General features: G+C 39.6%; 6 protein-coding genes and 1 non-coding gene across 22 annotated transcripts in view; 6 read left to right on the forward strand and 1 right to left on the reverse strand.

Moving 5' to 3' along the window:
- Nucleotides 1–47260, forward strand: part of lama5 (laminin, alpha 5) — a 219849-nt gene extending 172589 nt beyond the window's left edge. For 2 of the 4 annotated variants that reach the window (XM_061925885.1, XM_061925894.1), the window contains exons 55-80: nucleotides 160–314; nucleotides 8438–8567; nucleotides 8624–8726; nucleotides 9640–9753; nucleotides 9821–10003; nucleotides 10101–10243; nucleotides 12986–13165; nucleotides 13227–13366; nucleotides 13422–13581; nucleotides 18734–18867; nucleotides 26717–26882; nucleotides 26951–27085; nucleotides 29150–29301; nucleotides 29404–29536; nucleotides 32216–32359; nucleotides 39239–39369; nucleotides 39432–39602; nucleotides 42611–42740; nucleotides 42872–43017; nucleotides 44641–44827; nucleotides 44908–45045; nucleotides 45106–45265; nucleotides 45339–45469; nucleotides 45533–45626; nucleotides 45699–45818; nucleotides 46731–47260. In XM_061925885.1, coding sequence (XP_061781869.1) covers nucleotides 160–314; nucleotides 8438–8567; nucleotides 8624–8726; nucleotides 9640–9753; nucleotides 9821–10003; nucleotides 10101–10243; nucleotides 12986–13165; nucleotides 13227–13366; nucleotides 13422–13581; nucleotides 18734–18867; nucleotides 26717–26882; nucleotides 26951–27085; nucleotides 29150–29301; nucleotides 29404–29536; nucleotides 32216–32359; nucleotides 39239–39369; nucleotides 39432–39602; nucleotides 42611–42740; nucleotides 42872–43017; nucleotides 44641–44827; nucleotides 44908–45045; nucleotides 45106–45265; nucleotides 45339–45469; nucleotides 45533–45626; nucleotides 45699–45818; nucleotides 46731–46870 — 3720 coding nt within the window. In that variant the 3' untranslated portion in view covers nucleotides 46871–47260. Of the gene's footprint in view, nucleotides 1–159; nucleotides 315–8437; nucleotides 8568–8623; nucleotides 8727–9639; nucleotides 9754–9820; nucleotides 10004–10100; nucleotides 10244–12985; nucleotides 13166–13226; nucleotides 13367–13421; nucleotides 13582–18733; nucleotides 18868–26716; nucleotides 26883–26950; nucleotides 27086–29149; nucleotides 29302–29403; nucleotides 29537–32215; nucleotides 32360–39238; nucleotides 39370–39431; nucleotides 39603–42610; nucleotides 42741–42871; nucleotides 43018–44640; nucleotides 44828–44907; nucleotides 45266–45338; nucleotides 45470–45532; nucleotides 45627–45698; nucleotides 45819–46730 lie in introns of all 4 variants that reach the window. The other 2 variants (XM_061925868.1, XM_061925877.1) reach the window with 1 other exon arrangement.
- adrm1 (ADRM1 26S proteasome ubiquitin receptor) lies at nucleotides 47219–64212 on the reverse strand. Its single transcript, XM_061925918.1, has 10 exons — nucleotides 64125–64212; nucleotides 63438–63684; nucleotides 57224–57340; nucleotides 56958–57150; nucleotides 54899–54980; nucleotides 51081–51220; nucleotides 50878–51015; nucleotides 50649–50806; nucleotides 50482–50584; nucleotides 47219–47458 (listed from the first exon to the last, which is right to left on the reverse strand). The coding sequence occupies exons 2-10, from the start codon at nucleotides 63645–63647 to the stop codon at nucleotides 47379–47381; spliced, it is 1221 nt and encodes a 406-aa protein (XP_061781902.1). The 5' UTR covers nucleotides 63648–63684; nucleotides 64125–64212; the 3' UTR covers nucleotides 47219–47378.
- Nucleotides 64213–68892: 4680 nt separating this feature from the next.
- On the forward strand, nucleotides 68893–120078 carry dnajc5ab (DnaJ (Hsp40) homolog, subfamily C, member 5ab). The gene is made up of 5 exons (XM_061925925.1): nucleotides 68893–69074; nucleotides 106522–106645; nucleotides 115834–116047; nucleotides 116125–116296; nucleotides 119497–120078. The coding sequence occupies exons 2-5, from the start codon at nucleotides 106539–106541 to the stop codon at nucleotides 119595–119597; spliced, it is 594 nt and encodes a 197-aa protein (XP_061781909.1). The 5' UTR covers nucleotides 68893–69074; nucleotides 106522–106538; the 3' UTR covers nucleotides 119598–120078.
- Nucleotides 120079–128353: 8275 nt separating this feature from the next.
- On the forward strand, nucleotides 128354–197374 carry trim101 (tripartite motif containing 101). 5 transcript variants are annotated; one of them, XM_061925935.2, is made up of 12 exons: nucleotides 128354–128459; nucleotides 130102–130273; nucleotides 151320–151495; nucleotides 151560–151737; nucleotides 155718–155813; nucleotides 155968–156045; nucleotides 158080–158235; nucleotides 161751–161773; nucleotides 161866–162220; nucleotides 177784–178221; nucleotides 192221–192355; nucleotides 196334–197374. In XM_061925935.2, exons 2-11 carry the CDS (start codon nucleotides 130112–130114, stop codon nucleotides 192305–192307), a joined length of 1749 nt encoding a protein of 582 aa, XP_061781919.1. In that variant the 5' UTR covers nucleotides 128354–128459; nucleotides 130102–130111; the 3' UTR covers nucleotides 192308–192355; nucleotides 196334–197374. The 5 variants fall into 5 exon arrangements, with proteins under 5 accessions (XP_061781919.1, XP_061781933.1, XP_061781940.1 ...); XM_061925949.2 differs by having other exon boundaries at nucleotides 196337–197374; XM_061925956.2 differs by having other exon boundaries at nucleotides 151335–151495.
- A 10505-nt stretch (nucleotides 197375–207879) lies between these two features.
- On the forward strand, nucleotides 207880–246304 carry tpd52l2b (tpd52 like 2b). 9 transcript variants are annotated; one of them, XM_061925976.1, is made up of 9 exons: nucleotides 207880–208072; nucleotides 216779–216939; nucleotides 217004–217152; nucleotides 227850–227897; nucleotides 233583–233684; nucleotides 233860–233886; nucleotides 239521–239565; nucleotides 241323–241371; nucleotides 245245–246304. In XM_061925976.1, exons 1-9 carry the CDS (start codon nucleotides 208054–208056, stop codon nucleotides 245329–245331), a joined length of 687 nt encoding a protein of 228 aa, XP_061781960.1. In that variant the 5' UTR covers nucleotides 207880–208053; the 3' UTR covers nucleotides 245332–246304. The 9 variants fall into 9 exon arrangements, with proteins under 9 accessions (XP_061781960.1, XP_061781974.1, XP_061781969.1 ...); XM_061925990.1 differs by having other exon boundaries at nucleotides 207881–208072; nucleotides 239524–239565; XM_061925985.1 differs by having other exon boundaries at nucleotides 207883–208072; nucleotides 216782–216939.
- An 11814-nt stretch (nucleotides 246305–258118) lies between these two features.
- trnas-aga (transfer RNA serine (anticodon AGA)) lies at nucleotides 258119–258215 on the forward strand. Its single transcript is given in 2 exon segments — nucleotides 258119–258155; nucleotides 258171–258215. It is a non-coding gene; the product is annotated as a tRNA-Ser (tRNA).
- Nucleotides 258216–262528: 4313 nt separating this feature from the next.
- On the forward strand, nucleotides 262529–265353 carry ppdpfb (pancreatic progenitor cell differentiation and proliferation factor b). The gene is made up of 5 exons (XM_061972575.1): nucleotides 262529–262689; nucleotides 263032–263124; nucleotides 263194–263271; nucleotides 263418–263511; nucleotides 265028–265353. Exons 2-5 carry the CDS (start codon nucleotides 263070–263072, stop codon nucleotides 265140–265142), a joined length of 342 nt encoding a protein of 113 aa, XP_061828559.1. The 5' UTR covers nucleotides 262529–262689; nucleotides 263032–263069; the 3' UTR covers nucleotides 265143–265353.
- Nucleotides 265354–271372: the final 6019 nt, after the last annotated feature.

A 271372-nucleotide genomic window follows, 5' to 3' on the forward strand; every position in this document is an offset into this window, starting at 1 on the left:
GGGACGTAAATATGCGACGCATCGACGCACAAAAACGGCGTCGACGTATTTACGTAACCGGTGACGTCGACTACGTCGACGCGTCGTTTCAGCCTTAGTCCTGACGCACGCACGCCCACGTCTCAGTCCAGAGTCCTCAAATTGTCCTCTCTCGCGCAGGAGTACGAGCGTTTGGCCGCACAGCTGGACGGCGCCAGGACGCCTCTGGCCAAGAAAGTGGAGGATTCTGCTTGGGCCGACTCCAAAATCCCGCTGGTGGAGGAAGCCGAGAGACACGCGGAGATGCTCCACTCTTTAGCCATGAACCTGTCCAGGTGAGACTCCACTCTTTAGCCATGAACCTGTCCAGGTGAGACTCCACTCTTTAGCCATGAACCTGTCCAGGTGAGACTCGCTGCTGGACTCACAGTCCTTTGAACGGCTCTTGTAAGTCAACCATGACAACCCATTGTGAGACCTTTGTCATTAGGGCTGCAGCTAACGATTATTTTTCTATCGATTAATCTATAGATTATTTAATTCGATTAATCGGTTAATCTATAGATTATTTTTTTCGATTAATCTATAGATTATTTTTCCTTTTACCGATTTTTTTTTAATTTAAAATGAAGAGGAAAAAATAAATGTAGGCCAGTTTTTTCAAAAGGCATGGCTTTTATTTACAAAAAAAAAAGTATGGCCACTCAGTCAACATTGACAACAACATGACAAAATATTCTGTAACAATGTAAACATTTAAAACTTTTAACATTTAACACAATTAAAAGTAGCTTATTTGCTTTTTAATGTGCAAATATAAAAGTAAACATCCAGTGCAAATCTTAATATTCTGGAATAGTATAAGCATTTCAAAAGTAAAAGTATTGCTTATTTTGCTTTAAAATGTGCAAAAATAAAGATAAACATCCAATACAAAAAAGTGCAAAACGGAAATATTCTGTAACAAGTGTAAACATTTCAACAAAAGTAAAAGTATTGCTTATTTGCTAAAATGTGCAAAAATAAAGCTAAACATCCAATACAAAAAAGTGTACAGTGTAAACATTTCAACAAAAGTAAAAGTATTGCTTATTTTGCTTAATAACACAACAATGATAGTATGATTAAAGTGAAAGTTAATTGTTGGTTTGTACATAGTATATGTAACTGTTAATGTTGTAAAAGGTATTTGCACAACTAATTAACGTTAGCGTTTGTGACACGTCTTGTGCCGTGGGGTTCTTTCAGGACCGACAGACTGAACGCCAGACGGCTTTGCCAGGTTTACAATCTTTTAATTTTACACAAAGTCTTTTCTCTTCCAACTGCGCGGATCGCGCACCTGGGCACGATTGCGGCGTCGCTCCCGGCGCGCCCCGCCTCGCCGCTCGCTCGCCGCCGCCGCCTCTCCACAGCGTTAAAGAGGAGCGCGTCTTTGTAAACACTGAACAGGCACGCCAAACGCGCCTCTCAGAGCGAAACGGTGCTTTAGTTTATGAATTTACAACGCAGATACAAATGACACATTCATGTTTTTGTGTAATAATGACAACGTATACGCACGCGGACGATTGACTTGTTGATGGTGATGGCAAGAACGCTGTCGGGGGTTTTCTTTTCAAATGTTCGTTCATAGCCGTTGTGCTGCTATGATAGGCCATTTCCGCTCGACACAGTGTGCATACAACAACATTATTAGGCCGTTTATTGAAATACTCCCACACTTTTGACGACTTTTGGCGTGCTTTTTTCCCCTTGCTCGCATCGTCTGCTTTGCGCTCCGCCATGACAGTAAAGTAGAGTGACGTAAATATGCGACGCGCCGACGCACAAAAACGGCGTCGACGTATTTACGTAACCGATGACGTCGACTACGTCGACGCGTTGTTTCAGCCTTATTTGTCATGCACAGTTCACACTGACAAACTTTGTTATTTTTTGCAAATAATCATGAACTTAGAATTTAATGGCAGCGACATGTTTCAAAAAAAGCTGGCACAAGTGGCAAAAATGAGTGAGAAAGTTGAGGAATGCTCATCAAAGACTTATTTGGAGCATCCCACAGGTGAACGGGCTAATTGGGAACAGGTGGGTGCCATGATTGGGTATAAAAAGCAGCTTCCATGAAATGCTCAGTCATTCACAAACAAGGACGGGGCGAGGGTCACCACTTTGTCAACAAATGCCTGAGCAAATTGTTTAAGAACAACATTTCTCAAGCAAGGAATTTAGGGATTTCACCATCTACGCTCCGTAATATCATCAAAAGGTTCAGAGAATGTGGAGAAATCACTGCACGTAAGCGGCAAGGCTGAAAACCAACATTGAATGCCCGTGACCTTGGATCCCTCAGGCGGTACTGCATCAAAAAGCGACATCAGTGCGTAAAGGATATCACCATTCCGAGAGTAAAGTGTGAGAGATCAGAGTGTGCTTCAAGAGTAAAGTGTGAGAGATCAGAGTGTGCTTCAAGAGTAAAGTGTGTGAGATCAGAGTGTGCTTCAAGAGTAAAGTGTGTGAGATCAGAGTGTGCTTCAAGAGTAAAGTGTGAGAGATCAGAGTGTGCTTCAAGAGTAAAGTGTGAGAGATCAGAGTGTGCTTCAAGAGTAAAGTGTGAGAGATCAGAGTGTGCTTCAAGAGTGAAGTGTGAGAGATCAGAGTGTGCTTCAAGAGTAAAGTGTGTGAGATCAGAGTGTACTTCAAGAGTAAAGTGTGAGAGATCAGAGTGTGCTTCAAGAGTAAAGTGTGAGAGATCAGAGTGTGCTTCAAGAGTAAAGTGTGTGAGATCAGAGTGTGCTTCAAGAGTAAAGTGTGAGAGATCAGAGTGTGCTTCAAGAGTAAAGTATGTGAGATCAGAGTGTGCTTCAAGAGTAAAGTAAGTGAGATCAGAGTGTGCTTCAAGAGTAAAGTGTGAGAGATCAGAGTGTGCTTCAAGAGTAAAGTGTAAGAGATCAGAGTGTGCTTCAAGAGTAAAGTGTGTGAGATCAGAGTGTGCTTCAAGAGTAAAGTGTGAGAGATCAGAGTGTGCTTCAAGAGTAAAGTGTGTGAGATCAGTGTGCTTCAAGAGTAATGTGTGAGAGATCAGAGTGTGCTTCAAGAGTAAAGTGTGTGAGATCAGAGTGTGCTTCAAGAGTAAAGTGTGTGAGATCAGAGTGTGCTTCAAGAGTAAAGTGTGAGAGATCAGAGTGTGCTTCAAGAGTAAAGTGTGTGAGATCAGAGTGTGCTTCAAGAGTAAAGTGTGAGAGATCAGAGTGTCCTTCAAGAGTAAAGTGTGAGAGATCAGAGTGTGCTTCAAGAGTAAAGTGTGAGAGATCAGAGTGTGCTTCAAGAGTAAAGTGTGAGAGATCAGAGTGTGCTTCAAGAGTAAAGTGTGTGAGATCAGAGTGTACTTCAAGAGTAAAGTGTGAGCAGAGCGCTCCTGTCATTTAGAGCAGTGGTTCTCAACCTTTTTTCAGCGATGTACCCCCTATGAACATTTTTTTAATTCAAGTACCCCCTAATCAGAGCAAAGCATTTTTGGTTGGGAAAAAAAAATGAGATAAAGAAGCACTATGTCATCAGTTTCTGATTTATTAAATTGTATAACAGTGAAAAATATTGCTCATTTGTAGTGGTTTTTCTTGAACTATTTGGGAAAAAAAGATATAAAAATAACTAAAAACTTGTTGAGGAATAAACAAGTGATTCAATTATAAATTAAAGCTGCAAGCAGCGATGGCCAGGATCGACTTTGAGGGCTCATAAAATCCAAACCGGAGCAGTAATTAAAACTCTTTCATCAACTTTTAATCAAAAGGGTTCAATCTCTCTCAATCAATCAATCAATCAATCAATGTTTATTTATATAGCCCTAAATCACAAGTGTCTCAAAGGGCTGCACAAGCCACAACGACATCCTCGGTACAAAGCCCACATAAGGGCAAGGAAAAACTCACCCCAGTGGGACGTCGATGTGAATGACTATGAGAAACCTTGGAGAGGACCGCATATGTGGGTAATAACCCACCCCCTCTAGGGGAGACCGAAAGCAATGGATGTCGAGTGGGTCTGACATAATATTGTGAGAGTCCAGTCCATAGTGGATCCAACATAATAGTAAGAGTCCAGTCCATAGTGGATCTAACATAATAGTGTGAGAGTCCAGTCCATAGTGGATCTAACATAATATTGTGAGAGTCCAGTCCATAGTGGATCTAACATAATAGTAAGAGTCCAGTCCATAGTGGATCTAACATAATAGTGTGAGAGTCCAGTCCATAGTGGATCTAACATAATATTGTGAGAGTCCAGTCCATAGTGGATCTAACATAATAGTAAGAGTCCAGTCCATAGTGGATCTAACATAATAGTGTGAGAGTCCAGTCCATAGTGGATCTAACATAATATTGTGAGAGTACAGTCCATAGTGGATCTAACATAATAGTGAGAGAGTCCAGTCCATAGTGGATCTAACATAATAGTGAGAGTCCAGTCCATAGTGGATCTAACATAATAGTGTGAGAGTCCAGTCCATAGTGGATCTAACATAATAGTGTGAGAGTCCAGTCCATAGTGGATCTAACATAATAGTGTGAGTCCAGTCCATAGTGGATCTAACATAATATTGTGAGAGTCCAGTCCATAGTGGATCTAACATAATATTGTGAGAGTCCAGTCCATAGTGGATCTAACATAATAGTGAGAGTCCAGTCCATAGTGGATCTAACATAATAGTGAGAGTCCAGTCCATAGTGGATCTAACATAATAGTAAGAGTCCAGTCCATAGTGGATCTAACATAATAGTGAGAGTCCAGTCCATAGTGGATCCAACATAATAGTAAGAGTCCAGTCCATAGTGGATCCAACATAATAGTAAGAGTCCAGTCCATAGTGGATCTAACATAATAGTGAGAGTCCAGTCCATAGTGGATCTAACATAATAGTGAGAGTCCAGTCCATAGTGGATCTAACATAATATTGTGAGAGTCCAGTCCATAGTGGATCTAACATAATAGTGAGAGTCCAGTCCATAGTGGATCTAACATAATAGTGTGAGAGTCCAGTCCATAGTGGATCTAACATAATATTGTGAGAGTCCAGTCCATAGTGGATCTAACATAATAGTGTGAGAGTCCAGTCCATAGTGGATCTAACATAATATTGTGAGAGTCCAGTCCATAGTGGATCCAACATAATAGTAAGAGTCCAGTCCATAGTGGATCTAACATAATATTGTGAGAGTCCAGTCCATAGTGGATCCAACATAATAGTAAGAGTCCAGTCCATAGTGGATCTAACATAATAGTAAGAGTCCAGTCCATAGTGGATCTAACATAATAGTGTGAGAGTCCAGTCCATAGTGGATCTAACATAATAGTGAGAGTCCAGTCCATAGTGGATCTAACATAATAGTGTGAGAGTCCAGTCCATAATGGATCTAACATAATAGTGTGAGAGTCCAGTCCATAGTGGATCTAACATAATAGTAAGAGTCCAGTCCATAGTGGATCTAACATAATATAGTGAGAGTCCAGTCCATAGTGGATCCAACATAATAGTAAGAGTCCAGTCCATAGTGGATCTAACATAATAGTGAGAGTCCAGTCCATAGTGGATCTAACATAATATTGTGAGAGTCCAGTCCATAGTGGATCCAACATAATAGTAAGAGTCCAGTCCATAGTGGATCTAACATAATAGTGAGAGTCCAGTCCATAGTGGATCTAACATAATAGTGTGAGAGTCCAGTCCATAGTGGATCTAACATAATAGTAAGAGTCCAGTCCATAGTGGATCTAACATAATATAGTGAGAGTCCAGTCCATAGTGGATCCAACATAATAGTAAGAGTCCAGTCCATAGTGGATCTAACATAATAGTGAGAGTCCAGTCCATAGTGGATCTAACATAATATTGTGAGAGTCCAGTCCATAGTGGATCCAACATAATAGTAAGAGTCCAGTCCATAGTGGGGCCAGCAGGACACCATCCAGAGCGGAGACGGACTCTCCTGTGGTAATTTGAAGCCGACACGACAAACGCGCTCAGAGGAGATAATGTTAGAAAAAAGGTGACTATTTTTACGCAACTTTTGTTTTGAAGGGGGAATTGCAAACTTCCTGTTGATTTTTGCCGGGAATTGTCAGTGTATGAAATATAGGTCTAAGTGAGACCTACACTGTCTCTACGACATTCCTACTGGGAGTTAGAGGCAGTTTTGTCTGTGTTTTCTTCCTAGGGGGCGCTAGAGCGCAATTTTAAGTTTTGGGGTTTGTTTTTTTGATTAGATCGCAATTTTCACCAGTCCTGATGTGTGTGTGTCCAATTTGGTGAGTTTTGAAGCATGTTAAGAGGGTCAAGTTACAGCTCAAAGAGGCGGCGTTATACAGGTAAAAGCCAGTAAATTAGAATATTTTGAAAAACTTGATTTATTTCAGTAATTGCATTCAAAAGGTGTAACTTGTACATTATATTTATTCATTGCACACAGACTGATGCATTCAAATGTTTATTTCATTGAATTTTGATGATTTGAAGTGGCAACAAATGAAAATCCAAAATTCCGTGTGTCACAAAATTAGAATATTACTTAAGGCTAATACAAAAAAGGGATTTTTAGAAATGTTGGCCAACTGAAAAGTATGAAAATGAAAAATATGAGCATGTACAATACTCAATACTTGGTTGGAGCTCCTTTTGCCTCAATTACTGCGTTAATGCGGCGTGGCATGGAGTCGATGAGTTTCTGGCACTGCTCAGGTGTTATGAGAGCCCAGGTTGCTCTGATAGTGGCCTTCAACTCTTCTGCGTTTTTGGGTCTGGCATTCTGCATCTTCCTTTTCACAATACCCCACAGATTTTCTATGGAGCTAAGGTCAGGGGAGTTGGCGGGCCAATTTAGAACAGAAATACCATGGTCCGTAAACCAGGCACGGGTAGATTTTGCGCTGTGTGCAGGCGCCAAGTCCTGTTGGAACTTGAAATCTCCATCTCCATAGAGCAGGTCAGCAGCAGGAAGCATGAAGTGCTCTAAAACTTGCTGGTAGACGGCTGCGTTGACCCTGGATCTCAGGAAACAGAGTGGACCGACACCAGCAGATGACATGGCACCCCAAACCATCACCCAACCATGCAAATTTTGCATTTCCTTTGGAAATCGAGGTCCCAGAGTCTGGAGGAAGACAGGAGAGGCACAGGATCCACGTTGCCTGAAGTCTAGTGTAAAGTTTCCACCATCAGTGATGGTTTGGGGTGCCATGTCATCTGCTGGTGTCGGTCCACTCTGTTTCCTGAGATCCAGGGTCAACGCAGCCGTCTACCAGCAAGTTTTAGAGCACTTCATGCTTCCTGCTGCTGACCTGCTCTATGGAGATGGAGATTTCCAGTTCCAACAGGACTTGGCGCCTGCACACAGCGCAAAATCTACCCGTGCCTGGTTTACGGACCATGGTATTTCTGTTCTAAATTGGCCCGCCAACTCCCCTGACCTTAGTCCCATAGAAAATCTGTGGGGTATTGTGAAAAGGAAGATGCAGAATGCCAGACCCAAAAACGCAGAAGAGTTGAAGGCCACTATCAGAGCAACCTGGGCTCTCATAACACCTGAGCAGTGCCAGAAACTCATCGACTCCATGCCACGCCGCATTAACGCAGTAATTGAGGCAAAAGGAGCTCCAACCAAGTATTGAGTATTGTACATGCTCATATTTTTCATTTTCATACTTTTCAGTTGGCCAACATTTCTAAAAATCCCTTTTTTGTATTAGCCTTAAGTAATATTCTAATTTTGTGACACACGGAATTTTGGATTTTCATTTGTTGCCACTTCAAATCATCAAAATTAAATGAAATAAACATTTGAATGCATCAGTCTGTGTGCAATGAATAAATATAATGTACAAGTTACACCTTTTGAATGCAATTACTGAAATAAATCAAGTTTTTCAAAATATTCTAATTTACTGGCTTTTACCTGTAATAATAAAACGCTAGAAATTCAATAGGGTCCTCTGTCCCAAAGGGACTCGGTCCCTAATAAAGATTTCTACACATAGAAGTAATCATCAACTTAAAGTGCCCTCTTTGGGGATTGTAATAGAGATCCATCTGGATTAATCTAGCTGTCAACACTGAATATTGCATTGTTGCATTTCTTTTCACACTTCTTTTTCACACACATTTTAGTGAGAAACCTGCGCTTGTGCTTCACTGAGTTAATGAACTTGCATTCATATTTTGTTGAAGTATTATTCAATAAATATATTTATAAAGGATTTTTGAATTGTTGCTATTTTTAGAATATTTAAAAAAAATCTCACGTACCCCTTGGCATACCTTCAAGTACCCCCATTTGAGAACCACTGATTTAGAGGATCTTTGATTAGTGTTTTTACAAGGTTTCTTAAAAAGCAGCAGTGCTGCTGGATACAAAAAGTTGCCACTGAAAAGTTTGAGTCTGGGTTGTTCCATCACTCACAGCTTTGTGGAGGAGACCAAGGGTGAAGGTCTGGTGGACGTGACCAAGGCGTACAACAAGATCATCAACAGCATCAAGGCGGCGGAGGACGCGGCCCGTGAGGCTGACCAGGCCGCCACCCACGCCCTGGAGGTAACCTGCAACTTCTCCAAATGTGAGATTATTGTAAACTCATCTTCCTGTTGCAGAACATCCAAGACCAGGACCTGGGCCAGAAGGCCCACTCTCTGAGGAACCACAGTGTGGCTCTCAAGGAGGAGGTGGAGACGCTGAGCTGGGAACTCAACCAAGGTGACATGTGACACCACCTGTGACATCACATGTGACATCACGTCAAGCACACTCTGATCTCTCACACTTTACTCTTGAAGCACACTCTGATCTCACACATTTTACTCTTGAAGCACACTCTGATCTCACACACTTTACTCTTGAAGCACACTCTGATCTCACACATTTTACTCTTGAAGCACACTCTGATCTCTCACACTTTACTCTTGAAGCACACTGATCTCACACACTTTACTCTTTAAGCACACTCTGATCCCACACACTTTACTCTTGAAGCACCTTCTGATCTCACACACTTTATTCTTAAAGCACACTCTGATCTCACACACTTTACTCTTGAAGCACACTCTGATCTCACACACTTTACTCTTGAAGCACACTCTGATCTCTCACACTTTACTCTTGAAGCACACTCTGATCTCACACACTTTACTATTTAAGCACACTCTGATCCCACACACTTTACTCTTGAAGCACACTCTGATCTCACACACTTTACTCTTGAAGCACACTCTGATCTCACACATTACTCTTGAAGCACACTCTGATCCCTCACACTTTACTCTCGAAGCACACTCTGATCTCACACACTTTACTCTTGAAGCACACTCTGATCTCACATACTTTACTCTTGAAGCACACTCTGATCTCACACACTTTACTCTTGAAGCACACTCTGATCTCACACACGTTACTCTTGAAGCACACTCTGATCTCTCACACACTTTACTCTTGAAGCACACTCTGATCTCACACACTTTACTCTCGAAGCACACTCTGATCTCTCACACTTTACTCTTGAAGCACACTCTGATCTCACACATTTTACTCTTGAAGCACACTCTGATCTCACACACTTTACTCTTGAAGTACACTCAGATCTCTCACTCATCCCACATTTAACTCTGGGCAGAGTTGAATCCTCAGCTGGAAGACGCTGGCAGGCGCCTGCAAGACGCCAAGACCAAACAGGCCCAGGTGGCCCAGGACCTCCAGACGGTTCACCACAACCTGAACCTGACCTCCAGTAGGCACATGAGCTGAAGAAGTCCAGAGTCCAAAGACTTCTGCTCCTCACCTTGTCTTCCCCGCAGACGTCAGTCAGGAAGTGGGCGAGGCCAAGCGAGCGGCGGGTGGAGCCAACGCTTCGGCCTGGCAGGTGAGCGATGCCCTGCGTCCAATCAGGGAGCAGCTGGAGCAGTGGCAGCAGACGTATGGTGACGCCAACACCACCAGCCAGGAGGTCAACAACGCTCTGATGGAGGCCAACAAGACCGGTAGGAAGTTGCTTGACCATCATCAAACCTCACCTCACCCTCGCTGATGTGTGCTTGACCATCACCTCACCCTCGCTGACCGTGCTGACGTGTGCAGTGGGCATGCTGGACGACGCCATTCCTCTCCTCATGAAGAAGCTGGACAAGCTGCACAACCACTCGGCTCAGATGCCCAACATCTCCGAGAACATCCGTCGCATCCGACAGCTCATCCAGCAGGCTCGCAACGCCGCTAGCAAGGTAGTAGCATCCACAGTTAGGCCACGCCTTTACTATAGAGGATCTTTGATTTGTTTTTTGCAGCAGGTCCCTCAAAACGCCTGTTGTTATATAGAGGATCTTTGATTTGTGTTTTTTCAGCAGGTCCCTCAAAACTCCTGTTGTTATATAGAGGATCTTTGATTTGGTTTTTTTGCAGCAGTTCCCTAAAAACTCCTGTTGTTATATAGAGGATCTTTGATTTGCTTTTTTGCAGCAGTTCCCTAAAAACTCCTGTTGTTATATAGAGGATCTTTGATTTTTTTTTGCAGCAGTTTCCTAAAAACTCCTGTTGTTATATAGAGGATCTTTGATTTTTTTTTGCAGCAGTTTCCTAAAAACTCCTGTTATGTAGAGGATCTTTGATTTGTTTTTTTGCAGCAGTTCCCTAAAAACTCCTGTTGTTATATAGAGGATCTTTAATTTGTGTTTTTTCGGCAGGTCCCTAAAAACTCCTGTTGTTATATAGAGGATCTTTGATTTGTTTTTTTGCAGCAGTTCCCTAAAAACTCCTGTTGTTATAATAGAGGATCTTTGATTCGCTTTTTTGCAGCAGGTCCCTCAAAACTCCTGTTGTTATAATAATGATAATAATAATACCTGGGATTTATATAGCACTTTTCTAAGTACCCAAAGTCGCTTTACATGTATATATAGAGGATCTTTGATTTGTTTTTTTTCAGCAGGTCCCTATAAACTCCTGTTGTTATGTAGAGGATCTTTGATTTGTGTTTTTTCAGCAGGTCCCTAAAAACTCCTGTTGTTATGTAGAGGATCTTTGATGAGTTTTTTGCAGCAGTTCCCTAAAACCTCCTGTTGTTATATAGAGGATCTTTGACTCGCTTTTTTGCAGCAGGTCCCTCAAAACTCCTGTTGTTATATAGAGGATCTTTGATTTGGTTTTTTGCAGCAGTTCCCTAAAAATTCCTGTTGTTATATAGAGGATCTTTGATTTGTGTTCTTTCAGCAGGTCCCTCAAAACTCCTGTTGTTATATAGAGGATCTTTGATTTGTGTTTTTTCAGCAGGTCCCTCAAAACTCCTGTTGTTATATAGAGGGTATTTAGAGGATCTTTGATTCGCTTTTTTGCAGCAGGTCCCTCAAAACTCCTGTTGTTATATAGAGGATCTTTGATTTGGTTTTTTGCAGCAGGTCCCTCAAAACTCCTGTTATAGAAGATCTTTGATTTGTTTTTTTGCAGCAGGTCCCTCAAAACTCCTGTTGTCATTTAGAGGATCTTTGATTCGCTTTTTTGCAGCAGGTCCCTAAAAACTCCTGTTGTTATATAGAGGATCTTTGATTTGTGTTTTTGCAGCAGGTCCCTAAAAACTCCTGTTGTTATATAGAGGATCTTTGATTTGTGTTTTTGCAACATTTCTTAAAAAACGGCAGAATGCTCCAGTGATATAGAGGATCTTTGATTTGTGTTTTTGCAACATTTCCTTGAGAATGGCAAAATGCTCCTGTTATATAGAGGACCTTTGGTTTGTGTTTTTGCAATAGTTCCTTAAAAACAGCATAATGCTCCTGTCATATAGAGGATCTTTGGTTTGTGTTTTTTACAATAGTTCCTTAAAACAGCATAATGCTCCTGTTTTATAGAGAATCTTTGGTTTGTGTTTTTTTTTTCCTAACATTTACTTAAAAACAGCAGAGACCTCCTGTCTTGAAGAAGATCTTAGATGTGTGTTTTTGCAATGTTTCCTTGAGGCAGCAAAATGCTCCTGAGCAGGATGCTCCTGTCTTATAGAGGATCTTTGGTTTGTGTTTTTGCAATAGTTCCTTAAAACAACATAATGCTCCTGTTATATCGAGGATCTTTGATTTGTGTTTTTTCAGCAGGTCCCTAAAAACTCCTGTTGTTATATAGAGGATCTTTGATTTGTGTTTTTGCAACATTTCTTAAAAAACGGCAGAGTGCTCCAGTGATATAGAGGATCTTTGATTTGTGTTTTTGCAACATTTCCTTGAGAATGGCAAAATGCTCCTGTTATGTAGAGGATCTTTGGTTTGTGTTTTTGCAATAGTTCCTTAAAAACGGCATAATGCTCCTGTCATATAGAGGATCTTTGGTTTGTGTTTTTGCAACATTTCCTTGAGAATGGCAAACTGCTCCTGTTATATAGAGGATCTTTGGTTTGTGTTTTTGCAATAGTTCCTTGAAAACAGCTTAATGCTCCTGTCATATAGAGGATCTTTGGTTTGTGTTTTTTACAATAGTTCCTGAAAACAGCATAATGCTCCTGTTATATAGAGGATCTTTGGTTTGTGTTTTTTACAATAGTTCCTTAAAACAGCATAATGCTCCTGTTTTATAGAGAATCTTTGGTTTGTGTTTTTTTTTCCAACATTTACTGAAAAACAGCAGAGACCTCCTGTCTTTAAGAAGATCTTAGATGGTTGTTTTTGCAATGAGGCAGCAAAATGCTCCTGAGCAGGATTCTCCTGTCATATAGAGGATCTTTGGGTCATGTTTTTCCAACATTTACTTAAAAGCAGAAGAATGCTCCTGTCATATAGAGGATCTTTGGTTTGTGTTTTTCCAACATTTACTTAAATACAGCAGAGCGCTCCTGTCAATGAGAGGATCTTTGATTTCAACAGCACAGCACTTTTGTCATATAGACGATCTTTGGCTCATGTGTTTATGAACAATTTAGTAGAAGAGCTGTAATCTCATGTCTACAAAATATAACAAGCTCCTCCTCCTTGTCTTCCGTCCAGGTGAGCGTACCCGTCAAGTTCAACGGGGCGTCCGGCGTTCAGGTCCGCACCCCGCCCAACCTGGCCGACCTGGCGGCATACACCTCCCTCAAACTCTACGTCACGCTGCCGGAGGCGGCGCGGTCCAGACGGCAGGACGACGGCACCAAGCAGTTTGTCTTCTACCTGGGCAACAAGGACGTGAGTCAACCTTTGGACCTCAGGACGTTTGTGCGGTTTCTCACCGTCTCCCGCTGTCCAGTCCCACAAGGAGTTCCTGGGGATGGCGCTGGAGGGCAAAAGGCTGCGCTGGTACTTTAACATCGGAGGAGAGACCGCGGAGCTGCTCATGTCCGAGGACGTCAAGTCCAACGGGGACTTTAACAGCGTGGTCCTGGAGAGGTAGGACCGGGTCCCGCACTGCGGACCGTGTCTTCATGCTGTCCTTGTCTTGTAGGATCCTGCAGTACGGACAGATGTCCATGTCCTCAGACTCCTCAGACGGGGACCAGAGAGTCACCAAGGCCCACGTGGAGGCCAGGGGAGACCAGGGTCTGCTCAACCTTTTGACTGACGACACCGTCTTCTACGTGGGAGGATACCCTCGCACTTTCAATGTAGGACCCCTTGTCTCTTCGCTGTCTGAATACAAGTCCTAGATCACACCAGTACAAAAGCCCAAAAGCAGTGAAGTTGTCAGGTTGTGTAAATGGTCAATAAAAAGAGAATACAACAACTTATATTCAATTGAATAGACTGCAAAGACAAGATATTTCATGTTCACACTGAGAAACTTTTGTTATTTTGTGCAAATATTCGCTCATTTGGAATTTGATGCAAAAAAGCTGGCACAAGTGGCAAAAAAGAGTGAGAAAGTTGAGGAATGCTCATCAAAGACTTATTTGGAACATCCCACAGGTGAACGGGCTAATTGGGAACAGGTGGGTGCCATGATTGGGTATAAAAAGCAGCTTCCGTGAAATGCTCAGTCGTTCACAAACAAGGACGGGGGCGAGGGTCACCACTTTGTCAACAAATGCCTGAGCAAATTGTTTAAGAACAACATTTCTCAACAAGGAATTTAGGGATTTCACCATCTACGCTCCGTGATATCACCAAAAGGTTCAGAGAATGTGGAGAAATCACTGCACGTAAGCCATGATATTACACACCTTGGATCCCTCAGCCACAAAGCCACATCAGTGTGTAAAGGATATCACCACATGGGCTCAGGAACACTTCGGAAAACCACTGTCAGTAACCACAGTCGGTCGCTACCTCTGTAAGCGCAAGTTAAAACTCTACTATGCAAAGCCAACGCCATTTTATCAACAACACCCAGAAACCCCGCCGGCTTCGCTGGGCCCGAACTCATCTAAGATGGACTGGTGCAAAGTGGAAAAAGTGTTCTGTGGTCTGACGAGTCCACATTTCCTAACTAAAGATAAAAAACATCTATCTAGCATTTATGATGAACCTAACTAAAGGATATGTGTAATGGATATCACCACATGGGCTCAGTAACACTTCGGAAACCCACTGTCAGTAACGACAGTCGGTCGCTACATCTGTAAGTGCAAGTTAAAACTCTACTATGCAAAGCCAACGCCATTTTATCAACAACACCCAGAAACCCCGCCGGCTTCGCTGGGCCCGAACTCATCTAAGATGGACTGGTGCAAAGTGGGAAAGTGTTCTGTGGTCTGACGAGTCCACATTTCCTAACTAAAGATAAAAAAACATCTATCTAGCATTTATGATGAACCTAACTAAAGGATATGTGTAATGGATATCACCACATGGGCTCAGGAACACTTCGGAAACCCACTGTCAGTAGCCACAGTTGGTCGCTACCTCTGTAAGTGCAAGTTAAAACTCTACTATGCAAAGCCAACGCCATTTTATCAACAACACCCAGAAACCCCGCCGGCTTCGCTGGGCCCGAACTCATCTAAGATGGACTGGTGCAAAGTGGGAAAGTGTTCTGTGGTCTGACGAGTCCACATTTCCTAACTAAAGATAAAAAAACATCTATCTAGCATTTATGATGAACCTAACTAAAGGATATGTGTAATGGATATCACCACATGGGCTCAGGAACACTTCGGAAAACCACTGTCAGTAACCACAGTTGGTCGCTACATCTGTAAGTGCAAGTTAAAACTCTACTATGCAAAGCCAACGCCATTTTATCAACAACACCCAGAAACCCCGCCGGCTTCGCTGGGCCCGAACTCATCTAAGATGGACTGGTGCAAAGTGGGAAAGTGTTCTGTGGTCTGACGAGTCCACATTTCCTAACTAAAGATAAAAAAACATCTATCTAGCATTTATGATGAACCTAACTAAAGGATATGTGTAATGGATATCACCACATGGGCTCAGGAACACTTCAGAAAACCACTGTCAGTAACGACAGTCGGTCGCTACATCTGTAAGTGCAAGTTAAAACTCTACTATGCAAAGCCAACGCCATTTTATCAACAACACCCAGAAACCCCGCCGGCTTCGCTGGGCCCGAGCTCATCTAAGATGGACTGGTGCAAAGTGGAAAAAGTGTTCTGTGGTCTGACGAGTCCACATTTCCTAACTAAAGATAAAAAACATCTATCTAGCATTTATGATGAACCTAACTAAAGGATATGTGTAATGGATATCACCACATGGGCTCAGGAACACTTCAGAAACCCACTGTCAGTAACGACAGTTGGTCGCTACATCTGTAAGTGCAAGTTAAAACTCTACTATGCAAAGCCAACGCCATTTTATCAACAACACCCAGAAACCCCGCCGGCTTCGCTGGGCCCGAACTCATCTAAGATGGACTGGTGCAAAGTGGGAAAGTGTTCTGTGGTCTGACGAGTCCACATTTCCTAACTAAAGATAAAAAAAACATCTATCTAGCATTTATGATGAACCGAACTAAAGGATATGTGTAATGGATATCACCACATGGGCTCAGGAACACTTCGGAAACCCACTGTCAGTAACGACAGTTGGTCGCTACATCTGTAAGTGCAAGTTAAAACTCTACTATGCAAAGCCAACGCCATTTTATCAACAACACCCAGAAACCCCGCCGGCTTCGCTGGGCCCGAACTCATCTAAGATGGACTGGTGCAAAGTGGAAAAAGTGTTCTGTGGTCTGACGAGTCCACATTTCCTAACTAAAGATAAAAAACATCTATCTAGCATTTATGATGAACCTAACTAAAGGATATGTGTAATGGATATCACCACATGGGCTCAGGAACACTTCGGAAAACCACTGTCAGTAACTACAGTCGGTCGCTACATCTGTAAGTGCAAGTTAAAACTCTACTATGCAAAGCCAACGCCATTTTATCAACAACACCCAGAAACCCCGCCGGCTTCGCTGGGCCCGAACTCATCTAAGATGGACTGGTGCAAAGTGGGAAAGTGTTCTGTGGTCTGACGAGTCCACATTTCCTAACTAAAGATAAAAAAACATCTATCTAGCATTTATGATGAACCTAACTAAAGGATATGTGTAATGGATATCACCACATGGGCTCAGGAACACTTCGGAAAACCACTGTCAGTAACCACAGTCGGTCGCTACCTCTGTAAGTGCAAGTTAAAACTCTACTATGCAAAGCCAACGCCATTTTATCAACAACACCCAGAAACCCCGCCGGCTTCGCTGGGCCCGAACTCATCTAAGATGGACTGGTGCAAAGTGGGAAAGTGTTCTGTGGTCTGACGAGTCCACATTTCCTAACTAAAGATAAAAAAACATCTATCTAGCATTTATGATGAACCTAACTAAAGGATATGTGTAATGGATATCACCACATGGGCTCAGGAACACTTCGGAAACCCACTGTCAGTAACTACAGTTGGTCGCTACATCTGTAAGTGCAAGTTAAAACTCTACTATGCCATTTATCAACAACACCCAGAAACGCTTCGCTAGGCCTGAGCTCATCTAAAATGGACTGATGCAAAGTGGAAAAAGTGTTCTGTGGTCTGACGAGTCCACATTTCAATTATTTTTCGACCAAAGAGGGAAAGGACCATCCGGACTGTTCTAGGGTGAAAGTGTAAAAGGCAGCATGTGTGATGGTATGGGGGTGTATTAGTGGCCAAGACATGGGTAACTTACACATCTGTGAAGGCACCATTAATGCTGAAAGGTACATACAGCTTTTGGAGCAACATATGTTGTTACCAAGGACGCCCCTGCTTATTTCAGCAAGACGACGCCAAGCCAGGTGTTGCAACAGCATGGCTTCGTAGTAAAAGAGTGCGGGTACTAGACTGGCCTGGCTGTGTGAAGGCTAAAACATGAGAAGGGAGACTGTTGAACAACTTAAGCTGTACATCAAGCAAGAATGGGAAAGAATTCCACTTCAAAAATGTGTCGTCTCAGTTCCCAAACCTTTACTGAGTGTTGTTAAAAGGAAAGGCCATGTGACACACTGGTGAAAATGCCTTTTTTGCTGCCATTAAATTCTAAGTTCATGATCATTTGCAAAGTTTCTCAGTGTGAACATGAAATATCTTGTCTTTGCAGTCTATTCAATTGAATATAAGTTGATTTATTCTCTTTTTATTGACCATTTACACAACCTGACAACTTCACTTGCTTTTTGGTTTTGTGTATTAACTTTCCATATCAACTGTTTTTTGTGGCTGAAATAATTAATATTTTGTTAAATACATTTCAATAGGAATATTAAAGTGGTTCTTTTTTAATGTACCGTATTTTCCGCACCATAAGGCGCCCTGGGTTATAAGCCGCGCCTTCAATGAACGGCATATTTCAAAACTTTGTCCACCTATAAGCCGCCCCGTGTTGTAAGCCGCATCTAACTGCGCTAAAGGAATGTCAAAAAAACAGTCAAATAGGTCAGTCAAACTTTAATAATATATTAAAAACCAGCGTGATGTGGGCGCGCATGGAGTCGTATATCAACATGGACGGAGCTGCGTGAAAAAAGCCACCCGGCCTCTTCGCGTAAACTTCCCTTAACCACTCGCTCATCTTTTCTTCATCCATCCATCCCTTCGAGTTAGCTTTTATGATGACGCCGGCTGGAAAGGTCTCTTTTGGCAAGGTCTTCCTTTTGAATATCACCATGGGTGGAAGTTTCTGGCCATTAGCATGGCAAGCTAGAACCACAGTGAAGGATGACTTCTCATTCCCTGTGGTGCGAATATTCACCGTACGTGCTCCCGTTGTATCCACAGTGCGGTTCACAGGAATATCAGTTGCTGTGAAATAGTAATCCGTGTGCGGATGGAGAGATTGCGTCTTTTCATGAACCGGATCCCGGTCGCTTAGTAGGAGCCATTTTGTGGAACACACAAAGGAAATGAAACGTACGGTAATATCCGCGCGCTTTTTCTTCTTCTACGCGGGCGGGTGGTTGCTTACAGTAGAAGAAGAAGCGCTTCCTGTTCTATGGGGGCGGGTGCTTACCTTGGCGGTTGCTTGCGTAGAAGAAGAAGCGCTTCCTGTTCTACCGGGAAAAAAGATGGCGGCTGTTTACCGAAGTTGCGAGACCGAAACTTTATGAAAATGAATCTTAATATTTATCCATATATAAAGCGCACCGGGTTAAAAGCCGCACTGTCAGCTTTTGAGAAAATTTGTGGTTTTTAGGTGCGCCTTATAGTGCGGAAAATACGGTAGGTCAAAAGTTAGGTCGTTGACGCACTTATGGAAAAGTATTGGTCAAAGTACGGACCCTTGAAGAACGCCATGGCTTTTTTTCTCACGGTTGGTTTTTTTGTCCCCTGCAGCCCCCCGCCCCGCTGGCCCTGCCCAACTTCAAGGGCTGCATCGAGCTGGACACGCTCAACGAGGAAGTGCTGAGCTTGTACAACTTTGAGAACATCTTCCAGCTCAACACCACGGAGGAGAAACCATGCGGCAGGTCAGTAATAACCTGCTTATTTGCTACAAATGATGTCAGTACTGTACTTCATCCATCCATCCATTTTATACCATTACCATATCTTTGTTGCACCTGACGTCACGTTTGCTTGCACTGGATCATTCATATTTGTAGCGGACGGCCTCTAGCTGATAATGCAATGCCAACACAGCAAATATGCCTGATAGAAAGCGCTCAAAAGTAGCATTTTCGTAATCAACACCTCCATGTTTGGTAATGAAAGCTACAACTCAGATCCAATCAAACAGCTGATGTGTGATAAGTGCAATACTTCAACAGCGTGTGCAATCTACAAAATAGTGTGTACTAGGGTTGTCCTGATGCCAATATTTTAGTACCGGTACCAATCCAATCCACTTTATTTATATAGCACATTTAAACAACAAAATGTTTCCAAAGTGCTGCACAACAATATTAAACACAATTAAAAATTAAAGCTGCAAGCAGCATTGGTCGGGCCCGCATATTTGGCAGGTGCTAGTCCTAAGTGTCCCAATACTTTTGTCTTTTGTCCAGTTTTAGTCCGAAGTGTCCCAATACTTTTGTCAAGTTGTAGTCCTAAGTGTCCCAATACTTTTGTTCAGAGGAGATAATGTTTGAAGAAAGGTGACCATTTAAAAAAAAAAAAATTGTTTTGAAGGGGGACTTGCAAACTTCCTGTGGATTTTTGCTGAAGGATGTCAATGAATGAAATGTAGGTCTAAGTGAGACCTACATAGAGGTTTTTGTTTCATGTCTCTCCGACCTTTCCAGTGGGAGTTACAGCTGCGTTTTATTCCAAAATTGCGGTAGAGCGCAATTTTGAGATTTGGGGTTAGGTTTTTTTATTAGATCGCAATTTTTGCCAGTCCTGATGTGTGTGTTCAGTTTGGTGAGTTTTGAAGCGTGTTAAGGGGGTCAAATTACAGCTCAAAGAGGCAAAAGTGACTGTTTTTAGTACTTTTTTGTCTTGAAGGGGGAATTGCCAACTTCCTGTTGATTTTTACCCAAGTATGTACCATTATAAAATCTAGGTCTAAGTCAGACCTACATAGAGGTTTTTGTTTCATGTCTCTCCGACCTTCTTAGTGGGAGTTACAGGCAGTCTAGTTTTTTTTTTTCTAGGGGGCGCTAGAGCGCAATTGTGAGTTTTGTGGTTCGGTTTTTTTATTAAAAGGCAATTTTCGCAGGTCCTGATGTGTGGGTCAAATATGGTGAGTTTTGAAGCATGTTAAGTGGGTCAAATTGCAGCTCAAAGTGGCGGCGGAAGAAAAAAGAATAATAATAATAATAATAAAACGTTACAAATTCAATAGGTCCTTATGTCCCATTGCAAAAGGACTCCCGTTGGGATTCCTTTTACAATGGGCCATGCGGGCCCTAACAATATAAAATTAAAGCTGCAAGCAGCATTGGTCGGGCCCGCGTATTTGGCAGGTGCTAGTCCTAAGTGTCCCAATACTTTTGTCTACTTTTAGTCTGAAGTGTCCCAAGACTTTTGTCTAGTGTACCTACCTTGTCTGCATTGTGTGGGCACGTTGGTGCTTCCTGCTTTTAAGCAGCCATCTTAAAAAAACAGCAGCGCAGCGGGTCTTTGAAGGGTCATAAAATCAAAACCGGAGCAGGTATTAAAACGCTGTTCTGTTGTTTTATACACAAGGGTTTAATCTCTCTCCTGTGTGAGTTTGAAGCCGAAACGACAAACGCGCTCAGAGGAGATAGTTTTTGAAGGAAGGTGACCGGTTTTTACAAAAAATTTGTTTTGAAGGGGGAATAGCAAACATCCTGTTGATTTTTGCTGGGGGTTGTCAATTTATGAAATGTAGGTCTAAGTGAGACCTACATAGAGGTTTTTGTTTCATGTCTCTCCGACCTTCCCAGGGAGAGTTACAGGCAGTTTTGTCAGTTTTTTCATCCGAGGAGCAGTTTTTTGTGCGTTTCATTAAAAAATTGCGCTAGAGCACAATTTTGAGATTTGGGGTTAGGTTTTTTTTATTAGATCACAATTTTTGCCAGTCCTGATGTGTGTGTTCAGTTCGGTGAGTTTTGAAGCATGTTAAGGGGGTCAAATTACAGCTCAAAGAGGCAAAAGTGACTGTTTTTAGTACTTTTTTGTCTTGAAGGGGGAATTGCCTGTTGATTTTTGCCCGAGAATATACTATTATGGAATCTAGGTCTAAGTCACACCTACATAAAGGTTTTTGTTTCATGTCTCTCCGACCGGACTTAGAGGCAGTCTAGTTTTTTTTTTCGTAGGGGGCGCTAGAGCGCAATTTTGAGTTTTGTTGGTTTTTTTTTTTTTAAAAAGGCAATTTTCACAGGTCCTGATGTGTGGATTCAAATATGGTGAGTTTTGAAGCATGTTAAGTGGGTCAAATTACAGTTTAAAGTGGCGGCGGAAGAATAAAGAATAAAGAATAATAAAACCTTACAAATTCAATAGGTCCTTATGTCCCATTGCATAAGGACTCCCTTTGGGAGTCCTTATGCAATGGGCCATGCGGGCCCTAATAAAACCTTACAAATTCAATAGGTCCTTATGTCCCATTGTATAAGGACTCCCTTTGGGAGTCCTTATACAATGGGCCATGCGGGCCCTAATAAATATGATTAAAAACGATTTTAAAGGGTAAAACCAATTAAAACAGTAAATAGAAATCAACATTTTAAAAACACAAAGAGGACCACACAACTCACCAAAATGTACTTTGATACTTTTCGATACAATATATATATACAATGGGCCATGCGGGCCCTAATAAAACCTTACAAATTCAATAGGTCCTTATGTCCCATTGCATAAGGACTCCCTTTGGGAGTCCTTATACAATGGGCCATGCGGGCCCTAATAAATATGATTAAAAACGATTTTAAAGGGTAAAACCAATTAAAACAGTAAATAGAAATCAACATTTTAAAAACACAAAGAGGACCACACAACTCACCAAAATGTACTTTGATACTTTTCGATACAATATATATATACAATGGGCCATGCGGGCCCTAATAAAACCTTACAAATTCAATAGGTCCTTATGTCCCATTGCATGGCCCATTGTATAAGGACTCCCAAAGGGAGTCCTTATACAATGGGCCATGCGGGCCCTAATAAATATGATTAAAAACGATTTTAAAGGGTAAAACCAATTAAAACAGTAAATAGAAATCAACATTTTAAAAACACAAAGAGGACCACACAACTCACCAAAATGTACTTTGATACTTTTCGATACAATATATATATACAATGGGCCATGCGGGCCCTAATAAAACCTTACAAATTCAATAGGTCCTTATGTCCCATTGTATAAGGACTCCCTTTGGGAGTCCTTATACAATGGGCCATGCGGGCCCTAATAAATATGATTAAAAACGATTTTAAAGGGTAAAACCAATTAAAACAGTAAATAGAAATCAACATTTTAAAAACACAAAGAGGACCACACAACTCACCAAAATGTACTTTGATACTTTTCGATACAATATATATATACAATGGGCCATGCGGGCCCTAATAAAACCTTACAAATTCAATAGGTCCTTATGTCCCATTGCATAAGGACTCCCTTTGGGAGTCCTTATACAATGGGCCATGCGGGCCCTAATAAATATGATTAAAAACGATTTTAAAGGGTAAAACCAATTAAAACAGTAAATAGAAATCAACATTTTAAAAACACAAAGAGGACCACACAACTCACCAAAATGTACTTTGATACTTTTCGATACAATATATATATACAATGGGCCATGCGGGCCCTAATAAAACCTTACAAATTCAATAGGTCCTTATGTCCCATTGCATGGCCCATTGTATAAGGACTCCCAAAGGGAGTCCTTATACAATGGGCCATGCGGGCCCTAATAAATATGATTAAAAACGATTTTAAAGGGTAAAACCAATTAAAACAGTAAATAGAAATCAACATTTTAAAAACACAAAGAGGACCACACAACTCACCAAAATGTACTTTGATACTTTTCGATACAATATATATATACAATGGGCCATGCGGGCCCTAATAAAACCTTACAAATTCAATAGGTCCTTATGTCCCATTGTATAAGGACTCCCTTTGGGAGTCCTTATACAATGGGCCATGCGGGCCCTAATAAATATGATTAAAAACGATTTTAAAGGGTAAAACCAATTAAAACAGTAAATAGAAATCAACATTTTAAAAACACAAAGAGGACCACACAACTCACCAAAATGTACTTTGATACTTTTCGATACAATATATATATACAATGGGCCATGCGGGCCCTAATAAAACCTTACAAATTCAATAGGTCCTTATGTCCCATTGCATAAGGACTCCCTTTGGGAGTCCTTATACAATGGGCCATGCGGGCCCTAATAAATATGATTAAAAACGATTTTAAAGGGTAAAACCAATTAAAACAGTAAATAGAAATCAACATTTTAAAAACACAAAGAGGACCACACAACTCACCAAAATGTACTTTGATACTTTTCGATACAATATATATATACAATGGGCCATGCGGGCCCTAATAAAACCTTACAAATTCAATAGGTCCTTATGTCCCATTGTATAAGGACTCCCTTTGGGAGTCCTTATACAATGGGCCATGCGGGCCCTAATAAATATGATTAAAAACGATTTTAAAGGGTAAAACCAATTAAAACAGTAAATAGAAATCAACATTTTAAAAACACAAAGAGGACCACACAACTCACCAAAATGTACTTTGATACTTTTCGATACAATATATATATACAATGGGCCATGCGGGCCCTAATAAAACCTTACAAATTCAATAGGTCCTTATGTCCCATTGCATAAGGACTCCCTTTGGGAGTCCTTATACAATGGGCCATGCGGGCCCTAATAAATATGATTAAAAACGATTTTAAAGGGTAAAACCAATTAAAACAGTAAATAGAAATCAACATTTTAAAAACACAAAGAGGACCACACAACTCACCAAAATGTACTTTGATACTTTTCGGTACTTTTCTAATTAAAGGGGACCACAAAAAATGTCATTATTGTCTTTATTGCAAAAATATGATTTTTTAAAAACATAAAAATAAAAATAAATCATTTAATGAGATGATTTTTTTTTTTTAAATGAAGATATAGTTTTACAGGCAAAACTCATAAAATATTTGTATTTAAAAATCATAATTTTACGAGCTGAGGAAAGTCATAACATTACGAGAACTTTTTTAAAAACATTTTACAAGAAAAAAGTTGAAATATGAGAAGCAAGTCTTAGTTTTACCAGAAAAATTGTCATTTAAAGACAACAATTTATCAATATTTATGAATGAAAGTTCAACATAAGATAGTAAAGGCCAGAATTTTACAAAAAATATATAATTTTGTAGTTTAAAAAATGACACAAAATGACATTTTCCAAGATGATATTTGGATGTCAGTTTGACATGAAAAAGTTGTACAATTATGGAAAAGTCAAAGTTTGCAATGTTTAGGAGGAAAAAGTTGTCATTTGTTTCATCATTTTCTGCAAGTTTGTCATTTGATGTGTAAAAAAACAGAAGATTTCAGCACTTTGATGTTTTTCATTTCCAAAATGAGCAGAGAAGTCACCTCAAAATGGAGCTATGTTCCAAACACTGAGCTGTAGATAACCACAATACATCCCAGCAGGCATTCTACTATTGCTTATAATCCTGTAGATTAAGGTTGTCCCCATACCAATATTTTGCTTCTGCTACCAAAATGCATTTCCATACTTTTCGATAACAACAAATGTTAGTGTAGATGAAACATATGTTTATTATTGTCATTTAGTCCTTCAATAAACTAGACAACTTGTCTTTTAGTAGTAAGTAAACAAACAAAGACTCCTAATTAGTCTATGCAGTAACATATTGTGTCATTTATACACCTATTATTGTGTACACATTATGAGGGACAAACTGTAAAAATGGGTGATTAATATACTTGTTCATTTATTGTTAATATCTGCTTTTTTTTCTGTTTGAACATGTTCTATCTACACTTCTGTTAAAATGTAATAATCACTTATTCTTCTCTTCTTTGATACTTGACATTAGTTTTGGATGATACCACACATTTAGGTATGGATGTGATACCAAGTAGTTACAGGATCATACATTGGTCATATTCAAAGTCCTCATGTGTCCAGGGACGTACTTACTGACTTTATAAACATCATATGAATTTTTAAAAAAGGATTTTGTGACGATAAAATATATAGATGTAATCATAGTAGCAGGCCCGGCCCTAACCAATCTGGCGCCCTAGGCAAGATTTTAGGTGGCGCCCCCCCCCCTACATCGGCAGTGAAGTGTATATACTCACAAGAACCCGAATAGCTTTGTCTTTGACCTTTTTTTTTTTACTTACAACTATACCTAATATATAAAGGGGTGGAAAAGTGACTATTACCTGCAGGGCAAACATTAGCTAACCAGAAGGCAATAATGTAAACAAAAAACACCTGCTTAAAAGATCTAATACAAATGTCCCTGAGGAATGTAAGGTGGGAGTACTGTAATTACCTAACGTTACATTATTATTTTCCATAACAATTTAGCCCCCTCCACAATATTAACCCGACGTTAAAACAGAACTAGCTATTTATTGATTAGCAATTGCCGAATCATGTAACATTAGCTTAATGCTAAAAAGCCAGGTTACTATCACATTCTGTAACAGACAAATAATTTCATGTAGGCTAACGTTACCTACCTGCTACCTCTGTCTTTTCTCGTTTCTCCTCCTCTTCTTTTCTCTTTTTTCTTCCCTGGGCACCTGACACTTTTGGCCGTTTTGACATCTTGTGTTGATTTGTTGATGTGGTGACGTCCAAAAAGAGTCATGATACGGGAAGGGAGGGGGCGCACCGTGCGGGGGGGGCGTAATGTTGTAACAAATAATATTTCTATTAAATAGGCTTTACTTTGCATTTTAATTAACGTGAGATTATTTTTTTGTATTTAGAAATAATAGTAACAACTTTTTTTTTCTTTTTTCTTTTTTCTCCAACATTTGTGGCACTGGCATGGCGCCCCCTGATGGACGGCGCCTTTAGCATTTGCCTATACGGCCTATGCCACGGGCCGGCCCTGCATAGTAGTATTGACTAGATACTTGGTATCATTACAGTAGATGTCAGGTGTAGATCCACCCATGGCATTTGTTTACATTGTGAGCTATTGTATCCTCCTACGGTGTGTAGTGAAGCATGTTTAGCTATTCCTCCTCCTCCAGTGATAATAATACTTGTAAGAAACTTACTTTATTTGTCGCCATGGAGGCCAGGGTTAGTGATTTAGAAGTAGCTAAAACACTGTGGATGGATGTTAGCCATGTGTTAAAGCAGCTCTTCCTGAGGATGTTTCAGTGTTATAACTTCACTTTTATCTTGACTTTTTACACCAAAATGCGTCCGTTCTCCCTTTTCTGTCTACACACTGTGTCTGCTTGTAAGTACTCTGTGTGTGTGCGCTGCCATACATGCTCCTCTGCTCGTAAAAGCAGCAATGTCACCACGTCATGCCCGGGAACCGGTACTTTAATGTATTGAAATACATTTTGGTACCGGTGCTAAAGTATTGGTATCGGGACAACCCTAGAGTAAGTACACCTTTACAGTACAAACACTTTGTAGTACTCAACAAAAGACAAGAGTTGTGTTTGTGCAAATGACAGTCAGAAGTGTAACAAGTGGACAGTTGTTATTGTCTCACTCTTAAATGATAAACATTTAGATTTATTGTGAAACTTCCTAAGATAAAAGTAGCAGGAATATGAATGGAATGGACTGGCAGGTCCACAATCATTTGTACTGTAGCAGTTCTGATAAGAAAGTCTGACGATGCCAACAGGTCCAAGCCGGCGCTGACCCAGGCCTGGGTGAACGACGCCGCCTACTTCGACGGCACCGGCTTCTCAGAGGTCACCTTCAGCGACGAGTCGGCTCGCATGCAACGCTTCGAACAGGAAGTCAAGCTGGTCTCCCACAACGGGATTCTGCTGCTGCTGCAAAACGGGGTCAGTGTCCTCGGACCGAGCGCGGCGTCCTAATGAACCGCCCCTGACGTTCCCTGTCCCCGCACCAGAACCAGTTCTTGTGTCTGGCCGTGGTCCGAGGACAACTGAAGGTCTACTTCCAGTTCAGCGGAGAGATGGAGGAGTTCCAGCCCAAAGAGCCCGACTCCCCACTCCTCAGGGTCAGCGACGCGGACCCCAAAGTTGTAAGTAAACTTCATTTAGTTTTATACTTTATTATTATTGTGAGTACCCAATAATCATCTATTTATTATTAATATTATTATTATTGTTGTGAGTGTCCAAACATTCACATACATAACATTCTACATCAATAATCATCTATGTATTATTATTAATATTAATATTACTATTATTATTATTATTGTGAGTGCCCAATAACCATCTATTTATTATTATTATTATTATTATTATGAGTGTCCAAACATTCACACACATAACATTCTACACCAATAATCATCCATGTATTATTATTATTATTAATATTAATATTATTATTATTGTGAGTGCCCAATAATCATCTATTATTATTATTATTATTATTATGAGTGTCCAAACATTCACACACATAACATTCTACACCAATAATCATCTATGTATTATTATTATTAATATTAATATTAATATTATTATTATTGTGAGTGCCCAATAATCATCTATTTATTATTATTATTATTATGAGTGTCCAAACATTCACACACATAACATTCTACACCAATAATCATCTATGTATTATTATTATTAATATTAATATTAATATTATTATTATTGTGAGTGCCCAATAATCATCTATTTATTATTATTATTATTATTATTATGAGTGTCCAAACATTCACACACATAACATTCTACACCAATAATCATCTATTTATTATTATTATTATGAGTGTCCAAACATTCACACACATAACATTCTACACCTATAATCATCTATGTATTATTATTATTAATATTAATATTACTATTATTATTATTATTGTGAGTGCCCAATAATCATCTATTTATTATTATTATTATTATTATTATTATTATGAGTGTCCAAACATTCACACACATAACATTCTACACCTATAATCATCTATTTATTATTATTATTGTGAGTGGCCAAAAATTCACACACATAACTTTTTACACCAATAATCATCTATTTACTATTATTATTATTATTATTATTGTTATTATTATTATTATGAGTGTCCAAACATTCACACACATAACATTCTACACCAATAATCATCTATGTATTATTATTATTAATATTAATATTAATATTATTATTATTGTGAGTGCCCAATAATCATCTATTTATTATTATTATTATTATTATTATGAGTGTCCAAACATTCACACACATAACATTCTACACCAATAATCATCTATTTATTATTATTATTATTATTATGAGTGTCCAAACATTCACACACATAACATTCTACACCTATAATCATCTATGTATTATTATTATTAATATTAATATTACTATTATTATTATTATTGTGAGTGCCCAATAATCATCTATTTATTATTATTATTATTATTATGAGTGTCCAAACATTCACACACATAACATTCTACACCTATAATCATCTATTTATTATTATTATTATTATTATTGTGAGTGCCCAAAAATTCACACACATAACTTTTTACACCAATAATCATCTATTTACTATTATTATTATTATTATTATTGTTATTATTATTATTATGAGTGTCCAAACATTCACACACATAACATTCTACACCAATAATCATCTATGTATTATTGTTATTATTATTATTATGAGTGCCCAATAATCATCTGTATTATTATTATTATTATTATTGTGAGTGCCCAAAAATTCACACACATAACTTTTTACACCAATAATCATCTATTTACTAATATTATTATTATTATTATTATTATTATTATTATGATGAGTGTCCAAACATTCACACACATAACATTCTACACCAAAAATAATCTATGTATTATTATTATTAATATTATTATTATTATGAGTGCCCAATAATCATCTATTTATTATTATTATTATTATTATTATTATTGTGAGTGCCCAATAATCATCTATTTATTATTATTAATATTATTGTGAGTGCCCAAACATTCACACACATAAGATTCTACACTAATAATCATCTATTATTATTATTATTATTATTATTATTATTATTATGAGTGTCCAAACACTCACACAGGTTGCCTACAGCCACAGTCGCTAAGTATCTTTCTTCCTCTCCGTTAGTTGGAAATCATCATCCTGCGTTCACCTCCTAACCGTGTGGTGGTGAGGAACAACCGCATTCCTCTCTACACACACCACTTTGCTGAGAGCATCCCTCCATTCGGGGGCAGCTACTTCCTGGGAGGAGTCCCGGAAACCGAGATGCCCGAGAGGTCACACACACACACACACACACACACACACACACACACACACACACACACACTTCCTTGCAGTGGGCTGACAAGTGTTGTTGTTGTTGCGTTGTTCTCCAGGCTGAGGTCCATGTTCCCCAAGCAGGGCTCTCTGAAGGGATGCTTCCGGAACGTGAAGGCCCAGACCTCCCACATCGACCTGAAGAGGATGAAGAGTTCTGGAGTCAGTTTCGGCTGCGATGGCGACTTGCTGGTACGTCCAACACTTCAATCCAGTCCACTTTATTTACATCGCACAATTCACAAAAACAAGAGAAGTTACACAAAGTGTTGCACAGAAGCTGAGACATACTTTCTAGAAGAGTCCGTCATGTCAAACATTTCACTATCAAAGCATAAATACATCACAGAAAATAAAATAGACTAAAATCTCACAACTCTCATGATGGTTGAAAAGACAAACAGTAAAAATGTGTTTGAAGAGGTCATTTAGAAGTCATTCAAGAGGTCATTTAGAAGTCATTCAAGAGGAATAACAAGCAAGAGGAATATTCTCACAAATGTTTTGGAGACACAGCAGAAAATGACACACACTACACACACTACTCACTCACACACTACATACTCACACACTACACACTCACACACTACACACACTACTCACTCACACACTACATACTCACACACTACCCTCTCACACACTACACACTCACACACTACACACACTATACACTCCACACTACACGCTCACACACTACACTCACACACTACATACTCACACACTACACACTCACACACTACACACACTATACACTCCACACTACACGCTCACACACTCACACACTACACTCACACACTACTCACTCACACACTACACACTCTACACTCACACACTACACACTCACACACTACTCACTCACACACTACACACTCACACACTACACACTCACACTCCCACACTATACACTCACACACTACACACTACTCACTCACACACTACACATTCACACACTACACACTCACACCCTACACACTCACACACTACACACTTACACACTACACTCAAATAATACACATTCACACTACACACTCACACACTACACATTCACACACTACACACTTACACACTACACTCAAATAATACACATTCACACTACACACTCACACACTACACATTCACACACTACACACTCCCACACTACACACACACTACACTCCCACACACTACATCCTCACACACTACTCTCTCACACACTACACACTCACACCCTACACACTACACTCTCACACACTGCACATTCACACACTACACACTCACGCCCTACACACTCACACCCTACACACTACTCTCTCACACACTACACACTCACTCCCTACACATTCACACACTACACGCTCACACACTACACACTCACACACTACTCTCACACCCTACACACACACACACACTACATACTCACACACTACACATTCACACACTACACACTCACACCCTACACTCACACACTACACTCTCACACCCTACACACACACACACACACACACACTCACATACTACTCTCTCACACACTACACGTTCACACTACACTCTCACACACTACACACTCACACACTACACAATTACACACTACACACTCACCCACTACTCTCTCACACACTACATTCACACACTACACACTCCCACACAACACACACACACACACACTACACAGACACTACACACTCACGCCCTACACACTACTCTCACACACTACATTCACACACTACACACTACACACCCTACACATTCACACACTACACACTCCCACACAACCACACACACTACACACTCACGCCCTACACACTACACTATCACACACTACTCTTACACCCTACACACACTCTCACACACACACACACTACATTCCATGTGTATTGAATGCAGCAGACAGTACAGTACAGTGTAGTGTGTCATGGCAACAAGTTGAGGCATCTGCACATTTGAAGATATGAAACACAATAAAGCCAACATCAATGACAAACCTTCAACAGCCTTTCAGTTCCCACCCACTGGGGTCATTGACCCCTAGTGCCTACAGTAGATCACATAGTGCCTACAGTAGATCACATAGTGCCTACAGTTGATCACATAGTGCCTACAGTAGATCACATAGTGCCTACAGTAGATCACATAGTGCCTACTGTAGATCACAGTGCCTACAGTAGATCACATAGTGCCTACAGTAGATCACATAGTGCCTACAGTAGATCACATAGTGCCTACAGTTGATCACATAGTGCCTACAGTAGATCACATAGTGCCTACAGTAGATCACACTGTGATCTACTGTAGATCACAGTGCCTACAGTAGATCACATAGTGCCTACAGTTGATCACATAGTGCCTACAGTAGATCACATAGTGCCTACAGTTGATCACATAGTGCCTACAGTAGATCACATAGTGCCTACAGTAGATCACATAGTGCCTACAGTAGATCACATAGTGCCTACAGTAGATCACATAGTGCCTACTGTAGATCACAGTGCCTACAGTAGATCACATACAAACACACAAGAATATATGCAAACAGATTCAATCTAACAAATTATATTACAAATCAATACATGAATGTCATGTGTTGATGTTGTGTTGTTGTGGTGGCAGGTGTGTCAGTGACACATGTTGTTGTTGTGGTGGCATGTGTGTCAGTGACACATGTTGTTGTTGTGGTGGCATGTGTGTCAGTGACACATGTTGTTGTTGTGATGACAGGTGTGTCAGTGACACATGTTGTTGTTGTGGTGGCAGGTGTGTCAGTGACACATGTTGTTGTTGTGGTGGCAGGTGTGTCAGTGACACATGTTGTTGTTGTGGTGGCAGGTGTGTCAGTGACACATGTTGTTGTTGTGATGGCAGGTGTGTCAGTGACACATGTTGTTGTGATGGCAGGTGGCTCGCCAGGCTCACTTCTCAGGTCAGAGTTACCTGGACTTGTCACTCAGCAACATTCCAACTCTGAGGAACAACTTCTACTTCAGCTTCAGCTTCACAAGCCAGAAGAAAGACGGACTGATGTTCTTACACCAAGACAAGGTCACACTCTTACTCTTACTCTTACTCTTCCTCTTCCTCTTCACACTTCCTCTTACTCTGCACACTTCCTCTTCCTCGGCGCACTTCCTCTTCTTCCTCTGCACACTTCCTCTTCCTCTGCACTCTTCCTCTTCCTCTGCACTCTTCCTCTTCCTCTGCACTCTTCCTTTTCCTCTGCACTCTTCCTCTTCACACTTCTTCTTCCTCTGCACTCTTCCTCTGCACACTTCTTCTTCCTCTTCCTCTGCACTCTTCCTCTGCACACTTCCTCTTCCTCTGCGCACTTCCTCTTCTTCCTCTGCACACTTCCTCTTCCTCTGCACACTTCCTCTTCCTCTGCACTCTTCCTTTTCCTCTGCACTCTTCCTTTTCCTCTGCACTCTTCCTCTTCACACTTCTTCTTCCTCTGCACTCTTCCTCTGCACACTTCTTCTTCCTCTTCCTCTGCACACTTCCTCTTCCTCTGCACACTTCCTCTTCCTCTGCACTCTTCCTCTGCACTCTTCCTTTTCCTCTGCACTCTTCCTCTTCACACTTCTTCTTCCTCTGCACTCTTCCTCTGCACACTTCTTCTTCCTCTTCCTCTGCACACTTCCTCTTCCTCTGCACTCTTCCTCTGCACTCTTCCTTTTCCTCTGCACTCTTCCTTTTCCTCTGCACTCTTCCTCTTCACACTTCTTCTTCCTCTGCACTCTTCCTCTGCACACTTCTTCTTCCTCTTCCTCTGCACACTTCCTCTTCCTCTGCACTCTTCCTCTGCACTCTTCCTCTGCACTCTTCCTTTTCCTCTGCACTCTTCCTCTTCACACTTCTTCTTCCTCTGCACTCTTCCTCTGCACACTTCCTCTTCCTCTGCGCACTTCCTCTTCTTCCTCTGCACACTTCCTCTTCCTCTGCACTCTTCCTCTGCACTCTTCCTTTTCCTCTGCACTCTTCCTCTTCCTCTGCGCACTTCCTCTTCTTCCTCTGCACACTTCCTCTTCCTCTGCACACTTCCTCTTCCTCTGCACTCTTCCTCTGCACTCTTCCTTTTCCTCTGCACTCTTCCTTTTCCTCTGCACTCTTCCTCTTCACACTTCTTCTTCCTCTGCACTCTTCCTCTGCACACTTCTTCTTCCTCTTCCTCTGCACTCTTCCTCTGCACACTTCCTCTTCCTCTGCGCACTTCCTCTTCTTCCTCTGCACACTTCCTCTTCCTCTGCACACTTCCTCTTCCTCTGCACTCTTCCTCTTCCTCTGCACTCTTCCTTTTCCTCTGCACTCTTCCTTTTCCTCTGCACTCTTCCTCTTCACACTTCTTCTTCCTCTGCACTCTTCCTCTGCACACTTCTTCTTCCTCTTCCTCTGCACACTTCCTCTTCCTCTGCACTCTTCCTCTTCCTCTGCACTCTTCCTCTGCACTCTTCCTTTTCCTCTGCACTCTTCCTCTTCCTCTTCACACTTCTTCCTCTGCACTCTTCCTCTGCACACTTCCTCTTCCTCTGCGCACTTCCTCTTCTTCCTCTGCACACTTCCTCTTCCTCTGCACTCTTCCTCTGCACTCTTCCTCTGCACTCTTCCTTTTCCTCTGCACTCTTCCTCTTCCTCTTCACACTTCTTCCTCTGCACTCTTCCTCTGCACACTTCCTCTTCCTCTGCGCACTTCCTCTTCTTCCTCTGCACACTTCCTCTGCACTCTTCCTCTTCCTCTGCACTCTTCCTCTGCACTCTTCCTTTTCCTCTGCACTCTTCCTCTTCACACTTCTTCTTCCTCTGCACTCTTCCTCTGCACACTTCTTCTTCCTCTTCCTCTGCACACTTCCTCTTCCTCTGCACTCTTCCTCTTCCTCTGCACTCTTCCTCTGCACTCTTCCTTTTCCTCTGCACTCTTCCTCTTCCTCTTCACACTTCTTCTTCCTCTGCACTCTTCCTCTGCACACTTCCTCTTCCTCTGCGCACTTCCTCTTCTTCCTCTGCACACTTCCTCTTCCTCTGCACTCTTCCTCTGCACTCTTCCTTTTCCTCTGCACTCTTCCTCTTCCTCTGCGCACTTCCTCTTCTTCCTCTGCACACTTCCTCTTCCTCTGCACACTTCCTCTTCCTCTGCACTCTTCCTCTGCACTCTTCCTTTTCCTCTGCACTCTTCCTTTTCCTCTGCACTCTTCCTCTTCACACTTCTTCTTCCTCTGCACTCTTCCTCTGCACACTTCTTCTTCCTCTTCCTCTGCACTCTTCCTCTGCACACTTCCTCTTCCTCTGCGCACTTCCTCTTCTTCCTCTGCACACTTCCTCTTCCTCTGCACACTTCCTCTTCCTCTGCACTCTTCCTCTTCCTCTGCACTCTTCCTTTTCCTCTGCACTCTTCCTTTTCCTCTGCACTCTTCCTCTTCACACTTCTTCTTCCTCTGCACTCTTCCTCTGCACACTTCTTCTTCCTCTTCCTCTGCACACTTCCTCTTCCTCTGCACTCTTCCTCTTCCTCTGCACTCTTCCTCTGCACTCTTCCTTTTCCTCTGCACTCTTCCTCTTCCTCTTCACACTTCTTCCTCTGCACTCTTCCTCTGCACACTTCCTCTTCCTCTGCGCACTTCCTCTTCTTCCTCTGCACACTTCCTCTTCCTCTGCACTCTTCCTCTGCACTCTTCCTCTGCACTCTTCCTTTTCCTCTGCACTCTTCCTCTTCCTCTTCACACTTCTTCCTCTGCACTCTTCCTCTGCACACTTCCTCTTCCTCTGCGCACTTCCTCTTCTTCCTCTGCACACTTCCTCTGCACTCTTCCTCTTCCTCTGCACTCTTCCTCTGCACTCTTCCTTTTCCTCTGCACTCTTCCTCTTCACACTTCTTCTTCCTCTGCACTCTTCCTCTGCACACTTCTTCTTCCTCTTCCTCTGCACACTTCCTCTTCCTCTGCACTCTTCCTCTTCCTCTGCACTCTTCCTCTGCACTCTTCCTTTTCCTCTGCACTCTTCCTCTTCCTCTTCACACTTCTTCTTCCTCTGCACTCTTCCTCTGCACACTTCCTCTTCCTCTGCGCACTTCCTCTTCTTCCTCTGCACACTTCCTCTTCCTCTGCACTCTTCCTCTGCACTCTTCCTTTTCCTCTGCACTCTTCCTCTTCCTCTGCGCACTTCCTCTTCTTCCTCTGCACACTTCCTCTTCCTCTGCACACTTCCTCTTCCTCTGCACTCTTCCTCTGCACTCTTCCTTTTCCTCTGCACTCTTCCTTTTCCTCTGCACTCTTCCTCTTCACACTTCTTCTTCCTCTGCACTCTTCCTCTGCACACTTCTTCTTCCTCTTCCTCTGCACTCTTCCTCTGCACACTTCCTCTTCCTCTGCGCACTTCCTCTTCTTCCTCTGCACACTTCCTCTTCCTCTGCACACTTCCTCTTCCTCTGCACTCTTCCTCTTCCTCTGCACTCTTCCTTTTCCTCTGCACTCTTCCTTTTCCTCTGCACTCTTCCTCTTCACACTTCTTCTTCCTCTGCACTCTTCCTCTGCACACTTCTTCTTCCTCTTCCTCTGCACACTTCCTCTTCCTCTGCACTCTTCCTCTTCCTCTGCACTCTTCCTCTGCACTCTTCCTTTTCCTCTGCACTCTTCCTCTTCCTCTTCACACTTCTTCCTCTGCACTCTTCCTCTGCACACTTCCTCTTCCTCTGCGCACTTCCTCTTCTTCCTCTGCACACTTCCTCTTCCTCTGCACTCTTCCTCTGCACTCTTCCTCTGCACTCTTCCTTTTCCTCTGCACTCTTCCTCTTCCTCTTCACACTTCTTCCTCTGCACTCTTCCTCTGCACACTTCCTCTTCCTCTGCGCACTTCCTCTTCTTCCTCTGCACACTTCCTCTGCACTCTTCCTCTTCCTCTGCACTCTTCCTCTGCACTCTTCCTTTTCCTCTGCACTCTTCCTCTTCACACTTCTTCTTCCTCTGCACTCTTCCTCTGCACACTTCTTCTTCCTCTTCCTCTGCACACTTCCTCTTCCTCTGCACTCTTCCTCTTCCTCTGCACTCTTCCTCTGCACTCTTCCTTTTCCTCTGCACTCTTCCTCTTCCTCTTCACACTTCTTCTTCCTCTGCACTCTTCCTCTGCACACTTCCTCTTCCTCTGCGCACTTCCTCTTCTTCCTCTGCACACTTCCTCTTCCTCTGCACTCTTCCTCTGCACTCTTCCTTTTCCTCTGCACTCTTCCTCTTCCTCTGCGCACTTCCTCTTCTTCCTCTGCACACTTCCTCTTCCTCTGCACACTTCCTCTTCCTCTGCACTCTTCCTCTGCACTCTTCCTTTTCCTCTGCACTCTTCCTTTTCCTCTGCACTCTTCCTCTTCACACTTCTTCTTCCTCTGCACTCTTCCTCTGCACACTTCTTCTTCCTCTTCCTCTGCACTCTTCCTCTGCACACTTCCTCTTCCTCTGCGCACTTCCTCTTCTTCCTCTGCACACTTCCTCTTCCTCTGCACACTTCCTCTTCCTCTGCACTCTTCCTCTTCCTCTGCACTCTTCCTTTTCCTCTGCACTCTTCCTTTTCCTCTGCACTCTTCCTCTTCACACTTCTTCTTCCTCTGCACTCTTCCTCTGCACACTTCTTCTTCCTCTTCCTCTGCACACTTCCTCTTCCTCTGCACTCTTCCTCTTCCTCTGCACTCTTCCTCTGCACTCTTCCTTTTCCTCTGCACTCTTCCTCTTCCTCTTCACACTTCTTCCTCTGCACTCTTCCTCTGCACACTTCCTCTTCCTCTGCGCACTTCCTCTTCTTCCTCTGCACACTTCCTCTTCCTCTGCACTCTTCCTCTGCACTCTTCCTCTGCACTCTTCCTTTTCCTCTGCACTCTTCCTCTTCCTCTTCACACTTCTTCCTCTGCACTCTTCCTCTGCACACTTCCTCTTCCTCTGCGCACTTCCTCTTCTTCCTCTGCACACTTCCTCTGCACTCTTCCTCTTCCTCTGCACTCTTCCTCTGCACTCTTCCTTTTCCTCTGCACTCTTCCTCTTCACACTTCTTCTTCCTCTGCACTCTTCCTCTGCACACTTCTTCTTCCTCTTCCTCTGCACACTTCCTCTTCCTCTGCACTCTTCCTCTTCCTCTGCACTCTTCCTCTGCACTCTTCCTTTTCCTCTGCACTCTTCCTCTTCCTCTTCACACTTCTTCTTCCTCTGCACTCTTCCTCTGCACACTTCCTCTTCCTCTGCGCACTTCCTCTTCTTCCTCTGCACACTTCCTCTTCCTCTGCACTCTTCCTCTGCACTCTTCCTTTTCCTCTGCACTCTTCCTCTTCCTCTGCGCACTTCCTCTTCTTCCTCTGCACACTTCCTCTTCCTCTGCACACTTCCTCTTCCTCTGCACTCTTCCTCTGCACTCTTCCTTTTCCTCTGCACTCTTCCTTTTCCTCTGCACTCTTCCTCTTCACACTTCTTCTTCCTCTGCACTCTTCCTCTGCACACTTCTTCTTCCTCTTCCTCTGCACTCTTCCTCTGCACACTTCCTCTTCCTCTGCGCACTTCCTCTTCTTCCTCTGCACACTTCCTCTTCCTCTGCACACTTCCTCTTCCTCTGCACTCTTCCTCTTCCTCTGCACTCTTCCTTTTCCTCTGCACTCTTCCTTTTCCTCTGCACTCTTCCTCTTCACACTTCTTCTTCCTCTGCACTCTTCCTCTGCACACTTCTTCTTCCTCTTCCTCTGCACACTTCCTCTTCCTCTGCACTCTTCCTCTTCCTCTGCACTCTTCCTCTGCACTCTTCCTTTTCCTCTGCACTCTTCCTCTTCCTCTTCACACTTCTTCCTCTGCACTCTTCCTCTGCACACTTCCTCTTCCTCTGCGCACTTCCTCTTCTTCCTCTGCACACTTCCTCTTCCTCTGCACTCTTCCTCTGCACTCTTCCTCTGCACTCTTCCTTTTCCTCTGCACTCTTCCTCTTCCTCTTCACACTTCTTCCTCTGCACTCTTCCTCTGCACACTTCCTCTTCCTCTGCACTCTTACTCTGCACTCTTCCTTTTCCTCTGCACACTTCCTCTTCCTCTGCGCACTTCCTCTTCTTCCTCTGCACACTTCCTCTGCACTCTTCCTCTTCCTCTGCACTCTTACTCTGCACTCTTCCTTTTCCTCTGCACTCTTCCTCTTCCTCTGCGCACTTCCTCTTCTTCCTCTGCACACTTCCTCTTCCTCTGCACACTTCCTCTTCCTCTGCACTCTTCCTCTGCACTCTTCCTTTTCCTCTGCACTCTTCCTCTTCCTCTGCGCACTTCCTCTTCTTCCTCTGCACACTTCCTCTTCCTCTGCACTCTTCCTCTTCCTCTGCACTCTTCCTCTTCCTCTGCACACTTCCTTTTCCTCTGCACTCTTCCTCTTCCTCTGCACTCTTCCTCTTCCTCTGCGCACTTCCTCTTCTTCCTCTGCACACTTCCTCTTCCTCTGCACTCTTCCTCTTCCTCTGCACACTTCCTTTTCCTCTGCACTCTTCCTCTGCGCACTTCCTCTTCTTCCTCTGCACACTTCCTCTTCCTCTGCACTCTTCCTCTGCATTCTTCCTCTTCCTCTGCACTCTTCCTCTTCCTCTGCACACTTCCTTTTCCTCTGCACTCTTCCTCTTCCTCTGCACTCTTCCTCTTCCTCTGCGCACTTCCTCTTCTTCCTCTGCACACTTCCTCTTCCTCTGCACTCTTCCTCTTCCTCTGCACACTTCCTTTTCCTCTGCACTCTTCCTCTGCGCACTTCCTCTTCTTCCTCTGCACACTTCCTCTTCCTCTGCACTCTTCCTCTGCATTCTTCCTCTTCCTCTGCACTCTTCCTCTTCCTCTGCACACTTCCTCTTCCTCTGCACTCTTCCTCTTCCTCTGCTGACCCAGTGTGTGTGTGTGTGTGTGTGTGTGTGTGTGTGTGCGTGTGTGTGTGCGTGTGCAGGAGGGAGTGTGTCAGGTGTTCCTGCAGGAGGGCCACCTGGTGGTGAGGGCAGGTAACAGCCAGGTGAGGAGTGAGAAGACGTACCATGATGACAACATCCATTATGTGGCCGTCTACAACAACAACAACGGGTAGGAAAAAAAGATGGCTGCCACATTTTCCCGCCTTGTGCTGATGTTGTCTTCCTCCTCAGCATGCGAGTGTACCTGGACGAGGTTCTGGAGAAGTCCAAGGAGGGTGTGAGGATGGAGGTCAGAGGGAGTGTGTCTGCTGCTAGTCTGGAGGGAAGAACTCTCCTGGGAGGAAGTCCTCATCACAACATCAACAACATGACAGGATGCATCAGCAACGTCTTCATCAGGAGGTCCTCACCTTTGTCTTTTACTACTCTTACTCTTCTTCTTATTCTTACTCTTCTTTTATTACTATTCTTCTTTTTACTCTTCTTCTTCTTACTCTTCATTTATTACTCTTATTTTATCATCCATCCATTCTCTTCCGCTTATCCGAGGTCGGGTCGCGGGGGCAGCAGCCTAAGCAGGGAAGCCCAGACTTCCCTCTCCCCAGCCACTTCGTCCAGCTCCTCCCGGGGGATCCCGAGGCGTTCCCAGGCCAGCCAGGAGACATAGTCTTCCCAGCGTGTCCTGGGTCTTCCCCGTGGCCTCCTACCGGTCGGACGTGCCCTAAACACCTCCCTAGGGAGGCGTTCGGGTGGCATCCTGACCAGATGCCCGAACCACCTCATCTGGCTCCTCTCCATGTGGAGGAGCAGCGGCTTTACTTTGAGTTCCCCCCGGATGACAGAGCTTCTCACCCTATCTCTAAGGGAGAGCCCCGCCACCCGGCGGAGGAAACTCATTTGGGCCGCTTGTACCCGTGATCTTGTCCTTTCGGTCATAACCCAAAGCTCATGACCATAGGTGAGGATGGGAACGTAGATCGACCGGTAAATTGAGAGCTTTGCCTTCCGGCTCAGCTCCTTCTTCACCACAACGGATCGATACAGCGTCCGCATTACTGAAGACGCCGCACCGATCCGCCTGTCGATCTCACCATCCACTCTTCCCTCACTCGTGAACAAGACTCCGAGGTACTTGAACTCCTCCACTTGGGGCAAGATCTCCTCCCCAACCCGGAGATGGCACTCCACCCTTTCCCGGGCGAGAACCATGGACTGGGACTTGGAGGTGCTGATTCTCATCCCAGTCGCTTCACACTCGGCTGCGAACCGATCCAGTGAGAGCTGAAGATCCTGGCCAGATGAAGCCATCAGGACCACATCATGTTTAAAAAGCAGAGACCTAATCCTGCAGCCACCAAACCGGATCCCCTCAACGCCTTGACTGCGCCTAGAAATTCTGTCCATAAAAGTTCAGAACAGAATGGGTGACAAAGGGCAGCCTTGGCGGAGTCCAACCCTCACTGGAAACGTGTCCCACTTACTGCCGGCAATGCGGACCAAGCTCTGACACTGATCATACAGGGAGTGGACCGCCACAATCAGACAGTCCGATACCCCATACTCTCTGAGCACTCCCCACAGGACTTCCCGGGGTACACGGTCCAATGCCTTCTCCAAGTCCACAAAACACATGTAGACTGGTTGGGCAAACTCCCATGCACCCTCAAGGACCCTGCCCAGAGTATAGAGCTGGTCCACAGTTCCACCACCAGGACCAAAACCACACTGTTCCTCCTGAATCCGAGGTTGGACTATCCGGCGTAGCCTCCTCTCCAGTACACCTGAATAGACCTTAGTGGGAAGGCTGAGGAGTGTGATCCCACCATAGTTAGAACACACCTTCTTAAAGAGAGGAACCACCACCCCGGTCTGCCAATCCAGAGGTACCGCCCTCGATGTCCACGTGATGCTGCAGAGTCTTGTCAACCAAGACAGCCCCACAGCATCCAGTCTTCTTTTATTACTCTTCTTCTTCTTACTCTTCTTCTTTTTACTCTTCTTTTATTACCCTTCTATTACTCTTCTTCTTCTTCTTTTTACTCTTCTTTTATTACTCTTCTTCTTACTCTTCTTTTATTACTCTTCTTACTCTTTTAGTACTTTTCTTTTATTACTTTTCTTTTGTTACTCTTGTATTACTCTTTTTCTTACTCTTATTTTATTACTCTTCTTCTTACTCTTCTTTTGTTACTCTTCTTTTATTACACTTCTTTTATTACTCTTGTTCTTCTTACTCTTCTTTTCTTACTCTTCTTTTGTTACTCTTCTTTTAGTACGCTTCTTGTGTTACTCTTCTTTTCTTACTCTTCTTTTGTTACTCTTCTTTTAGTACGCTTCTTGTGTTACTCTTCTTTTCTTACTCTTCTTTTATTACTCTTGTTCTTTTATTACTCTTCTTGTGTTACTCTTCTTTTCTTACTCTTCTTTTGTTACTCTTCCTTTATTACACTTCTTTTATTACTCTTGTTCTTACTCTTATTTTATTACTCTTCGTGTGTTACTCTTCTTTTCTTATTCTTCTTTTGTTACTTTTATTTTAATACTCTACTTGTGTTACTCTTTAATGACTCTTCTTTTGTTACTCTTCTTTTAGTACTCTTCTTTTATTACTCTTCTTTTGTTACTCTTCTTGTAATACTCTTCTTGTGTTACTCTTTTATCACTCTTCTTCTGTTACACTTATTTTGTTACTACTCTTTTAGTACTCTTCTTTTGTTACTTTTCTTTTTTTTTTACTCTTTCTCTTCTTACTTTTTACTTACTGTTGTTGTTACTGTTCTTTTTGTTACTCTTCTTACTTATTGTTCTTCTTACTCTTTTTTTTGTTACTCTTCCTCTTCTTGTTACTCTTCTTCTTACTGTTCCTCTTACTGTTCTTCTTACTCTTCCTGTTGTCAGTGGGGTTTTATTTTGTATGTGGCTCTTCTTTTACTGACTGTTCTTACTTTTCATTGTGTTACTCTTCTTCTTTCTAAACTTCTTACTCTCCATTTTGCTACTGTTCTTTTTCTCACTCTTCTTTTTGCTCCTATTTTGTGACTGTTCTTTGTACTTTAGTTTTTACTCTTCTTTTTGTTACTGTTTTTTATTTTTGCCACTCTTCAATTTGTTATTGTTCATCTTACTCTTCTTTTTCTGACTGTTCCTCTTGTTACTGTTCTTTTGTTACTGTTTGTTCCTGTCCTTCTTACTATTCTTTGTGTTACTCCTCTTCTTATTGTTATTTTTCTAACTGTTATTCATGTTATTGTCCTTCATACTGTTCTTTTTGCATCTCATCTTTTTCTTCCTGTTCTTAGTCTTCTTATTACTCTTCTTCTTTTTACTCTTCTTCTTATTGTTCTTTTGTTACTGTTTTTTTTAAGTATTTTTGTTCATGTTTTTTTGTTGCTCTTTGCTGTGTTTCCCAGGACGGTCAGTCCTCAGATGGTGGCCAACCTGTTGAAGGTGAAAGAGAACGTCAACGTTCCTCTCGACTGTCCTGCTGCCAACAAGCCTCAGCAGATTGTGGCTCCGCCCAAACATGGCGGCAAGTCCAAGGTGCGTACCTACACACTCTACACACTCTACACTACATACTCACACACTCACACACTCCAAGTCCACATATTTTATGAGTGAATCATAGAAAAGTTGATGCAACATTTCAAATGTTGTTGTTGATGTTTCAGGGGAAGCAGAAGAAGTCTCGCAGTCGTCACACCAGACAGTCCTGCCAGGGGGCGCTGATGGAGCAGGAAGTGGGCGCCACCTACTTTAGCGGCGCCACGCTAAGCTACCAACGCTACGACTCACTTCCTGCTTCGCTCAGCTCCAAGTGAGTGTGTGTGTGTGTGTGTGTGTGTGTGTGTGTGTGTGTGTGTGTGTATGTCATTCATAGTTATTTATTATAATCCAGTGAGTGTGTGTGTATGATGTCATTCATAGTTATTTATTATAATCAAGTGTGTGTGTGTGTATGATGTCATTCATAGTTATTTATTATAATCCAGTGTGTGTGTGTGTATGATGTCATTCATAGTTATTTATTATAATCAAGTGTGTGTGTGTGTATGATGTCATTCATAGTTATTTATTATAATCAAGTGTGTGTGTGTGTATGATGTCATTCATAGTTATTTATTATAATCCAGTGTGTGTGTGTGTATGATGTCATTCATAGTTATTTATTATAATCCAGTGAGTGTGTGTGTGTGTGTGTGTGTATGATGTCATTCATAGTTATTTATTATAATCCAGTGTGTGTGTGTGTATGATGTCATTCATAGTTATTTATTATAATCCAGTGAGTGTGTGTGTGTGTGTGTATGATGTCATTCATAGTTATTTATTATAATCCAGTGAGTGTGTGTGTGTATGATGTCATTCATAGTTATTTATTATAATCAAGTGTGTGTGTGTGTGTGTATGATGTCATTCATAGTTATTTATTATAATCCAGTGAGTGTGTGTGTGTGTGTGTGTGTGTATGATGTCATTCATAGTTATTTATTATAATCAAGTGTGTGTGTGTGTGTGTGTATGATGTCATTCATAGTTATTTATTATAATCAAGTGTGTGTGTGTGTGTGTGTGTGTGTATGATGTCATTCATAGTTATTTATTATAATCAAGTGTGTGTGTGTATGATGTCATTCATAGTTATTTATTATAATCCAGTGAGTGTGTATGATGTCATTCATAGTTATTTATTATAATCAAGTGTGTGTGTGTATGATGTCATTCATAGTTATTTATTATAATCAAGTGTGTGTGTGTATGATGTCATTCATAGTTATTTATTATAATCCAGTGAGTGTGTGTGTGTATGATGTCATTCATAGTTATTTATTATAATCAAGTGTGTGTGTGTATGATGTCATTCATAGTTATTTATTATAATCCAGTGAGTGTGTGTGTGTATGATGTCATTCATAGTTATTTATTATAATCAAGTGTGTGTGTGTATGATGTCATTCATAGTTATTTATTATAATCCAGTGTGTGTGTGTGTGTGTGTGTGTGTGTGTGTGTATGATGTCATTCATAGTTATTTATTATAATCAAGTGTGTGTGTGTGTGTGTATGATGTCATTCAGTTATTTATTATAATCAAGTGTGTGTGTGTGTGTGTGTGTGTGTGTATGATGTCATTCATTATAATCAATCACATGACAATATTACTATATAATTTGTATTATATATGATGTCATTCATAGTTATTTATTATAATCAATCACATGACAATATTACTATTTTAATTGTATTATGTATGCAGAAGTTTATTGTATTATTCACATTATTGATCCCTAAATAAATTATATTACAGTTTTAATGTTATTTGCAATATTTATTAGCAATAATATTTATTGATTAATGTTATAATTTCCAAATACCTGTATTCCTGGTTATGGGCGTGGTCATGAGGTCACGAGGTCATGAGGTCACTTTGTCCTGGCAGACCTCACCTGTCGCTGGCCGTGAGGGTCAACTCCTCCTCAGGTCTCATCTTGTACGCGGCGAGCGCTCAAGGTGGCGCCGCCATGACGCTGAGCGTGCAGGAGGGTCACCTGCTGCTGTCGCTGGGCGGGAGGCGGAAGGTCAGCCTGCGAGGTCGCGCCGCCATCGATGACCAGCGCTGGCACACGGTGAGACGTCGGGGGAAGGGGAGGGGGAGGGGTGGGCTGCTTGGCCAGCAGGTGGAGTTAAGATGTGGGCGTGTCCTCAGGTGTTCATCAAGCGGGACGCGGACAAGATGAGTCTGGTGGTGGACGGCGTCAACGCTCAGTCCAAGAGGGTCCCGGCGAGCGTCAGGGTGCGCCTCATGGGGCCGCTTTACATCGGAGGACTGCCGCCATCGCTCGCGGTAGGTCACCTGACCACGCCCACTTCCTCTCCGCATCACCTTCACACGCCGCTTCTTCAGACCGCCGCCACGTCTGGCTTCATCGGGTGCGTCCGCGACCTCACGCTGAACAAGGCGCCCGCGGGAAGCCCCGCCCACAGCCAGGGGGCGGTCCCTTGCTTCCGGAAGCCTCTGCAGCCCGGCGCCTACTTCACGGGCGAGGGAGGCCACGTGGTCGTAGGTGAGCCGCCATTTTGTCTTATCCCCGTGTTGCCTCGCCGCCTCCTGACAGGAAGCTCCTCCCCTTCCCGCAGGTGAGTTACTGGCGCTCGGCCACGACCTGGAGCTCCGCCTGGAGGTGCGGCCGGCGTCAGACTCCGGACTGCTGCTGCATGCTGGGACATCGTCCAATCAGCGGCTGAGCTTGGTGATGAGCAGAGGAGAGGTGAGTGGGAGGCGGAGCTACCTGCTGGCGAGGAGTGGCGCTAACATGGCGGCGTGTGTGCAGGTCATGTTGTCTGTGCGTGGCGCCAAAGGTGACTTCTCCTTATCGCTGGCGCCGGAGGAAGCGCTTTGTGACGGACGCTGGCACGCCATCACAGGTCAGTCGCCAACACGCCGCCGCCGCCGCCATCAAGGATCTTATCTTCCTTCTCTTGTTTGGCGCCCTCTAGTGGTGAAGAAGAGTAACGTGCTGCAGCTGCACGTGGACGCCGCACGCCAGCTCGGCACCGGGCCCAAACATGGCCGCTCTGCCGGCGCCAAGGAGGTCGTCTACGTGGGAGGACTTCCTGGTTAGCACACACACACACACACAATGTTGTCATTATGGCTGTACTTAATGAATACTTAGGTCTACTACACTACTGTATTTAATGTTGTCATTATGGTGGGACTTAATGAATACTTAGGCCTACTACACTACTGTATTTAATGTTGTCATTATGGTGGTACTTAATGAATACTTAGGTCTACTACACTACTGTATTTAATGTTGTCATTATGGTGGGACTTAATGAATACTTAGGTCTACTACACTACTGTATTTAATGTTGTCATTATGGTGGGACTTAATGAATACTTAGGTCTACTACACTACTGTATTTAATGTTGTCATTATGGTGGGACTTAATGAATACTTAGGTCTACTACACTACTGTATTTAATGTTGTCATTATGGTGGTACTTAATGAATACTTAGGTCTACTACACTACTGTATTTAATGTTGTCATTATGGTGGTACTTAATGAATACTTAGGTCTACTACACTACTGTATTTAATGTTATTATGGTGGTACTTGATGAATACTTAGGTCTACTACACTACTGTATTTAATGTTGTCATTATGGTGGTACTTAATGAATACTTAGGTCTACTAGACTACTGTATATAATGATGTCATTATGGTGGTACTTAATGAATACTTAGGTCTACTAGACTACTGTATATAATGATGTCATTATGGTGGTACTTAAGTGTTTTCTGAGGTAGTTAGAGAAGCCCTAATCTAAGGTAGGTAGTAATAATCTTTTCCAGGGTCAAACTGCAGCTGTCATAAAAGTGTTAAATATATAGAAGTCACATTTTAATGTACACACAAGTGTAAAAATAAGTTATTAATAGTAAAGTTAGTTCTCGCATGCGATCTTGGCGAGTTGGTCAAAGGGCCGTCACATAACCTGCAATCCTCTGCCTGACCTCCAGATGGCGTCACAGTGTCGCCGAGTGTCCCCGCCTTCCATGGCTGCGTCCGTCATGTGAGCGTCAACGGACGCCCCGCCCCTTTGGACAAGGCGCTGTCCGTGCATGGTGCTGTAGGAACGCACGGCTGCCCGAGCGCGTAGACGCACGCACACACACACACACACACACACACACACACACACACACACACACACACACACTTAGCATCACATTCCAGAGCAAATGAAGGTGGTGGGTGTCATTTTAGTGTAGCTAATTTAAAATATAACTATTCATATTTATTTTGTATTCAAGTCTTCAGGGTGTGCTCGACTACACGGCCAACATTTAAGATGAAATATTTGAAGCTGATTTTGAGCAATTCATGCAGTAATTATGAGTTATAGGGCCTTATATGGACGTGTGATGACATCATACTGTTGCCATGGTTTCAGGCGTAGTTGAAACTAATATATTCACTTTTTTTATAAAGAATGAACCTCCTCACACATGTTTTGATGTACTTTATAATAAAAGTTCCTGTAAACACATTTTCACTTTTTATTATCAAGTGTAGTGGGTAAGAAAAGGTGATGTGATTGACAGCTGTTGTGTGGTATGATTGACAGGTGTGTAAAAAAAAAAAAAAAAAAAGGTCCTCCATGTGATCTAGTCCAGACTCATGTCCTCTTCCTCGTCCTTGGACTCTCCTTTGGAGGTCTGCATGGCTCGAGCAAACGCCTCCACGTCTGCTCCGCAAAAATACGTGACATCATTATTATTATTATTATTATTATAGAGCGTTTTTGTACTACCATTAAATAATTAATATATTTTATTTGAATATGACATTCACTGTAATTATTGGGTGAAAAAAGACAAGATTCAGCTAAATCATTGCAATAAAATATATAATAAAGTTAGTTTAAAAAAGGGAGGACAAGATATTGTATCATTTTGTAAAATCATTATAATTAAATAGTTAATTCCTTAAAAGAAATCCATGAATGGCCACCTTAACGAGGCCCCAAATGATCCAAGGAGCTACTGTTTGTAGTCGGGGGCTACAGGCCCCTGGTGGCTTCCCAAGGTCCCAGGTGATGGGTCAGACTAAGAGCGGTTCAAAAGACTTATGAAGAAAAGAAGATCCAGAAACCGCATGTTGCCCAGGCGAGGGTCTGGTGGCCAGGACTTAATCCACAACCCGAAAGAGAGAGTCTGCCTCTCAGAGACCCTGGCCAACCATCAGGAGTGTGTATTGGGGGCCAGCTGGCCACTACTAGGGTTATAGTAGACTTTGAGGACCTCCTTAATCCTACAGACACACCCGCCATGGAGGAGGCAGAGTCTGAGGTCACATGTCCATCACTGGAGCCAAGGTCATCAAAATAACTGAGAGGGTGAGATTGGCCCCAAACACCTCAAGGCTGTGGATGTTGGGGGACTGTCATGGCTGACGCGTCTCTTCAACATAGTCGGGGACAGTACCTCTGGATTGGCAGACCAGAGTGCCGGTCCCTTTTTTCAAGAAGGGTGTGTTCCGATTATCGAGGGATCACACTTCTCAGCCTCCCAGGGGAGAGTCTGGCCGTTAGTCGAGTCTCAGACCCAGGAGGAACAATGTGGTTTTTGTCCAGGACCAGATTTATACCCTCCTAGGGTACTGGAGTGGGAATGAGAGTTTGCTCAACTAGTCCACATGCGTGTTGTGGATTTGGAGAAGGCATTCAATCGTGTCCTGTGGGGGGTGATCCAGAAGTACGGGTCCAGGGTCCAAGGCCATTCAGTCCCTGTACAAGCGGAGCAGGGATCTGGTTTGTGTTGCTGGTAGTAAGTCAGACATGTTACCAGTGGATGTTGGACTCCGGTCCTGTTCATGATCTTCATGGACAGAACTTCTAAGTGCAGTCAGGGTGTGGAAGGTGTCTAGTTTGGTGGCCAGAGGATCACATCTCTGCTTTTTGCAGATGTGGTCTTGTTGGCTTCATTAGACTGGGACCTTCAGTGGTTTGAAGTGTGAAGATGCTGGGATGAGGACCAGCACCTCCAAATCTGAGGCCATGGTTCTCAGTGGGAATTGGGTGAAACTGTACCCTCTGGGTCAAGAGTGAAGTTCAAGCATCTCAGGGTCTTATTCACCAGTGAAGAATGTAACGTGAGATTGACAGACGGATCGGTGCAGCGTCTGCAGTGATGGAGTCACAGTCTGTTGTGGTGAAGAAGGAGCTGAGCCAGAAGGCGAAGCTCTCCATGTACCGCTCAGTCTACATTCCTACCCTCATCTATGGTCATGAACTTTGGGTAATGACCGAAAGGACAAGGTGGCAAATACAAGCAGCGGAAATGAGTTTCCTCGGCAAGATGTCTGGGATCACCTTCAGAGTTAGGAGGAGATCACCCTCAGAGTTAGGGGGAGATCACCCTCAGAGTTAGGGGGAGATCACTTTCAGAGTTAGGGGGAGATCACTTTCAGAGTTAGGGGGAGATCACCCTCAGAGTTAGGGGGAGATCACTTTCAGAGTTAGGGGGAGATCACCCTCAGAGTTAGGGGGAGATCACCCTCAGAGTTAGGGGGAGATCACCCTCAGAGATAGGGGGAGATCACCCTCAGAGTTAGGGGGAGATCATCCTCAGAGTTAGGGGGAGATCACCCTCAGAGTTAGGGGGAGATCACCCTCAGAGTTAGGGGGAGATCACCCTCAGAGTTAGGGGGAGATCACCCTCAGAGTTAGGGGGAGATCACCCTCAAAGTTAGGGGGAGATCACCCTCAGAGTTAGGGGGAGATCACCCTCAGAGTTAGGGGGAGATCACCCTCAAAGTTAGGGGGACATCACCCTCAGAGTTAGGGGGAGATCACCCTCAGAGTTAGGGGGAGATCACCCTCAAAGTTAGGGGGACATCACCCTCAGAGTTAGGTGGAGATCACCCTCAGAGTTAGGGGGAGATCACCCTCAGAGTTAGGGGGAGATCAGTTAGGGGGAGATCACCCTCAAGAATTAGGGGGAGATCACCCTAAGAGTTAGGGGGAGATCACCCTCAGAGTTAGGGGGAGATCACCCTCAGAGTTAGGAAGAGATCACCCTCAGAGTTAGGAAGAGATCACCCTCAGAGTTAGGGGGAGATCACCCTCAGAGTTAGGTGGAGATCACCCTCAGAGTTAGGGGGAGATCACCCTCAGAGATAGGGGGAGGAGCTCGGTCATCCAGCAGAGACTCAGAGTAGAGCTGCTGCTCCTTCACGTCCAGAGGAGCCAGCTGAGGTGGATGCCTCCTGGACGCCTCCCTGGTGAGGTGTTTTGGGCATGTCTTGGAGCAGACCTAGGACACGTTGGAGGGACTTTGTCTCACGCCTCGGTGTCCCTCTGTGGAGCTAGAGAAGGTGGCCAGGGAGAGGGAAGTATCTGTTTAGACTGCTGCCCCGCCATCTGGACTTGGATTAGCGGCGGAAAGATGGATGGATGGATTAAAAAAGGGTCTTAAAGGACAAGACTTTGTATTTTGTGAAATTGCAATAATTTATAACAAAATGTTTTCTTAAAAAAATAAACAGCAGTGTTAAAGGACAAGATATTGCATAGTTTTGTGAAACTATTGCAATAAATTATTAAAAAATTATTTAACATTGCCCTTTAAAAAAAATAAAAGGACGATATTGTATAATTCTGTAAACTCATTGGAATAAATTATAATACAATAGTTTCTTTAAAAAAGGGTAATAAAGTCAATATGTGGCGTTGTTGCTATTATTATGAAAGGACAAGAAAGAAGTCACCTCCTTTGTTCGCGGCGTCCACGGCGTCTGGCGGCAGTCCAAACTGACTCATGAGCGGTCCCAGCTGACCTGAGGCCAGCGCGCTGCTGAACAAGCTCATGGACTGTGGGCGGGGACAGAAGACATCAGACACTTTGATTGGCTAAGCAGGCGATGGATGACATCACCTGCTGGAACTGTGGCGAGCTGATGGTGTTGTGGATCTCCTCGCTGCTCTGAGCCAGGCTGTCGCCGGTGGGCAGGAAGGGGAGGAGCCGGCGCTGCACCTCGGCGTTGGCCAGGATGGGCGCCATCACGTCCGGCGTGCACACGCTGGCCAGGTCCACTGAGGAAGAGGAAGAGCGCCTTCACAAGCCGCCTTCATCGCCACCATGACGTCAAGACGTCTTCTCTCACCTGCTGAGCCCGAGGTAGCCGCCGCCGCCGCCGGGACGTTCATGGTGGCCAGGATGCTCTGAAGGTCGCTGAGCTGAATGGCCTGGTGGGAGGCGGGGCTTCCGACGGAGGCGGGGACCAGCGGGGGCTGAGCTGGAGCTGTGTCAGAGTGGGCGGGGTCAGAGGAGGACGGGCCACCAATGGCTCGTGCACGTCTTGCTTACCTGGCGTGGAGGGGGCCACGCTGGCGGGGGAGGCGGCCGAGGCGGCGGGGGTCACCGGGGTGGTGGGGGCGGCCTGGGAGGTGCTCAGCCTGGGGGCGGAGCCTGAGGACGGGGTGGCGGCCGCCGACTGACTGCGAGAACTTTGAATTGGGAAAAAAAATAAACAAGTTGTAATAATGATCACTGAACAGAAGTCAGTCCCGCTTATGTTGACAACCCGCTTGTGTCGACCAACTCATTCAGCCCGTTCACTGAGTTCTAACAAGTGCTCACTTAAGTCCACCTACAACTGGAGAGACAAATGAAAAACACATGTTGAGTTATTGTTAACGTCAACATGATCACAGGCTTCTGATTTGAATGGTGGGCGATACTGAAAGTCGATACCAGGCTGATACTTGAAATGTTATTTACCGTATTTTCCACACTATAAGGCGCACCTAAAAACCACAAATTTTCTCAAAAGCTGACAGTGCGCCTTATAACCTGGTGCGCTTTATATATGGATTAATATTAAGATTCATTTTCATAAAGTTTCGATCTCGCAACTTCGGTAAACAGCCGCCATCTTTTTTCCCGGTAGAACAGGAAGCGCTTCTTCTTCTACGCAAGCAACCACCCGCCCGCGTAGAAGAAGAAAAAGAGCGCGGATATTACCGTACGTTTCATTTCCTTTGTGTGTTCCACAAAATGGCTCCTACTAAGCGACAGGGATCCGGTTCATGAAATGACGCAATCTCTCCATCCGCACACGGATTACTATTTCACAGCAACTGATATTCCTGTGAACCGCACTGTGGATACAACGGGAGCACGTACGGTGAATATTCGCACCACAGGGAATGAGAAGTCATCCTTCACTGTGGTTCTAGCTTGCCATGCTAATGGCCAGAAACTTCCACCCATGGTGATATTCAAAAGGAAGACCTTGCCAAAAGAGACCTTTCCAGCCGGCGTCATCATAAAAGCTAACTCGAAGGGATGGATGGATGAAGAAAAGATGAGCGAGTGGTTAAGGTAAGTTTAAGTTTACGCGAAGAGGCCGGGTGGCTTTTTTCACGCAGCTCTGTCCATGTTGATATACGACTCCATGCGCGCCCACATCACGCTGGTTTTAATATATTATTAAAGTTTGACTGACCTATCTGACTGTTTTTTTAACATTCCTTTAGCGCAGTTAGATGCGGCTTACAACACGGGGCGGCTTATAGGTGGACAAAGTTTTGAAATATGCCGTTCATTGAAGGCGCGGCTTATACCCCAGGGCGCCTTATGATGCGGAAAATACGGTATTTATTTATTTTTGTCCTGTCCAGCTACTCTGACAAATCATATATCTGCTGTACACATTTACTTGAAGTGTGGGATACTTCTCTTGTTGTCTTATTTGTATTTGACTTGATTAAATGGATTTATAGTATTATTATTTGGTGCAGGAGGGGATAGAAAGAGGGGGGGGGAAAAGGAAGACAGAGGGGGAAATGACGGGGGATAAGACAGAGAGACAACAACAACAATAACAAACACAATATGTACAAATTTGATAGTAAAAATGATATCAAAGAAGCAGTTAGTGGAGTAAATATTAATAACACAGAAATGACCATGAACATTATTACACTACAAATGGATCAATACAAACAGTACTATTGATAATGAATAGTAACAATAATTACCTCTATTATCAACAATACATAAATGTAATGATAACTTGACATACAAAAGAAAGCAGATAAACGGAGGGGAAGAAAGAAGTGAACTGCATTAACCTTGTAGATTGTTATAGTAACACCCGTAGTCACACGTGCAAAATAAACAGCAACAAGTTAGCAGAAAATATAAATACCGGTAAATGTTTTTTAAGGAACCATAACGAAGTTTCTGAAATCTTTAATTAGGGCCCGCATGGCCCATTGCATAAGGACTCCCACAGGGAGTCCTTATGCAATGGGCCATGCGGGCCCTAATAATAAAACCTTAGAAATTCAATAGGTCCTTATGTCCCATTGTATAAGGACTCCCAAAGGGAGTCCTTATACAATGGGACATAAGGACCTATTGAATTTGAAAGGTTTTATTAATCTTTATTCTTCCGCCGCCACTTTAAACTGTAATTTGACCCACTTAACATGCTTCAAAACTCACCATATTTGACCCACACATCAGGACCTGCGAAAATTGCCTTTTTAAAAAAAAAAACCAAACCACAAAACTCAAAATTGCGCTCTAGCGCCCCCTAGGAAAAAAAAAAACTAGACTGCCTGTAACTCCCACTAGGAAGGTCGGAGAGACATGAAACAAAAACCTTTATGTAGGTGTGACTTAGACCTAGATTTCATAATAGTATATTCTCGGGGAAAAATCAACAGGAAGTTGGCAATTCCCCCTTCAAGACAAAAAAGTACTAAAAACAGTCACTTTTGCCTCTTTGAGCAGTAATTTGACCCCCTTAACATGCTTCAAAACTCACCGAACTGAACACACACATCAGGACTGGCAAAAATTGTGATCTAATAAAAAAACCTAACCCCAAATCTCAAAATTGTGCTCTAGCGCAATTTTTTAATGAAACGCAGAAAAAACTGCTCCTCGGATGAAAAAACTGACAAAACTGCCTGTAACTCCCACTGGGAAGGTCGGAGAGACATGAAACAAAAACCTCTATGCAGGTCTCACTTAGACCTACATTTCATAAATTGACAACCCCCAGCAAAAATCAACAGGAAGTTTGCTATTCCCCCTTCAAATCAAATTTTTTGTAAAAACCGGTCACCTTCCTTCAAAAACTATCTCCTCTGAGCGCGTTTGTCGTTTCAGCTTCAAACTCACACAGGAGAGAGATTAAACCCTTGTGTATAAAATAACAGAACAGCGTTTTAATACCTGCTCCGGTTTTGATTTTATGACCCTTCAAAGACCCGCTGCGCTGATGCTGCTGCGCTGCTGTTTTTTTTAAGATGGCTGCTTAAAAGCAGGAAGCACCAACGTGCCCACACAATGCAGACAAGGTAGGTACACTAGACAAAAGTCTTGGGACACTTCAGACTAAAAGTAGACAAAAGTATTGGGACACTTAGGACTAGCACCTGCCAAATACGCGGGCCCGACCAATGCTGCTTGCAGCTTTAATTGATTATGAAACTATAATAACCATTTTGAAGCATGTAATAATAATAATGATACAGGTCCGGATTAAAAACAAAAACATTTCAATGATCTCACAGACTCTAAAGATTGCAAAAAACACATTTTGTCATTTGTGAAGCCTTTTTTCTGTTTTTAAGACACATTCAGCTGTGTTTAGTAGACCACATTAGTCCAGGTCCAGATTAGAAACCACTATACCTGGATTTGTCTAACCTGGATTAGATTATCACAAACCCTGCAGATTCATAGAACACTTTTTTGTATTACTTCTAATGGAATTAATGTGGTCCACATGCCTAAAAAATGGCTCAATATTATTAAATGTAAAAAAAGAAGCATAAATGGTGTTGTCTCTCTACACAACATTGACTATTTTGCACCAGTGACATCATTCAGTGATCACAGCATTTCAAGTCAAAAAGTATCGATAATCAGTATCACCCTCCAGTCGAGTCTAACTTCAGGTTAGATGGAGTGGGAGTGGACTTCAAAATAAAAGGGGAGTTCCTTATCTAGAGGGTCTTCTCTCTCCCTGGACCTCCTTGCAAACTGCTGGTATGAAATATGAAAGGTGCCAGCTCCTTTCAATGTGGGTTATGTTGACAATAGTAATGAAAGTTGACAACTTTACACCTGTGTGCCAGTCAACAAGGTTGAAAGGTGGACCTCACCTGGATGAGGAGCTGCTGGCGGTGGGTCCGCCCCCTCCCAGCAGGTTGGCGAGTCCTGGTCCTGCCAGAGCGCCCAGACCTCCTGAAAGCAAGCATAGTGAAAATGATGAGGAACTGGATTCTAGCGCAGTGATTCTAAAGCTGTGGCACGCGTACCTGGCTCCATCTAGTGGTACGCCAAAGAATCACATCAAATATTCAAACACAGTGTTACTGTTCAAACTGTGTGTAATGTCACAGTGGCCAAACATAATACACTTGTTAAATAAAACCTCTGCCTTGTTTTAATGAATACTTAAGCCTACTACACCACTGTATTTTAATGTTGTCATTATGGTGGTACTTAATGAATACTTAGGTCTACTACACTACTGTATTTAATGTTGTCATTATGGTGGTACTTAATGATTACTTAGGTCTACTACACTACTGTATTTAATGTTGTCATTATGGTGGTACTTAATGAATACTTAGGTCTACTACACTACTGTATTTAATGTTGTCATTATGGTGGTACTTAATGAATACTTAGGTCTACTACACTACTGTATTTAATGTTGTCATTATGGTGGTACTTAATGAATACTTAGGTCTACTACACTACTGTATTTCAATGTTGTCATTATGGTGGTACTTAATGAATACTTAGGTCTACTACACTACTGTATTTAAACTGCCAAAGTAGCTGTGGCGGTATGGGTGTGGTCACCATGACGTCATCGAGTCACTTGCATCATTTGCTATGATGACATGATCTTCTTTAAAAAGGCTCAAAAAATGTATACATACATATACAAATGTTTTAATTAGTATTAACATAGTTTTGCCATGTTTTCAATTGTTGCTGCTTTTTGTACTTTGTTGACATTTTTTCAAGTGTGAACAGATTTTAATGACTTTTTTTTAAACAACTATCAACAAATCTAGCATGTTCTTCTGGTGTTATTATAGAACGTACTTGTGTTTAGAGACTCTTAACTTCTGTCCCTGATGAAAGAGGCTGAAGCGAGCATGACGTCACACTTGCTTTGCGCTGTTGCTCCAGTTGAGCTTTCTCTCCTTCTGTCCTCTTAATATTTGCACATTTTGTAGATAGCTGACTGGACAACGCTCCAGACAATGGCGTGCGTTTTGTTTACATCCGGTTTCGGTAGTGCGGTGATCAAGTTTTTGGTACATCACTTGTCAATAGTGAGCAAAAAACATGTGTATCAATTCATACTGTAACGACCAGCTCATGTTAATGTTTTATGTGTGTGCGCTTTGGATTTGATGTCAGATTTTCCCATGTTTACAAACACACCGTCCGTGCCTGAAAGGTGATTGGCAGAGAATGAGGAAGTGTTGTTGTGTGTCGGGGGAAGCGAAGACGAAAGTGTTTTCATGGGGGGTAAAAACCTATTGGAATTGTGCCCTTGTTTGTTATCACAAGATTGGCAATAAAAATTAAAAAATTGCATCAGACTTTGTGTGATTTCTTCTGGGGGCTACGATATATTATATTACTTTAATTAGTTTTCAAGTACAAAAAAAGCCCTTATTTTCTAGGTGTGGCTGTAACGAAAATGCAGTGGTGGCACACCAAGGCAAATCCTACATGGAAATAGATTTTTGTAAAAACAATTGATTTGTTCAGAAGGACTAATAAAAGCTCTAGTTGAAAAAAAATAAATATATTGTCAAGTGATTTAGAGGTTCCAACATCTTCACGTGTGACGGTTCCAGTTCTGTCATCAGTGGGAAGCTTGGTGAGTTGGTCAACATCGACGGGTGGTTGACAAAATTATTAATTTCCTGTCGTGTTTCCATGGCAACGGCAACTTTACCTTTACTAAATGTAACCTTGTTACATTAAATGAGTTTAAAGCTTCTGTGAAAGGATTGTCTGTATGCACATGTGTTATGTGAGCAAGTTTTAATGTTGAAATGTGATGTTTTATGTGTTGTTTAATGTAACCTTGCTGCTGCCCTCTTGGCCAGGTCTCCCTTGGACAAGAGATCTTTGATCTCAATGGGATTTTACCTGGTTAAATAAAGGCTAAATAAAATAATAACTCACCTAGTCCGCTGGTTCCGATCAGCTGCATCAGCTGGTTGTGGCTCATGTTTCCTAGCAGGTTTTGGAGGCCGCCTTCGCCCCCCAGCGACGACAGCTCATGACCCCCACTGCCGGGCGCTCCGGGGATGGGGGGGTTGTTCAGGTACTCGTTGACCTTCCGGCAGTACTCGTCGTCCTTGTCCGACTTGGGCTCCTGGAGGCAAGAATGGGCGTCAAGCCTTCCATTCCTTTAAAGAGGACAGCGGTGCGTGCGGCGGCGCGCTTACCTGCATCCAGAAGAATAGTCTCTTGGACTCGGACTTGAACTTGAGCACAAAGACCCGCCCGGTGGTGCACTGGGTGACCTTCTTGAACTCGCAGTCGTCGGGGAAGATGATCAAGTCCTGCACATCAACAAAGCAAAACACAAAATCAATTATAATTATATTGTTATGCCTATGTCAAATACTGATAGATGCGTGCCACTCTGTGCAGTTAAGTACCGTATTTCTCGGATTATAAATCGCTCTGGAGTATACGTCGCACCGGCCGAAAATGCATAATAAAGAAGGAAAAAAACATATAAGTCGCACTGGAGTATAAGTCGCATTTTTGGGGGAATATTATTTGATAAAATCCAACACCAAGAATAGACATTTGAAAGGCAATTAAAAATTAAAGCTGCAAGCAGCATTGGTCGGGCCCGCATATTTGGCAGGTGCTAGTCCTAAATGTCCCAATACTTTTGTCCAGTGATAGTCATAAGTGTCCCAATACTTTTGTCTACTTTTAGTCTGAAGTGTCCCAAGACTTTTGTCTAGTGTACCTACCTTGTCTGCATTGTGTGGGCACGTTGGTGCTTCCTGCTTTTAAGCAGCCATCTTAAAAAAACAGCAGCGCAGCAGCATCAGCGCAGCGGGTCTTTGAAGGGTCATAAAATCAAAACCGGAGCAGTTAGAAAAAAAAGCGCTTCTGTCATTGTAATCACAAGGGTTCAATCTCTCTCCTGTGTTAGTTTGAAGGCGAAACGACAAACGCGCTCAGAGGAGATAGTTTTTGAAGAAAGGTGACCGGTTTTTACAAAAAATTTGTTTTGAAGGGGGAATAGCAAACTTCCTGTTGATTTTTGCTGGGGGTTGTCAATTTATGAAATGTAGGTCTAAGTGAGACCTACATAGAGGTTTTTGTTTCATGTCTCTCTGACCTTCCCAGTGGGAGTTACAGGCAGTTTTGTCATTTTTTTCTTCCGAGGAGCAGTTTTTTTTGCGTTTTATTAAAAAATTGCAGTAGAGCGCAATTTTGAGATTTGGGGTTAGGTTTTTTTTTTAGATCGCAATGTTTGCCAGTCCTGATGTGTGCGTTCAGTTTGGTGAGTTTTGAAGCATGTTAAGGGGGTCAAAATACAGCTCAAAGAGGCAAAAGTTACTGTTTTTAGTACTTTTTTGTCTTGAAGGGGGAATTGCCAACTTCCTGTTGATTTTTGCCCGAGAACATACTATTATGAAATCTAGGTCTAAGTCACACCTACATGAAGGTTTTTGTTTCATGTCTCTCCGACCTTCCTAGTGGGAGTTACAGGCAGTCTAGTTTTGTTTTTTTTCGTAGGGGGCGCTAGAGCACAATTTTGAGTTTTGGTTTTTTGATAAAAAGTTTTGCCGTATATTACTGATGTGTGTGTAAAATTTGGTGAGTTTTGAAGTATGTTAAGGGGGTCAAATTACAGCGCAAAGTTGCGGAAGAATAATAATAATAAAGAATAAAACCTTACAAATTCAATAGGTCCTTATGTCCCATTGCATAAGGACTCCCTTTGGGAGTCCTTATACAATGGGCCATGCGGGCCCTAATAAATAAAAAATAGTGAACACGCCCCCGCTGAATTTTTATTGGTTGACGACCAGTGTTGGGACTAACGTGTTACTGTAACGCCTTTAGTTTTGGCGATAATCTAACGCGCTATTTTCTAATATTCAGTAACTCAGTTACCGTTACTACATGATGCGTTACTGCGTTATTTTACGTTATTTTTTATGTAGTATTGGCTAGAAACACAAGATCTGAGTGTGTTTTATTGGAGCGCTGCAGTGTCGTCCTTCTTAATGTTCTTGTGTCACAAGCCGGAGGCGCGCTCCGTGTGTGTTTGGGGAGGCGTGTCTGTGTTTACTAACAACGAAGCCGCAGTGATTCAAGTGTCTTAACATGGAGATATTCTCACTTCTTTTTTTTGTCGAGCACAAAGAAAATAACATTTTAGTTAAATGTAAGTTGTGTCTTGGATCAAAGATCCTGTCTACTGCCTAAAACAATTCAAATCTGCCTGGTTAGGCTTTGTGTATGTCACGTGTGCCTTCCTTAGGTGAAGCCAGGTTTACAGCTATGTAAGGCTGAAACGACGCGTCGACGTCATCGGTTACGTAAATACGTCGGCGCCGTTTTTGTGCGTCGACGCGTCGCATATTTACGTCACACTACTGTCATGGCGGAGCGCAAAGCAGACGGTGCGAGCGAGGGGAAAAAAGCACGCCAAAAGTCGTCAAAAGTGTGGGAGTATTTCAATAAACGGCCTAATAATGTTGTTGTATGCACACTGTGTCGAGCGGAAATGGCCTATCATAGCAGTACAACGGCTATGAAGGAACATTTGAAAAGAAAACACCCGACAGCGTTCTTGCCATCACCATCAACTAGTCAATCGTCCGCGTGAGGATACGTTGTCATCATTACTCAAAAACATGAATGTGTCATTTGTATCTGCGTTGTAAATTCATAAACTAAAGCACCGTTTCGCTCTGAGAGGCGCGTTTGGCGTGCCTGTTCAGTGTTTACAAAGACGCGCTCCTCTTTAACGCTGTGGAGAGGCGGGGCCGGCGGAAGAGCGGCGAGGGGTGGCGCGCCGGGAGCGACGCCGCAATCGTGCCCAGGTGCACGATCATCCCATCTCCTCTCGCTGAAGAAAAGGGGAGCAGCAGAGAGAGAGGGAAGAGAGACTGGAAGGAGCCAGAGTGAAGCTGACGTGGAGCGAGAGAGGAGAGAGAGGACGACGAGCGAGCGAGGAAGAGGAGCTGAAAAGCGAGGAAAGAAAGAGAAAAGAGTTGGAAGAGAAAAGACTTTGTGTAAAATTAAAAGATTGTAAACCTGGCAAAGCCGTCTGCCGTTCAGTCTGTCGGTCCTGAAAGAACCCCACTGCACAAGATGTGTCACAAACGCTAACGTTAATTAGTTGTGCAAATACCTTTTACAACATTAACAGTTACATATACGATGTACAAACCAACAATTAACTTTCACTTTAATCATACTATCATTGTTGTGTTATTAAGCAAAATAAGCAATACTTTTACTTTTGTTGAAATGTTTACACTGTTACAGAATATTTCGTTTTGCACTTTTTTGTATTGGATGTTTATCTTTATTTTTGCACATTTTAGCAAATAAGCAATACTTTTACTTTTATTGAAATGTTTACACTTGTTACAGATTATTTTCGTTTTGCACTTTTTTGTATTGGATGTTTATCTTTATTTTTGCACATTTTAAAGCAAAATAAGCAATACTTTTACTTTTGAAATGCTTATACTATTGCAGAATATTAAGATTTGCACTGGATGTTTACTTTTATATTTGCACATTAAAAAGCAAATAAGCTACTTTTAATTTTGTTAAATGTTAAAAGTTTTAAATGTTTACATTGTTACAGAATATTTTGTCATGTTGTTGTCAATGTTGACTGAGTGGCCATACTTTTTTTTTTGTAAATAAAAGCCATGCCTTTTGAAAAAACTGGCCTACATTTATTTTTTCATCTTCATTTTAAATAAAAAAAAAAAATCGGTAAAAGGAAAAATAATCTTTAGATTAATCGAAAAAATAATCTATAGATTAACCGATTAATCGAAAAAAATAATTTCTAGATTAAATCGATAGAAAAATAATCGTTAGCTGCAGCCTTACAGCTATGTTGCTAGTATGCTGTTTGTTACTTATGTATGTTATGTTGCAGCTATTTAAAATAGTTTTGTCAATTTGTTCTGGCCTGAAATAAATTGGCCCTTTGAAACATATCTTTGTGTGTTGTATGTAGACCACATTGCTTTCTGAGTCCAGTGATGCAAATGCATGTCAAGTTGATCAACACATTGTATTATTCTCCAGTGCAATAACAGTACTGAAATGAAGGCGAAAAGGGCATTAATGGGATCTTTAAAAAAAGAAGAAAAAACAACAACTAAATAGTTACTTTTCACAGTAACGCATTACTTTTTGGTGTAAGTGAGTTAGTAACTACCGTATTTTCCGCACTATTAGCCGCACCTAAAAACCACAAATTTACTCAAAAGCTGACAGTGCGGCTTTTAACCCGGTGCGCTTTATATATGGATTAATATTAAGATTCATTTTCATAAAGTTCGGTCTCGCAACTACGGTAAACAGCCGCCATCTTTTTTCCCCGTAGAAGAGGAAGTGCTTCTTCTTCTACGCAAGCAACCGCCAAGGTAAGCACCCGCCCCCATAGAACAGGAAGCGCTTCTTCTTCTACTGTAAGCAACCACCCGCCCGCGTAGAAGAAAAAGCGCGCGGATATTACCGTACGTTTCATTTCCTTTGTGTGTTTACATCTGTAAAGACCACAAAATGGCTCCTACTAAGCGACAGGTTTCCGGTTCATGAAAAGACGCAATCTCTCCATCCGCACACGGACTACTATTTCACAGCAACTGCCTAAAGACTTTCAAGAAAAGCTGGCTACTTTCCGTGCATATTGTAAAAACAAGATAGCTGAAAAAAAGATCCGGCCAGAGAACATTATCAACATGGACGAGGTTCCACTGACTTTTGATATTCCTGTGAACCGCACTGTGGATACAACGGGAGCACGTACGGTGAATATTCGCACCACAGGGAATGAGAAGTCGTCCTTCACTGTGGTTCTAGCTTGCCATGCTAATGGCCAGAAACTTCCACCCATGGTGATATTCAAAAGGAAGACCTTGCCAAAAGAGACCTTTCCAGCCGGCGTCATCATAAAAGCTAACTCGAAGGGATGGATGGATGAAGAAAAGATGAGCGAGTGGTTAAGGGAAGTTTACGCGAAGAGGCCGGGTGGCTTTTTTCACGCAGCTCCGTCCATGTTGATATACGACTCCATGCGCGCCCACATCACAGATGGTGTCAAAAAACAAGTGAAGCACACAAATACAACACTCGCCGTCATTCCGGGTGGATTACCGTATTTTCCGCACCATAAGGCGCCCTGGGTTAAAAGCCGCGCCTTCAATGAACGGCATATTTCAAAACTTTGTCCACCTATAAGCCGCCCCGTGTTGTAAGCCGCATCTAACTGCGCTAAAGGAATGTCAAAAAACAGTCAGATAGGTCAGTCAAACTTTAATAATATATTAAAAACCAGCGTTCTAACAACTCTGTTCACTCCCAAAATGTACGCAAATGTGCAATCACAAACATACGTACATCAACATGGACAGAGCTGCGTGAAAAAAGCCACCCGGCCTCTTCGCGTAAACTTAAACTTACCTTAACCACTCGCTCATCTTTTCTTCATCCATCCCTTCGAGTTAGCTTTTATGATGACGCCGGCTGGAAAGGTCTCTTTTGGCAAGGTCTTCCTTTTGAATATCACCATGGGTGGAAGTTTCTGGCCATTAGCATGGCAAGCTAGAACCACAGTGAAGGATGACTTCTCATTCCGTGGTGCGAATATTCACCGTACGTGCTCCCGTTGTATCCACAGTGCGGTTCACAGGAATATCAGTTGCTGTGAAATAGTAATCCGTGTGCGGATGGAGAGATTGCGTCTTTTCATGAACCGGATCCCTGTCGTTTAGTAGGAGCCATTTTGTGGTCTTTACAGATGTAAACACACAAAGGAAATGAAACGTACGGTGATATCCGCGCGCTTTTTCTTCTTCTACGCGGGCGGGTGGTTGCTTACAGTAGAAGAAGCGCTTCCTGTTCTATGGGGGCGGGTGCTTACCTTGGCGGTTGCTTGCGTAGAAGAAGCGCTTCCTGTTCTACCGGGAAAAAAGATGGCGGCTGTTTACCGAAGTTGCGAGACCGAAACTTTATGAAAATGAATCTTAATATTTATCCATAAATAAAGCGCACCGGGTTAAAAGCCGCACTGTCAGCTTTTGAGTAAATTTGTGGTTTTTAGGTGCGGCTAATAGTGCGGAAAATACGGTAACTAGGTTACTTTTGAAATAAAGTAACTAGTAACTAGTTACTGGTTTTCAGTAACCAACCCAACACTGTTGACGTGTGTGTGTGACGATTGCTGATATACGACTAGTCTCTTACGTGAATGAGATAAATAATATTTGATATTTTATGGTAATGTGTTAATAATTACACACATAAATCGCTCCAGAGTATAAGTCGCACCCCCGGCCAAACTATGAATAAAACTGCGATTTATAATCCGAAAAATACGGTAAATACAGGCCACTACGGGAGGATGTTCTGAGGTGAATGTGCGTTACTGACGTCGTCCACGTTCCCTGAAGTCCTGTCCTTCCAGCAGAAGTGGATGAGGGAGTCGTCGGTCTGCTGGACGTACACGGTTCCTTTACGCTTGTCGGCCGTCACCGTCTTCCCCTTCAGGGTCATCTTGCCGGCGCGGAACTCCACCAGGTACTTGCTGGAGCTTCCTCTGGATCCGCTCACCAGGCTGGGGAAGAGAGCTCCGGACGACATCGTGCGATTTTACAGTTGTAGTGATATACTCAGCAGCCTGGAGTGAAGAAGAAGGCACAACACGGTTGACTACAAGTACATTTGAAGTGATGTAATCATCTGGTATCAGTATCAGGAAAGTATCTGCCAGGTATCGTCCCATCATCTGTTATCGGGGAAGTATCTGACTTGGGGCTAACAGTCCAGGAAGTTACACGTATTCGAGTTAGAGACGACGAAAACACGTCAGGCAAAAGCGCATATAACCGCATTAAAGTCATCATACGAACAAAAATGTTCAGTATTAGACAATTATTACGTTCACGTCATCATTATTTTGCTGGCTGGCCGAGGGGCTAGCATGCTAACATTAGCCGATGACGCGGCACGTTTAACAATAAAAAAAAGTCATATGAAGAAAATAGCTTTCACCACAAACAAGTTGTCAATAAAGTGTGTGTTTAGATATTTTCCTTTCAAACGGGATAATATAGTTACCAGAAGCTTTACAATGCAGAGTTTCGGGTTGTGCGTTATGTCGGAGGAGGCGGCTAAACCACGTGATCGAATCGCAAGGAATTGTGGGTAACAAAAAATTACTCAAGTGTGGTTATTATTATTATTTATTGTTATTTTTGATACTCTATTTGTCTTTTCTTTTCTTGACATGTTTATTTACTCAACCCGCTTTTTTGTTATGTTGTTCACACAAAAAAAGAAAAGAAAAAAAACTACTCATGTATTACAAATTTATGTTATCCCGATTCCACTGCGCTTATTATATTAAATTGTATAGTCTTAAATGAGTCTTTCCTCATATAATCCCATATTACCGCGTGTCACTGCACTGTATATACTATTGTAGTTCATAACTATATCATATTTTGAGCATGGATTATATTTATGTATCAGATACCTATTCTGAATATATCAACACCCCTTGAATATATCAACAACACCCCGTTGAAATACACCAAATAAAAAAGTAGTATTGTCGGGAGCGCGCCTGAGCTTGCTTGAGGATTTGTGGCGCGAGCACGTCGAGCGTGAGTGATCAAGATGGGATTTATGGCTCCTGAGGAGCCGTTCATTTCAAAGAGCCGTTCAAAAGACTGGTTCGTTATTACTGTTAAGTTTTTTAACTGTTTTTTTTTAAAGCAAGGAAACAATCACTAATATCAATTATACGATGAAGTGTAGATCAGAAAGATTTAATTATAATATTATTAATTTTTTTTATATGGTTTTCATTGTTATCAACATTCCGTAAGCCGGTATCATATTTCCATGCTTTGGCAGCACTTGTTTGAATTGTCCCTCACCTAAAAAAATGTGTAGCATTTTAACAATGTCAAAAGCACACATGCATATAATAAGTAAGAACAAAATGCATTAATGGATACAAAAAAGTGTGAATAAAAATACAATAAAAATTAGGACATAGTAAAAATGTGAGTAAAAAATATAAAATCATACTTGATGTGTGTACGCTAGAACTACTACCCTTTAGAATAATGAACCTGAAGAGTGAATTGAAAAATAAAATAAAAATACAATTAAAAATAATGATAGTTTTGAAAAATGTATAACGTGAAGTGAATTATATTTATATAGCGCTTTTCTCTAGTGACTGAAAGCACTTTTACATAGTGAAACCGATTATCTAAGTTACATTCAAACCAGTGTGGGTGGCACTGGGAGCAGGTGGGTAAAGTGTCTTGCCCAAGGACACAACGGCAGTGACAAGGATGGCGGAAGCGGGGATCGAACATGGAACCCTCAAGTTGCTGGCACGGCCAGTCTACCAACCGAGCTATACCGCCCCAAATAAAAATACAATAAAAATTTGGACATAATAAAAATGTGTACTTGATGTGTGTACGCTAGAACTACTACCCTTTAGAATAATGAACCCGAAGAGTGAATTAAAAAATAAAATAAAAATACAATTAAAAATGATGATAGTTTTGAAAAATGTATAATGTATATTTCTTTATTTTTGTATGTAAACAAAACATTTTAAAAAGTTCATCCAAATACTGCTAAATATCCTTTAACTCTGACTAAATTTGCACATGCATAAATGAACGACTCACAACTGGAATTCGGTTCTCGTCGGTCGCTTAAAGGAGCCGTTCAGAAGAGTCAGATTGTTCGCGAACGACACATCAATGGATACAAAAAAGTGTAAATAAAAATACAATAAAAATTGTATAAAATTGTACTTGATGTGTGTACGCTAGAACTACTATCCTTTAGAATAATGAACCCGAAGAGTGAATTGAAAAATACAATAAAAAATAATGATAGTTTTGAAAAATGTGTAATGTATTTCTTTATTTTTGTATGTAAACAAAACATTTAAAAAGTTCATCCAAAGACTGCTAAATATCCTTTAACTGACTAAATTTGAACATGCATAAATGAACGACTCACAACTGGAAATCGGTTCTCGTCGGTCGCTTAAAAGAGCCGTTCAGAAGAGTCAGATTGTTCGCGAACGTCACATCAATGGATACAAAAAAGTGTAAATAAAAATACAGTAAAAATTGTATAAAATCAAGTACTTGATGTGTGTACGCTAGAACAACTACCCTTTAGAATAATGAACCCGAAGAGTGAATTACATTTTTTAAATAAAAATACAATTAAAAATAATGAGTTTTGAAAAATGTATAACGTATTTCTTTATTTTTGTACGTAAACAAAACATTTTAAAAAGTTCACCCAAAGTTTGCTAAATATCCTTTAACTCTGACTAAATTTGCACATGCATAAATGAACGACTCACAACTGAAAATCGGTTCTCGTCGGTCGCGTAAAAGAGCCGTTCAGAAGAATCAGATTGTTTGCGAACGTCACATCAATGGATACAAAAAAGTGTAAATAAAAATACAATACCATTTTTATAAAATCGAATATGTGTGTACGCTAGAACTACTACCGAAGAGTGAATGAAATAATACAATAAAAATACAATTAAAAATAATGATAGTTTTGAAAAATGTATAGCGTATTTCTTTATTTTTGTATGCAAAAAAACATTTTAAAAAGTTCATCCAAAGACTGCTAAATATCCTTTAACTCTGACTAAATTTGCACATGCATAAATGAACGACTCACAACTGGAAATCGGTTCTATCGTCGGACGCTTAAAAGAGCCGTTCAGAAGAGTCAGATTGTTCGCGAACGTCACATCAATGGATACAAAAAAGTGTAAATAAAAATACAATACCATTTTTATAAAATCGAGTAAATCATACTTGATGTGTGTACGCTAGAACTACTACCGAAGAGTGAATGAAATAATACAATAAAAATACAATTAAAAATAATGATAGTTTTGCAAAAATGTATAACGTGTATTTCTTGATTTTTGTATGTAAACAAAACATTTTAAAAAGTTCATCCAAATACTGCTAAATATCCTGTAACTCTGACTAAATTTGCACATGCATAAATGAACGACTCACAACTGGAAATCGGTTCTCGTCGGTCGCTTAAAAGAGCCGTTCAGAAGAGTCAGATTGTTCGCGAACGTCACATCAATGGATACAAAAAAGTGTAAATAAAAATACAGTAAAAATGGTATAAAATCAAGTATGGTGTGTACGCTAGAACTACTACCCTTTAGAATAATGAACCCGAAGAGTGAATCAAAAAATAAAATCTAAAAATAAGATAGTTTTTAAAAATGTATAACTTGTATTTCTTTATTTTTGTATGTAAACAAAACATTTTAAAAAGTTCATCCAAATACTGCTAAATAGCCTTTAACTCTGACTAAATTTGCACATGCATAAATGAACGACTCACAACTGGAAATCGGTTCTCGTCGGTCGCTTAAAAGAGCCGTTCAGAAGAGTCAGATTGTTCGCGAACGTCACATCAATGGATACAAAAAAGTGTAAATAAAAATACAATACAAATTGTATAAAATGGTACTTGATGTGTGTACGCTAGAACTACTACCCTTTAGAATAATGAACCCGAAGAGTGAATTGAAAAATACAAAAAAAAATGATAGTTTTGAAAAATGTATAGTGTATTTCTTTATTTTTGTATGCAAACAAAACATTTTAAAAAGTTCATCCAAAGTCTGCTAAATATCCTTTAACTCTGACTAAATTTGCACATGCATAAATGAACGACTCACAACTGAAAATCGGTTCTCGTCGGTCGCTTAAAAGAGCCGTTCAGAAGAATCAGATTGTTCGCGAACGTCACATCAATGGATACAAAAAAGTGTAAATAAAAATACAATACCATTTTTATAAAATCGAGTATAAAATTGATGTGTGTACGCTAGAACTACTATCGAAGAGTGAATGAAATAATACAATAAAAATACAATTAAAAATAATGATAGTTTTGAAAAATGTATAACGTGTATTTCTTTATTTTTGTATGTAAACAAAACATTTTAAAAAGTTCATCCAAAGTCTGCTAAATATCCTTTAACTCTGACTAAATTTGCACATGCTTAAATGAACGACTCACAACTGGAAATCGGTTCTCATCGGTCGCTTAAAGGAGCCGTTCAGAAGAGTCAGATTGTTCGCGAACGTCACATCAATGGATACAAAAAAGTGTAAATAAAAATACAGTAAAAATGGTATAAAATCGACAATGTGTGTACGCTAGAACTACTACCCTTTAGAATAATGAACCCTAAGAGTGAATCAAAAAATAAAATTTAAAAATAAGATAGTTTTAAAAAATGTATAACGTGTATTTCTTTATTTTTGTATATAAACAAAACATTTTAAAAAGTTCATCCAAAGTCTGCTAAATATCCTTTAACTCTGACTAAATTTGCACATGCATAAATGAACGACTCACAACTGAAAATCGGTTCTCGTCGGTCGCTTAAAAGAGCCGTTCAGAAGAGTCAGATTGTTCGCGAACGTCACATCGCGAACAATCTGAAAAAAGTGTAAATAAAAATACAACAAAAATTTTATAAAACCGAAATTATACTTGATGTCTGTACGCTAGAACTACTACCCTTTAGAATAATGAACCCGAAGAGTGAATTCAATTTTTTTTAAATAAAAATACAATTAAAAATAATGATAGTTTTGAAAAATGTATAACATATTTCTTTATTTTTGTACGCAAACAAAACATTTTAAAAAGTTCATCCAAAGACTGCTAAATATCCTTTAACTGCACATGCATAAATGAACGACTCACGACTGGAATTCGGTTCTATCGTCGGAAGCTTAAAAGAGCCGTTCAGAAGAGTCGGATTGTTCGCGAACGTCACATCTCTGGTGCGTGACAGCCGGTGTGTCAACGACGTTAGCCGCTGCTTGTTAGCCTGCTCGCCGCCTTCGGAGCTGGAAGCCTCGGCCACTGGGATGAGGAGAGAGTCCTGAATAACCCGCTTCGCAGCAGGACGGTGGCGGGAACGAGGGAGCCAAGACGTCAAGGAAAATAGAATTGGTGAGTTCGGCGGCGTTAGCATGTGTGCTAACACTAATGGCTGCCCTCGGATTAGTGCGCCAGCTAAATGCTAACAGCTTCAACATGGTTGTCTAGTCTTCATGAAGAGATTAACTTCAACTTCAACATGGTTGTCTAGTCTTCATGGAGAGATTAACTTCAACTTCAACATGGTTGTGTAGTCTTCATGGAGAGATTAACTTCAACTTCAACATGGTTGTCTAGTCTTCATGGAGAGATTAACTTCAACATGGTTGTCTAGTCTTCATGGAGAGATTAACTTCAACATGGTTGTCTAGTCTTCATGGAGAGATTAACTTCAACTTCAACATGGTTGTCTAGTCTTCATGGAGAGATTAACTTCAACTTCAACATGGTTGTCTAGTCTTCATGGAGAGATTAACTTCAACATGGTTGTCTAGTCTTCATGGAGAGATTAACTTCAACATGGTTGTCTAGTCTTCATGGAGAGATTAACTTCAGCATGGTTGTCTAGTCTTCATGGAGAGATTAACTTCAACTTCAACATGGTTGTCTAGTCTTCATGGAGAGATTAACTTCAACTTCAACATGGTTGTCTAGTCTTCATGGAGAGATTAACTTCAGCATGGTTGTCTAGTCTTCATGGAGAGATTAACTTCAACTTCAACATGGTTGTCTAGTCTTCATGGAGAGATTAACTTCAACTTCAACATGGTTGTCTAGTCTTCATGGAGAGATTAACTTCAACATGGTTGTCTAGTCTTCATGGAGAGATTAACTTCAGCATGGTTGTCTAGTCTTCATGGAGAGATTAACTTCAACTTCAACATGGTTGTCTAGTCTTCATGGAGAGATTAACTTCAACTTCAACATGGTTGTCTAGTCTTCATGGAGAGATTAACTTCAACATGGTTGTCTAGTCTTCATGGAGAGATTAACTTCAACTTCAACATGGTTGTCTAGTCTTCATGGAGAGATTAACTTCAACATGGTTGTCTAGTCTTCAGTCTTCAGGGAGAGATGAACTTCAACTTCAACATGGTTGTCTAGTCTTCATGGAGAGATTAACTTCAACATGGTTGTCTAGTCTTCATGGAGAGATGAACTTCAACATGGTTGTCTAGTCTTCATGGAGAGATTGACTTCAACTTCAACATGGTTGTCTAGTCTTCATGGAGAGATTAACTTCAACATGGTTGTCTAGTCTTCATGGAGAGATTAACTTCAACATGGTTGTCTAGTCTTCATGGAGAGATTAACTTCAACATGGTTGTCTAGTCTTCATGGAGAGATTAACTTCAACTTCAACATGGTTGTCTAGTCTTCATGGAGAGATTAACTTCAACATGGTTGTCTAGTCTTCATGGAGAGATTAACTTCAACATGGTTGTCTAGTCTTCATGGAGAGATTAACTTCAACATGGTTGTGTAGTCTTCATGGAGAGATTAACTTCAACATGGTTGTCTAGTCTTCATGGAGAGATTAACTTCAACATGGTTGTGTAGTCTTCATGGAGAGATTAACTTCAATTTCAACATGGTTGTCTAGTCTTCATGGAGAGATTAACTTCAACATGGTTGTCTAGTCTTCATGGAGAGATTAACTTCAACATGGTTGTCTAGTCTTCATGGAGAGATTAACTTCAACATGGTTGTCTAGTCTTCATGGAGAGATTAACTTCAACATGGTTGTCTAGTCTTCATGGAGAGATTAACTTCAGCATGGTTGTCTAGTCTTCATGGAGAGATTAACTTCAACTTCAACATGGTTGTCTAGTCTTCATGGAGAGATTAACTTCAACATGGTTGTCTAGTCTTCATGGAGAGATTAACTTCAACTTCAACATGGTTGTCTAGTCTTCATGGAGAGATTAACTTCAACATGGTTGTCTAGTCTTCAGTCTTCAGGGAGAGATGAACTTCAACTTCAACATGGTTGTCTAGTCTTCATGGAGAGATTAACTTCAACATGGTTGTCTAGTCTTCATGGAGAGATTAACTTCAACTTCAACATGGTTGTCTAGTCTTCATGGAGAGATTAACTTCAACATGGTTGTCTAGTCTTCATGGAGAGATTAACTTCAACTTCAACATGGTTGTCTAGTCTTCATGGAGAGATTAACTTCAACATGGTTGTCTAGTCTTCATGGAGAGATGAACTTCAACATGGTTGTCTAGTCTTCATGGAGAGATTGACTTCAACTTCAACATGGTTGTCTAGTCTTCATGGAGAGATGAACTTCAACATGGTTGTCTAGTCTTCATGGAGAGATTGACTTCAACTTCAACATGGTTGTCTAGTCTTCATGGAGAGATTAACTTCAACATGGTTGTCTAGTCTTCATGGAGAGATTAACTTCAACATGGTTGTCTAGTCTTCATGGAGAGATTAACTTCAACATGGTTGTGTAGTCTTCATGGAGAGATTAACTTCAACATGGTTGTCTAGTCTTCATGGAGAGATTAACTTCAACATGGTTGTGTAGTCTTCATGGAGAGATTAACTTCAATTTCAACATGGTTGTCTAGTCTTCATGGAGAGATTAACTTCAACATGGTTGTCTAGTCTTCATGGAGAGATTAACTTCAACATGGTTGTGTAGTCTTCATGGAGAGATTAACTTCAACATGGTTGTCTAGTCTTCATGGAGAGATTAACTTCAACATGGTTGTGTAGTCTTCATGGAGAGATTAACTTCAATTTCAACATGGTTGTCTTCATGTAGAGATTAACATCAACACTTTGCTTCATTCCATCCATCCATTTACTACCGCTTGTCCCTCATGCTTCATTCAATGGTTCCTGGTTCGATCCTCACCTTCTACCATCCTAGTCATGTCCGTTGTGTCCTTGAGCAAAACACTTCACCCTTGCTCCTGATGGGTCCTGGTAAGCGCCTTGCATGGCAGCTCCCGCCATCAGTGTGTGAATGTGTGTGTGAATGGGTGAATGTGGAAAGAGTAGGGGTGTAACGGTACACAAAAATTTTGGTTCAGTACATACCTCGGTTTAGAGGTCACGGTTCGGTTCATTTTCGGTACAGTAAGAAAACAACAAAATATAAATGTTTTGGTTATTTATTTACCAAATGTGTAAACAATGGCATAACAACAAAAAAATAAATGTTTTGGTTATTTATTTACCAAATGTGTAAACAATGGCATAACAAACATATACACACAGGGTCCATTGCCAGGGTTAATGTGGTCAACATATATCAAATAAAAACTAAATAAAATAAGGCTCAGAATGGTACTGCAATGCGATTTTCTTATTTAAACGGGGATAGCAGGTCCATTCTATGTGTCATACTTGATCATTTCGCGATATTGCCATATTTTTGCTGAAAGGATTTAGTAGAGAACATTGACGATAAAGTTCGCAACTTTTGGTCGCTGATAAAAAAAAACCTTGCCTGTACCGGAAGTAGCAGACGATATGCGCGTGACGTCACAGGTTGTGGAGCTCCTCACATCTGCACATTGTTTACAATCACGGCCACCAGCAGCGAGAGCGATTCGGACCGAGAAAGCGACGATTTCCCCATTCATTTGAGCGAGGATGAAAGATTTGTGGATGAGGAAAGTGAGAGTGAAGGACTAGAGGGCAGTGGGAGCGATTCAGAGAAGCGGGTGGGACCTGATATTCAGCTGGGAATGACTAAAACAGTAAATAAACACAAGACATATATATACTCTATTAGCCACAACACAACCAGGCTTATATTTAATATGCCACAAATTAATCCCGCATAACAAACACCTCCCCCCTCCCGTCCATATAACCCGCCAATACAACTCAAACACCTGCACAACACACTCAATCCCACAGCCCAAAGTACCGTTCACCTCCCCAAAGTTCATACAGCACATATATTTCCCCAAAGTCCCCAGAGTTACGTACGTGACATGCACATAGCGGCACGCACATACGGGCAAGCGATCAAATGTTTGAAAGCGTACTCACGGTACCGCGTCTGCGTATCCAACTCAAAGTCCTCCTGGTAAGAGTCTCTGTTGTCCCAGTTCTCCACAGGCCGATGGTAAAGCTTGACTGTCATCTTCCGGGAATGTAAACCATGAAACACCGGCTGTGTTAATCCGGCACACCAGTCAAGGGGTGCATTCTACGGCGGGGGTGCGTTATCCGGCACAACACCTGCCGCAATACACCGCTTCCCACCTACAGCTTTCTTCTTTGCTGTCTCCATTGTTCATTGAACAAATTGCAAAAGCTTCACCAACACAGATGTCCAGAATACTGTGGAATTTTGCGATGAAAACAGACGACTTAATAGCTGGCCACCATGCTGTCCCAAAATGTCCTCCACAATCCGTGACGTCACGCGCTGACGTCATCATACCGAGACGTTTCGAGCAGGAAATTTAAAATTGCACTTTAGTAAGCTAACCCGGCCGTATTGGCATGTGTTGCAATGTTAAGATTTCATCATTGATATATAAACTATCAGACTGCGTGGTCGCTAGTTGTGGGTTTCAAAACCTTTCTACATATAAAGTGCTTTTTTTGATTGATTGAGACTTTTATTAGTAGATTGCACAGTACAGTACATATTCCGTACAATTGACCACTAAATGTAACACCCCAATAAGTTTTTCAACTTGTTTAAGTCGGGGTCCACGTTAATCAACATTAAACTGCCTCAAGTTGTTGCTAAGATTAAATAAAATGACAAAACTTTTCTTCTACATATAAAAAGTGCAACAATAAGCAGTTTCAAGTCAACTCAGCCTCAGATTAACTTTTCTTTTTTCCCCCAGCCTGGCTAACTTGGCAGTAAGAGGATATATGGACTCATTGTTCTTCCACCATAGAAGTGGCTCAAAATCTAGTTTTTAATGCAATATGGACTTAAATCTGCTGCTATAATATTTGTTCTTGCTTTAGCCCTGCCTGACTCGCCGAGGAGAGGCTGCTTGAATGCGGTGGTGACGCTTCAAATGGGTTAGCATGTGTTATGATAGTAGCGTGTGTGTGTGAGGTGAGTGTGTGGGCGAGCAAGGTGAGGGAGCGGTAGGATGAGTGCGGGGAGTGGCTAGTGTTTTGTTGGATTGGCTGTGTGCAAGACCTCAATAAAGCCATGATTAGCAACTAATCGCTGGACTCGTCATTTACCCTGGAGACCCACTGCCGGGTGGAGTGAAGGGTGTTGCCCCCGAGAATGCATGGGCCCTGGAGGAGTGTCTCCCCTGCGCTCCTCGACTACGGTCTGGGAGCCGGAAGCAGGAAAGGTGCAACACATGTTTGACGTGTTGTCAGAAGCAGCTGCTGAACAATGTCGGCAAACCTCCGTCCTCCATTGTTGTATCGCACAGCCAAAGTGTTCCCAAACGGGAGATCTTAACGAGGCAGGAGGGTCTTCCAGCTCTGGCTTTTTTACATGTTGTCCTAGCCCGGTCGCTGCTTGCATGTGTACTCTTTCGGTACACCTCGGAAACCCCCGTACCGAAGCGGTTCAATAGAAATACTCGTACCGTTACACCCCTAGGAAATAGTGTCAAAGCGCTTTGAGTTCCTTAAAAAAAAAAAAAGGTATAAAAGCGCTATACAAGTACAACCCATTTACCATTTTTACCATTGATTGTTCTCCAGATTTTGGCGCGCTCTACCTTCCACATTTTTCACCCGATTCAAAGCGTTCCAACTTCAAACTGTTCAGCCCATTCGGGGATCGCGGGCTTTCCCTTGAAAAATTCCCCAGATTTCCCAGAATTCCAGGTTTTCCGGGACATTTTTCCCATTCAAAATGAATTGGCCATTTTTCAAACTTTCACCATTTCCACATTTTTTTTAACCGATTCAAACCATTCCACCTTCAACATATTCCACCATTCTGGAAATTCAAACTTCCCTTTTTCCAAGTTTAAAAAAATTCCAGGATTTTCCAGAATTCCTGCTTTTCCAAAGCCCTATTTCCACCCGTTTTTTTTTGGCGACTACTCCTTCCACATTTTTCTACGCATTTCAACCTTTCCACCGTTAAAACATTCCCCTTAAACAGGACAAAAAACAAAGTTGTTTTTTGAACTGGAAAAATTGCCGGTTTTCCAGGAATTCTGTAATACCATTTCTCATTTCTACATGTTACTATTTCAACATCTCTCCACCAATTTGAAAATGTCAACACCATTCATTCAGACCATTCAAATTTTTAACAAATATTTTTAAAAATTCCCACTTTTCCCAAAATTCCCAATTTTTTCTGAAATTCCCATTGAAATCAATGGGACATTCTTCAAAGTTCCACAACTTCCATATTTTTCATCTAATTCAAAGCGTTCCAACTTCAAACTGTTCAGCCTGTTCGGGAATTGCAGGTTTTCCCTTGACAAATTCCAAAAATTCCCCAGATTTCCCAGAATTCCAGGTTTTTCGGGACATTTTTCCCATTCAAAATGAATTGGCATTTTTCAAACTTTCACCATTTCCACTTTTTTTTTTAACTGATTCAAACCATTCCACCTTCAACACATTCCACCATTCTGGAAATTCAAACTTCCCTTTTTCCAAGTTTAAAAAAATTCCAGGATTTTCCAGAATTCCTGCTTTTCCAAAGCCCTATTTCCACCCGTTTTTTTTGGTGACTACTCCTTCCACATTTTTCTACGCATTTCAACCTTTCCACCGTTAAAACATTCCCCTTAAACAGGGAAAAATTCCCGGTTTTCCAGGAATTCTGTAATACCATTTCTCATTTCTACATGTTACTATTTCAACATCTTTCCACCAATTTGAAAATTTCAACACCATTCATTCAGACCATTCAAATTTAAAAAAAATATTTTAAGAAAATTCCCACTTTTCCCATAATCCCCAATTTTTTCTGAAATTCCCATTGAAATCAATGGGACATTCTTCAAAGTTCCACAACTTCCATATTTTTCCTCTAATTCAAAGCGTTCCAACTTCAAACTGTTCAGCCTGTTCGGGAATTGCAGGTTTTCCCTTGACAAATTCCAAAAATTCCCCAGATTTCCCAGAATTCCAGGTTTTTCGGGACATTTTTCCCATTCAAAATGAATTGGCCATTTTTCAAACTTTCACCATTTCCACATTTTTTTTAACCGATTCAAACCATTCCACCGTCAACATATTCCACCATTCTGGAAATTCAAACTTCTCTTTTTCCAAGTTTAAAAAAATTACAGGATTTTCCAGAATTCCTGCTTTTCCAAAGCCCTATTTCCACCCGTTTCTTTTGGTGACTACTCCTTCCACATTTTTCTACGCATTTCAACCTTTCCACCGTTAAAACATTCCCCTTAAACAGGACAAAAAACAAAGTTGTTTTTTGAATTGGAAAAATTGCCGGTTTTCCAGGAATTCTGTAATACCATTTCTCATTTCTACATGTTACTATTTCAACATCTCTCCACTAATTTGAAAATGTCAACACCATTAATTCAGACCATTCACATTTTAAAAAAATATTTTAAAAAATTCCCACTTTTCCCGCAATTCCCAATTTTTTCTGAAATTCCCATTGAAATCAATGGGACATTCTTCAAAGTTCCACAACTTCCATATTTTTCATCTAATTCAAACCGTTCCAACTTCAAACTGTTCAGCCTATTCGGGAATTGCAGGCTTTCCCTTGACAAATTCCCCAGATTTCCCAGAATTCCAAGTTTTCCGGGACATTTTTCCAATTCAAAATGAATTGGCCATTTTTCAAACTTTCACCATTTCCACATTTTTTTTAACCGATTCAAACCATTCCACCTTCAACACATTCCACCATTCTGGAAATTCAAACTTCCCTTTTTCCAAGTTTAAAAAAATTCCAGGATTTTCCAGATATTTGTGTAAATTGAAATTATTCTCATCTACACCTTATTGTATAACTGCTACCATTGATTATTTTGTTGCTTTAAAAGGAACAAGCCAGTCTTTTAAACAGCTCTTTTAGAGGAACAGCTCCACAAGATCCCTTCAAAGAGCCATAAATCCCATGAGTTCAATCACATTTGAACATTCATTAATCCTACAAGTGTTAAAGGAAGTGAAGCGCTGTTAACAGGTCAACATGTTGAAGTTGCTCACCAGTGAGAATGTAAGTTTGCTTACTTCCTGTCAGTATTCTTCTCTTTGCAGCTTTGGTTCGTCAACCGCTTGTGAACAAACTAGAGCTTTGTAGTAAACAAACTAGAGCTTTGTAGTAAACAAACCAGAGCTTTGTAGTAAACAAACCAGAGCTTTGTAGTAAACAAACCAGAGCTTTGTAGTAAACAAACCAGAGCTTTGTAGTAAGCAAACCAGCGCTTTGTAGTAAACAAACCAGCGCTTTGTAGTAAACAAACTTGAGCTTTGACTAGACAAACTTGAGCTTTGTCGTAAACAAACTAGCACTTTTTTAAATTTTCTTGAAGGAACTCTCCTTAAGGAATCAATAAAGTACTATCTATCCATCTATCCATCTATCTATCCATCCATCTATCTAAACAAACTAGCACTTTGTCGTAAACAAACTAGTAAATAAACTACCATTTTGTCTTAAACAAACTACCGTTTTGTCTTAAACAAACTACCATTTTGTCTTAAACAAACTAGCACTTTGTCGTAAACAAACTAGCACTTTGTCGTAAACAAACTACTACTGTGTCGTAAACAAACTAGTACTTTGTCGTAAACAAACTAGCACTTTGTCGTAAACAAACTACTACTATGTCGTAAACAAACTAGCACTCTCTTTGTCGTAAACAAACTTACTCGTTGTCGTACACAAACTTGCTCGTTGTCGTACACAAACTTGGTCTTTGTCGCAAACAAACTTGCTCTTTGTCGTAAACAAACCAGCTCTGTCGTAAACAAACCAGCTCTGTCGCAAACAAACCAGCTCTGTCGCAAACAAACCAGCTCTGTCGCAAACAAACCAGCTCTGTCGCAAACAAACCAGCTCTGTCGCAAACAAATCAGCTCTGTCGCAAACAAACCAGCTCTGTCGCAAACAAACCAACTCTGTCGTAAACAAACCAACTCTGTCGTAAACAAACCAACTCTGTCGTAAACAAACCAACTGTGTCGTAAACAAACCAACTGTGTCGTAAACAAACCAACTCTGTCGTAAACAAACCAACTCTGTCGTAAACAAACCCGCACTTTGTCGTAAACAAACCCGCACTTTGTCGTAAACAAACCCGCACTTTGTCGTAAACAAACCCGCACTTTGTCGTAAACAAACCCGCACTTTGTCGTAAACAAACCCGCACTTTGTCGTAAACAAACCCGCACTTTGTCGTAAACAAATTAGCACTTTGTCGTAAACAAACTAGCACTCTCTTTGTCGTACACAAACTTGCTCGTTGTCGTACACAAACTTGCTCTTTGTCGCAAACAAACTTGCTCTTTGTCGCAAACAAACTTGCTCTTTGTCGCAAACAAACCAGCTCTGTCGCAAACAAACCAGCTCTGTCGCAAACAAACCAGCTCTGTCGCAAACAAACCAGCTCTGTCGCAAACAAACCCGCACTTTGTCGTAAACAAACCCGCACTTTGTCGTAAACAAACTCGCACTTTGTCGTAAACAAACTCGCACTTTGTCGTAAACAAACTCGCACTTTGTCGTAAACAAACTCGCACTTTGTCGTAAACAAACTCGCACTTTGTCGTAAACAAACTCGCACTTTGTCGTAAACAAACTCGCACTTTGTCGTAAACAAACTCGCACTTTGTCGTAAACAAACTCGCACTTTGTCGTAAACAAACCCGCACTTTGTCGTAAACAAACCCGCACTTTGTCGTAAACAAACTCGCACTTTGTCGTAAACAAACTCGCACTTTGTCGTAAACAAACCCGCACTTTGTCGTAAACAAACCCGCACTTTGTCGTAAACAAACCCGCACTTTGTCGTAAACAAACCCGCACTTTGTCGTAAACAAACCCGCACTTTGTCGTAAACAAACCCGCACTTTGTCGTAAACAAACCCGCACTTTGTCGTAAACAAACCCGCACTTTGTCTTAAACAAATCCGCACTTTGTCGTAAACAAACTAGCTCTTTGTCGTAAACAAAGTTACTCTTTGTCGTAAATAAAGTTACTCTGTGTCGTAAACGAACCAGCACTTTGTTGTAAACGAACCAGCTTTTTGTCGTAAACGAACCAGCTCTTTGTCGTAAACGAACCAGTTCTTTGTCGTAAACGAACCAGCTTTTTGTCGTAAACAAACTTGGTCTTTGTCGCAAACAAACCAGCTCTGTCATAAACAAACCCGCACTTTGTCGTAACAAACCCACACTTTGTCGTAAACAAACCCGCACTTTGTCGTAAACAAACCCGCACTTTGTCGTAAACAAACCCGCACTTTGTCGTAAACAAACCCGCACTTTGTCATAAACAAACCCGCACTTTGTCGTAAACAAACCCGCACTTTGTCGTAAACAAACCCGCACTTTGTCGTAAACAAATCCGCACTTTGTCTTAAACAAATCCGCACTTTGTCGTAAACAATGTTACTCTTTGTCGTAAACAAAGTTACTCTGTGTCGTAAACAAAGTTACTCTGTGTCGTAAACGAACCAGCACTTTGTCGTAAACGAACCAGCTTTTTGTCGTAAACAAACTTGGTCTTTGTCGCAAACAAACCAGCTCTGTCATAAACAAACCCGCACTTTGTCGTAACAAACCCGCACTTTGTCGTAAACAAACCCGCACTTTGTCGTAAACAAACCCGCACTTTGTCGTAAACAAACCCGCACTTTGTCGTAAACAAACCCGCACTTTGTCGTAAACAAACCCGCACTTTGTCGTAAACAAACCCGCACTTTGTCGTAAACAAACCCGCACTTTGTCGTAAACAAATCCGCACTTTGTCGTAAACGAATCCGCACTTTGTCTTAAACGAACCAGCAGTTTGTCGTAAACGAACCAGCTGTATGTCGTAAAAGAACCAGCTCTATGTCGTAAACGAACCAGCACGTTGTCGTAAACGAACCAGCACGTTGTCGTAAACGAACCAGGACTTTGTCTTAAACGAACCAGGACTTTGTCTTAAACGAACCAGCTCTTTGTCGTAAACGAACCAGCTCTTTGTCGTAAACAAACTAGCACATGTAGTAAACAAACTAGCACATGTAGTAAACAAACTAGCACATGTAGTAAACAAAGTAAAAGGGAGCAGCAACATAGTTGTGTATGTTTGTAGGTGTCAAGTGGCGTTTAGCATGTCTCACTGTACCTTCAGTGGTGACTCATGATGGCTAATGATGATTTGTGATGAGGTGACATGTCACACAGTAAACATTTAGCATCGTGTGTTTTGTTCTGCTGATGTCTTATTAATCCTCTAGCAATATAATCCATGTTTATATTCTTATTGAATTGATTATTATGTGCTTTCCTTGTTGTCCGTTTGGTTCTTTGTTAGTTTCATTTCCCGCCGTGTTGGCTGTCACAAGGGAAAAAACACTACACCCCTTTGGCAATCATTAAAAAGTTGTCACGACAACAGTTTGGTTTCCAAATTGACCGTTGGACCGCTAGCCGAGGACCGGGGCCAAGACGGCAGGAAGGAAGGAAAAAAATGTCGTAATTTGTGGTCACTTGACAAGTCATGGCGAGTTTGTTGCAGTCACATGACCGCAAGTCGCAAGGGCTTGTCAAATATTTCGCGTGACTGGAGGTGGCAACGTGGTCAACTGTGACTGGAGTGCAACTTCTGTGTTTCGTGACGCCGCTCACATCAGTGCAACATGTCATCTTATTAGTATAATCCAAACAAATTATAAATGTGTCCATCATAAAAATGGGAGCCATTACCTCCCTGCTTGGCACTCAGCATCAAGGGTTGAAATTGGGGGTTAAATCACCAAAAATGATTCCCAGGCGGGGCCACTGCTGCTGCTCACTGATCCCCTCACCTTCCAGGGGGCGATGAAGGGTGATGGGTCAAATGCAGAGAATAATTTTGCCATACCTAGTGTGTGTGTTTGTGTGTATCATTGGAACTTGAACTTAATCATGGTCAGTACCTGTACGTGCCACGAACCCGTTTATGTCGACGCCCCTCAGACTGGCTGACGTTGGACATAAGCGGTTGTTGACGTGATTGAAAGCATTTGTTGCTTGGACATGACCTCACATATTGTGTGAATTTTATGAGAGACATAAGGAGAATTCATGAATATTATTGGAATATTTTCCCAGCTTTCAGCGCAATGGAAAGCCTTAAAAGTTTCTAATTTTGGCCTTGGTTTTCTTTGAAGAAGTTGAAAAAATGATCTCACAGTCAAGACAGGCAAGCCCCGAGTCAAGTCCAAAGTCAAGACTGGAAAGTCTCAAGTCAAGTCCTAAGTCCTGCATTTTGAGTTTCGAGTCCTTTCAAGTCCTTTTAACCACAGACTAATATATTAACACAGATTGTGTATGCTTTTCAAACGCTGTATTTATTTATTAAAACAAGTGCATTTTAAATTGCAGGAAAGAAAATTGTGCTGACATTGCACTTTATAATAGCACTATTAACCAGTCATTTTAAACATTAACTCATTCCTTTACAGAACAAACACATTGAAAAATAAAGTGCAAATGTACTTATTTGTACAAAAATGTTAACATTGAAAAAACATGACATATACGTGAACATAACAAAAAAGTTGTACTTTTTATATGTCAGGGCCCTATGCTGCATTGCATCTGCAAAAGACCAAATTAGCCAAGAGTCTGTCAGTCATTTGTGCACGATGGGGGCGTAGTATGATGCCACCATGGCTGAAAACTCGCTCCACTGGAGCACTGGAGGCAGGCACTGCCAAGACTCTCATGGCCACTCGGAACAGTGAAGGAAGAGTCTTCATGTTCAATGCCCAGAACAAAAGGGGGGAGAGAGTTGTTTTGGGTTGGTGCACTACTTGTAAGTGTATCTTGTGTTTTTTATGTTGATTTAATTAAAAAAAGAAAAAAAAAGAAAAAAATTCTTGTGCGGCCCGATACCAATCGATCCACGGACCAGTACCGGACCGCGGCCCGGTGGTTGGGGACCACTGAGGTAAACAACCAACAGTATGTCAGAAAGCTAGCTAAAACGGTACACATATTCATAATATAGTATACATTTTAACTGACCTTTATTTGACTATTTTTGTCTTTTTTTAGGTGGCTAAAATACGCGGTGCTGCTGACCGCCGTCTAACGTTACGTGTGATATATTGACTAACGTAACCCTGCTTAAAAAAAATCACTGAACAAAAAGTATGAATAAGGTAGTGAACTGCAACAGATTCCCGTGTTTGCAATAACGTTATAACGTTAGCAGTGAGTTTACAGCCTCACTGATTTAACTACACAGCAAATAAAAGTCACGTTACTTAGCCAATAAACGTTATCTTACATTCAAAACTTACCGTTCTTTGTGCAACTTCAAATGCCGGACGAAGTTGGAAGTTGTTGCCTCTCCATCAGTCATTTTGGAACCGCATGTGTTGCATACTGCAAACCGTTTTGTGTTGACCACCTCGTAATTTTTATACCCAAACAAAATTATTTTAGGTATCATTTTTTGTTCACTGGCGTGTGGTTTGGACATGTCTTCTTCGTTGGTTGTCCTGCAATTTGATTGGATGAATGCTGTGTGATGAAAACAAAGTAGATCTAATTTGATTGGCTGTTGTACTGAGAGCACACCAGCTGACACACGCAACGCTGATAGACAAGTACACAATGAAAAATACGGAGCGCTCCCGAATAACTTTTTCATCTTTGGGTTTTGGGGAAAGTAGCAAGTCATGTCAAGTCATGTCAATTCAAAAGGCTCAAGTCCAAGTGAAGTCACAAGTCATTGATGTTAAAGTCTAAGTCGAGTTGCAAGTCTTTTTACATTTTGTCAAGTCGAGTCTAAAGTCATCAAATTCATGACTCGAGTCTGACTCGAGTCCAAGTCATGTGACTCGAGTCCACACCTCTGCTATGCAGTAATTATTATTTGAATGTTATTAAACATAATTTAAATTTTAAAGTAGAACTTTTGCTATATATTGTTATTTATTTTAATTATATACACTTTAGTTTCTACCTGTTGTTTCCATACATCCGAATAGGGAACGCACGAGGGTTGAAAAGAAGAGATGACTACGGTCCCTATGGAAAAAAAATCCAAAAAACTGTGGTAATGTCCAGGTGACTTCTCCTGTTTGACAAGTTATTCGCTTTGTGCAGCATTCAATTTTTACTCTCTTCTCATTCCATGCAAAGAATCAACATCGAGAAAGCAAGATGGCGCAACCAAACGTGATAGTTGATGCTGTTACACGATTGGCTGTTTAGCGTGTCCCTCCCGTCGTGTTTTGCGAGGTTACCAGACCACAAGTGCCTTTGTTCATGCAACCAAACATGCTTCATTCTTTCCGGATTCTTCTGAACCCAAATAATATACCTATATAAATATTATGTATCAGACGTTTTATTGAACACATTTTGTATTGATATCGATTTTGTGTCTATGGCGATGTATATTGATATTGTTTTATCGGTTTAGGCCTGCGTGTGCCCACCACATACGCCAACTTTTGCATATTTTCCACTTTTCTTCTAGTCAGACAATATTTTGGGTAAACTGGATGGAATTTTTACCTGACATGCTTCTTCTGACGTGTTGCCTATTGCCTGTCAAGTCTACTTGATTAATTTGACAATTTCCTGTTCAGATTTTTGTTTTAGGCTTCTTGTGAACCTTCCAGTTGTCTTTGTTTCCCATTCTTTCTTCTGTCCTGTCTTCCATGTATTGTTGTACGGATTTACCAGTACTAGTATAATCAAAAACGGTACTATATTCTGTTTGAAAAGTACCGGCCATATTTTTTTTTTTTACAGGCATGACATCACGTCATGACATTGCTGGTTTTACGAGCAGAGGAGCATGTTCGGCAGCGCGCACACACAGAGTACTTACAGAAAAGGGAGAATGGACGCATTTTGGTGTAAAAAGTCAAGATAAAGGTGAAGTTATAACGCTGAAACACCCTCAGGAAGAGCTGCTTTAAGACATGGCTAGCTAGTGTTGCGTTTGGGCCCAGTTGTTCCTCCCAGGGAATTCAAGTCACAAGTCGCTCCCAAGCTCTTTACGACACTTAAAGCTGAGTTGAAAAACCACCAGAGACAGAATGGGTATTTTGTAATATATTTGCAAAGCTTTGCATTTATACATTGACAGAGACCGCATAGAACATTCAGTCGCCTCGCTAAAATGGTCTGTCTCCCCGACCCACACCCTCTCCCCTCTTAAATCTCTCTAGTCAAACACATGCACATTATCTCTCCTTCTTACATTCCAAAGCTTCAAGGTTAACACACACAGTTTACTTGCAGACAAACAGAAAGAGAAGAAATGGAAAAACACGAGCTGTTTTCAAATATGACTATGAATTAAAAGAAGTAACACTTAAATTCGGATATATGTAAATATCTGCCTCCGACACTAGCTAGCAGCTAACATCCATCCGCAGTGTTTTAGCTACTTCTAAATCACTAATCCGGTCCTCCATGATGACAAAGTAAATTTCTTTCAAGTATCACTGGAGGACGAGGAATAGCTAAACATGCTTCACTACACACCGTAGGAGGATACAATAGCTCACCGCCGTCACATTGTAAACAAATGCCATGGGTGGATCTACACCTGACATCCACTGTAATGATACCAAATACAAGAGCGTATCTAGTCGATACTACTATGATTACATCAATATTCTTTATCGTCACAAATCATTTTTTTGTTTAAAAAAATAAATAAAAAATTCATATTATATTCATAAACTCAGGAAATACGTCCCTGGACACATGAGGACGTTGAATATGACCAAAGTATGATCCTGTAACTACTTGGTATCACATCCATACCTAAATGTGTGGTATCATCCAAAACTAATGTCACGTATGAAAGAAGAGAAGAATAAGTGATTATTACATTTTAACAGAAGTGTAGATAGAAAATGTTAAAACAGAAAATAAGCAGATATTAACAGTAAATGAACAAGTGGATTAATAATCAATTTTTACAGCTTGTTCTTTATAATGTGTACAAATAATAGGTGTATAAATGACACAATATGTTACTGCATAGACTAATTAGGAGTCTTTGTTTGTTTACTTACTACTAAAAGACAAGTTTTCTAGTATGTTCAACATTTTATTTAAGGACAAAATTGTTCTTCGATTGCAATAAGAAACCTATGTTTACTGTATCCTAAGTTTTTTTGTTAAAATAATGCCATTTTTTTATGGTCCCCTTTTATTTAGAAAAGTATCGAAACACAGTTTGGTACCGGTACCAAAATATTGGTATCGCATACCTGCCAACTACTCCGGTTTTCCCGTAATTAGTACGGTTTTCATCAACTTATTCCGGGTTACGGTTGCAGTGATAAAAAATACGGTTTTTCATTAATTAAAAAAAAAATTTTTTTTTAAATGCGCGAGGCTATTTATAGCACCGCTGCCAAGCACGAGGCCATTGTTTCCAAACGAGCGAACGATCATGGAATCAGCCGGAGAAAAATCGCAAACGAGTCTTAAACCGAAAAGAAAACTGCAGTCATTCCGTGAAGAATATTCAAAAGCCTATCCGGGAATAATTATCCGTTCCAAAAAGGGTGAAAACTACGCGAATTGCACCTTGTGCAGACAAGATTTTTCGATCGGACACGGAGGAAATAGCGATGTAAAAGACCACGTTGGGACAAAAGAACACAAGTCTAATGCCGTTGCTAGCGATACAAGTGGAAAACTTTCAACGTTTTTCGGATTTTAGCCACAAAAAGGTAATGACACCAATGTTATCTATTGGAATTGTTTAGTACTGTTATACTGTTAAAAGTGTTTATACTATTTATGCTTTCAAGTCCAAGTTGAAGAAATCGTGTTAAATGTTGACAGCATAACTACCAAAATACAGAAGTATGTCCTTAATATTTTTGCAGTGCTATTTCTGTTGAAAAGTTCAAATGATTACATTAGAGATGTGATGTGCCACTTTTCAAGTGTCTGATGGCTTCAATTAATTTTCATTCATTTTTCATATTTTGAATTCTTTTGAAAGGCTTACAAAAAAACTACATTTGAATTGTAATTCCATGCTATTGACAGGACTATTGATTTTAATGAAGTTAGCTTACCATGTTTACAGTATGATAATTGTGATAGAAATGTGAATTTTAGGCACAGAATATTTTATACAATTGAACAAGGCAGTAGATTATACAAGCTTGGACAGAAAGTTAATAATGACACCAATTTTTTTTTTTATGGATTTGTTTAGTACTGTTTTACCATTTGTTTACTGTAAAAAGTGTTTATACTTTCAATGAACAAATTGAAGTCTTGTGAAAGGTTGACAGGATAACTGGCATTAACTGTCAAAATAATTTCAAACTATTGAAGTTAGCTTACAGAATAAACATGTCAATCAACCCATATGATTTTTGCTGTAATATTTTTGTTTTGAAAAGTCACTGTGACTGATAGAAAAGTGATGGTTTTAGCAACATTTTAACCTGTCTGAATGCTAATAATCATTTTGCGTCGGGGGGCGAAGCCTGAACCCCCCACCAGGACTTTGTCCTGGACCTACCGGGGCCTGCGGCCCCTGGACCCTGGCTACTAGGTTTTTCTGATTTCAAAAGTTGGCAGGTATGGTATCGAGACAACCCTACTTCCATGCGTTGAATGTCCTGCCCGTTTTCTCCCATGTATGTTGTTTTTGCATGACTTACATGGGATTTTGTATATTACATTGCATTTTTTGTCTGTTGTATTTTGTCCTTTTTGGCTCAGCTGTGTAGACTTGTCAGGTGTGCCTGGTTGGCCACGCCTATAAGAACAGCTGACAGGCCACACGTCACAGTGGTCAGGTGACCCTTTTGAAGAAGACTGCAGAAGACAGTCAAAATTACAGCCAGTTTTCTGAAAATATTGTCTGATGAGTAGAACATTGAAAAGTATATGAACTAGAAGACATAATGCACGTTTTTGAGTAAGTCAACTTTTGGTTTCGATCCCCCGCTCAGGAGGGCCAGCGCTGGTATTGCTATTGTTTGTACTTTCTCTTTTTTGTAGAATAAATTGTTCATCGTCAAATTGAGTCACCTCAGCCTTAGAATAAAATGATCTAGGACAGGGGTGCTCATTACGTCGATCGCGAGCTACCGGTCGATCTCGGAGGGTGTGTCAGTCCATCACCAGCCAGGCATTAAAAAAATAGTCCTAAAAATGAGCGATCATAAATCTTCACTATGACGTCACTTTCGTCACTTGATTGACATTCACGGCACCCGAGGGTCTTCTGAGATGACGCCGGCTGCTGCCAGCTCATTAAAATGACCGACTGGAAGGCGAGAAACACTTTATTTCAACAGACTCTGGCGCCGTACCTGTCGTCAAAAACTCCAAAGACCGACTGCACAGTTGCACAATAAAAGCGCTGCTTCATCCTGCCTGCGCTACCAAAATAAGAGTCTCAGAAAGCTGGCGTGCACAAGCTAGAAAGCTACGGAGTTTGCCAACAATGTATTTCTTGTAAAGTGTATACAAAGGAGTACAGAAGCTGGATAAATAAGATGCCAAAAACCAACCACTTTCATGTGGTATTGGACAGAAAGGAGGACTTTTTTTCTCCTCCATTCGAAAATGCAGACCTTATCAGCACCACTGTCTGATTCCAATCAATGCAAGTCATCAGAATCAGGTAATACACCAACTTATATTCTTGTCTTCATGAAAGAAAGGAATCTATATGTGTTAATTATGCTTGTATTATCTTTAAACACCTTTAACTTATTAACTATATGTGTTAAACATGCTTGTATTATCTTTAAACACCTTTAACTTGTTAACAATATTAACTATATGTGTTAAACATGCTTGTATTATCTTTAAACACCTTTAACTTATTAACAATATTAACTCTATGTGTTAAACATACTTGCATTATCATTAAACACCTTTAACTTGTTAACAATATTAACTATATGTGTTAAACATACTTGCATTATCATTAAACACCTTTAACTTGTTAACAATATTAACTATATGTATTAAACATACTTGTATTTTCATTAAACACCTTTAATTTATTAACAATATTAACTATATGTGTTAAACATGCTTGTATTATCATTAAACACCTTTAACTTGTTAACAAAAACATATGTTTCATAAATAAGTAAATATAAATGATATATATGAATGAGGTACCGTATTTTCCGCACCATAAGGCGCCCTGGGTTAAAAGCCGCGCCTTCAATGAACGGCATATTTCAAAACTTTGTCCACCTATAAGCCGCCCGGTGTTGTAAGCCGCATCTAACTGCGCTAAAGGAATGTCAAAAAAACAGTCAGATAGGTCAGTCAAACTTTAATAATATATTAAAAACCAGCATTCTAACAACTCTGTTCACTCCCAAAATGTACGCAAATGTGCAATCACAAACATACGTATATCAACATGGACAGAGCTGCGTGAAAAAAGCCACCCGGCCTCTTCGCGTAAACTTAAACTTACCTTAACCACTCGCTCATCTTTTCTTCATCCATCCCTTCGAGTTAGCTTTTATGATGACGCCGGCTGGAAAGGTCTCTTTTGGCAAGGTCTTCCTTTTGAATATCACCATGGGTGGAAGTTTCTGGCCATTAGCATGGCAAGCTAGAACCACAGTGAAGGATGACTTCTCATTCCCTGTGGTGCGAATATTCACCGTACGTGCTCCCGTTGTATCCACAGTGCGGTTCACAGGAATATCAGTTGCTGTGAAATAGTAATCCGTGTGCGGATGGAGAGATTGCGTCTTTTCATGAACCGGATCCCTGTCGTTTAGTAGGAGCCATTTTGTGGTCTTTACAGATGTAAACACACAAAGGAAATGAAACGTACGGTATATCCGCGTTCTTTTTCTTCTTCTACGCGGGCGGGTGGTTGCTTACAGTAGAAGAAGAAGCGCTTCCTGTTCTATGGGGGCGGGTGCTTACCTTGGCGGTTGCTTGCGTAGAAGAAGAAGCGCTTCCTGTTCTACCGGGAAAAAAGATGGCGGCTGTTTACCGAAGTTGCGAGATCGAAACTTTATGAAAATGAATCGTAATATTAATCCATATATAAAGCGCACCGGGTTAAAAGCCGCACTGTCAGCTTTTGAGTAAATTTGTGGTTTTTAGGTGCGGCTAATAGTGCGGAAAATACGGTAGATCCCCACGACTTGATCAATTGAAAAGTAGCTCGCCTGCAGAAAAAGTGTGAGCACCCCTGATCTAGGAAGACTCTTCTCTGTAAAATGGAGGGTCCCAGTCATAGTCATTGTCTTCGTAATGCTTAATGTTGCTGTTATCTTTGGCTCACCAGTTTTATGTTGGCCAAATGTACAGTACAGGCCAAACGTTCTCATTCACAACACAACTGATGGACCCAAGCCCATTGATAAAGCAAGACATTCCTCTAATCAACCCTGATAAAGCACACATGTGAAGTGAAAACCATTTGACTTGACTACCTCTTGAAGCTCATGAAGAGAATGCCAAGAGTGTGCAAAGCAGTAATCAGAGCAACTTTTGAAGAAACTGGAATATAAAACATGTTTCACCTTTTATTGTTCAGTACATAGCTCCTTTCATAGTTTTGATGTGACAATCTACAATGTAAATAGTCATGAAAACACATTGAAGTAGGAGAAGGTGTGTCCAAACCTTTGGCCTGTGCAACACTTCATAGAAAAACACATTCTATTTCCTTCAACTACTCCCTGAGCTTTCTACAATTGTGTGTATGTGTGTGTGTGTGTGAGAGACAGCTGTGTTTACTGTCCCAGCAGTAAACATCAGGTCACATGATCACCTATTGTTAGTTTGAGTGAAGGTGTACACGAGTGACATGCATTAAAACTAGGCAGAACAAAAATTGAGAAGTAGATAAACAAGCATGGGGAAAACAGCTTACAGTTTCACTTATTATGAGTCGTGCAATACTATGGCTCTGGGCAGCGCGGTGGTACAGGGGTTAGTGCATGTGCCTCACAATACGAAGGTCCTGAGTAGGGCTGCAGCTAACGATTATTTTTCTATCGATTAATCTATAGATTATTTTTTTCGATTAATCGGTTAATCTATAGATTATTTTTTTTCGATTAATCTATAGATTATTTTTCCTTTTACCGATTATTTTTTTTATTTAAAATGAAGAGGAAAAAATAAATGTAGGCCAGTTTTTTCAAAAGGCATGGCTTTTATTTACAAAAAAAAAAGTATGGCCACTCAGTCAACATTGACAACAACATGACAAAATATTCTGTAACAATGTAAACATTTAAAACTTTTAACATTTAACAAAATTAAAAGTAGCTTATTTGCTTTTTAATGTGCAAATATAAAAGTAAACATCCAGTGCAAATCTTAATATTCTGGAATAGTATAAGCATTTCAAAAGTAAAAGTATTGCTTATTTTGCTTTAAAATGTGCAAAAATAAAGATAAACATCCAATACAAAAAAGTGCAAAACGGAAATATTCTGTAACAAGTGTAAACATTTCAACAAAAGTAAAAGTATTGCTTATTTGCTAAAATGTGCAAAAATAAAGCTAAACATCCAATACAAAAAAGTGTACAGTGTAAACATTTCAACAAAAGTAAAAGTATTGCTTATTTTGCTTAATAACACAACAATGATAGTATGATTAAAGTGAAAGTTAATTGTTGGTTTGTACATAGTATATGTAACTGTTAATGTTGTAAAAGGTATTTGCACAACTAATTAACGTTAGCGTTTGTGACACATCTTGTGCCGTGGGGTTCTTTCAGGACCGACAGACTGAACGGCAGACGGCTTTGCCAGGTTTACAATCTTTTAATTTTACACAAAGTCTTTTCTCTTCCAACTCTTTTCTCTTTCTTTCCTCGCTTTTCAGCTCCTCTTCCTCGCTCGCTCGTCGTCCCCTGTCTCTTGCGGCGTCGCTCCCGGCGCGCCCCGCCCCGCCTCGCCGCTCGCTCGCCGCCGCCGCCTCTCCACAGCGTTAAAGAGGAGCGCGTCTTTGTAAACACTGAACAGGCACGCCAAACGCGCCTCTCAGAGCAAACGGTGCTTTAGTTTATGAATTCACAACGCAGATGCAAATGACACATTCATGTTTTTGTGTAATAATGACAATGTATACGCACGCGGACGATTGACTTGTTGATGGTGATGGCAAGAACGCTGTCGGGGGTTTTCTTTTCAAATGTTCGTTCATAGCCGTTGTGCTGCTATGATAGGCCATTTCCGCTCTACACAATGTGCATACAACAACATTATTAGGCCGTTTATTGAAATACTCCCGACACTTTTGACGACTTTTGGCGTGCTTTTTTCCCCTCGCTCGCATCGTCTGCTTTGCGCTCCGCCATGACAGTAGTGTGACGTAAATATGCGATGCGCCGACGCACAAAATCGGCGTCGACGTATTTACGTAACCGATGACGTCGACTATGTCGACGCGTCGTTTCAGCCTTAGTCCTGAGTAGTCCTGAGTTCAATCCCGGGCTCGGGATCTTTCTGTGTGGAGTTTGCATGTTCTCCCCGTGACTGCGTGGGTTCTACTCCGGCTTCCTCCCACCTCCAAAGACATGCACATGGGGATAGGCCCCTCCCACCTCCAAAGACATGCACCTGGGGATAGGCCCCTCCCACCTCCAAAGACATGCACCTGGGCATAAGTTGATTGGCAACACTAAATGGTCCCTAGTGTGTGAATGTGAGTGTGAAAGTTGTCTATCTATCTGTGTTGGCCCTGTGATGAGGTGGCGACTTGTCCAGGGTGTACCCCGCCTTCCGCCCGAATGCAGCTGAGATAGGCTCCAGCACCCCCCCGCGACCCCGAAAGGGACAAGCGGTAGAAAATGGATGGTTGGATGGAATTCTATGGCTCTATTTCTGGGGGGGAAGAACAAACGCAAAATACTTATCTGAAATACACAAATACAAAATATTATTAATCTGCGATCTAAAGAAATAAGTGAAACATTTACATTTGATTGATTGAAACTTTTATTAGTAGATTGCACAGTACAGTACATATTCCGTACAATTGACCACTAAATGGTAACACCCCAATACGTTTTTCAACTTGTTTAAGTCGGGGGGTTCAAACAGAATAAATATTAATATAAACAATGTGCAGATTAGCCATAAAGCTAATTAGTGAAGCAGGCGGATGCAAAGTAATAAATAAATATGGCTTCCATTTTGACTATAACGCTATCAGAACATCAGAAAAGCATCACATGCTTCAAATAAATGTACTAAACTGTTAGAAAAGTCACATGGGCAATGCCTTCTGCACCAAAGGAAAGTGGCGTTCTTGGGCTGGGCCAGGGGTCGGCAACCCGCGGCTCTACAGCCGCATGAGGCTCTTTAGCGCCGCCCTAGTGGCTCTCTGGAGCTTTTTTAAAAATGTATGAAAATTGGAAAAAGATAAGGGGAAAAAAATATATTTTTTGCTTTAATATGGTTTCTGTAGGAGGACAAACATGACACAAACCTCCCTAATTGTTATAAAGCACACTGTTTGTATTAAACGTGCTTCGCTGATTCGAGTATTTGGCGAGCGCCGTTTTGTCCTACTAATTTTGGCGGTCCTTGAACTCGCCGTAGTTTGTTTACATGTATAGTTTTCTCAGACTTTCTAGGGCGTGTTTTATGCCACTTCTTTTGTCCACCAATTTTTCAATGTTGTGCGTGAATGCACAAAGGTGAGTTTTGTTGATGTTATTGACTTGTGTGGAGTGCTAATCAAACATATTTGGTCACTGCAAGCTAATCGATGCTAACATGCTATTTAGGCTAGCTATATGTACATATTGCATCATTATGCCTCATTTGTAGCTATATTTGAGGTCATTTAGTTTTCTTTAAGTCCTCTTAATTCAATGTATATCTCATGACACACTATCTGTATGTAATATGGCTTTTAATTTTTTGCGGCTCCAGACAGATTTGTTTTTGTAATTTTGGTCCAATATGGCTCTTTCAACATTTTGGGTTGCCGACCCCTGGGCTTGGCGATTAAACAATGTCAACGTATGTCACAATAGACACGTAATGGATGCCAATAAAAATGTGTTCCATAAAACATTTGTTTTGGGGTTTGTTTTTTTCGTCGGATGAAAGCAAAAGTTGCAAACAAGGTTGGTTGCATGAACAAAGGCGCTGGCTCTGTGGTAACCGACAGAGGTGTGGACTCGAGTCACATGACTTGGACTCGAGTCATGAATTTGATGACTTTAGACTGGACTTGACAAAATGTAAAAAGACTTGCAACTCGACTTCGACTTTAACATCAATGACTTGTGACTTCACTTGGACTTGAGCCTTTTGAATTGACATGACTTGACATGACTTGCTACTTTCCCCAAAACCCAAAGATGAAAAAGTTATTCGGGAGCGCTCCGTATTTTTCATTGTGTACTTGTCTATCAGCGTTGCGTGTGTCAGCTGGTGTGCTCTCAGTACAACAGCCAATCAAATTACATCTACTTTGTTTTCATCACACAGCATTCATCCAATCAAATTGCAGGACAACCAACGAAGAAGACATGTCCAAACCACACGCCAGTGAACAAAAAATGATACCTAAAATCATTTTGTTTGGGTATAAAAATTACGAGGTGGTCAACACAAAACGGTTTGCAGTATGCAACACATGCGGTTCCAAAATGACTGATGGAGAGGCAACAACTTCCAACTTCGTCCGGCATTTGAAGTTGCACAAAGAAGGGTAAGTTTTGAATGTAAGATAACGTTTATTGGCTAAGTAACGTGACTTTTATTTGCTGTGTAGTTAAATCAGTGAGGCTGTAAACTCACTGCTAACGTTATAACGTTATTGCAAACACGGGAATCTGTTGCAGTTCACTACCTTATTCATACTTTTTGTTCAGTGATTTTTTTTAAGCAGGGTTACGTTAGTCAATATATCACACGTAACGTTAGACGACGGTCAGCAGCACCGCGTATTTTAGCCACCTAAAAAAAGACAAAAATAGTCAAATAAAGGTCAGTTAAAATGTATACTATATTATGAATAAGTGTACCGTTTTAGCTAGCTTTCTGACATACTGTTGGTTGTTTACCTCAGTGGTCCCCAACCACCGGGCCGCGGCCCGCTACTGGTCCGTGGATCGATTGGTATCGGGCCGCACAAGAAATATATATATATATTTTTTCTTTTTTTAATTAAATCAACATAAAAAACACAAGATACACTTACAAGTAGTGCACCAACCCAAAACAACTCTCTCCCCCCTTTTGTTCTGGGCATTGAACATGAAGACTCTTCCTTCACTGTTCCGAGTGGCCATGAGAGTCTTGGCAGTGCCTGCCTCCAGTGCTCCAGTGGAGCGAGTTTTCAGCCATGGTGGCATCATACTACGCCCCCATCGTGCACAAATGACTGACAGACTCTTGGCTAATTTGGTCTTTTGCAAATGCAATGCAGCATAGGGCCCTGACATATAAAAAGTACAACTTTTTTGTTATGTTCACGTATATGTCATGTTTTTTCAATGTTAACACTTTTGTACAAATAAGTACATTTGCACTTTATTTTTCAATGTGTTTGTTCTGTAAAGGAATGAGTTAATGTTTAAAATGACTGGTTAATAGTGCTATTATAAAGTGCAATGTCAGCACAATTTTCTTTCCTGCAATTTAAAATGCACTTGTTTTAATAAATAAATACAGCGTTTGAAAAGCATACACAATCTGTGTTAATATATTAGTCTGTGGTTAAAAGGACTTGAAAGGACTCGAAACTCAAAATGCAGGACTTAGGACTTGACTTGAGACTTTCCAGTCTTGACTTTGGACTTGACTCGGGGCTTGCCTGTCTTGACTCGGGACTTGACTCGGACTTGAGGGCAAAGACTTGAGACTTACTTGTGACTTGCAAAACAATGACTTGGTCCCACCTCTGGTAACCGATCAACGCAGGAAGTAACAAGAATCAAGGAATCATGCAGAGACAGAGTTCAATTTAGCTCAATGAGGAGAGACGTTTTGGGCTGTACTCTAGTTACAGAAACTACCTGCGCTCTAAGGCAGGGGTGGGCAATTAATTTTTACCGGGGGCCGCATGAGCAACCCGAGCACTGCTGGAGGGCCACACAGACAATATTTCAATTAAATTTTGCTCAAATTATTTTTGATATACCGTAAGATAAATAATAATTTCATTTAACTTAACTTTATACAAAAGCAGATTGCTTTTGATGGTTTTATTTGTAACACTGTCTTACACAACACTTCCTGATGTATACCGTATTTTCCGCACCATAAGGCGCCCTGGGTTATAAGCCGCGCCTTCAATGAACGGCATATTTCAAAACTTTGTCCACCTATAAGCCGCCCCGTGTTGTAAGCCGCATCTAACTGCGCTAAAGGAATGTCAAAAAAACAGTCAAATAGGTCAGTCAAACTTTAATAATATATTAAAAACCAGCGTGATGTGGGCGCGCATGGAGTCGTATATCAACATGGACGGAGCTGCGTGAAAAAAGCCACCCGGCCTCTTCGCGTAAACTTAAACTTACCTTAACCACTCGCTCATCTTTTCTTCATCCATCCATCCCTTCGAGTTAGCTTTTATGATGACGCCGGCTGGAAAGGTCTCTTTTGGCAAGGTCTTCCTTTTGAATATCACCATGGGTGGAAGTTTCTGGCCATTAGCATGGCAAGCTAGAACCACAGTGAAGGATGACTTCTCATTCCCTGTGGTGCGAATATTCACCGTACGTGCTCCCGTTGTATCCACAGTGCGGTTCACAGGAATATCAAAAGTCAGTGGAACCTCGTCCATGTTGATAATGTTCTCTGGCCGGATCTTTTTTTCAGCTATCTTGTTTTTACAATATGCACGGAAAGTAGCCAGCTTTTCTTGAAAGTCTTTAGGCAGTTGCTGTGAAATAGTAATCCGTGTGCGGATGGAGAGATTGCGTCTTTTCATGAACCGGATCCCTGTCGCTTAGTAGGAGCCATTTTGTGGTCTTTACAGATGTAAACACACAAAGGAAATGAAACGTACGGTAATATTCGCGCGCCTTTTCTTCTTCTACGCCGGCGGGTGGTTGCTTACAGTAGAAGAAGAAGCGCTTCCTGTTCTATGGGGGCGGGTGCTTACCTTGGCGGTTGCTTGCGTAGAAGAAGAAGCACTTCCTCTTCTACGGGGAAAAAAGATGGCGGCTGTTTACCGTAGTTGCGAGACCGAAACTTTATGAAAATGAATCTTAATATTAATCCATATATAAAGCGCACCGGGTTAAAAGCCGCACTGTCAGCTTTTGAGTAAATTTGTGGTTTTTAGGTGCGGCTAATAGTGCGGAAAATACGGTAATACAATGCAAAAATGTCCATTTCTGTCACTTTATCCTGCATCCTCTTTAAAAGTCCAACATTTTTCCCTTGTCAGATTTGGACAACCATCTGTTGTCACACCTGCCAGCTTGTCCCATTTCAGTCCTAACACGCATTTACCTATGTGAACAAGTCATTACCTGTGGTTGTCCCTTTTAATTGACTGCATGGCTGCCAGCTCCTCCGTGATTTGAAAGTCTGCAGTTATCCCACGTAAGAAGATGAGCAGCTGGGCGGTGTCACGTACATCGCAGCTCTCATCCAAAGCCGGCGAAAAACAGTCAAAGTCAGCCGTTCTGTTTTTCAGCTGAAGCTCCAAGTTTCCAGCGATGGTCTCAACCCGCCTCGTTACAGTGCGTCGGGAGAGTGACACGTTCTCAAATGCGCCCCTCTTCTGCGGGCATATCAGCGCAACAGAGTCCAATAAGCACTCCTTAATAAACTCTCCGTCAGAAAAGGCCTTACTTTTTCTGGCGATTTTGTGAGAAATTACGAAACTTGTCCTGACAACTCTGGGGGTGTGAAATTTGGCAAAAAGTCCTTGTTGGGTTTGCAGTTTTACCATCAACGCATCAGACAGATTCCGCTATTTTTCCTCGTGCTTCTTGGTGTAGTGGCGATTCAAATGATATTCTTTAAACACAGCAACCTGTTTACCACAAATTAAGCACACGGCTTTACCTTTCATTTCTGTAAAGAAATACTTGGCAGTCCATGTCTTGTTGAAAACACGCCATTCCTCATCAACTTTTTTCTTTTTAGCGTCTCGGGGATAACCGTGCATCACTTGTCGCTGTGCACCTTCACTCACAGGTTACACACGGACATACGCCCATAAATAACACTTTTCAAAATAAAAGCAGCACAGTTGTATTGCACGCACGACAGGTGTTTTTTTTAAATTTATTTTGTAATTTGTGATTGACGCTGTTCACATTCACTCCCAATCGCGCACGAGCATACGTCCACACGGAAGTAATACAAATAACGCTTTTCAAAACGAAAGCAGCACCGTTGTATTGCACACTCGACATAGATACTTTTTTAAATTTATTTTGTAGGCCGTAGAATGCCCAGGTCCGCTCTAAGGTACATCTCCCGCGTTCCTCTATTTATTCAGGAGTTCCCCAGTCAACATCACTGAGGCCGCGTTTAAAAGGAGTGGTCACACATATCATGCAAAGCAGCTCCAGGACGCACAATACGTGACGGAATGTGCTGGGGGCCTTGTGATTTCGCCTTGTCTCTGCTTCGTCTGCGTGCTCTCGCCTTATCTTCGTCGAGGTCCTTGAAGTCCTTGGCTGTTAGTGGGCTAAAACAAACAAAATACCTGCGACAAGGCCACCCCTCATATGCCGTGACTGACAACAAGTTTTGTCCTTGCACAGATAGAAAAGTACAACTTGAGCACAATAGCTAATAACTGCAGCAACGGCTTTTAAGCATAAGAGTTGTGTGATAACTTACACATAATTATTGTACCTACATTAAATATTAATGACTGTTGAATATGTTGATTGTTTGTCATCCGTGGATTGTTTTGAATTGTGATGTTGTACAGTGAAGTTAAGATTCTCATGGAGGTGTCCTGTTACCTGCCAGTCATGGTGGTGTGACTACAAGGTGAAGGTTTGCATTTAAGATGTGGCGGGTGTTGTCATGTTCAGCCAAGCTCGACTGGACAAACACAAGTTTGAGATCTCACGTTTACTTTGTCAAGGATCGTTCTGATGACTGATTAGTCACCTTCTCTTTCCCAGTGCACTGTTTCATTTGTACCAATAGGAATTGTTGTTTATGTTGCACACGGACATCTTTAAGTATGTCTTAGGGGCGTTCCGATCGGCTGATACTGATCACCTGTATTAACGCATTTTTCAATATATTTATGGTGAGTCCTCTGACGGTTTAACAATAGCAACACAACATTAGAACTAGTTCCCTATTATTTTTTTTAGAACTAGTTCCCTATTATTTATTTTTTACATCCAATTGTTTGATCAAAACCAAGTCAATAGTACACAATAACTAAACAAAAGCAAAAACAACTATCTCCTACTCATTTAAATCGTTTGTTTTTTGCCCTCTTTGAGACAAGAGCTATAGTGATGCATGCTTAGTTATAGTTTGAATTCATATCAAACACTTTCCAGAACAACTTTTTACTGTCAATATCGGCTGCTGAGTTTCATTTTTAATGTTTTCTGCTGGTGGTGTGCCTCCGCATTTTTTCAATGAAAAAAATGTGCCTTGACTCAAAAAAGGTTGAAAAACACTGGTCTAGATGACATACCGTATTTTCCGCACCATAAGGCGCCCTGGGTTATAAGCCGCGCCTTCAATGAACGGCATATTTCAAAACTTTGTCCACCTATAAGCCGCCCCGTGTTGTAAGCCGCATCTAACTGCGCTAAAGGAATGTCAAAAAAACAGTCAGATAGGTCAGTCAAACTTTAATAATATATTAAAACCAGCGTGATGTGGGCGCGCATGGAGTCGTATATCAACATGGACGGAGCTGCGTGAAAAAAGCCACCCGGCCTCTTCGCGTAAACTTAAACTTACCTTAACCACTCGCTCATCTTTTCTTCATCCATCCCTTCGAGTTAGCTTTTATGATGACGCCGGCTGGAAAGGTCTCTTTTGGCAAGGTCTTCCTTTTGAATATCACCATGGGTGGAAGTTTCTGGCCATTAGCATGGCAAGCTAGAACCACAGTGAAGGATGACTTCTCATTCCCTGTGGTGCGAATATTCACCGTACGTGCTCCCGTTGTATCCACAGTGCGGTTCACAGGAATATCAGTTGCTGTGAAATAGTAATCCGTGTGCGGATGGAGAGATTGCGTCTTTTCATGAACCGGATACCTGTTGCTTAGTAGGAGCCATTTTGTGGTCTTTACAGATGTAAACACACAAAGGAAATGAAACGTACGGTAATATCCGCGCGCTTTTTCTTCTTCTACGCGGGCGGGTGGTTGCTTACAGTAGAAGAAGAAGCGCTTCCTGTTCTATGGGGGCGGGTGCTTACCTTGGCGGTTGCTTGCGTAGAAGAAGAAGCGCTTCCTGTTCTACCGGGAAAAAAGATGGCGGCTGTTTACCGAAGTTGCGAGACCTAAACTTTATGAAAATGAATCTTAATATTAATCCATATATAAAGCACACCGGGTTATAAGGCGCACTGTCAGCTTTTGAGAAAATTTGTGGTTTTTAGGTGCGCCTTATAGTGCGGAAAATACGGTAATCTTTTTTGAAAGGCTAAGACTAATATTTGTGGTGTTATTAGTTACTGGTGTCAACATTTCATTTTTTTTGCTCTATTTTTTCTTCTTTCTTTTGTTTGGTTTATTTTGACAATTTGCTACTGGCCTAGGGCTGGGCCATATGGCCTTTTTTGAATATCGCGATATTTTAGGGCCATATCGCGATACACGATATACATCTCGTTATTTTGCCTTAGCCTTGAATGAACACTTGATGCGTATAATGAACACTTGATGCGTATAATCCAGAGGTGGGACCAAGTCATTGTTTTGCAAGTCACAAGTAAGTCTCAAGTCTTTGCCCTCAAGTCCGAGTCAAGTCCCGAGTCAAGACAGGCAAGCCCCGAGTCAAGTCCAAAGTCAAGACTGGAAAGTCTCAAGTCAAGTCCTAAGTCCTGCATTTTGAGTTTCGAGTCCTTTCAAGTCCTTTTAACCACAGACTAATATATTAACACAGATTGTGTATGCTTTTCAAACGCTGTATTTATTTATTAAAACAAGTGCATTTTAAATTGCAGGAAAGAAAATTGTGCTGACATTGCACTTTATAATAGCACTATTAACCAGTCATTTTAAACATTAACTCATTCCTTTACAGAACAAACACATTGAAAAATAAAGTGCAAATGTACTTATTTGTACAAAAGTGTTAACATTGAAAAAACATGACATATACGTGAACATAACAAAAAAGTTGTACTTTTTATATGTCAGGGCCCTATGCTGCATTGCATTTGCAAAAGACCAAATTAGCCAAGAGTCTGTCAGTCATTTGTGCACGATGGGGGCGTAGTATGATGCCACCATGGCTGAAAACTCGCTCCACTGGAGCACTGGAGGCAGGCACTGCCAAGACTCTCATGGCCACTCGGAACAGTGAAGGAAGAGTCTTCATGTTCAATGCCCAGAACAAAAAGGGGGAGAGAGTTGTTTTGGGTTGGTGCACTACTTGTAAGTGTATCTTGTGTTTTTTATGTTGATTTAATTAAAAAAAGAAAAAATATATATATATATTTCTTGTGCGGCCCGATACCAATCGATCCACGGACCAGTACCGGGCCGCGGCCCGGTGGTTGGGGACCACTGAGGTAAACAACCAATAGTATGTCAGAAAGCTAGCTAAAACGGTACACATATTCATAATATAGTATACATTTTAACTGACCTTTATTTGACTATTTTTGTCTTTTTTTAGGTGGCTAAAATACGCGGTGCTGCTGACCGCCGTCTAACGTTACGTGTGATATATTGACTAACGTAACCCTGCTTAAAAAAAATCACTGAACAAAAAGTATGAATAAGGTAGTGAACTGCAACAGATTCCTGTGTTTGCAATAACGTTATAACGTTAGCAGTGAGTTTACAGCCTCACTGATTTAACTACACAGCAAATAAAAGTCACATTACTTAGCCAATAAACGTTATCTTACATTCAAAACTTACCCTTCTTTGTGCAACTTCAAATGCCGGACGAAGTTGGAAGTTGTTGCCTCTCCATCAGTCATTTTGGAACCGCATGTGTTGCATACTGCAAACCGTTTTGTGTTGACCACCTCGTAATTTTTATACCCAAACGAAATTATTTTAGGTATCATTTTTTGTTCACTGGCGTGTGGTTTGGACATGTCTTCTTCGTTGGTTGTCCTGCAATTTGATTGGATGAATGCTGTGTGATGAAAACAAAGTAGATCTAATTTGATTGGCTGTTGTACTGAGACCACACCAGCTGACACACGCAACGCTGATAGACAAGTACACAATGAAAAATACGGAGCGCTCCCGAATAACTTTTTCATCTTTGGGTTTTGAGGAAAGTAGCAAGTCATGTCAAGTCATGTCAATTCAAAAGGCTCAAGTCCAAGTGAAGTCACAAGTCATTGATGTTAAAGTCTAAGTCGAGTTGCAAGTCTTTTTACATTTTGTCAAGTCGAGTCTAAAGTCATCAAATTCATGACTCGAGTCTGACTCGAGTCCAAGTCATGTGACTCGAGTCCACACCTCTGGTATAATCACAGCAGTAAGATGATTCTATGTGTCTACATTAAAACATTCTTCTTCATTCTGCATTAATATATGCTACTTTTAAACTTTCATGCAGAGAAGGAAATCACAACTAAAAAAAAACACTATTTTTTTCATACGGTGTTGATCTGGAAATGTTTGCCTCGGCATTTTGATGGTGTGGACGTGTGGCACCAAACGGAGATGTTGACGTGCGGAGTACGTAAATATTGTTTTTCATGTTGTTGTGCAGCACTTTGGAAACATGTTTGTTGTTTAAATGTGCAACTAAATAAAGTGGATTGGATTGGAGTGAGCACTCTTCATTCACTAGCAGGGGACTTTTCAAATGATGCTACATATTAGCAGTAGGCTACTTTTTATAGCAACGCTTTCGCCCCACACTTGACAATATACGGTTGTCTGTTCGACATCTTCCCACTTGAAGCCAAACCACCCCCAGACGATGGACCCCTGCTGTTTTTCTTGGGAATTAATTATTCCTTCATTTGTTACCAGATTCGCAACTTCTTTCGCTCGTATTACCGCTAGCATCACAGCTAACGTTAGCCATGCTGCTACCTCCCTGCTCGGGGAGGGCGTATACGTATGTGACGTATGACGTGACGTATGTAAGAAGATGCGCTTGCTGTCTGTGAGAAGGAGAGACAGGAAAGAGCGAGTAGAGCCTGAAGTGTAATGCCCGCAGCTAAAAGCAACTGTGTGAGAACGTATACTCGATATCACGATATAATCATTTTCTATATCGCACAGAGACAAACCCGCGATATATCGCGCATATCGATATATCGCCCAGCCCTATACTGGGCCTTGAAAAATTAGCAGCGACTCGCAAATGGCCCCCCGGAGACACCTTGTACAACCTATATTTTTAGAAGATGAAGTGGTACCAAACCACGTAAGAGTGTGTCCTCTTTGAACTTTAGCTAGTCATGACTTCTGCTAGTAAAAGGCTGGGCTGCACACTTGTCTGCATCTGACGGTGTTGACTGCAATCACTGAGGATGCAGTCAACACCGTCATCCACACCACCCTCACCCACTTAGAGGGCAAGGACACCTATGCCAGGCTATTATTCATTGACTACAGCTCTGCTTTTAACACGGTCATCCCACAAAAACTCACTGCTAAACTCCTCACTGTTGGTCCGACACCGGCTCTCTGTGACTGGGTCCTGAACTTTCTCACAAACCGGCCCCAGTCAGTCAGAATCGGCAACCAGACATCAGGCACAAAGGTTCTAAGCATAGGGACCCCCCAAGGCTGCGTGCTGAGCCCCCTATTGTACACCCTCTTCACACACGACTGTGTGGCCTCCCAGAACAACACCAGTATCATCAAGTTTGCAGATGATACTACGGTCGTTGGACTGATCACCGGGGGAGCTGAGGCAGCATACAGAAGGGAGGTAGCGGAACTGGTGGCCTGGTGTCAGGATAATAATCTCTCCTTGAACACAGACAAGACCAAGGAGATGATTATTGACCCACGGAGGAGGAGTACCCACTGCACACCTCTGTACATAGGGGGGACAAAGGTGGACAGGGTGAAAACCTTTAAATTCCTCGGGACCCACATCAGCGAGGACCTCACCTGGGATCACAACACCCAACAAACAATAAAGAAAGCCCAGCAGCGACTGTACTTCCTAAGAAGGCTAAGAAAATTTGGCATGCCACCCAAAATTCTCAGCAACTTCTATAGAAGTACGGTTGAGAGTGTCCTTACCAGCTCAATCACGGTCTGGTATGGAAACTGCACTGCTAAGGACAGGAAGGCACTCCAGCGAGTGATTAAAACTGCTCAGTACATATCAGGAGCAGCCTTCCCCTCACTACAGGACATGTACCAGGAGAGCACACAACATCATAAAGGACAGTACACAGTCTCTTCAGCCTCCTACCATCAGGCAGACGATACAGGAGCCTGAAATCCAGGACTACGAGACTGACAAACAGTTTCTACCCACAGGCCTTCAGGCTCGTGAATGCTAACTTGTGAATGCTAGCCCACCCCCGTTTTACTTTTATCTTTTTGAACAAAAGACAGCTACCATGACCACCCCCGAACTGTGAACCATCACTGTTGACACTTTTCACCTTTGATCACTAAAGACACTTTACTGCTGCTGTGACCCAAGGTCACCTCCATATTTATACTGTTGACTGTCAATCAGAATGTGCAATAATGTTATGTTACTTACTGTGCCTTGTATATACAGTGGGGCAAAAAAGTATTTAGTCAGCCACCGATTGTGCAAGTTCTCCCACTTAAAATAGTGACAGAGGTCGGTAATTTTCATCATAGGTACACTTCAACTGTGAGAGACAGAATGTGAAAAAAAAATCTAGGAATTCACATTGTAGGAATTTTAAAGAATTTATTTCTAAATTATGGTGGAAAATAAGTATTTGGTCACTTCAAACAAGGAAGATCTCTGGCTCTCACAGACCTGTAACTTCTTCTTTAAGAAGCTCTTCTGTCCTCCACTCGTTACCTGTGTTAATGGCACCTGTTTGAACTTGTTATCTGTACAAAAGACACCTGTCCACAGCCTCAAACAGTCAGACTCCAAACTGCACTATGGCCAAGACCAAAGAGCTGTCGAAGGACACCAGGAAAATAATTGTAGACCCGCACCAGACTGTGAAGAGTGAATCTACAATAGGCAAGCAGACAATCAACTGTGGGAGCAATTATCAGAAAATGGAAGACATACAAGAGCACTGATAATCTCCCTCGATCTGGGGCTCCACGCAAGATCTCATCCCGTGGGGTCAAAATGATCATGAGAACGGTGAGCAAAAATCCCAGAACCACACGGGGGGACCTGGTGAATGACCTGCAGAGAGCTGGGACCAAAGTAACAGAGGTTACCATCAGTAACACACTACGCCGACAGGGAATCAAATCCTGCAGTGCCAGACGTGTCCCCCTGCTTAAGCCAGTGCATGTCCAGGCCCGTATGAAGTTTGTTAGAGAGCACATGGATGATACAGCAGAGGATTGGGAGAATGTCATGTGGTCAGATGAAACCAAAATAGAACTTTTTGGTATAAACTCAACTAATCGTGTTTGGAGGAAAAAGAATACTGAGTTGCATCCTAAGAACACCATACCTCCTGTGAAGCATGGGGGTGGAAACATCATGCTTTGGGGCTGTTTTTCTGCTAAGGGGACAGGCCGACTGATCCGTGTTAAGGAAAGAATGAATGGGGCCATGTATCGTGAGATTTTGAGCCAAAACCTCCTTCCATCAGTGAGAGCTTTGAAGATGAAACGTGGCTGGGTCTTCCAGCATGACAATGATCCCAAACACACCGCCAGGGCAACGAAGGAGTGGCTCCGTAAGAAGCATTTGAAAGTCCTGGAGTGGCCTAGCCAGTCTCCAGACCTCAACCCCATAGAAAATCTGTGGAGGGAGTTGAAAGTCCGTGTTGCTCGGCGACAGCCCCAAAACATCACTGCTCTCGAGAAGATCTGCATGGAGGAATGGGCCAAAATACCAGCTACTGTGTGTGCAAACCTGGTAAAGACCTATAGTAATCACTTGACCTCTGTTATTGCCAACAAAGGTTATATTACAAAGTATTGAGTTGAATTTTTGTTATTGACTAAATACTTATTTTCCACCATAATTTACAAATAAATTCTTTAAAATTCCTACAATGTGAATTCCTGGATTTTTTTTTTCACATTCTGTCTCTCACAGTTGAAGTGTACCTATGATGAAAATGACAGACCTCTGTCATCATTTTAAGTGGGAGAACTTGCACAATTGGTGGCTGACTAAATACTTTTTTGCCCCACTGTACATTTTTATTTTTATTTTTTATTTTTAGCTAAGTACCGTGCGACTTGTTGAAGGGTGGACTAGCAAAGTAAGATTTTCATTGTACGGCAAACTGTCTGTTTAACTGTGCATATGACAATAAACAATCTTCAATCTTGAATCTTGTGGAGGTGATCTGCATGCTTTCACGTTAGAGTACTGTAGTTGCACATATTTAGCATCATATGTTGTGTGTTTCTGGTTCAGTAATTGTTTGTCCCAGTGACCGAGATGAAAATGTGTTGGGTTGGTCCAATAATGTAGTGGTCAGTTATTAGCTAACACTGATGCTCTCTCTCTCACACACACACACACACACACACACACACACACACACACACACACACACCCAGTTAGTAATCCTGACAGTGTGAATCAGTCCTACTGGTTAATCCCACTCAGGTGGACGGTGGATCTCTGTTGTGACTGGTTCATTTGAGTTGTGGTGCTGGGCGGGGGTTTAATGACGTTCCAAACACAATGAGAGACTTTGTTGCCACGGCAACAGCTGCCATCTGGTGTCTTTTAGGGTTTTACTCGGACTGCACGGACACGCACAGCCCGCCTTTGGAATGTTTGTGAGATTTCTCCACCACTAATGAATAGTTACCTAGTTCATTTCACTTTGGTAGATGGCTTGTTGAATTGTTAGCTGGATTAACATGTGAGTGCGTAGAAAATGTGCATAATAGTATGTGGAGATTATTCTGGTGTTTAAGTCTGGTGCTGCCTGTAAGCCTGCATGACACCTGCTGTCTCACTCGCTTTGTCCACCAAGAAGTCCGAAAGTCAAAACTTTGATTAAAGTCCCCTTCAAGCTCTCAGACTCTCACTTCCGTACTTTGTCTAGTTCCACTTTTTATTTGAGGCTTGACCAATAAAGAAAGCAACAGGCTGACAGATGAAAATAAACCACAACAAGCACGAGTTAGTATTTTTTTGTCTTTTCGCTGACTTTGTCCTCTTTGTTTTGCAGAGTGCAAGTGAAAGGCCATGGAGCAGCAGAGGCAGAGAGCTCTGTCCACGTCAGGGGAGTCGCTGTACATTGTGCTGGGAGTGGACAAGAGCGCCACCACAGAGGACATCAAGAAATGTTACAGGTTAGTGCTTATAACTAAAGCTGCGTACTATGTAAGCCACGAGACGTGCTGAAAGACTCTCACAGGCAGCACAGGTGATGTGTGAAATATCCTACAATAACCTCCTTTTTAATGTTTATGTCGGGGTGAGCGTGTAACAGCCTGGCTTTGAACCCACAACCCCTCTGAGTAGAGCGCGCTAGCATATCCCAGCTGATATTTTATTTTATTTTAACTTTTGTGCTATAAGTATGACCCATCCAAACAATTACAATCTTTGCATAGAGCACAAAATGTTTGGAATTGACTGATTTTTCAAGTTTTCAATGATTTAATTTAGGGATGTCCGATAATGGCTTTTTTGCCGATTTCCGATGTTGTCCAACTCTTAATTACCGATACCGATATCAACCGATATATACAGTCGTGGAATTAACACATTATTATGCCTAATTTGGACAACCAGGTATTAAAGTTAAAGTTAAAGTACCAATGATTGTCACACACACACTAGGTGTGGTGAAATTTGTCCTCTGCATTTGACCCATCCCCTTGTTCACCCCCTGGGAAGTTAGGGGAGCAGTGGGCAGCAGCGGTGCCGCGCCCGGGAATCATTTTTGGTGATTTAACCCCCAATTCCAACCCTTGATGCTGAGTGCCAAGCAGGGAGGCAATGGGTCCCATTTTTATAGTCTTTGGTATGACTCGGCCGGGGTTTGAACCGATCTCAGGGCAGACACTCTAACCACAAGGCCACTGAGTAGGTATGGTGAAGATAAGGTCCTTTTTAAAAAATAAAATGAGATAAATAAATAAAAAATATTTTCTTGAATAAAAAAGAAAGTAAAACAATATAAAAACAGTTACATAGAAACTAGTAATTAATTGAAAATTAGTATAATTAACTGTTAAAGGTTAGTACTAGAGATGTCCGATAATATCGGCCGATAAATGCTTTAAAATGTAATATCGGAAATTATCGGTATCGTTTTTTATATTATCGGTATGTTTTTGTTTTTGTTTTTTTTTATTTTGTTTTTATTAAATCAACATAAAAAACACAAGATACACTTACCGTATTTTCCGCACTATTAGCCGCACCTAAAAACCACAAATTTACTCAAAAGCTGACAGTGCGGCTTATAACCCGGTGCGCTTTATATATGGATTAATATTACGATTCATTTTCATAAAGTTTCGATCTCGCAACTTCGGTAAACAGCCGCCATCTTTTTTCCCGGTAGAACAGGAAGCGCTTCTTCTTCTACGCAAGCAACCGCCAAGGTAAGCACCCGCCCCCATAGAACAGGAAGCGCTTCTTCTTCTACTGTAAGCAACCACCCGCCCGCGTAGAAGAAGAAAAAGCGCGCGGATATACCGTACGTTTCATTTCCTTTGTGTGTTTACGTCTGTAAAGACCACAAAATGGCTCCTACTAAGCGTCAGGGATCCGGTTCATGAAAAGACGCAATCTCTCCATCCGCACACGGATTACTATTTCACAGCAACTGATATTCCTGTGAACCGCACTGTGGATACAACGGGAGCACGTACGGTGAATATTCGCACCACAGGGAATGAGAAGTCATCCTTCACTGTGGTTCTAGCTTGCCATGCTAATGGCCAGAAACTTCCACCCATGGTGATATTCAAAAGGAAGACCTTGCCAAAAGAGACCTTTCCAGCCGGCGTCATCATAAAAGCTAACTCGAAGGGATGGATGAAGAAAAGATGAGCGAGTGGTTAAGGTAAGTTTAAGTTTACGCGAAGAGGCCGGGTGGCTTTTTTCACGCAGCTCTGTCCATGTTGATATACGTATGTTTGTGATTGCACATTTGCGTACATTTTGGGAGTGAACAGAGTTGTTAGAACGCTGGTTTTTAATATATTATTAAAGTTTGACTGACCTATCTGACTGTTTTTTTGACATTCCTTTAGCGCAGTTAGATGCGGCTTATAACACGGGGCGGCTTATAGGTGGACAAAGTTTTGAAATATGCCGTTCATTGAAGGCGCGGCTTATAACCCAGGGCGCCTTATGGTGCGGAAAATACGGTACAATTAATGCACCAACCCAAAAAACCTCCCTCCCCCATTTACACTCATTCACACAAAAGGGTTGTTTCTTTGTTATTAATATTCTGGTAGGTTCCTACATTATATATCAATATATATCAATACAGTCTGCAAGGGATACAGTCCGTAAGCACACATGATTGTGCGTGCTGCTGCTCCACTAATAGTACTAACCTTTAACACTTCATTTTACTCATTTTCATTCATTACTAGTTTCAATGTAACTGTTTTTATATTGTTTTACTTTCTTTTTTATTCAAGAAAATGTTTTTAATGTATTTATCTTATCTTATTTTATTTATTTATTTTTAAAGTACCTTATCTTCACCATACCTGGTTGTCCAAATTAGGCATAATAATGTGTTAATTCCACGACTGTATATATCGGTTGATATCCGTATCGGTTGATATCGGCATCGGTAATTAAAGAGTTGGACAATATCGGATATCGGCAAAAAGCCATTATCGGACACCAGCAGCACGCACAATCATGTGTGCTTACGGACTGTATCCCTGCAGACTGTATTGATATATATTGATATATAATGTAGGAACCACAATATTAATAACAGAAAGAAACAACCCTTTTGTGTGAATGAGTGTAAATGGGAGAGGGAGGTTTTTTGGGTTGGTGCACTAATTGTAAGTGTATCTTGTGTTTTTTATGTTGATTTAATAAAAAAGAAAAAAAAAACGATACCGGTAATAAAAAGAAAAACGATACCAATAATTTCCGATATTACATTTTAAAGCATTTATCGGCCGATATTATCGGACATCTCTAGTACTAACCTTTAACAGTTAATTATACTTATTTTCATTAATTACTAGTTTCTATGTAACTGTTTTTGTATTGTTTTATTTTCTTTTTTATTCAAGAAAGTATTTTTAATTTATTTATCTAATTTTATTTTATAATTTTTTTTAAAAAATTTTTTAAAGGACCTTATCTTCACCATACCTGGTTGTCCAAATTAGGCATAATAATGTGTTAATTCCACGACTGTATATATTGGTATCGGTTGATATCGGTATCGGTAATTAAAGAGTTGGACAATATCGGATATTGGCAAAAAGCCATTATCGGACACCAGCAGCACGCACAATCATGTGTGCTTACAGACTGTATTCCTTGCAGACTGTATTGATATATATTGATATATAATGTAGAAACCACAATATTAATAACAGAAAGAAACAACCCTTTTGTGTGAATGAGTATAAATGGGAGAGGGAGGTTTTTGGGGTTGGTGCACTATTTGTAAGTGTATCTTGTGTTTTTGATGTTGATTTAATAAAAAAGAAAAAAAAAACGATACCGATAATTTCCGATATTACATTTTAAAGCAATTATCGGCGATATTATCGGACATCTCTAATTTAATTGATAGAGAACAAGCAACTCAAACATTCTGAATATAATTTCATAAAATGAAAAAACTGTCCAACACGAAGGTCATAGAACGTTTACACTGCAGACCAAAGTGGACCAAATCAGATTTTTTCTAAATTAGATTTTTTTTCCAACTGACTGTTTAGTTTACAAGTAAAATGTGATTGTTATCAGACTCCAGTATTAACACGCACAGGCCCCAACAAAGGAAGTTGACTGCATTTTGTCATTTAACAAGGAAGAGGCTTATACACTAGAAAACATTAGGCCACAGGTCAGTGTATTATTGAGTTTGTGTTGAGTTGGGAAAACAACTGAAAGAGGTGGAAGAAGAGAATTGCCTAAAGGAAAGTGATGGAATGACCTAGCTCAACCAGAGATGATGTAAAAGTAGCAAACCGCTCGCATTGTGATTAAGACTTTGAAAAGATCAGATTCCAAACCGATTCGAACTACCTACTGATGTGGCCCAAATCTGATTTGAAAATATCAGATTTGAAGCACTGTGGAGCGTTTGGACTGGCAAAAATATATTCAGTCTGTGCATACTTGCCAAGCTTGAGACCTCCGATATTTCGGGAGGTGGGGGGCGGGGGCGTGGTCGGGGGTGGGGCGGGGGGCGTGGTTAAGATATATATATATATATATATATATATATATATATATATATATAAGAAATACTTGACTTTCAGTGAATTCTAGCTATATATATATTTTTTTATTTTTTTATTTTTTTTATTTTTTATATATTTTTATATATATATATATATATATATATATATATATATATATATATATATATATAAAAGAAATACCGTATTTTCCGCACCATAAGCCGCCCTGGGTTATAAGCCGCGCCTTCAATGAACGGCATATTTCAAAACTTTGTCCACCTATAAGCCGCCCCGTGTTATAAGCCGCATCTAACTGCGCTAAAGGAATGTCAAAAAAACAGTCAAATAGGTCAGTCAAACTTTAATAATATATTAAAACCAGCGTGATGTGGGCGCGCATGGAGTCGTATATCAACATGGACGGAGCTGCGTGAAAAAAGCCACCCGGCCTCTTCGCGTAAACTTCCCTTAACCACTCGCTCATCTTTTCTTCATCCATCCATCCCTTCGAGTTAGCTTTTATGATGACGCCGGCTGGAAAGGTCTCTTTTGGCAAGGTCTTCCTTTTGAATATCACCATGGGTGGAAGTTTCTGGCCATTAGCATGGCAAGCTAGAACCACAGTGAAGGATGACTTCTCATTCCCTGTGGTGCGAATATTCACCGTACGTGCTCCCGTTGTATCCACAGTGCGGTTCACAGGAATATCAAAAGTCAGTGGAACCTCGTCCATGTTGATAATGTTCTCTGGCCGGATCTTTTTTTCAGCTATCTTGTTTTTACAATATGCACGGAAAGTAGCCAGCTTTTCTTGAAAGTCTTTAGGCAGTTGCTGTGAAATAGTAGTCCGTGTGCGGATGAAGAGATTGCGTCTTTTCATGAACCGGAAACCTGTCGCTTAGTAGGAGCCATTTTGTGGTCTTTACAGATGTAAACACACAAAGGAAATGAAACGTAATATCCGCGCGCTTCTTCTTCTTCTACGCGGGCGGGTGGTTGCTTACAGTAGAAGAAGAAGCGCTTCCTCTTCTATGGGGGCGGGTGCTTACCTTGGCGGTTGCTTGCGTAGAAGAAGAAGCACTTCCTCTTCTACGGGGAAAAAAGATGGCGGCTGTTTACCGTAGTTACGAGACCGAAACTTTATGAAAATGAATCTTAATATTAATCCATATATAAAGCGCACCGGGTTATAAGCCGCACTGTCAGCTTTTGAGTAAATGTGTGGTTTTTAGGTGCGGCTAATAGTGCGGAAAATACGGTACTTGAATTTCAGTGTTCATTTATTTACACATATACACACACATAACACTGAACTACTTATTGTTGAGTTAACGGTTGAATTGTCCATCCTTGTTCTATTCTCTGTCACTATTTCAGAACACACACATTATACAAATATACATTATAAAATCAATAAGAAAACAGGAGCTCTAATTTGGGAGTCTGAATTAGGATCAGAAGTTCCTATATAAACATTGCGCACTCATGTCGCCATTTTGTATTGATTACTGCAGCTGTGCACTGGATTCATTCACAAATACAAACTACAACTCACAAACACTTTAGAGTTAGGCTCCACCATCAGAATGTGTACTTAAACTTATAAAGATCACATGGATATTATTCAGTGAGTTGATTCACCAAAACTAACCTGTTATACAGGAGGAAAAAGCACACAGGACGTTTCAATTGTTCACAGACTGGTCGCTCTCATCAGAATGACAAGACACTTCCGGTCTGCAGGTGATAGCATTCAATTGGGAAGAAACGCCCTACTGACCAATGTGAATACTGATAAATGTGTAATGACAGCTCCAAAAACGAATTCAAACCACAAAATAAAATAAATAAATCAACACAATAATGTGACACATTATGGGTGGGTCACATATGCATGTACAGTAGATGGCAGTATTGTCCTGTTTAAAAGTGTCACAACATTGCTGTTTACGGCAGACCAACTGCTTTACGGTAAACAAAAACTTGACTGCTGTTGTTGTGTGTTGTTACCGCGCTGGGAGGACGTTAATGAAACTGCCTAACAATAAACCCACATAAGAAACCAAGAACTCGCCCTCCATCATTCTACAGTTATAACGTGAATGGGCAGGCATGTTTTATATTGTGGGAAAGCAGACGTGAAAACAGGCTGTCAACACGTCACTCAGGTCCGCATGGAGCTGGAGGGGGCGTGGCCTCCAGCTCCGCCTGAATTTCGGGAAATTTTCGGGAGAAAATTTGTCCCGGGAGGTTTTCGGGAGAGGCGCTGAATTTCGGGAGTCTCCCGGAAAATCCGGGAGGGTTGGCAAGTATGAGTCTGTGTCACTTCAGGGCAAAAAAATCTAATTTGGTTATTTCGAGTAAACAGAGCTCAAGGGGCAGCTGCACGTTCACAGTCAATATGAGAGACATGACAAATGTATTTGTTTTAATGCATTCTAACGGGGCGGTATAGCTCGGTTGGTAGAGTGGCCGTGCCAGCAACTTGAGGGTTCCAGGTTTGATCCCAACTTCCGCCATCCTAATCACTGCCGTTGTGTCCTTGGGCAAGACACCTTACCCACCTGCTCCCAGTGACACCCACACTGCTTTAAATGGAACTTAGATATTGGCTTTCACTATGTAAAGCACTTTGAGTCATTAGAGAAAAAGCGCTATATAAATATAATTCACTTCACTAACTAGGGCTGGGCGACTAGATATATCGTGGGTTTGTCTCTGTGCGATATAGAAAATGACTATATTGTGATATTGGAGTATACGTTCTCACACAGTTGCTTTTAGCTGCGGGCATTACACTACAGGCTCTTCTCATTCTTTCTTGTCTCTCCTTCTCACAGAGACTAGGGATGTCCCGATCCAGGTTTTTGCACTTCCGATCCGATACCGATATTGTTTTTGCATTTCCGATCCGATACCGATACTGACCGATACTGGCCTATCCGAGCATGTATTAAAGTTTAAAGTTATTTAGCCTACTTAGTTGTCAGAATCATGTTGAAAAGGGTTTTAGTACTCTTGATAACAACTAGCCAGCTGAATTAGGGGAGTTTGAATAATACACAATGGTTGGTAACAAGAAACTGACCTGTTTATTCAAGGATAAACACAAAATAGACAAAATTATACATGACAAACAGAAATGGCAACATTGAACTAGGGCTGGGCCATATGGCCTTTTTTTAATATTGCCATATTTTAAGGCCATATTGCGATACACGATATATATCTGGATATTTTGCCTTAGCCTTGAATGAACACTTGATGCATATAATCACAGCAGTATGATGATTCTATGTGTTTTGATTGATTGATTGAGACTTTTATTAGTAGGTTGCACAGTGAAGTACATATTCCGTACAATTGACCACTAAATGGTAACACCCCAATAAGTTTTTACACTTGTTTAAGTCGGGGTCCACTTAAATTGAGTCATGATACAGATATATACTATCAGATATATACTATCATCATAATACAGTCATCACACAAGATAATCACATTGAATTATTTACATTATTTATAATCCAGGGTGTGTAAGTGTCAAAAAGACAGCCAAAAGAGTTTGATATAAGAATAAATCTAAAGTTAAAATATAGGGTAGAAATGCACCCATTTGCAGGAAATGTAGTCTTGATTTTCAACATTTTCTTTCAAGGCTTGCATGTCTACATTAAAACATTCTTCATACTGCATTAATATATGCTACTTTTAAACTTTCATGCAGAGAAGGAAATCACAACTAAATAGATCACTCATTTTTTCATACGGTGTTGATGTGGAAATTTTTGCCTCAGCATTTTGATGGTGTGGACGTGTGGCACCGAATGGAGATAAGCGTCTCGACAGACATTACAATATTTGAACAATGATGACGAAAACTGTTTTCTCTGTCGTGTCCGTGTGTCGAAAATTGTTATGCGCTTATTTTTTTATTAGATTTTGTGCGTGGCATAGATTTGCCGTGCGCAGAGGACGTCTGAGCAGGCGCGCACCTTAGCGGCTGTGCTAGCATCACAGCTAACGTTAGCCATGCTGCTACCTCTCTGCTCGGGGAGGGCGTATACGTATGTGACGTATGACGTGCCAGTATGTGACGTGTGTAAGAAGGTGCGCTCGCTGTCTGTGAGAGGGAGACACAGGAAAGAGTGAGAAGAGCCTGTCGTGTAATGCCAGCAGCTAAAAGCAACTGCGTGAGAATTCACAGACGTGTGGATGTGTTGAAGGTGTGCTGGAAAATGCGGAACGGAATATAGGGAGCAGCAGAAAAGTGGAATGTATTATTTAAATAAGTGCGTTGGAAAACACGGACCGGAGTTTTTTTTTAAACTGGATCTGGATCGGCATTTTCCCATGCCTTGCCGATACGCAATTTTTGGCAAATATCGGACATCCCTAACAGAGACATAAACAAGCGCACCTTCTTACATACGTCACATACGTATACGCCCTCGCGAAGCAGAGAGGTAGCGGCATGGGTAACGTTAGCTGTGGTGCGAGTGGTAATACGAGAGAAAGAAGGTGCGAATCTGGTAACAAATGAAGGAAGAATTAATTCCCAAGAAAAACAGCAGGGGGTCCATCGTCTGGCAGTGGTTTGGCTTCAAGTGGGAAGATGTTGAACAGACAACAATAATATGTCAAGTATGCGGCAAAAGCGTTGCTACAAAAAGTAGCATTACTGCTAATATGTAGCATCATTTGAAAAATCACCTGCTAGAGAATGAGGAGTGCTTGAAACTCCGCATGTCAACATCTCCGTTCGGTGCCACACCAACAAAATGCCCAAGCAACCATTTCCACATCAACACCGTATGAAAAAAATATTCAACAACAGAAGGAGATAACGTCCGCAGGAACCTACCACATAGTGAAGGACATACACTATTTGATTTCCTATTATGCAGCTCATTTTTATTTGACACTTATTGAAATATCTTGTGTGACATCATGCACAAAAGTGCACTTTATTTGTTTATATATTTTTTCAGTTAATATTTACATCTAACACAATTTCCCAACTCATATGGAAACAGGGTTTGTATTATCATTTGTAAGGAGCAGGATCGGACCCCAGAACCAGGAGTCTGTCATGTTCTGTTGCTACAGAGTCCTTCTGTTTTCAGGAAACTGGCGTTAAAGTTTCACCCGGATAAGAATCCCGACAATCCGGAAGCTGCGGAGAAGTTCAAGGAGATCAACAACGCCCACTCCATCCTGAGCGACGGCACCAAGAAGAACATCTACGACAAGTACGGTTCTCTGGGTCTGTACGTGGCCGAACAGTTTGGAGAGGAGAACGTCAACACCTACTTTGTTCTGTCCAGCTGGTGGGCCAAGGTACCGTCTTTTGGATCTCGTCTTCACCGCTCGTCCGACTTCTCCCCTAAACATGACGCGTGTTTGTGTCTCCTCAGGCCTTGTTTGTCTTCTGCTGCTTGTCCACCGGCTGTTACTTCTGCTGCTGTCTGTGCTGCTGCTGCAACTGCTGCTGTGGCAAATGTAAACCTCGGCCCCCCATGGACCAGGAGCCCGAGTTCTACGTGTCCCCCGAGGACCTGGAGGCCCAGATGACAGCAGACGAAAGAGGTGAGCAGTAGTTGGTGGTAGATGTACAAACTGAGAAGATAGTCCATTTCATTTCAAGTACATTTTGACATCCCAACATGAGCCATTGAAGAATAGTTTTCCACTACTACTCAAATATTAACACTGAATTAGTCATAATTTAATAATTATGTCTAACCTACTTACTAGGGGTGTAACGGTACACAAAAATGTCGGTTCGGTACGTACCTCGGTTTAGAGGTCACGGTTCGGTTCATTTTCAATATACATTTTTTGGTTATTTATTTAGCAAATTTGTAAACAATGGCTTTATCCTTTTAACCAGTGACGTGCAGTCACTAGAGGCAGGTAAGGCCCCGCCTCACCTGCCTCTATGGAAAGAAAAAAATGTAAAAAGAAAAAAAAAATTTTTAAATTGTTATATGTATCCAGTGATTATACTATAAAGTTATTTTCCATTTAACTTCACCAGTTTTAGATTATTTTTATTCAAAATCGCTGAATTTTCACATTTGCCGTTCAAATACTGAGAAGAGACGGTGCGGTGAACAGCAGCCAGTTGAGGCACGTCACTCAGTGCCTCAACATGGATTGCGCAATGACTCGGCTAACTGCTGGCCTGCTGTGCAGTGAGACTGTATTGCTATATGAACTATATTATACATTTCCATAGTTTAGTTAGCTGAGGTATATAATGTACAGTGTATTTTGTCAACAACTGTATGTGTGTAAAGTATTTCTTGTGCTGAGCGATCATAAAACGGCTGCAAAAGACGCACTGGCTGAGGCTCGCCTCCTGCACCCCCGCCGTAGAATTGTTATATCAACTAAAGCCCACACTTAAACTTTCCACGTGCAAGATTTAATCTATTTAAAAAAATTATTTCATAAGAAGCCAAAAAGTGCAAAAACAATAATGTTGGTGTTGGAGGAGTTGTGAATGACTGCAGGGACACAACATTAGGTACACCTGCAGACTGCAGGTGTACCTAATTCACAACTCCTCCAACACGAACATTATTGTTTTTGCACTTTTTTGCTTCTTATTAAATAACTTTTGTAACTTATTTTCATGGGCTTTCCTCTTAGTGATGTTAAGTTCCTGTTATGCGCTGTTATACAGTACCGTATTTTCCGCACCATAAGCCGCCCTGGGTTATAAGCCGCGCCTTCAATGAACGGCATATTTCAAAACTTTGTCCACCTATAAGCCGCCCCGTGTTATAAGCCGCATCTAACTGCGCTAAAGGAATGTCAAAAAAACAGTCAGATAGGTCAGTCAAACTTGAATAATATATTAAAAACCAGCGTTCTAACAACTCTGTTCACTCCCAAAATGTACGGTAATGTGCAAATGTGCAATCAATAAGCATCAATAACTTAATGTTGCTCGAACGTTAATGTCACAACACACAAAATAAACATAACGCTCACTTTCTGAAGTTATTCTTCATTCATAAATCCCTCGAATTCTTCTCCTTCGGTGTCCGAATTAAAAAGTTGGGCGAATACGGGATCCAAAATGGCCGGCTCCGTCTCGTCGCAGTTCTGTGAATCCTGCCTTCCGGAAAGCTCGGACCACAGTTGTGACCGAAATATCCGCCCAGGCATTTACGATCCACTGGCAGATGTTGGCGTATGTCGTCCGGCGCTGTCTCCCTGTCTTAGTGAAGGTGTGTTCGCCTTCGGTCATCCATTGTTCCCACGCCGTTCGCAGTCGTGCTTTAAATGCCCTGTTGACACCAATATCCAGCGGTTGGAGTTCTTTGGTTAAATATTGCCTTAAGTTTAAATTCTGCGTTATACACGTGTCGCTTAGTAGGAGCCATTTTGTGGTCTTTACAGATGTAAACACACAAATGAAATGAAACGCAATATCCGGGGGCTTCTTCTTCTACGGGGGCGGGTGGTTGCTTACAGTAGAAGAAGAAGCGCTTCCTCTTCTATGGGGGCGGGTGCTTACCTTGGCGGTTGCTTACCATAGAAGAAGAAGCGCTTCCTCTTCTACGGGGAAAAAAGATGGCGGCTGTTTACCGTAGTTGCGAGACCAAAACTTTATGAAAATAAATATTTATATTAATCCATATATAAGGCGCACCGGGTTATAAGCCGCACTGTCAGCTTTTGTGAAAATTTGTGGTTTTTAGGTGCGGCTTATAGTGCGGAAAATACGGTATATGCCTTGAGCTCTTATTTTGAAGGCGCTAAGAGCGGAAGTGATGTCACGTTGCGGAGGTTTTTGAAAGAAGGTAAATAAAGTGGTCCTGGTGTAAACTGGAGCCTCCGTGTTTGTTATTTTGTAGTTTCATACAGTATAGGCCACATTTATAAACCCTCGGTTACACTTTTTTAAATAGATTCAATCTTGCACGTGGAAAGTTGAAGTGAGGGCTTTAGTTGTGGACTTCATTTATAAGTAACGGTAAGACCATAATAACGTTTTTTTTATTAAATGTGCTTTTTTGTGTGCTACAGTTTGTATGTGTAAAGTTAAAGTTAAGTTAAAGTACCAATGATTGTCACACACACACTAGGTGTAATGAAATTTGTCCTCTGCATTTGACCCATCCCCTTGTTCACCCCCTGGGAGGTGAGGGGAGCAGTGGGCAGCAGCGGTGCCGCGCCCGGGAATCATTTTTGGTGATTTAACCCCCAATTCCAAGCCTTGATGCTGAGTGCCAAGCAGGGAAGAATGCTGGTATGAGCTTTTAAACATAACCCGTTAACTGCTGCCAATCAAATGGTGAATAAGATACTCTTTACGGTTAATATGTTTGTAAATCTGACTGTGATGAAGTCAGTGCCTCACCAGCCATCAACCTCACCGCACGTCACTGCTTTTAACATCGGGAACACTATAATAATTCTGCCCACGTTAATCAACATTAAACTGCCTCAAGTTGTTGCTCAGATTAAATAAAATGACAAAACTTTTCTTCTACATATAAAAAGTGCAACATGAAACAGTTTCAAGTCAACTCATCATGCTTAATTTATTACAGCATTTGGGAAGCCTGTAGTTGATTTTTATCAACATGTGATAGCAGGGACCCTGCCATTCAAAACTAGGCTAATGATTCATGTAACTATAGCTGAAAAAAATAGTACAATAGCAATAGGAGAGACTATTCATCCCTGAACACCATGGAGTTCATGTAGGCTTAATGATGCACTTACATTATTATATCAACTATCAGGTTGATTGGTGTTGTCTCCTCCAGATGGCAGCAACGAGCCCATCGTGATGCAGCCGTCCTCCGCCACAGAAACCACACAGCTCACTGCCGACGCCCACCACAGCTACAGAACGGACGCATACTAGACACACACACACACGCACACACATATATGGTCCGTGGGTGACGTAGACGTTGTAGAACCTGCACAACGTGAGCAGACAGAAGATGAAGTCATTGAAAAGACGTATTGATATTTTACTGGAAATTTAATGTATTTCAACCAGCTTGTTGACGTGCAAACCAGCGCAATGTGATGTCACGGGAGGTGGGGGGGGGATTCTGGACTAAGCACCTGTCAATCACAGCACAAGATGCAAACACACACATAATTCAACAAACTCCATGGGATTGGACCTGAGAGCAACCACTAGTCCACTGTGCTGGACCATCTTATCATTAATAATTGTATCATTTGATTTTACCTTCAAGATGCTTCTTCTGATTGGTGGTCTTCATTAAGCAATCGTCTCTTCTTCTTCCAGCGTGAGCTCATAACCCTAACCCACATGTCACATGACCATATTTGGAGATGCAGTCTTGTCTGTCCTCCACGAGCTTCTCGTCCTCCATAAATGCTAACTCGCTGACTTTTGTTTGTAGTTTTGTGTTATTGCAGGACTTTACATGTGTTGTTCAGTGTTTCTTTAGGTTGTGTGTGCTGCATTGTGTTGTTGTAGGCTGACATCAACGTGGCGTATTTCCTCAACTAGTGCTGGGAATGGGGGTCTTACTCAACTGCAGAGACTGCCAGGCGTTTGTTGGAGGAGAGGCGTTCCTTTCAGTGAGTTGCTGCCCAATTAGTCGCATTTTAACCACAATCACGGTTTTTGGCTGCGATGATTAAACGCTAAATGGAGTCTCGCGGGGATGTAATGATACTAAAATGAAATAACACGGTTGTTGTGACAAAATGATCACACTTGGCAATATTATCACAATATTTTGAATTATTATACACACACACAAATATTTTTAACAAAGTTTTATTTAGAAAATGTAATTAAGAGTGGGTTCAATGTACACAACTGAATATGGGGAAAGACGTTAAAGCAGACCTGGGCAAATTAAGGCTTCTTAATTCCCGCCGGACATTCCCAAATCATTTTTTTAGATCTTTAAGATGGAAAGTGTAGCTGCCATTATGATGTGCACTCATCTTTTCTAAGTCTTCAACTATACAAAGTATTTCAATGGTTGGAATCTGCGCTTTTGGGTGATATACTAGTTAATATGGTAATCTAATTAGTTACTATGATAATCCAAATCACAGCAGCTCAGACGAGGCACCAAGCAGTGTGGGCGGGAAGCGTTTCCACAGACACGGAAGGAGACTTTCACAACAAAGTTGTAAAACTTGGTGATGTATCAGATTGTAGGTGGGTTTATTTTGTACCCTTCGCGATTATATTTCACTGTTTGTTGCATTTTTGTGATGCGTTTCACTTGATTGTACAATGTGTCGATCAAAAGGGGGGGGTGACGTTCATATTTTGTCAATATTCAGTGTTTTATCCTTCATAGAAAAATGTAAAATTCCATTACGTTTTTTAAGGCGGTCTGTCATAACGTTTGTAGCATCCAATCAAGTCAGGTTTTGTATTTGTGTTCCTAAAAATAGATATACCGGCCCCCAGACACATTTTTTCTCTCTAAATGTGGCCCACCGAGTCAAAATAATTGCCCAGGCCTGCGTTAAAGTCTTTTGTTTTCAAGTTAACATTAAGATAGCTTACGAATTAGTGTTTTTTTCCCCCCATGATTTTAATTAAAATTGTAAAAATGAAAACAATTTTTTACCTCTGTTAATCATTAATACTGTTGGTTGTTACATTCCTAGTCCAGTGACAAATTTCCCGTCGAGACACTCTTGGAATTCATGCACACCATGCATATCTGCACATGTGCATAAAATGAACGGACTCCTTAAAGCGAGTACAATCGTTACCCTAAATAAGGCTATATTTTTGTATATTGTCATTGTTGCACACTACAAAACATCAAATGCATGACCGGGTCAAGCGGGAGTGTACCATTGATGACGAACGTCCCTGAAAAAAAATCTTCTAAAAGGAGCTAAAGAAGAAATGTTAATACTAATAATGAACACCGCAGAAAAAAATGTGTCTTTAAATATATGGATGTTTATTTAGTGTTTTTATTAGACTATTTCATTGCAAATTAGAGGATGATGTCATCGCAAGCAAATTGTTGACCTGTGTGAAACACTGTTTTACCTAACATAATAAATAATTATGATTATTAATCATGATGTCGGTATTGATTAAAAATATATATATAATTTGGCCATAATCGTGCCAATGCTACATTTGGAATGTCCTTAACAACCTCTAAAGGCTTAGTGGCCACATGTGTGGACAGCACCTTTTAGCTCTTATTTCCCAAATTGTGTACGCTACTGAATTGGGGTCTTATGGCCGCTTATGTGGACACTTATACTGCCATCTGGTGGTGTCAGAAGAGTATAACATACAATGGAATTTGGGTGGGGGGAAAGTGTTCAAATAAGAATTAGTATGTCACTAAACATGAAGTACACGTTTGTGTACTTATGGACTAAGTACATCATATCAAAAGATAATGCTTAGTTTTTATTCTAATTAGGGTCCAATAAACCCAAATAGCGAAGAGAAATAAACAGCTTAGGCCTTGGCAAAAATGTATTAGACAATTGAAAAAATTGATGTTACAATGTTTAGTATAATAAAGAAACATTTAAATAACAAAATATTATGGTTTCATTCATATTAAAATATTTATATAATTTTTATTAATTTAAAAAATATAACTACTTCGAAGCAATTCTGGTCCACCATCCGCCGCCTCAGGAAGGGGAAGCAGTGCACTATCAACACCGTGTATGGTGAGGATGGTGTTCTGCTGACCTCGACTGCGGATGTTGTGGATCGGTGGAGGGAATACTTCGAAGACCTCCTCAATCCCACCAACACGTCTTCCTATGAGGAAGCAGTGCCTGGGGAGTCTGTGGTGGGCTCTCCTATTTCTGGGGCTGAGGTTGCTGAGGTAGTTAAAAAGCTCCTCGGTGGCAAGGCCCCGGGGGTAGATGAGATCCGCCCGGAGTTCCTTAAGGCTCTGGATGCTGTGGGGCTGTCTTGGTTGACAAGAATCTGCAGCATCGCGTGGACATCGGGGGCGGTACCTCTGGATTGGCAGACCGTGGTGGTGGTTCCTCTCTTTAAGAAGGGGAACCGGAGGGTGTGTTCTAACTATCGTGGGATCACACTCCTCAGCCTTCCCGGTAAGGTCTATTCAGGTGTACTGGAGAGGAGGCTACGCCGGATAGTCGAACCTTGGATTCAGGAGGAACAGTGTGGTTTTCGTCCTGGTCGTGGAACTGTGGACCAGCTCTATACTCTCGGCAGGGTCCTTGAGGGTGCATGGGAGTTTGCCCAACCAGTCTACATGTGTTTTGTGGACTTGGAGAAGGCATTCGACCGTGTCCCTCGGGAAGTCCTGTGGGGAGTGCTCAGAGAGTACGGGGTATCGGACTGTCTGATTGTGGCAGTCCGCTCCCTGTATGATCAGTGTCAGAGCTTGGTCCGCATTGCCGGCAGTAAGTCGGACACGTTTCCAGTGAGGGTTGGACTCCGCCAAGGCTGCCCTTTGTCACCCATTCTGTTCTGAACTTTTATGGACAGAATTTCTAGGCGCAGTCAAGGCGTTGAGGGGATCTGGTTTGGTGGCTGCAGGATTAGGTCTCTGCTATTTGCAGATGATGTGGTCCTGATGGCTTCATCTGGCCAGGATCTTCAGCTCTCACTGGATCGGTTCGCAGCTGAGTGTGAAGCGACTGGGATGAGAATCAGCACCTCCAAGTCCGAGTCCATGGTTCTCGCCCGGAAAAGGGTGGAGTGCCATCTCCGGGTTGGGGAGGAGATCTTGCCCCAAGTGGAGGAGTTCAAGTACCTCGGAGTCTTGTTCATGAGTGGGGGAAGAGTGGATCGTGAGATCGACAGGCGTTTCGGTGCGGCGTCTTCAGTAATGCGGACGCTGTATCGATCCGTTGTGGTGAAGAAGGAGCTGAGCCGGAAGGCAAAGCTCTCAATTTAGCGGTCGATCTACGTTCCCATCCTCACCTATGGTCATGAGCTTTGGGTTATGACCGAAAGGACAAGATCACGGGTACAAGCGGCCCAAATGAGTTTCCTCCGCCGGGTGGCGGGGCTCTCCCTTAGAGATAGGGTGAGAAGCTCTGTCATCCGGGAGGAGCTCAAAGTAAAGCCGCTGCTCCTCCACATGGAGAGGAGCCAGATGAGGTGGTTCGGGCATCTGGTCAGGATGCCACCCGAACGCCTCCCTAGGGAGGTGTTTAGGGCACGTCCGACCGGTAGGAGGCCGCGGGGAAGACCCAGGACACGTTGGGAAGACTATGTCTCCCGGCTGGCCTGGGAACGCCTCGGGATCCCCCGGGAGGAGCTGGACGAAGTGGCTGGGGAGAGGGAAGTCTGGGCTTCCCTGCTTAGGCTGCTGCCCCCGCGACCCGACCTCGGATAAGCGGAAGAAGATGGATGGATGGATGGAAATATAACTACCACCAACTTTATTTATATTCATTATTATTTTGATACATTTTTGTTGTGTGTGTGTATATTAGCAGTGAAATAGATGTGTGAAGTTGTGCCGCAAGAGGCACATTATTATTATTATTATTATTATTATTATTATTATTAAGAGGCAGGGGGACTTGTAGTATTCGTGTCTTTGTTCATGCTTGAATGATACACAAACCTTCCACCAGGTGGCAGCAGTGACAATAATGATTGTTTTACACAAACCCTGAAAGCCATTATTTGAGGAAATACATTGTGGAGTCTAAACTATGTGATTTGTTCCCTGTGGTTTCTACACACACACACACACACACACACACACACACACACACATGCAATAAAGAAGGTTAGCAAGAAGCACATTTGAAAGTTAAAGTTAAAGTAGCAATGATTGTCACACACACACTAGGTGTGGTGAAATGTGTCCTCTGCATCTTCCCCCCCTCATGCAAATGTTCTCTCAGGGACCGTGCAGGTTTGAAATCATCCATATTTGTACGTTCACACGTACTTCCTGTCTGCTCTCATTGACATATCTTAACTTCCCTTTGTGTAAAAGTAGTTTGTCCTTCTTTGTCGAAGCCAAACAGACCAAACGTGCGACTGAAATCCGAGTTCATAGACGTCTTCTGTGTTGTCTTTCCTCCTACAAAGTGTGAATATAGTGAGCAGATATTGTTGTATTTATTTTCTCAACTTTTTCATGAATGCAAGATGTATAGAGTTTGAAGAAGCGACACGTTTGCTAGAACGTTGTAGAGGTTTTTGTCTTTAGCTTGCTGACATGTTGGTGCTCAACATGTCGTCTTTTGAAAATAATTATAATAAACATTTTCCTTGTCTGCTTTGTCTTTGGGGGAATTACTCGCTGAAATGTTTCATGGTTGGAGGAACACTGCACGACATATGTCGGCAAATAACCTGAAATGAGACTTTAATGTCAAACTGACGGTCGTGGCGAGGGATCAGCAACCAGACTGGTACCTAGGGATGATGTTTGTTAAGAAATGATCCATTTCCATGCCATTATCAAATCCTCTTATCGAACCGATTCCTTATCGATTCTCTTATCGAATCCAGATAAGTTGTTGTATATGGAAAAAAACACAATATTGCTTTAACAAAAACTCACTTTTGGCAGCCTTCACTTATATTTTTTTAAGAAAAAAATTAAATTAAATAAATAAATAATGACTGTTAGTGCAACTTTAATTGGGCCACCTAAGAAAAATACATGCAGGGAAAATCCTGCATTCATTTGTATTATTTATTAGACAGACTTGCAAACTCTGGAGTGGTCATACTTGCCAACCAATTGAGACCTCCGATTTCGGGAGGTGGGGGGCGTGGTCGGGTTGGGGCGGGGGCGTGGTTGGGGGCGGGACTAAGAGGGGAGGAGTATATTTACAGCTAGAATTCACCAAGTCAAGTATTTCATATATATATATATATATATATATAGATATATATATATATAGATATATATATATATATATATATATATATAATAAAATAAATATATATACAGCTAGAATTCACTGAAAGTCAAGTATTTTATATTTATTTTATTATATATATATATATATATATATATATATATATATATATATACAGGTAAAAGCCAGTAAATTAGAATATTTTGAAAAACTTGATTTATTTCAGTAATTGCATTCAAAAGGTGTAACTTGTACATTATATTTATTCATTGCACACAGACTGATGCATTCAAATGTTTATTTCATTTAATTTTGATGATTTGAAGTGGCAACAAATGAAAATCCAAAATTCCGTGTGTCACAAAATTAGAATATTACTTAAGGCTAATACAAAAAAGGGATTTTTAGAAATGTTGGCCAACTGAAAAGTATGAAAATGAAAAATATGAGCATGTACAATACTCAATACTTGGTTGGAGCTCCTTTTGCCTCAATTACTGCGTTAATGCGGCGTGGCATGGAGTCGATGAGTTTCTGGCACTGCTCAGGTGTTATGAGAGCCCAGGTTGCTCTGATAGTGGCCTTCAACTCTTCTGCGTTTTTGGGTCTGGCATTCTGCATCTTCCTTTTCACAATACCCCACAGATTTTCTATGGGGCTAAGGTCAGGGGAGTTGGCGGGCCAATTTAGAACAGAAATACCATGGTCCGTAAACCAGGCACGGGTAGATTTTGCGCTGTGTGCAGGCGCCAAGTCCTGTTGGAACTTGAAATTTCTTGCTACTTCATGCTTCCTGCTGCTGACCTGCTCTATGGAGATGGAGATTTCAAGTTCCAACAGGACTTGGCGCCTGCACACAGCGCAAAATCTACCCGTGCCTGGTTTACGGACCATGGCATTTCTGTTCTAAATTGGCCCGCCAACTCCCCTGACCTTAGCCCCATAGAAAATCTGTGGGGTATTGTGAAAAGGAAGATGCAGAATGCCAGACCCGAAAACGCAGAAGAGTTGAAGGCCACTATCAGAGCAACCTGGGCTCTCATAACACCTGAGCAGTGCCAGAAACTCATCGACTCCATGCCACGCCGCATTAACGCAGTAATTGAGGCAAAAGGAGCTCCAACCAAGTATTGAGTATTGTACATGCTCATATTTTTCATTTTCATACTTTTCAGTTGGCCAACATTTCTAAAAATCCCTTTTTTGTATTAGCCTTAAGTAATATTCTAATTTTGTGACACACGGAATTTTGGATTTTCATTTGTTGCCACTTCAAATCATCAAAATTAAATGAAATAAACATTTGAATGCATCAGTCTGTGTGCAATGAATAAATATAATGTACAAGTTACACCTTTTGAATGCAATTACTGAAATAAATCAAGTTTTTCAAAATATTCTAATTTACTGGCTTTTACCTGTGTATATATATATACAGCTAGAATTCACTGAAAGTCAAGTATTTCTTATATATATATATATATATATATATAATATATATATATATATATATATATATATATCAATAAAAAAAAGCACATTCAAGTAATTTAACAACAAATATATTTTATGAATAACACCAAAAAAAAAAAAAGAGATTGAAATAACAGAACTGTGCTGAGATGATATAATAATATCATCAAACATAAATGAGTGATGCAACTTCCTGTGGAATATGTTGCAATATTCCACATTTTAGTGGGGGGTTAATGTCATCTATCAGTCAAAGTTTATTTATATAGCTCTTAATCACCAATGTCTCAAAGGGCTGCACAAGCCACAACCACATCCTCCGCTCCAGATCCCACATCAGGGCAAGGAAAAACTCAACCCAATGGGAACAATGAACAAATAATGATTATTTATTAAAACAAAACAAAAAGTTCTGAAAATTGGTACCATTGGGTACCGGTATTGATTCCCAGGTTCCGGGAATGGGTACCGTATGGGCTGAGATGTGTCCATAAAAAATATATGTAAGATTGAAATGATTTTATTGATTATTTACTAACATGGACTCAATATGATGGCACTCAAATACAACTTTTACCAGACACATGTTAACCAACAAGTGTGTAGCCATGTTGTGTAAGTGTGTGTGTTTATGCTGAGTGTGTAGCAATAGTGTGTGTGTTTGTGATGAGTGTGTAGCAATAGTGTGTGTGTTTGTGATGAGTGTGTAGCAATAGTGTGAAAGTGTAGGTTTGTGATGAGTGTGTAGCAATAGTGTGTGGGTTTGTGCGGAGTGTGTAGCAATAGTGTGAAAGTGTAGGTTTGTGATGAGTGTGTAGCAATAGTGTGTGTGTTTGTGATGAGTGTGTAGCAATAGTGTGTGTGTTTGTGCGGAGTGTGTAGCAATAGTGTGAAAGTGTAGGTTTGTGATGAGTGTGTAGCAATAGTGTGTGTGTTTGTGATGAGTGTGTAGCAATAGTGTGAAAGTGTAGGTTTGTGATGAGTGTGTCACAATGTTGTGTAAGTGTGTTTGTGCTGAGTGAGGGTCATGTGACCTGAGTCACCGGGGTCTTCATGTTTGTGTGTCAGTGTGACACCCGAGAGTGTGGCCCGATTTGTCACTGCCTCATATGGTGTGTGTGTGTGTGTGTGTGTGTGTGTGTGTGTGTGTGTGTGTGTGTGATGCACTAACATGAAAGTGTGTGTGTGTGAACAAGCACACAGGTTGTTTTTGTTGTGAAATGTTGCTAATGGTTGAAGGTGATGATGAGAAAGGGGCGTGGTCATACATCACGTGACCTACCAAGTGCCCCCCCCCCCCCAACTCACCCCCACCAAGGCAGATTTAGCTCTTAGTTGTGTCACACACACACACACACACACACACACACACACACCACAGAAGGCAGAAGGTTGTCATTCATTTCCAGAAGAGCTGCTGGAGAGAGAAGATCATCTTCTAAAGAAGGTAAAACATCATGTTTTGTATTTGATGTCAAAGTGTGTTGTTGTGTATTTAAAGTGTGTTGTTGTGTATTTAAATGTGTGTCTTTACTTTCTTTCTTTTGTCTCACACTTTATTGACCTTTCATTTGCTTCTGACACAAGAAGAGCATAACATGGTGTATAATAACTAGCTACCAGCTAGCTAACTATGATTACCACCAACCACTGGCTACACACTACCAGTTAGTTAACTATGACTACCACCAATCACTATCTACAAGCTACCAGCTAGTTAACTATGACTACCACCAATCACTGTCTACACGCTACCAGCTAGTTAACTATGACTACCACCAATCACTATATACTAGCTACACACTACCAGCTAGCTAACTATGACTACCACCAATCACTAGCTACACGCTACCAGCTAGATAACTATGACTACCACCAATCACTATCTACTAGCTACACACTACCAGCTAGATAACTATGACTACCACCAATCACTATCTACTATCTACACGCTACCAGCTAGTTAACTATGACTACCACCAATCACTATCTACTAGCTACACACTACCAGCTAGTTAACTATGACTACCACCAATCACTAGCTACACGCTACCAGCTACCTAACTATGACTACCACCAATCACTAGCTACACGCTACCAGCTAGCTAACTATGACTACCACCAATCGCTGGCTACACACTACCAGCTACTTAACTATGACTACCACCAATCACTACCCACACGCTACCAGCTAGCTAGCAATGACTACCGCCAATCACTAGCTACCAGCTACTAACTAACTTCAGCTACCTCCAATACTCACACACAAGCTACACGATATAGCTTACTACAAATACCAACAATAACTAGCTACACGCTATTAGCTAGCTAACTACAACCTTCCACCAATAACTAGCTACCCACTACCAGAAAGCTAACGACTACCACCACCGATAACAAACTACTTTTACAATCTACCAGCAAGCTAGCTACAACTACCATTTATAGCTACATGCAACTAGGTAAACTATGACTATATCCAATCATATCGCACCACCAGCTAGCTAACTTTAACTACACCACTTACACACAAGCTGCAGTTAACTACAACTACAACCAATAACTGGCTACACGCTACCGGCAAGCTAACTACAGCTACGAGGTAAACTATGACTACCACCAATAAATACACTCTAACAGCTATAATACGACTCTATCCAGTCATTAACTACACACTACCAGCTAGCTAACTATGACTACCATCAATATTTAGCTACACAGTATCTGCTAGCTAACTTCTACAGTACTTGCCCACAAGCTTACAAACTAGCTAACTACGACGACCATTAATAGCTACACGTTAAAATGTTTTATATATGTATATATATACACACACATATATACCAGTATTAGCTGTACACTCCATTAATAATCCCTAACTAAACCTTGACTATATCCAATAACTACGCAGTACCAGTTGCTAACTATAACTACCATTAATAGCTACACGCTACCAACTAAACTAGGACTATATCCAATATCAGCTAGCTAACTAGGACTACCACTAATAGTCATACTACTTGATTATTAAATATTTGGTCATGCATTAGTTGTTTAAATATAAACCATGTTTGACCTTTCACCTGCAGGTCCTTGAACATGTCTCTGAGCCAGCAGGGCGGAGGGGGCGGGGCCGAGAGAGAGGCGGGGCTAGAGAAGCAGCTGACGTGTCCAATCTGCTTGCAGCTGCTCCAGAAGCCCGTCGTCATCCTGCCCTGTCAGCACAACCTGTGCAGGAAGTGTGCCAACCACCTCTACCAGGTATGTGCACCACCTCATTTACACCATGACCACCTCTACCAGGTATGAGCACCACCTCATTTACACCTTCACCACCTCTACCAGGTGTGTGCGCCACCTCATTTACACCTTTACCACCTCTACCAGGTGTGTGCACCACCTCATTTACACCTTCACCACCTCTACCAGGTGTGTGCACCACCTCATTTACACCATGACCACCTCTACCAGTTGTGTGTGCACCACCTCATTTACACCTTCACCACCTCTACCAGGTGTGTGCACCACCTCATTTACACCATGACCACCTCTACCAGGTGTGTGCACCACCTCATTTACACATCACTAAGTCTCACCTTGAGGCCGTACAAGTTCAGTCATTTTCATCACATTTAGATTAAATGTCGACTATAAATATTAAATCTAAATGTTAGACCTAAATCTTAAATATACATCTATATGTTAAATCTAAATCTTAAATATACATCTATATGTTAAATCTAAATCTTAAATATACATCTATATGTTAAATCTAAACCTTAAATATACATCTATATGTTAAATCTAAATCTTAAATATACATCTATATGTTAAATCTAAATCTTAAATATACATCTATATGTTAAATCTAAACCTTAAATATACATCTATTTGTTAAATCTAAACCTTAAATATACATCTATATGTTAAATCTAAATCTTAAATATACATCTATATGTTAAATCTAAATCTTAAATATACATCTATATGTTAAATCTAAATCTTAAATATACATCTATATGTTAAATCTAAACCTTAAATATACATCTATATGTTAAATCTAAATCTTAAATATACATCTATATGTTAAATCTAAATCTTAAATATACATCTATATGTTAAATCTAAATCTTAAATATACATCTATATGTTAAATCTAAATCTTAAATATACATCTATATGTTTAATCTAAATCTTAAATATACATCTATATGTTAAATCTAAATCTTTAATATACATCTATATGTTAAATCTAAATCTTAAATATACATCTATATGTTTAATCTAAATCTTAAATATACATCTATATGTTAAATCTAAATCTTAAATATACATCTATATGTTTAATCTAAATCTTAAATATACATCTATATGTTAAATCTAAATCTTTAATATACATCTATATGTTAAATCTAAATCTTAAATATACATCTATATGTTTAATCTAAATCTTAAATATACATCTATATGTTAAATCTAAATCTTAAATATACATCTATATGTTAAATCTAAATCTTTAATATACATCTATATGTTTAATCTAAATCTTAAATATACATCTATATGTTAAATCTAAATCTTAAATATACATCTATATGTTAAATCTAAACCTTAAATATACATCTTTATGTTAAATCTAAACCTTAAATATACATCTATATGTTAAATCTAAATCTTAAATATACATCTATATGTTAAATCTAAATCTTAAATATACATCTATATGTTAAATCTAAATCTTAAATATACATCTTTATGTTAAATCTAAATCTTAAATATACATCTATATGTTAAATCTAAATCTTAAATATACATCTATATGTTAAATCTAAATCTTAAATATACATCTATATGTTAAATCTAAGCCTTAAATATACATCTATATGTTAAATCTAAATCTTAAATATACATCTATATGTTTAATCTAAATCTTAAATATACATCTATATGTTAAATCTAAATCTTTAATATACATCTATATGTTAAATCTAAATCTTAAATATACATCTATATGTTTAATCTAAATCTTAAATATACATCTATATGTTAAATCTAAATCTTAAATATACATCTATATGTTTAATCTAAATCTTAAATATACATCTATATGTTAAATCTAAATCTTTAATATACATCTATATGTTAAATCTAAATCTTAAATATACATCTATATGTTTAATCTAAATCTTAAATATACATCTATATGTTAAATCTAAATCTTAAATATACATCTATATGTTAAATCTAAATCTTTAATATACATCTATATGTTTAATCTAAATCTTAAATATACATCTATATGTTAAATCTAAATCTTAAATATACATCTATATGTTAAATCTAAACCTTAAATATACATCTTTATGTTAAATCTAAACCTTAAATATACATCTATATGTTAAATCTAAATCTTAAATATACATCTATATGTTAAATCTAAATCTTAAATATACATCTATTTGTTAAATCTAAATCTTAAATATACATCTTTATGTTAAATCTAAATCTTAAATATACATCTATATGTTAAATCTAAATCTTAAATATACATCTATATGTTAAATCTAAATCTTAAATATACATCTATATGTTAAATCTAAGCCTTAAATATACATCTATATGTTAAATCTAAGCCTTAAATATACATCTATATGTTAAATCTAAATCTTAAATATACATCTATATGTTTAATCTAAATCTTAAATATACATCTATATGTTAAATCTAAATCTTTAATATACATCTATATGTTAAATCTAAATCTTAAATATACATCTATATGTTTAATCTAAATCTTAAATATACATCTATATGTTAAATCTAAATCTTAAATATACATCTATATGTTTAATCTAAATCTTAAATATACATCTATATGTTAAATCTAAATCTTTAATATACATCTATATGTTAAATCTAAATCTTAAATATACATCTATATGTTTAATCTAAATCTTAAATATACATCTATATGTTAAATCTAAATCTTAAATATACATCTATATGTTAAATCTAAATCTTTAATATACATCTATATGTTTAATCTAAATCTTAAATATACATCTATATGTTAAATCTAAATCTTAAATATACATCTATATGTTAAATCTAAACCTTAAATATACATCTTTATGTTAAATCTAAACCTTAAATATACATCTATATGTTAAATCTAAATCTTAAATATACATCTATATGTTAAATCTAAATCTTAAATATACATCTATATGTTAAATCTAAATCTTAAATATACATCTTTATGTTAAATCTAAATCTTAAATATACATCTATATGTTAAATCTAAATCTTAAATATACATCTATATGTTAAATCTAAATCTTAAATATACATCTATATGTTAAATCTAAGCCTTAAATATACATCTATATGTTAAATCTAAGCCTTAAATATACATCTATATGTTAAATCTAAATCTTAAATATACATCTATATGTTTAATCTAAATCTTAAATATACATCTATATGTTAAATCTAAATCTTTAATATACATCTATATGTTAAATCTAAATCTTAAATATACATCTATATGTTTAATCTAAATCTTAAATATACATCTATATGTTAAATCTAAATCTTAAATATACATCTATATGTTTAATCTAAATCTTAAATATACATCTATATGTTAAATCTAAATCTTTAATATACATCTATATGTTAAATCTAAATCTTAAATATACATCTATATGTTTAATCTAAATCTTAAATATACATCTATATGTTAAATCTAAATCTTAAATATACATCTATATGTTTAATCTAAATCTTAAATATACATCTATATGTTAAATCTAAATCTTTAATATACATCTATATGTTAAATCTAAATCTTAAATATACATCTATATGTTAAATCTAAATCTTTAATATACATCTATATGTTTAATCTAAATCTTAAATATACATCTATATGTTAAATCTAAATCTTAAATATACATCTATATGTTAAATCTAAACCTTAAATATACATCTTTATGTTAAATCTAAACCTTAAATATACATCTATATGTTAAATCTAAATCTTAAATATACATCTATATGTTAAATCTAAATCTTAAATATACATCTATATGTTAAATCTAAATCTTAAATATACATCTTTATGTTAAATCTAAATCTTAAATATACATCTATATGTTAAATCTAAATCTTAAATATACATCTATATGTTAAATCTAAATCTTAAATATACATCTATATGTTAAATCTAAGCCTTAAATATACATCTATATGTTAAATCTAAGCCTTAAATATACATCTATATGTTAAATCTAAATCTTAAATATACATCTATATGTTTAATCTAAATCTTAAATATACATCTATATGTTAAATCTAAATCTTTAATATACATCTATATGTTAAATCTAAATCTTAAATATACATCTATATGTTTAATCTAAATCTTAAATATACATCTATATGTTAAATCTAAATCTTAAATATACATCTATATGTTTAATCTAAATCTTAAATATACATCTATATGTTAAATCTAAATCTTTAATATACATCTATATGTTAAATCTAAATCTTAAATATACATCTATATGTTTAATCTAAATCTTAAATATACATCTATATGTTAAATCTAAATCTTAAATATACATCTATATGTTAAATCTAAATCTTTAATATACATCTATATGTTTAATCTAAATCTTAAATATACATCTATATGTTAAATCTAAATCTTAAATATACATCTATATGTTAAATCTAAACCTTAAATATACATCTTTATGTTAAATCTAAACCTTAAATATACATCTATATGTTAAATCTAAATCTTAAATATACATCTATATGTTAAATCTAAATCTTAAATATACATCTATATGTTAAATCTAAATCTTAAATATACATCTATATGTTAAATCTAAATCTTAAATATACATCTTTATGTTAAATCTAAACCTTAAATATACATCTATATGTTAAATCTAAGCCTTAAATATACATCTATATGTTAAATCTAAATCTTAAATATACATCTATATGTTAAATCTAAATCTTAAATATACATCTATATGTTTAATCTAAATCTTAAATATACATCTATATGTTAAATCTAAATCTTTAATATACATCTATATGTTAAATCTAAATCTTAAATATACATCTATATGTTAAATCTAAATCTTAAATATACATCTATATGTTTAATCTAAATCTTAAATATACATCTATATGTTAAATCTAAATCTTTAATATACATCTATATGTTTAATCTAAATCTTAAATATACATCTATATGTTAAATCTAAATCTTAAATATACATCTATATGTTAAATCTAAATCTTAAATATACATCTATATGTTTAATCTAAATCTTAAATATACATCTATATGTTAAATCTAAATCTTTAATATACATCTATATGTTAAATCTAAATCTTAAATATACATCTATATGTTTAATCTAAATCTTAAATATACATCTATATGTTAAATCTAAATCTTAAATATACATCTATATGTTAAATCTAAATCTTTAATATACATCTATATGTTTAATCTAAATCTTAAATATACATCTATATGTTAAATCTAAATCTTAAATATACATCTATATGTTAAATCTAAACCTTAAATATACATCTTTATGTTAAATCTAAACCTTAAATATACATCTATATGTTAAATCTAAATCTTAAATATACATCTATATGTTAAATCTAAATCTTAAATATACATCTATATGTTAAATCTAAATCTTAAATATACATCTATATGTTAAATCTAAATCTTAAATATACATCTTTATGTTAAATCTAAACCTTAAATATACATCTATATGTTAAATCTAAGCCTTAAATATACATCTATATGTTAAATCTAAATCTTAAATATACATCTATATGTTAAATCTAAATCTTAAATATACATCTATATGTTTAATCTAAATCTTAAATATACATCTATATGTTAAATCTAAATCTTTAATATACATCTATATGTTAAATCTAAATCTTAAATATACATCTATATGTTAAATCTAAATCTTAAATATACATCTATATGTTTAATCTAAATCTTAAATATACATCTATATGTTAAATCTAAATCTTTAATATACATCTATATGTTTAATCTAAATCTTAAATATACATCTATATGTTAAATCTAAATCTTAAATATACATCTATATGTTAAATCTAAATCTTAAATATACATCTATATGTTTAATCTAAATCTTAAATATACATCTATATGTTAAATCTAAATCTTAAATATACATCTATATGTTTAATCTAAATCTTAAATATACATCTATATGTTAAATCTAAATCTTTAATATACATCTATATGTTTAATCTAAATCTTAAATATACATCTTTATGTTAAATCTAAACCTTAAATATACATCTATATGTTAAATCTAAATCTTAAATATACATCTATATGTTAAATCTAAATCTTAAATATACATCTATATGTTAAATCTAAATCTTAAATATACATCTATATGTTAAATCTAAATCTTAAATATACATCTTTATGTTAAATCTAAACCTTAAATATACATCTATATGTTAAATCTAAGCCTTAAATATACATCTATATGTTAAATCTAAATCTTAAATATACATCTATATGTTAAATCTAAATCTTAAATATACATCTATATGTTTAATCTAAATCTTAAATATACATCTATATGTTAAATCTAAATCTTTAATATACATCTATATGTTAAATCTAAATCTTAAATATACATCTATATGTTAAATCTAAATCTTAAATATACATCTATATGTTTAATCTAAATCTTAAATATACATCTATATGTTAAATCTAAATCTTTAATATACATCTATATGTTTAATCTAAATCTTAAATATACATCTATATGTTAAATCTAAATCTTAAATATACATCTATATGTTAAATCTAAATCTTAAATATACATCTATATGTTTAATCTAAATCTTAAATATACATCTATATGTTAAATCTAAATCTTAAATATACATCTATATGTTAAATCTAAATCTTAAATATACATCTATATGTTAAATCTAAATCTTAAATATACATCTATATGTTAAATCTAAGCCTTAAATATACATCTATATGTTAAATCTAAGCCTTAAATATACATCTATATGTTAAATCTAAATCTTAAATATACATCTATATGTTTAATCTAAATCTTAAATATACATCTATATGTTAAATCTAAATCTTTAATATACATCTATATGTTAAATCTAAATCTTAAATATACATCTATATGTTTAATCTAAATCTTAAATATACATCTATATGTTAAATCTAAATCTTAAATATACATCTATATGTTAAATCTAAATCTTTAATATACATCTATATGTTTAATCTAAATCTTAAATATACATCTATATGTTAAATCTAAATCTTAAATATACATCTATATGTTAAATCTAAACCTTAAATATACATCTTTATGTTAAATCTAAACCTTAAATATACATCTATATGTTAAATCTAAATCTTAAATATACATCTATATGTTAAATCTAAATCTTAAATATACATCTATATGTTAAATCTAAATCTTAAATATACATCTATATGTTAAATCTAAATCTTAAATATACATCTTTATGTTAAATCTAAACCTTAAATATACATCTATATGTTAAATCTAAGCCTTAAATATACATCTATATGTTAAATCTAAATCTTAAATATACATCTATATGTTAAATCTAAATCTTAAATATACATCTATATGTTTAATCTAAATCTTAAATATACATCTATATGTTAAATCTAAATCTTTAATATACATCTATATGTTAAATCTAAATCTTAAATATACATCTATATGTTAAATCTAAATCTTAAATATACATCTATATGTTTAATCTAAATCTTAAATATACATCTATATGTTAAATCTAAATCTTTAATATACATCTATATGTTTAATCTAAATCTTAAATATACATCTATATGTTAAATCTAAATCTTAAATATACATCTATATGTTAAATCTAAATCTTAAATATACATCTATATGTTTAATCTAAATCTTAAATATACATCTATATGTTAAATCTAAATCTTAAATATACATCTATATGTTTAATCTAAATCTTAAATATACATCTATATGTTAAATCTAAATCTTTAATATACATCTATATGTTTAATCTAAATCTTAAATATACATCTTTATGTTAAATCTAAACCTTAAATATACATCTATATGTTAAATCTAAATCTTAAATATACATCTATATGTTAAATCTAAATCTTAAATATACATCTATATGTTAAATCTAAATCTTAAATATACATCTATATGTTAAATCTAAATCTTAAATATACATCTTTATGTTAAATCTAAACCTTAAATATACATCTATATGTTAAATCTAAGCCTTAAATATACATCTATATGTTAAATCTAAATCTTAAATATACATCTATATGTTAAATCTAAATCTTAAATATACATCTATATGTTTAATCTAAATCTTAAATATACATCTATATGTTGAATCTAAATCTTTAATATACATCTATATGTTAAATCTAAATCTTAAATATACATCTATATGTTAAATCTAAATCTTAAATATACATCTATATGTTTAATCTAAATCTTAAATATACATCTATATGTTAAATCTAAATCTTTAATATACATCTATATGTTTAATCTAAATCTTAAATATACATCTATATGTTAAATCTAAATCTTAAATATACATCTATATGTTAAATCTAAATCTTAAATATACATCTATATGTTTAATCTAAATCTTAAATATACATCTATATGTTAAATCTAAATCTTAAATATACATCTATATGTTTAATCTAAATCTTAAATATACATCTATATGTTAAATCTAAATCTTTAATATACATCTATATGTTTAATCTAAATCTTAAATATACATCTATATGTTAAATCTAAATCTTAAATATACATCTATATGTTAAATCTAAATCTTAAATATACATCTATATGTTAAATCTAAATCTTAAATATACATCTATATGTTTAATCTAAATCTTAAATATACATCTATATGTTAAATCTAAATCTTTAATATACATCTATATGTTTAATCTAAATCTTAAATATACATCTATATGTTAAATCTAAATCTTAAATATACATCTATATGTTAAATCTAAATCTTAAATATACATCTATATGTTAAATCTAAATCTTAAATATACATCTATATGTTAAATCTAAATCTTAAATATACATCTATATGTTAAATCTAAGCCTTAAATATACATCTATATGTTAAATCTAAGCCTTAAATATACATCTATATGTTAAATCTAAATCTTAAATATACATCTATATGTTTAATCTAAATCTTAAATATACATCTATATGTTAAATCTAAATCTTTAATATACATCTATATGTTAAATCTAAATCTTAAATATACATCTATATGTTTAATCTAAATCTTAAATATACATCTATATGTTAAATCTAAATCTTAAATATACATCTATATGTTAAATCTAAATCTTTAATATACATCTATATGTTTAATCTAAATCTTAAATATACATCTATATGTTAAATCTAAATCTTAAATATACATCTATATGTTAAATCTAAACCTTAAATATACATCTTTATGTTAAATCTAAACCTTAAATATACATCTATATGTTAAATCTAAATCTTAAATATACATCTATATGTTAAATCTAAATCTTAAATATACATCTATATGTTAAATCTAAATCTTAAATATACATCTATATGTTAAATCTAAATCTTAAATATACATCTTTATGTTAAATCTAAACCTTAAATATACATCTATATGTTAAATCTAAGCCTTAAATATACATCTATATGTTAAATCTAAATCTTAAATATACATCTATATGTTAAATCTAAATCTTAAATATACATCTATATGTTTAATCTAAATCTTAAATATACATCTATATGTTAAATCTAAATCTTTAATATACATCTATATGTTAAATCTAAATCTTAAATATACATCTATATGTTAAATCTAAATCTTAAATATACATCTATATGTTTAATCTAAATCTTAAATATACATCTATATGTTAAATCTAAATCTTTAATATACATCTATATGTTTAATCTAAATCTTAAATATACATCTATATGTTAAATCTAAATCTTAAATATACATCTATATGTTAAATCTAAATCTTAAATATACATCTATATGTTTAATCTAAATCTTAAATATACATCTATATGTTAAATCTAAATCTTAAATATACATCTATATGTTTAATCTAAATCTTAAATATACATCTATATGTTAAATCTAAATCTTTAATATACATCTATATGTTTAATCTAAATCTTAAATATACATCTTTATGTTAAATCTAAACCTTAAATATACATCTATATGTTAAATCTAAATCTTAAATATACATCTATATGTTAAATCTAAATCTTAAATATACATCTATATGTTAAATCTAAATCTTAAATATACATCTATATGTTAAATCTAAATCTTAAATATACATCTTTATGTTAAATCTAAACCTTAAATATACATCTATATGTTAAATCTAAGCCTTAAATATACATCTATATGTTAAATCTAAATCTTAAATATACATCTATATGTTAAATCTAAATCTTAAATATACATCTATATGTTTAATCTAAATCTTAAATATACATCTATATGTTAAATCTAAATCTTTAATATACATCTATATGTTAAATCTAAATCTTAAATATACATCTATATGTTAAATCTAAATCTTAAATATACATCTATATGTTTAATCTAAATCTTAAATATACATCTATATGTTAAATCTAAATCTTTAATATACATCTATATGTTTAATCTAAATCTTAAATATACATCTATATGTTAAATCTAAATCTTAAATATACATCTATATGTTAAATCTAAATCTTAAATATACATCTATATGTTTAATCTAAATCTTAAATATACATCTATATGTTAAATCTAAATCTTAAATATACATCTATATGTTTAATCTAAATCTTAAATATACATCTATATGTTAAATCTAAATCTTTAATATACATCTATATGTTTAATCTAAATCTTAAATATACATCTATATGTTAAATCTAAATCTTAAATATACATCTATATGTTAAATCTAAATCTTAAATATACATCTATATGTTAAATCTAAATCTTAAATATACATCTATATGTTTAATCTAAATCTTAAATATACATCTATATGTTAAATCTAAATCTTTAATATACATCTATATGTTTAATCTAAATCTTAAATATACATCTATATGTTAAATCTAAATCTTAAATATACATCTATATGTTAAATCTAAATCTTAAATATACATCTATATGTTAAATCTAAACCTTAAATATACATCTATATGTTAAATCTAAACCTTAAATATACATCTTTATGTTAAATCTAAACCTTAAATATACATCTATATGTTAAATCTAAATCTTAAATATACATCTATATGTTAAATCTAAATCTTAAATATACATCTATATGTTTAATCTAAATCTTAAATATACATCTATATGTTAAATCTAAATCTTTAATATACATCTATATGTTAAATCTAAATCTTAAATATACATCTATATGTTTAATCTAAATCTTAAATATACATCTATATGTTAAATCTAAATCTTTAATATACATCTATATGTTTAATCTAAATCTTAAATATACATCTATATGTTAAATCTAAATCTTAAATATACATCTATATGTTAAATCTAAATCTTAAATATACATCTATATGTTAAATCTAAACCTTAAATATACATCTATATGTTAAATCTAAACCTTAAATATACATCTTTATGTTAAATCTAAACCTTAAATATACATCTATATGTTAAATCTAAATCTTAAATATACATCTATATGTTAAATCTAAATCTTAAATATACATCTATATGTTTAATCTAAATCTTAAATATACATCTATATGTTAAATCTAAATCTTTAATATACATCTATATGTTAAATCTAAATCTTAAATATACATCTATATGTTAAATCTAAATCTTAAATATACATCTATATGTTTAATCTAAATCTTAAATATACATCTATATGTTAAATCTAAATCTTTAATATACATCTATATGTTTAATCTAAATCTTAAATATACATCTATATGTTAAATCTAAATCTTAAATATACATCTATATGTTAAATCTAAATCTTAAATATACATCTATATGTTAAATCTAAACCTTAAATATACATCTATATGTTAGATCTAAATCTTAAATATACATCTATATGTTAGATCTAAATCTTAAATATACATCTATATGTTAAATCTAAATCTTAAATATACATCTATATGTTAAATCTAAATCTTAAATATACATCTATATGTTAAATCTAAATCTTAAATATGCATCTATATGTTAAATCTAAATCTTAAATATACATCTATATGTTCAATCTAAATCTTAAATATACATCTATATGTTAAATCTAAATCTTAAATATACGTCTATATGTTAAATCTAAATCTTAAATATACATCTATATGTTAAATCAAATCTTAAATATACATCTATATGTTAAATCTAAATCTTAAATATACATCTATATGTTAAATCTAAATCTTAAATATACATCTATATGTTAAATCTTAATCTTAAATATACATCTATATGTTAAATCTAAATCTTAAATATACATCCATATGTTAAATCTAAATCTTAAATATACATCTATATGTTAAATCTAAATCTTAAATATACATCTATATGTTAAATCTAAACCTAAATGTTAGCTGGCTTTGCCGCCGAGAGGCGTCAGATTTTAGGTTAGGATAGGTTAAGATTTAAGATTTAGGTTTAGATTTAACATTTAACTTAAGATTGAAGATTTAGGTTTAGATTGAACATTTAGGTTCAGATTTAACATTTAGGTTTATATTGAACATTTAGGTTTAGATTTAACATTTAGGTTTATATCGAACATTTAGGTTTAGATTTAACATTTAGGTTTATATTGAACATTTAGGTTTAGATTGAACATTTAGGTTTAGATTGAACATTTAGCTTTAGTTTTTAAGATTTAGCTTTAGATTTTACATTTAAACTTTAGATTTAACATTCAACTTTAGATTTAACATTTAGCGCTCACATTTAGATTTACATTAAGATTTAAGATTTAGGTTTAGATTCAACATTTAGCTTTAGATTCAAGATTTAGGTTTGGATTTAACATTTAGCTTAAGATTGAACATTTAGGTTTAGATTTTACATTTAGCTTTAGATTTTACATTTAACTTTAAGTTTAACATTTAGCTTTAGATTTTACATTTAGCTTTAGATTTTACATTTAGCGCTCACGTTTAGATTTAGATTCAACATTTACGTTAAGATTCAAGATTTAGGTTTAGATTTAACATTTAGCTGTAGATTTAACATTTAGCTTTATATTTAACATTTAGCTTTAGATGTAACATTTAGCTTTATATTTAACATTTAGCTTTTGGTTTAACATTTAGCGCTCGGATTTAGATTCAAGATTTAAGTTTAGATTTAATATTTAGGTTTAGATTTAACATTTAGCGCTCACATTTAGATTTAGGTTAAGATTTAAGATTTAGGTTTAGTTTGAACATTTAGCTTTAGATTTTACATTTAGCGCTCACATTTAGATTTAGGTTCAGATTTAAGATTTAGGTTTAGATTCAACGTTTAGGTTAAGATTCAAGATTTAGGTTTCGACCTAACATTTAGCTTTAGATTTAACATTTAGGTTTAGATTGAACATTTAACTTTAGACTTAACATTTAGCTTTAGATTTTACATTTAGCGCTCACATTTAGATTTAGGTTTAGATTTAAGATTTAGCTTTAGATTTAACATTTAGGTTTAGATTTGAATAAAAAAATAAAAAATAAAAAATAAAAATTCCCTTATGCAAATAAAATAATGTAATTTTACAAGAAATGTTGTATTCTTATGAGAATTTATATTTTATTTGACAAAAAAACGTGATTAAATGACAAGTCGCAATAAATAAATAAAATATATATATATACATATATACTGTGTATATACATATATATATATACACATATATACTGTGTGTATGTATGTATATATATATATATATATTTTACTAGATGAATGTTGTCATTGTCAGAATAAAATCTTTAAAAAATGGCATTTTTAACTCTCTATCTTACAAAAACAAAATGTTATAATTATTATAATGATGTCATTTATTATTATATTAGTATTATTATTATTGTCTTCATTTCAATCCTCTCTTCACTCCTAACTTCCATGCAAGGTTATTTTAGTCTCCATTGTGAGCTGCAGCTGATTGAAGTCCAAAGACCAGAACCCGGGTGCTGGTCCTGGCGCTGGGCAGCAGCTGAGGCTTACATGAAACTATTTCCAGTCTCTCTGCGCTCTCTCTGTCTGTCGCCACTCGTGCTGCCGGCTTTTTCCACAACAGCTGCCCTGATGACGCTAATTGCTAATTGGCGCCTTCCTTAAAAGGAACACACGTTGCAAGACTGGAAAACTTACATCATTTATATATTTAAACAAATAATAGATTTATTATTTTTACTTTTTTATTTCATTGGTTCATTTTAATGTATTTTTATTTACATCACATTTTGTATCTACAATTCAAATAAGCCATTTTTTAATTGTACATTTTATGTATGAATTATTTATTTAAGCAAATGTAAATATTATTTATGCAATGAATAATAAACTGTATTTTTAGGTTGTAGGCAGGATTTTACAGGTCAGTCTTATAATGTTAGGAGTGCTCAACCCCTAAATATGATAATAATAATAATAATAATAATCATTTAAAATATGTTATTTTGTGCACTTTTCTCTCTGCAATAGCAATAGTTGTCATGTTCCCAACATGCAGCAGGACACAGCGAAAAAAGGTCAAAGGTGTTAAGTATACAAAAAAAAACCAAAAGACGAGTGCAGCTGGGAGTGCACAACAAACCCTAAATAGACTTGATTACAAAGGAGAAGAGGTGCTGGCAAACAAAGTAAAGTAATAGATTGTATTTGTAAAAAGCACTTTACATTGAGCAAACAACCTCAAAGTGCTACAGTGTATTAAAAATGAATAAAAACATAATAAGAAATAAAAAGTAAAAAAAACTAGAACAGCCTAATAACTAGAACTAGTATGCATATATCTTAAAAAAAAGAGAAAAAAAAAGAAGGGTTTTAAGCCTTTTTTTAAAAGCATCCACAGTCTGTGGTACCCTCAGGTGGTCAGGGAGAGCGTTCCACAGACTGGGAACGGCGGAGCAGAAAGCCCGGTCTCCCATTGTTCGTAGCCTTGTCCTCGGAGGTTGGAGGAGGTTAGCCTGTCCGGAGCGGAGGTGTGGTGTGGAGGATATGGTGGTGAGCAGTTCTTTGAGGTAGAGGGGGGGCATTTCCATGGAGGCACTGGTGGTGCTGCAAAGACAAGTAACTGGAAGTGGAAACTACAAAATAAGACAGGAAAAGACAAATACGTATCTAAACTGTCCAGCGACAATGTGACAAATGTTTCGTCATGTGGATGTTTCCTGATGTTCATGAACATGTTAGCTAATCAAAGTTTATCTAAAATCCTCCACTTGTTGGCAAAATGATCTCTACATCAGTGTTTTTCAACCTTTTTTGAGCCAAGGAATATTTTTTTGCGTTGAAAAAATGCGGAGGCACTAGAGATGCGCGGATAGGCAATTTATTTCATCCGCAACCGCGTCAGAAAGTCGTCAACCATCCGCCATCCACCCGATGTAACATTTGATCAGAACTGCACCCGCCCGCCATCCGCCCACACCCGCCCGTTGTTATATATCTAATATAGACGATGCAAGGCATTAGTGAGGCATACCTGCCAACTACTCCGGTTTTCCCGTAATTCGTACGGTTTTCATCAACCTATTCCGGGTTACGGTTGCAGTGATAAAAAATACGGTTTTTCATTAATTTAAAAAAAAAAAGGGTGAAAACTACGCGAATTGCACCTTGTGCAGACAAGATTTTTCGATCGGACACGGAGGAATTAGCGATGTAAAAGACCACGTCGGGACAAAAAAACACAAGTCTAATGCCGTTGCTAGCGATACAAGTGGAAAACTTTCAACGTTTTTCGTCGCCCAAACAGATTCTTTGGATGTGATAAATGCCGAAGTTTTATTTACGGAGGCAATAATTGAGCATGGACTTCCAATCGCACTGGCTGATCACATGGGACAGTTAAATGTTTGTAATGCAACCTTTAAAAATCATTACGCGGTGATCGCGGCCCCAAAAATAAACTTTTCTTGCATGATAATGTCCAGAAAAAGTCACTTTATATTACTATAGAGTCCTTTTAACGAATGAGTTTGATGGTTTATCACAAACCTTAAATGAAAGAAGTCCTTTGTTCTCCTGCACCATGCATGCACTTTGGCCTTGCTTCGTGTTTGGTGCGCAATCCTGTCGGCTGTATTTCACAGCACGCCATACTGTTAAAAGTGTTTATACTATTTATGCTTTCAAGTCCAAGTTGAAGAAATCTTGTTAAATGTTGACAGCATAACTACCAAAATACAGAAGTATGTCCTTAATATTTTTTGCAGTGCTATTTCTGTTGAAAAGTTCAAATGATTACATTAGAGATGTGATGTGCCACTTTTCAAGTGTCTGATGGCTTCAATTCATTTTCATTCATTTTTCATATTTTGAATTCTTTTGAAAGGCTTACAAAAAAACTACATTTGAATTGTAATTCCATGCTATTGACAGGACTATTAATTTTAATGAAGTTAGCTTACCATGTTTACAGTATGATAATTGTGATAGAAATGTGAATTTTAGGCACAGAATATTTTTTACAATTGAACAAGGCAGTAGATTATACAAGCTTGGACAGAAAGTTAATAATGACACCAATTTTTTTTTTAATGGAATTGTTTAGTACTGTTTTACCATTTGTTTACTGTAAAAAGTGTTTATACTTTCAATTAACAAATTGAAGTCTTGTGAAAGGTTGACAGGATAACTGGCATTAACTGTCAAAATAATTTCAAACTATTGAAGTTAGCTTACAGAATAAACATGTCAATCAACCCATATGATTTTTGCTGTAATATTTTTGTTTTGAAAAGTCACTGTGACTGATAGAAAAGTGATGGTTTTAGCAACATTTTAACCTGTCTGAATGCTAATAATCATTTTGCGTCGGGGGGCGAAGCCCTGAACCCTCCACCAGGACTTTGTCCTGGACCTACCGGGGCCTGCGGCCCTTGGACCCTGGCTACTAGGTTTTTTTTATTTCAAAAGTTGGCAGGTATGGTGAGGTTATAAAGCTTTTGCCTGTTAAAGAAAGGAGACTGATCCAATGCAGCACAGACATTCGCGTGCCACGCTGTCACGACCCAGACGCACACCAGTGCGCAATCATATGGGAGCCGCGCTGAGCGCACCTCCAAGCGCGTCTCGCTGCCGGCGACGGCCGGGTATGGGCCCGACGCTCCAGCGCCATCCATTTTCAGGGCTAGTTGATTCGGCAGGTGGGTTGTTATACACTCCTTAGCGGGTTCCGACTTCCATGGCCACTGTCCTGCTCTCTATATCAACCAGGGTGAGCCCTACCCCTTTCGTGAGCGCACTGCGCGCGCAGTGACCCCTGTTACGCGCCCCCGGCAACAGGGGTGGCGGGCAGGTAAGCTGCGCGGGCGGAGCGCGCGGAGTGACCCCTGTTACGAGCCCCCGGCCACGGGGGTGGCGGGCAGGTAAGCTGCTTACCTGCTGCGCGTGACGCCGGCCGCGGCGAAGGCGGACGAGGCGGGGTGTCGGTGCGGTGGGCGCGGTGGTGACCCTGGACGTGCGTCGGGCCCTTCTCGCGGATCGCCTCAGCTACGGCTCCCGGTGGGGCCCTCTCGGGGGAAGGGGCCTCGGTCCCGGACCCCGGCGAGGCGTCCCTTCTCCGCTCCGTAAAAGTGTCCATCTCTTTTCTTTTTTTTTTTTCTGTTGTGGCATATGCTGCAGGTGCCTGCTCGTTTTTCGTATGTGGGTAACAACATTATATATACAAATACAAATACAAATATATATTTCCGAATTGGTTTAACTGCCACCCGCCTGAATCTATTTAAAATCTAATTTTTTTTTAACCACCCGACCCGACCCGACCCGGGATAAAATCTAATTTTTTTAAATTTCATCCGCCCGATCCGCGGATAATCCGCGGACTCCGCGGTTGTGCCCGCAAACCGCGCATCTCTAGGAGGCACACCACCAGCAGAAATCATTCAAAAACGAAAACTCAGTTGACAGTAAAAAGTCGTTGTTGGATATGACTTTAAAGCATAACCAAGCATGCATCACTATAGCTCTTGTCTCAAAGTAGGTGTACTGTCACCACCTGTCACATCACACCCTGACTTATTTGGACTTTTTTGCTGTTTTCCTGTGTGTAGTGTTTTACTTCTTGTCTTGTGCTCCTATTTTGGTGGCTTTTTCCTCTTTTTTTGGTATTTTCCTGTAGCAGTTTCATGTCTTCCTTTGAGCGATATTCCCCGCATCTACTTTGTTTTAGCAATCACTTGTTTTTATCCTTCTTTGTGGGGACATTGTTGATTGTCATGTCATGTTCGGATGCACTTTGTCTTTGCTCCACAGTAAGTCTTTGCTGTCGTCCAGCATTCTGTTTTTGTTTACTTTGTAGCCAGTTCAGTTTTAGTTTGGTTCTGTATAGCCTTCCCTAAGCTTCAATGCCTTTTCTTAGGGGCACTCACCTTTTGTTTATTTTTGGTTTAAGCATTAGATACATTTTTACCTGCACACTGCCTCCCGCTGTTTCCAACATCTACAAAGCAATTAGCTACCTGCTGCCACCTACTGATATGGAAGAGTATTACACGGTTACTCTGCCGACACTCAACAACAACACATCATTTGCAGACTATAATTACTGCTTTGCAAGAAAATATTTTTAACCCAAATAGGTGAAATGAGATCATCTCCCATGGCACACCAGACTGTATCTCACGCCACACTAGTGTGCCGCGGCACAGTGGTTGAAAAACACTGCCCTATAATACATGCACTATAATCAGGGATGTAGAGTGGAAGCTCAATTTACAAACCTCTCTATTTACGAACTTTTCAATTGAACATTTAGATGGAGCCAGGCAGCACGGTGCGACAGGGGTTAGTGCAGTGGTTCTCAAACTTTTTTTGTCATCCCCCACTTTGGACAAGGGGGAGTTTTCAAGCCCCACCTGCCCCCATCGCCCCAACAGAACGCTAACGCCAAGCTTAACATTTTCAAATTTATTGAACATCAAGTTGTATACATTCGAACTCAATAACATAAAATAACATTAAGTTCAATAATAAATAAAATAACTGTGCAGCTGTGGTATAACTTGCATCAAGTTCAATAATAAATAAAATAACTTCCATCAAGTTCAATAATAAATAAAATAACTTCCATCAAGTTCAATAATAAATCAAAAAAAGTGTTATAACTTGCATCACGTTCAATATTAAATAAAAAAAACTGTTATAACTTGCATCAAGTTCAATAATAAATCAAAAAAAGTGTTATAACTTGCATCACGTTCAATAATAAATCAAAAAAGTGTTATAACTTGAAATCAAGTTCAATAATAAATCAAATAAAAGTGTTATAACTTGCATCAAGTTCAATAATAAATCAAAAAAAGTGTTATAACTTGCATCAAGTTCAATAATAAATCAAAAAGTGTTATAACTTGCATCACGTTCAATAATAAATCAAAAAAAGTGTTATAACTTGCATCAAGTTCAATAATAAATCAAATAACTTGCATCAAGTTCAATAATAAATCCAAAAAGTGTTATAACTTGCATCAAGTTCAATAATAAATAAAACAAAAGTGTTATAACTTGCATCAAGTTCAATAATAAAAAAAAGTGTTATAACTTGCATCAAGTTCAATAATAAATCAAATAAAAGTGTTATAACTTGCATCAAGTTCAATAATAAATCCAATAACTTGCATCAAGTTCAATAATAAATCAAAAAAAGTGTTATAACTTGCATCAAGTTCAATAATAAATCAAAAAAAGTGTTATAACTTGCATCAAGTTCAATAATAAAAAAAAGTGTTATAACTTGCATCAAGTTCAATAATAAATCAAATAAAAGTGTTATAACTTGCATCAAGTTCAATAATAAATCCAATAACTTGCATCAAGTTCAATAATAAATCAAAAAAAGTGTTATAACTTGCAACAAGTTCAATAATAAATCAAAAAAAGTGTTATAACTTGCATCAAGTTCAATAATAAATAAAACAAAAGTGTTATAACTTGCATCAAGTTCAATAATAAATCAAAAAAAGTGTTATAACTTGCATCAAGTTCAATAATAAATCAAATAACTTGCATCAAGTTCAATAATAAATACAATAAAAGTGCCACTTTGCAATCTTTGCAACAACAAAAAAGGCAAGACAGGGCAAGTGACAGCACTTTGCCCCGGGAGAGCCACCTTCACTGTGAAACAGCACGGCTGTATGACCAGCTCCCATTTCCTCACACAGTGCAGAGAACAGTCGCGCTTTCAGTGGTCGTGTTTTGATCAAATTTACCACGCTCACATCTGTTAAAACCTCATTGAGTTCGGGGCTGAGCTGCCTTGACGCGAGTGCTTCCCGGTGAATGACACAGTGTGTGCCCGTCACATTTTTGTTTCTCTGCAGGCGCTGGCTCTGGCTCGACGACCTTTGAGGTGCGAGTCACAAATGTATATATTTGTGTAATTGTGGTCCACACATTAGCCTGCTACCCATCCGCGCGAAAGTTTGTTCCGCTTAGCCCCGCCCCCATTAGTTACTGTTGCTATGTCTGTCAAACTTTCGCTCCTACCGAGAAATATAAAGTAAAAATAAGTACCGGTAATTTCCATTTATTTCTATAGCGGATTTCACAGACAGAATCACAAAGTGATTTACAGTGTGTATAGAAAATGAAAGCATAGTAAAAAAAATAATCTAAGAATATAATAATTAAAAAAAAATTTAAAGTGAAATTTCCTCCCGTTCCTCGCGCCCCACCTGTCATGTCTCTATTCCCCACCAGTGGGGCGCGCCCCACACTTTGAGAAACGCTGGGTTAGTGCATGTGCCTCACAATACGAGTAGTCCTGAGTTCACGGCACAGTGGTTGAAAAACACTGCTCGAGATGTTTGTTTTCTTGATCCATGTGAGGAAACGTCATGTTTATTTTCATTTCCAGCTGTTAGGGAACATTGAATGTTTGAGACAAGACTCTGTGCAGCCGTCCTTGTTTCAGGCCCGCACCACCATGGCCGTCAACAGCGGACGCTTCCGCTGCCCGTCGTGTCGGCACGAGGTGATCCTGGACCGCCACGGCGTCTTCGGCCTGCAGCGGAACCTCCTGGTGGAGAACATCGTCGACATCTACAAGCAGGAAGTCGGCGGCGACGCCAGCAGGTGACTAAAAAAAGCAAACATGTCGAACGTGAGAGGTTTGATGAAGTCATGACTTCCTGTCCAGGACCGTCGCCGTCCCTCCCTCACTTCCTGCCGAGGTCACCTGCTCCGAGCACCACGGCGAGAAGGTCAACATCTACTGCGTGACGTGCCAGCTGCCCACCTGCTCCCTCTGCAAGGTCTTTGGACAACATCAGTCCTGTCAGGTGCAGCCTCTGGACCATGTCCTCCAGAACAAGAAGGTAGACCTCATCAATCAATCACTCCTGGTTCATCAAATTTGTCCATGGATACTGTTTGTCGGGTTCAAACACGGATGACATCTATTAAACAGACAAGAAGCAAGGAATTAAACCGAGACAGAATTCAATTTGGCTCATTGAGGAGAAAGTCTTTGTACAGTCTTCCACCACGCTCTGACCAAAGGTCGCACGCCTCCTCTTTTATTTGGACTTTCCCTGATTACAGCTGTTTCGAAAGGGAGGGGGGTCGTAAACAGCCGGCGCCTTTGGTTACAAAACAGTTCAAAGAAAAGGTGCCAAATTGTCTTTGTCACGCCCCCCCATTGGGGAAATCATTTTTCAACGGAAATAGGATTGAGATATTTATTGATGCGTACAAACCACACCTGCACCTAGATCAGGGGCCGGCTCTTTGACCACTCTGATGCGGCTCAGCTGCATTCTTGCCAACCCTCCCGATTTTTCCGGGACACTTCCGGATTTCACTGCCTCTCCCGGCGCAAACATTCTCCGATTTTCACCCGGACAACAAAATTGAGGGCGTGCCGTGATGGCACTGCATTTTGCGTCCTCTACAACCTGTCGCCGCGTCCGCTTTTTCACGTAAGAAACAGCGTGCCGGCCCAGTCACATTTTGTCTGCTCACACACTAAGTGACAGCAAGGCATACTTGTTCAACAGCCATACAGATCACACTGACGGTGGCCGTATAAACAACTATAACACTCTTACTAATACGCGCCACACTGTGAACCCACACCAAACAAGAATGACAAACACATTTCGGGAGAACATCCACACCGTAACACAACATAAACACAACAGAACAAATACCCAGAATCCCATGCATCCCTAACTCTTCCGGGCTACATTACACACCCTGCTACCACCAAACCCCGCCCACCTCAATCCGCGCACGGTGGGTGGGGGGTGTTGTTGATGTGTGGGGGGGGGCAGGGTTGGGGTGGCGGGGGTGTATAAAGTAGCCCGGAAGAGTTAGGGATGCATGGGATTCTGGGTATTTGTTCTGTTGTGTTACGGTGCGGATGTTCTCCCGAAATGTGTTTGTCATTCTTGTTTGGTGTGGGTTCACAGTGTGGCGCATATTAGTAAGAGTGTTAAAGTTGTTTATATCGCCACCCTCAGTGTGATCTGTATGGCTGTTAACCAAGTATGCATGGCATTCACCAGGGCCGGCCCGTGGCATAGGCCGTATAGGCAAATGCTAAGGGCGCCGTCCATCAGGGGGCGCCACGCCAGTGCCACAAATGTTGGAGAAAAAAAAAAAAAAAAGTTGGTACTATTATTTCCAAATACAAAAAATAATCCCACGTTAATTAAAATGCAAAGTAAAGCCTTTTTAATAGAAATATTATTTGTTACAACATTACGCCCCCCCGCACGGTGCACCCCCTCCCTTCCCGTATCATGACTCTTTTTGGACGTCACCACATCAAAAAATCAACACAAGATGTCAAAACGGCCAAAACTGTCAGGTGCCCAGGGAAGAAAAAAGAGAAAAGAAGAGGAGAAACGAGAAAAGACAGAGGTAGCAGGTAGGTAACGTTAGCCTACATGAAATTATTTGTCTGTTACAGAATGTGATAGTAGCTGGCTTTTTAGCATTAAGCTAATGTTACATGATTCGGCAATTGCTAATCAATAAATAGCTAGTTCTGTTTTAACGTCGGGTTAATATTGTGGAGGGGGCTAAATTGTTATGGAAAATAATAATGTAACGTTAGGTAATTACAGTACTCCCACCTTACATTCCTCAGGGACATTTGTATTAGATCTCTTAAGCAGGTGTTTTTTGTTTACATTGTTATTGCCTTCTGGTTAGCTAATGTTTGCCCTGCAGGTAATAGTCACTTTTCCACCCCTTTATATATTAGGTATAGTTGTAAGTAAAAAAAAAAAGGTCAAAGACAAAGCTATTCAGTTTCTTGTGAGTATATACACTTCAGTGCCGATGTGGGGGGGCGCCACCTAAAATCTTGCCTAGGGCGCCAGATTGGTTAGGACCGGGCCTGGCATTCACTTATGTGTGTCTGCAGAAGCCTCATATAACACGTAAGTGGGCTGGCAAGCTGTTTGTTCAAGCCGTAGAGGGCGCTAAAGGTAGTGACATCACGGCACGCCCTTATTATTGTTGTTGTTTGGGTGAAAATCAGCATACATTGGAGAGAATAGTTTCTCTGAAATTCGGGAGTCTACCGGAAAAATCAGGAGGGTTGGCAAGTGTGACGCTGTCAAGTGCCCTTCATATAAAACTCGCGGGCCGCACTAACATTACATTTCCATTAAGGCTGCAGCTAACGATTATTTTTCTATCGATTAATCTTTTCGATTAATCGGTTAATCTATAGATTATTTTTTCGATTAATCTATAGATTATTTTTCCTTTTACCGATTATTTTTTTTATTTAAAATGAAGATGAAAAAATAAATGTTGGCCAGTTTTTTCAAAAGGCATGGCTTTTATTTACAAAAAAAAAAGTATGGCCACTCAGTCAACATTGACAACAACATGACAAAATATTCGCTGTGCTTATCCCACACTTGAAGGGATGTACCAATGCTGAATGTGGCTTCTGGATTTCACTCAAAAGACCAGACCGTAGTTACTTTTTCCTTTTATTTTCCTTTAGTTTGCAACAGTTTTTCCAACCAAGAAACAGCTTCTTTTTTCTTCTTTAGTCTTTTTAGCAGTCTTTAGCAGTGTCAGTAGACTTTAGTTTCTTTAGCTGTCATTAGCTGTCTTTAGTAGCCTTTAGTAGCCTTTAGCTTCTTTAGTAGGTGAAAAACCTTTAAGGACAAAACACCACAAGATTAACATGCTGTAAAAAATCAATCAATTATCAATCCCATAATTTACAACTATTAATTAGGCTATCAAACTCTTAACCATTAAACAAGTGCAAGAAAATGGACACATCTTTTCCCTTTAAGTTAAAACAGATTTTAAATAAATTGTCTCAACATAAATGCACCAAGATACATATAAAATACATTTAAACCCAGAAACACAATAGATAAATGCAGCAGAAAACCCAATATGCAAATACATAAATACCTAACCAATTAACCACCTATTTAGATACATATTTAAAATCCATATTCAATATAAATATATTATTAATTTAGCAGTGAAACACTCAATCTTAAACGCTGTCTACTGGTAGAAAAATGCCCCTTTTTCTATGCCCTCACCAGCAGCCAATGATCCAACACAGTTAAATCCAACACTTTAAATTGAGCGACTTCACCCTCCTGATGAAGCAAACTGCTCCAACATTTATCAAACTAAGCAAAGAATATCAACACTAAACAACAGTTACATAACACACTGTGTGTATTTAGCCTCCAGACTAAGCACGCTACATGCACACAACCCCCCCCCCCCCCATCTCACCAGTGCAACAGGTGCGCCACACCCACGAAGAGAAATATTAAATCTTACATACTTTTGGCACAACTCTGGGTTATCTGTAACGAACTAAACCTTTTTCCACTCTGCGCTGGCGTCTTTTGTACTCCTTGATTCGACAGCGGTCTAATTACCGGGCTCGCGCACCAGCAGATGAGACAGGAGCGCGCCGCGTTATACCTGCGCGTGAACGTAAACTGATCGGCTCTGATTTTATAAGCCGACTGGCCGAAATAATGCCGAATTATATACATTTGTTTATTGAAATACTCCCACACTTTTGACGACTTTTGGCGTGCTTTTTTCCCCTCGCTCGCACCGCTCGCATCATCTGCTTTGCGCTCCGCCATGACGGCAGTGTGACGTAAATATGCGACGCGTCGAAGCATAAAAACGACGTCGACGTATTTACGTAACCGATGACGACTAAGAGTTTTGTGGCTCCCATTGTTTTCTTTCATTTGTGGAAACGGGTCAAAATGGCTCTTTGAGTGGTAAAGGTTGCCGACCCCTGACCTAGATGAAGACAGGTGTATTGTTGCATCCTAAGGAGGAGCTGAGGGAAGGCGTGTCTGCCCTGCTGGAGGTCAACCACAAAGTGCAAGCCTTGATTGACCAGCTGGACGACACCTGCAGGAGCTTGGAGGCAAGTCACATGACCATGCTGCTGCTGTGGAAGCAATCAGGACACTTTTCACAATGTTAGAGGGGTATTCCACAGTGGGAGGAGCCTAATTGTGTGTGTGTGCGTGCGTGCGTGCGTACGTGTGTGTGTGCGTGTGCGTGTGTGTGTTCTACAGGAGAGCGCCAAGACTCACAAACAGAACGTGTGTGACAAGTTCAGCCGAATGTTTTCAATCCTGGACGAACGACGCAAGGTAAAAAATGATGCAAAAATGAACAAATAAATAATAATATAAACTATTATTATTATTTATTTTATTTTTTTCTTGTCCTGTCGGCTGTTCAGATTTACTTTACAAAAGAGAAGTGTAGGATACTTCTAGCAAAGAAGCAGTTAGCGAAAATAAATAATAATACAGAAATGACAATGAGCATTATTACACTACATTAATAACTACATAATTATTATTATTATTGATGATATAATTATGAAGTTATTTTGTATAATAATAACTTTATTACTATTTATTTACTATTAATAATGTAAATATTAATCATATTACTAAACCTTTTCATTCAATTATTATTATGGGAATAATAAAATAGGAATTATTATTATTGATTATATATGTATAAAGTTATTTAGTATAATAATAATAACTTTATTACTATTTATTTTATATTAATGATGTAAATATTAATCCATCCATCCATTTTATACCGCTTAATCCCTTCGGGGTCGCGGGGGGGCGCTGGAGCCTATCTCAGCTACAATCGGGCGGAAGGCGGGGTGCACCCTGCACAAGTCACCACCTCATCACAGGGCTGTAAATATTAATAATTGTCATAAAATATTAAATTATTAATATGCGAATAATAAAATTGGAATCGTTATTATTGTTATTGATTATATAATTATGAAGTTTTTTGTATAATAATAACTTTATTACTATTTATTTACTATTAATAATGAAAATATTAATCATATTACTAATCATTTTCATTAAATTATTAATATGGGATTAATAAAATATGAATTATTATTATTATTGATTATATAATTATGAAGTTATTTTGTATAATAATAATAACTTTATTACTATTTATTTTATATTAATAATGTAAATATTAATACGTTTCATTAAATATATAATATATATAATAAAATAGGAATCGTTATTATTATTGTTATTGATTATGTAATTATAAAGTTATTTTCTATAATAATACTTTATATTTATTTTCTATTAATAATGTCAATATTAATAATTTTACTAATAATTGTCATTAAATATTAAATTATTCATATAGGAATAATAAAATAAGAATCGTTATCATTATTATTATTATTATTGATTATATAATTATAAAATTATTTCATATAATAATATTAACTTTATTACTATTTATTTTCTATTAATAATGTAAATATTAATCATATTACTAATAGTTTTCATTAAATATTCAATTATTAATATAGGAATAATACAATTGGAATTATTATTATTATTTATTATATAGTTATAAAGTTATTTTGTATAATAATAACTATTACTATTTATTTTCTATTAATAATGTAAATACTAATCATTACTAATAATTTTCATTAAATATTAAAATATGAATTTAGGAACACCAATATAATGATTATTACTTTATTATGATGATAGTAACAAAATGATCATATTAATAATGATAGTATATCTACTACTGCTACTACAACTCTCAGTTCCAATCATTGTAATTGTTATTATCTAACATAATGATAATAAAAAGATCATAACAATGATAGTACAACTACCACTACAACTGCTACTACTAGTACAAATTATTAAATGTAATATAATGATGATAATATGATAGTTTAATAATAACCAAAATGATCATATTTATGACAGTCCAACTACTACTGCAAATTATTTTTTAAATATAAGAATACAAGTACAATAGTGATATAATACACATTATTATTAAATATACTATCATAGTAATATAATAATTAATATTATCATAACAGTACAATTACTACTGCAACTACTACTAATAATATTAGTAATTCTGACTCAAATATAATTAGTATTATAATAATATTGATAACAAAAATAATCATAATGACTTCCATGTTACTACGATGACAATAACAATTATTAAATATAGTAGTTGGTAATAATAATTTAATGATAGAAAAAAATAATAATATTGGTCCTAGTACTATTACTAAAAATAATGAGGGCATTTAATTTAAATTGATTTATTTAAATTTGATTGAAATTGTCATCACTGTGAAGGCGATGACGGAGCGAATCAGCTCTGAGGAGGAGGAGAAGACAGGCCACGCCCAGCTGCTGGCATGTTGCTACGGCGACAGCATTGAGGCCAACAGGAAGCTGGTGGAGACGGTCAGGAGCAGCATGGAGGATCCCGACATGGCCGCCTTTGTCCAGGTCAGGTCCCGGTCTCTGCTGGTGTCCAGTCCATAGTGGATCTAACATAATAGTGAGAGTCCAGTCCATAGTGGATCTAACATAATAGTGAGAGAGTCCAGTCCATAGTGGATCTAACATAATAGTGAGAGAGTCCAGTCCATAGTGGATCTAACATAATAGTGAGAGAGTCCAGTCCATAGTGGATCTAACATAATAGTGAGAGTCCAGTCCATAGTGGATCTAACATAATAGTGTGAGAGTCCAGTCCATAGTGGATCTAACATTATAATGAGAGTCCAGTCCATAGTGGATCTAACATAATAGTGTGAGAGTCCAGTCCATAGTGGATCTAACATAATAGTGAGAGTCCAGTCCATAGTGGATCTAACATAATAGTGTGAGAGTCCAGTCCATAGTGGATCTAACATTATAATGAGAGTCCAGTCCATAGTGGATCTAACATAATAGTGAGAGTCCAGTCCATAGTGGATCTAACATAATAGTGTGAGAGTCCAGTCCATAGTGGATCTAACATTATAATGAGAGTCCAGTCCATAGTGGATCTAACATAATAGTGTGAGAGTCCAGTCCATAGTGGATCTAACATAATAGTGTGAGAGTCCAGTCCATAGTGGATCTAACATTATAATGAGAGTCCAGTCCATAGTGGATCTAACATAATAGTGTGAGAGTCCAGTCCATAGTGGATCTAACATAATAGTGTGAGAGTCCAGTCCATAGTGGATCTAACATTATAATGAGAGTCCAGTCCATAGTGGATCTAACATAATAGTGTGAGAGTCCAGTCCATAGTGGATCTAACATAATAGTGAGAGTCCAGTCCATAGTGGATCTAACATAATAGTGTGAGAGTCCAGTCCATAGTGGATCTAACATAATAGTGTGAGAGTCCAGTCCATAGTGGATCTAACATAATAGTGAGAGTCCAGTCCATAGTGGATCTAACATAATAGTGAGAGTCCAGTCCATAGTGGATCTAACATAATAGTGTGAGAGTCCAGTCCATAGTGGATCTAACATAATAGTGAGAGTCCAGTCCATAGTGGATCTAACATAATAGTGTGAGAGTCCAGTCCATAGTGGATCTAACATAATAGTGAGAGTCCAGTCCATAGTGGATCTAACATAATAGTGTGAGAGTCCAGTCCATAGTGGATCTAACATTATAATGAGAGTCCAGTCCATAGTGGATCTAACATAATAGTGTGAGAGTCCAGTCCATAGTGGATCTAACATAATAGTGAGAGTCCAGTCCATAGTGGATCTAACATAATAGTGTGAGAGTCCAGTCCATAGTGGATCTAACATTATAATGAGAGTCCAGTCCATAGTGGATCTAACATAATAGTGAGAGTCCAGTCCATAGTGGATCTAACATAATAGTGTGAGAGTCCAGTCCATAGTGGATCTAACATTATAATGAGAGTCCAGTCCATAGTGGATCTAACATAATAGTGTGAGAGTCCAGTCCATAGTGGATCTAACATAATAGTGTGAGAGTCCAGTCCATAGTGGATCTAACATTATAATGAGAGTCCAGTCCATAGTGGATCTAACATAATAGTGTGAGAGTCCAGTCCATAGTGGATCTAACATAATAGTGTGAGAGTCCAGTCCATAGTGGATCTAACATTATAATGAGAGTCCAGTCCATAGTGGATCTAACATAATAGTGTGAGAGTCCAGTCCATAGTGGATCTAACATAATAGTGAGAGTCCAGTCCATAGTGGATCAAACATAATAGTGTGAGAGTCCAGTCCATAGTGGATCTAACATAATAGTGTGAGAGTCCAGTCCATAGTGGATCTAACATAATAGTGTGAGAGTCCAGTCCATAGTGGATCTAACATAATAGTGAGAGTCCAGTCCATAGTGGATCTAACATAATAGTGTGAGAGTCCAGTCCATAGTGGATCTAACATAATAGTGAGAGTCCAGTCCATAGTGGATCTAACATAATAGTGTGAGAGTCCAGTCCATAGTGGATCTAACATAATAGTGAGAGTCCAGTCCATAGTGGATCCAACATAATAGTGAGAGTCCAGTCCATAGTGCATCTAACATAATAGTGAGAGTCCAGTCCATAGTGGATCTAACATAATAGTGTGAGAGTCCAGTCCATAGTGGATCTAACATAATAGTGAGAGTCCAGTCCATAGTGGATCTAACATAATAGTGAGAGTCCAGTCCATAGTGGATCTAACATAATAGTGTGAGAGTCCAGTCCATAGTGGATCTAACATAATAGTGTGAGAGTCCAGTCCATAGTGGATCTAACATAATAGTGTGAGAGTCCAGTCCATAGTGGATCTAACATAATAGTGTGAGAGTCCAGTCCATAGTGGATCTTACATAATAGTGTGAGTCCAGTCCATAGTGGATCTAACTTAATAGTGTGAGAGTCCAGTCCATAGTGGATCTAACATAATAGTGAGAGTCCAGTCCATAGTGGATCTAACATAATAGTGAGAGTCCAGTCCATAGTGGATCTAACATAATAGTGAGAGAGTCCAGTCCATAGTGGATCTAACATAATAGTGAGAGTCCAGTCCATAGTGGATCTAACATAATAGTGAGAGTCCAGTCCATAGTGGATCTAACATAATAGTGAGAGTCCAGTCCATAGTGCATCTAACATAATAGTGAGAGTCCAGTCCATAGTGGATCTAACATAATAGTGTGAGAGTCCAGTCCATAGTGGATCTAACATAATAGTGAGAGTCCAGTCCATAGTGCATCCAACATAATAGTGAGAGTCCAGTCCATAGTGGATCTAACATAATAGTGAGAGTCCAGTCCATAGTGGATCTAACATAATAGTGAGAGTCCAGTCCATAGTGGATCTAACATAATAGTGAGAGTCCAGTCCATAGTGCATCTAACATAATAGTGAGAGTCCAGTCCATAGTGGATCTAACATAATAGTGTGAGAGTCCAGTCCATAGTGGATCCAACATAATAGTGAGAGTCCAGTCCATAGTGGATCTAACATAATAGTGAGAGTCCAGTCCATAGTGGATCTAACATAATAGTGAGAGTCCAGTCCATAGTGGGGCCAGCAGGAGATCATCTTGAGTAGAGACAGGTCAGCAGCACAGAGACGTCCCAACCGATGCACAGATGAGTGGTCCACCCCGGGTCCCAACTTTGGACAGCTAGCGAATCATCTGTGGTCACCAAGAAACGGCAGATCAACTGGTCTAAAAGGGGGGTCTATTTAAAGGCTAGAGTATACAAATGAGTTTTAAGATGGGACTTAAATGCTTCTACTGAGGTAGCATCTCTAACTGTTACTGCTAGAACATTCCATAGTACTGGAGCCCCAATAGAAAACGCTCTAAACTTTTTTCGGCGCTCTGGGAATCACTAATAAGCCGGAGTTGTTTGAAGGCAGATTTCTTGCCGGGACATATGGTACAATACAATCAGCAAGATAGACCCTTTAGTGTTTTATACCTAAGTAGTACAACTTTTATTGCAATCTTACATCACATTTCTCTCCACCTTTCAGATGTCCAAAGAGCTGATTGCAAAGTAAGTAGTGCTGACATCATGTGCAACCAAGTCTTTTATTTTGCTGACTGGAGCCACTTCCTCTCTCCCTGCCACGTCCTGGCTCCCCCCAGGGTCCAAGCGGCCGCCAACTTCAAACCGGCTGAGACGCCTCCAGGAGGACAGGACCGGACGAGGCGCTACACCTTCAACTTCAGCCGCCAGGAGCACGCCGCCAGGAGCCTGGACTTTGTCCCGGCTCGCGTGCTCGTCGCCGAAGGTTCTCCTGCGTCAGAACATTCGGCTTCACAACCGGAGGAGGAACCTGACCGAGAACCCTTCCTGCCGCACTTGGATGATGGAGAGGAGGAGGTTCTGGTGCCGCCAGCAGAACCAGGGCAGACGGAGGATGCGGAGGGGAGGGAGTTGGCCCAGCGAGGGTCAGCGCCCATGGAAGACATGTTGGAAGGTCCAATAAACACACAACAGGTCAGCACACATCTTCTTCTGGTTCTATCTGACCTGTCACAACACGTACAGTGGACCCTCCAGTGTCAATGTCTGTTCCAGTGTCAAACTGTGACCATCATAAAAGCTTTATACTAGGGGTGTAACGGTACGTGTATTTGTATTGAACCGTTTTGGTACGGGGGTTCCGGTTCAGTTCGGAGGTGTCCCGAACGAGTTTCCACACGGACATATTAAGTAGCGTAACGCACGTTGTGTAAACAATGCACACCGAGGCACAACACACGGCATGCTAGCAGCTAACGGGCTAGGATAGACCGACCATGCGTCCTCTTTTCACCGGACATGTCCTCTTTTGCGTAGCTGTCAGGGCGGAGTTTCTTAAACGCCTCAAATGTCCGGCATTTTGAGTTAGGGTTGCGTGTATTTTCAATGTACGTTCAGGGTTAAGAAGGGGTTGAAAACAAAACAAGCAGCAGCATTGGTGAGGGAGGGGCAGAGACAGAGAGAGAGAGAGAGTTATGATAAACTGCTTTTTATCCATAGATTTATCACATTTAATTTGTTATTATCTATAGCAGGGGTTAGGGTTAGGGTTAGGGTTAGGGTTAGGGTTAGGGTTAGGGTAGGGTTAGGGTTAGGGTTAGGGTTAGGGTTAGGGTTAGGGTTAGGGGTTAGGGTTAGGGTAGGGTTAGGGTTAGGGTTAGGGTTAGGGTTAGGGTTAGGGTAGGGTTAGGGTTAGGGTTAGGGTTAGGGTTAGGGTTAGGGTTAGGGGTTAGGGTTAGGGTAGGGTTAGGGTTAGGGTTAGGGTTAGGGTAGGGTTAGGGTTAGGGTTAGGGTTAGGGTTAGGGTTAGGGGTTAGGGTTAGGGTTAGGGTGTGCGGCCCACAGCTAATGTTTTAAAGGCCCACGGCACATTCTAAAAATACTATTCAAATAAACAAAAACATAAGAAGAAGAATCAGAATCAGAATCAGCTTTATTGTCATTACGCAAGGTAACGAGATTGAGGCCATTCCATAGGGTTAGGGTTAGGGTTAGGGTTAGGGTTAGGGTTAGGGTTAGGGTGTGCGGCCCACAGCTAATGTTTTAAAGGCCCACGGCACATTCTAAAAATACTATTCAAATAAACAAAAACATAAGAAGAAGAATCAGAATCAGAATCAGCTTTATTGTCATTACGCAAGGTAACGAGATTGAGGCCATTCCATAGGGTTAGGGTTAGGGTTAGGGTTAGGGTTAGGGTTAGGGTTAGGGTTAGGGTGTGCGGCCCACAGCTAATGTTTTAAAGGCCCACGGCACATTCTAAAAATACTATTCAAATAAACAAAAACATAAGAAGAAGAATCAGAATCAGAATCAGCTTTATTGTCATTACGCAAGGTAACGAGATTGAGGCCATTCCATAGGGTTAGGGTTAGGGTTAGGGTTAGGGTTAGGGTTAGGGTTAGGGTGTGCGGCCCACAGCTAATGTTTTAAAGGCCCACGGCACATTCTAAAAATACTATTCCAATAAACAAAAACATAAGAAGAAGAATCAGAATCAGAATCAGCTTTATTGTCATTACGCAAGGTAACGAGATTGAGGCCATTCCATAGGGTTAGGGTTAGGGTTAGGGTTAGGGTTAGGGTTAGGGTTAGGGTTAGGGTGTGCGGCCCACAGCTAATGTTTTAAAGGCCCACGGCACATTCTAAAAATACTATTCAAATAAACAAAAACATAAGAAGAAGAATCAGAATCAGAATCAGCTTTATTGTCATTACGCAAGGTAACGAGATTGAGGCCATTCCATAGGGTTAGGGTTAGGGTTAGGGTTAGGGTTAGGGTTAGGGTGTGCGGCCCACAGCTAATGTTTTAAAGGCCCACGGCACATTCTAAAAATACTATTCAAATAAACAAAAACATAAGAAGAAGAATCAGAATCAGAATCAGCTTTATTGTCATTACGCAAGGTAACGAGATTGAGGCCATTCCATAGGGTTAGGGTTAGGGTTAGGGTTAGGGTTAGGGTTAGGGTGTGCGGCCCACAGCTAATGTTTTAAAGGCCCACGGCACATTCTAAAAATACTATTCAAATAAACAAAAACATAAGAAGAAGAATCAGAATCAGAATCAGCTTTATTGTCATTACGCAAGGTAACGAGATTGAGGCCATTCCATAGGGTTAGGGTTAGGGTTAGGGTTAGGGTTAGGGTTAGGGTGTGCGGCCCACAGCTAATGTTTTAAAGGCCCACGGCACATTCTAAAAATACTATTCAAATAAACAAAAACATAAGAAGAAGAATCAGAATCAGAATCAGCTTTATTGTCATTACGCAAGGTAACGAGATTGAGGCCATTCCATAGGGTTAGGGTTAGGGTTAGGGTTAGGGTTAGGGTTAGGGTGTGCGGCCCACAGCTAATGTTTTAAAGGCCCACGGCACATTCTAAAAATACTATTCAAATAAACAAAAACATAAGAAGAAGAATCAGAATCAGAATCAGCTTTATTGTCATTACGCAAGGTAACGAGATTGAGGCCATTCCATAGGGTTAGGGTTAGGGTTAGGGTTAGGGTTAGGGTTAGGGTGTGCGGCCCACAGCTAATGTTTTAAAGGCCCACGGCACATTCTAAAAATACTATTCAAATAAACAAAAACATAAGAAGAAGAATCAGAATCAGAATCAGCTTTATTGTCATTACGCAAGGTAACGAGATTGAGGCCATTCCATAGGGTTAGGGTTAGGGTTAGGGTTAGGGTTAGGGTTAGGGTTAGGGTTAGGGTGTGCGGCCCACAGCTAATGTTTTAAAGGCCCACGGCACATTCTAAAAATACTATTCAAATAAACAAAAACATAAGAAGAAGAATCAGAATCAGAATCAGCTTTATTGTCATTACGCAAGGTAACGAGATTGAGGCCATTCCATAGGGTTAGGGTTAGGGTTAGGGTTAGGGTTAGGGTTAGGGTTAGGGTGTGCGGCCCACAGCTAATGTTTTAAAGGCCCACGGCACATTCTAAAAATACTATTCAAATAAACAAAAACATAAGAAGAAGAATCAGAATCAGAATCAGCTTTATTGTCATTACGCAAGGTAACGAGATTGAGGCCATTCCATAGGGTTAGGGTTAGGGTTAGGGTTAGGGTTAGGGTTAGGGTGTGCGGCCCACAGCTAATGTTTTAAAGGCCCACGGCACATTCTAAAAATACTATTCAAATAAACAAAAACATAAGAAGAAGAATCAGAATCAGAATCAGCTTTATTGTCATTACGCAAGGTAACGAGATTGAGGCCATTCCATAGGGTTAGGGTTAGGGTTAGGGTTAGGGTGTGCGGCCCACAGCTAATGTTTTAAAGGCCCACGGCACATTCTAAAAATACTATTCAAATAAACAAAAACATAAGAAGAAGAATCAGAATCAGAATCAGCTTTATTGTCATTACGCAAGGTAACGAGATTGAGGCCATTCCATAGGGTTAGGGTTAGGGTTAGGGTTAGGGTGTGCGGCCCACAGCTAATGTTTTAAAGGCCCACGGCACATTCTAAAAATACTATTCAAATAAACAAAAACATAAGAAGAAGAATCAGAATCAGAATCAGCTTTATTGTCATTACGCAAGGTAACGAGATTGAGGCCATTCCATAGGGTTAGGGTTAGGGTTAGGGTTAGGGTTAGGGTTAGGGTGTGCGGCCCACAGCTAATGTTTTAAAGGCCCACGGCACATTCTAAAAATACTATTCAAATAAACAAAAACATAAGAAGAAGAATCAGAATCAGAATCAGCTTTATTGTCATTACGCAAGGTAACGAGATTGAGGCCATTCCATAGGGTTAGGGTTAGGGTTAGGGTTAGGGTTAGGGTGTGCGGCCCACAGCTAATGTTTTAAAGGCCCACGGCACATTCTAAAAATACTATTCAAATAAACAAAAACATAAGAAGAAGAATCAGAATCAGAATCAGCTTTATTGTCATTACGCAAGGTAACGAGATTGAGGCCATTCCATAGGGTTAGGGTTAGGGTTAGGGTTAGGGTTAGGGTGTGCGGCCCACAGCTAATGTTTTAAAGGCCCACGGCACATTCTAAAAATACTATTCAAATAAACAAAAACATAAGAAGAAGAATCAGAATCAGAATCAGCTTTATTGTCATTACGCAAGGTAACGAGATTGAGGCCATTCCATAGGGTTAGGGTTAGGGTTAGGGTTAGGGTTAGGGTTAGGGTGTGCGGCCCACAGCTAATGTTTTAAAGGCCCACGGCACATTCTAAAAATACTATTCAAATAAACAAAAACATAAGAAGAAGAATCAGAATCAGAATCAGCTTTATTGTCATTACGCAAGGTAACGAGATTGAGGCCATTCCATAGGGTTAGGGTTAGGGTTAGGGTTAGGGTTAGGGTGTGCGGCCCACAGCTAATGTTTTAAAGGCCCACGGCACATTCTAAAAATACTATTCAAATAAACAAAAACATAAGAAGAAGAATCAGAATCAGCTTTATTGTCATTACGCAAGGTAACGAGATTGAGGCCATTCCATAGGGTTAGGGTTAGGGTTAGGGTTAGGGTTAGGGTGTGCGGCCCACAGCTAATGTTTTAAAGGCCCACGGCACATTCTAAAAATACTATTCAAATAAACAAAAACATAAGAAGAAGAATCAGAATCAGAATCAGCTTTATTGTCATTACGCAAGGTAACGAGATTGAGGCCATTCCATAGGGTTAGGGTTAGGGTTAGGGTTAGGGTTAGGGTGTGCGGCCCACAGCTAATGTTTTAAAGGCCCACGGCACATTCTAAAAATACTATTCAAATAAACAAAAACATAAGAAGAAGAATCAGAATCAGAATCAGCTTTATTGTCATTACGCAAGGTAACGAGATTGAGGCCATTCCATAGGGTTAGGGTTAGGGTTAGGGTTAGGGTTAGGGTGTGCGGCCCACAGCTAATGTTTTAAAGGCCCACGGCACATTCTAAAAATACTATTCAAATAAACAAAAACATAAGAAGAAGAATCAGAATCAGAATCAGCTTTATTGTCATTACGCAAGGTAACGAGATTGAGGCCATTCCATAGGGTTAGGGTTAGGGTTAGGGTTAGGGTTAGGGTGTGCGGCCCACAGCTAATGTTTTAAAGGCCCACGGCACATTCTAAAAATACTATTCAAATAAACAAAAACATAAGAAGAAGAATCAGAATCAGAATCAGCTTTATTGTCATTACGCAAGGTAACGAGATTGAGGCCATTCCATAGGGTTAGGGTTAGGGTTAGGGTTAGGGTTAGGGTGTGCGGCCCACAGCTAATGTTTTAAAGGCCCACGGCACATTCTAAAAATACTATTCAAATAAACAAAAACATAAGAAGAAGAATCAGAATCAGAATCAGCTTTATTGTCATTACGCAAGGTAACGAGATTGAGGCCATTCCATAGGGTTAGGGTTAGGGTTAGGGTTAGGGTTAGGGTGTGCGGCCCACAGCTAATGTTTTAAAGGCCCACGGCACATTCTAAAAATACTATTCAAATAAACAAAAACATAAGAAGAAGAATCAGAATCAGAATCAGCTTTATTGTCATTACGCAAGGTAACGAGATTGAGGCCATTCCATAGGGTTAGGGTTAGGGTTAGGGTTAGGGTTAGGGTTAGGGTGTGCGGCCCACAGCTAATGTTTTAAAGGCCCACGGCACATTCTAAAAATACTATTCAAATAAACAAAAACATAAGAAGAAGAATCAGAATCAGAATCAGCTTTATTGTCATAAGTTAACGAGATTGAGGCCATTCCATAGGGTTAGGGTTAGGGTTAGGGTTAGGGTTAGGGTTAGGGTTAGGGTTAGGGTGTGCGGCCCACAGCTAATGTTTTAAAGGCCCACGGCACATTCTAAAAATACTATTCAAATAAACAAAAACATAAGAAGAAGAATCAGAATCAGAATCAGCTTTATTGTCATTACGCAAGGTAACGAGATTGAGGCCATTCCATAGGGTTAGGGTTAGGGTTAGGGTTAGGGTTAGGGTTAGGGTTAGGGTGTGCGGCCCACAGCTAATGTTTTAAAGGCCCACGGCACATTCTAAAAATACTATTCAAATAAACAAAAACATAAGAAGAAGAATCAGAATCAGAATCAGCTTTATTGTCATTACGCAAGGTAACGAGATTGAGGCCATTCCATAGGGTTAGGGTTAGGGTTAGGGTTAGGGTTAGGGTTAGGGTGTGCGGCCCACAGCTAATGTTTTAAAGGCCCACGGCACATTCTAAAAATACTATTCAAATAAACAAAAACATAAGAAGAAGAATCAGAATCAGAATCAGCTTTATTGTCATAAGTTAACGAGATTGAGGCCATTCCATAGGGTTAGGGTTAGGGTTAGGGTTAGGGTTAGGGTTAGGGTTAGGGTGTGCGGCCCACAGCTAATGTTTTAAAGGCCCACGGCACATTCTAAAAATACTATTCAAATAAACAAAAACATAAGAAGAAGAATCAGAATCAGAATCAGCTTTATTGTCATTACGCAAGGTAACGAGATTGAGGCCATTCCATAGGGTTAGGGTTAGGGTTAGGGTTAGGGTTAGGGTTAGGGTTAGGGTTAGGGTGTGCGGCCCACAGCTAATGTTTTAAAGGCCCACGGCACATTCTAAAAATACTATTCAAATAAACAAAAACATAAGAAGAAGAATCAGAATCAGAATCAGCTTTATTGTCATTACGCAAGGTAACGAGATTGAGGCCATTCCATAGGGTTAGGGTTAGGGTTAGGGTTAGGGTTAGGGTTAGGGTGTGCGGCCCACAGCTAATGTTTTAAAGGCCCACGGCACATTCTAAAAATACTATTCAAATAAACAAAAACATAAGAAGAAGAATCAGAATCAGAATCAGCTTTATTGTCATTACGCAAGGTAACGAGATTGAGGCCATTCCATAGGGTTAGGGTTAGGGTTAGGGTTAGGGTTAGGGTTAGGGTGTGCGGCCCACAGCTAATGTTTTAAAGGCCCACGGCACATTCTAAAAATACTATTCAAATAAACAAAAACATAAGAAGAAGAATCAGAATCAGAATCAGCTTTATTGTCATTACGCAAGGTAACGAGATTGAGGCCATTCCATAGGGTTAGGGTTAGGGTTAGGGTTAGGGTTAGGGTTAGGGTGTGCGGCCCACAGCTAATGTTTTAAAGGCCCACGGCACATTCTAAAAATACTATTCAAATAAACAAAAACATAAGAAGAAGAATCAGAATCAGAATCAGCTTTATTGTCATTACGCAAGGTAACGAGATTGAGGCCATTCCATAGGGTTAGGGTTAGGGTTAGGGTTAGGGTTAGGGTTAGGGTGTGCGGCCCACAGCTAATGTTTTAAAGGCCCACGGCACATTCTAAAAATACTATTCAAATAAACAAAAACATAAGAAGAAGAATCAGAATCAGAATCAGCTTTATTGTCATTACGCAAGGTAACGAGATTGAGGCCATTCCATAGGGTTAGGGTTAGGGTTAGGGTTAGGGTTAGGGTTAGGGTGTGCGGCCCACAGCTAATGTTTTAAAGGCCCACGGCACATTCTAAAAATACTATTCAAATAAACAAAAACATAAGAAGAAGAATCAGAATCAGAATCAGCTTTATTGTCATTACGCAAGGTAACGAGATTGAGGCCATTCCATAGGGTTAGGGTTAGGGTTAGGGTTAGGGTTAGGGTTAGGGTGTGCGGCCCACAGCTAATGTTTTAAAGGCCCACGGCACATTCTAAAAATACTATTCAAATAAACAAAAACATAAGAAGAAGAATCAGAATCAGAATCAGCTTTATTGTCATTACGCAAGGTAACGAGATTGAGGCCATTCCATAGGGTTAGGGTTAGGGTTAGGGTTAGGGTTAGGGTTAGGGTGTGCGGCCCACAGCTAATGTTTTAAAGGCCCACGGCACATTCTAAAAATACTATTCAAATAAACAAAAACATAAGAAGAAGAATCAGAATCAGAATCAGCTTTATTGTCATTACGCAAGGTAACGAGATTGAGGCCATTCCATACAGTGCGATGTGTGCATGCTAGAAAAAATGAATATATACATGAAAAAACAAAAAACAAAAACAGGGTGGTTGGTGGAATGGGTTATTGCACCGAAGAGAAGGCAGTTATGAGGGACAATGGGGCAGTCCGTTCAGGATGGTTATGGCCTTGGGGAAGAAGCTGTTCTTTAGCCTGTTTGTTTTGGTTTTAATGCACCTGTAGCGCTTCCCAAAAGTGAAATAAAAAAGCTTAAAGGTTAAATGTCATTTAGAAAAAGTTGCAATGTTGACTAATAAAACAAAGCTGTTTTTTCTTTTTCTTTCAAACTGTCATTGCTCAAAACATAATTGTCACGTTCAAACACTGAGGACATCTATTAAACAAGACAAAAGGCAAGGAATCAAACAGAGACAGAATTCAATTTGGACTCAATATTGAGGAGAGACATGGCCACTGCACTCTCTGTACAGTCCTGCACCACGCTCTGACCAAGAAGGTTTTCGTCTCCTCTTTTATTCAGATGTTCAATGTTCACGCACCAACACATGTCTCATTAGAAATAGGAAGTATGTAAAACAGTCATTGTTTTCGGTCTCATTGAAGTCCAAGAAGAGGATTTCTCGGGCTTGGGCTCTTCCTGGATCCAGCTGGGGCAGGTGTTGGAGGACAAATGGATAACCCCTCCCGTCTCCTGACCACAGCAACTTCAAGAGGGCAGCGGGTCGTAAATAGCGTTGACCTCGTTTACCAAACAGTTGGAAGAGAGTTTGTGAAATACTTCAGAGAGAGTTCGTTTAACACTTCAAAGAGAGTTCCTCTGGAAGTTGAGCAGATCCTGCCATCTGTCCGTGTTGAAATCACAGTGGCGTTTCACGAGCCTTCTTCCTCTTGTCAGGCCTCGAAAGACAGCATTCATAATACAACGTTTCTTTTGTGATAACTTACAAACAATTATTCCAACAATAATATTGAATCAAAATCAATGTTATTATGAATTATTGACCTATGCAAGGTTCCCATTACTTCACATCAAATATTACACTAAGAACAATATTTGTGGTGGAAGATTTTGGTAAATAAATAACCCAAAAATTTATATTTTGTTGTTTTCTTACTGTACCGAAAATGAACCGAACCGTGACCTCTAAACCGAGGTACGTACCGAACCCACATTTTTTTGTGAGTCCAGTCCATAGTGGATCTAACATAATAGTGAGAGTCCAGTCCATAGTGGATCTAACATAATAGTGAGAGTCCAGTCCATAGTGGATCTAACATAATAGTGAGAGTCCAGTCCATAGTGGATCTAACATAATAGTGTGAGAGTCCAGTCCATAATGGATCTAACATAATAGTGTGAGAGTCCAGTCCATAGTGGATCTAACATAATAGTGTGAGAGTCCAGTCCATAGTGGATCTAACATAATAGTGAGAGTCCAGTCCATAGTGGATCTAACATAATAGTGTGAGTCCAGTCCATAGTGGATCTCACATAATAGTGAGAGTCCAGTCCATAGTGGATCTAACATAATAGTGAGAGAGTCCAGTCCATAGTGGATCTAACATAATAGTGAGAGTCCAGTCCATAGTGGATCTAACATAATAGTGAGAGTCCAGTCCATAGTGGATCTAACATAATAGTGTGAGAGTCCAGTCCATAGTGGATCTAACATAATAGTGAGGGTCCAGTCCATAGTGGATCTAACATAATAGTGTGAGAGTCCAGTCCATAGTGGATCTAACATAATAGTGTGAGAGTCCAGTCCATAGTGGATCTAACATAATAGTGAGAGTCCAGTCCATAGTGGATCTAACATAATAGTGTGAGAGTCCAGTCCATAGTGGATCTAACATAATAGTGTGAGAGTCCAGTCCATAGTGGATCTAACATAATAGTGTGAGAGTCCAGTCCATAGTGGATCTAACATAATAGTGAGAGTCCAGTCCATAGTGGATCTAACATAATAGTGTGAGAGTCCAGTCCATAGTGGATCTAACATAATAGTGAGAGTCCAGTCCATAGTGGTTCTAACATGATAGTGAGAGTCCAGTCCATAGTGGATCTAACATAATAGTGAGAGTCCAGTCCATAGTGGATCTAACATAATAGTGAGAGTCCAGTCCATAGTGGATCTAACATAATAGTGTGAGAGTCCAGTCCATAGTGGATCTAACATAATAGTGAGAGTCCAGTCCATAGTGGATCCAACATAATAGTGAGAGTCCAGTCCATAGTGGATCTAACATAATAGTGTGAGAGTCCAGTCCATAGTGGATCTAACATAATAGTGAGAGTCCAGTCCATAGTGGATCCAACATAATAGTGAGAGTCCAGTCCATAGTGGATCTAACATAATAGTGTGAGAGTCCAGTCCATAGTGGATCTAACATAATAGTGAGAGTCCAGTCCATAGTGGATCTAACATAATAGTGTGAGAGTCCAGTCCATAGTGGATCTAACATAATAGTGAGAGTCCAGTCCATAGTGGATCTAACATAATAGTGTGAGAGTCCAGTCCTTAGTGGATCTAACATAATAGTGAGAGTCCAGTCCATAGTGGATCTAACATAATAGTGAGAGTCCAGTCCATAGTGGATCTAACATAATAGTGAGAGTCCAGTCCATAGTGGATCTAACATAATAGTGAGAGTCCAGTCCATAGTGGATCTAACATAATAGTGAGAGTCCAGTCCATAGTGGATCTAACATAATAGTGAGAGTCCAGTCCATAGTGGATCTAACATAATAGTGAGAGTCCAGTCCATAGTGGATCTAACATAATAGTGTGAGTCCAGTCCATAGTGGATCTCACATAATAGTGAGAGTCCAGTCCATAGTGGATCTAACATAATAGTGAGAGTCCAGTCCATAGTGGATCTAACATAATAGTGAGAGTCCAGTCCATAGTGGATCTAACATAATAGTGAGAGTCCAGTCCATAGTGGATCTAACATAATAGTGAGAGTCCAGTCCATAGTGGATCTAACATAATAGTGAGAGTCCAGTCCATAGTGGATCTAACATAATAGTGAGAGTCCAGTCCATAGTGGATCTAACATAATAGTGAGAGTCCAGTCCATAGTGGATCTAACATAATAGTGTGAGTCCAGTCCATAGTGGATCTCACATAATAGTGAGAGTCCAGTCCATAGTGGATCTAACATAATAGTGAGAGAGTCCAGTCCATAGTGGATCTAACATAATAGTGAGAGTCCAGTCCATAGTGGATCTAACATAATAGTGAGAGTCCAGTCCATAGTGGATCTAACATAATAGTGTGAGAGTCCAGTCCATAGTGGATCTAACATAATAGTGAGAGTCCAGTCCATAGTGGATCTAACATAATAGTGTGAGAGTCCAGTCCATAGTGGATCTAACATAATAGTGTGAGAGTCCAGTCCATAGTGGATCTAACATAATAGTGAGAGTCCAGTCCATAGTGGATCTAACATAATAGTGTGAGAGTCCAGTCCATAGTGGATCTAACATAATAGTGAGAGTCCAGTCCATAGTGGTTCTAACATGATAGTGAGAGTCCAGTCCATAGTGGATCTAACATAATAGTGAGAGTCCAGTCCATAGTGGATCTAACATAATAGTGAGAGTCCAGTCCATAGTGGATCTAACATAATAGTGTGAGAGTCCAGTCCATAGTGGATCTAACATAATAGTGAGAGTCCAGTCCATAGTGGATCCAACATAATAGTGAGAGTCCAGTCCATAGTGGATCTAACATAATAGTGTGAGAGTCCAGTCCATAGTGGATCTAACATAATAGTGAGAGTCCAGTCCATAGTGGATCCAACATAATAGTGAGAGTCCAGTCCATAGTGGATCTAACATAATAGTGTGAGAGTCCAGTCCATAGTGGATCTAACATAATAGTGAGAGTCCAGTCCATAGTGGATCTAACATAATAGTGTGAGAGTCCAGTCCATAGTGGATCTAACATAATAGTGAGAGTCCAGTCCATAGTGGATCTAACATAATAGTGTGAGAGTCCAGTCCTTAGTGGATCTAACATAATAGTGAGAGTCCAGTCCATAGTGGATCTAACATAATAGTGAGAGTCCAGTCCATAGTGGATCTAACATAATAGTGAGAGTCCAGTCCATAGTGGATCTAACATAATAGTGAGAGTCCAGTCCATAGTGGATCTAACATAATAGTGAGAGTCCAGTCCATAATGGATCTAACATAATAGTGTGAGAGTCCAGTCCATAGTGGATCAAACATAATAGTGAGAGTCCAGTCCATAGTGGATCTAACATAATAGTGTGAGAGTCCAGTCCATAGTGGATCTAACATAATAGTGTGAGAGTCCAGTCCATAGTGGATCTAACATAATAGTGAGAGTCCAGTCCATAGTGGATCTAACATAATAGTAAGAGTCCAGTCCATAGTGGATCTAACATAATAGTGTGAGAGTCCAGTCCATAGTGGATCTAACATAATAGTGTGAGAGTCCAGTCCATAGTGGATCTAACATAATAGTGTGAGAGTCCAGTCCATAGTGGATCTAACATAATAGTGAGAGTCCAGTCCATAGTGGATCTAACATAATAGTAAGAGTCCAGTCCATAGTGGATCTAACATAATAGTGAGAGTCCAGTCCATAGTGGATCTAACATAATAGTGAGAGTCCAGTCCATAGTGGATCTAACATAATAGTGAGAGTCCAGTCCATAATGGATCTAACATAATAGTGTGAGAGTCCAGTCCATAGTGGATCAAACATAATAGTGAGAGTCCAGTCCATAGTGGATCTAACATAATAGTGTGAGAGTCCAGTCCATAGTGGATCTAACATAATAGTGTGAGAGTCCAGTCCATAGTGGATCTAACATAATAGTGAGAGTCCAGTCCATAGTGGATCTAACATAATAGTAAGAGTCCAGTCCATAGTGGATCTAACATAATAGTGTGAGAGTCCAGTCCATAGTGGATCTAACATAATAGTGTGAGAGTCCAGTCCATAGTGGATCTAACATAATAGTGTGAGAGTCCAGTCCATAGTGGATCTAACATAATAGTGAGAGTCCAGTCCATAGTGGATCTAACATAATAGTGAGAGTCCAGTCCATAGTGGATCTAACATAATAGTGTGAGAGTCCAGTCCATAGTGGATCTAACATAATAGTGAGAGTCCAGTCCATAGTGGATCTAACATAATAGTGAGAGTCCAGTCCATAGTGGATCTAACATAATAGTGAGAGTCCAGTCCATAGTGGATCTAACATAATAGTGAGAGTCCAGTCCATAGTGGATCTAACATAATAGTGAGAGTCCAGTCCATAGTGGATCTAACATAATAGTGAGAGTCCAGTCCATAGTGGATCTAACATAATAGTGAGAGTCCAGTCCATAGTGGATCTAACATAATAGTGTGAGTCCAGTCCATAGTGGATCTCACATAATAGTGAGAGTCCAGTCCATAGTGGATCTAACATAATAGTGAGAGAGTCCAGTCCATAGTGGATCTAACATAATAGTGAGAGTCCAGTCCATAGTGGATCTAACATAATAGTGAGAGTCCAGTCCATAGTGGATCTAACATAATAGTGTGAGAGTCCAGTCCATAGTGGATCTAACATAATAGTGAGAGTCCAGTCCATAGTGGATCTAACATAATAGTGTGAGAGTCCAGTCCATAGTGGATCTAACATAATAGTGTGAGAGTCCAGTCCATAGTGGATCTAACATAATAGTGAGAGTCCAGTCCATAGTGGATCTAACATAATAGTGTGAGAGTCCAGTCCATAGTGGATCTAACATAATAGTGAGAGTCCAGTCCATAGTGGTTCTAACATGATAGTGAGAGTCCAGTCCATAGTGGATCTAACATAATAGTGAGAGTCCAGTCCATAGTGGATCTAACATAATAGTGAGAGTCCAGTCCATAGTGGATCTAACATAATAGTGTGAGAGTCCAGTCCATAGTGGATCTAACATAATAGTGAGAGTCCAGTCCATAGTGGATCCAACATAATAGTGAGAGTCCAGTCCATAGTGGATCTAACATAATAGTGTGAGAGTCCAGTCCATAGTGGATCTAACATAATAGTGAGAGTCCAGTCCATAGTGGATCCAACATAATAGTGAGAGTCCAGTCCATAGTGGATCTAACATAATAGTGTGAGAGTCCAGTCCATAGTGGATCTAACATAATAGTGAGAGTCCAGTCCATAGTGGATCTAACATAATAGTGTGAGAGTCCAGTCCATAGTGGATCTAACATAATAGTGAGAGTCCAGTCCATAGTGGATCTAACATAATAGTGTGAGAGTCCAGTCCTTAGTGGATCTAACATAATAGTGAGAGTCCAGTCCATAGTGGATCTAACATAATAGTGAGAGTCCAGTCCATAGTGGATCTAACATAATAGTGAGAGTCCAGTCCATAGTGGATCTAACATAATAGTGAGAGTCCAGTCCATAGTGGATCTAACATAATAGTGAGAGTCCAGTCCATAGTGGATCTAACATAATAGTGAGAGTCCAGTCCATAATGGATCTAACATAATAGTGTGAGAGTCCAGTCCATAGTGGATCAAACATAATAGTGAGAGTCCAGTCCATAGTGGATCTAACATAATAGTGTGAGAGTCCAGTCCATAGTGGATCTAACATAATAGTGTGAGAGTCCAGTCCATAGTGGATCTAACATAATAGTGAGAGTCCAGTCCATAGTGGATCTAACATAATAGTAAGAGTCCAGTCCATAGTGGATCTAACATAATAGTGTGAGAGTCCAGTCCATAGTGGATCTAACATAATAGTGTGAGAGTCCAGTCCATAGTGGATCTAACATAATAGTGTGAGAGTCCAGTCCATAGTGGATCTAACATAATAGTGAGAGTCCAGTCCATAGTGGATCTAACATAATAGTAAGAGTCCAGTCCATAGTGGATCTAACATAATAGTGAGAGTCCAGTCCATAGTGGATCTAACATAATAGTGAGAGTCCAGTCCATAGTGGATCTAACATAATAGTGAGAGTCCAGTCCATAGTGGATCTAACATAATAGTGTGAGAGTCCAGTCCATAGTGGATCTAACATAATAGTAAGAGTCCAGTCCATAGTGGATCTAACATAATAGTGTGAGAGTCCAGTCCATAGTGGATCTAACATAATAGTGAGAGTCCAGTCCATAGTGGATCTAACATAATAGTGTGAGTCCAGTCCATAGTGGATCTAACATAATAGTGTGAGTCCAGTCCATAGTGGATCTAACATAATAGTGTGAGTCCAGTCCATAGTGGATCTAACATAATAGTGTGAGTCCAGTCCATAGTGGATCTAACATAATAGTGTGAGTCCAGTCCATAGTGGATCTAACATAATTAGCCGCCTGTCAAATAGCGTTACATAAACAGCACGTACTTTTTCAGGAAAATGGTCCGATACTGATCGATCCCTCGTCATCACCAAATACGCTGGAAGTCTAAGGTGACGTCCCGTATGATGTTCAAGTTTTTAGGTCAAGGTTTGTCCACTTCAGTCCTGGAGGTTCCACTGTATGACGTATAACCTTTGACCCCTGCGCCGTCCGCACATGCATGTTCTCGGGCCCTCACCTTTCTTCCCTTATCAGCGCGAGGAGGGCGGGGCTGTGTCCGAGGCAGGTGATTGGACGGAGGGCCGGAAGGAGGCGGGACCAGGGGACATTTTGTTGTACCCTGGCTGGTACCGGTCCGGGATGAAGCCCCTTCCTGGGAGCGGCGATGCGGAGGAGGTCACGGGGGATGTGCAGCCCCGCCCACTTTGCCCTCAGCTCCTCCCACCATCCGAATGCCAACAGAGCGCGGAGGTGGGCGAAGACGACAAGGGGGACGCTCAAGGGTGGGTGTGTCCTCCCGATGAAGGCGCAGACCAAACATTAAGACTGGAGAAGGAGAAGCTGATGGCGGAAGAGGAGGAGGAGGAAGAGGAAGAGGAGGAGGAGGAAGAGGACGCCCAACAGACCAACAGGCTTCACAAAGTGGAGGCGTGTGACGAGGAAGAGGGCGTGGCCTCCTTCGATTCCCTGCAGGTCAGTGTCCCCTGCTCGTGCCGCCCACATGCTGACGTGGCCACGCCCACTTCCTGCCGAAGAATGCGTTATTAGAAGAGGCTCGTTAGCACACTCACCATCACTCCTTCCTCGTTCATCTCCACTTGCACTTTTCACAAGTAGGGCAAAACGCGGCCTGAAGGAGGGTAAGTGTCCATCACTCACCATTTGTTGAGTGCACTGCTGTCTGCACTCGTGCACTCAAAGTGTCTTTCTACGTCTTCCTCCTCGCTCACACCTCAACTTCTCCAATAGATGAAAGAAGCACCGTATTTTCCGGACCATAGGGCGCACCGGATTATAAGGCGCACTGCCGATGAGCGCGTCTAGTCAGGTCTATTTTCATAGAAAAGGTGCACCGCATTAGGCGCATTAAAGGAGTCATATTATTAGGGCCCGCATGGCCCATTGCATAAGGACTCCCACAGGGAGTCCTTATGCAATGGGACATAAGGACCTATTGAATTTCTAAGGTTTTATTATTATTATTATTCTTTATTATTGTTCCGCAGCTTTGCGCACTACTTTGACCCCCTTAACATGCTTCAAAACTCACCAAATTTGACGCACACATAAATAAACTCGAACAAAACTCTTTGGTAAAAATACCAAACCCCAAAGTTTTGTTCGAGTTTATTTATGTGTGCGTCAAATTTGGTGAGTTTTGAAGCATGTTAAGGGGGTCAAAGTAGTGCGCAAAGCTGCGGAACAATAATAAAGAATAATAATAATAATAAAACCTTAGAAATTCAATAGGTCCTTATGTCCCATTGCATAAGGACTCCCTGTGGGAGTCCTTTTGCAATGGGCCATTGCGGGCCCTAAAAATACCAAACCCCAAAACTCAAAATTGCGCTCTAGCGCCCCCTACAAAGTAAACTTTTTCTAACTCCCAGTACGAATGTCGTAGAGACCTCTATGTAGGTCTCACTTAGACTTAAATTTTATTAATTTATTTCCTCGGCCAAAAATCTACAGGAAGTTTGCTATTCCCCCTTCAACACTAAATTTGAGTAAAAACAGTCACTTTTGCCTCTCTTAACATGCTTCAAAACTCACCAAACTGAACGCACACATCAGGACTGGCAAAAACTGTGATCTAATAAAAAAACCTAACCCCAAATTCAAAAATTGCGCTCTAGAGCAATTTTTGAATAAAACGGAGAAAAAACTGCTCCTCGGAAGAAAAAAATGACGAAACTGCCTGTAACTCCCACTGGGAAAGTCGGAAAGACATGAAACAAAAACCTCTATGTAGGTCTCACTTAGACCTACATTTCATAGATTGACAACCCTCAGCAAAAATCAACAGGAATTTTGCAATTTCCCCTTCAAAACATAATTTTTTTATAAACCCGTCACCTTTCTTCAAACATTATCTCCTCTGAGCGCGTTTGTTGTTTCGGCTTCAAACTTACTCAGGAGAGAGATTGAACCCTTCTGATTAAAAGTTGGTGAAAGAGTTGTGATACCTGCTCCGGTTTTGATTTTATGACCCTTCAAAGACCCGCTGCACTGTTGCTCCTGCGGTGCTGTTTTTTTAAGATGGCTGCTCAAAAGCAGCAAGCACCAACGTGCCCACACAATGCAGACAAGGTAGGTACACTAGACAAAAGTCTTGGGACACTTCAGACTAAAAGTAGACAAAAGTATTGGGACACTTAGGACTAGCACCTGCCAAATACGCGGGCCCGACCAATGCTGCTTGCAGCTTTAATTGATTATTATTATTACACCGCCTCTTTGAGCTGTAATTTGACCCCCTTAACATGCTTCAAAACTCACCATATTTGACACACACATCAGGACTGGCGAAAATTGCCATCTAATAAAAAAAACCCCCCCAAAACTCAAAATTGCGCTCTAGCGCCCCCTAGGAAAAAACACAGACAAAACAGCTTATAACTTCCGGTAGGAATGTCGTAGAGACATGAAACAAAAACCTCTATGTAGGTCTCACTTAGACACTAACATCTTTCAGCAAAAATCAACAAGAATTTTTCAATTCCCCCTTCAAAACAAAAGTTTAGTTAAAACAGTCACTTTTGCCTCTTTGAGCTGTAATTTGACCTTCTTACCATGCTTCAAAACTCACCAAACTGGACACACACATCAGGACTGGCAACAATTGCGCTCTCATAAAAAAAAACCCAACCCCAAAACTCAAAATTGCGCTCTAGCGCCCCCTAAGAAGAAAACACAGACACAACTGCTCCTAGGAAGAAAACTCAAGACAAAACTGCCTGCAATTTCCAGTAAGAATATCTTAGAGAAATGAAATAAAAACCTCTATGTAGGTCTCACTTAGACCTACATTTCATATATTGACAATCCCCAGCGAAAATCAACAGGAAGTTTGCAATTCCCCCTTCAAAACAAAAAGTTTTGTCGTAGAGACATGAAACAAAAACCTCTATGTAGGTCTGACTTAGACCTAGATTACACACATTGACATCCTTCAGCAAAAATCAACTGGAAGTTGGCAATTCCCCCTTCAAAACAACATTTTAATAAAAACAGTCACTTTTGCCTCTTTGAGCTGTTAATTTGACCCTCTTAACATGCTTCAAAACTCACCAAACTGGACACACACATCAGAGCTGGCAAAAACTGCGATCTAATAAAAAACCCAACTCCAAAACTCAAAATTGCACTCTAGCGCGCCCTAGAAAGAAAACACAGACACAACTGCTCCTAGGAGGAAAACTCAGACAAAACTGCCTGTAACTTCCAGTAGGAATGTCTTAGAGACATGAAACAAAAACCTCTATATACATTTCATATATTGACAACGCCCAGCGAAAATCAACAGGAAGTTTGCAATTCCCCCTTCAAAACAAAAAGTTTTGTAAAAACCGGTCACCTTTTTTCAAACATTATCTCCTCTGAGCGCGTTTGTCGTGTCGGCTTCAAACTAGCACAGGAGAGAGATTGAACCCTTCTGATTCAAAGTTGACCAAAGAGTTTTAATTACTGCTCCAGTTTGGATTTTATGTGCCGTCAAAGTCGGTCCCGTCCATCGCTGCTTGCAGCTTTAATTATTATTATTATACCGGCCGCCTCTTTGAGCACTAATTTGACCCACTTAACATGCTTCAAAACTCACCATATTTGACCCACACATCAGGACCTGCGAAAATTGTCTTTTAATAAAAAAAAACCGAACCCCAAAACTCAAAATTGCGCTCTAGCGCCCCCTAGGAAAAAAAACACTAGACTGCCTGTAACTCCCACTAGGAAGGTCGGAAAGACATGAAACAAAATGATCTATGTAGGTCTGACTTAGACCGAGATTTCATAATCGTACATCCTTGGGCAGAAATCAACAGGAAGTTGGCAATTCCCCCTTCAAGACAAAAAAGTACTCAAAACAGTCACTTTTGCCTCTTTGAGCTGTAATTTGACCCCCTTAACATGCTTCAAAACTCACCGAACTGAACACACACATCAGGACTGGCAAAAATTGCGATCTAATAAAAAAACCTAACCCCAAATCTCAAAATTGTGCTCTAGCGCAATTTTTTAATGAAACGCACAAAAAACTGCTCCTCGGATGAAAAAACTGACAAAACTGCCTGTAACTCCCACTGGGAAGGTCGGAGAGACATGAAACAAAAACCTCTATGTAGGTCTCACTTAGACCTACATTTCATATATTGACATCCCCAGCAAAAATCAACAGGAAGTTTGCAATTCCCCCTTCAAAACAAAAAGTTTTGTAAAAACCGGTCACCTTTTTTCAAACATTATCTCCTCTGAGCGCGTTTGTCGTGTCGGCTTCAAACTAGCACAGGAGAGAGATTGAACCCTTCTGATTCAAAGTTGACGAAAGAGTTGTAATTACTGCTCCGGTTTGGATTTTATGTGCCGTCAAAGTCGGTCCCGTCCATCGCTGCTTGCAGCTTTAATTATTATTATTATACCGGCCGCCTCTTTGAGCTCTAATTTGACCCACTTAACATGCTTCAAAACTCACCATATTTGACACACACATCAGGACCTGCGAAAATTGTCTTTTAATAAAAAAAACAAACCCCAAAACTCAAAATTGCGCTCTAGCGCCCCCTAGGAAAAAACACAGACAAAACAGCTTATAACTTCCGATAGGAATGTCGTAGAGACATGAAACAAAAACCTCTATGTAGGTCTGACTTAGACCTAGATTTCACACATTGACATCCTTCAGCAAAAATTAACTGGAAGTTGGCAATTCCCCCTTCAAAACAACATTTTAATAAAAACAGTCACTTTTGCCTCTTTGAGCTGTTAATTTGACCCTCTCAACATGCTTCAAAACTCACCAAACTGGACACACACATCAGGGCTGGCAAAAACTGCGATCTAATAAAAAACCCAACTCCAAAACTCAAAATTGCACTCTAGCGCGCCCTAGGAAGAAAACACAGACACAACTGCTCCTAGGAAGAAAACTCAAGACAAAACTGCCTGTAACTTCCAGTAGGAATGTCTTAGAGACATGAAACAAAACCCTCTATATACATTTCATATATTGACAACCCCCAGCAAAAATCAACAGGAAATTTGCAATTCCCCCTTCAAAACAAAAAGTTTTGTAAAAACCGGTCACCTTTTTTCAAACATTATCTCCTCTGAGCGCGTTTGTCGTGTCGGCTTCAAACTAGCACAGGAGAGAGATTGAACCCTTCTGATTAAAAGTTGACCAAAGAGTTTTAATTACTGCTCCGGTTTGGATTTTATGTGCCGTTAAAGTCGGTCCCGTCCATCGCTGCTTGTAGCTTTAATTAGGGCCCGCAATGGCCCATTGCAAAAGGACTCCCGAAGGGAGTCCTTATGCAATGAGACATAAGGACCTATTGTTATTCTAAGGTTTTATTATTAGGGCCCGCAATGGCCCATTGCAAAAGGACTCCCACAGGGAGTCCTTATGCAATGGGACATAAGGACCTATTGTTATTCTAAGGTTTTTTATTATTAGGGCCCGCAATGGCCCATTGCAAAAGGACTCCCACAGGGAGTCCTTATGCAATGGGACATAAGGACCTATTGTTATTCTAAGGTTTTTTATTATTAGGGCCCGCAATGGCCCATTGCAAAAGGACTCCCGAAGGGAGTTCTTATGCAATGGGACATAAGGACCTATTGTTATTCTAAGGTTTTATTTATTCTTTATTATTCTTCCGCACCCACAATAAACATGCTTCAAAACTCACCATATTTGACCCACACATCAAGACCTGCGAAAATTGTCTTTTAATAAAAAAAACGAACCCCAAAACTCAAAATTGCGCTCTAGCGCCCCCTAGGAAAAAAAAAAACTAGACTGCCTGTAACTCCCACTAGGAAGGTCGGAAAGACATGAAACAAAATTCTCTATGTAGGTCTGACTTAGACCTAGATTTCATAATTGTACATCCTTGGGCAGAAATCAACAGGAAGTTGGCAATTCCCCCTTCAAGACAAAAAAGTACTAAAAACAGTCACTTTTGCCTCTTTGAGCTGTAATTTGACCCCCTTAACATGCTTCAAAACTCACCATATTTGACACACACATCAGGACTGGTGAAAATTGCCATCTAATAAAAAAAACAAACCCCAAAACTCAAAATTGCGCTCTAGCGCCCCCTAGGAAAAAACACAGACAAAACAGCTTATAACTTCCGGTAGGAATGTCGTAGAGACATGAAACAAAAACCTCTATGTAGGTCTGACTTAGACCTAGATTTCACACATTGACATCCTTCAGCAAAAATCAACTGGAAGTTGGCAATTCCCCCTTCAAAACAACATTTTAATAAAAACAGTCACTTTTGCCTCTTTGAGCTGTTAATTTGACCCTCTTAACATGCTTCAAAACTCACCAAACTGGACACACACATCAGGGCTGGCAAAAACTGCGATCTAATAAAAAACCCAACTCCAAAACTCAAAATTGCACTCTAGCGCGCCCTAGGAAGAAAACACAGACACAACTGCTCCTAGGAGGAAAACTCAGACAAAACTGCCTGTAACTTCCAGTAGGAATGTCTTAGAGACATGAAACAAAAACCTCTATATACATTTCATATATTGACAACCCCCAGCAAAAATCAACAGGACGTTTGCAATTCCCCCTTCAAAAGAAAAGTTTTGTAAAAACCGGTCACCTTTTTTCAAACATTATCTCCTCTGAGCGCGTTTGTCGTGTTGGCTTCAAACTAGCACAGGAGAGAGATTGAACCCTTCTGATTAAAAGTTGACCAAAGAGTTTTAATTACTGCTCCGGTTTGGATTTTATGAGCCCTCAAAGTCGGTCCCGTCCATCGCTGCTTGCAGCTTTAATTATTATTATTATACCGGCCGCCTCTTTGAGCACTAATTTGACCCTCTTAACATGCTTCAAAACTCACCATATTTGACCCACACATCAGGACCTGCGAAAATTGTCTTTTAATAAAAAAAACGAACCCCAAAACTCAAAATTGCGCTCTAGCGCCCCCTAGGAAAAAAGAAACTAGACTGCCTGTAACTTCCACTAGGAAGGTCGGAAAGACATGAAACAAAATTATCTATGTAGGTCTGACTTAGACCTAGTTTTCATAATTGTATATTCTTGGGCTAAAATCAACAGGAAGTTGGCAATTCCCCCTTCAAGACAAAAAAGTACTAAAAACAGTCACTTTTGCCTCTTTGAGCTGTAATTTGACCCTCTTAACATGCTTCAAAACTCACCGAACTGAACACACACATCAGGACTGGCAAAAATTGCGATCTAATAAAAAAACCTAACCCCAAATCTCAAAATTGTGCTCTAGCGCAATTTTTTAATGAAACGCACAAAAAACTGCTCCTCGGATAAAAAAACTGACAAAACTGCCTGTAACTCCCACTGGGAAACAAAAACCTTTATGTAGGTCTCACTTAGACCTACATTTCATAAATTGACAACCCCCAGCAAAAATCAACAGGAAGTTTGCTATTCCCCCTTCAAAACAGATTTTTTGTAAAAACCGGTCACCTTCCTTCAAAAACGATCTCCTCTGAGCGCGTTTGTCGTTTCGCCTACAAACTAACACAGGAGAGAGATTAAACCCTTGTGTATAAAATAACAGAACAGCGTTTTAATACCTGCTCCGGTTTTGATTTTATGACCCTTCAAAGACCCGCTGCGCTGATGCTGATGCGCTGCTGTTTTTTTAAGATGGCTGCTTAAAAGCAGGAAGCACCAGCGTGCCCACACAATGCAGACAAGGTAGGTACACTAGACAAAAGTCTTGGGACACTTCGGACTAAAAGTAGACAAAAGTATTGGGACACTTATGACTACCACTGGACAAAAGTATTGGGACACTTACACTGGACAAAAGTATTGGGCCACTTGGGACTATCACTTGACAAAAGTATTGGGACACTTCGGACTAAAAGTAGACAAAAGTATTGGGACACTTATGACTACCACTGGACAAAAGTATTGGGACACTTACACTGGACAAAAGTATTGGGCCACTTGGGACTATCACTTGACAAAAGTATTGGGACACTTCGGACTAAAAGTAGACAAAAGTATTGGTACACTTCGGACTAAAAGTAGACAAAAGTATTGGGACACTTCGGACTAAAAGTAGACAAAAGTATTGGGACACTTATGACTACCACTGGACAAAAGTATTGGGACACTTAGGACGCAAACTGGACAAAAGTATTGGGACACTTGGGACTACAACTTGACAAAAGTATTGGGACACTTGTGACTACCACTGGACAAAAGTATTGGGACACTTAGGACTAAAACTTGACAAAAGTTTTGGGACACTTAGGACCAGAAATTGACTAAAGTATTGGGACACTTAGGACTACCACTGGACAAAAGTATTGGGACACTTAGGACGCAAACTGGACAAAAGTATTGGGACACTTGGGACTACAACTTGACAAAAGTATTGGGCCACTTGGGACTATCACTTGACAAAAGTATTGGGACACTTCGGACTAAAAGTAGACAAAGGTAATGGGACACTTCGGACTAAAAGTACACAAAAGTATTGGGACACTTCGGACTAAAAGTAGACAAAAGTATTGGGACACTTATGACTACCACTGGACAAAAGTATTGGGGCACTTACACTGGACAAAAGTATTGGGCCACTTGGGACTATCACTTGACAAAAGTATTGGGACACTTCGGACTAAAAGTAGACAAAAGTATTGGGACACTTCGGACTAAAAGTAGACAAAAGTATTGGGACACTTCGGACTAAAAGTAGACAAAAGTATTGGGACACTTATGACTACCACTGGACAAAAGTATTGGGACACTTAGGACGCAAACTGGACAAAAGTATTGGGACACTTGGGACTACAACTTGACAAAAGTATTGGGACACTTGTGACTACCACTGGACAAAAGTATTGGGACACTTAGGACTAAAACTTGACAAAAGTTTTGGGACACTTAGGACCAGAAATTGACTAAAGTATTGGGACACTTAGGACTACAACTTGACATAAGTATTGGGCCACTTGGGACTAAAACTGGACAAAAGTATTGGGACACTTAGGACTACAACTTGACAAAAGTATTGGGCCACTTGGGACTAAAACTTGACAAAAGTATTGGGACACTTGACTACAACTTGACATAAGTATTGGGACACTTCGGATTACCACTGGACAAAAGTATTGGGACACTTAGGACTAAAACTGGACAAAAGTATTGGGACACTTACGACGAATACTGGACAAAAGTATTGGGACACTTCGCACTAAAAGTAGACTAAAGTATTGGGACACTTAGGACTACCACTGGACACAAGTATTGGGACACTTACACTGGACAAAAGTATTGGGCCACTTGGGACTATCACTTGACAAAAGTATTGGGACACTTTGGACTAAAAGTAGACAAAAGTATTGGGACACTTAGTAACACCACTGAACAAAAGTATTGGGACAATTCGGACTAAAAGTAGACAAAATTATTGGGACACTTCGGACTAAAAGTAGACAAAAGTATTGGGACACTTATGATTACCACTGGACAAAAGTATTGGGACACTTAGGACACAAACTGGACAAAAGTATTGGGACACTTGGGACTACAACTTGACAAAAGTATTGGGACACTTGTGACTACCACTGGACAAAAGTATTGGGACACTTAGGACTAAAACTTGACAAAAGTTTTGGGATACTTAGGACCAGAAATTGACTAAAGTATTGGGACACTTAGGACTACAACTTGACATAAGTATTGGGCCACTTGGGACTAAAACTGGACAAAAGTATTGGGACACTTAGGACTACAACTTGACAAAAGTATTGGGCCACTTGGGACTAAAACTTGACAAAAGTATTGGGACACTTGACTACAACTTGACATAAGTATTGGGACACTTCGGATTACCACTGGACAAAAGTATTGGGACACTTAGGACTAAAACTGGACAAAAGTATTAGGACACTTACGACGAATACTGGACAAAAGTATTGGGACACTTCGCACTAAAAGTAGACAAAAGTATTGGGACACTTTGGACTAAAAGTAGACAAAAGTATTGGGACACTTCGGACTAAAAGTAGACAAAAGTATTGGGACACTTATGACTACCACTGGACAAAAGTATTGGGACACTTAGGACGCAAACTGGACAAAAGTATTGGGACACTTGGGACTACAACTTGACAAAAGTATTGGGACACTTGTGACTACCACTGAACAAAAGTATTGGGACACTTAGGACTAAAACTTGACAAAGGTTTTGGGACACTTAGGACTACCACTGAACAAAAGTATTGGGACACTTAGGACTAAAACTTGACAAAAGTTTTGGGACACTTAGGACTACAACTTGACAAAAGTATTGGGCCACTTGGGACTAAAACTGGACAAAAGTATTGGGACACTTAGGACTACAACTTGACAAAAGTATTGGGCCACTTGGGACTAAAACTTGACAAAAGTATTGGGACACTTGACTACAACTTGACATAAGTATTGGGACACTTCGGATTACCACTGGACAAAAGTATTGGGACACTTAGGACTAAAACTGGACAAAAGTATTGGGACACTTACGACGAATACTGGACAAAAGTATTGGGACACTTAGGACGCAAACTGGACAAAGGTATTGGGACACTTGGGACTACAACTTGACAAAAGTATTGGGACACTTGTGACTACCACTGGACAAAAGTATTGGGACACTTAGGACTAAAACTTGACAAAAGTTTTGGGACACTTAGGACCAGAAATTGACTAAAGTATTGGGACACTTAGGACTACAACTTGACATAAGTATTGGGCCACTTGGGACTAAAACTGGACAAAAGTATTGGGACACTTAGGACTACAACTTGACAAAAGTATTGGGCCACTTGGGACTAAAACTTGACAAAAGTATTGGGACACTTGACTACAACTTGACATAAGTATTGGGACACTTCGGATTACCACTGGACAAAAGTATTGGGACACTTAGGACTAAAACTGGACAAAAGTATTGGGACACTTACGACGAATACTGGACAAAAGTATTGGGACACTTCGCACTAAAAGTAGACAAAAGTATTGGGACACTTCGGACTAAAAGTAGACAAAAGTATTGGGACACTTCGGACTAAAAGTAGACAAAAGTATTGGGACACTTCGGACTAAAAGTAGACAAAAGTATTGGGACACTTCGGACTAAAAGTAGACAAACGTATTGGGACACTACGGACTAAAAGTAGACAAAAGTATTGGGACACTTATGACTACCACTGGACAAAAGTATTGGGACACTTGGGACTACAACTTGACAAAAGTATTGGGACACTTGTGACTACCACTGGACAAAAGTATTGGGACACTTAGGACTAAAACTTGACAAAGGTTTTGGGACACTTAGGACCAGAAATTGACTAAAGTATTGGGACACTTAGGACTACAACTTGACATAAGTATTGGGCCACTTGGGACTAAAACTGGACAAAAGTATTGGGACACTTAGGACTACAACTTGACAAAAGTATTGGGACACTTAGGACTAAAACTGGACAAAAGTATTGGGACACTTACGACGAATACTGGACAAAAGTATTGGGACACTTCGCACTAAAAGTAGACTAAAGTATTGGGACACTTAGGACTACCACTGGACACAAGTATTGGGACACTTACACTGGACAAAAGTATTGGGCCACTTGGGACTATCACTTGACAAAAGTATTGGGACACTTCGGACTAAAAGTAGACAAAAGTATTGGGACACTTCGGACTAAAAGTAGACAAAAGTATTGGGACACTTCGGACTAAAAGTAGACAAAAGTATTGGGACACTTATGACTACCACTGGACAAAAGTATTGGGACACTTAGGACGCAAACTGGACAAAAGTATTGGGACACTTGGGACTACAACTTGACAAAAGTATTGGGACACTTGTGACTACCACTGGACAAAAGTATTGGGACACTTAGGACTAAAACTTGACAAAAGTTTTGGGACACTTAGGACCAGAAATTGACTAAAGTATTGGGACACTTAGGACTACAACTTGACATAAGTATTGGGCCACTTGGGACTAAAACTGGACAAAAGTATTGGGACACTTAGGACTACAACTTGACAAAAGTATTGGGCCACTTGGGACTAAAACTTGACAAAAGTATTGGGACACTTGACTACAACTTGACATAAGTATTGGGACACTTCGGATTACCACTGGACAAAAGTATTGGGACACTTAGGACTAAAACTGGACAAAAGTATTGGGACACTTACGACGAATACTGGACAAAAGTATTGGGACACTTCGCACTAAAAGTAGACTAAAGTATTGGGACACTTAGGACTACCACTGGACACAAGTATTGGGACACTTACACTGGACAAAAGTATTGGGCCACTTGGGACTATCACTTGACAAAAGTATTGGGACACTTCGGACTAAAAGTAGACAAAAGTATTGGGACACTTCGGACTAAAAGTAGACAAAAGTATTGGGACACTTCGGACTAAAAGTAGACAAAAGTATTGGGACACTTATGACTACCACTGGACAAAAGTATTGGGACACTTAGGACGCAAACTGGACAAAAGTATTGGGACACTTGGGACTACAACTTGACAAAAGTATTGGGACACTTGTGACTACCACTGGACAAAAGTATTGGGACACTTAGGACTAAAACTTGACAAAAGTTTTGGGACACTTAGGACCAGAAATTGACTAAAGTATTGGGACACTTAGGACTACAACTTGACATAAGTATTGGGCCACTTGGGACTAAAACTGGACAAAAGTATTGGGACACTTAGGACTACAACTTGACAAAAGTATTGGGCCACTTGGGACTAAAACTTGACAAAAGTATTGGGACACTTGACTACAACTTGACATAAGTATTGGGACACTTCGGATTACCACTGGACAAAAGTATTGGGACACTTAGGACTAAAACTGGACAAAAGTATTGGGACACTTACGACGAATACTGGACAAAAGTATTGGGACACTTCGCACTAAAAGTAGACTAAAGTATTGGGACACTTAGGACTACCACTGGACACAAGTATTGGGATACTTCGCACTAAAAGTAGACTAAAGTATTGGGACACTTAGGACTACCACTGGACACAAGTATTGGGACACTTACACTGGCCAAAAGTATTGGGACACTTGGGACTAAAAGTTGACAAAAGTATTGGGACACTTAGGACTAGCACCTGCCAAATACGCGGGCCCGACCAATGCTGCTTGCAGCTTTAATTATGATTATTTTCTAAATGTAAAAGACTTCCTTGTGGTCTACATAACATGTGATGGTGCTTCTTTGCTCAAAATATTACATAGAGGATGTTTTACACATCATCTTCAACTCACTTTCTGACAGTCGCTTCAGGATGCACCGTTTTATTTACGTGCCTCCACTTTGACATTGTCTTCTCCCCGTCATCTTTGGGGGGAGTGTAAGAAGTGTCAAAAGATGGCGCTAACTGTTTTAATGACATTCACACTTTACTTCAATCAATAACGGAGCAGCATCTCCTCATCCGCGGCTCACTAGTGCAACAACAACGCCCGGAATGTGTCCCGTGAAAAACCGTCCCACCGGAACTCTCCAATAACTAAAAGTTCCTTGGGTGAATAATGTCAACTCACTACACCGGTATGTTTTAGTGCTTTCATGGTGAGTTTACTGACAGATATAAGTAAGAACTTTACACTACTTTATATTAGAAATGGCAACAGTGGAGGATGAATGTCAAAAAGAAGAAGATTATCGACTACGGGGTCGGCACGGACTAAAAAGGCGGATGCGCGCAAATTTTCAGGATTTATGCAGATCCCAAATACAGATCAGCAAGTAATAAAAATTGCTTTTGAATAATATTGTGAAACAAAACACCAGATAATATGTCTGCTAATGGGTGCCATTTTGCGGTCCTTATACACACACCATGGTAATACTGAATGTTGAAGCACAGTACGTCTGACTATGGTAGCCGTAATGGCCGACAATCCCTCAAGCGATGCGGCTTCAAAGTCATACTAAAATATTTTGACGGATTTTCGAGTGCCGTGTGTAATGTTCTTCATTTTCAATGGAACATTTAAAGTTTTGGTGTTGTTTACTGGCATCGTCTTACAGCCTACACGTATCTCTTATGTGTGACTGCCATCATATTGCAGTCTACACGTATCTCTTATGTGTGACTGCCATCATATTGCAGTCTACACAAATCTCTTATGTGTGACTGCCATCATATTGCAGTCTACATGTATCTCTTATGTGTGACTGCCATCTACTGGTGACACTTATTATTACACCATGTACCAAATAAAATAGCATCGAGGTCGGTAAGCATGACCAGAATTACTCCGTCATTAGGTGCACAGGGTTATAAGGTGCACCGTTGATTTTTTGAGAAAATGTAAGGATTTTAAGTGCGCCTTACAGTCTGAGAAATAGTGTCTGTATGTATGTCTCCATGTGTGTGCTCCTGGCTCATGGTCCATGGTCCATGTCCCTGCAGGCTGTCACTGTGCTCTTCTACCTTCTGGCCTTCCTGCTGCTCCTGCAGAAGTTCTGCTGCTACGTGGGCTGCTTCATTTGCACGTAAACAACACGCAACACCCGCAGGGAGACCTCACTGTCGCTCTCACCTCAGGTACACGCTTTTATTTTGAAGAGAAAACAAAACACCACGCTGATTCACGCTCGCCGTCACAATAAGCAAAGACTTGAAATGAGCCCAAATAACCTTTTAACACAACTAAGACTCTTTTTAACACAACTAAGACTCTTTTTAACACAACTAAGACTCTTTTTAACACAACTAAGACTCTTTTTAACACAACTAAGACTCTTTTTAACACAACTAAGACTCTTTTTAACACAACTAAGACTCTTTTTAACACAACTAAGACTCTTTTTAACACAACTAAGACTCTTTCTAACACAACTAAGACTCTTTCTAACACAACTAAGACTCTTTTTAACACAACTAAGACTCTTTTTAACACAACTAAGACTCTTTTTAACACAACTAAGACTCTTTCTAACACAACTAAGACTCTTTCTAACACAACTAAGACTCTTTTTAACACAACTAAGACTCTTTCTAACACAACTAAGACTCTTTCTAACACAACTAAGACTCTTTCTAACACAACTAAGACTCTTTTTAACACAACTAAGACTCTTTCTAACACAACTAAGACTCTTTCTAACACAACTAAGACTCTTTCTAACACAACTAAGACTCTTTCTAACACAACTAAGACTCTTTCTAACACAACTAAGACTCTTTTTAACACAACTAAGACTCTTTTTAACACAACTAAGACTCTTTTTAACACAACTAAGACTCTTTTTAACACAACTAAGACTCTTTTTAACACAACTAAGACTCTTTCTAACACAACTAAGACTCTTTTTAACACAACTAAGACTCTTTTTAACACAACTAAGACTTTCTAACACAACTAAGACTCTTTTTAACACAACTAAGACTCTTTCTAACACAACTAAGACTCTTTTTAACACAACTAAGACTCTTTTTAACACAACTAAGACTCTTTTTAACACAACTAAGACTCTTTCTAACACAACTAAGACTCTTTTTAACACAACTAAGACTCTTTCTAACACAACTAAGACTCTTTTTAACACAACTAAGACTCTTTTTAACACAACTAAGACTTTCTAACACAACTAAGACTCTTTTTAACACAACTAAGACTCTTTCTAACACAACTAAGACTCTTTTTATAGCCGCTTGTGTTTGTTATCAGAGCACTCATGCATGTGTGATGTTGCCAGTATTTGTGAAGTGGAATTATTTCTTATTCTTGTTTGATTTCCAGCTTAACTTCATCAACACTCATATTGTAATCTTCACACATTATTATATCATTCTACATTACATCAATTAATAAAACATTTACCAAGACATGTATGTATTTTACGTTTTAATACATGAATGACTCTTTTAATAAGTTCAAATATCCATCCATCCATCCATTTTCTACCGCTTGTCCCTATTGGGGTTGCGGGGGGTGCCGTAGCCCATCTCAGCTGCAATCGGGCGGAAGGCGGGGTATAGGCCCCTCCCACCTCCAAAGACATGCACCTAGGAATAGGCCCCTCCCACCTCCAAAGACATGCATCTGGGGATAGGCCCCTCCCACCTCCAAAGACATGCACCTAGGAATAGGCCCCTCCCACCTCCAAACGCATGCACCTAGGAATAGGCCCCTCCCACCTCCAAAGACATGCACCTGGGGATAGGCCCCTCCCACCTCCAAAGACATGCACCTGGGGATAGGCCCCTCCCACCTCCAAAGACATGCACCTAGGAATAGGCCCCTCCCACCTCCAAAGACATGCACCTAGGAATAGGCCCCTCCCACCTCCAAAGACATGCACCTAGGAATAGGCCCCTCCCACCTCCAAAGACATGCATCTGGGGATAGGCCCCTCCCACCTCCAAAGACATGCATCTGGGGATAGGCCCCTCCCACCTCCAAAGACATGCACCTAGGAATAGGCCCCTCCCACCTCCAAACGCATGCACCTAGGAATAGGCCCCTCCCACCTCCAAAGACATGCACCTGGGGATAGGCTCCTCCCACCTCCAAAGACATGCACTTGGGGATAGGCCCCTCCCACCTCCAAAGACATGCACTTGGGAATAGGCCCCTCCCACCTCCAAAGACATGCACCTGGGGATAGGCCCCTCCTACCTCCAAACGCATGCACCTAGGAATAGGCCCCTCCCACCTCCAAAGACATGCACCTGGGGATAGGCCCCTCCCACCTCCAAAGACATGCACCTGGGGATAGGCCCCTCCCACCTCCAAAGACATGCACCTAGGAATAGGCCCCTCCCACCTCCAAAGACATGCACCTGGGGATAGGCCCCTCCCACCTCCAAAGACATGCACCTGGGAATAGGCCCCTCCCACCTCCAAAGACATGCACCTAGGAATAGGCCCCTCCCACCTCCAAAGACATGCACCTAGGAATAGGCCCCTCCCACCTCCAAAGACATGCACCTAGGAATAGGCCCCTCCCACCTCCAAAGACATGCACCTGGGAATAGGCCCCTCCCACCTCCAAAGACATGCACCTGGGGATAGGCCCCTCCCACCTCCAAAGACATGCACCTAGGAATAGGCCCCTCCCACCTCCAAAGACATGCACCTGGGGATAGGCCCCTCCCACCTCCAAAGACATGCACCTGGGGATAGGCCCCTCCCACCTCCAAAGACATACACCTGGGGATAGGCCCCTCCCACCTCCAAAGACATGCACCTGGGGATAGGCCCCTCCCACCTCCAAAGACATGCACCTAGGAATAGGCCCCTCCCACCTCCAAAGACATGCACCTGGGGATAGGCCCCTCCCACCTCCAAAGACATGCACCTGGGGATAGGCCCCTCCCACCTCCAAAGACATGCACCTGGGGATAGGCCCCTCCCACCTCCAAAGACATGCACCTGGGGATAGGCCCCTCCCACCTCCAAAGACATGCACCTGGGGATAGGCCCCTCCCACCTCCAAAGACATACACCTGGGGATAGGCCCCTCCCACCTCCAAAGACATGCACCTGGGGATAGGCCCCTCCCACCTCCAAAGACATGCACCTAGGAATAGGCCCCTCCCACCTCCAAAGACATGCACCTGGGGATAGGCCCCTCCCACCTCCAAAGACATGCACCTGGGGATAGGCCCCTCCCACCTCCAAAGACATGCACCTGGGGATAGGCCCCTCCCACCTCCAAAGACATGCACCTGGGGATAGGCCCCTCCCACCTCCAAAGACATGCACCTGGGGATAGGCCCCTCCCACCTCCAAAGACATGCACCTGGGGATAGGCCCCTCCCACCTCCAAAGACATGCACCTGGGGATAGGCCCCTCCCACCTCCAAAGACATGCACCTGGGGATAGGCCCCTCCCACCTCCAAAGACATGCACCTGGGGATAGGTTGATTGGCAACACTAAATGGTCCCTAGTGTGTGAATGTTGTCTGTCTATCTGTGTTGGCCCTGCGATGAGGTGGCGACTTGTCCAGGGTGTACGCCGCCTTCCGCCCGAATGCAGCTGAGATAGGCTCCAGCACTCTCCGCCACCCCGAAAGGGACAAGCGGTAGAAAATGGATGGATGGACAGTTTGTTGCCATTGCAACATGCATTTGAAGTTTTCTGAATTGAAAAGGTCTTCTGTGTTTTAACCACAGCCTAGTGGTTAAAACGCTCTCCCTGACCACCTGAGGGCACCACAGACTGTGAATGCTTTTAAAAAAAGGCCTTTTTTTTTTTCTTTTCTTTTTTTTTTTAAAGCCTTTTTTTAGACACATGTGTGCTAGTTCTAGCTATTAGGCTGTTCTAGTTTTTATTTTATTTTTTACTAATTATTTTATTTGTTGGGTGCAGCTATTTGTGGTTCTAGCGTCGTTGTTTTTTGTTTTTTTTAAATGCACTTAGCACTTAGAGGTTGTTTTCTCAATGTAAAGTGCTTTTACAAATAAAATCTATTGTTATTATTATTATTAGTGGTGGCATGGTGCAAGTGCAGTGACTAACAAAGGAATACTAATAAACTGTGTGTGGAAACACTGACCTGCTCTTCTGCCCCAGAAGGAAGGTGTTCCCCTCGCCGCCTCGTCCTCCTCGCTCAGCCTCGGCGAGGCCCGGCGACCCACTTTCAGTTTCTCCTGGCTCAACTAGAAGAACACGTAGAGGAGGGTGAAGAAGACCTGGTGTCAGGTGTCAGATCCAAGGTCATGTCTGAAGAAGTGCGGAGGAACCTTTCCAACCTTCATGACTGACGCACTTTTATTGTGCATCTAAAGTTGTGTTTGGCTTTTGTGTGCGTGCTGTGTTTGGGGGGGGCGTCACCACGGAAGGAGGAGCTATAATGTCAGGGTGATGATAACCGTAGAACAGGAAATGAGTCTCATGGTGATGTAGTAAAGTGCTGCGGCCTTAGTACAAAATGGAATAACTCCATTTTGTCCTCAAAATTCTACAAACAATACTCCATCATGATGAGGTGAAAAGGTTTTCTGAAAGAAATGAGTAAAAATGAATACAAATGAACTAAAAAAAAACAGCATTTTCTATGTCCTGGCTGCTCAGTTGAACATGGCTAAAGTGCCAAAAAAAACAACAACATCCATTATGAATGTCAGTGACGTGCAGTCAGTTGAGGCAGGTGAGGCGGCGCCTCAAGTGCCATCATGGAAAGAAAAAATAATAATTAAATTGTTATATGTATCCAGTGATTATACTATAGAGTTAACTTCACCAGTTTTAGATTATTTTTATTCAAAATCGCTGAATTTTCACATTTGCCGTTCAAATACTGAGAAGAGACGGTGCGGTGAGGCAGCAGCCAGTTGAGCCTCACCATGGATTGCGCAATGACTGGGCTAACTGCTGGCCTGCTGTGCAGTGAGACCGTATTGCTATATGAATTATATTATACATTTCCATAGTTTAGTTAGCTGAGGTATATAATGTACAGTGTATTTTGTCAACAACTGTATGTGTGTAACGTATTTCTTGTGCTGAGCGATCACAAAACTGCTGCGAAGACGCACTGGGTGAGGCTCGCAGTAATCCCGCCTCATGGTGGTAGAGGGCGCTAGTGATCCTAGGGATCATTCTTGCGACTACTCGTGTGACAACAAGCAGCAACAGTTAGCAGCGATCGTTTATTTTTTTCCTCTCGACTGGACTTTTAACATGGAGGATTACATATCTAAAATAAAACAGTTTTCTAAACTGGACTTTCAATGGAAGCAGGAGGTAATAATTCAAGGAAGATCTCCATGGAAACAGAGAGACTTTTAAAACTGAAGAAAGATAAGGAAGACTTCTATAAACAAGTTATCGATGCTTTTGTTCAGAAGGAGCGGCGCATGGACTTCATTTATAAGTAAAGGTAAGACCATAATAAGGTTTTTTTTATTAAATGTGCTTTTCTGTGTGCTACAGTTTGTATGTGTAAAGTTAAAGTTAAGTTAAAGTAGCAATGATTGTCACACACACACTAGGTGTGGTGAAATTTGTCCTCTGCATTTGACCCATCCCCTTGATCACCCCCTGGGAGGTGAGGGGAGCAGTGGGCAGCAGCGGCGCCGCGCCCGGGAATAATTGTTGGTGATTTAACCCCCAATTCCAAGCCTTGATGCTGAGTGCCAAGCAGGGAAGAATGCTGGTATGAGCTTTTAAACATAACCCGTTAACTGCTGCCAATCAAATGGTGAATAAGATACTCTTTAGGGTTCATATGTTTGTAAATGTGACTGTGATGAAGTCAGTGCCTCACCAGCCATCAACCTCACCGCACGTCACTGATGAATGTTGCAGTATGTGCTCCGTGTTTGTGTACATGGAGATGTCTGACTTCCGCAAAGTGAACTTTATTATTTTTGATGTCTTAATGTTGACACTTGTTACCTCCTTTTGACACTCAGTGTTGAAATGTGACTTCAAATATTGCTGCTACACTTAATAAAGATTTTACGATAGACTGACCATACGTCCTCTTTTCACCGGACATGTCCTCTTTTGCGGAGCTGTCAGGGCGGAGTTTCTTAAATGCCTCAAATGTCCGGCATTTTGAGTTAGGGTTGCGTGTATTTTCAATGCGCGTTCAGGGTTAAGAAGGGGTTAAAAACAAAACAAACAGCAGCATTGGTGAGGGAGGGGCAGAGACAGAGAGAGAGAGAGAGAGTTATGATAAACGCGCATGCGTCGCCAGGCTCTGCTTTTTATCCATTTAATTTGTTATTATCTATAGCAGGGGTGTCAAAAGTGTGCCCCGGAGGCCATTTGCGGCCCACAGCTAATGTTTTAAAGGCCCACGGCACATTCTAAAAATACTATTCAAATAAACAAAAACATAACACAAGTGAAATAAAAAAAGCTTAAAGGTTAAATGTAATTTAGAAAAAGTTGCAATGTTGACTAATAAAACAAAGCTGTTTTTTTTTTTCTTTCAAACTGTCATTGCTCAAAACATAATATTGAATCAAAATCAATGTTATTATGAATGATTGACCTATCCAAGGTTCCCATTACTTCACATCAAATATTACACTAAGAAAAATATTTTTGGTGGAAGATTTTGCATATTTTGTGTGTTTGCCATTAAAAACATAGTTTTGTTTGACAAAAAAGGGCGGAAAACAAACAAACAAACAAAAAAAACAACATAAAAAAACCAAAACATTTTGAAATGAGGGATTGATGTGAAGTTGATGTAGACTCCAGAGATTGAAATATAAAATGTATGTATGCCCTGGCACACCATTATCATCATTTCATCACCCAAGCAAAACACTTTTTTACACTTTTATACACCTACAACTTATTAAATAAAAACATAGAAAAAACTACCAGCAGCGGTAAAGTTTACATCCATGAAGGAAAGAAGAAAGTGAATGAATGTTTATAACTGAATACATTTACATATCTATACACATTTATTTTCTTTTTTAATTATTTCTTTAATCAATGAAGTAACGTTTATGACAACCTTTTTCCAAAACACAATATAGAATGTGAGATATAACAGGATAATGTAGAACACAATATATAATGTGAGTTATAACAGGATAATGTAGAACACAATATAGAATGTGAGATATAACAGGATAGTGTAGAACACAATATAGAATTTGAGATATAACAGGATAATGTAGAACACAATATAGAATGTGACATATAACAGGATAGTGTAGAACACAATATAGAATGTGAGATATAACAGGATAGTGTAGAACACAATATAGAATGTGAGATATAACAGGATAATGTAGAACACAATATAGAATGTGAGATATAACAGGATAATGTAGAACACAATATAGAATGTGAGATATAACAGGATAGTGTAGAACACAATATAGAATGTGAGATATAACAGGAAAGTGTAGAACACAATATAGAATGTGTGATATAACAGGATAGTGTAGAACACAATATAGAATGTGAGATATAACAGGATAGTGTAGAACACAATATAGAATGTGAGATATAACAGGATAATGTAGAACACAATATAGAATGTGAGATATAACAGGATAATGTAGAACACAATATAGAATGTGAGATATAACAGGAAAGTGTCGAACACAATATAGAATGTGAGATACAACAGGATAGGGTAGAACACAATATAGAATGTGAGATATAACAGGATAGGGTAGAACACAATATAGAATGTGAGATATAACAGGATAGTATAGAACACAATATAGAATGTGAGATATAACAGGATAGTGTAGAACACAATATAGAATGTGAGATATAACAGGATAGTGTAGAACACAATATAGAATGTGAGATATAACAGGATAGTGTAGAACACAATATAGAATGTGAGATATAACAGGATAGTGTAGAACACAATATAGAATGTGAGATATAACAGGTTATGTAGAACACAATATAGAATGTGAGATATAACAGGATAGTGTAGAACACAATATAGAATGTGAGATATAACAAGATAATGTAGAACACGATATAGATTGTGAGATATAACAGGATAATGTAGAACACAATATAGAATGTGAGATATAACAGGAAAGTGTCGAACACAATATAGAATGTGAGATATAACAGGATAGTGTAGAACACAATATAGAATGTGAGATATAACAGGATAGGGTAGAACACAATATAGAATGTGAGATATAACAGGATAGTGTAGAACACAATATAGAATGTGAGATATAACAGGATAGTGTGGAACACAATATAGAATGTGAGATATAACAGGATAGTGTAGAACACAATATAGAATGTGAGATATAACAGGTTATGTAGAACACAATATAGAATGTGAGATATAACAGGATAGTGTAGAACACAATATAGAATGTGAGATATAACAAGATAATGTAGAACACGATATAGAATGTGAGATATAACAGGATAATGTAGAACACAATATAGAATGTGAGATATAACAGGATAATGTAGAACACAATATAGAATGTGAGATATAACAGGATAGTGTAGAACACAATATAGAATGTGAGATATAACAGGATAATGTAGAACACAATATAGAATGTGAGATATAACAGGATAATGTAGAACACAATATAGAATGTGAGATATAACAGGATAGTGTAGAACACAATATAGAATGTGAGATATAACAGGATAGTGTAGAACACAATATAGAATGTGAGATATAACAGGATAGTGTAGAACACAATATAGAATGTGAGATATAACAGGATAATGTAGAACACAATATAGAATGTGAGATATAACAGGATAGTGTAGAACACAATATAGAATGTGAGATATAACAGGATAATGCATACATTTGTCATTTGTTTTCAAGACGCTTACAAAAAAGTGGGGCCCCAAAAATGTACCGTGGGACCGCATTTTTATGACTTAATGGGTCCCTGGGACCCCATTTTGAAAATTCGTAGCGCCAACACTGCTGTCAACAGAGGATAAAAAAATGCTTTGATTAAATAAATATATTATTTCCCTGACCACCTGCGGGCACCACAGACTGTGGATGCTTTTAAAAAAGGCTTAAAAACCCTTCTTTTTAAAAAAGCCTTTTTTTTTTTAGATATATGCGTGCTAGTTCTAGTTTTTATTTGTATTATCTTTTTATTTTATTTGTAATACACTGTAGCACTTTGAGGTTGTTTGCTCAATGTAAAGTACTTTTTTATTATTATTAAACTACATAAATAACATCCTGTAATTTGATTTGGATATTATCATTTTTTTTATCTTGATAGATTGAAAATGAACACCAATGAGTTGACTGATGAACATTATCACATCATTTATTCAGAAAGTATAAATAAGGACACATAAAGGTAGAATACTATAAACCGCAACATGCAAGTGTAAGAAAAAACCCAACATTATTATTTGTACATTTTCAGAATGTGCTTGTTATATTTTTAAACAAAGAAAACAATCTGAAGTTGTCTTTATTTGTAAGTTAAGTCCACGTCGGGGTCCACGTAATCAATTCATGGTAGCGTCAACACGCTTTATTTTGAAATCTGTAACCGGATGTCCGTGGGCTAGTGTTTATGTGGCGATGAAAAGTCTTGTATGTTAGTAACTCACCGTGGAAGCGTCAACACGCTTTATTTTGAAAGCTGTAGCCGGATGTTCGTGGGCTAGTGTTTATGTAGCGATGAAAAGTCTTGTATGTTAGTAACTCACCGTGGAAGCGTCAACACGCTTTATTTTGAAATATATAACCGGATGTCCGTGGGCTAGTGTTTATGTAGCGATGAAAAGTCTTGTATGTTAGTAGTAACTCACCGTGGAAGTGTCAACACGCTTTATTTTGAAATTTGTAACCAAATGTCCGTGGGCTAGTGTTTATGTAGCAATGAAAAGTCTTATATGTTAGTTATTCTCTGTGGAAGCGTCAACATGCTTTATTTTGAAATCTGTAACCGGATGTCCGTGGGCTAGTGTTTATGTAGCAATGAAAAGTCTTGTATGTTAGTAACCCACAGTGGAAGCGTCAACACGCTTTATTTTGAAATTTGTAACCGGATGTCCGTGGGCTAGTGTTTATGTAGCAATGAAAAGTCTTGTATGTTAGTAACTCTCTGTGGAAGCGTCAACATGCTTTATTTTGAAATCCGTAACCGGATGTCCGTGGGTTAGTGTTTATGTAGCGATGAAAAGTCTTGTATGTTAGTAACTCACCGTGGAAGCGTCAACACGCTTTATTTTGAAATTTGTAACCAAATGTCCGTGGGCTAGTGTTTGTGTAGCAATGAAAAGTCTTGTATGTTAGTAACTCACCGTGGAAGCGTCAACACGCTTTATTTTGAAATCTGTAACCGGGTGTCCGTGGGCTAGTGCTTATGTAGCAGTGAAAAGTCTTGTATGTTAGTAAGTAGTAACTCACCGTGGAAGCGTCAATACGCTTTATTTTGAAATCTATAACCGGATGTCCGTGGGCTAGTGTTTATGTAGCGATGAAAAGTCTTGTATGTTAGTAACTCACCGTGGAAGCGTCAACACGCTTTATTTTGAAATATATAACCGGATGTCCGTGGGCTAGTGTTTATGTAGCGATGAAAAGTCTTGTATGTTAGTAACTCACCGTGGAAGCGTCAACACGCTTTATTTTGAAATCTGTAACCGGGTGTCCGTGGGCTAGTGCTTATGTAGCAGTGAAAAGTCTTGTATGTTAGTAAGTAGTAACTCACCGTGGAAGCGTCAATACGCTTTATTTTGAAATCTATAACCGGATGTCCGTGGGCTAGTGTTTATGTAGCGATGAAAAGTCTTGTATGTTAGTAACTCACCGTGGAAGCGTCAACACGCTTTATTTTGAAATATATAACCGGATGTCCGTGGGCTAGTGTTTATGTAGCGATGAAAAGTCTTGTATGTTAGTAACTCACCGTGGAAGTGTCAACACGCTTTATTTTGAAATTTGTAACCAAATGTCCGTGGGCTAGTGTTTGTGTAGCAATGAAAAGTCTTATATGTTAGTAACTCTCTGTGGAAGCGTCAACATGCTTTATTTTGAAATCTGTAACCGGATGTCCGTGGGCTAGTGTTTATGTAGCGATGAAAAGTCTTGTATGTTAGTAACTCACCGTGGAAGCGTCAACACGCTTTATTTTGAAATATATAACCGGATGTCCGTGGGCTAGTGTTTATGTAGCGATGAAAAGTCTTGTATGTTAGTAGTAACTCACCGTGGAAGCGTCAACACGCTTTATTTTGAAATTTGTAACCAAATGTCCGTGGGCTAGTGTTTATGTAGCGATGAAAAGTCTTGTATGTTAGTAGTAACTCACCGTGGAAGCGTCAACACGCTTTATTTTGAAATATATAACCGGATGTCCGTGGGCTAGTGTTTATATAGCGATGAAAAGTCTTGTATGTTAGTAGTAACTCACCGTGGAAGCGTCAACACGCTTTATTTTGAAATGTGTAACCAAATGTCCGTGGGCTAGTGTTTATGTAGCAATGAAAAGTCTTGTATGTTAGTAGTAACTCGCCGTGGAAGCGTCAACACGCTTTATTTTGAAATCTGTAACCGGATGTCCGTGGGCTAGTGTTTATGTAGCAATGAAAAGTCTTGTATGTTAGTAACTCACCGTGGAAGCGTCAACACGCTTTATTTTGAAATCTGTAACCGGATGTCCGTGGGCTAGTGTTTATGTAGCGATGAAAAGTCTTGTATGTTAGTAGTAACTCACCGTGGAAGCGTCAACACGCTTTATTTTGAAATCTGTAACCAGATGTCCGTGGGCTAGTGTTTATGTGGTGATGAAAAGTATTGTATTTAGTAACTCGCCGTGGAAGCGTCAACATGCTTTATTTTGAAATCCGTAACCGGATGTCCGTGGGCTAGTGTTTATATAGCGATGAAAAGTCTTGTATGTTAGTAGTAACTCACCGTGGAAGCGTCAACACGCTTTATTTTGAAATGTGTAACCAAATGTCCGTGGGCTAGTGTTTATGTAGCAATGAAAAGTCTTGTATGTTAGTAACTCTCTGTGGAAGCGTCAACACGCTTTATTTTGAAATTTGTAACCGGATGTCCGTGGGCTAGTGTTTATGTGGCGATGAAAAGTCTTGTATGTTAGTAACTCACCGTGGAAGCCAACACGCTTTATTTTGAAAGCTGTAACCAGATGTCCGTGGGCTAGTGTTTATGTAGCGATGAAAAGTCTTGTATGTTAGTAACTCACCGTGGAAGCGTCAACACGCTTTATTTTGAAATATATAACCGGATGTCCGTGGGCTAGTGTTTATATAGCGACGAAAAGTCTTGTATGTTAGTAGTAACTCACCGTGGAAGCGTCAACACGCTTTATTTTGAAATGTGTAACCAAATGTCCGTGGGCTAGTGTTTATGTAGCAATGAAAAGTCTTGTATGTTAGTAACTCTCTGTGGAAGCGTCAACACGCTTTATTTTGAAATCTGTAACCGGATGTCCGTGGGCTAGTGTTTATGTAGCGATGAAAAGTCTTGTATGTTAGTAGTAACTCACCGTGGAAGCGTCAACACGCTTTATTTTGAAATTTGTAACCAAATGTCCGTGGGCTAGTGTTTATGTAGCAATGAAAAGTCTTGTATGTTAGTAACTCTCTGTGGAAGCGTCAACATGCTTTATTTTGAAATCCGTAACCGGATGTCCGTGGGCTAGTGTTTATGTAGCAATGAAAAGTCTTGTATGTTAGTAGTAACTCACCGTGGAAGCGTCAACACGCTTTATTTTGAAATATATAACCGGATGTCCGTGGGCTAGTGTTTATATAGCGATGAAAAGTCTTGTATGTTAGTAGTAACTCACCGTGGAAGCGTCAACACGCTTTATTTTGAAATTTGTAACCAAATGTCCGTGGGCTAGTGTTTATGTAGCGATGAAAAGTCTTGTATGTTAGTAGTAACTCACCGTGGAAGCGTCAACACGCTTTATTTTGAAATTTGTAGCCAAATGTCCGTGGGCTAGTGTTTATGTAGCAATGAAAAGTCTTGTATGTTAGTAACTCACCGTGGAAGCGTCAACATGCTTTATTTTGAAATCCGTAACCGGATGTCCGTGGGCTAGTGTTTATGTAGCAATGAAAAGTCTTGTATGTTAGTAGTAACTCACCGTGGAAGCGTCAACACGCTTTATTTTGAAATATATAACCGGATGTCCGTGGGCTAGTGTTTATATAGCGATGAAAAGTCTTGTATGTTAGTAGTAACTCACCGTGGAAGCGTCAACACGCTTTATTTTGAAATTTGTAACCAAATGTCCGTGGGCTAGTGTTTATGTAGCGATGAAAAGTCTTGTATGTTAGTAGTAACTCACCGTGGAAGCGTCAACACGCTTTATTTTGAAATTTGTAGCCAAATGTCCGTGGGCTAGTGTTTATGTAGCAATGAAAAGTCTTGTATGTTAGTAACTCACCGTGGAAGCATCAACACGCTTTATTTTAAAAGCTGTAGTCGGATGTCCGTGGGCTAGTGTTTATGTAGCAATGAAAAGTCTTGTATGTTAGTAACTCTCTGTGGAAGCGTCAACATGCTTTATTTTGAAATCCGTAACCGGATGTCCGTGGGCTAGTGTTTATGTAGCGATGAAAAGTCTTGTATGTTAGTAGTAACTCACCGTGGAAGCGTCAACACGCTTTATTTTGAAATATATAACCGGATGTCCGTGGGCTAGTGTTTATATAGCAATGAAAAGTCTTGTATGTTAGTAGTAACTCACCGTGGAAGCGACAACACGCTTTATTTTGAAATATATAACCGGATGTCCGTGGGCTAGTGTTTATGTAGCGATGAAAAGTCTTGTATGTTAGTAACTCACCGTGGAAGCGTCAACACGCTTTATTTTGAAATATGTAATTGGATGTCTGTTGGCTAGTGTTTATGTAGCAATGAAAAGTCTTGTATGTTAGTAACTCACTGTGGAAGCGTCAACACGCTTTATTTTGAAATATATAACCGGATGTCCGTGGGCTAGTGTTTATGTAGCGATGAAAAGTCTTGTATGTTAGTAGTAACTCACCGTGGAAGCGTCAACACGCTTTATTTTGAAATCTGTAACCGGATGTCCGTGGGCTAGTGCTTATGTAGCGATGAAAAGTCTTGTATGTTAGTAACTCACCGTGGAAGCGTCAACACGCTTTATTTTGAAATCTATAACCGGATGTCCGTGGGCTAGTGTTTATGTAGCAGTGAAAAGTCTTGTATGTTAGTAACTCACCGTGGAAGCCAACACGCTTTATTTTGAAAGCTGTAACCAGATGTCCGTGGGCTAGTGTTTATGTAGCGATGAAAAGTCTTGTATGTTAGTAACTCACCGTAGAAGCGTCAACACGCTTTATTTTGAAATCTATAACCGGATGTCCGTGGGCTAGTGTTTATGTAGCAATGAAAAGTCTTGTATGTTAGTAACTTACCGTGGAAGCGTCAACACGCTTTATTTTGAAATATATAACCGGATGTCCGTGGGCTAGTGTTTATGTAGCAATGAAAAGTCTTGTATGTTAGTAACTCACCGTGGAAGCCAACACGCTTTATTTTAAAAGCTGTAGTCGGATGTCCGTGGGCTAGTGTTTATGTAGCGATGAAAAGTCTTGTATGTTAGTAACTCACCGTGGAAGCGTCAACACGCTTTATTTTGAAATCTGTAACCGGATGTCCGTGGGCTAGTGTTTATGTAGCGATGAAAAGTCTTGTATGTTAGTAACTCACAGTGGAAGCCAACACGCTTTATTTTGAAATCTATAACCGGATGTCCGTGGGCTAGTGTTTATGTAGCGATGAAAAGTCTTGTATGTTAGTAGTAACTCGCCGTAGAAGCGTCAACACGCTTTATTTTGAAATCCGTAACCGGATGTCCGTGGGCTAGTGTTTATATAGCGATGAAAAGTCTTGTATGTTAGTAGTAACTCACCGTGGAAGCGTCAACACGCTTTATTTTGAAATTTGTAACCAAATGTCCGTGGGCTAGTGTTTATGTAGCGATGAAAAGTCTTGTATGTTAGTAGTAACTCACCGTGGAAGCGTCAACACGCTTTATTTTGAAATTTGTAACCAAATGTCCGTGGGCTAGTGTTTATGTAGCGATGAAAAGTCTTGTATGTTAGTAGTAACTCACCGTGGAAGCGTCAACACGCTTTATTTTGAAATTTGTAACCAAATGTCCGTGGGCTAGTGTTTATGTAGCAATGAAAAGTCTTGTATGTTAGTAACTCACCGTGGAAGCCAACACGCTTTATTTTAAAAGCTGTAGTCGGATGTCCGTGGGCTAGTGTTTATGTAGCAATGAAAAGTCTTGTATGTTAGTAACTCTCTGTGGAAGCGTCAACATGCTTTATTTTGAAATCCGTAACCGGATGTCCGTGGGCTAGTGTTTATGTAGCGATGAAAAGTCTTGTATGTTAGTAGTAACTCACCGTGGAAGCGTCAACACGCTTTATTTTGAAATTTGTAACCAAATGTCCGTGGGCTAGTGTTTATGTAGCGATGAAAAGTCTTGTATGTTAGTAGTAACTCACCGTGGAAGCGTCAACACGCTTTATTTTGAAATATATAACCGGATGTCCGTGGGCTAGTGTTTATGTAGCGATGAAAAGTCTTGTATGTTAGTAACTCACCGTGGAAGCGTCAACACGCTTTATTTTGAAATCTGTAACCGGATGTCCGTGGGCTAGTGTTTAACGCTTGACCAGGGTGGCTTTTAGCTGAGCTGGCTGTGGGGGACTTCCTCAGTCTACTAGCAGATCTTTCCTGCTCCTCCTCCTCCTTCCAGGAGGAACAACAACTACTTCGACACTCTACGACTTCCATCTTTTTGTTTTAGGTCGACATCATGGATCCCGCCGCTCAAGGTAACAGTTGACGTGAGCTAGCTTGGAACCAACATTAGCATCGGATAGGCGCGACTTGTGTGTGTGTGTGTTTGTGTGTTTGTGTTAGTTTGTGTGTGTTAGAGTGTGTGTGTGTGTGTGTGAAAGCTACACAGTAAATGTTTGTGAAAGTGGTGTTTAGCAAGAAAAATGTGTATGATTCCACAGTCCAGATAAAAGCTGATGTTTTGACGTCTCTAAGTTGTTCGGCTGCCACATAGTTGACCAGGCCCGCTGCTACATGCTACATGCTACATGCTACTATCGCTGCTAATGTTTACAACTCCACAAGTTTGACTCTTTTTTTTTTCTTCCCAGTTTTGACAAAGCCCGGCGTCCAAAATTTTAACCCCAACTTGCTCTGTTCTTCCCTCCATTTACATGTAACCTCCTCGTATTCAAATGAACCCAAACGATGTCCTAGTCAAATCTGACATTTGTGTTCCGTATTTAGTCAAAATGGCACACAAATGTCTTCTTTTTCTCCCGTTATCGACATTTGGAAAGCAAATTTCCCGGCAGACTTGGACAGACTAGTTGAGTGTTGACAGCTGACACGGACACGCCGTGGTGACGTCACATCCGGGACGCTAAAAGGTGTGGGGGGGGGGCGGGGTTTGGTGGTAGCGGGGGTGTATTTTGTAGCGTCCCGGAAGAGTTTAGTACTGCAAAGGTATTTGTTCTGTTATGTTTATGTTGTGTTACGCATACTTACCAACCTTGAGACCTCCGATTTCGGGAGGTGGGGCGGGGGGCGTGGTTAAGATATATATATATATATATATAAGAAATACTTGACTTTCAGTGAATTCTAGCTGTATATATATATATATATATATATATATATATATATATATATATATATATATATCCATCCATCCATCTATATATATTTTTTTTTTTTTTTTTTTTTTTTTAGTACATTATATATATATATATATATATATATATATATATATATATATATATATATATATATATATATATATATATATATATATATATATATACCGTATTTTCCGCACCATAAGGCGCCCTGGGTTATAAGCCGCGCCTTCAATGAACGGCATATTTCAAAACTTTGTCCACCTATAAGCCGCCCCGTGTTGTAAGCCGCATCTAACTGCGCTAAAGGAATGTCAAAAAAACAGTCAAATAGGTCAGTCAAACTTTAATAATATATTAAAACCAGCGTGATGTGGGCGCGCATGGAGTCGTATATCAACATGGACGAAGCTGCGTGAAAAAAGCCACCCGGCCTCTTCGCGTAAACTTAAACTTACCTTAACCACTCGCTCATCTTTTCTTCATCCATCCCTTCGAGTTAGCTTTTATGATGACGCCGGCTGGAAAGGTCTCTTTTGGCAAGGTCTTCCTTTTGAATATCACCATGGGTGGAAGTTTCTGGCCATTAGCATGGCAAGCTAGAACCACAGTGAAGGATGACTTCTCATTCCCTGTGGTGCGAATATTCACCGTACGTGCTCCCGTTGTATCCACAGTGCGGTTCACAGGAATATCAGTTGCTGTGAAATAGTAATCCGTGTGCGGATGGAGAGATTGCGTCTTTTCATGAACCGGATCCCTGTCGCTTTGTAGGAGCCATTTTGTGGTCTTTACAGATGTAAACACACAAAGGAAATGATAATATCCGCGTGCTTTTTCTTCTTCTACGCGGGCGGGTGGTTGCTTACAGTAGAAGAAGAAGCGCTTCCTGTTCTATGGGGGCGGGTGCTTACCTTGGCGGTTGCTTGCGTAGAAGAAGAAGCGCTTCCTGTTCTACCGGGAAAAAAGATGGCGGCTGTTTACCGAAGTTGCGAGACCGAAACTTTATGAAAATGAATCTTAATATTATCCATATATAAAGCGCACCGGGTTATAAGGCGCACTGTCAGCTTTTGAGAAAATGTGTGGTTTTTAGGTGAGCCTTATAGTGCGGAAAATACGGTATGTGTATTAGAGATGCGCGGATAGGCAATTATTTCATCCGCAACCGCATCAGAAAGTCGTCAACCATCCGCCATCCACCCGATGTAACATTTGATCAGAACCGCATCCGCCCGCACCCGCCCGTTGTTATATATCTAATATAGACGATGCAAGGCATTAGTGAGGTTATAAAGCTTTTGCCTGTTAAAGAAAGGAGACTGATCCAATGCAGCACAGACATTCGCGTGCCACGCTGTCACGACCCAGACGCACACCAGTGCGCAATCATATGGGAGCCGCGCTGAGCGCACCTCCAAGCGCGTCTCGCTGCCGGCGACGGCCGGGTATGGGCCCGACACTCCAGCGCCATCCATTTTCAGGGCTAGTTGATTCGGCAGGTGGGTTGTTACACACTCCTTAGCGGGTTCCGACGTCCATGGCCACCGTCCTAGCTGCTGTCTATATCAACCAGGGTGAGCCCCACCCCTTTCGTGAGCGCACTGCGCGCGGAGTGACCCCTGTTACGCGCCCCCGGCAACAGGGGTGGCGGGCAGGTAAGCTGCGCGGGCGGAGCGCGCGGAGTGACCCCTGTTACGAGCCCCCGGCCACGGGGGTGGCGGGCAGGTAAGCTGCTTACCTGCTGCGCGTGACGCCGGCCGCGGCGAAGGCGGACGAGGCGGGGTGTCGGTGCGGTGGGCGCGGTGGTGACCCTGGACGTGCGTCGGGCCCTTCTCGCGGATCGCCTCAGCTACGGCTCCCGGTGGGGCCCTCTCGGGGGAAGGGGCCTCAGTCCCGGACCCCGGCGAGGCGTCGGGGGCCTTCTCCGCTCCGTAAAAGTGTCCATCTCTTTTCTTTTTTTTCTTCTGTTGTGGCATATGCTGCAGGTGCCTGCTCGTTTTTCGTATGTGGGTAACAACATTTAACTATGTATATATATTTCCCAATTGGTTTAACTGCCACCCGCCTGAATCTATTTAAAATCTAATTTTTTTTTATTTCAACCGCCCGACCCGACCCGCGGATAAAATCTAATTTTTTTAAATTTCATCCGCCCGATCCGCGGATAATCCGCGGACTCCGCGGTTGTGCCCGCAAACCGCGCATCTCTGTGTATACATATATATATATATATATAAATATAAATAAAATAAATACTTGAATTTCAGTGTTCATTTATTTACACATTTACACACACATAACACTCATCTACTCATTGTTGAGTTAAGGGTTGAATTGTCCGTCCTTGTTCTATTCTCTGTCACTATTTCAGAACACACACATTATACAAATATACATTATAAAATCAATAAGAAAACGGGAGCTCTAATTTGGGAGTCCGAATTAGGATCAGAAGTTCCTATATAAACATTGCGCACTCACGTCGCCTTTTTGTATTGATTACTGCAGCTGTGCACCGGATTCATTCACAAATACAAACTACAACTCACAAACACTTTAGAGTTAGGCTCCACCATCAGAATGTGTACTTAAACTTATAAAGATCACATGGATATTATTCAGTGAGTTGATTCACCAAAACTAACCTGTTATACAGGAGGAAAAAGCACACAGGACGCGTTTCAATTGTTCACAGACTGGTCGCTCTCATCAGAATGACAAGACACTTCCGGTCTGCAGGTGATAGCATTCAATTGGGAAGAAACGCCCTACTGCCCCCTACTGACCAATGTGAATACTGATAAATGTGTAATGACAGCTCCAAAAACGAATTCAAACCACAAAATAAAATAAATAAATCAACACAAAAATGTGACACATTATGGGTGAGTCACATATGCATGTACAGTAGATGGCAGTATTGTCCTGTTTAAAAGTGTCACAACATTGCTGTTTACGGCAGACCAACTGCTTTACGGGGGACAAAAACTTGACTGCTGTTGTTGTGTGTTACCGCACTGGGAGGACGTTATTGAAACTGCCTAACAATAAACACGCATAAGAAACCAAGAACTCGCCCTCGATCATTAGCTGTTTATATTGTGGGAAAGCGGACGTGAGAACAGGCTGTCAACACGTCACTCAGGTCCGCATGGAGCTGGAGGGGGCGTGGCCTCCAGCTCCGCCTGAATTTCGGGAGAAAATTTGTCCCGGGAGGTTTTCGGGAGAGGCGCTGAATTTCGGGAGTCTCCCGGAAAATCCGGGAGGGTTGGCAAGTATGGTGTTACGGTGCGGATTTTCTCCCGAAATGTGTTTGTCATTCTTGTTTGGTGTGGATTCACAGTGTGGCGTATATTTCTAACAGTGTTAAAGTTGTTTATACGGCCACCCTCAGTGTAACGTGTATCGCTGTTGATCAAGTGTGCGTTGCACACACGTGTGTGTGTGTGTGCGTACAGAAGCCGCACATATCTTGTGACCGGGCCGGCACGTTGTTAGAATGGATGAAAAGCGGACGTGACGACAGCTCGTAGAGGACGTTAAAGGCAGTGCCTTTAAAGCACGCCCCCAAGACTGTGGTCCGGGTGGACTACGAGATATAATGACTGATGAACACCCTCGTTGGATAATGAAGGTTGCCTCAGCTCAAAGCCTGAGCCCCGACATTAATGAGCTAGCATCCAAGAAAAGATGGCAGGCATCTGGCTTGGGCACATCAGATTAGATCAGTGTGTTGCAAACTGAGCAGTTTAAAGTCCTGAATGGTTGGTTTATTCATTATTTTATTTTCAAATTTATTAGCCTGTGGAAAAAGTTAATGTTGATATTTACCTCAGAAGGCTGCAAATAGAAAAGAGGCATTCAATTTTTATTTAAATTGTATTTGATATGCCATTTATATTTTTTAATTATTATTATTATTTGAAACTCGATTTTGCATGTCACTATAAAGTTATATAAGCCTTGCTTGTTCAATATTCAATGCAAAACTTGTTTGGGTCCCTATTAAAAGGTTCATTTGTTCAACCTTGGCCCGCGGCTTTGTTCACTTTTACATTTTGGCTCACTCTGTATTGGAGTTTGACACCCCTGTCCTAAGGGTATGCAGCATGGAGCGCTACTGCCTACTGGCGCTGACGAGACGCGGGGCCGCCATCTTGGAGTGGTGATCCGCTCCACTCAGTGCAATTCATTTGGCAGGAGCAATTTTTTTCCCCATTTTCCATTTTATTTATTTCAGGCAATGACATAAAAAAGTACAAAGTTGACAACACATAATAATATAAATTAATATAGTGCAAAAGGTAATGTGTAGTATGTAATGCATGATTGTCCAGTTTTGCCTCCATTCAGTGATTATTCACATGAGTTTCACTCTTACTTTGTTCAATGATTATAATACACATGTTGTATCATAGTGGCATTACCACAGGTAACAATAATTATTACACTGTAACAATCATTTGTATCAACAATGTAGGAATAATGATTATACCAACAATGGTAATAGACAACATAGCAATAATGGTAATAGACAACATAGCAATAATGGTAATAGACAACATAGCAATAATGGTAATAGACAACATAGCAATAATGGTAATAGACAACATATCAATAATGGTAATAGACAACATAGCAATAATGGTAATAGACAACATAGCAATAATGGTAATAGACAACATATCAATAATGGTAATAGACAACATAGCAATAATGGTAATAGACAACATAGCAATAATGGTAATAGACAACATAGCAATAATGGTAATAGACAACATAGCAATAATGGTAATAGACAACATAGCAATAATGGTAATAGACAACATAGCAATAATGGTAATAGACAACATAGCAACAATGGTAATAGACAACATAGCAACAATGGTAATAGACAACATAGCAACAATGGTAATAGACAACATAGCAACAATGGTAATAGACAACATAGCAACAATGGTAATAGACAACATAGCAATAATGGTAATAGACAACATAGCAACAATGGTAATAGACAACATAGCAACAATGGTAATAGACAACATACAATAATGGTAATAGACAACATTACAATAATGGTAATAGACAACATAGCAACAATGGTAATAGACAACATAGCAACAATGGTAATAGACAACATAGCAACAATGGTAATAGACAACATAGCAACAATGGTAATAGACAACATAGCAACAATGGTAATAGACAACATAGCAATAATGGTAATAGACAACGTAGCAATAATGGTAATAGACAACGTAGCAACAATGGTAATAGACAACATAGCAATAATGGTAATAGACAACATAGCAATAATGGTAAGGAAACATTGAGTACATGTTAACACTTTGAGACAGAGTACAACAGCAGGTCAATTTAAAGACCCTCATCTCTATATTTGAACCAGACCCCATGTTTGTATAATAGTTTAAATCCATTAATTGTTTGGCATTGCTTGTGTTGTAAGTCCAGTTTGTTCCATAGTTTTACTCCGCATACAGACACACAAAAACATAGTTTCACTCCGCATACAGACACACAAAAACATAGTTTTACTCCGCATACAGACACACAAAAACATTTACGAGTGGTTTGAGCTCTCGGCAATGAGAAATATCCAAAGCCTCTCAAGTTATGAGCCTGCACTCGTCTTATAAAAAAACGTTGTAGATTAGGCGGCAATATTTTGTTAAATGCTTTATATAAGATTATTAATGTATTATATTTAACAAGGTCATCAAATTTGAGCAACTTTGATTGCATAAACAGATTATGAGTATGTTCTAAATAACCAACGTTGTGAATATGATCTGTAATATGATCAGAGGATGAATTGTGTTGTGGTAAGTATTCCCCCATACTTCAACACAGTATGTAAGGTATGGCAGTATAGAGTACGGAGTGCAATGAACTGTCAGCGCATTTAATTCACTTTACCTCACTGAATACCACTGATTTTCACCCGCTTTTTTGTCATACGTGTAGCTATGATAAAGGACACTCGTTTTATTATTCATAGTTTGCTTAACAGTAAGAGAGTATTCTTATATGCTATAAATGACCAGACGTCCCAGATCAAAACTGGGAATATAATCCTAGAGAAGGGTCAGCTATTTTGAAGTTGAAGAAACAACATGATTAGGTTACGGTATATATACATGCGTATATATTGGATTGGCAGACCGGGGTGGTGGTTCCTCTCTTTAAGAAGGGGAACCGGAGGGTGTGTTCTAACTATGGTGGGATCACACTCCTCAGCCTTCCCGGTAAGGTCTATTCAGGTGTACTGGAGAGGAGGCTACGCCGGATAGTCGAACCTCGGATTCAGGAGGAACAGTGTGGTTTTCGTCCTGGTCGTGGAACTGTGGACCAGCTCTATACTCTCGGCAGGGTCCTTGAGGGTGCATGGGAGTTTGCCCAACCAGTCTACATGTGTTTTGTGGACTTGGAGAAGGCATTCGACCGTGTCCCTCGGGAAGTCCTGTGGGGAGTGCTCAGAGAGTATGGTGTATCGGACTGTCTGATTTTGGCGGTCCGCTCCCTGTATGATCAGTGTCAGAGCTTGGTCCGCTCCCTGTATGATCAGTGTCAGAGCTTGGTCCGCATTGCCGGCAGTAAGTCGGACACGTTTCCAGTGAGGGTTGGACTCCGCCAAGGCTGCCCTTTGTCACCCATTCTGTTCTGAACTTTTATGGACAGAATTTCTAGGCGCAGTCAAGGCGTTGAGGGGATCTGGTTTGGTGGCTACAGGATTAGGTCTCTGCTTTTTGCAGATGATGTGGTCCTGATGGCTTCATCTGGCCAGGATGTCCAGCTCTCGCTGGATCGGTTCGCAGCCGAGTGTGAAGCGACTGGGATGAAAATCAGCACCTCCAAGTCCGAGTCCATGGTTCTCGCCCGGAAAAGGGTGGAATGCCATCTTCGGGTTGGGGAGGAGACCCTGCCCCAAGTGGAGGAGTTCAAGTACCTCGGAGTCTTGTTCACGAGTGAGGGAAGAGTGGATCGTGAGATCGACAGGCGGATCGGTGCGGCGTCTTCAGTAATGCGGACGCTGTATCGATCCGTTGTGGTGAAGAAGGAGCTGAGCCGGAAGGCAAAGCTCTCAATTTAGCGGTCGATCTACGTTCCCATCCTCACCTATGGTCATGAGCTTTGGGTTATGACCGAAAGGACAAGATCACGGGTACAAGCGGCCCAAATGAGTTTCCTCCGCCGGGTGGCGGGGCTCTCCCTTAGAGATAGGGTGAGAAGCTGTCATCCGGGAGGAGCTCAAAGTAAAGCCGCTGCTCCTCCACAGGAGGAGCCAGATGAGGTGGTTCGGGCATCTGGTCAGGATGCCACCCGATCGCCTCCCTCGGGAGGTGTTTAGGGCACGTCCGACCGGTAGGAGGCCACGGGGAAGACCCAGGACACGTTGGGAAGACTATGTCTCCCGGCTGGCCTGGGAACGCCTCGGGATCCCCCGGGAGGAGCTGGACGAAGTGGCTGGGGAGAGGGAAGTCTGGGCTTCCCTGCTTAGGCTGCTGCCCCCGCGACCCGACCTCGGATAAGCGGAAGAAGATGGATGGATGGAGGGATACATGCGTATATCCTACATAGGTTTAAGGTACACCATTGAATATCTTAGTTGCTCAAACAGAAATGTGTTTACATTAGTTTAGATCGGGGAAAGATATTAATGTCTCTTGTTTTCATGTTAGCATCTCCAGTAAATGAGCAGTGTCACTAGTCTGTGAGTTCATCCAAGTGTTATCAGTCATGGTTTTAAGATCATTACAGTAATACCAACCATGGCAAGTTTTACCAGGGTTTATCATTGTACTGTTTATCATTACATCCCTACTGTCTTATCTCATCAAGCAGATATCAACCTCAACTCGCCCAACAAGGGTCTGCCCGTGGACAATTCCACCGGCCTGTCGGACTTCCCGGTGGACGGAGCTCCGGGGAACCCGGCCAACACCCTCCCGCCGGGCCTGACCGAGGAGGAGGCCGAGGAGCTCCGCGTCGAGCTGGGCAAGGTGAAGCCGAATCGTCACGTAGAAGCGGCGGCCCCTCCCTCTAATGTACTCTGCCATGTTTCAGGTGGAGGAGGAGATCGGCACGCTCCGCCAGGTCCTGTCAGCCAAAGAGAGACACGCCGCAGAGCTCAAGAGGAAGCTGGGCCTCAGCCCGCTCACCGAACTCAAGCAGAACTTCACCAAGAGCTGGCAGGACGTGCAGACGTCCAACGCGTACGTATTCTTGTGCAGACGCCATGTCGTAGTGGTGGACAAAGCACGGCCCTATTTGGAAGCGTGCATGACGACGCCATGCTGTAGAACTCAACTGTTGGCCTCAAAGCTAGGCTAAGTGAGCTAGCGCTATGCCAGAATGACAGATGCAAAGCACTTCATTTTATTATGAAATATAGTCAAATCAACATTGCCTGACTATTTTTGTTGAATATTTAAACTGTTAGCTGAATATTTGCAATTCTATGATGATCTAAAGGCACATGAAGTTCAACAGCGTGTGACACAAGACTTGTTTTTTCCCAAAGGGGTTAGAACACGACGGTACAAATTCAAGGAAAGGGGTCTTTAATAGTCGTACGCTGCGTCTCAAATCAAATACTTCCGTCAGTACACTTGAATAAGTGCACTGTGTACCTCTACATGTACGACCGTAATTACAATACATTTGTTAGCATGGCTAGTCCATGAGATCTTAGACTTCCTTTTTATTGTCATTCAAATTTGAACTTTACAGTACAAATAAGCAGTGTTGGGTTAGTTACTGAAAACCAGTAACTAGTTACCGTTACTAGTTACTTTATTTCAAAAGTAACTCAGTTACTAACTCAGTTACTTACACCAAAAAGTAATGCGTTACTGTGAAAAGTAACTATTTAGTTACTTCTTTTTTTTCTCCTTTTTTTTTTAAGGCTCTCATTAATGCCCTTTTAGCCTTCATTTCAGTACTGTTATTGCACTGGAGAATAATACAATGTGTTGATCAACTTGACATGCATTTGCATCACTGAACTCTGCTAAGCAATGTGCTCTACATACAACACACAAAGACAAAGACACAACTTACATTTAACTAAAATGTTCTTTTCTTTGTGCTCGACAAAAGAAAAGTAGTGACAATGTCTCCATGTTAAGAAACTCGACTTCTGGCTTCACCATGATGTCTTGTTAGTTGTTATGAGAGTAGCGTATGTGTGTGTGTGTGTGTGTGTGTGTGTGTGTGTGTGTGTGTGTGTGTGTGTGTGGCCCTTTAAGATATGACAGCATGTGAGGTGAGTGACGTCAGTGAGTGAGTGGGCGAGAGAGGTGAGCGAGCGGCAACAGTGAGTGCGTGCAGGTGCTCTAGCTTGGTGGATGGCTGCGTGTAAGACACCAATAAACAACCCGCCGGCCTCGTCATTCACCCTCAAGTCTGGAGCTGTAAAGACCCACTGCCGGGTAAAATGAAGGGTGTTAGCCCTACTCAGTGGCCTAGTGGTTAGAGTGTCCGCCCTGAGATCGGTAGGTTGTGAGTTCAAATCCCGGCCGAGTCATACCAAAGACTATAAAAATGGGACCCATTACCTCCCCGCTTGGCACTCAGCATCAAGGGTTGGAATTGGGGGTTAAATCACCAAAAATGATTCCCGGGCACGGCCACCGCTGCTGCTCACTGCTCCCCTCACCTCCCAGGGGGTGATCAAGGGTGATGGGTCAAATGCAGAGAATAATTTCGCCACACCTAGTGTGTGTGTGACAATCATTGGTACTTTAACTTTAACTTTAACTTTAAGTACATAGGCCCTGGAGGAACGTCTCCGCTGCGCTCCGCTCCTCGGTCGAAGAAAGCACGCCTTTTCTTTTCCTTGTGAGACAGAAGGACGACACTTCTTCTGTTTCTAGCCGATACTACATTAAAAAATAACGCAAAATAACGCAGTAACGCATCATGTAGTAACGGTAACTGAGTTACTGAATCTAAAAAATAACGCGTTAGATTACTAGTTACCGCCGAAACTAACGGCGTTACAGTAACGCGTTACTTTGTAACGCGTTAGTCCCAACACTGCAAATAAGAACGACATTTCATTGCATTAGCTCATGGTAGTGCAGGATAAGAAAGCAATAAGGTGCAGATATAAATAAATAGATTACTGTACAGATAAATATATTGCACTTTTGCATGTGCATCCACATTTATGGATGTATGTTATGTTGTCTTTATATTCCAGCCACTTAATCCATTTTTGGGGGGAATTGAGGGGATTATTTTAATGCGTTCCAGAGTCTTACAGCCTGAGGGAAGAAGCTGTTGGGCTCTTGACCATTTTTGACGTTCGAAGCTGAAGCGGTACGGTTGCGATATTAGAACCTTGAGTATCGGCCAATATTGACATTGATCCGATACAATTTGATCAGCAGGAATCATACTTTGAATATTTTGTTGTGTGGAATGTAGGGATGTCCCGATCCAGGTTTTTGCACTTCCAATCCGATACCGATATTGTTTTTGCACTTCCGATCCGATACCGATACTGACCGATACCGATACTGGCCTATCAGAGCATGTATTAAAGTTTAAAGTTATTCAGCCTACTTAGTTGTCAGAATCATGTTGAAAAGGGTTTTAGTACTCTTGATAACAACTAGCCATCTGAATTAGGGGAGTTTGAATAATACACAATGGTTGGTAACAAGAAACTGACCTGTTTATTCAAGGATAAACACAAAATAGACAAAATTATACATGACAAACAGAAATGGCATCATTGAACTAGGGCTGGGCGATATGGCCTTTTTTTAATATTGCCATATTTTAAGGCCATATTGCGATACACAATATATATCTGGATATTTTGCCTTAGCCTTGAATGAACACTTGATGCATATAATGACAGCAGTATGATGATTCTATGTGTCTACATTAAAACATTCTTCTTCATACTGCATTAATATATGCTACTTTTAAACTTTCATGCAGAGAATGAAATCACAAGTAAAAAAATCACAAATTTTTTCATACGGTGTTGATGTGGAAATGTTTGCCTCGGCATTTTGATGGTGTGGACGTGTGGCACCGAATGGAGATAAGCGTCTCGACAGACATTACAATATTTGAACAATGATGACGAAAACTGTTTTCTCTGTCGTGTCCGTGTGTCGAAAATTGTTATGCGCTTAATTGTTTATTTGATTTTGTGCGTGGCGTAGATTTGCCGTGCGCAATTGCACAGGCGCGCACCTTAAGAGGGAGCGTTGCTAGCACGGCTGCGCTAGCATCACAGCTAACGTTAGCCATGCTACCTCTCTGCTCGGGGAGGGCGTATACGTTTGTGACGTATGTCGTGACAGTATGTGACGTGTGTAAGAAGGTGCGCTTGCTGTCTGTGAGAGGGAGACACAGGAAAGAGTGAGAAGAGCCTGTCGTGTAATGCCAGCAGCTAAAAGCAACTGCGTGAGAATCCACAGACCTGTGGATGTGTTGAAGGTGTGCTGGAAAATGCGGAACGGAAATTAGGGAGCAGCAGAAAAGAGGAATGTATTATTTAGATAGGTGCGTTGGAAAACACGGACCGGAGTGTTTTTAAAAAACGGATCAGGATCGGCATTTTCCCATGCCTTGCCGATACGCATTTTTTGGCAAATATCGGCGGCCGATCCGATCCAAATATCGAATCGGGACATCCCTAGTGGAATGTTAGAAAAGGTTTGATTAAGTGAAATTAATCAAACAAAACCGTCTGGATTGGAGTTATGCTGTTTTTAGTTAAGTTGAAGCGTAGTGGTAATTGATTTTTTGCTGACACCTATGAGCCCCAATAATTGATTAAATTATCAATTACTTAATTAATTAAGTAATTGGACTTGTTTAAATATCAAATATGGACACATACCGTATTTTCCGCACCATAAGGTGCCCTGGGTTAAAAGCCGCGCCTTCAATGAACGGCATATTTCAAAACTTTGTCCACCTATAAGCCGCCCGGTGTTGTAAGCCGCATCTAACTGCGCTAAAGGAATGTCAAAAAAACAGTCAGGTCAGTCAAACTTTAATAATATATTAAAAACCAGCGTTCTAACAACTCTGTTCACTCCCAAAATGTACGCAAATGTGCAATCACAAACATACGTATATCAACATGGACAGAGCTGCGTGAAAAAAGCCACCCGGCCTCTTCGCGTAAACTTAAACTTACCTTAACCACTCGCTCATCTTTTCTTCATCCATCCCTTCGAGTTAGCTTTTATGATGACGCCGGCTGGAAAGGTCTCTTTTGGCAAGGTCTTCCTTTTGAATATCACCATGGGTGGAAGTTTCTGGCCATTAGCATGGCAAGCTAGAACCACAGTGAAGGATGACTTCTCATTCCCTGTGGTGCGAATATTCACCGTACGTGCTCCCGTTGTATCCACGGTGCGGTTCACAGGAATATCAGTTGCTGTGAAATAGTAATCCGTGTGCGGATGGAGAGATTGCGTCTTTTCATGAACCGGATCCTTGTCGCTTAGTAGGAGCCATTTTGTGGTCTTTACAGATGTAAACACACAAAGGAAATGAAACGTACGGTGATATCCGCGCGCTTTTTCTTCTTCTACGCGGGCGGGTGGTTGCTTACAGTAGAAGAAGAAGCGCTTCCTGTTCTATGGGGGCGGGTGCTTACCTTGGCGGTTGCTTGCGTAGAAGAAGAAGCGCTTCCTGTTCTACCGGGAAAAAAGATGGCGGCTGTTTACCGAAGTTGCGAGATCGAAACTTTATGAAAATGAATCGTAATATTAATCCATATATAAAGCGCACCGGGTTAAAAGCCGCACTGTCAGCTTTTGAGTAAATTTGTGGTTTTTAGGTGCGGCTAATAGTGCGGAAAATACGGTACTACATTTGTCTAGCTTGAGTGCTTTTTTTGTGCTTAGCTGTTGTGTAGGATGTTTTCCTTTTTGTGAAGGACTAGCCTAAAATAGAAGAAAACGCCAACCTTGTGTGCTTACTGGAGGACATTTGATGCAGGTCTGCTTGTATCGGAGCGCTTTTATGGTAGATTTGAGATAGAATCCCATACTTGTGTTTTGGCTGCTATCAGACCAATGCTTGTTATAATATTGGGACACCCCTGAATTAGTTTGTGGTTTTGTCTCAAAGGGAATACTTTTGTCAGTGCACTTCAATAAGTATACTGTGTACTTAGTTCTGACCGTGTAGTGTTATTGTCATTGCCAACTTGTCGGAGTATTTACCCGTTTCGTCTTCCCGTTATCGCCAGCATTTAGGTCATACAAATGTGTGCATTTTGCCGTACTTCTCAGTGTAAACACACTTCTGCACTCAACAGTCTACGTCATGTGAAGCTAAGAGTCCCTACACTTTTTAAACGTTGCCTTGCCTCCATCTTCTCGCCCTCTTGTCAAGTTTGACAACACGGGCCTGAGGTGACCCTCCGTCCTCCCAACTGTGTAGGCCCTTTGTCCAGCGTCCTTTTAACGCCACGGACGTGTCAATCCGCAGCTTGGACGGTCTCGGCCGCTCTGACCTTTGCACTCGGCTGCCATACCGTTGCGGTTTCTGCTGCGGTGAAGGCCGTAGTTGTTTACAGGTGCTTGTTGAAAGAACTGGCTGGGCCAGATCAGTGTCACCTGACTCACCTGGTGTGCGTGTGAGGCAGGTGTAGTGATTCACATCACAAGGAAGAATGTTGTACAACAGAAAGTCACCATAGATCAGTGCTTTATTTTCTCTTAGGAAGAAGGCAATATTTTTTCACTGTGCCTATAATAGTATCATTTGTCTACAAAATAGTTCCAACTATACCTCTGCATAACATTGTAAGTTTATTATTAGCGACACACCTCGTTTCCCACCGAGGTTACAGTGAAGCCAAGTGCTACGTACGCTTCATCATATTCTACTACCTGCCCGCTACACTATTTGAGAAGGACTGCCATAGATGTACATACACACCTTCTACAAGTGCAACATCGTAACAGCACAAGATGAACGCTGTCGTATTTTGAGAATAAAACCATTGTAACGAGAAAGTTGCAATTTTACAGGAAATCTCCTCGTAAAATCCGTGTACCGTATTTTCCGCACCATAAGGCGCCCTGGGTTATAAGCCGCGCCTTCAATGAACGGCATATTTCAAAACTTTGTCCACCTATAAGCCGCCCCGTGTTGTAAGCCGCATCTAACTGCGCTAAAGGAATGTCAAAAAAACAGTCAGATAGGTCAGTCAAACTTTAATAATATATTAAAACCAGCGTGATGTGGGCGCGCATGGAATCGTATATCAACATGGACAGAGCTGCGTGAAAAAAGCCACCCGGCCTCTTCGCGTAAACTTAAACTTACCTTAACCACTCGCTCATCTTTTCTTCATCCATCCCTTCGAGTTAGCTTTTATGATGACGCCGGCTGGAAAGGTCTCTTTTGGCAAGGTCTTCCTTTTGAATATCACCATGGGTGGAAGTTTCTGGCCATTAGCATGGCAAGCTAGAACCACAGTGAAGGATGACTTCTCATTCCCTGTGGTGCGAATATTCACCGTACGTGCTCCCGTTGTATCCACAGTGCGGTTCACAGGAATATCAGTTGCTGTGAAATAGTAATCCGTGTGCGGATGGAGAGATTGCGTCTTTTCATGAACCGGATACCTGTCGCTTAGTAGGAGCCATTTTGTGGTCTTTACAGATGTAAACACACAAAGGTAATGAAACGGTAATATCCGCGCGCTTTTTCTTCTTCTACGCGGGCGGGTGGTTGCTTACAGTAGAAGAAGAAGCGCTTCCTGTTCTATGGGGGCGGGTGCTTACCTTAGCGGTTGCTTGCGTAGAAGAAGAAGCGCTTCCTGTTCTACCGGGAAAAAAGATGGCGGCTGTTTACCGAAGTTGCGAGACCGAAACTTTATGAAAATGAATCTTAATATTTATCCATATATAAAGCGCACCGGGTTATAAGGCGCACTGTCAGCTTTTGAGAAAATTTGTGGTTTTTAGGTGCGGCTAATAGTGCGGAAAATACGGTATTATTTATAATTATTTTATGCGAATAGTTAAAGTGGAGAAATAAGAAAAGGTTGTCATTTAAAGTGAAAAGAATTATGTGAATTCAGAAAACATTTTTACAAAAAAATATTTCAAGACAAACTCCTATTTTTACTAGACATTATGTATTAATCTTATGAAGAAATATGAGAAATATATATGAATATTATAAGGAAAAAGTCTAATGTCATGAGAATGAAATTGTGTTATTTGAAAGACACAATTTACATGAAAAAAATATAATTTTACAAGAATAAAGTCGTAATAGTGTGAGAATATATTAAAATACAATTTTAAGATTAAAAAAAATGTCATTATGAAAATAGTCAAATATTATGAAAACAAGTTTAAAGTTAAAATTATGAGTAAAAGGGTGTTTTTAAAAAACAAACAAAAAAATCTATGACAAGACCAACTCTTAACTTTACAGGAATAATGGTAGAAATGTCCCAGGTAGGGAGGCGGGGGCAGCAGCCTAAGCAGAGAAGCCCAGACTTCCCTCTCCCCAGCCACTTGGTCCAGCTCCTCCCGGGGGATCCCGAGGTGTTCCCAGGCCAGCCGGTAGACATAGTCTCCCCAACGTGTCCTGGGTTTTCCCGTGGCCTCCAACGTGTCCAACACACCTCCCCAGGGAGGTGTCTGGGTGACATGCGTACCAAATGCCAGAACCACCTCATCTGGCTCCTCTCCATGTGGAGGAGCAGCGGCTTTACCTTGAGCTTCTCACCCGACGGTGGGAACTCATTTGTACCCGTGATCTTGTCCTTTCAGTCATAACCCAAAACTCATGACCATAGGTGAGGATGGGGGCGTAGGTCGGCTGGTAAATTGAGAGCTTTGCCTTCCGGCTCAGCTCCTCCTTCACCACGACGAACCGATACACTGCACCCGACTCTGAGTGGTGAGCCCATTGGAGGGGAGACCCACGTTGCCTTTTTGGGCCCCATGGCCAGCAGGTGCTGGCCATCAAGTGTAAAAGGCAGCATGTGTGATGGTATGGGGGTGTATTAGTGGCCAAGACATGGGTAACTTACACTTCTGTGAAGGCACCATTAATGCTGAAAGGTACATACAGCTTTTGGAGCAACATATGTTGCCATCCAAGCAACGTTACCATGGACGCCCCTGCTTATTTCAGCAAGACAATGCCAAGTCACGTGTTACATCAACGTGGCTTCATAGTAAAAGAGTGCGGGTACTAGACTGGCCTGCCTGTAGTCCAGACCTGTCTCCCATTGAAAATGTGTGGCGCATTATGAAGCCTAAAATAGCACAACGGAGACCCCCGGACTGTTGAACAACTTAAGCTGTACATCAAGAAAGAATGGGAAAGAATTCCACCTGAGAACCTTCAAAAATGTGTCTCCTCAGTTCCCAAACGTTTACTGAGTGTTGTTAAAAGGAAAGGCCATGTAACACAGTGGTGAACATGCCCTTTCCCAACTACTTTGGCACGTGTTGCAGCCATGAAATTCTAAGTTAATTATTATTTGCAAAAAAAAAAAATAAAGTTTATGAGTTTGAACATCAAATATGTTGTCTTTGTAGCATATTCAACTGAATATGGCTTGAAAAGGATTTGCAAATCATTGTATTCCGTTTATATTTACATCTAATACAATTTCCCAACTCATATGGAAACGGGGTTTGTACATGTTGTACGAGCCCAGTCGTTGCTAGCATGCCGTGCGTTACGCTAATTAATATGTCCGTGTGGAAACTCGTTCGGTACACCTCCGAACCGAACCGAAAACTCCATACCAAAACGGTTCAATACAAATACACGTACCGTTACACCCCTACCATTTACCATTTATCATTGGGACTGGCCAACTCCTCTACAGCTCAGAAAGGAGTGCAAGGATAGTCATTGTTATTGAAGTTGTGATATCAAAACATTTGTCATTTTACAAGTTGAATATTTGTGTATTATGAGAATAAAATTAGAATTTAATGTAATAAAAATGTCATTCCTCAAGAAATAATCTTGGGAAAAAATCCTAATATCGGAAAGTCATTGTTTGATGAGTCATCATTTTACATGGAAAGGTCACTATTTTACAAGACAAAATGCAAATTTACAGTACAAGAAAATAATTGTAATAGTACAAAAACCTTTCATTTTAAACCATAATTGCGTGTTTTAGTTTTTTTTTACCCCAGAAAAGTAATATTTGAATCCTATTGAGGTGATGCATCTTGGCACCTGTCCCGCAGAGTTGCGTGACAAGCAGGCAGGCCCTGACAGACCTTGCAAGCCAGCGGAGCTAAAGGATGTCCTTACACCAACTTAATATTCCCAGACGCCATGGCGGAAAATCAACTTCATTCCTGGCATGTAGCGTTATCACTGGAGGACAAGGAATATGGCGTCACATTAGTGCCAAAAATCCGAGCGCATAAAAACTGTTATCGCGCGCTGATTCTCCACTTTTGCGCGCGACACCCTTTTGCGCGCGCGTGACACCCTTTTGCGCGCGTGCGGTGCCTTTCTGCGCGCGCGCGGTGCCTTTTTGCGCGGGCGCCGTCTCGGTCTGTGCGCTGTCATGTTTCGTTTTGGCACTTTGGGGGCGGGTATGCTTAGACGGCCCCTTCTTTCTGATTGGTCAGGCGAAAAATGCTCAGAGCCAATCAGAAGTATAGCAGGGCGGGTCATCGTCAATATGTATCAAGATTTACGGAGGAAGAAGTGGATAAAAACATGTCGCGCGCTGATGAAGGTTATTTCATAGCACATAAACACAATACAGGGTAATACAAAATGTGAGCCAAATAAATAATATAAATATTAATTAAAATAACACCATAATCACATCTTTCAGCCAGAACTGGTCCACCAGCAATAACATTTTATATTTTCACTTCTTCTTGAACATTTGTTTTCTAATTTATGGAATTTCTTTTGATTCAGCCATAAAATTAATGAAATAATCTTTGAATCTTGTTTTTAAAATGTTAAAAATAGCCTTTTAATAATGTATTCTGAAACAGTTTAAAATAATCAGAGAACTGACTAACACTGACCCTACACAACTATGTTGCACAATTAAGTCATTTTTTTTTAAAACGAAAGAGGTCATTTCAACAGGTACAGCATCCTATGTCATATCTACATGTAATAAGATTTGTAACAAGGCAAACCGTTTGTAAATTGGTCGAAAATCGAGCAAGTTATGGTAATTTAATTAGTACATGTACCATTGACATCAATGTAATGATTGAGGTAAGATGGCTACAACGTTGCTACGCTGGAGAATGATTGGTCGTATGAAAAATGCTCACAGCCAATCAGAAAGGAGGGGCCGTCTAAGCATACCCGCCCCCAAAGTGCCAAAAAGAAACATGACAGCGCGAGGAGAGATGCCAGGAGTACACAGAGAGCGCACAGACCGAGACGGCGCGCGCGCGCAGAAAGGCACCGCGTGCGCGCAAAAGGGTGTCGCGCGCAAAAGGGTGTCGCGCGCGCACGAAGTGGAGAATCAGCGCGCGATAACAGTTTTTATGCGCTCTGATTTTTGGCACTAATGTGACGCCATAAAGGAATGGTCATGCTAGCCGTTAGCATTCAAATTCCGAATGAGTGCTGCAAGAGAACTGCTATGAAAGTGTAGGTATGGAAGACTAAGATTATTATTATTGTATTAAGATTATTGCTATCGCTCACACACATTTAGTACCTTAAAATTATGCTTGTGTCTTCTAGAATAGAATAGAAAATACTTTATTGATCCCTGGGGGAAATTCAGCACCACAGTTCGCTCACAATAGACAATAATAATAATAAATAATATAATATATGTAATATATAAATAATATAAATATATTCTACATATACTTCTTCCCTGTCATGTCGATGTTGTTGTTTTGTGTGTGTTGACATGATCCTGCTGTTGTGTCTTCAGATATCTGTCTGCCTCGTCTACTTTGGAAGACATTTCCCGCTCGGAAGCGTGAGTTGATCCATTTCTCTTGTTCCCCTTATCTGGCCTGACCGCTCCTTTTTATCGATGGGGGTGGGTGAGGGAGGCTTCTCTGTCGTCATCGTTGGTGGCTCAGCTTTGTGTTCATCTTGCTTTTTTGTCTCGTCTTGTTTGTTGCGAGGACGCGTTCGCTTGTGTTCCTCCACTCGGGCCTTTTTTGATGTGAGTGAGTCCACACACTTATGTGAGAAGAGTTGTGTCTAAAAGACAACCGTGGACCAATACAGAGTCTACTCTCACATCTTTGCTAGCTTTCTGCTATGAGCGACTCCTTGTTTGAATGTGAGGTGATCCCAACAAAGATGAAACAACTCAATGCACAGAAAGGAATACAGTGACATCTTGGGCCAAGTTGAATAAAAAAAAGATTGCGTGTTGTAGTATTAACTTGCATTCTTGCCAACAGCCTGAAAGCAGCTTAAAACCACAACATAACTACTGTTTCCCAAACATTCATTTGCCACAAATACATTTGGCGTTACCTGTTTGCCACTTTTCATAATCTTTTTTACAAACACATTATAATGGGATTGTTTGTGAATGTAGCCTGTTGCTAGAATAGAAATGGAATAGAACGCTCCTTAACACAGCTTATATGCACCTGGTCGGCCAGAGAATAAGAGGACATTGCAGTAGAGATTAGTGTTGCCAACTTAGTTTAGATACTCTTTATTTTTTATTTCTAAAAAGTCATAAGAAAAATGCAATTGCTTCAGGGAAAACTAGTCATTTCTCCTAAATTTGAAATATGAGGAAAGAAATTGCAATTTTACATGAAAAACAATGCAATTTTGGGGATTTTCTTTTTTTAATAATTTTTTTCTCAAGAAACAAGACACTATTTTGTGACGAAAAATGCTATTCTACAATAAAAAAAATTTGCAGAATTTTTTATTTTTATTTTGCAAGAAAAAAATGCTGACAAAAGTTGACAAACGTTTCTACAAATCTTTTTCCTGCAAAAAAATTCAATTTTACAAGAAAAACAACGCAACTTTGCAGATTTTTTTTTTTTAATTTTTTACGAGAAACAAGTCACCATTTTGTGACAAAAAATGCTATTCCACAATAAAAAAAATCTTGCAGATTTTTTTTTTTTTTTTTTTGCAAGAAAAAAATGCCGACAAAAGTTGACAAACAGTTCGACAAATCTTTTTCTTGCAAAAAATTTCAATTTTACAAGAAAAACAACGCAACTTTGCAGATTTAAAAAAAATTATTTTTACGAGAAACAAGTCACCATTTTGTGACAAAAAATGCTCTTCTACAATAAAAAAAATCTCGCAGAAAAAGAATTTCAGGAAAAAAGTCAACATTTTCTACAAAAAAAACACAATTTTACGAGGACCAATTTTATCATGAAAAAAAGTTCAGTTTTACAAGAAAAACTATGCAATTTAGCGTTTTTTATTTTATTTTATTTTTTTACAAGAAACAAGTCACCATTTTGTGACGAAAAATGCTATTCTACAATAAAAAAAATGTGCAGAATTTTTTTTTTTATTTTGCAAGAAAAAAATGCTGACAAAAGTTGACAAACAGTTCGACAAATCTTTTTCTTGCAAAAAAATTTAAATTTTACAAGAAAAACAACGCAACTTTGCAGATTTTTTAAAAATTATTTTTACGAGAAACAAGTCACCATTTTGTGACAAAAAATGCTGTTCTACAATAAAAAAAAATTTGCAGAATTTTTTATTTTTATTTTGCAAGAAAACAATGCTGACAAAAGTTGACAAACAGTTCTACAAATCTTTTTCTTGCAAAAAAATTTCAATTTTACAAGAAAAACAACGCAACTTTGCAGATTTTTTTTTTAAATTATTTTTTACGAGAAACAAGTCACCATTTTGTGACGAAAAATGCTATTCTACAATAAAAAAATCTTGCAGAATTTTATTTTTTATTTTGCAAGAAAAAAATGCTGACAAAAGTTGACAAACAGTTCTACAAATCTTTTTCTTGCAAAAAATTTCAATTTTACAAGAAAAACAACGCAACTTTGCAGATTTTTTAAAAATTATTTTTACGAGAAACAAGTCACCATTTTGTGACAAAAAATGCTCTTCTACAATAAAAAAAAATCTCGCAGAAAAAGAATTTCAGGAAAAAAGTCAACATTTTCTACAAAAAAACCACAATTTTACGAGGACCAATTTTATCATGAAAAAAAGTTCAGTTTTACAAGAAAAACTATGCAATTTATTGTTTTTTATTTAAATTTTTACAAGAAAAAAGTCACCATTTTGTGACAAAAAAATGCTATTTTACAATAAAAAGTAAAAATTTGCAGGGGAAAAAAAACATTTTTCAAGAACAAAGTAACAATTTTGGCAAGTTAACAATTCTACAAAACTACTTCTTTCAAAAAAATTCAATACTACCAAAAAAAAATCATGCTATTAAATTCCATTTTACGTTAAAAAAAAACTATTTTGCAAGAAAAACAATTACGATGTGCAATTTTATAAGGAAAAAAATGCAATTTTACAAGAAAAGCTAATTCGGATTTGTTTTATTTTTTACAATAAATTGTCACTATTTTGTGGCAGTAAACGCTATTTTACCATGAAGTCAAAATTTAGCAAAAAAAAGGCAGTTTTACAAAACTATTTTTGCAAAAACATGCAATTTTACAAGGGGGAAAAAAATAATTCAGTAAAATGCAAGGCTACATTAAAAAAACTATTGTGCAAGTAAAAAATGCAGGTTAAGAGAAAAGGTCCTAATTTTACAAGAAGGAAGTCACGAGAATACAATCTTATTATGAATACAAAGTCACAATTTTACAAGACTAAAATTGTTGTGATTTCAGTAGAATAAAGTTGCAATGTCAAATCTTTTCCTTTTACCAGAAACAATTGTAGTATTATTGTATAAATTGTAAAGGCTGCAATTGTAGAATATAAGTAAAAGTTGTCATTTACCTGCAGGCAGTTTGCACTTTGCCCATGTTTCATTGACAAAATAGAAAAGCTGTTTTCATTTGTTTGTACCCAAAATGATCCAAGCCACAACCTCAAAAACTAAGGTAGGCACCAAACCATCAATATGTGGACTAGCCACATAACTCACAACTTGTTCTGGTCTTTTGGTGACTTTGACATGAATGGCAGCAGCAATTTATTTGTGAGCAGAAAAAAAAAAAACATCAGAAGTGAGTTAAATTGTATTTATTAACATATTTGTGTAGATGTATTTTCACTCCCACGCGAGTCCTCTCCCACTGTGTCATTACAACTACATGCATATACGTCATTAGCGCTCATGCACATTAGACCAGTGTTTTTCAACCACTGTGCCGTGGCACACTAGTCTGGTGTGCTGTGGGAGATTATCTAATTTCACCTATTTGGGTTAAAAATATTTTTTGCAAAGCGGTAATTATAGTCTGCAAATGATGTGTTGTTGTTGAGTGTCGGCAGAGTAACCGTGTAATACTCTTCCATATCAGTAGGTGGCAGCAGGTAGCTAATTGCTTTGTAGATGTCGGGAACAGCGGGAGGCAGTGTGCAGGTAAAAAGGTGTCTAATGCTTAAACCAAAAATAAACAAAAGGTGAGTGCCTCTAAGAAAAGGCATTAAAGCTTAGGGAAGGCTATGCAGAACAAAACTAAAACTGTACTGGCTACAAAGTAAACAAAAACAGAATGCTGGACAACAGCAAAGACTTACTGTGGAGCAAAGACGGCGTCCACAAAGTACATCCGAACATGACATGACAATCAACAATGTCCCCACAAAGAAGGATAAAAACAAGTGAAATATTCTTGATTGCTAAAACAAAGTAGATGCGGGAAATATCGCTCAAAGGAAGACATGAAACTGCTACCGGAAAATACCAAAAATAAGAGAAAAAGCCACCAAAATAGGAGCTAATGCTTAAACCAAAAATAAACAAAAGGTGAGTGCCCCTAAGAAAAGGCATTGAAGCTTAGGGAAGTCTATGCAGAACAAAACTAAAATTGTACTGGCTACAAAGTAAACAAAAACAGAATGCTGGACGACAGCAAAGACTTACTGTGGAGCAACGATGGCGTCCACAAAGTACATCCGAACATGACATGACAATCAACAATGTCCCCACAAAGGATAAAAACCACTGAAATGTTCTTGATTGCTAAAACAAAGTAGATGCGGGAAATATCGCTCAAAGGAAGACATGAAACTGATGCAGGAAAATACCAAAAATAAGAGAAAAAGCCACCAAAATAGGAGCTAATGCTTAAACCAAAAATAAACAAAAGGTGAGTGCCCCTAAGAAAAGGCATTGAAGCTTAGGGAAGGCTATGCAGAACAAAACTAAAACTGTACTGGCTACAAAGTAAACAAAAACAGAATGCTGGACGACAGCAAAGACTTACTGTGGAGCAACGATGACGTCCACAAAGTACATCCGAACATGACATGACAATCAACAATGTCCCCACAAAGAAGGATAAAAACAAGTGAAATATTCTTGATTGCTAAAACAAAGTAGATGCGGGAAATATCGCTCAAAGGAAGACATGAAACTGCTACAGGAAAATACCAAAAATAAGAGAAAAAGCCACCAAAATAGGAGCTAATGCTTAAACCAAAAATAAACAAAAAGTGAGTGCCCCTAAGAAAAGGCATTGAAGCTTAGGGAAGGCTATGCAGAACAAAACTAAAACTGTACTGGCTACAAAGTAAACAAAAACAGAATGCTGGACGACAGCAAAGACTTACTGTGGAGCAACGATGGTGTCCACAAAGTACATCCGAACATGACATGACAATCAACAATGTCCCCACAAAGAAGGATAAAAACCACTGAAATATTCTTGATTGCTAAAACAAAGTAGATGCGGGAAATATCGCTCAAAGGAAGACATGAAACTGATGCAGGCAAATACCAACAAAAGAGAAAAAAGCCACCAAAATAGGAGCGCAAGACAAGAAGTAAAACACTACACACAGGAAAACAGCAAATAAGTCCAAAAAGGTTGGGTGTGATGTGACAGGTGGTGACAGTACACCTACTTTGAGACAAGAGCTATAGTGATGCATGCTTGGTTATGCTTTAAAGTCATATCCAACAACTTTTTACTGTCAACTGAGTTTTTGTTTTTTAATGATTTCTGCCGGTGGTGTGCCTCCGCATTTTTTCAACGCAAAAAATGTGCCGTGGCTCAAAAAAGGTTGAAAAACACTGGTTTAGACAATGATGTCTTGTATTATAGTAGGTCTGCATTCATGTTTTTTTACATGTGAAGACTTGATACATTGGAAAGAGATAATATAGAATGATTTGCTCACTGTTTGCAGCTTGTCCAGGATAAATAAACCCACACCCAGTCCTTAATGCTTCAGTCACGTGCAGGATTCTCACAGGAACGAGGCAAAAACTACTGTAGATTATCTGTACGTCTCAGTGTGTTGGTACCCCACATCACCAGAGTGTGAGCGCCCCCTAGTTGCCTGTCCAAGCTCAGAATGTTTGTCCGTGTGTGGCGTTGAGCTAAGGGCTAACTGGTGATGGGCGGTGTCGGGCTGCGAGGAACCGGGTCAGAATTGTGGCATAGCGCTGCTCTCTTAGCGGGCCACGGCGAGGCTCTGACGTCACTGCGAAGACGCCGACATGTGCGCACGCCCTGACTTCCTCCCTCCCTCCTTCCTTCCTGGCACCCTGCAGGTACAAGAAGACCCAGGAGACCCTCTCCCAGGCGGGGCAGAAGACCACCGCCGCCATCTCCACCGTGAGCTCCGTCATCACCAGGAAACTGGGCGACATGAGGTAGGACGGGGACGACGGTTAACAGAAAAGCATGTTCCAGTTAGAAAGATTTCATGTCGCCATTCGCAGTTTTGTCCCGCCGCCGTGATTTGAAAGTAATAACGTGCGTGTTGCTAATTAACGCTTCTGCCTCACACTCCTTGTTTGTGTCAACGCTGCCTGGCTGGGCCTGCAGAGCACTTCCTTTCTCCAATTCCTTTAGGTAAGACCCACACTTGGTGGAACACTTCAATAATCATCACAGTCTACTGCTCTCTCAGTATCGGAAATCGGGCCGATATCAGCAAAACACGCCAGATTAACATCTAAATTAGGGATGTCCGATAATGGCCTTTTTGCCGATATTCCGATATTGTCCAACTCTCATACCTGCCAACTACTCCGGTTTTCCCGTAATTAGTACGGTTTTCATCAACCTATTCCGGGTTACGGTTGCAGTGATAAAAAAATACGGTTTTTCATTAATTTAAAAAAAAAAAGGGTGAAAACTACGCGAATTGCACCTTGTGCAGACAAGATTTTTCGATCGGACACGGAGGAATTAGCGATGTAAAAGACCACGTTGGGACAAAAAAACACAAGTCTAATGCCGTTGCTAGCGATACAAGTGGAAAACTTTCAACGTTTTTCGTCGCCCAAACAGATTCTTTGGATGTGATAAATGCCGAAGTTTTATTTACGGAGGCAATAATTGAGCATGGACTTCCAATCGCACTGGCTGATCACATGGGACAGTTAAATGTTTGTAATGCAACCTTTAAAAATCATTACGCGGTGATCGCGGTCCCAAAAATAAACTTTTCTTGCATGATAATGTCCAGAAAAACTCACTTTATATTATTATAGAGTCCTTTTAACGAATGAGTTTGATGGTTTATCACAAACCTTAAATGAAAGAAGTCCTTTGTTCTCCTGCACCATGCATGCGCTTTGGCCTTGCTTCGTGTTTGGTGCGCAATCCTGTCGGCTGTATTTCACAGCACGTCTTTGACAACTTGAAGTGGCATAAAACATTTAAAACAAAGGGGTTATAGGAACAATCACTTTCAGTGTTTTATGCCACTTCAAGTTGTCAAAGACGGTATGCTGGTGCCCGACTGCCACAAGTGGAACAAACATTTGAAACAAAGGGGTTATAGGAACAATCACTTTCAGTGTTTTATGCCACTTCAAGTAAACTTATCATAAAGTTACCATATCATTTTTGCAGTATGATCAATCTGATAGAATAAATTTGGATTTTAGCCACAAAAAGGTAATGACACCAATGTTATCTATTGGAATTGTTTAGTACTGTTATACTGTTAAAAGTGTTTATACTATTTATGCTTTCAAGTCCAAGTTGAAGAAATCTTGTTAAATGTTGACAGCATAACTACCAAAATACAGAAGTATGTCCTTAATATTTTTGCAGTGCTATTTCTGTTGAAAAGTTCAAATGATTACATTAGAGATGTGATGTGCCACTTTTCAAGTGTCTGATGGCTTCAATTAATTTTCATGAATTTTTCATATTTTGAATTCTTTTGAAAGGCTTACAAAAAAAACTACATTTGAATTGTAATTCCATGCTATTGACAGGACTATTAATTTTAATGAAGTTAGCTTACCATGTTTACAGTATGATCATTGTGATAGAAATATGAATTTTAGGCACAGAATATTTTTTACAATTGAACAAGGCAGTAGATTATACAAGCTTGGACAGAAAGTTAATAATGACACCAATTTTTTTTTTTAATGGAATTGTTTAGTACTGTTTGTTTACTGTAAAAAGTGTTTATACTGTTTATACTTTCAATTAACAAATTGAAGTCTTGTGAAAGGTTGACAGGATAACTGGCATTAACTGTCAAAATAATTTCAAACTATTGAAGTTAGCTTACAGAATAAACATGTCAATCAACCCATATGATTTTTGCTGTAATATTTTTGTTTTGAAAAGTCACTGTGACTGATAGAAAAGTGATGGTTTTAGCAACATTTTAACCTGTCTGAATGCTAATAATCATTTTGCGTCGGGGGGCGAAGCCCTGAACCCCCCACCAGGACTTTGTCCTGGACCTACCGGGGCCTGCGGCCCTTGGACCCTGGCTACTAGGTTTTTCTGATTTCAAAAGTTGGCAGGTATGAACTCTTAATTACCGATGTCAACCGATACTGATATATACAGTCGTGGAATTAACACATTATTATGCCTAATTTGGACAACCAGGTACGGTGAAAATAATGTCCTTTTTAAAATAAAATAAATAAATCAAAAACATTTTCTTGAATAAAAAAGAAAGTAAAACAATATAAAAACAGTTACATAGAAACTAGTAATGAATGAAAATGAGTCAAATGAAGTGTTAAAGGTTAGTACTATTAGTGGACCAGCAGCACGCACAATCATGTGTGCTTACGGACTGTATTGATATATATTGATATATAATGTAGGAACCTATCAGAATATTAATAACAGAAAGAAACAACCCTTTTGTGTGAATGAGTGTAAATGGGGGAGGGAGGTTTTTTGGTTTGGTGCACTAATTGTAAGTGTATCTTGTGTTTTTTATGTTGATTTAATAAAAAAACAAAATAAAATTAAAGCTGCAAGCAGCATTGGTCGGGCCCGCATATTTGGCAGGTGCTAGTCCTAACTGTCCCAATACTTTTGTCCAGTGATAGTCATAAGTGTCCCAATACTTTTGTCTACTTTCAGTCTGAAGTGTCCCAAGACTTTTGTCTAGTGTACCTACCTTGTCTGCATTGTGTGGGCACGTTGGTGCTTCCTGCTTTTAAGCAGCCATCTTAAAAAAAACAGCAGCGCAGCAGCATCAGCGCAGCGGGTCTTTGAAGGGTCATAAAATCAAAACCGGAGCAGTTAGGAGAAAAAAAGCGCTTCTGTCATTGTAATCAGAAGAGTTCAATCTCTCACCTGTGTTAGTTTGAAGGCGAAACGACAAACGCGCTCAGAGGAGATAGTTTTTGAAGGAAGGTGACCGTTTTTTACAAAAAATTAGTTTTGAAGGGGGAATAGCAAACTTCCTGTTGATTTTTGCTGGGGGTTGTCAATTTATGAAATGTAGGTCTAAGTGAGACCTACATAGAGGTTTTTGTTTCATGTCTCTCCGACCTTCCCAGTGGGAGTTACAGGCAGTTTTGTCAGTTTTTTCATCCGAGGAGCAGTTTTTTGTGCGTTTCATTAAAAAATTGCGCTAGAGCACAATTTTGAGATTTGGGGTTAGGTTTTTTTATTGGATCGCAATTTTTGCCAGTCCTGATGTGTGTGTTCAGTTCGGTGAGTTTTGAAGCGTGTTAAGGGGGTCAAATTACAGCTCAAAGAGGCAAAAGTTTTTAGTACTTTTTTGTCTTGAAGGGGGAATTGCCAACTTCCTGTTGATTTTTGCCCCATGATATACAATTATGAAAACTAGGTCTAAGTCAGACCTACATACAGGTTTTTGTTTCATGTCTCCGATCTTCCTAGTGGGAGATATAGGCAGTCTAGTTTTTTTTTTCCTAGGGGGCGCTAGAGCGCAATTTTGAGTTTTGAGGTTTTTTGTTTTTTTTTAAATTGTCATTTTCGCAGGTCCTGATGTGTGGGTCAAATATGGTGAGTTTTGAAGCATGTTAAGTGGGTCAAATTACAGTTTAATGTGGCGGCGGAAGAATAAAACCTTACAAATTCAATAGGTCCTTATGTCCCATTGCATAAGGACTCCCTTCGGGAGTCCTTATGCAATGGGCCATGCGGGCCCTAATAAAACCTTACAAATTCAATAGGCCCTTATGTCCCATTGCATAAGGACTCCCTGTGGGAGTCCTTATGCAATGGGCCATGCGGGCCCTAATAAAACCTTACAAATTCAATAGGTCCTTATGTCCCATTGCATAAGGACTCCCTGTGGGAGTCCTTATGCAATGGGCCATGCGGGCCCTAATAAAACCTTAGAAATTCAATAGGTCCTTATGTCCCATTGCATAAGGACTCCCTGTGGGAGTCCTTATGCAATGGGCCATGCAAGCCCTAATAAAACCTTACAAATTCAATAGGTCCTTATGTCCCATTGCATAAGGACTCCCTGTGGGAGTCCTTTTGCAATGGGCCATGCGGGCCCTAATAAAACCTTACAAATCCAATAGGTCCTTATGTCCCATTGCATAAGGACTCCCACAGGGAGTCCTTTTGCAATGGGCCATGCGGGCCCTAATAAAACCTTACAAATTCAATAGGCCCTTATGTCCCATTGCATAAGGACTCCCTGTGGGAGTCCTTATGCAATGGGCCATGCGGGCCCTAATAAAACCTTAGAAATTCAATAGGTCCTTATGTCCCATTGCATAAGGACTCCCTGTGACAGTCCTTATGCAATGGGCCATGCGGGCCCTAATAACAGAAAGAAATGAGTGTGAATGAGTGTAAATGAGGGAGGGAGGTTTTTTGGGTTGGTGCACTAATTGTAAGTGTATCTTGTGTTTTTTACGTTGATTTAATAAAAAAACTAAATTAAAAAAAACAAAAAACATACCGATAATAAAAAAAGTGATACCGATAATTTCCGATATTACATTTTAAAGCATTTATCGGCCGATATTATCGGACATCTCTAATCTAAATGTCTTCCAATAGGTCGCTCCTTTCTTCTGTCTTTAGTCATTTACAAAAGGTTACCATGGTAGGCTGCTAGGAGCTAGCAGCTACACAACAGCTAAGCACACAAGCTAGATATGCGTGATAATGAATGACATTAGTCAATATGAACAAGCATCAATCAGCACCTCCAAGTCCCAGTCCATGGTTCTCGCCCCGGAAAAGGGTGGAGTGCCATCTCCGGGTTGGGGAGGAGATCTTGCCCCAAGTGGAGGAGTTCAAGTACCTGGGAGTCTTGTTCACCAGTGAGGGAAGAGTGGATGGTGAGATGGACAGGCGGATCGGTGCGGCGTCTTCAGTAATGCGGACGCTGTATCGGTCCGTTGTGGTGAAGAAGGAGCTGAGCCGGAAGGCAAAGCTCTCAATTTAGCGGTCGATCTACGTTCCCATCCTCACCTATGGTCATGAGCTTTGGGTTATGACCGAAAGGACAAGATCACGGGTACAAGCGTACATGGAGAGGAGTTAGATGAGGTGGTTCGGGCATCTGGTCAAGATGCCACCCTAGCCCTCCCTAGGGAGGTGTCTGATCGATAGGAGGCCACGGGGAAGACCCAGGACACGTTGGGAAGACTATGTCTCCCGGCTGGCCTGGGAACGCCTCGGGATCCCCCGGGAGGACTGTGGTGGTGCACACAGGAAGTGAGTGTGCAGCTGCATCACACCACCATTATGACTTAGTCCCTCCCCTTCCACTAACAATGACCACCGTGTTGAATACAACATACAAGTAAGTGCACTGCCTTTCTTTTAAGTGCACTTCTCAGCTGTGGTGGACTATCATTTGACATTCTAGTATCAACTTGTATTGTCCTCATCCCAAAATGTGCACGCTAGATTTCTTTGTCCAATCACAATTCAGCGTCTTTGTGTTGCCAACATTTGCACACTCGGGAACTAAGTAGATTTATTGAAGTGTACTCATGAGTTCCATTTGAGGCACACCTTCTTTCCTCTTTTTGGTCTAATCCTGCCAAATAAAAGTGTGTGTGTGTGTGTGTGTGTGTGTGTGTGTGTGTGTGTGTGTGTGTGTGTGTGTGTGTGTGTGTGTGTGTGTGTGTGTGTGTGTGTGTGTGTGTGTGTGTGTGTGTGTGTGTGTGTGTGTGTGTGTGTGTGTGTGTGTGTGTGTGTGTGTGTGTGTGTGTGTCACTGCTTGTAACACGTGCACTTCTCTTGTCTCCTCTTTTAACGCTTACAAAGTAGCAACTATTCCATTCGTCACTCCATAAGTATGCCAGCTATGAGGTGAGGTAACACACTTATTTGTGTCACTGTCACTCCTGCTCGTTGTTACCATGTTTTTGTCTCAAGTCCCCAAACAAACACTCCAAAGTAGCACAATAAATATTTTTACGACAATGTATGTTTGTGTTACCATCATGTTGTCGTGTTTTTACGACAATGTATGTTTGTTACCATCATGTTGTCGTGTTTTTACGACAATGTATGTTTGTGTATCCGTCGTGTTTTTACGACAATGTATGTTTGTGTATCCGTCGTGTTTTTACGACAATGTATGTTTGTTACCATCATGTTGTCGTGTTTTTACGACAATGTATGTTTGTGTTACCGTCATGTTGTTGTGTTTATACGACAATGTATGTTTGTTACCGTCATGTTATCGTGTTTTTACGACAATGTACAGTTGTTAACATCATGTTGTCATGTTTTTACAACAATGTACGTTTTTGTTACCATCACGTTGTCATGTTTTTACGACAATGTACGTTTGTGTTACCATCATGTTGTCATGTTTTTACGACAATGTACGTTTGTGTTAACATCATGTTGTCGTGTTTTTACAACGGTGTACGTTTGTGTTAACATCACGTTGTCGTGTTTTTAGATCATTGTACGTTTGTGTTAACATCATGTTGTGTTTTTACGTCAATGTACGTTTGTGTTAACATCCCGTTGTCGTGTTTTTACGACAATGTACATTTGTGTTAACATCACATTGTTGTGTTTTTATGTCAATGTACGTTTGTGTTAACATCACATTGTTGTGTTTTTGCGACAATGTACGTTTGTGTTAACATCACATTGTTGTGTTTTTACGACAATGTACGTTTGTGTTAACTTCATGTTGTCCTGTTTTTATGACCGTTGTGTTAACATTATGTTGTCGTGTTTTTATGAAGATGTACGTTTGTGTTAACATCACAATATCGTGTTTTTACGACAATGTATGTTTGTGTTACCATCATGTTGTCATGTTTTTACGACAATGTACGTTTGTGTTAACATCATGTTGTCATGTTTTTATGACAATGTACGTTTGTGTTAACATCACATTGTTGTGTTTTTACGACAATATACGTTTGTGTTAACATCACATTGTTGTGTTTTTACGACAATGTACGTTTGTGTTAACATCACATTGTTGTGTTTTTACGACAATATACATTTGTGTTAACATCACATTGTTGTGTTTTTACGACAATGTACGTTTGTGTTAACATCACATTGTTGTGTTTTTACGACAATGTACGTTTGTGTTTACATCACATTGTTGTGTTTTTACGACAATATACATTTGTGTTAACATCACATTGTTGTGTTTTTACGACAATGTACGTTTGTGTTAACATCACATTGTTGTGTTTTTACGACAATGTACGTTTGTGTTAACATCACATTGTTGTGTTTTTACGACAATGTACGTTTGTGTTAACATCACATTGTTGTGTTTTTACGACAATGTACGTTTGTGTTAACATCACGTTGTTGTGTTTTTACGACAATGTACGTTTGTGTTAACATCACATTGTTGTGTTTTTACGACAATGTACGTTTGTGTTAACATCATGTTGTCGTGTTTTTACGATGATCTACGTTTATGTTACCATCACAACGTCGTGTTTTTACAACAACGTATGCTTGTGTTAACATTGTGTTGTCAGGTTTTTACGACGCTGTACGTTTGTGTTATCATCATGTTGTAGTGTTTTTACAACAAAGTGTGTTTTGAGTTGACGTCAAGTTGTCGTTGTGCGTCGCAGGAACTCGGCCACCTTCAAGTCGTTTGAGGACAAAGTGGGCAACCTGAAAGTGAGTGACATCATCACACACACACACACACACACACACACACACACACACACACACACACACACACACACACACACACACACACACACACACACACACCTTAGTGTGCTAATGTTTCTCTTGCTGCATTAGTCAATAGAAAGAATATTCTAGTTGATTCTGATAGTTTACATTCTAAATGCTAACTAACGAGAGTTAATAATATTACTAGTAACTAAAGTTAGAAGTGATGCTAACTAACTGGAGTTAATATTACTAATAACTAAAGTTAGAAGTGATGCTAACTAACTAGAGTTAATAATATTACTAATGACTAAAGTTAGCAGTGATGCTAACTACATTTTTAATCACTAAATAAAGGTGATGCTAACTAAATGTTATGTTGACTAAAGATGAGGCTAATTAAAGGCTATGCTAACCAAATGTGATGCTAAATAGGACCTAGTTTCCCCTCAACCTCCTACCTCAAGGACCTAGTTTCCCCTCAACCTCCTCCTTCAAGGACCTAGTTTCCCCTCAACCTCCTCCTTCAAGGACCTAGTTTCCCCTCAACCTCCTACCTCAAGGACCTAGTTTCCCCTCAACCTCCTACCTCAAGGACCTAGTTTCCCCTCAACCTCCTACCTCAAGGACCTAGTTTCCCCTCAACCTCCTACCTCAAGGACCTAGTTTCCCCTCAACCTCCTACCTCAAGGACCTAGTTTCCCCTCAAAGACCTAGTTTCCCCTCAACCTCCTACCTCAAGGACCTAGTTTCCCCTCAACCTCCTACTTCAAGGACCTAGTTTCCCCTCAACCTCCTACCTCAAGGACCTAGTTTCCCCTCAACCTCCTACCTCAAGGACCTAGTTTCCCCTCAACCTCCTACCTCAAGGACTTAGTTTCCCCTCAACTTCCTACTTCAAGAACCTAGTTTCCCCTCAACCTCCTACCTCAAGGACCTAGTTTCCCCTCAAACTCCTACCTCAAGGACCTAGTTTCCCCCTCAACCTCCTACCTCAAGGACATAGTTTCCCCTCAACCTCCTACCTCAAGGACCTAGTTTCCCCTCAAAGACCTAGTTTCCCCTCAACCTCCTACCGCAAGGACCTAGTTTCCCCTCAACCTCCTACCTCAAGGACCTAGTTTCCCCTCAACCTCCTACCTCAAGGACCTAGTTTCCCCCTCAACCTCCTACCTCAAGGACATAGTTTCCCCTCAACCTCCTACCTCAAGGACCTAGTTTCCCCTCAAAGACCTAGTTTCCCCTCAACCTCCTACCGCAAGGACCTAGTTTCCCCTCAACCTCCTACTTCAAGGACCTAGTTTCCCCTCAACCTCCTACCTCAAGGACCTAGTTTCCCCTCAACCTTCTACCTCAAGGACTTAGTTTCCCCTCAACTTCCTACTTCAAGAACCTAGTTTCCCCTCAACCTCCTACCTCAAGGACCTAGTTTCCCCTCAAACTCCTACCTCAAGGACCTAGTTTCCCCCTCAACCTCCTACCTCAAGGACATAGTTTCCCCTCAACCTCCTACCTCAAGGATCTAGTTTCCCCTCAACCTCCTACCTCAAGGATCTAGTTTCCCCTCAACCTCCTACCTCAAGGATCTAGTTTCCCCTCAACCTCCTACCTCAAGGACCTAGTTTACCCTCAACCTCCTACCCGCAACCTCCGCTCTAGAAAAACAAACTAACCTCCTCAAACCCATCAGGACAAAGTTACAATCTATGGACAGCCGGGCTTTCTGCTCGGTCGACCATTTTAAGAAGGGACTAAAAAGCCACCTTTTCAGCACAGCTTTTATCTCATTCCTTCTTGATTTTAAAAATACAGGTAAAAGCCAGTAAATTAGAATATTTTGAAAAACTTGATTTATTTCAGTAATTGCATTCAAAAGGTGTAACTTGTACATTATATTTATTCATTGCACACAGACTGATGCATTCAAATGTTTATTTCATTTAATTTTGATGATTTGAAGTGGCAACAAATGAAAATCCAAAATTCCGTGTGTCACAAAATTAGAATTTTACTTAAGGCTAATACAAAAAAGGGATTTTTAGAAATGTTGGCCAACTGAAAAGTATGAAAATGAAAAATATGAGCATGTACAATACTCAATACTTGGTTGGAGCTCCTTTTGCCTCAATTACTGCGTTAATGCGGCGTGGCATGGAGTCGATGAGTTTCTGGCACTGCTCAGGTGTTATGAGAGCCCAGGTTGCTCTGATAGTGGCCTTCAACTCTTCTGCGTTTTTGGGTCTGGCATTCTGCATCTTCCTTTTCACAATACCCCACAGATTTTCTATGGGGCTAAGGTCAGGGGAGTTGGCGGGCCAATTTAGAACAGAAATACCATGGTCCGTAAACCAGGCACGGGTAGATTTTGCGCTGTGTGCAGGCGCCAAGTCCTGTTGGAACTTGAAATCTCCATCTCCATAGAGCAGGTCAGCAGCAGGAAGCATGAAGTGCTCTAAAACTTGCTGGTAGACTGCTGCGTTGACCCTGGATCTCAGGAAACAGAGTGGACCGACACCAGCAGATGACATGGCACCCCAAACCATCACCCAACCATGCAAATTTTGCATTTCCTTTGGAAATGGAGGTCCCAGAGTCTGGAGGAAGACAGGAGAGGCACAGGATCCACGTTGCCTGAAGTCTAGTGTAAAGTTTCCACCATCAGTGATGGTTTGGGGTGCCATGTCATCTGCTGGTGTCGGTCCACTCTGTTTCCTGAGATCCAGGGTCAACGCAGCCGTCTACCAGCAAGTTTTAGAGCACTTCATGCTTCCTGCTGCTGACCTGCTCTATGGAGATGGAGATTTCAAGTTCCAACAGGACCTGGCGCCTGCACACAGCGCAAAATCTACCCGTGCCTGGTTTACGGACCATGGTATTTCTGTTCTAAATTGGCCCGCCAACTCCCCTGACCTTAGCCCCATAGAAAATCTGTGGGGTATTGTGAAAAGGAAGATGCAGAATGCCAGACCCAAAAACGCAGAAGAGTTGAAGGCCACTATCAGAGCAACCTGGGCTCTCATAACACCTGAGCAGTGCCAGAAACTCATCGACTCCATGCCACGCCGCATTAACGCAGTAATTGAGGCAAAAGGAGCTCCAACCAAGTATTGAGTATTGTACATGCTCATATTTTTCATTTTCATACTTTTCAGTTGGCCAACATTTCTAAAAATCCCTTTTTTGTATTAGCCTTAAGTAATATTCTAATTTTGGATTTTCATTTGTTGCCACTTCAAATCATCAAAATTAAATGAAATAAACATTTGAATGCATCAGTCTGTGTGCAATGAATAAATATAATGTACAAGTTACACCTTTTGAATGCAATTACTGAAATAAATCAAGTTTTTCAAAATATTCTAATTTACTGGCTTTTACCTGTACACTGCTTGCTTATCTGTTTTTATCCAGTGCTTTTATTTCTATTTGTATCTATGTTTCTGTTTTATCTAGTGTTTATCTAGTGTTTTTCATGTTTTTATTTCTATTTTAAAGTTTTATTATATATTCGAACTATTTTTATTTTGTATTTTTATTTTTATTTTTTTATACTTTGTAGCACTTTGAGATTTTAACAAATGTAAAGTGGGTTACAAATGTAATTATTATTATTATTATTAACCAAATGCGATGCTAACCAAATGTGATGCTAACTAATGATGGCGCTAACTAAAGATGGTGCTAATTAAAGATGATGCTAATTGAAGGTTATGCTAACCAAATGTGATGCTAACTTAAAGGTTATGTTAAGGAAAGGTGATGCTAGTTAAAGGTGGTGCTAATTAAATGAAGTGCTAATTAAAGGTTATTCAAAATGGTGTCAACTTAAGTTAATGCTAACTAAAGTTGTGTTTCCTGTCACATGTTCAGTACAAGGTCGTTGGCCCCGGAGGAGATCGCAGCGCCGCAGACTCTCCCGCCGACTCCACCCCAACTCAGGAAAACCCGCCTTTCTGAGCCCGCCTCCTCCTCCCTCACCACCTGAGAGTCTTCTCACCGCCTCCCTTCGCAGAGACGCCGCCAAACCTTTGACCCTCGTGCCGTTCCAAGGCCTCAGCCGGAACCATTTTAACAACCCGCTTCTTTCATTGCCGCTTTTTTTTCTCCCCTCTCCACAGAGCCAGCGCTTTTGTTCCTCCCGTCTTACTTCCTGTCCGCCCTCCGACACTGTGAGCTAGCATCGCAAGCACTCCTCCTCGCGGGACACTCGCAGGTTAGCGCTTAGCACAGGAGGAGGAGGGCGCACATCCCCCCCCCCCCGGCATTGCTCGTACACACCTCACTTCAGCAACCAAGCATTACTCCACACAGGAAGTGGGGGGAAAAAAACATTTTGTATGCTAATCAATTTTACAGTTAATTGGCATCAAGTTGCAACACCGGCTTTGAGAGGAGAGCAAGCGAGCAGCAGGGGGCAGCACTTGCACTCCATGCTAACCAGCAGGGGGCAGCACTTGCACTCCATGCTAACCAGCAGGGGGCAGCACTTGCACTCCATGCTAACCAGCAGGGGGCAGCACTTGCACTCCATGCTAACCAGCAGGGGGCAGCACTTGCAGTCCATGCTAACCTGCACTTAAAGCCAAGTTGATTGGATGTCAGGATGGCACATGCTGACATTTGCAAGCTTTATTTTCTTCTGTTTGTTACTTTCTTTACTGCTCCCCCCAAAACATGTCTGTTATTCACTTTATAAAACTGCTTATTTTATTGTTGTCACACCAACTGCAGACGAGAAGGAAGGAAAACTAGTGAAGAAACAGCTGGTTGAAGACGTGTTTGTGTGTGTGTGTGTGTGTGTGGATGACTGGTAGCCTGGATTACATTATTATTATATTATTATTATTATTATTAGTCATCACATGGGGAGAACTAGAGTCAATGACTTTGGTTCTGTTTGATTTACCAATAAAGCATTCCTTTAAATCAGCACGCTGTCTTTGATCTGATTTCAATCTTCTCAAATCAGAACTGTTTGGACCAGGGCTGTTAAACGTACTGGCCTGGGTCCGGATCAGGCCCACAAACAGGTTTTATCCAGCCCACGAGATGAGTTTGCCAAGTATAAAAATGAACCTGAAATTTTGGAATGAAAGAAACTGCTGTTCTAAATGTGTCCACTGGATGGCGCAATAGCAATTATTTGTATCTTTGTAGGTGACGCTACATACGTGTGACCGGGTCAATTATGTCTTGTAAATAATGTTTTTTTATTGTTATAATTACACAAAATGCATACCTGCCAACTACTCCGGTTTTCCCGTAATTAGTACGGTTTTCATCAACCTATTCCGGGTTACGGTTGCAGTGATAAAAAATACGGTTTTTCATTAATTTAAAAAAAAAAAAGGGTGAAAACTACGCGAATTGCACCTTGTGCAGACAAGATTTTTCGATCGGACACGGAGGAATTAGCCATGTAAAAGACCACGTTGGGACAAAAAAACACAAGTCTAATGCCGTTGCTAGCGATACAAGTGGAAAACTTTCAACGTTTTTCGTCGCCCAAACAGATTCTTTGGATGTGATAAATGCCGAAGTTTTATTTACGGAGGCAATAATTGAGCATGGACTTCCAATCGCACTGGCTGATCACATGGGACAGTTAAATGTTTGTAATGCAACCTTTAAAAATCATTACGCGGTGATCGCGGTCCCAAAAATAAACTTTTCTTGCATGATAATGTCCAGAAAAACTCGCTTTATATTACTATAGAGTCCTTTTAACGAATGAGTTTGATGGTTTATCACAAACCTTAAATGAAAGAAGTCCTTTGTTCTCCTGCACCATGCATGCGCTTTAGCCTTGCTTCGTGTTTGGTGCGCAATCCTGTCGGCTGTATTTCACAGCACGTCTTTGACAACTTGAAGTGGCATCAAACATTTAAAACAAAGGGGTTATAGGAACAATCACTTTCAGTGTTTTATGCCACTTCAAGTTGTCAAAGACGGTATGCTGGTGCCCGACTGCCAAGTTTTATTCACAAAATCGCGTAACAACAATGACAATCGACACTGCTTCCCGTAACTTCCTATCGAGCCATTCCGAATGCCATGCGCGAGGCTATTTGTAGCACCGCTGCCAAGCACGAGGCACCTGTTGCCCATTGTTTCCAAACGAGCGAACAATCATGGAGTCAGCCGGAGAAAAATCGCAAACGAGTCTTAAACCGAAAAGAAAACTGCAGTCATTCCGTGAAGAATATTCAAAAGCCTATCCGGGAATAATTATCCGTTCCAAAAAGGGTGAAAACTACGCGAATTGCACCTTGCGCAGACAAGTCTAATGCCGTTGCTAGCGATACAAGTGGGAAACTTTCAACGTTTTTCGGATTTTAGCCACAAAAAGGTAATGACACCAATGTTATCTATTGGAATTGTTTAGTACTGTTATACTGTTAAAAGTGTTTATACTATTTATGCTTTCAAGTCCAAGTTGAAGAAATCTTGTTAAATGTTGACAGCATAACTACCAAAATACAGAAGTATGTCCTTAATATTTTTGCAGTGCTATTTCTGTTGAAAAGTTCAAATGATTACATTAGAGATGTGATGTGCCACTTTTCAAGTGTCTGATGGCTTCAATTAATTTTCATAAATTGTTCATTGTCCTTTTAACGAATGAGTTTGATGGTTTATCACGAACCTTAAATGAAAGAAGTCCTTTGTTCTCCTGCACCATGCATGCGCTTTAGCCTTGCTTCGTGTTTGGTGCGCAATCCTGTCGGCTGTATTTCACAGCACGTCTTTGACAACTTGAAGTGGCATCAAACATTTAAAACAAAGGGGTTATAGGAACAATCACTTTCAGTGTTTTATGCCACTTCAAGTTGTCAAAGACGGTATGCTGGTGCCCGACTGCCAAGTTTTATTCACAAAATCGCGTAACAACAATGACAATCGACACTGCTTCCCGTAACTTCCTATCGGGCCATTCCGAATGCCATGCGCGAGGCTATTTATAGCACCGCTGCCAAGCACGAGGCACCTGTTGCCCATTGTTTCCAAACGAGCGAACGATCATGGAATCAGCCGGAGAAAAATCGCAAACGAGTCTTAAGCCGAAAAGAAAACTGCAGTCATTCCGTGAAGAATATTCAAAAGCCTATCCGGGAATAATTATCCGTTCCAAAAAGGGTGAAAACTACGCGAATTGCACCTTGTGCAGACAAGTCTAATGCCGTTGCTAGCGATACAAGTGGGAAACTTTCAACGTTTTTCGGATTTTAGCCACAAAAAGATAATGACACCAATGTTATCTATTGGAATTGTTTAGTACTGTTTTACCATTTGTTTACTGTAAAAAGTGTTGATACTTTCAATGAACAAATTGAAGTCTTGTGAAAGGTTGACAGGATAACTGGCATTAACTGTCAAAATAATTTCAAACTATTGAAGTTAGCTTACAGAATAAACATGTCAATCAACCCATATGATTTTTGCTGTAATATTTTTGTTTTGAAAAGTCACTGTGACTGATAGAAAAGTGATGGTTTTAGCAACATTTTAACCTTTTCTGAATGCTAATAATCATTTTGCGTCGGGGGGCAAAGCCTGAACCCCCCACCAGGACTTTGTCCTGGACCTACCGGGGCCTGTGGCCCCTGGACCCTGGCTACTAGGTTTTTCTGATTTCAAAAGTTGGCAGGTATGAAAATGTGTAAGTTACATGTAAATACCTGAATGTTGTTCAATGTGGAACCATTGTCTCGTTGTCCCTCCCACTACAATAATTACTGTGACACCTGTCTTTTTATATGCGTTGGACACGCCTTCCAACTTCCCTTTTGTCTACGATGACGAGAGAGATAAGTGTCCATGCGACGACACAAAATGTATCGTCATGTTAAGAACTTAAGTTGATTGATTGAGACTTTTATTAGTAGATTGCACAGTGAAGTACATATTCCGTACAATTGACCACTAAATGGTAACACCTAGTGATGGGTTGATGAGGCCTCATGAAGCGTTTCGACACATTGCAAAACTGTATTGATACTGTGTCGATACTGTGTCACTAAATACTGACATCTGCTGGACATTAAAAATCCCTACAGGCAACCTATGGACCGACTCAACTGACACTGATTTGATGCCCTAGTACAGGGGTCACCAACCTTTTTGAAACCAAAAACTACTTCTTGGGTACTGATTAATGCGAAGGGCTACCAGTTTGATACACACTTAAATAAATAAATATATTGTCATTTGTAAGTTACACGTAAGTGTGATTTAAACAAGAATAGCTAAATAAATTTATATATATATAAAAATGGGTATTTCTGTCTGTCATTCCGTCGTACATTTTTTTTTCCTTTTACGGAAGGTTTTTTGTAGAGAATAAATGATGAAAAAAACACTTAATTGAACGGTTTAAAAGAGGAGAAAACACGAAAAAAATTAAAATAAAATTTTGAAACATAGTTTATCTTCAATTTCGACTCTTTAAAATTCAAAATTCAACCGACAAAAAGAAGAGAAAAACTAGCTAATTTGAATCTTTTGGAAAAAATTTAAAAAAGAATTTATGGAACATCATTAGTAGTTTTTCCTGATTAAGATACATTTTAGAATTTTGATGACATGTTTTAAATTGGTTAAAATCCAATCTGCACTTTGTTAGAATATTTAACAAATTGGACCAAGCTATATTTCTAACAAAGACAAATCAGTATTTCTTCTAGATTTTCCAGAACAAAATTTTTAAAAGAAATTCAAAATACTTTGAAATAAGATTTACATTTGATTCTACAGATTTTGTAGATTTGCCAGAATAATTTTTTTGAATTCGAATCATAGTAAGTTTGAAGAAATATTTCACAAATATTCTTCGTCGAAAAACCAGAAGCTAAAATATTTATTATTCTTTACAATAAAAAATAAATAAATTTACTTGAACATTGATTTAAATTGTCAGGAAAGAAGAGGAAGAAATTTAAAAGGTAAAAAGGTATATTTGTTTAAAAATCCTAAAATCATTTTTAAGGTTGTATTTTTTCTCTAAAATTGTATTTCTAAAAGTAATAAGAAGCAAAGTAAAAAATAAATGAATTTATTTAAACAAGTGAAGACCCATCCATCCATCCATTTTCTACCGCTTATTCCAAGTGAAGACCAAGTCTTTAAAATATTTTCTTGGATTTTCAAATTCTATTTGAGTTTTGTCTCTTTTAGAATTAAAAAGTCGAGCAAAGCGAGACCAGCTTGCTAGTAAATAAATACAATTTAAAAAAAATAGAGGCAGCTCACTGGTAAGTGCTGCTCTTTGAGCTATTTTTAGAACAGGTGTGAACTGGTCCTTACGGGCTACCTGGTGCCCGCGGGCACCGCGTTGGTGACCCCTGCCCTAGTATATACAATAATATAAACCAAGTCATTGTATTTCATTTAGGATTATTTCATATCTTCATTTAAATAAAAATATATTTTTTATCTTTTTTAGATACAGTCAATAAATAATGTGAACATGTATCATAACATGGAAATCTAAGAGAACGTGTTGTGGATGATTGTGGACTGGGAATTTTTTTTAATTTTATTTTTTTACACATTTTTATTAAAAAAAAAAATAAAAAAAAAAGTTTTTCCGACGTATTACATTTTAGACGATTTCTCTTCTTAGTTATTATTTCTCCGGCTGTAGAAAAGAGCCGCTCACAGGGCACAGAGGAGGCGACACAGTTGGCGTATCGGTCACGTGACCAAAACAGCTCATGATCGGTCACGTGACTTTCTAAAAGCGGTACGCGCACCGACACAGGGTTTTGCTCTATGAGCTCGACGCATGCGCTGATGCATCGGTGTTGCCGGACCCATCACTAGTAACACCCCAATAAGTTTTTCAATTTGTTTAAGTCGGGGTCCACTTAAATCGATTCATGGTACAAATATATACTATCATCATAGTTCACTTTCTTGTTCATTATTATATTTGTGTAGGGGCTCCACGATGGCAGAAAGTTATTGTATTGTGTGTATTATCAGGTATGTTTTTATTTCACTGTTGTACTGATGTTGTGCCTTTGCAGCCAGATGAGGGCGCTGTTGTCTTACGCCAACGTTTTTCCAACAGTACAGTTCAGTAAAAGGTGAAACTGCATTATTAAGATCTATAGTCTGTGGTGGTGTTCAAGTGGCGTTAAGAAACGTCAAATCGTGTGCGTGCAATTTTTTTTTTTTTTTTTTAATTAATTTTCAAGAGATAGCTTGTCATTTCCCACCTGGCAACGTTGAACTGAATATGATTTAATCATAACTTTTTACGAGATTGTTTTGCTTTTTGCTCCACTCCTGATAGGCTACTGGTGCAGACATTGGTCATGTTGACTAATCAGGTCATCCACCTGGGGGTCGCTGCATGAGAGGTCAAAGATGAAGTTTCCATTCATAGTAACATGAACTCTGACCATGTTTGTATGTGACATCATCCACATGTTTGTTCTGTGACGTCATCCACATGTTTGTATGTGACGTCATCCACATGTTTGTTCTGTGACGTCATCCACATGTTTGTTCTGTGACGTCATCCACATGTTTGTATGTGACATCATCCACATGTTTGTTCTGTGACGTCATCCACATGTTTGTATGGGACATCATCCACATGTTTGTTCTGTGACATCATCTACATGTTTGTTCTGTGACGTCATCCACATGTTTGTATGTGACATCATCCACATGTTTGTATGTGACATCATCCACATGTTTGTATGTGACATCATCCACATGTTTGTATGTGACATCATCCACATGTTTGTTCTGTGACATCATCCACATGTTTGTTCTGTGACGTCATCCACATGTTTGTATGTGACATCATCCACATGTTTGTATGTGACATCATCCACATGTTTGTATGTGACATCATCCACATGTTTGTATGTGACATCATCCACATGTTTGTATGTGACATCATCCACATGTTTGTATGTGACATCATCCACATGTTTGTTCTGTGACATCATCCACATGTTTGTTCTGTGACGTCATCCACATGTTTGTATGTGACATCATCCACATGTTTGTATGTGACATCATCCACATATTTGTATGTGACATCATCCACATGTTTGTTCTGTGACGTCATCCACATGTTTGTATGTGACATCATCCACATGTTTGTTCTGTGACGTCATCCACATGTTTGTATGTGACGTCATCCACATGTTTGTTCTGTGACGTCATCCACATGTTTGTTCTGTGACGTCATCCACATGTTTGTTCTGTGACATCCTCCACATGTTTGTTCTGTGACGTCATCCACATGTTTGTATGGGACATCATCCACATGTTTGTTCTGTGACATCATCTACATGTTTGTTCTGTGACGTCATCCACATGTTTGTATGTGACATCATCCACATGTTTGTATGTGACATCATCCACATGTTTGTATGTGACATCATCCACATGTTTGTATGTGACATCATCCACATGTTTGTATGTGACATCATCCACATGTTTGTTCTGTGACATCATCCACATGTTTGTTCTGTGACGTCATCCACATGTTTGTATGTGACATCATCCACATGTTTGTATGTGACATCATCCACATGTTTGTATGTGACATCATCCACATGTTTGTATGTGACATCATCCACATGTTTGTATGTGACATCATCCACATGTTTGTATGTGACATCATCCACATGTTTGTTCTGTGACATCATCCACATGTTTGTTCTGTGACGTCATCCACATGTTTGTATGTGACATCATCCACATGTTTGTATGTGACATCATCCACATATTTGTATGTGACATCATCCACATGTTTGTTCTGTGACGTCATCCACATGTTTGTATGTGACATCATCCACATGTTTGTTCTGTGACGTCATCCACATGTTTGTTCTGTGACGTCATCCACATGTTTGTATGTGACGTCATCCACATGTTTGTTCTGTGACGTCATCCACATGTTTGTTCTGTGACATCATCCACATGTTTGTTCTGTGACGTCATCCACATGTTTGTATGTGACATCATCCACATGTTTGTTCTGTGACGTCATCCACATGTTTGTTCTGTGACGTCATCCACATGTTTGTATGTGACATCATCCACATGTTTGTTCTGTGACATCATCCACATGTTTGTTCTGTGACATCATCCACATGTTTGTTCTGTGACGTCATCCACATGTTTGTATGTGACATCATCCACATGTTTGTATGTGACATCATCCACATGTTTGTTCTGTGACATCATCCACATGTTTGTTCTGTGACGTCATCCACATGTTTGTTCTGTGACATCCACATGTTTGTTCTGTGACGTCATCCACATGTTTGTATGTGACATCATCCACATGTTTGTATGTGACATCATCCACATGTTTGTATGTGACATCATCCACATGTTCTGTGACATCATCCACATGTTTGTATGTGACATCATCCACATGTTTGTTCTGTGACGTCATCCACATGTTTGTTCTGTGACATCATCCACATGTTTGTTCTGTGACGTCATCCACATGTTTGTTCTGTGACATCATCCACATGTTTGTTCTGTGACGTCATCCACATGTTTGTATGTGACGTCATCCACATGTTTGTTCTGTGACGTCATCCACATGTTTGTATGTGACATCATCCACATGTTTGTTCTGTGACGTCATCCACATGTTTGTATGTGACATCATCCACATGTTTGTTCTGTGACATCATCCACATGTTTGTTCTGTGACGTCATCCACATGTTTGTTCTGTGACATCATCCACATGTTTGTTCTGTGACATCCACATGTTTGTTCTGTGACGTCATCCACATGTTTGTATGTGACATCATCCACATGTTGCTCTGTGACGTCATCCACATGTTTGTTCTGTGACATCATCCACATGTTTGTTCTGTGACGTCATCCACATGTTTGTATGTGACATCATCCACATGTTTGTTCTGTGACGTCATCCACATGTTTGTTCTGTGACATCATCCACATGTTTGTTCTGTGACGTCATCCACATGTTTGTTCTGTGACGTCATCCACATGTTTGTTCTGTGACATCCACATGTTTGTTCTGTGACGTCATCCACATGTTTGTATGTGACATCATCCACATGTTTGTATGTGACATCATCCACATGTTTGTTCTGTGACATCATCCACATGTTTGTTCTGTGACGTCATCAACATGTTTGTTCTGTGACATCATCCACATGTTTGTTCTGTGACATCCACATGTTTGTTCTGTGACATCATCCACATGTTTGTATGTGACATCATCCACATGTTTGTTCTGTGACATCATCCACATGTTTGTATGTGACATCATCCACATGTTTGTTCTGTGACATCATCCACATGTTTGTATGTGACATCATCCACATGTTATGTGACATCATCCACATGTTTGTATGTGACATCATCCACATGTTCTGTGACATCATCCACATGTTTGTATGTGACATCATCCACATGTTTGTATGTGACATCATCCACATGTTTGTTCTGTGACATCATCCACATGTTTGTTCTGTGACGTCATCCACATGTTTGTATGTGACATCATCCACATGTTTGTTCTGTGACATCATCCACATGTTTGTTCTGTGACGTCATCCACATGTTTGTATGTGACATCATCCACATGTTTGTATGTGACATCATCCACATGTTTGTTCTGTGACGTCATCCACATGTTTGTTCTGTGACATCATCCACATGTTTGTTCTGTGACGTCATCCACATGTTTGTTCTGTGACGTCATCCACATGTTTGTTCTGTGACATCCACATGTTTGTTCTGTGACGTCATCCACATGTTTGTTCTGTGACATCGTCCACATGTTTGTTCTGTGACATCCACATGTTTGTTCTGTGACGTCATCCACATGTTTGTATGTGACATCATCCACATGTTGCTCTGTGACGTCATCCACATGTTTGTTCTGTGACATCATCCACATGTTTGTTCTGTGACATCATCCACATGTTTGTTCTGTGACGTCATCCACATGTTTGTATGTGACATCATCCACATGTTTGTATGTGACATCATCCACATATTTGTATGTGACGTCATCCACATGTTTGTATGTGACATCATCCACATGTTTGTTCTGTGACGTCATCCACATGTTTGTTCTGTGACGTCATCCACATGTTTGTATGTGACGTCATCCACATGTTTGTTCTGTGACGTCATCCACATGTTTGTTCTGTGACATCATCCACATGTTTGTTCTGTGACGTCATCCACATGTTTGTATGTGACATCATCCACATGTTTGTTCTGTGACGTCATCCACATGTTTGTTCTGTGACGTCATCCACATGTTTGTATGTGACATCATCCACATGTTTGTTCTGTGACATCATCCACATGTTTGTTCTGTGACATCATCCACATGTTTGTTCTGTGACGTCATCCACATGTTTGTATGTGACATCATCCACATGTTTGTATGTGACATCATCCACATGTTTGTTCTGTGACATCATCCACATGTTTGTTCTGTGACGTCATCCACATGTTTGTTCTGTGACATCCACATGTTTGTTCTGTGACGTCATCCACATGTTTGTATGTGACATCATCCACATGTTTGTATGTGACATCATCCACATGTTTGTATGTGACATCATCCACATGTTCTGTGACATCATCCACATGTTTGTATGTGACATCATCCACATGTTTGTTCTGTGACGTCATCCACATGTTTGTTCTGTGACATCATCCACATGTTTGTTCTGTGACGTCATCCACATGTTTGTTCTGTGACATCATCCACATGTTTGTTCTGTGACGTCATCCACATGTTTGTATGTGACGTCATCCACATGTTTGTTCTGTGACGTCATCCACATGTTTGTATGTGACATCATCCACATGTTTGTTCTGTGACGTCATCCACATGTTTGTATGTGACATCATCCACATGTTTGTTCTGTGACATCATCCACATGTTTGTTCTGTGACGTCATCCACATGTTTGTTCTGTGACATCATCCACATGTTTGTTCTGTGACATCCACATGTTTGTTCTGTGACGTCATCCACATGTTTGTATGTGACATCATCCACATGTTGCTCTGTGACGTCATCCACATGTTTGTTCTGTGACATCATCCACATGTTTGTTCTGTGACGTCATCCACATGTTTGTATGTGACATCATCCACATGTTTGTTCTGTGACGTCATCCACATGTTTGTTCTGTGACATCATCCACATGTTTGTTCTGTGACGTCATCCACATGTTTGTTCTGTGACGTCATCCACATGTTTGTTCTGTGACATCCACATGTTTGTTCTGTGACGTCATCCACATGTTTGTATGTGACATCATCCACATGTTTGTATGTGACATCATCCACATGTTTGTTCTGTGACATCATCCACATGTTTGTTCTGTGACGTCATCAACATGTTTGTTCTGTGACATCATCCACATGTTTGTTCTGTGACATCCACATGTTTGTTCTGTGACATCATCCACATGTTTGTATGTGACATCATCCACATGTTTGTTCTGTGACATCATCCACATGTTTGTATGTGACATCATCCACATGTTTGTTCTGTGACATCATCCACATGTTTGTATGTGACATCATCCACATGTTATGTGACATCATCCACATGTTTGTATGTGACATCATCCACATGTTCTGTGACATCATCCACATGTTTGTATGTGACATCATCCACATGTTTGTATGTGACATCATCCACATGTTTGTTCTGTGACATCATCCACATGTTTGTTCTGTGACGTCATCCACATGTTTGTTCTGTGACATCATCCACATGTTTGTTCTGTGACATCATCCACATGTTTGTTCTGTGACGTCATCCACATGTTTGTATGTGACATCATCCACATGTTTGTATGTGACATCATCCACATGTTTGTTCTGTGACGTCATCCACATGTTTGTTCTGTGACATCATCCACATGTTTGTTCTGTGACGTCATCCACATGTTTGTTCTGTGACGTCATCCACATGTTTGTTCTGTGACATCCACATGTTTGTATGTGACATCATCCACATGTTCTGTGACATCATCCACATGTTTGTATGTGACATCATCCACATGTTCTGTGACATCATCCACATGTTTGTATGTGACATCATCCACTCGTGATCTCCTTTTATGGCCAAAGCTCACATTCATGCATCATAAATAGAATATACAAATATGATACAATATCATAAAATACACACACGCACTTCCATCTTTTTTATGTGATTGTATCATAGCCATCTTTAACAAATTAAATAATAAATATTCACGGATTGAAACAAAATCCGAGGTACGACTTTATTAAACATAATAATTCCTATTTATTTAGTATTTTAATTTTTATTTACGTCATTATATTTGACTATTTTTGTTATTGCATCATAAAACTACATTTTTTTTTTAATTTTATTGACATTTTTTTAAAATGTTAAAAAAAAAATTAATTAATTTTCAAGAGATAGCTTGTCATTTCCCACCTGACAACGTTGAACTGAATATGATTTAATCATAACTTTTTACGAGATTGTTTTGCTGTTTGCTCCACTCCTGATAGGCTACTGGTTTACCATGTGACTAGCACGAGGTCAGCGTCGATCATATTTAACACGTTTTATATCTCCGATTGTTTAGTGGCAGTTTTTCCAGCCAATTGGAGAATAAATTAATGTCAAAGTGAAGTAATGACTGCCTCTTAAGATATAAAATGTATAAAAATGATTAGATAAACAATATATTTAGTATTTGCCGCCTGTACAGGACATGTTGTCGTGGCCGAGTGGTTAAGGCGATGGACTAGAAGAAGTCTGACTAGTGATCCATTGGGGTCTCCCCGCGCAGGTTCGAATCCTGCCGACAACGTCACATTTTTCTTTTTGCTGACGTACATTATTTGGGACGACAACGTTTAACGTTTTACTTGATCTAACAGATGATGAAGACTTCAACTTTGTGCGTAATTGCACACCAACCGGACAACAATACACTCATAAAAGTGATCACACCGGAAAACATCCAAAGTCCGGACTTTACACCTCTGCTGTTGCCTTTTAAAACACGTGAAAGACAGAGGTGTGGACTCGAGTCACATGACTTGGACTCGAGTCAGACTCGAGTCATGAATTTGATGACTTTAGACTCGACTTGACAAAATGTAAAAAGACTTGCAACTCGACTTAGACTTTAACATCAATGACTTGTGACTTCACTTGGACTTGAGCCTTTTGAATTGACATGACTTGACATGACTTGCTACTTTCCCCAAAACCCAAAGATGAAAAAGTTATTCGGGAGCGCTCCGTATTTTTCATTGTGTACTTGTCTATCAGCGTTGCGTGTGTCAGCTGGCGTGCTCTCAGTACAACAGCCAATCAAATTACATCTACTTTGTTTTCATCACACAGCATTCATCCAATCAAATTGCAGGACAACCAACGAAGAAGACATGTCCAAACCACACGCCAGTGAACAAAAAATGATACCTAAAATAATTTCGTTTGGGTATAAAAATGACGAGGTGGTCAACACAAAACGGTTTGCAGTATGCAACACATGCGGTTCCAAAATGACTGATGGAGAGGCAACAACTTCCAACTTCGTCCGGCATTTGAAGTTGCACAAAGAAGGGTAAGTTTTGAATGTAAGATAACGTTTATTGGCTAAGTAACGTGACTTTTATTTGCTGTGTAGTTAAATCAGTGAGGCTGTAAACTCACTGCTAACGTTATAACGTTATTGCAAACACGGGAATCTGTTGCAGTTCACTACCTTATTCATACTTTTTGTTCAGTGATTTTTTTCAAGCAGGGTTACGTTAGTCAATATATCACACGTAACGTTAGACGGCGGTCAGCAGCACCGCGTATTTTAGCCACCTAAAAAAAGACAAAAATAGTCAAATAAAGGTCAGTTAAAATGTATACTATATTATGAATATGTGTACCGTTTTAGCTAGCTTTCTGACATACTGTTGGTTGTTTACCTCAGTGGTCCCCAACCACCGGGCTGCGGCCCGGTACTGGTCCGTGGATCGATTGGTATCGGGCCGCACAAGAAATATATATATATATATTTTTTTAAAATTAAATCAACATAAAAAACACAAGATACACTTACAAGTAGTGCACCAACCCAAAACAACTCTCTCCCCCCTTTTGTTCTGGGCATTGAACATGAAGACTCTTCCTTCACTGTTCCAAGTGGCCATGAGAGTCTTGGCAGTGCCTGCCTCCAGTGCTCCAGTGGAGCGAGTTTTCAGCCATGGTGGCATCATACTACGCCCCCATCGTGCACAAATGACTGACAGACTCTTGGCTAATTTGGTCTTTTGCAAATGCAATGCAGCATAGGGCCCTGACATATAAAAAGTACAACTTTTTTGTTATGTTCACGTATATGTCATGTTTTTTCAATGTTAACACTTTTGTACAAATAAGTACATTTGCACTTTATTTTTCAATGTGTTTGTTCTGTAAAGGAATGAGTTAATGTTTAAAATGACTGGTTAATAGTGCTATTATAAAGTGCAATGTCAGCACAATTTTCTTTCCTGCAATTTAAAATGCACTTGTTTTAATAAATAAATACAGCGTTTGAAAAGCATACACAATCTGTGTTAATATATTAGTCTGTGGTTAAAAGGACTCGAAACTCAAAATGCAGGACTTAGGACTTGACTTGAGACTTTCCAGTCTTGACTTTGGACTTGACTCGGGGCTTGCCTGTCTTGACTCGGGACTTGACTCGGACTTGAGGGCAAAGACTTGAGACTTACTTGTGACTTGCAAAACAATGACTTGGTCCCAGGCCCGGCCCTAACCAATCTGGCGCCCTAGGCAAGATTTTAGGTGGCGCCCCCCCACATCGGCAGTGAAGTGTATATACTCACAAGAAGCCGAATAGCTTTGTCTTTGACCTTTTTTTAAACTTATAACTATACCTAATATATAAAGGGGTGGAAAAGTGACGATTACCTGCAGGGCAAACATTAGCTAACCAGAAGGCAATAACAATGTAAACAAAAAACACCTGCTTAAAAGATCTAATACAAACATTTATATGCACGTACAACACTTAGAACTTTTAGCATATCAGTATGTGGAATTAAATGATGGAATGTATTAAGTAAAAAAGTTAAAAATTGTACTGATATGATCCAGTTTAAGAGTTTGTTCAAAATAATAGTGCTTACAGAGTACAAAAAAGAAGAATTATGAGAAATACTTTCAACCTTATTGAAAATAAGGTATTCTTCATCTCAGTATGTTAATAATGACTGAATTAATTAATTAATTACATATTACAAAACTGTTGTGTATACTAATTCATAGATGTTATTTTATTATATAAAAAGGTCAGTAAATGATTCTATATATTTGTAAACGCTTGAAGTGGGAAAGGGGTAGGATTAAATAAGCTTTGCTTCTTCCTACTCCTTTTCGGGCATGATGTAAAATGAAATGATATGAAATTGTGTGATGTATTATGATGTAAGTGTGTTCATGTTCCAAATAAACTAAAGAAAGAAAGAAAGAAAGAAAGACTTGAGACTTACTTGTGACCAGAGGTGGGTAGTAACGCGCTACATTTACTCCGTTACATCTACTTGAGTAACTTTTGGGATAAATTGTACTTCTAAGAGTAGTTTTAATGCAACATACTTTTACTTTTACTTAAGTATATTTATCGAGAAGGAACGCTACTTTTACTCCGCTACTTTTATCTACATTCAGCTCGCTACTCGCTACTAATTTTTATCGATCTGTTAATGCACGCTTTGTTTGTTTTGGTCTATCAGACAGACCTTCAAAGTGCCTGCGTTTCAACAAATACAGTCACTGGTGACGTTCACTCCGTTCCACCAATCAGATGCAGTCACTGGTGACGTTGGACCAATCAAACAGAGCCAGGTGGTCACATGACCTGACTTAAACAAGTTGAAAAACTTATTGGGGTGTTACCATTTAGTGGTCAATTGTACGGAATATGTACTGTACTGTGCAATCTACTAATAAAAGTCTCAATCAATCAATCAAAAGACTGACTGCACAGTTCCTGTCTTCACAATAAAAGTGCCGCTCCATCGCGCCTGCGCTTTCAAAACAAGAGTCTCCGAAAGCCAGCGCAAACAAGCTAGCAAGCTAAGGAGTTTGACGCCAATATATTTCTTGTAAAGTGTATAAAAAACGAATATGGAAGCTGGACAAATAAGATGCCAAAAACCCACCACTTTCATGTGGTATTAGACAGAAAGGAGGAACTTTTCTTCTCCTCCATTTGAAAACGTGGACGTTATCATCACTACTGTCTGATTACAATCAACGCAAGTCATCAGAATCAGGTAATACACCAACTTATATTCTTGTCTTCATGAAAGAAAGGAATCTATATGTGTTAAACATGCATGTATATTCATTAAAACATCTTTAACATGTAAACAAAAACAGCAAAATAAATACATATACATTATATACTGTATGTATGTATATATATATATATATATATATATATATATGTATGTGTGGGGAAAAAAATCACAAGACTATTTCATCTCTACAGGCCTGTTTAAAAGTATATATAAGTACATATATATATATATGTATGTATGTATGTGTGTGTGTGTATGTTACTCATCAGTTACTCAGTACTTGAGTAGTTTTTTCACAACATACTTTTTACTTTTACTCAAGTAAATATTTGGGTGACTACTCCTTACTTTTACTTGAGTAATAAATCTCTAAAGTAACAGTACTCTTACTTGAGTACAATTTCTGGCTACTCTACCCACCTCTGCTTGTGACTTGCAAAACAATGACTTGGTCCCACCTCTGCCTGTTATACAGTATATGCCTTGAGCTCTTATTTTGAAGGCGCAAAAGAGCGGAAGTGGTGACACGGTGTGGTGGAGCACAGTTTTGAAAACAAAGGAAAATAAAGTGGTCCTCGTGTAAAAACTGGAGCCTCCGTGTTTGTTATTTTGTATTTTTATACGGTATAGGCGACATATATCAACCCTCGGTTACAATAATGCGAGCTTGTGAAGTTTTTTTTTTGTCGTTTTATGTCAGTGTTGTTGTTCCAATACGGGGGGGCGTGGCCTGGGGACTGCAGGAGTCCCGGCTGTAGCCCCGCCCATGACGTGACGTCACGCGGCGAGTGCATAAATAGCGGAGCTGACTGGGCCGGCCCTCACACAGCAGCTTGGAGTCAAGCGGCGGACGTTACGTGGAGGCTTTCTTCTGCCTACAAAAACTCCTTTTTCAGATGGGACCCGTCGCCTAGCGTTCAGCCCGCAGCCTCGCCGACTTACCGCTCAGCGCGTCTGGCTCACTAAAAGGTGACAAAACGTTGTTTAATGTACGAGTACAAATATATACATTATGTGGGGGGGGGGGGCTAGCATGCTAGCATGCTAACAGCTACATCCACCCGCGTCTTCTTGCTCCGTTTTAGGACACAAAATGTCGCCTCGGCCTTTCGCTCATATTGACACATTTGTACGTGATAAAAAAATGGTTGTGTTTTGGTGATTTAAAAAAACAAAAAACATGCTAGCCGCCCCCTTTCTAGCCTATGCGCGTTCACGCGCGTAGGCTTCACAACAAGGACGACGTGAACGCGCGGGCGGAACGTAAACAATTCTGCTCAGTGTGGATGACGTCATTGTTGGACTCCACAGGGTTGTCAGGTCCATCAAGCAGCAGCAGCAGCGTCGTCATGGCAGCCATTCCAGCGGGCGGTTCTCTAGTGGCCACCACAGACTACTACCGAAGTCAGTACCAGCGTGGGGGTCAGAGGTCACCTTCATATTTGACTGACACCTCCTCTCCCTCCCCCGCAGGGCGCATTGGATCGACATCCAGCAGCAGTTCGTGTGGCAGTTCGGAGTACAGCGGCGAGGTCATTCCTCACCATCCAGGTGGGCGTGGCCACACCATCCTTTTGTTTTGTACCACCTCTGGTTCACAGCAGTAAAGGGGGCGGGGCCCAGGGCAGAGGGGGCGGGGCCTGACTCACTTTGTTTACACATGTTTGACCTGACGATGAAGTTGTGTCGCCCTGCAGGACTTCCCAAGCAGGACTCTGGTCACTGGTGGTCCAGTTTCTTCTTTGGGAAGCAGCCAGGAATGACACCTCTGACTGAGGAGGCCCAGCAGAGGTGAGCACACACACACACATGTAGGGCTGCAGCTAACGATTATTTTTCTATCGATTAATCTATAGATTATTTTTTTCGATTAATCGGTTAATCTATAGATTATTTTTTCGATTAATCTATAGATTATTTTTCCTTTTACCGATTTTTTTTTAATTATTTAAAATGAAGAGGAAAAAATAAATGTAGGCCAGTTTTTTCAAAAGGCATGGCTTTTATTTACAAAAAAAAAAGTATGGCCACTCAGTCAACATTGACAACAACATGACAAAATATTCTGTAACAATGTAAACATTTAAAACTTTTAACATTTAACAAAATTAAAAGTAGCTTATTTGCTTTTTAATGTGCAAATATAAAAGTAAACATCCAGTGCAAATCTTAATATTCTGGAATAGTATAAGCATTTAAAAAGTAAAAGTATTGCTTATTTTGCTTTAAAATGTGCAAAAATAAAGATAAACATCCAATACAAAAAAGTGCAAAACGGAAATATTCTGTAACAAGTGTAAACATTTCAACAAAAGTAAAAGTATTGCTTATTTGCTAAAATGTGCAAAAATAAAGCTAAACATCCAATACAAAAAAGTGTACAGTGTAAACATTTCAACAAAAGTAAAAGTATTGCTTATTTTGCTTAATAACACAACAATGATAGTATGATTAAAGTGAAAGTTAATTGTTGGTTTGTACATAGTATATGTAACTGTTAATGTTGTAAAAGGTATTTGCACAACTAATTAACGTTAGCGTTTGTGACACGTCTTGTGCCGTGGGGTTCTTTCAGGACCGACAGACTGAACGCCAGACGGCTTTGCCAGGTTTACAATCTTTTCATTTTACACAAAGTCTTTTCTCTTCCAACTGCGCGGATTGCGCACCTGGGCACGATTGCGGCGTCGCTCCCGGCGCGCCCCGCCTCGCCGCTCGCTCGTCGTCGCCGCCGCCGCCTCTCCACAGCGTTAAAGAGGAGCGTGTCTTTGTAAACACTGAACAGGCACGCCAAACGCGCCTCTCAGAGCAAACGGTGCTTTAGTTTATGAATTTACAACGCAGATACAAATGACACATTCATGTTTTTGTGTAATAATGACAACGTATACGCACGCGGACCATTGACTTGTTGATGGTGATGGCAAGAACGCTGTCGGGGGTTTTCTTTTCAAATGTTCCTTCATAGCCGTTGTGCTGCTATGATAGGCCATTTCCGCTCGACACAGTGTGCATACAACAACATTATTAGGCCGTTTATTGAAATACTCCCACACTTTTGACGACTTTTGGCGTGCTTTTTTCCCCTCGCTCGCATCGTCTGCTTTGCGCTCCGCCATGACAGTAAAGTAGAGTGACGTAAATATGCGACGCGCCGACGCACAAAGACGGCGTCGACGTATTTACGTAACCGATGACGTCGACTACGTCGACGCGTCGTTTCAGCCTTACACACATGTATACACACACACACACACTCCAAACCAGCAGGGGGCAGAGCAGCACCCACAGTGTGTGTGTGTTGCAGGGTGGGTCTTCCGGGCGTGCGGACCAACGGCGACATCACCTGCGTTGCCAAGGAGATGGTGATGCGGCACCAGGTGAGCGAGGGCGGCGACGCCGGAAGCCCCGCCTCCTCCTGATGCCGCCGACACATTCTCACGTCCGCGCCCGACGCTAGGCGACGGGAGGACGCCCCGTTTACATTCTTTGTTTTTTTACTAGTAGTTTAGAATGGTGTGTTGTAACTTTATTGATGATGTCATACTTGTGTATTTGTACACCATAAGAACCTTTTTTTTTTCACTTTGTCACCCTGGTTGGAAACTAAATGCAATAAACTGTTGCATCTTATTGTTCCTGTCACATGACTTCAGTAGGAAACAGCAATTATAGTTCCTGTCACATGACTTCAGTAGGAAACAGTCTATGATAGTTCCTGTCACATGACTCTTCAGTAGGACACAGAAATGATCTGTTCCAGGGTCAAGCCGTGGTCAGTAAAAAAAAAGGTTTTAATTGTACGTGTCACACAAGTGTCAAATGTGAACGAGCGTTTCGTAAAACAAGTAGGAAAAGATGAACATTTTGTGCCCCAGGCGTTAGGGACAAGCGGTAGAAAATGGATGGAGTTGCAAATGAGTACCAAAAACAAGTAAGGTGTTAGAGATCCCTTCACCTCGTGGAAGTTGGAAATACTAGTGGTGAAGCTTCGTGGCGACCACCAAGTGTTGCCAGACGCCTGCTCTGCCATCTGAGCCACACCATCTTAGGTGTACCTAATATTTAGGGCAATGTATTTGAAAATGTAGGTGTACCTAATATTTAGGGCGATGTAGTTGACAATTTAGGTGTACCTAATATTTAGGGCGATGTAGTTGACAATTTAGGTGTACCTAATATTTAGGGCGATGTATTTGAAAATTTAGGTGTACCTAATATTTAGGGCGATGTAGTTGACAATGTAGGTGTACCTAATATTTAGGGCGATGTAGTTGACAATGTAGGTGTACCTAATATTTAGGGCGATGTAGTTGACAATGTAGGTGTACCTAATATTTAGGGCGATGTAGTTGACAATGTAGGTGTACCTAATATTTAGGGCGATGTAGTTGACAATGTAGGTGTACCTAATATTTAGGGCGATGTAGTTGACAATTAAGGTGTACCTAATATTTAGGGCAATGTATTTGAAAATTTAGGTGTACCTAATATTTAGGGCAATGTAGTTGACAATTTAGGTGTACCTAATATTTAGGGCGATGTAGTTGACAATTTAGGTGTACCTAATATTTAGGGCAATGTATTTGAAAATTTAGGTGTACCTAATATTTAGGGTAATGTAGTTGACAATTTAGGTGTACCTAATATTTAGGGCAATGTAGTTGACAATTTAGGTGTACCTAATATTTAGGGCGATGTAGTTGACAATTTAGGTGTACCTAATATTTAGGGCGATGTAGTTGACAATTTAGGTGTACCTAATATTTAGGGCGATGTATTTGAAAATTTAGGTGTACCTAATATCCATGTTTGTATGTGACATCATCCACATGTTTGTATGTGACATCATCCACATGTTTGTTCTGTGACATCATCCACATGTTTGTATGTGACATCATCCACATGTTTGTATGTGACATCATCCACATGTTTGTTCTGTGACATCATCCACATGTTTGTATGTGACATCATCCACATGTTTGTATGTGACATCATCCACATGTTTGTTCTGTGACATCATCCACATGTTTGTTCTGTGACGTCATCCACATGTTTGTTCTGTGACATCATCAACGTTTGCTATGTGACATCATCCACATGTTTGTTCTGTGACGTCATCCACATGTTTGTATGTGACATCATCCACATGTTTGTTCTGTGACATCATCCACATGTTTGTTCTGTGACATCATCCACATGTTTGTTCTGTGACATCATCCACGTTTGTATGTGACATCATCCACATGTTTGTTCTATGACATCATCCACATGTTCTGTGACATCATCCACATGTTTGCTCTGTGACATCATCCACATGTTTGTATGTGACATCATCCACTCGTGATCTCCTTTTATGGCCAAAGCTCACATTCATGCATCATAAATAGAATATACAAATATGATACAATATCATAAAATACACACACGCACTTCCACTTTTTTTATGTGATTGCATCATAGCCATCTTCAACAAATTAAATAATAAATATTCACGGATTGAAACAAAATCCGAGGTACGACTTTATTAAACATAATAATAATTCCTATTTATTTAGTATTTTAATTTTTATTTACGTCATATTTTTGTTATTGCATCATAAAACTAAATTTTTAAAATGTTATTGAAATTTTTTAAAATGTTAAATTACACTTTATTATCCTATTTATATTTGATAGTTTTCAAAGTTAAAACATCAATAGTACTTCATGTATACTTTGTAGTATATTTACTAATATACTGTAGTATATTCTTCATTCTAATATGTTTGTTATTGCATTGTATCATTTTAAAAATAATGAAATTAACATTTATTTTTTAATTTTGTATTTGTATTAACATCACACTAATTATATTTCAACTTGATAGTTTTCAATCTTTTAGAAACAAATACTTAATTTGGTGATTTTTGATTATTTATAGTATATTCCTATTTTTTAATATTTATGTTATTGCATCATATTACATAATTTCTTTATATATATATATATATATATATTGGTATTGCATCACACTTCATTATATTTACATGTTTATTTTTCAAAGAATACCCCATTTATTATTGTAATTTTAAAATAATATTCATATCATAGTATATTCTTACTTTTAATATTTATCTTACCGCGTCAATACTTAATTTTTGAATTAAAAGATATTTTATTTCTAAGATTTAAAATTTCCCATTTGTTATTGCAATATTATATTTAAACGTAATACTTTTCAACTCAAAGAACAAATCAATAATACTTTTACATTTTCTCCTTTTTCTTATCATTCATATCGTAGAGTATCCTTTTTATATTCACATTTTATCATACTTTTTTTTTTTTTTTTTAATCAAAAAATATATATTTTAGTGATAAACATTTTAAAAAATCAATACTTTAACAAGACAGTTTAGTATTGTTTCAAATGATATTTTAGTATTCATCTAACTTGAAGTAGTGTACATTACAATTGTTGATAGTGACAACATGGTCACAATAATAACAGTACAAATGTGATAACACTTTAAAATGTTATTTTTTGGAGAGGTTTCTTCATTTTTCACCGCTGATTTGACAAAAAAATATAAATGTACAATTTCGTAACGAGTTATATTTAACTACTGAGCATATATTTACCTAGTTGGAGTCTTATCAAATAGAGAGGTTCAATAATATCATTTGTGTGTGTTGCGTAACCGGAAGAGAGAGAGAGAGAGAGAGAGAGAGAGAGAGAGAGAGAGAGGGGAGAGAGAGAGAGAGAGGATGTAGGTGAAAGGTGACAAGTCTTCATCCTCGCTCTGCCTCCTCCTCCTCTTCTTCTTCCCTCCTTCACACAAAAACATGACGTCCGTCAAGATGAAGGAGAACTTTCTAGAAGAACATCATAAGTCGAAGTCTTCACTGACTTTGGCCATATGACGTAATCATGACAGTTGACTAGTTATGCTAACATGCTACAAGCTGCACTCACCTGTCAGCTCCACGCGTGGACGTGTCAAAGTCACGAGTGTGCTGGGGGGGGGGGAGGAGCTACTTTTAGCGCCATGTCACGCGGGTCAAAGGTCACCGCCAATTCTCCCCTTAAATTGACGTGTCAGAGGTGGACGTGCACTTCTTCCGCTGACCAGCAGGGGGCGCTGATGCTGGAATGTTGGCGTTGACGTCACAGCATCGCGAACGCAAACGACGGAACTTACAGCGATTTTAGGATGCGTAGCAAAGCCTGTCCTTGGTCACTCATAGGTCCAGCATAATAATGTCATTTTATGAAAAATAATAAGTAATAATGTCAGTTTATGACAAATAATAGTCAGTTTATGAAAAATAATGTCATTTTATGAAAAATAATAGTCAGTTTATGAAAAATAATAAATAATAACGTCAGTTTAGAAAACATGTCAGTTTGACAAATGTTATTTTATGAAAAATAATGTCAGTTTATGAAAATAATAAATAATGTCATTTTATGAAAAATAATGTCAGTTTATGAAAAATAATAGTCATTTTATGAAAAATAATGTAATTTTATTAAAAATAAATGTCATTGTATTAAAAATAATAATGTCATTTTATTAAAAATAATAATGTCATTTTATTAAAAATAATAGTGTCAGTTTATGAAAAATAACAAATGTCATTTTATGAAAAAAAAATAATGTCAGTTTATGAAAAATAATAAATAATGTCAGTTTAGGAAAAATAATGTCAGTTTAGGAAAAAATTATAAATGTCAGTTAATTAAAAATAATAATGTCAGTTTTGGAAAAATTATAAATAATGTCAGTTTATGAAAAATAATAGTCATTTTATGAAAAATAATGTAATTTTATTAAAAATAATAAATGTCATTGTATTAAAAAATAATGTCATTTTATTAAAAATAATGTCAGTTTATGAAAAATAACAAATAGTCATTTTATGAAAAAATAATAATGTCATTTTATGAAAAAATAATGTCAGTTTAGGAAAAAAATATAAATGTCAGTTAATTAAAAATAATGTCAGTTTTGGAAAAATGATAAATAATGTCAGTTTATGAAAAATAATGTCATTTTATGAAAAAAAATAATGTCAGTTAATGAAAAATAATGTAATTTTATTAAAAATAAACAGTAATTTTATTAAAAATAATAATTTCATTTTATTAAAAATAATGTCAGTTTACTAAAAATAATAAATAATAATGTCATTTTATGAAAAATAATGTCAGTTTATGAAAAATAATAAATGTCAGTTTATGAAAAATAATAAATAATAATGTCAGTTTATGAAAAATGATAAATAATAATGTCAGTTTAGGAAAATAATAAATAATGTCAGTTTATGAAAAATAGGCGCTTCCCGTAGGAGTAAAATGGGACAAATTTGGTTCGAAAAAGCTGAATTAATAAATAATTCAATAGAAAATATTTAATAAATAGCATTATACACTTTAAATAATTTGCATTGTATTATTAATTATAATACATATATTACAATAAAAAAAATTGGCTTTTCCTGAAGTCTGGACATCAAATATATAACTTATTAGTTTAAATATATTTACAATTATATAATAATAAAAACAAATATTTTATTAAATAAAATAATATGAATTAATGCTTTTAAAAACAAACTATGCATATTAAGTAGGACGGCGTGGCGCGGTTGGGAGAGTGGCTGAACCAGCAACCTGAGAGTTCCTGGTTCGATCCCCACCTTCTACCAACCTCGTCACGTCGGTTGTGTCCTTGAGCAAGACACTTCACCCTTGCTCCTGATGGGTCCTAGTTAGCGCCTTGCATGGCAGCTCCCGCCATCAGTGTGTGAATGTGTGTGTGAATGTGGAAGTAGTGTCAAAGCGCTTTGAGTACCTTGAAGGTAGAAAAGCTATACAAGTATAACCCATTTACCATTTAAGTTGTGATTTCTTGTTGTATTTTTGCCCTCTGCCCAGACTTAGGGAACACACTAGAACAATGTTTCTCAAACTGTAGCATGCGGCTCCATCTAGTGGTACACCAAAGAAGTCATTCAATATTCAAACACAGTGTTACTGTTCAAATCGTGTCTGTTACAGTGGCCATAAATACAGAATATATTTGTTATATAAAACCTCTGCCTTGTTTTTAATGAATACCTAGGTCTACTACACTACTGTATTTAATGTTGTCATTATGGTGGTACTTAATGAATACTTAGGTCTACTACACTACTGTATTTAATGTTGTCATTATGGTGGTACTTAATGAATACTTAGGTCTACTACACTACTGTATTTAATGTTGTCATTATGGTGGTACTTAATGAATACTTAGGTCTACTACACTACTGTATTTAATGTTGTCATTATGGTGGTACTTAATGAATACTTAGGTCTACTACACTACTGTATTTAATGTTGTCATTATGGTGGTACTTAATGAATACTTAGGTCTACTACACTACTGTATTTAATGTTGTCATTATGGTGGTACTTAATGAATACTTAGGTCTACTACACTACTGTATTTAATGTTGTCATTATGGTGGTACTTAATGAATACTTAGGTCTACTACACTACTGTATTTAATGTTGTCATTATGGTGGTACTTAATGAATACTTAGGTCTACTACACTACTGTATTTAATGTTGTCATTATGGTGGTACTTGGTAAAAAAATAAAAAATGTTTTGAGAGCCATC

This window comes from Nerophis lumbriciformis, linkage group LG01 (assembly GCF_033978685.3).
Source record: "Nerophis lumbriciformis linkage group LG01, RoL_Nlum_v2.1, whole genome shotgun sequence".
NCBI lineage: Eukaryota > Metazoa > Chordata > Actinopteri > Syngnathiformes > Syngnathidae > Nerophis > Nerophis lumbriciformis.

What these genes read in the sequence shown, in the direction of transcription:
- tpd52l2b (XM_061925976.1), top strand. An exon ending in GACGTGCAGACGTCCAACGC is followed by an intron (nt 217,153 to 227,849) that starts GTACGTATTCTT and finishes TTGTGTCTTCAG; the next exon opens with ATATCTGTCTGCCTCGTCTA. An exon ending in ACAAAGTGGGCAACCTGAAA is followed by an intron (nt 241,372 to 245,244) that starts GTGAGTGACATC and finishes TCACATGTTCAG; the next exon opens with TACAAGGTCGTTGGCCCCGG.
- ppdpfb (XM_061972575.1), top strand. Translation starts at nt 263,070, where the DNA reads ATGGCAGCCATTCCAGCGGGCGGTTCTCTAGTGGCCACCACAGACTAC. An exon ending in CACCACAGACTACTACCGAA is followed by an intron (nt 263,125 to 263,193) that starts GTCAGTACCAGC and finishes CCTCCCCCGCAG; the next exon opens with GGCGCATTGGATCGACATCC. An exon ending in GGTCATTCCTCACCATCCAG is followed by an intron (nt 263,272 to 263,417) that starts GTGGGCGTGGCC and finishes GTCGCCCTGCAG; the next exon opens with GACTTCCCAAGCAGGACTCT.
- dnajc5ab (XM_061925925.1), top strand. Translation starts at nt 106,539, where the DNA reads ATGGAGCAGCAGAGGCAGAGAGCTCTGTCCACGTCAGGGGAGTCGCTG. An exon ending in GACATCAAGAAATGTTACAG is followed by an intron (nt 106,646 to 115,833) that starts GTTAGTGCTTAT and finishes TTCTGTTTTCAG; the next exon opens with GAAACTGGCGTTAAAGTTTC. An exon ending in GATGACAGCAGACGAAAGAG is followed by an intron (nt 116,297 to 119,496) that starts GTGAGCAGTAGT and finishes TGTCTCCTCCAG; the next exon opens with ATGGCAGCAACGAGCCCATC.
- adrm1 (XM_061925918.1), bottom strand. Translation starts at nt 63,647, where the DNA reads ATGTCGTCCGGAGCTCTCTTCCCCAGCCTGGTGAGCGGATCCAGAGGA. An exon ending in CTTCAGGGAACGTGGACGAC is followed by an intron (nt 57,341 to 63,437) that starts GTCAGTAACGCA and finishes GTTGATGTGCAG; the next exon opens with GACTTGATCATCTTCCCCGA. An exon ending in GCCAGCAGCTCCTCATCCAG is followed by an intron (nt 51,221 to 54,898) that starts GTGAGGTCCACC and finishes CCCAATTCAAAG; the next exon opens with TTCTCGCAGTCAGTCGGCGG.
- trim101 (XM_061925935.2), top strand. Translation starts at nt 130,112, where the DNA reads ATGTCTCTGAGCCAGCAGGGCGGAGGGGGCGGGGCCGAGAGAGAGGCG. An exon ending in GTCGGCGGCGACGCCAGCAG is followed by an intron (nt 151,496 to 151,559) that starts GTGACTAAAAAA and finishes CTTCCTGTCCAG; the next exon opens with GACCGTCGCCGTCCCTCCCT. An exon ending in TCCTGGACGAACGACGCAAG is followed by an intron (nt 156,046 to 158,079) that starts GTAAAAAATGAT and finishes ATCACTGTGAAG; the next exon opens with GCGATGACGGAGCGAATCAG.